At 51.9% G+C, this 254,597-nt stretch overlaps 6 protein-coding genes and 1 long non-coding RNA gene across 40 annotated transcripts; 1 reads left to right on the top strand and 6 right to left on the bottom strand.

Annotated features, from left to right (window-relative positions):
* Positions 1–30,262: 30,262 nt before the first annotated feature.
* On the bottom strand, positions 30,263–32,239 carry LOC134732278 (uncharacterized). Its single transcript, XR_010115270.1, has 3 exons — positions 31,899–32,239; positions 31,306–31,438; positions 30,263–30,826 (listed from the first exon to the last, which is right to left on the bottom strand). It is a non-coding gene; the product is annotated as an uncharacterized lncRNA (long non-coding RNA).
* Positions 32,240–32,559: 320 nt separating this feature from the next.
* On the bottom strand, positions 32,560–60,375 carry PNPLA6 (patatin like phospholipase domain containing 6). 17 transcript variants are annotated; one of them, XM_063615767.1, is made up of 36 exons: positions 60,285–60,332; positions 60,080–60,146; positions 59,622–59,796; positions 58,947–59,015; positions 58,504–58,591; positions 58,251–58,333; positions 57,978–58,075; positions 54,290–54,430; positions 54,040–54,199; positions 53,638–53,718; positions 53,296–53,424; positions 52,913–52,993; positions 52,657–52,819; positions 52,282–52,365; positions 51,677–51,786; positions 51,419–51,586; positions 51,263–51,340; positions 44,558–44,763; positions 44,242–44,373; positions 44,031–44,154; positions 43,565–43,678; positions 43,242–43,317; positions 40,324–40,464; positions 40,067–40,130; positions 39,616–39,784; positions 39,264–39,446; positions 38,972–39,090; positions 38,559–38,715; positions 37,748–37,864; positions 37,593–37,662; positions 37,033–37,149; positions 35,174–35,475; positions 33,564–33,680; positions 33,221–33,317; positions 33,015–33,124; positions 32,560–32,836 (listed from the first exon to the last, which is right to left on the bottom strand). In XM_063615767.1, the coding sequence occupies exons 4-36, from the start codon at positions 58,971–58,973 to the stop codon at positions 32,762–32,764; spliced, it is 3,981 nt and encodes a 1,326-aa protein (XP_063471837.1). In that variant the 5' UTR covers positions 58,974–59,015; positions 59,622–59,796; positions 60,080–60,146; positions 60,285–60,332; the 3' UTR covers positions 32,560–32,761. The 17 variants fall into 17 exon arrangements, with proteins under 17 accessions (XP_063471837.1, XP_063471836.1, XP_055096173.1 ...); XM_063615766.1 differs by lacking the exon at positions 60,080–60,146 and having other exon boundaries at positions 40,324–40,467; positions 60,285–60,375; XM_055240198.2 differs by lacking the exon at positions 60,080–60,146 and having other exon boundaries at positions 40,324–40,467; positions 59,622–59,774; positions 60,285–60,371.
* Positions 60,376–60,540: 165 nt separating this feature from the next.
* Positions 60,541–71,991, bottom strand: MCOLN1 (mucolipin TRP cation channel 1). The gene is made up of 14 exons (XM_055240239.2): positions 71,817–71,991; positions 69,444–69,649; positions 67,699–67,866; positions 67,415–67,580; positions 66,714–66,822; positions 66,382–66,478; positions 66,085–66,184; positions 65,639–65,745; positions 65,372–65,521; positions 65,140–65,241; positions 64,630–64,752; positions 64,002–64,217; positions 60,878–61,008; positions 60,541–60,772 (listed from the first exon to the last, which is right to left on the bottom strand). The coding sequence occupies exons 1-14, from the start codon at positions 71,845–71,847 to the stop codon at positions 60,736–60,738; spliced, it is 1,743 nt and encodes a 580-aa protein (XP_055096214.1). The 5' UTR covers positions 71,848–71,991; the 3' UTR covers positions 60,541–60,735.
* Positions 71,992–73,695: 1,704 nt separating this feature from the next.
* On the bottom strand, positions 73,696–78,597 carry ZNF358 (zinc finger protein 358). 3 transcript variants are annotated; one of them, XM_055240217.2, is made up of 2 exons: positions 78,439–78,597; positions 73,696–75,516 (listed from the first exon to the last, which is right to left on the bottom strand). In XM_055240217.2, the coding sequence occupies exon 2, from the start codon at positions 75,476–75,478 to the stop codon at positions 73,772–73,774; it is 1,707 nt and encodes a 568-aa protein (XP_055096192.1). In that variant the 5' UTR covers positions 75,479–75,516; positions 78,439–78,597; the 3' UTR covers positions 73,696–73,771. The 3 variants fall into 3 exon arrangements, with proteins under 3 accessions (XP_055096192.1, XP_055096191.1, XP_063471884.1); XM_055240216.2 differs by lacking the exon at positions 78,439–78,597 and adding an exon at positions 76,496–77,995; XM_063615814.1 differs by lacking the exon at positions 78,439–78,597 and adding an exon at positions 76,009–76,408.
* A 7,630-nt stretch (positions 78,598–86,227) lies between these two features.
* SAXO5 (stabilizer of axonemal microtubules 5) lies at positions 86,228–95,372 on the bottom strand. 7 transcript variants are annotated; one of them, XM_055240271.2, is made up of 4 exons: positions 95,257–95,372; positions 90,757–91,350; positions 87,577–87,680; positions 86,228–87,491 (listed from the first exon to the last, which is right to left on the bottom strand). In XM_055240271.2, exons 2-4 carry the CDS (start codon positions 91,331–91,333, stop codon positions 87,345–87,347), a joined length of 828 nt encoding a protein of 275 aa, XP_055096246.1. In that variant the 5' UTR covers positions 91,334–91,350; positions 95,257–95,372; the 3' UTR covers positions 86,228–87,344. The 7 variants fall into 7 exon arrangements, with proteins under 7 accessions (XP_055096246.1, XP_055096248.1, XP_055096247.1 ...); XM_055240273.2 differs by lacking the exon at positions 95,257–95,372 and adding an exon at positions 93,202–93,269; XM_055240272.1 differs by lacking the exon at positions 95,257–95,372 and adding an exon at positions 93,108–93,231.
* Positions 95,373–105,651: 10,279 nt separating this feature from the next.
* On the top strand, positions 105,652–118,346 carry PEX11G (peroxisomal biogenesis factor 11 gamma). Of its 5 annotated transcripts, none has more exons than XM_055240278.1 (5): positions 105,652–105,785; positions 109,192–109,380; positions 113,009–113,187; positions 116,849–116,911; positions 117,784–118,346. In XM_055240278.1, exons 2-5 carry the CDS (start codon positions 109,342–109,344, stop codon positions 118,016–118,018), a joined length of 516 nt encoding a protein of 171 aa, XP_055096253.1. In that variant the 5' UTR covers positions 105,652–105,785; positions 109,192–109,341; the 3' UTR covers positions 118,019–118,346. The 5 variants fall into 5 exon arrangements, with proteins under 5 accessions (XP_055096253.1, XP_055096251.1, XP_055096252.1 ...); XM_055240277.1 differs by lacking the exon at positions 105,652–105,785 and adding an exon at positions 106,098–106,181 and having other exon boundaries at positions 117,967–118,346; XM_055240275.1 differs by lacking the exon at positions 105,652–105,785 and adding an exon at positions 106,098–106,181.
* Positions 118,347–123,077: 4,731 nt separating this feature from the next.
* On the bottom strand, positions 123,078–252,257 carry ARHGEF18 (Rho/Rac guanine nucleotide exchange factor 18). Of its 6 annotated transcripts, none has more exons than XM_055240191.2 (30): positions 252,038–252,257; positions 233,203–233,327; positions 222,508–222,767; positions 219,822–219,972; positions 218,941–219,055; positions 217,219–217,276; positions 216,502–216,546; positions 215,591–215,668; positions 213,726–213,828; positions 213,417–213,558; positions 155,236–155,374; positions 153,954–154,066; positions 153,661–153,801; positions 151,293–151,543; positions 148,492–148,617; positions 145,052–145,169; positions 142,115–142,363; positions 139,434–139,510; positions 137,167–137,345; positions 135,833–135,924; positions 133,151–133,333; positions 131,544–131,681; positions 130,811–130,941; positions 128,569–128,625; positions 128,425–128,472; positions 127,859–128,329; positions 126,461–126,767; positions 125,536–125,661; positions 125,237–125,420; positions 123,078–123,511 (listed from the first exon to the last, which is right to left on the bottom strand). In XM_055240191.2, exons 1-29 carry the CDS (start codon positions 252,039–252,041, stop codon positions 125,254–125,256), a joined length of 4,194 nt encoding a protein of 1,397 aa, XP_055096166.1. In that variant the 5' UTR covers positions 252,042–252,257; the 3' UTR covers positions 123,078–123,511; positions 125,237–125,253. The 6 variants fall into 6 exon arrangements, with proteins under 6 accessions (XP_055096166.1, XP_055096165.1, XP_063471827.1 ...); XM_055240190.2 differs by having other exon boundaries at positions 123,078–125,017; positions 252,038–252,197; XM_063615757.1 differs by lacking the exons at positions 213,417–213,558; positions 213,726–213,828; positions 215,591–215,668; ... (5 more) ...; positions 233,203–233,327; positions 252,038–252,257 and adding an exon at positions 200,561–200,712.
* Between the last annotated feature and the right edge of the window lie 2,340 nt (positions 252,258–254,597).

Below are 254,597 nucleotides of genomic sequence, written 5' to 3'. Positions count from 1 at the left end.
ATATTTTGGTGCGTATATGTGTGTTTACATGTGAGTATCTTTGTGGATTTGAATATATGGTGGGTGCCTGTGACAGATTGTGTAAGCATGAAAGCAGGTATACCTGTGCAAGAATGCCTGTTTCTGCCGGGTGCAGTGGCTCACGCCTGTAATCCCAGTGCTTTCGGAGGCTGAGGTGGGTGGATCACCTGAGGTCAGGAGTTCAAGACCAGCCTGGCCAACATGGTGAAACCCCGTCTCTACTAAAAATACAAAAGTTAGCCGGGCGTGGTTGCCCACACCTATAATTGCAGCTACTTGGGAGGCTGAGGCAGGAAAATCGCTTGAACCCAGGAGGCAGAGGTTGCAGCGAGCTAGGATTGCACCACTGTACTCCAGCATGGGCAACAGAGTGAAACTCTGTCACATACAAAAAAAAAAAAAAAAGAATGCCTGTTTCTGAATGCTTTTGTGAGAGTTCAAATGTGCATATTTATCTAGGAATTTGTATCTGTATGAGCGAATGTATTTCTGTGTGTGAATCTGATTGTGTCTGTCAGTGTGGAGGTGTGTGTGAACGTGTTGCGTACAAATATTTGTGTACATGAGTGCAATTGTGTGTTTATTTGTAAAGTCTAAGTGCCGATTTGTGGATTTTTTTTTTCTGTTTGTTTTTTTTGAGACTGAGTCTCGCTCTGTCACCCAGGCTGGAGTGCAGTGGCACGATCTCAGCTCACTGCAAGCTCCGCCTCCCGGGTTCACACCATTCTCCTGCCTCAGCCTCCCCATTAGCTGGGACTATAGGCGCCGGCCACCACGCCCAGCTAATATTTTGTATTTTTAGTAGAGACGCGGTTTCATTGTGTTAGCCAGGATGGTCTCGATCTCCTGACCTCAGGTGATCCACCCGCCTCGGCCTCCCAAAGTGCTGGGATTACAGGCATGAGCCACCGCGCCCAGCCGGATGTTTTTAATATTTTAATATTTGCTTTCGTTCCATTGTTTGTTTTGTTGTTATTGTGTCTTTTTTTTTTTGGACAGGATCTCACTCTGTCACCCCAGGCTTGAGTGCAGTGGCACAATCATGGCTCACTGCAGCCACCATCCCTGGCTAATTTTTTGTTTTGTGTAGAGATGGGATCTCCTTATATTGCCCAGGCTGATCTCAAACTCCTACGCTCAAGGGATCCTCCCGCCTCGGCCTCCCAAAGTGCTGGGATTACAGGCATGAGCCACTGTGTTTGGCCCTCCATTGTATTTTTGTCAAAATATCCCCTGCATGCCTCTTAGATGTATATAATTGTGAATGCACAAGTGTTTGTGTGAGTTCGTTCTTTCCAGGCATAGAAAGAAAAGTGTGTTACTTTCGGCTGGGCACGGTGGCTCAAACCTGTAATCCCAGCACTTTGGGAGGCCGAGGCGGGTGGATCACTTGAGGTCAGGAGTTCAAGACCAGCCTGACCAACATGGTGAAACCCCGTCTCTACTAAAAATACAAAAATTAGCCGGACATGGTGGCACACGCTTGTAATCCCAGCTACTTCGGAGGCTAAGGCAGGAGAAGCGCTTGAACCAAGGAGGCAGAGGTTGAAGTGAGCTGAGATCGTGCCATTGCACTCCAGCCTGGGTGACAGAGACTCTGTCTCAAAAAAAAAAAGAAAGAAAAAAGTGTGTTACTTTCAGAAAACACACACACACACACACATATGCACCTTGTCACCTTGTGAACAGGAGTAAGTGCTCACAGACTCACACAAATATTCACAAATTCACACAAATGTAAATGTCAGCTTCATGCACACAAATGCACTCAGAAAGTGATACATAAAAAGATAACATACAGGCCAGGCGCAGTGGCTCACGCCTGTAATCCCAGCACTTTGGGAGGCCGAGGCAGGTGGATCACCTGAGGTCAGGAATTCGAGACCAGCCAACATTGTGAAACGCCATCTCTACTAAAAATACAAAAATTACCTGTGTTTGGTGGCGGGCGCCTGTGATCCCAGCTACTCAGGAGGCTGAGGCAGAAGAATTGCTTGAACCCAGGAGGCAGAGGTTGCAGTGAGCTGAGATCGTGCCACTGCACTTTAGCCTGGGTGAAAGAGCAGGACTCCATCTCAAAAAAAAAAAAAAAAAAAAAAAAAAAAAAGACCAGGCCCAGTGGCTCATGCCTGTAATCCCAGCATTTTGGGAGGCCAAGGTGGGCGGATCACCTGAGGTCCGGAGTTCAAGACCAGCCTGACCAACATGGAGAAACCCATCTCTACTAAAAATAGAAAAAAAATTAGCCAGAGGTGGTGGCGCATGCCTGTAATCCCAGGTACTTGGGGGGCTGAGGCAGGAGAATTGCTTGAAACCAGAAGGCAGAGATTGTGGTGAGCTAAGATTGCACCACTGCACTCCAGCCTGGGCAACAACAGCGAAACTCCGTCCCAAAAACATAAATAAATAAATTAAAAATCCCAGCACTTTGGGAGGCCAAGGCGGGCAGATCACCTGAGGTCTGGAGTTCAAGACCAACCTGACCAACATTGAGAAACCCCATCTCTACTAAAAACACAAAATTAGCCAGGCATGGTGGCGCATGCCTGTAATCCCAGCTATTCAGGAGTCTGAGGCAGGAGAATCGCTTGAACCTGGGAGATGGAGGTTGCGGTGAGCCAAGATCGCACCATTGCACTCTAGCCTGGGCAACAAGAGCAAAACTCCGTCTCAAAAAAAAAAAAAAAAAAAATGTTATGAAATAGAAAGACGCTGTGTCAAGCCGGTCTCCGAGACCCCTGACCCCAGATGGTGGCTCTTTGTTGAAATTGCACGTGTGTTTGGGGCATGGGTCTCATGGTCTGGAGCATGTGAGTAGGCATGGGGGTGGGTGTGCCGAGGGAGGGGAGCTGGGGCGTGGGCCCTCCTGTCTGGATGTGCCCGTGCAGGAGTGGGTGTGGGTGCGCAAAGGGGCCAGTGTCTATGTGTGTGAGCACAGGTGCTGATGTGGATGACGCATGCCCGGGCTCCTGTCCCAGTCCCCTCGAAGGACCTAAACAAGGTCTTTTTCCCACTGGACCTCAGTTTCCCCATCTGGAGACCTGGGGCTCCCAGCCCAGGGACGCATTTCCAGCAGGAAAGGGTGCTCCCGCCATAACCTGCCCCTCTCTGAGCTTGGCGTGTCCTGCCGGCTCACACGCGGGTTTGCTTTTCCTGGGATGGTTCCCGTGACCTCTGTGGACCCCAAGGACAAACCCAGCAAAGGCAGCAAATGCAACTTGCTCACACACAATCCAGGGAGATGTAGGGTGGGCGCACAGGTTCAGCTTCCCATCCCGGGAGGGGGCTGCAGTTTGGGAAGGATGGGTGGAGGGCCGTCCAGGTCCAGAGGTGTCAGTGCAGGTCGAGTGCTCCTGTCCCTGCCTCCAGGGGCCTCCACTGGCCCAACCCCCACACTGGGCAGACTGGAAAGCCTGGCTGGTCTAGACTGCCCCACCCACACACTGCCGGCTGGAATCAAGATCCCACCTGCCCCTGGGGGCCTGTTTCTACGGCCTAGGCAGCCTCAGACACACTGGCTGCCCTGTGCGCATGGGGCGGCCCCTCCTGGAACCCCACTCCAGCCTCCCGCCTCCTCCCACACCTGGAGCTCTTTGGGCTCTCACGCCTCCTAACTCATTAGACAGAGCCTGCTTATTAAGCTGGGGGTGGGGATGACTTAGAGGGTTTATAGGTCAGGAGTTCAGGATTTGGTTTGGGGGAGTATGTGAAACCCCATAAAATCATCTGCAAAATTCCACCTGTGTGTGCACTTCAGGGATCAGACTCATAGATGACAATTTCTGAGTGTGTTATATGCCCGACATTGTCTCATTAATCCTCATGCCGACACCAGCATAATGAGGATTGTACCCATTTTACAGATGGAAAAACTGAGTCATACACCAAGGAGAATAGAAGGAGGCTTTGAGCCCCAAGTCACCGGATCTAGGGTCCACCAGCTGAGCCCCTTTGCAGCCCTTCCACTGCGAGGCTGGTTCACCCTTCTCTCAACGTCTATGACCTTCAGGACGGGCACAGCGGCGCATGCCTGTAATCCCAGTACCTTGGGAGGCTGAGGCGGGCGGATCACTTGAGGTCAGGAGTTCAAGAACAGCCCGGGCAACATGGTGAAACCCCCTCTCTACTAAAAATACAAAAGTTAACTGGGTGTGGTGCTGGGCACCTGTAATCCCAGCTACTCGGGAGGCTAAGGCAGGAGGATCACTTGAGCCTGGTAGGTGGAGGTTGCAGTGAGCTGAGATCGTGCTACCTCCCGAGTAGCTGGGATTACAGGCACCTACCACCTCGCCCGGCTAATTTTTGCATTTTTAGTAGAGATAGGGTTTCACCATGTTGGCTAGGCTGGTCTCGAACTCCTGACCTAAAGTGATTCGCCCACCTCGGCCTCCCAAAGTGCTGGGATTACAGGTGTGAGCCACTGTGCCCAGCCAGTATGGAGTTTATTATCAGCACTCCCCAGGTACCTCAGGGAGACATGTCCAAAATATTTCAGAAGAATTATTTATATATATGTGTGTACATATATATGTAAATATTATGTTATATATATGTAAATATTATATGTTTTATATGTATATGTGTAGAAATAGGGTCTCGCTCTGATGCCCAGGCTGGAGTGCAGTGGCGCAATCATAGCTCACCGTAGGCTGGAACTCATGGGCTCAAGCGATCCTCCTGTCTCAGCCTCCTGAGTAGCTAGAACTACAGGTGTGCACCACCACACCCTCCTAATTTAAAAAATATTTTGTAGAGAGGGGTCTGGCTATCTTGCCCAGGCTGGTTTCAAACACCTGGCCTCAAGCGATCCTTCCACCTTGGCTTCCCAAAGTGCCTGGATTACAGGTGTGAGCCACTGTGCCCAGCCACCATGCCCAGCCTCAAAATAATTTTTACGAACAATATTGGCTGGGCATGGTGGCACACGCCTGTAATCTCGGCACTTTGGGAGGCTGAGGTGGGCAGATCACTTGAGCCCAGGAGTTTGACAACAATCTGGGCAACACAGTGAGATCCTGTCTCCACACACACACACAAAATACAAAAATTAGCCAGGCGGGGTGGTGCATGCTTGTAGTCCCAGCACTTTGGGAGGCCGAGGCGGTAGATCACTTGAGCCCAGGAGTTCGAGACCAACCTGGGCAACATGGAAAAACCCCATTTCTACAAAAAATACAAAAAATTAGTTGGGTATGGTGGCTCGAACCTGTAGTTCCAGCTACTTGGGAGGCTGAGGCAGGAGAATCCCTTGAGTCTGGGAGGTTGAGGTTGCAGTGAAGCGAGTTGTGATCATGCCGCTGAACTCCAGCCTGGGCAACAGAGCAAGATCCTATCTCAAAAACAAAAACAAAAACAAAACAAAAAACGAACATTCCGGGCACGGTGGCCCACACCTGTAATCCCAGCACTCTGGGAGGCTGAGGCAAGCAGATTACTTGAGGTCAGGAGTTCATGACCAGCCTGGCCATCATGGTGAAACCGTGTCTCTACTAAAACACAAAAATTAGGCCGGGCGTGGTAGCTCACGCCTGTAATCCTAGCCACTTTGGGAGATCGAGGTGGACAGATCACTTGAGATCAGGAGTTCGAGACCAGCCTGGCCAACTTGCTGAAACCTCATCTCTACTTAAAAGACAAAAATTAGCTGGAAATCGCTTGAACCTGGGAGGCAGAGGTTGCAGTGAGCCAAGATCGTGCCATTGCACTCTAGCCTGGGCAACAGAGCGAGACTCTGTCTCATAAAATTAAAATAAAATAAAATAAAATAAAAAATAAAAATACAATACAAAAATTAGCCAGGCGTGGTGGTGCACATCTGTAGTCCCAGCCACTCGGGAGGCTGAGGCAGGAGAATTGCTTCAACCCAGGAGGCAGAGGTTGCAGTTTGCTGAGATCGCGCACTGCGCTCCAGCCTGGGGGACAGAGAGAGACTCCGTCTCAAAAAACAAACAAAACAAAACAAAAGACAAATATTATGCATGCCAAAGGCCATCCCTGTCGTTGAGCCTCGTGACAGTTGCATTTAGATGCAATAAACTAATACGAGTGAAAGAGATCATTTCATGGCTGGGCGCGGTGGCTCATGCCTATAATCCCAGCACTTTGGGAGGCCGAGGCGGGTGGATCACAAGGTCAGGAGATGGAGACCATCCTGGCTAACATGGTGAAACCCCCTCTCTACTGAAAATACAAAAAATTAGCCAGGTGTGGTGGCACGCACCTGTAGTCCCAGCTACTAGGGAGGCTGAGGCAAGAGAATCACTTGAACCCGGGAGGCAGAGGTTGCAGTGAGCCAAGTTCGTGCCACTGCACTCCAGCCTGGGTGAAAGAGTGAGACTCCATCTTAAAAAAAAAAAAAAAGAAAAAGAAAAAGAAAAGAAAAAGATCATTTCACCTAGGGATAAAATACTGGGACAATCACACAGTCTAGCAAAGGGGCTAGTGACAGTCAGGGTGGGAGCTGCTTTTGCTAGGGCAGTTGTCCGGGCAAGCTTCTTCGAGGAGGAGGGAGAGGTAGGGCAGGGAATGGGGCGATGAGAAGAAGCAGATGGGGGAAGAGCATTCTGGGCAGAGCAACTGGCAAGGACAAAGGCCCTGGGGAAGGACCAAGCTGGTGCTCAAAGAAGGTCACTGTCCCTGGAGTGCAGCCAGGAGCAATGCGAGGAGACGCCGGAGGGTGTTTTGCGCCCAGACTCTCCCTGGTGAAGCACCACTTCTTCATTTTTTTTTTTTTTTTTGAGATGGAGTCTCACTCTGTCACCCAGGTTGGAGTGCAGTGGCACAATCTCAGCTGACTGCAACCTCTGCCTCCCACGTTCAAGCAATTCTTGTGCCTCAACCTCCCGAGTCGCTGGGAGTGCAGACGCACGCCACCATACCTGGCTAATTTTTGTATTTTTAGTAGAAACGGAGTTTCACCATTTTGGCCAGGCTGGTCTTGAACTCCTGACCTCAGGTGATCCGCCTGCGTCAGCCTCCCAAAGTGCTGGGATTACAAGCGTAAACCACCGCACATGGCCCCATTCATTTTGTTTGTTTGTTTGTTTTTGTTTGTTTGTTTTGAGATGGAGTCTCTTTCTGTTACCCAGGCTGAAGTGCGGTGGTGAGATCTCAACTCATCGTAACCTCCACCTCCCACCTCCCGTGTTCACATGATTCTCGTGCCTCAGCCTCCCGAGTAAGCTGGGAGTACAGGTGCATGCCACCACGCCCGGCTAAGTTTTTGTATTTTTAGTAGAGACGGGATTTCATGATGTCGCCCAGGATGAAAAATAAAACATTTAAAAATTAACCAGGTGTGGTGGTGCATGCCTGTGGTCCCAGCTGCTTGGGAGGCTGAGGCGGGAGCATCCTTTGAGACCAGGAGTTTGAGACTGCAGTGAGCTATGATCGCACCACCGTACTCCAGCCTGGGTGACAGAGAGACACCCTGTCAAAAAAAAAAAAAAAATGACATTGGATGATTATAATCCGAAGTATAAAATGAATATTTGAGAGTCCACACTGATGTCAAGAAACGAGCAGGCCAGGCTTGGTGGCTCACGTCTGTAATCCCAGCAGTTTGAGAGGCCAAGGCGGGAGGATCGCTTGAGGCCAGGAGTTCCAGACCAGCCTTTACAACATAGCAAAAACCCATCTCTACTAAAAATAAAACAAATTAAAGAAATTAGCTGGGTGTGGCAGTGCACACCTGTAATCCCAGCTATTTAGGAGGCTGAGGTGGGAGGATTGCTTGAGAGTGGGAGGTTGGGGCTGCAGTGAGCCGTGTTTGCATAAATGCACTGCAGCCTGGGCAACAGAGGAAGACCCTGTCTCAAAAAAAAAAAAAAAAAAAAAAAAGGAGCACATAATTTCATAATAGGGGATGAGGGACTTCTTCCCCTGCAGAAGAATTTCGAATAATTCATGTAGATGCTCTGCCCTCAAGGAGTGGAACGTAACTCTCCAATCCTTAGGTGTAAGCTACACGGGGTGCCTTCCTTCCAAAAAGCACAGTATGGAAGGAGGAAAGAGGGAAAAAAAAGAGTATCTTTACAGTGGAGAAACCTAACACACTACTCCAGCAGATGGTCAAAGACAACCTTGACGGTCAGAAATTATGTTGTTAGTATGTACTTTTATTTATTTATTTATTTATTTTGAGACACAGTCTTGCTGTGTTACCCAGACTGGAGTGCAGTGGTGTGGTCACAGCTCACTGCAGCCACCACCTCCTGGGCTCAGGCAATCCTCCCACCTCAGCCTCCTGAGTAGGTGGGACTACAGGTGGGTGCCACCACACCTGGCTATTTTTTTTTTTTTTTTTTTTGAGACAAAGTCTCATTCTGTCACCCAGGCTACAGTGCTGTGGCGAGATCTGGGCTCACTGCAACCTCTGCATCTTGGGTTCAAGTGATTCTCCTGCCTCAGCCTCCTGAGTAGCTGGGATTATAGGCACACACCATTATGCCTGGCTAATTTTTGTCTTTTTAGTAGAGACAGGGTTTCACCATGTTGGCCAGGCTGGTCTCGAACTCCTGACCTCAGGTGATCTGCCCATCTCCACCTACCAAAGTGCTGGGATTACAGGCGTGAGCCACCGCACCCGGCCTCACATGACATTTAATCATCACATCTTCCATTCAACTGGGACAGTTTCTCAGGAACTGAGAGGCTAAGGCTGGAGAATTGCTTGAACCTGGGAGGTGGCGGTTGCAGGGAGCCAAGATCACGCCATTGCACTCCAGCCTGGCTGACAGAGTGAGACTGTCTCAGATAAATACATGTGAAATCCTGCATGGGATCCTGGGACAGAAAAAGAGCATTAAGGGAAAGCTGAAGAAACTGAATGAAGAATGGACTTTAGTTACTAAAAATGTATCAATATTGGTTCATTCCTGGGAGGCAGAGGTTGCAGTGAGCTGAGATCGCACCCTTCCTCTCCAGTGTGGGCAGCAGAGCGAGACTCTGTCTAAAACAAAAAAAAAAATTGGCTTATTGATTGTATCAAATCTGCCATACCAGTGTAAGATGTTAATAAAAGGGGAAATTGTATTGTGTATGTGTTGGGGGAGAATGAGTGTACTCGAAATCTCTGTACCATCTACTTGATTTTTCTGAAAATTTAACACTGTTCTTTAAAAAGTCTATTAGCTGGGCATGGTGGCACAAGCCTGTAGTCCCAGCCACTCAGGAGACTGAGGCAAGAGGGTCACTTGAGCCCAGGAGCTGGAGGCTGCAGTGAGCTGTGATCGCACCACTGCACTCCAGCCTGGGCAACAGAGTGAGACCTGGTCTCCAAGAAAATGAAAATAAAAGGCCGGGCACGGTGGCTCACGCCTGTAATCCCAGCGCTTTTGGAGGCCAAGGCAGGCGGATCACCTGAGGTCGAGAGTTTGAGACCAGCCTGATCAACATGGAGAAACCCCCTTCTCTAATAAAAATACAAAGTTAGCCGGGCGTGGTGGCACATGCCTGTAATCCCAGCTACTCGGGAGGCTGAGGCAGGAGAACTGCTTGAACCTGGGAGGCAGAGGTTGTGGTGAGCCGAGATCGCGCCATTGCACTCCAGCCTGGGCAACAAGAGCGAAACTCCATCTCAAAAAAAAAAAAAAGTCTATTAATACAGGAAGGAATTTAAAAGGCATGCAGAACATGAGCCCAGCTGTCCTAAAATTACTATGTGAAATTACTATAATGATTCTATTTATTTATTTATTTATTTATTTATTTATTGAGATAGCATTTCACATTGTCACCCAGGCTGGAGTGCTTCACTCTGTCACCCAGGCTGGAGTGCAGTGGTGTGATCACGGTTCACTGCAGCCTGGGCCTTCCAGGCTCAAGCATTCATCCCACCTCAGCCTTCCAAGTAGCTGGGACCACAAGCATGTGCCACCACATCTGGCTAATTTATTTTTTGTTTTGCAGAGATGGGGTCTCGCTATGTTGCCCAGGCTGCACTAGAACTCCTGGGCACCAACGATCCTCCTGCCTTGGCCTCCCAAAGTCCTGGGATCACAGACATGAGCCACTGTATCCAGCCTTTAAAGATTCTAAAAGCTGGCCAGTGCATGGTGGCTCATGCCTGTAACCCCAGCACTTTGGGAGGCCGAGGCAGGCAGATCACTTGAGGTCAGCAGTTCGAAACCAGCCTGGGCAACATGGTGAAACCCTGTCTCTACTAAAAATACAAAACCTACCCAGGCATGTTGGCGCAAGCTATTCCAGAGATCGAGGCAGGAGAATCGCTTGAACCTGGGAGGCGGAGGTTGCAGTGAGCCAAGATTGTGCCTCAGCACTCCAGCCTGAGCGGCAGAGTGAGACTGTGTCTCAAAAAACATAAATAAAAATAAAGATTCTGAAAGCTTTTTTTTCTGAACTCTCTCATCTAAATGGGAAATCAACAGCTTGGGACCAGCTGCAGGCTGCGGCTCACACTTCGAGTAGTAGCAGTACAGGGTTTCTTGATCACTGCACTATTGAGATGTAGAATATTTGGATAACTCTTTGCTGTGGGGCCGTCCTGTGCATTGCATGACGTTTAGCAGCACCCTTGGTCTCTACCAGATGCCAGTAGCAGCCCCCTCCGGTTGTGACAACCCAAAATGTCTCCAGACATTGCCAAATGTCCCCCAGCAGGAGGAATCAATGTCCCCTTAAAAACCATGAACAGGCTGGGCGCAGTGGCTTACTCCTGTAATCCCAGCCCTTTGGGGGGCCGAGGCAGGCGGATCACTTGAGGTCAAGAGTTCGAGACCAGCCTGGCCAACATGGTGAAACCCCATCTCTACCAAGAATATAGAAAAAAGTAAGCTGGGCATGGCGGTGCACACCTGTAATCCCAGGTACTCGGGAGGCTGAGGCAGGAAAATCGCTTGAACCCGGGAGGCGGAGGTTGCAGTGAGCCATGATCCTGCCACTGCATTGCAGCCTGGGTGACAGAGCAAGACTCTATCTCAAAAAAAAAAGAAAAGAAAAGAAAAAAAGAAAACCGTGTACATACGGGTGACAAAATCAAACCTGAAAACTTGGTCCAGAAAAACTCATGCACATCTGTGAGCTTCAGGTCGCCCTTGGGGGACCCAGTGTTGCCAAGACAATTTCAGGTAGACCACAGAGGCTTCAGTAACGAGGTCAGCCCCAGGGTGTGGCTTTGGGGACCGGAGCATGCACGGGTGCAGAATGTGTTGGGAGATGGAATTGGCAGGGCTTGCTGGTGGATGGGAACAGGCGGCCAGGAGAGGGAGGGCGGAGCCTTGGAAGATGCCCAGATCTCTGCCTTTCGCAAGCAGGTAGATGGTGGTGCTGCATGCTGAGATGGGGACAGGAGATGAGGGGCCAGGCTGGGTGGGGAGGATGAGTTTCGTCTTGGACGGGTTGAGTTTCACATTCCGAAGGGCCATCAAGGAGGCCAGAAATTTTTCATCTTTACCACGTGATGATCAGAGCGGGCCCAGGCGCCTCCACCAATACACAGGATCCCCAAAGGAGTGAGAGGAGCGAGCTATGATCACACTACCACATTCCAGCCTGGGTGACACAGCAAGACCCTATCTCTCTTTGAAACAAAAAACAAAAAATCCTGGCGTGGTGGCTCACATGTGTAATCCCAGGACTTTGGGAGGACAAGGCGGGCGGATCACTTGAGGCCTGGAGTTCAAGACCACCCTGGCCAACATGGTAAAACCCCGTCTCTATTAAAAATACAAAAAAAAAAAAAAAAAAAAAATTAGCCGGGCGTGGTGGCGGGCACCTGTAGTCCCGGCTACTCGGGAGGCTGAGGCCGGAGAATGGCGTGAACCGGGGAGGTGGAGCTTGCAGTGAGTGGAGATCGCGCCACTGCACTCCAGCCTGGGTGACAGAGCAAGACTCCGCCTCAAAAAAAAAAAACAGACAAACAAAAATTAGCCAGGCGTGGTGGCGCTTGCTCTAATCCCAGCTACTCGGGAGGCTGAGGCACGAGAATCACTTGAACCTGGGAGGTGGAAGTTGCTGTGAGCCAAGATTATGTCACTGCACTCCAGCCTGGGTGACAGAGCAAGACTCCTTCTCAGGGAAAAAAAAAAGGCTCTGAAGCTGTGAAAAGACATCAAAGAAACTTAGGTGCATATGGCTAAGTGAAAACCACAATCTGAAAGGGCCACTTACTGTGTACTTCTCCAACTCTATGACATTCTGGAAAACGCAAAACTATGAAGATAGTAAAAGCTCAGTGGTTACTAAGGGTTAAGAGGGAGGACAGATGAGTAGGTGGAACACAGAAGAAGTGTAGGGCAATGAAACTACTATGTATGACACTATAATGGTGGGCCGGGCGCAGTGGCTCACGCGTATAATCCCAGCACTTTGGGAGACCAAGGTGGGCGGATCACTTGAGGTCAGGAGTTCGAGACCAGCCTGCCCAACATGGTGAAACCCTGTCTCTACTAAAAATACAAAAAATTAGCCCGGCATGGTGGCGCACGCCAGTAATCCCAGCTACTCGGAAGGCTGAGGCATGAGAATCACTTGAACCCGGGAGGCAGAGGTTGCAGTGAGCTGAGATTTTGTCATTGCACTCCAGCCTGGGTGACAGAGTGAGACTCTGTGTCAAAATAAATAAATAAAATAAAATAAAATATAGATAATCTCTACAAATACATACTCAGATATTCACAAAGGTACCCAGTAATACCCACAGAATTGCATGCATTAACACGAACATCTGCGCACATGCACACACGCATAAACACATTCATGCAGATGCTCAGTATTGATGTAGGTCAAGGGAGAGACATTATTTCAAGTGTGCTCTCTGTCATTTCTATGGCCTTGATAGGAAGAAACTTCCTTTCCCTCCCTCTGGTAGGAGGAGGCGTTTGGGCAGACAGAAGCGAGAAAGTGACTGTAGTAGATTTAAAAAAAAAAAAAAAAAGACCAAGGTGATTGAGAGTGGGGGAGACGTGCAGAGATAAGGCGGCTCCAGCTGCTCTTTTCTTTTGAGACAGGGTTTCTGTTTCCCAGGCTGGAGTGCAGTGGCACGATCACAGCTCACTGCAGCCTCGACCTTACAGGCTCAAGCGATCCTCCCACCTCAGCCTCCCAAGTTGCTGAGACCACAGGTGGGTGCCACCATGCCCGGCTAAGTTGTTTTTTAAAGATAGGATCTCGGCCGGGCGCAGTGGCTCAAGCCTGTAATCCCAGCACTTTGGGAGGCCGGGGCGGGCAGATCACGAGGTCAGGAGATCAAGACCATCCAGGCTAACATGGTGAAACCCCGTCTCTACTAAAAGTACAAAAAATTAGCCGGGCGTGGTGGCAGGCGCCTGTAGTCCCAGCTACTCAGGAGGCTGAGGCAGGAAAATCGCTTGAATCTGGGAGGCAGAGGTTACAGTGAGCTGAGATCGTACCACTGCACTCCAGCCTGGGTGACAGCGAGACACTGTCTCAAAACAAAACAAAACAAAAAGATGGGATCTCATTATGTTGTCCAGGCTGGTCTCAAACTCCTGGGCTCAAGCAAGCAGCCTGCCACGGCCTCCCAAAATGCTGGCATTACAGGCATGAGCCGCCACGCCCAGCTGGAAGCTCTTTTGATATTGGTGAAGCCAACAGGAGCCCAACACAAATGAATATCTGTATCATCCTCTGAAACTGTGGTATCTTCTTGTCCTTACCAACCACACAGATACACAGGAAAAAGCAAATCACATACAAACTTTGGGGTTTCATGATACCTCCGCGTACCAAGACCACACGGTGCAGCAGTTTCTGGGCTCTGCAGATCCAGACCCTCCAAGTCATGGTCAAAACTAGGAATACAAGGCCGGGTGCGGTGGCTCACACCTGTAATCCCAGCACTTCGGGAGGCCAAGGCAGGTGGATCACTTGAGGCCAGGAGTTAAGACTGTCCTGGCCAACATGGTGAGATCTTGTCTCTAGTAAAATACAAACATTAGCTGGGCATAGTGGTGCATGCCTGTAATCCCAGCTACTCAGGAGGCTGAGGCAGGGAAATCGCTTGAATCTGAGAGGCAGAGGTTGCAGTGAGCCGAGATCGTGCCACTGCACTCTAGCCTGGGGGACAGAGCAAGACTCTGACTCAAAACAAACAAACAAACATAGACTGGGAATACAGGTGTGCCAGTGGTAGAAATGGAAGCTCCATGGAATGTGAAACATGGGTCGAGGATGTGGCCCTGGGAGGGAACGGAGGAGAACGAGGAGGCTCTGAGCTTCCAGGGAGCGAGGAAATCAAACTAACAAGGGAACAAAGGCTTTGGGAAGGTGGGAGTAGTCTCCGGCGTCCTGGGCTGGCCTGGAGACTGTGTGAGATAAGAAGTGGGTGGTTGCATTGGATCTCGGGACATGGTGTCCTATAGTGACCTTGGGGGAAGATGGTCTTAGCGGTATGTGTGTGGGAAGGCAGGAAAGAGGGTGTCCGATGAAGAAGTCAGTGAGAGGAATCAGTGAGGGAGGTTTCACCTAAAACCTCCCCTCCTAAACCTCTCTGCATCATCACCCACCATCCACTCCGTTTTTTAAATTGTTTTATTTTTTGAGACAGAATCTTGCTCTGTCATCTAGGCTGGAGTGCAGTGGTGCGATCTTGGCTCACTACAACCTCTGCCTCCTGGATTCAAGTGATTCTCGTGCCTCAGACTCCAAAGTAGCTGCGATTACAGACACCCGCCAACACGCCCAGCTAATTTTTGTATTTTTAATAGCGATAGGGTTTCACTATGTTGGCCAGGCTGGTCTCAAACTCCTGACCTCTGGTGATCCACTTGCCTCAGCCTCCCAAAGTGCTGAGATTACAAGTGTGAGCCACTGCACCTGGTGGCCACATCCACTCCTTTTGAGGTAGGAGGCAGGACTGGATTCCCGAGATGGGGCTAAGAGCCTGGACCAGACTGAAGGCTAGCTGAAACAGCCCGGGCACAGTGGCTCATGCCCTCAAGCCTGTAATCTCCGCACTTTGGGAGGCCGAGGCTGGTGGATCGCCTGAGGCCAGGAGTTCAAAACCAACCTGGCCAAGATGAGGTAACCCCATCTCTACTGAAAATATGAAAATTAGCTGGGTGTAGTGGTGGGGGCCCGTAATCCCAGCTACTTGGGAGGCTGAGGCAGGAGAATATTGAACCTGGGAGGCAGAGGTTGCAGTGAGCTGAGATCACATCACTGCACTCCAGCCTGGGCAGCAGAGTGAGCCTCCGTCCCCCAAAAGCAAACAAACAAAAAACACTAGCTGAAACGGGGCACAGGTGAAAGCACCTCTCCCTAAGACACGCCCTCCAGTGTGCCGTGTCAGTTTACCATTGCCATAAATGGTAAACTGCAACATGCAGAATTTACCGCCCTTTTCCATGGCAGTCACCCAGAAGTTACTACCCTTTTCTAGAAATTTCTGCATAATCTGCCCCTTCATTTGCATGCAATTAAAAGTAGGTATAAGTCTCACTGCAGCACGGCCTCTCAGCTGCTATTCTGGGCTCCCTGCCTATGGGGCAGCCCTGCTCTGTCAGGAGCAGAACCTCTGCTGCTGCTGTCACTTCAGTAAAACTTCCTCACCACCAGCTCACCCTTGAATTCTTTCCTTGGTGAAGCCGAGAACCCTCCCAGGCTAAGCCCAAACTTTGGAGCCTGCCTATCCAGCATCCCTTTCCTCTCTCCTCTCCCAAGCTGTTCTCTCCTGCACTCCCATTCTTCCTCCTTCGGTGTCCTCTTTTTTTTGTTGTTGTTGTTTTTTTTTTTTTTTGTCTTGTTTTGTTGGGTCAGAGTCCTCCTCAGTCACCCAGGCTGGAGTACAGTGGCACGATCTTGGCTCACTGCAACCTCTGCCTCCCAGGTTCAAGCCATTCTCCTGCCTCTGCCTCCCGAGTAGCTGGGACTACAAGTGTCAGCCACCACCATGAGGTAACTTTATTTATTTTTTTTTAGTAAAACTAGGGTTTCACCATGTTGGCCAGGCTGGTCTGAAACTCCTGGCTTCAAGTGATCCACCCACCTTGGCTTCCCAAAGTGCTAGAGTGAGCCACCACACCTGGCCAGCCTGTCTGTCTTGTCTGTCTGTCTTTCTTTCCTTTCTTTCTTTCTTTCTTTCTTTCTTTCTTTCTTTCTTTCTTTCTTTCTTTCTTTCTTTCTTTCTCTTCCTTTCTTTATTCTTTCTCCTTCCTTCTTCCCTTCCCTTCCCTTCTTCCTTCCTTCCTTTCTTTCCTTCCTTCCTTTCTCTCTCTTTCTTTCTTTCCTTCCTTCTTCCTTCCTTCCTTCCTTCCTTGCTTCCTTCCTTCCTTCCTTCTTTCTCCTCTCTTTCTCTCTTTCTTTTTTTCCTTCTTTCCTTCTTTCTTTCTGACAGAATCTCACTCTGTCACCCAGGCTGGAGTGCAGTGGCATGATCTCAGCTCACTGAAACCTCCACCTCCCGGGTTTAAGCAATTCTCCTGCCTCAGCCTCCCATGTAGCTGGGATTATAGGCATCCACCACCACGCCCAGTTAATTCTTATATTTTTAGTAGAGATGGGGTTTCACCACATTGGCCACCATGTTGGCCAGGCTGGTCTTGAACTCCTGACCTCAGGTGATCCACCCACCTCGGCCACTCAAAGTGCTGGGATTACAGGCATGAGCCACCGCGCCCAGCCAGTGTCCTCATTTTCTATTTCTTGTCCACCTCCTATCTTTCCCCCAAACTCAATCCCCGTTGTGGAATTGTAGACTATTCCAGAAGAACAGAGTCTTAAACATCTCCTAGTCCAAACCTTTCCCCAGAGCTCACGCAATTCAGCCTATCCTTGATTCTTTCCGTGAACGGGGAGCTGATTATTGAGAAAAGCCATATTTTCTAGCTCTGTTGGCCACACAGTTATTCCTTTAGCAGAGTCATGCATACAGTAAGTACTCAACTGATGTTTGTGGAATCTGTTTCCTGGCCCTTCTGGTACTTTCTGAGCCCCCATCACCCTGACTTACCTTTCACTATGCTCTCCCCACTTCTCAACTTCTCTATTAAGTTATGTATCCTAAGGCTGGGTGCAGTGGCTTATGCCTGTAATCCCAGCACTTTGGGAGGCCAAAGCAGGAGGATCGCTTGAGCCCAGGAATTTGAGACCAACCTGGGCAACAAAGGGAGACCCACATCTCTACAAAAGATTTAAAAAATTAGCAGGGTGTGGTGGAGCACATCTGTAGCTGCTTAGGAGGCTGAGGCAGGAGGATGTTTTGAGCCCAAGAGTTTGGGGCTGCAGTGAGCCATGATCACTCCGCTGCACGCCAGCCTGGAAAGCAGAGTGAGATCTCGTCTATATACATATATCCTAGATGTAAACATAATTTTCAAGGTGTGAAGTGACTTGCAGTCATCATAGAGTTTATTATTTTATTTTATTACTTATTTTATTTTATTTCATTTTGAGACAGAGTCTCGCTCTGTCACCCAGGCTGGAGTGCAGTGGTGCAGTCTCGGCTCACCGCAACCTCTGCTTCCCAGATTCAAGCAATTCTCCTGTCTCAGCCTCCCAAGTAGCTGGGATTACAGGTGCCCATCGCCATGCCTGGCTAATTTTTCTTTTTTTTTTTTTGAGACGGAGTTTCGCTTTTGTTGCCCAGGCTGGAGTGCAATGGCGCAATCTTGGCTCACTGCAACCTCTGCCTCCCCGGTTCAGGCTATTCTCGTGCCTCAGCCTCCCCAGTACCTGAGATTACAGGCATGCGACACCACGCCTGACTACTTTTGTATTTTTAGTAGGGACGGGCTTTCTCCATGTTGGCCAGGCGGGTCTCGAACTCCTGACCTCAACTGATCTACCCACCTTGGCCTCCCAACGTGCTGGGATTACAAGTGTGAGTCACTGTGCCTGGCCTGGCCATATATATATATATTTATATATATATTTATATATATTTATTTATATATATTTATATATATTTATTTATATATATTTATATATATTTATATATATATATTCCTATAAACTTATTTATAATAAATATATTAACATATATTTATTAATGTATTTGTTAAATATATATTAATAAATATATAAATAAATATATATTAATAAATCACCAAGCAACTAATGTGAACAAATCTGTCCCTTAGGGGCAGAAACTTACCACAGGGAGGGACTTCGTGTGGTGGATTGTGGAAGTAATGATTCCTGGTTTGTTCACGTCTGCTCGTATCCACGCCCTTGGGAAGTCCTCTCCCACGCTGACTCAGAGTTTGGCCATGTGACTTATTTAGACCAATGGGACAATAGAAAATGTGACAGAAGCAGAGGCTTGAAAAGCACTTGCACACTGAGGTAAAAGAGGGGATATCACTACAGTCCCTATGGACGTTAAAAGGACAATGAGGAAATTTTATGAACAACTCTGTGGCAATAAATTTGACAATTTACCTGACACAGACAAGTTCCTCAAAATGCAAAACCACTAAGCCTTTATTTTATTTTGAGATGGAGTCTTGCTCTTGTCACTCAGGCTGGAGTGCAATGGCACAATCTTGGCTCACTGCAAACCTCCACCTCCCCGGTTCAAGCGATTCTCCTGCCTCAGCCTCCTGAGTAGCTGGGATTGCAGGTGCCTGCCACAATGCCCGGAAAGAAATGTACAGACCAATATTCTTCAGGAACATCGATACAAACAATCCATCACAAAATATTAGCAAATTGAGTCCAGGAGTATATAAAAAGGAAAACATGTCCCGATCAAGTGGAATTTATCCAAGGGATACAAGGTGGGTTCGGCATTTGAAAATCAATCAATGGGACCGAGTAAGGTGGCTCAGAGAGAGACTCCGTTTAAAAAAAAAAAAAAAATGGCCAGGCGTGGTGGCTCATGCCTGTAATCCCAGCACTTTAGGAGGCTGAGGCAGGTGGATCACCTGAGGTCAGGAGTTCGAGACCAGCGTGGCCAACATGGTGAAACCCCGTCTCAACCAAAAATAAAAAAATTAGCCGGGCGTGGTGGCAGGCGCCTGTAATCCCAGCTACTCGGAGGACCAAGGCAGGAGGATCGCTTGAACCCAGGAGGCAGAGGTGGCAGTGAGCTGAGATCGTGCCATTGCACTCCATCCTGGGGTACAAGAGGGAGACTTTGTCTCAAAAATAAAATAAAATACAATAAAATAAAATCAATCAATGGAATTGCCAAATTAAGAGATTAAACAAAGAAATACATGAAACATGGCTAATATCATACTTAATAGTAAGACTCAATGTTCTATCCTAAGATTGGAAACAAGGTAAGGATGTCCAGTTTTGTTTTTTTTTTTTTTTTTTTTTTTTTTGGAGATGGAGTCTCACTCTGTCACCACGCTGGAGTGCAGTGGCGCAATCTCAGCTCACTGCAATCTCCGCCTCCCAGGTTCAAGCAATTCCCCTGCCTCAGCCTCCTGAGTAGCTGGGATTACAGGCACGTGCCACCATGCCTGGCTTTTTTTTTTTTGTATTTTAGTAGAGACGAGGTTTCACCATGTTGGCCAGGATGGTCTCGATCTCCTGACCTCGTGATCTGCCCACCTCAGCCTCCCAAAGTGTTGGGATTACAGGCGAGAGCCACCGCGCCCAGCCTGGTTTTTGTTTTGTTTTGTTTTTTGAGACAGGGTGTTGTTGCCTTGTCCCTCAGGCTGGAGTGCAGTGGCACGATCTCGTCTCACTGCAACCTCTGCCTTCCAGGTTCAAGCAATTCTCCCAACTCAGCCTGCCAAGTAGCTGGGATTACAGGCACATGCCACCACACCCAGCTAATTTTTATGTTTTTAGTACAGACAGGGTTCCGCATTGTTGGCCAGGCTGGTCTCGAACTCCTGACCCCAGGTGATCCGCCCACCTTGGCCTCCCAAAGTGCTGAGATTACAGGCATGAGCCACCATGCCTGGCCAAGGATGCCTGTTCTTACTATCTCTATTCAGTATTGTACTGGAAGTCCCAGACAGTGCAATAAGGCAGGAAATGAAATAAAAAGCACAGACTTGGAAAGAAGATAAAGATGATAGCGAACACATATGAAAAGAAAGAAAAATAAAACATCATCTACACAAAAAATCAGAATGAATGTACAAAAAAACTACTAGATCCAGTAAGTGATTTAGCAAAGTTGTAGAATACAAGGTCAATATATAAAACTAAACTGTATTTCTACACGATAACAATAAATAATTGGAAATTGAAAAATTTAAAAATCAATACCTTTTTTTTTTTTTGATAGAGTTTCGCTCTTGTTGACCAGGCTGGAGTTCAATGGTGTGATCTCAGCTTATCACAACCTCCACCTCCTGGGTTCAAGCGATTCTCCTGCCTCAGCTTCCTGAATAAATGGGATTACAGGCATGCACCACCACGCCCGTCTAATTTTTGTATTTTTAGTAGAGACAGGGTTTCTCCATGTTGGCCAGGCTGGTCTTGAACTCCCAACCTCAGGTGATCCACCCACCTCGGCCTCCCAAAGGGCTAGGATTATAGGCGTGAGTCACCACACCTGGCCTTTTTTTTTTTTTTTTTTTTTAGGACTAAGTCTCACTCTGTTGCCCCAGGCTGGAGTGCAGTTGCATGATCTCAGCTCACTGCAACTGCTGCCTCCTGAGTTCAAGTGATTCTCCTGCCTCAGCGTTCCTGAGTAGCTGGAATTACAGGCACCTGCCACCACTCCTGGCTAATTTTTGAATTTTTAGTAGAGACGGGGGTTTCACTATGTTGGCCAGTCTGGTCTTGAACTCCTGACCTTGTGATCTGCTGGTTTCAGCCTCCCAAAGTGCTGGGATTACAGACATAAGCCGCTGTGCCCAGCCGTGACTCCGTCTTTATTAAAAAAATTAAAAATGAGCTAGGTATGGTGTCGCATGCCTCTAGTCCCACCTACTTGGGAGGCAGAGGTGGGAGGATCAATTGAGCCTAGGAGGTGGAGGCTGCACTGAGCTATCATCACGCCTCTGCACTCTCTCCCAGCTGCGCAACAGAGAGAGACCCCGTCTCTAAAAAAAACAAGAAACAAACAAAAGAATAGGGACCTGGACGTGCACAGAGTGGCAAGTTTTGCCGCTTGCCAGCTAGATGATCTCGGGTTTAAGCTCTCCCAGACTGTTTTACCATTTTCGTATTCTACCTAATTTTAGTCTCTGACAAAAAAGGGTTGCTTTGTAAAGTAAAGAAAACCAAACAGGACTGGGGCAGTGGCTTGTCAGTAATCCCAGCGCTTTGAGAGACTGAGGCCGGAGAATCGTCCAGTTTGAGACCAGCCTGGGCAACTCTGAAATAAACCAAACACACAAATTCGAGGTAACATAAAGAAATCCTCACAGATGCACCTGAAGATTTGTACATAAAGGTATTCATCCCCTGGCCGGGCGCAGTGGCTCATGCCTGTAATCCCAGCACTTTGGGAGGCCGAGGCGGTGGATCACCTGAGGTTGGGAGTTCGAGCCAGCCTGGCCAACATGGAGAAACCCCGTCTCTACTAAAAATACAAAATTAACCAGGCGTGGTGGCGCATGCCTGTAATCCCAGCTACTCAGGAGGCTGAGGCAGGAGAATTGCTTGAACCCGGGAGACGGAGGTTGCAGTGAGCTGAGATTGTGCCATTGCACTCCAGCAACAAGAGCAAAATTCCATCTCAAAAAAAAAAAAAAAAGATATTCATCCAGGTTTCATTCATAACAATGAAATGTCAGAAACAACCATGATCACAGGATTAAGTTACTTGATGAATAACCATAACCCCCCCACCTCAAAACAGTGGCTGGTATACAATAAGTGTTCAATAAACACGAACAGTGCTTGATATTCTGCCTAATTGATGTGACAAATATTTCCTCCCAGACTGTTGCTCTGCCTGTCTTCTGTTGTGTTTTATTTTCTGTTTTGTTTTTGTTATTGTTTTTTTTGAGACAGAGTCTTGCTCTGTCACCCAGGCTGGAGTGCAGTAGTGCGATCTCGACTCACTGCAACCTCCACCTCCCGGGTTCAAGCGATTCTCCTGCCTCAGCCTCCCAAGTAGCTGGGACTAATTTTTGTATTTTTAGTAGAGACGGGGTTTTGCCATGTTGACCAGGTTGGTCTCGAACTCCTGACCTCAGGTAATCCGCCTGCCTCGGCCTCCCAGAGTGCTGGGATTACAGGAGTGAGCCACCATGCCCAGCCTTGTGTCATTTTAAAGAAATATTTAGGCCAGGCGCAGTGGCTCAAGCCTGTGATCCCAACACTCTGGGAGGCGGAGGTGGGCCAGCCACTTGAGCCCGGGAGTTCAACACCAGCCTCGGCAGAATAATGAGACCCTGTCTCTATTTTTGTAAAATAAAAAATAATAATAAAATTTAAAAAGAGCCAGGCAAAGGTGGCTTATGCCCATAATCCTAGCACTTTGAAAGGCCAAGGCAGGCAGATTGCTGGGGCCTACGAGTTTGAGACCAGCCTAGGCAACATAGAGAGACCTCACCTCTACTAAAAATAAAAAAATTAGCGAGGCATGGTGCTACATGCCCTGTAGTCCCAGCTGCTTGGGAGGCTGAGGTGGGAGTATCACTTGAGCCCGGGAGGCAGAGGCTGCAGTGAGCTGAGATAGTGCCACTGCGCTGCAGCCTGGGTGACAGGATGAGACCCTGTCTCAAAAATAAATAAATAAATAAAACAAAAAGAAATATTTAACAATTTCAAAACAAGATCATTTCTGGGGGCTTTAAAAATTATCAAAATAAATTTAAAAATCATCACAATAATGCAATCTCATTTTTTTTTTGGAGACGGAGTCTCACTCTGTTGCCCAGGCTGGAGTGTAATGGCGCGATCTTGGCTCACTGCAAGCTCTGCCTCCCAGGTTCACGCCATTCTCTTGGCTCAGCTGGGACTACAGGCGCCCGCCACCACGCCCGGCTAATTTTTTGTATTTTTACTGGAGACGGGGTTTCACCGTGTTAGTCAGGATGGTCCGGATCACCCGACCTTGTGATCCGCCGGCCTTGGCCTCCCAAAGTGCTGGGATTACAGGTGTGAGCCACCGCGCCCGGCCGCAATCTCATTGTTAAAGTGTCAAACAGCAGAAAAGTAAAAATACTGAAATTCTCCCCTTTAAATTCCCACCCTGATATTTCTTCCCAAGGAACTATCCTCCCAGCGCATCCTATGCATGTACAAACCTGTGTGTCTTTGATGGTCTTGGACGTAAATGTGATCATACTGTACACAATCTTCTGTGACTCTTTTTTTCCACGGAGTAGAGTACCTAGGAATTTTTTTTATGTCAATAGCTATAAGTCTGTTTCATTCTCGTTAATGACTTAAGAGCATTCCCATAATGTACTGTGCCCTAATTTGTTAAACTATGCCTCTATTGTCAGTCACTGACACTGTTTTCCAATTTTCACTTTTACAAGCAACGGCATCATTGCAGAAAAATGCTGTGATGAACACACGTCTTTAGACACATACGTTTATAGAGGATCGATTGTTGGATGAAACCCGGCTAGGTAAAAAGTTATGCGCTTTAAATTTGTTGTTTGTTGGGAGGCCGAGGCGGGCGGATCACAAGGTCAGGAGATCGAGACCATCCTGGTTAACATGGTGAAACCCCGTCTCTACTCAAAATACAAAAAATTAGCCGGGCGTGGCGGCGGGCGCCTGTAGTCCCAGCTGGTTGGGAGGCTGAGGCAGGAGAATGGCGTGAACCCTGGAGGTGGAGCTTGCAGTGAGCCGAGGTTGCGCCACTGCACTCCAGCCTGGGCAACAGAGCAAGACTCTGTCTCAAAAAAAAAAAAAAAAAAAATTTGTTGTTTCATGACAGTCAAATTCCCTTCCCCCTAAAATCTCCATAATTGACAGTTTCCCAGCCCACACTGTGAAGATGTTTCTTATTCACCCAACTTTCAATGTGACTGGATTTGTTAATATTTTTAGCATTTGCCAAATTAAGAAGTGAAAACTGGCCGGGCGCAGTGGCTCACACCTGTAATCCCAGCGCTTTGGGAAGCCAAGGCAGGAGGATTGCTTGAGCCCAGGAGTTCGAGGCCAGCCTGGGCAACAAAGTGAGACCGCCCCCCCCGCGCCACTGCCATCTCACTTTGAAAAAATAAAACAAATTAGTCGGGTGTGGTGACAGGGGCCTGTAGTCTTACCTGCTGGGGAGGCTGAGGTGGGAAGATTGCTTGAGCCCAGGAGGTCGAGGCTGCTGTGAGATATGATTGCCCAATAGCACTCCAGCCTGGGTGACAGAGCGGTACCCATTCTCAAAAACAACAACAACAACAAAAACACCAAAAAGATAAAAAAGGAAATAATAATACTACCTATATAAAGGGCTAAAAATTAAGTTATTTGATAAATACAACCCCCCCCAAACAATGGCTGGTATATATAATAGTAACTGTTCAATAAACATGAACAAAGCTCGATCATCTGCCTAATTTATGTGACAAATATTTCCTTCCAGGCTGGTGGCTTTGTTTGTCTCCTGTCTTTGTTAAGCGTGTTTTCATGTCATCAAACACCCTCATCTTTTCTTTCAAAGCACTGACTTGCAATAAAAGCAAATCTACGACATTTAAATTGATTGCAGAATAAAAAACTGACTCTGGGCCGGGCACTGGCGCTCATGCCTGTAATCCCATTGCTTTAGGAGGCCGAGGTGGGCAGATCACCTGAGGTCAGGAGTTCAAGACCAGCCTGGCCAATATGGTGAAACCCCGTCTCTACTAAAAATACAAAAATTAGCCGGGCGTGGTGGCGGGCGCCTGTAATCCCAGCTACTCAGGAGACTGAGACAGGAGAATCGCTTGAACCCGGGAGGCAGAGGTTGCAGTGAGCCAAGATCAAACCACTGCACACCAGCCTGGGCGAAAGAGCAAGACTCCGTCTCAAAAAAAAAAAAAAAAAAAAAAAAAAAAAAAACAAAACAGAACAAAACAAAACAAAAAAGAAAGGAAATTGGGAAAAGAAAAGACAGTATTAGCAGTGTTCACGTCCAGGCGGTGGAATTCCTGTGACATTTTCTTTTTTTACACTCTGCTTTCCATGAACATATATTTCCAAATGAACACATATTACCTTTATGTTTATGTTGCGTTTGTTTTTTAAATTTGTTCTAAGCACACAAGTAATAATTTGTTTGTGGGTTTGTTTGAGATGGAGTCTCGCTCTGTTGTCCAGGCTGGAGTGCAATGGTGCGATCTCAGATCACTGCAACCTCCACCTCCTGGGTTCACGCGATTCTCCTGCCTCAGCCTCCCGAGTAGCCGGGATTACAGGCGTCCGCCACCACGCCCTGCTAAATTTTTTGTATTTTTAGTAGAGATGAGGTTTCGTCTTGTTGGCCAGGCTGGTCTCGAACCCCTGACCTCAAGTGATCCACCTGCCTCAGCCTCCCAAAGTGCTGGGATTACAGGCGTGAGCCACTGCAGCTGGCGGAAGCACACAAGTAATGATTTTATAATGAGAACAGTACTCCCTCCCCTCCCCTCCTTTCCAATAAATGTTAATTCTAAAGGACAAAAAAAAAAAAAAAAAAAAAAAAAAAAAAAAAAAAAAAAAGCAAGAACTCAGCCCACAGCTACTCGGTGCTTAATCTTCCCCTAGTCAGCAAAGCTCCACCCCGGAGCCAGACGCCTGAACGCCATAGCAGGATCGCCCCCTGGTGGCAGAAGCCGGTCCAGGTAGGTGTGTGCGTTGAGTTTCCTCCTGCAAGGAGCTCTGTTTTGTTTTATCTTATTTTTATTTTATTATTAATTTTTTTTGAGACAGTGTCTTGCTCTGTCACCCAGGCTGGAGTGCAGTGGCACGATCTTAGCTCACTGCAACCTCTGCCTCCTGGGTTCAAGCGATTCTCCCGCCTTAGCCTCCCGAGTAGCTGGGATTATAGGCGTGCACCACCACGCCCGGCTAATTTTTGTATTTTTAGTAGAGATGGGGTTTCACCATGTTGGCCAGGCTGGTCTCAAACTCCTGACCTCAGGTGATCCACCTGCCTTGGCCTCCCAAAGTGTGGGATTACAGGCGTGAGCCACAGCACTTGGCCTATTTTATTTTATTATTAATGTATTATTCTTTATTAGAGACTGGGGTCTCACTATGTTACCCAGGCTGGTTTCAAACTCCTGACATCAACCGAACTTCCCACTTTGGCCTCCCAAAGTGCTGGGATTATAGGTGTGAGCCACCGCACCCAGCCTGTTTCCTTTTATTTAAATCACAGGTCAGGTGTGGTGGCTCACACCTGTAATCCCAGCAGTTTGGGAGGCCAAAGTGGGAGGATCGTCTGAGGTCAGGAGTTCGAGAGCAGCCTCACCAACATGGAGAAACCCTGTCTCTACTAAAAATACAAAATTAGCCAAGTGTGGTGACGCATGCCTGTAATCCCTACTACTCGGGAGGCTGAGGCAGGAGAATCACTTGAACTCCAGAGGCGGAGGTTGCGGTGAGCCGAGACGGAGGTTGCGGTGAGCCGAGATCACGCCATCGCACTCAAGCCTGGGCAACAAGAGCAAAACTCCATCTCAAAAAAATAAAAATAAAAATAAATTACAAAGCAACCCATTGGGACTAAAATTAGGTAGAATACACAGGTGACAAATTTGAGAATGGGGGAAGGGAAGCCCAAGGTCTGCTGGCTAGCAATTGCCAATCTGTGCAAATCTAGGACCCTGAGTTTTTTTCTTTTCCGGCAATAAAGAAGGAAAGGAAAACTCCCTGTTTTTTACTTTTTTTGTTTTTATTTTTGTGTCAGAGATAGGGTCTTGTTCTGTCACCCAGGCTGGAGCATAGTGATGTGTTAATAGCTTACTGCAGCCTCAAACTCTTGGGCTCAAGCGATCCTCCTGCCTTAGCCTCCCAAAGTGCTGGGATTACAGGTGTGAGCCGCCATGCCCAGCCTCTTATTTTTTTTTTAATTTGTTTATTTATTTTTTGAGATAGAGGCTTACTCTGTTACCCAGGCTGGAGCACAGTGGCATGATCTCGGCTCATTGTAATCTCTGCCTCCCAGGTTCAAGCAATTCTCGTTCCTCAGCCTTGCAAGAAGCTGAGATTACAGGCGTGCACCACCACACCCAGCTAATTTTTGTATTTTTAGTACAGAAGGGGTTTCACCATGTTGGCCAGGCTGGTCTCCAACTCCTGGCCTCAAGTGACCTACCTGCCTTGGCCTCCCAAAGTACTGAGATTACAGGCATGAGCCACTGTGCCTGGCCTAAACTTATTATTAATATTATTATTTTTATAAAAGGTTTTATTCTGGCTGGGCGCGGTGGCTCACGCCTGTAATCTCAGCACTTTGGGAGGCCGAGGCAGACGGATCACCTGAGGTCAGGAGTTCGAGACCAGCCTCAACATGGAGAAACCCCGTCTCTACTAAAAATACAAAATTAGCCAGGCATGGTGGTGCATGCTCTTAATCCCGGCTACTCAGGAGGCTCAGGCAGCAGAATTGCTTGAACCCGGGAGGCGGAGGTTGCGGTGAGCCGAGATCACACCATTGCACTCCAGCCTGGGCAACAAGGGTGAAACTCCGTCTCAAAAAAAAAAAAAAAAAAAAAAAAAGGTTTTACTCCGTTGCCCAGGCTGGAGTGCAGTGGTGCAATTATAGCTCACTGCAGCCTCTAACTCCTGGGCTCAAGCGATCCTCTAACTTCAGCCTCCCAAGTAGCTGGGACTACAGAAGTGCACCATAACACTCAGCTACTTTTAATATTTTTCATAGAGTCAGAGTCTTGCTATGTCACCCAGGCTGGTCTTGAAGCCCTAGCCTCAAGCAGTCCTCCTGCCTTGGCCTCCCAAAGTGTTGGGATTACAGGTATGAGCCACTGCACTGGGCCTGGGAGGCCGAAAGATGTCCTACAGCCTGACCAGGTTGGTTCTTCCCTGTCCAACCTCTACACGGCCATTTCCAGAGACTGGGCAACAAACACACCAAGAGTCTGGGTGTGGTGGCTCATGCCTGTCATCCCAACATTTTGGGAGGCCAAGGCAGGCAGATTTCTTGAGGTCAGGAGTTCAAGATCAGCCTGGCCAACATGGCAAAACCACATCTCTACTAAGAATTAAAAAGAAAATTAGCTGGGCATGGTGGCATGCGCTGTAATCTCAGCTGTTCAGGAGGCTGAGGTGGGAGAATCACTTGAGCCCAGGAGGTAGAGGTTGCAGTAAGGCGAGATCACACCACTGCACTCCAGCCTGGGCGACAGAGAGAGACTCTGTCAAAGAAAGAAAGAAAAAGGGGCGTGGGGAGTGAGAGAGAGAGAGACCAAGAAAACACTCGTGAATTTGACTCTATCAGTCTCTTGGGTCCATACCTCGTGTCCAGCTCCTGTGGATTGCAGGACAGGGCCCCTGACCCTGAACCCAGGTCCTCACTGGAACCTCAAAATTTCTTGGCACTAGCTGAGTCTCAAGCTCTGGAACCAGAGAGGGGTAGCCTAGAGAGTCCAGGAAGGTCCAGTCGAGGCTCATTTCCAACTCTGTTAGTCAATAGTTTGTTTTTTGTTTGTTTTTATTTTAATTTTTTGAGACAGGGTCTCGCGCTATTGCCCAGGCTGGAGTGCAGTGGCATGATCATGGCTCACTGCAGCCTAGACCTCCCTTGGCTGAAGTGATCCTCCTACCTCAGCCTCCCTAGGATCTGGGATTTCAGGCTCACACCACCATGCCTGGCTAATTTTTTGTATTTCTGATAGAGATGGGGTTTTGCCATGTTGCCCAGGCTGATGTCGAACTACTGAGCTCAAGCAATCCGCCCGCCTCGGCCTCTCAAAGTGCTTGGATTACACGCGTGAGCTACTGCGGCCCAGCCTGTTGATCATTAGTGATGATCACCAAATATTTCCAATGCTCTCTCTTCTGGGCACATGGTGGGGCTATTTTTTCCTGGCCACTTACAGTTGGGTAGGACCATGTGACTTTTTCTGGCCAATGAGCAGTGAGATAAAAGTATTGCATCATTTCTGGACCAGAGTATTTAATGATGGGTATGAGGCTTTCCAGAGATGCCTTTCCTCAGTCACAGTGACCCAAAACATTCCAGATAGTGACTACTTTTGTTTTAGAGACAGTCTCACTCTGTCATCCAGGCTGGAGTGCAGTGGTGAAATCATAGCTCATTGCAGCCTCAAATTCTTGGGCTCAAGCGATTCTCCTGCTTCGACCTCGCAAATAGCTGAGACTACAGGTGCATGCCACTATGCTCAGCTGATTTTAAAAAGTTTTTTAGAGAGGAGGTCTTGCTCTGTTTCCCAGGCTGGTCTCAAACTCCTGGGCTCAAGCAATCCTCCTGCCTCAGCCTCCCAAGTAGCTGGGACTATAGGCATGAGCCACTGCACCCAGCTCAGAAATTACTTTTGTATCATTTTTGCCCCCCAAGACTTGGGTGTTATTTGTTACAGCGGCATAACCTGACTTGTCCTGACTGATCCATTACACCATCCACATCATGGCAGCTGAGTCTGGCCAAGGGCTTCTGTGTTAATTTGCTAGGATTTGCTGTCACAAAGTTACACAGATGGGGTGACTTCAGCAACAAAAACGTATTGTCGGCCAGGTGCGGTGGCTCACGCCTGTAATCCCAGCACTTTGGGAGGCTGAGGCAGTTGGATTGCTTGAGCCCAAGAGTTCAAGACCAGCCTGGGTAATATGGCAACACTTTTTCTCTATCAAAAATACAAAAATTAAGCCAGGTGTGGTGGCATGGGCCTGTGGTCCCAGCTACCGGGGAGGCTGAGGTGGGAGGATGTTTTAAGCCTGGGAGTGGTTGCAGTGAGCTGAGATGGCACCATTGCACTCAAGGGTGGGCAACAGAGACAGACCATACCTCAAAACAAAACAAAACGAGAGAGAGTGGGAGTTATCTCAGGGATCTTTGCTTCGTCTTTGGAGCTTGATGTCATTCAGCATTTACTGAGCACCTACCATGAGCCAGGTGCTGTTCCATGCAAGGTTCTTCCAGTGGTGGAACTTATATTTAAGTGCGTCTTGCAGAGACAGACGAGAAACAAGTAAGCAAGTGAGGCCTGATGTGGTGGCTCACGTCTGTAATCCCAGCACTTTGGGTGGCCAAGGCAGAAGGATCAGTTGAACCCTGGAATTTGAGAACAGCCTGGACAACCTAGTGAGACCCTTGTCTCTACCAAAAAAAGTTTTAAAAATTAGCCAGGTGTGGTGGTGCTTGCCTGTAGTCCCAGCTACTTGGCAGGCTGAGGTGGGAGCATCACTTGAGCCTGGGAGGTTGAGGCTGCAGTGAGCTATGACTGCACCACTGCACTCCAGCCTGGACAACAGAGCGAGATCCTGTCTCTAAAAAAAAAAAAAAAAAGTTAATTAAAAACTTTAGGCCGGCTGTGGTGGCTTGCACCTGTAATCCCAGCACTTTGGGAGGCTGAGGCAGGCAGATCACCTGAGGTCAACAGTTAGAGACCAGCCTGGCCAACATGGTGAAACCCCATCTCTATTAAAAATACAAAAATTAGCCAGGTGTGGTGACGGGTGTCTGTAACCCCAGCTACTTGGGAGGCTGAGGCAGGAGAATAGCTTGAACCTGGGAGGCAGAGGCACCACTGCACTCCAGCCTGGGCAACAGAGTGAAACTCTGTCTCAAAAAAAAAAAAAGAAAAACAAAAAACACTTTATACCTGTAATCCCATCACTTTGGGAGGCCAAGACAGGCAGATCGCTTGAGCCCAGAAGTTTGAGACCAGCCTGGACAACATGGTGAGACCCCCATCTCTACAAAAAATAAAACAAATCAAAACAAAACTACCTGGGTGTGGTGACTCACGCCTGTAGTCCCAGCTCTCAGGAGGTTGAGGTGGGAGGATCACTTGAGCTACAGAGGTCAAAGCTGCAGTAAGCCGTGATCGCACCACCGCACTCCAGCCTGGGTGACAGAGTGGGATCTTGTCTCAAAGTAGTAATAATAATAATGATAATAATAAACTAAAACAATAAAAACAAGTGAAGCAACTTGTGACTAATGAAGTGCTTTAAAGGCAAGGAGACAGGGGCCAACGGGAACAGGGAAGTTACTGTACACAGACTGAAGAGGTGACAATTGAGGACAGGCTTAATCAGCTACACAGGGAGTAAAAAGCCCAGTTCTGTGCATTGAGCCAGGAATTGATGGAGAACTTGAGGAATAGAATGAAGGTTGGTACAACTGGAGCCTCATGAGCCAGGATGGAAGGGGAGCCAGTTAAGATGCAGACACCAGTAAGTGCCAAACTATGGACTGAACTTTCCCCTAAATGTCCCCCTCCACCATCAAAACCCAGAGATCTGGAGGGCGCAGGGATATCGGGGGAGCTTGGAGGGAAAGACACAGAGGGGGCGTCAGTAGCACCTCGGACAGCACCATACCTGTCCATGGTGCTGACAGCTCGAGGCACTGACAGTGGGAATGTAAAATGGTGCAGCCGCTATGGAAAAGTTTGGCGTTTCCTCAATGCAACGCAGAATCTCCATATAACCCAACAATTCCACTCCCGGGCATCTAGCCAAGGAAATCAAAAGCAGGGATCCAGATAGTTGTACACCTGTGTTCACAGCAGCATGAGTCACCATAGCCAAAAAGTGGAAGCAACTCAAGTGTCCAACAGATGAACCCAAAAACACCACGTGGTCCATCCACACAATGGAATGTTATTGTCGTAAAAAAAAAAACTGTTCTGACCAGTCAAGGAGACTCACGCCTGTAATCCTAGCACTTTGGGAGGCCAAGGTGGGTAGATCACTTCAGCTCAGGAGTTCAAAACCAGCCTGGACATCCTGTCTCTACTAAAAATACAAAAATTAAGGCCAGATGTGGTGGCACATGCTTGTATTCCCAGCACTTTAGAAGGCTGAAACAAGTGGATGGCTTGAGGCCAGGAGTTTTAGACCAGCCTGGCCAACATGGTGAAACCCTGTCTCTACAAAAAATACAAAAATTAGCCGGGCATGGTGGTGCTCACCTGTGGCCCCAGCTACTTGGAAGGCTGAGGCATGAGAATCACTTGAATCTAGGAGCTGGAGGCTGCAATAAGCTGAGATCGCATCACTACACTCCAGCCTAGGTGGAGAGAGAGACACTGTCTCAAAAATTAAAACAAAAAACAAAACAAAACAAAAAAACCCCACAAAATCTAGCTGGGTGTGGTGGCCAGGGCCTGTAATCCCAGCTACTCAAGGAGGCTGAGGCAGGAGAATCGCTTGAACCTGGGAGGTGGAGGTTGCAGTGAGCAGAGATCATGCCACTGCACTCCAGCCTGGGTGACAGAGTGAGACTCTGTCTCAAAAAAAAAAGAAAAAGAAAAAGAAAGAGAGAAAAATAAATAAATAAATAAATAAATAAATAAATAAATAAATAAATAGAGGGGTGCCACATCGGGCCCCCAAGAGCACCTGTGAGCCCGGGAGGGTGGCACGGAATGTTTGGCCCTGTGGTCTGGAGTCAGCACTGGCTTCTGAGGAGCCAGAGAAGGGGCAGAGTGGGGACAAGCACCTAGTGGGGCTCCATGTGGATTCTAGAAAGGCATTCCCTGTGGGGGGCAAGCACCAGGTGGTGTCAGACCCCAGCCCCAGCCATCCTGGGCACAGAAGGTGGGTCCCCAGCCCGAAGACGACAGGAGGCCATTTCCAAGAGGTGAGTTTATTGGGGGAGGGGACTGGTCAAGTGATCAGTGCAACACTGCATCCCCGCTCAGGGCAGGTCAGTCCAGTGTGTGGGCCCCGGGGGTCACAGGCATAGCAGCAGGAGGGGGAGTGAGCTACCCCCACGGGGCCACCCCCAGCCCAGTCAGGGGTGGGGGGAAGGGGGTGACCCCTGTCGAGGTCCTCAGGCATCTGTGGCTGAGCCGGGTGGCTCCTGGGGCAGACAGTGTCGTTGCCGGAGAATCGACTTCTCCTCCTCCTGCAAGGAAAGGTCACACACACGTCACCCAGCATGGGACACTGATGCGTCACTGTGCGCATGTCAGCCAGCACCCAGCACACACAGGATCTCAAATATGCCCCCCTGCTCCCCCGCCTGACACTGTACTCATGACCCTCTGGGGGGTGTGAGGGGACCCTGGGCCACCCACTCTCACCATCTCGGAGGCAGTGCTGGGGCTTGCGCCCTCGGGGGACCCCCCTTCGTCCCTCGAGCAGTCGGGTCCGGCGTCCTCCTCATACTCTGTCAGACAATCTGACTCTTCTCCTGGAATCAGGAAGCAGGGCACGGGTGAGGGGATCGGGGCTGGCCTGCCATCTCCAGCCACTCCCCTCCCTCTTGGGGGTCTCCTGGGCCCCTCACCGTCAGCACAGCCATCAGAGACATAGCTCGTGGGGGGCTCAATCCGGGACACAATCTCTGCCAAGTCGGTGAAGCCAGAGCTTGGGAAGGCAAGCACCTGTGGGGTGACACTGGTGAGGCTCTTGGGGGGGCCCACAGTCTTGGGGCCCCTGGGGGGCCCAGTGGTGCCTTGGGGGCTCAGAGGAGATCCTAGGGTGAGAACTCTCTGAAGTCAGCAGAGGTCTGAGAGCTCAGCAAAACCCAGGGATATGTGGGGTGATCTGAGGTTTGGGGGAGACTTTAAGGGGGCTTGGGTTCTGGAATCAGTGGAGTCAGAGTGGCCCCAGGGGCATCACAGGCTTACGTCTGCACGGCGGCTCTCATTAAGGTCTGTAGACCGCCGGTCTGTGAGCATTTTCTCAATGACGTTGCCACGGCTCCAGCCTCCAAACACCGCCTTCCCGTACTGGTAGCCCACATCCTGTGGGAAGTGAGGGGCTGGGTCCGTGTCTGCAACCCTGCTTTGCTTGTCCCCGCTCTGTCTGCCCATTCTCTGGCCCCTCAAAAGCCTGATGCTCTGGGGGAGCTGCATTTGAGACTAAACCTATTTCAGAGTCAGCTGCACATAGCACACTCGCCTACACATCCCGTCCTGCCCTTGACAGACATTACCAATCAATCTCTCCATGTTCTTTCCCACACAGCCCCATGCAGGGTGCTGGGTAGCAAATAACATAAGGTGGTGATGTGTGAGCTTATTTTGAAGTCTGCAAACAGGCAGTACATCTGTGGATGTCGCCATCTCCCAAGCCCACAGCAAACATCTTGAATTTCTCATGGCATGCTATCCCAGTGAGCCCACAAGGGACATCACACATCTCTTCTCAGACTCAGGGCTTCTGGGCTGCAGCTACTGATCAATTTCTTTCTTTCTTTTTAAAAAAAAAATTATTATTTTTATCTTTTTTAAAATTAATATTATTTTTTGAGACAGAGTCTCACTCTGTCACCCGGGCTGGAGTGCAACGGCACAATCTTGGCTCACTGCAACCACTGCCTCCCAGGTTAAGCAATTTCTCCTGCTGCAGCCTCTCAAGTAGCTGGGACTATAGGCATGCACCACCACCCCTGGCTAATTTTTGTATATTTAGTAGAGATGAGGTTTCACCATGTTGACCAGGCTGGTCTTGAACTCCTGACTTCAAGTGATCTGCCCACCTTGGCCTCCCAAAATGCTGGGGTTAAATGCATGAGCCACCATGCCTGGCCCTTTCTTTTTCTTAGAGACAGAGTTCTGCTGTGTCACCCAGGCTGGAGTGAACTGACGCAATCATAGCTCACTGCAGCTTCAAAGTCCTGGGCTCAAGCAATCCTCCCACCTCAGCCCCCCCGAGTAGCTGGGGTGACAGGCATGCACAACCATATCCAGCTAATTTTAATTTTTAATCTTTGTAGAGATGGGGTTTTGCGATGTTGCCCAGGCTGGTCTTGAACTCCTGGTTTCAAGCAATCCTCTCACCTCTGCTTCCCAAGGTGCTGGGATTACAGGCATGAGCCACCATGCCTGGCCCCTGATCAATTTCAATTGGCTTGGGCTATGGCACATTTTTCAGGGTCAGTGGCACATAACACACACACTGCTACCTCCCTCTCCTGGAACTGTGGCAGACATTTCTACTTCATCACTATTCTCATTCCCACCAATGCAGAAATGGCACTAGAAATCACTATACGGTGCTTCCGGGGGTGCAGCTGGCCTATAAGGAGAAAGTTCTTACACAGCACATGCACAGCCTCACCCCTACTACATCCCCTGCAGACATCACCAATTGATCACTGATCTGTTTTCCAGAGATTCCAGATGGGATTCCTGGATTCCTCCTGGATTCCTCCCCCTCATATCACTCTGGGCTTTAAGTAGCAAAGCTTAGCTGGACCACCTATGCAGGCACCACGCCACTCCTGCCCACTCACATAGATCTGGTCGAACTTCCCGAAGTCCATGGTCTTGAAGCAGTCGATGGGCGGGCGCAGGTACTCGCAGTAGGAGCTGGACTTGACAACCTCTAGCTGCCGCACGCAGGACACGTAGGCCAGGCGGGACTGGATTTCGGCCATGTCTGGAACCTTTACCTTGTCCGCCCAGGGATTCAGCCGCTTCCACAGCAGCCACCAGCCGGACAGGCTGTCCCCGTAGGTGCTGAGGTCCGTCTCGTCCTGGCTCCCCACGTCGATGGCAATGACTGTTTTGGCACCCATGCTGCGGGCGATGTCCGCTGTGGGGCCCGGGGGGGGTCAGCGGGCTGCTCCCCTTGGGGGCCCGGGGCAGAGATGTTCAACCCAGTCCCACAGACGCCATCATGCAAATGATCATGCAAAAAAAAAAAAAAACCACCCACACATGCAAACATCATGCTGTCATGCACAGACGTGGAAATGATGCAACTGAAGTTAAGGAGGGGTGTCAGGTGTTGGGAGGTTTTGTTTTATTTTTTGAGACAGAGTCTCACTCTGTCACCCAGGCTGGAGTGCAATGGCGCGGTCTGGGCTCAGTGCAACCTCCACCTCCCAGGTTCAAGCAACTCTCTTGCCTCAGCCTCCCGAGTAGCTGGGATTAGAGGCATACACCACCATGCCCGGCTAATTTTTGTATTTTTAGTAGAAACCAGGTTTGACCATGTTGGCCAGGCTGGCCTCGAACTCCTGACCTCAAGTGATCCACCCACCTCAGCCTCCCAAAGTGCTGGGATTACAGGCGTGAGCCACTGTGCCTGGCTCAATAAAGCTTTATTTATACAATCAAACAGAGGGCAGGATTCAGCCTGTGGGCCATAGTTTGCCCACCCCTGGCCTACAAGATTGTGGGCATGTGTGCAGCTAGCGTACATGTCTATTCGTATATACACACTTCTGGGGTGTGAAATTTTAAGTTGTGTACCTGCCCGCCTCTCACCTGCACCCATAAGGGTGGTAGGCATGGCTTAACTCGGTCAGAGGTGCCACATCCTATCTACGTGTGTGCACATCCCTGCATGTTTGAGGGAACGTGCAGGACAAATGGGACAGACTGGCATGCGTTGGCAAATGCCCTATTTCATTGACACACGTGTTCATCTGTGCACGTGCCTGTGTGTACACGTGTGTGTGAGCCCTACCTGCTCCTGAGAGAAAACATGTGCGTATATAGCTGGTGTGCACATATATGAGTGTTGCATTCCACCTGCATGTCCCCTGATGTGCATGTGGACGTGTGCACCTGTCCCTCTTGTGTGTACATCCACTTGTGCTTAACACAGCACACCAGCACGTAGATGTAGATTTCTTTCTTTTTTTTGAGACTGAGTCTTGCTCTGTCACCCAGGCTGGAGTGCAGTAGCACGATCTCAGCTCACTGCAACCTCCACCTCCCAGGTTCAAGTGATTTATCCGCCTCAGCCTCCTGAGTAGCTGGGATTACAGGCACCCCCCACCAGCCTGGTTAATTTTTTGTATTTTTAGTAGAGACGGGGTTTCACCATGTTGGCCAGGCGGGTCTCAAACTCCTGACTTCAGGTGATCCGCCCACCTCAGGCCTCCCAAAGTGTTGGGATTCCAGGCTGAGCCACTGCGCCCGGCCAGAATGTAGATTTCAACTGCACATGTCGCTGTCCACAGGCACATTCATGTATCATCTTGTGCACGTGACCACATGTGTGCGCATGTGTGTCTGCACCCCTGCATGGGCAGCTTGGGCATGTGTTCCCTCATTGAGCCTGTCTGTGTGTGCCCATGCGTGTGCGTGCATGTGGTGCGGGAGGTGCTTCCGTGTGCGGGTGGTGCGGGCAGCCACTTGCCTGGCAGATTGTTGATGTAGCCGCCATCCATGAGTAGGTGCCCGTCCTTGGGGTCGCACAGCGGGGGCAGGTAGCCCGACAGCGTCATGCTGGCGCGCACATACCGCCACAGGGAGCCTGCGCGGTGGGACACACAGACACAAACACGCACAGACACGCTCAGACACGCCGGAGGCCCGGCCAGCCCGGCAGGCTCGCTGACCTGGGACGTTGTTAACGTAGCACCCATCCACCAGCAGGTGCCCATCCTTGGGGTCGCACAGTGGGGGCAGGTAGGGGCAGTAGGAGGCGCTGGCCCGGACGTAACGCCACACACAGCCTGTGGGGATGGCGTGAGGGGGGTAAGGCGTCCGACGAGTCTCCCTGCTCCCCTCCCCAGAGGACGGACGTACCTGGGGCCTCCAGGGCATTAGTGGGTGGCGGTTAGTGGTCGGCGATCGGGCCAGGGTGGACGGTCACTCGTGTTAACAACGTCCCAGACGCTCAGCGGCCCTCCCGGAAGCATCCCCCCAACCCCACGTGGCATCAGCGGTTGCTGCGGGCTGGGCGGGGACACCCACCATCTTTGTGGACTCGCATGGCTGAGGCGGTGATATCTGTGGTCACGTTGAAGTAAGGCAGCCACAGGTCCTGCAGGGACAGGGATTGAGGTGGGGGAGGAGCAGGGGGCTCCTCTGGGGAGGGGTAGGCAGGGCAGGGGATGAGGTGGGCCTACCTCAATCTGCTTATCTTGGAAGACCCGGTGGATGCTGCGGTTAAAGGCAGACCCAGTGAACATGGAGGTGACTGGGTACGTGAGGTCCAACACAGGTTCCAGCACCGAAGTCATGCTCTAGGGACAAGGGGGCCAGACAGGGTCAAATAGGAGTTACCTGGGGTCACAGATAAGATTCACCAATAGGAGGTGAGCAAGCAGCACTTAGGGGCCAGGTGCAGCGGCTCACGCTGGTAATCCCAGCACTTTGGAGGCTAAGGCGGGCAGATCACTTGAGGCCAGGAGTTCAAAAGCAGCCTAGCCAACATGGTGAAACCCCATCTCTACTAAAATACAAAACAATTTTCTGGGCTGGTGGGGCGTGCCTGTAATCCCAGCTACTCAGGAGGCTAAGGCGAATAAATCATTTGAACCTGGGAGGTGGAGGTTGCAGTGAGCCGAGATTGCACCACTGCACTCCAGCCTGGGCGACAGAGCAAGACTCAGTCTCAAAAAAAAAAAAAAAAAAAAAAAAAAAAAAGGAGCACTTAGGGATGATGTGGTCACCCAAGGCCATTCACAAGGTGGTCACCAAAGGCCCTGGGTGCTCTTGTTGGGGGTTATGGGTTAGGGTCAGTAGACAGGAGGTCCCAAAGTGGTTACCCAGAGTCCTAGAAGCATATCTATAAAAGTCCGGACAGCTGGGGTTCACAGATTCAATCAGGAAGGGTCACCCTGACCCTGGAGGTTCCCCCATGGGAATCAGGTTAGGGTGGAGCCACGGGTTTTATGGCACTCCTGGGGTGCTGCAACCCCTCCTCGCAACACACACCTTGGCCCACTCCCGGGCCCGCTGCTTCGTGCGGCTGGCGCTGCGCTCCTCCGCGTACAGCGCTCCGATGAAAGAGCCAATGGACGTGCCGCCCACCAGGTCCACGGGGACCCCCGCCTCCTCTAATGCCTTTAGTACTCCGATGTGCGAGCAGCCCCTGCGCGGAAAATGGGCCCCAGTGACCCGCTAGGCCCCACCTGCAGGAACTCCCCTGCACCTACCTCCTCCCACCTCCCGCACTGCTAAGGAACAAAGGACCCGCCCCTACCCACGGGGTCTCTCCCGGGGAGGAAGTCCACCTTCGGACACCCAGACCCCGCCCCCAGAAGCAAGCCCCGCCCCCACATGTCTCCCAGGAAGCTCCACCCTCGGACACCCAGGCCCCGCCCCCAGGGGCAAGCCCCGCCCCTCACCTGGCCCCGCCCCCGCCCAGCACAAGGGCAATGGTGTTCCCTGTGAGCACCCTCGCCAAGCGGGAGAAGTCGCTGTGCCGGTCCGCGCGCCTGGAGAAAACCTTCTCGTAGAGCTCATGCTGGGATGGGGGAGATAGCCGCGACCCAGGAGCATGAGGGCGGGGTCCGGCGGATCCCCCAGGGGCACCCTGACCTTCGGGCTTGTCCGCAGCTCTCCCAGGCCCCGCCCCAACCTCCCAAGCCACGCCCATTAGCCACGCCCCTGGAAGGTGGGGGCCCGCGCGCTCCTCACCAGCTTGGCAGGGCTGCGGCGCGAGAAGAGGCGGCGCGGACAGCGCAGGTGCAGGTGCCCCGAGCACCAGCTGCGCATGTTGAGCCACTCCACAGTGCGCGTGGGGCCCGCGCCCTCCTCTCGGTGGAGCAGGACGAGCTGCTTAAGGGCGCGCACAGCCGTGTTCTCCAACATCTGCTCCAGCTGCGGAAGACGGCCGGTGGAGGTCACCAGCCGCCCCACCACCACCTGGCCACACCTGGGTCCCTGATCGCCTACCCCCAAGGCGAGGCTGCACGTGGCCTGGTGCAGGCACGGGACAGCAAGGGACGGGGCCCGAGGTGGGTGAGATCAGGGAGCACGGCCTTCCAACCTGGCCGAGGGTGGGCTCCTGGTCCCCCAGGCCCACGATGAGGATGCAGTCGGCCTGTCGCAGGCAGCGCACGGTCCAGGGTGTCAGCGAGGTGTCCGTCTGGTAGAGTACGATACGGTGTGCATCCTCCTGCTGGGCCAGCCACCCTGACAGCCGGAACTCTTGGATGCTAGGGTGGGATGGGGGCAGCGTCATCCTGGGGTTGGCCTGGGGTCAGTGTGCTCCCCGAGACTACATAGCTCCGTTGCTGGGAGGAACTTAGACACCCAAACCCCCACCATGGAAGTCCGTGCCTCGATGGGCAGATTCACACCACTTCGAATCTCCCCATTGACCTATGGGTAGGACGCATGCTCCGTGGTTGGAAGCCGAGAACTTGAACGCAGGTCTGAAAGAATTTGAGGCTCCAAGCCCACCCACCACCCTCCCCACTCCCTTCTGCAACACACACCTGTCCAGTGCGGAGGCCCCCAGGCGTGCCCGGATGATGTCACTGTTAAGGAGTAGCGTCGGACCTAGGGGTAGGTAGGGAAGGGAGGCTGGGAACCATGGTCCACAGGGCTGGGGCCTAACTCAGAAAAGAATATCCATTACCCCGCCCCTGTGGCCCTGTTCCCCTCCACCCTCCAAATGACCTACCCGAACATCTCTCACTCACTAATGTCCCACCCACTGCCAGCCCCCACCCATGACCCTCACCCCACTGACCGATGGCCTGCAGGGCGTGCTGCAGCTCCAGCGTGAAGGCCACCATGGGGACCTCAGCACACACGGGCAAGACTGCCACAGTTGCCAGGTTGCTGGCTGGGTTGGTGAGTTCTGAGTGGGGGGGCACACCCAGCCCAGAGCCTGCTGAGAACCCAATAGATGAGATTTGTGGTTCGAACCTGTGTCTGGAGAGATGAACCCTCCTCCTCCTCTTCTTCCTCTTCCTCCTTATCTGAAATTTCTGCTCCTCTGCTCGCAGACTGCAGTCCCCAGCTGCCCAAAGTCTTGACTCTACCATACTGAAAGCCATGGCTCTGGTCCTGGACCCTCAGCCTCAACTACTATCCCCTCTTTTGTTAAAACCTGGCCATCCACCCTCCACTTTGGGCCCTGATCACCTCAGTGGGATCCAGTACACAACTCTACAACCATTCAGATTCACTGTGCTTGGGAGATCAATTGGCCAGTGCCCCTGCCCCATTCTGGCCTTGGTTCTTCTGTCTAATGGGGGACCTGAACATAAAACAAGGCAGAAATAAAGCTATTTTTAGCCTAGCCAACATGGAGAAACACCACTCTACTAAAAATACAAAACAATTAGCCAGGCGTGGTGGCATACACCTGTAATCCCAGCTACTTGGGAGGCTGAGGCAGGAGAATCACTTGAACCTGGGAGGCAGAGGTCGCAGTGAGCCGAGATCGTGCCACTGCACTCCAGCCTGGGCTACAGAGCGAGGCCCTGCTTAAAAAGAAAATAAAAGACAAAGACAAGAAAAGAAAAGAAAAGCTACTTTTGACCCATCTGTTGCTTCCCAGCTTCTCCACTACCAGCCTAGACCAGCTATCAACCCCCATATCTTGCCTAGACCTCTTGTTGCCTCCTTACTGGTGGAATCCTTCCTCCCCTATAACAATCTAAATGAGCTCAAATGCCTGTAGACAGCCCCTAGCCCCTATGTGACTTATCCCCCCACCCCCATCACCTCTTCCCTTGATCACTTTCCTCCTCAGTGCTTCAAAACCACCACCAGCCTCCTGTGCAGCATCCCTGGTTTCTCTTTCACGTCTGGCCCCATCTCATTTGTCAAGTCTCAGCTCACTGTCCTTAGAAAAGCCTCTTTCTCCCTCCCTTCCTCCCTCCATCAGCCACACGCCATCATGACCCTCTTTTGTCTTCTAGATATTGTATTCTCTATCTGTAACCTCTTTTGTCTTCTAGATATTGTATTCTCTATCTGTAATTTCTTTCCTTCTTTTTCTTTTTTTTTTTTTTTTTTGAGATGGAATTTCACTCTTGTTGCCCAGGCTGGAGTGCAATGGCGCAGGCTCGGCTCACTGCAACCTCTGCCTCCCAGGTTCAAGCGATTCTCCTGCCTCAGCCGTCCAAGTAGCTGGGATTACAGGCACCCACCACCACACCCGACTAATTTTTGTACTTTTAGTAGAGATGAGTTTCACCACGTTGGCCAGGCTGGTCTCGAACCCCTGACCTCAAGTGATTCACCTGCCTCGGCCTCACAAAGTGCTGAGATTACAGGCGTGAGCCACCGCCTCAGGCCTCTGTAATTTCTTTTATTTATTTTTTTTTTTTTTGAGACAGAGTCTTTCTCTGTCCCCCAGGCTGGAGTGCAGTGGCACGATCTCGGCTCACCGCAACCTCCACCTCCTGGGTTTACGCCATTCTCCTGCCTCAGCCTCCCGAGTAGCTGGGACTACAGGCGCCCGCCAACACGCCCGGCTAATTTTTTTTTTGTATTTTTAGTACAGACGGGGTTTCACCATGTTAGCCAGGATGGTCTCGATCTCCTGACCTCGTGATCCACCCGCCTCGGCCTCCCAAAGTGCTGGGATTACAGGCTTGAGACACCGCGCCCGGCCTCAGCCTCTGTAATTTCTTAATGATGTCTTTTCTGCCACTACTGCCCTGCCCCCGCTTCGGAGGATCTAGGGGTCAGGGCCAATTGGGTAGAGCCCTTGGAGGGAAAAGGGGTATCTAGGTTGCTGCGCTGGCCCAGAATTTGGCCGCCACAGTGTAGAAACTCAGGCCCGCATTTCAGCAGGCCTCCAACCCCACCGCATGCCCCATTCTGTTCTAGCTCATTGAAGCCACAGGCTGAGACAGGGGGCTACATCTCCCAGCATGCTGTAACTTCGGAAGGCAAGGTGCCCAGAGTTCTAAACAATCCACAGACTATTTTCCATCATGGTATGGGGAGTTTTGTTTGTTTGCTGTTTTATTTTTTCTGAAACAGGCTCTAGCTCTGTCGTCCCAGCTGGAGTACAGTGGCACGATCACGGCTCACTGTAGCCTTGACCTCCGGGCTCAAGCAATCAATCCTCCCGCCTCAGCCTCCCGAGTGGCTGAGACTACAGGCATGTGTCACCATGCCCAGCTAATGTTTGAAATTTTTGTAGAGACGGGGGTCCTACTATGTTGCCCAGGCTGGTTTCAAACTCAATCTCCTGGGCTCAAGCGATCCTACTGCCTCGGCCTCCCAAAGTGCTGAGATTACAGGCATAAGCCAGCATGCCCGGCCCTGCCATCATATTCTGATCTAGGACTCCCTTTCTCTCAACGTCCAGGCCGTGGACTTCCCCAGCAAGCCCTGACTCCCGGGCAGACTCCGCCGACTCCACCGCCTAAGACTCCCTCTCCGGCACCACTGATTTACTTTCGAGCCCATTAACTAGCACGCCCGGGGTCGAGGACTCCGTTTCCCGGCATGCTTAGGAACACGAACTCCATTCCCCAGAATGCTCTGCACCTCGGTCCTACTTAGGGTTTGAAACCCTCAGGGGCACCATCTCTTCGCGGAACTCCACTTCCCAGCATCCCTCAGGAAAGAAGGCTTCCCTCCCAGCATGCTCTGGACGCCGGACTACAACTTCCAGCACGCTCTGGGCCGGCCGGCTCTCACCTGGGAAGGGTCCTTGCAGCTGCTGCAAATTCCCTAGAATTTTCTGGCTCAGTAGATGGATAAGGCGGGTCACGACCTGGGGGCGTTGGAGGTCGGCATTTCAGTGAGACCTGGGAAGCGGCTGTCCAGGTCCCACCTCTCCCTCCTATGCCAAGGCTCCTGGGTCCCCGTTACCTGGGTCCCACCCCTAAGAGCCCCCGCCCTCACTCTCTCGCTTCGGCCCCGCCCTCGACCCGCCCACCTGGAAGCCCCGCCCACACACTAGGCCCGGGCCCCCCGGGGTCCCGCCTCCGCCTCTCTGCCCCGCCCACAACAGGCCGCACCTGCGGGTACCGGCGTTTGATGTGACCCAAGGTGCCCTCGGGAAGCTTGGCCAGCTCCGTGTCGCGCACCGCGTGCACCGTCGTGGCTCGCGGCTGCCGGGTCAGTGCCTCCACCTGGGGGGCCGCGTGCATGATTGGGGCTGCTTGGGTGGGGAATGGGGAGGCGGAAGATGGGTGGAAAGGGGGCTGTACTGCCCCATCTAGGGCTCCCCTGCAATGGGGGTGTAGGGAAGCAAGCCTCGCTCGCTACCCATTAGAGCTCTGGGCAGAGGGAGAGGACAGGGATCCACGACAGGCGGAATCCCCTTTTCCGACGAAATGAGGTCTGGGTGGGGAGTGGACTGGGTGACGTCAGAGGTCGGGAGCTGCATTCACCACTCTCTGGATTACCCGGGATGATGTGTGTGCGTTGTCGAGGGACTGGCCTGGAAAAGGCCAGAGGTCAGTGGGTGGGGGTCACGCTCACCACACCGATGAGGTCGCCACGGCCGTACTCGCCCACCAGCTCCTTCTTGCCACTGCCTCGCTGGATCACGCTACGCAGCCGCCCATTGAGCACGATGTAAGTGCAGTCGGAGCGGTCGCCCTGCCTGAGTGGGCGTGAGGGTCAGCAAGGTCTGACCACCCCCAGGTCCCAACCCCTAGGCGGGGCCTGAGCAGCGCGGTGGGAGCTGCACCTGTACAGCGCGCGTCCCGCCTCCACTGCCGTCCAGTCGATGGCGAAGTCCATTTGGCGCACGAAGGGCGACATCCTGGCTGCCACCGTGTGCGCTGCGCTCAGCACCACACTGGGCTGTGCGCGCATGATCCTGCAGGAACAGACTTGAGATGAAAGAGGAAGGCCTCAAAATTGTCCTACACCGGCGCTGGGAGGCCAGATCTGGGGGCTCCCTTCTGCTCTTCCAGGAGTGAAGGTTGAGGGATGGGGTTCTGGCCACTCCCACGGGTTGGGGTCCTCTGAGTGCCACCCACTCCAACCTCGGGCTGTCATACTCATAGAAGTCGGACTTGGAGATCCGCAGGAAGGTGCAATCGCGCTGGGCTCGCAGTGTGAAGATGAGAGGTTCGCCAGTGAGCACTGCCAGCTGCCCCACCAGCTCCCCGGGCTGCGCTACGAACAGGCACACGTCCTCCGCCTTGTCGATCATGCGCTGGTACACGTGCAGGCAGCCCCAGAGCACGAAGTGCAGGCTCACGTCCTGTGAGGGCAGGGGATGTGATGAACACAGAACCCGGACAGCGCGGACCCCAGCTCAGGTCAATGTGCCCCCACAGGAAAAAATTAAAGAAGAAAGGAAGGGTTAAGAAAAATATGAAGGCACAGGGCGCGGTGGCTCACGGCTGTAATCCCAGCCTTTGGGAGGCCAAGGCAGGGGGATCACTTGAGGCCAGGAGTTCAAGACCAGCCTGGCCAACGTGGCGAAACCCGTCTCTACTAAAATAAAAAAAATTAGCTGGGCGTCGTGGCACATGTCTGTAATTCCAGCTACTCAGGAAGCTGCCGCAAGAGAATTGCCTGAACCTGGAAGGCAGAGGTTGCAGTGAGCTGAGGTCGTGCCACTGCACTCCAGCCTGGACGACAGAGTGAGACACTGTCTTAAAAAAAAAAGAAAGAAAAAAAAAGAAAAACATGAAGGACAGAATACAGACTTTGGATATGAGCAGCATCTATATACAAATATAAATACATATAAAAATATTTTTACATATTTATATATAGATGAGCAGCCTGTCTCTCTCTCTCTCTATATATATATATATATGTATATGTGTATGTATATGTATGTTCCGTATACCCAGGATTCAACCAACCTTGGATCTAAAATATTCAGGAAAAAAAATTGCATCTGCACTGACCATCTACAGACTATTTTTCCTCATTATTTCCTAAATAATACAGTATAATGACTTTTTTTTTTTTGAGACGGAGTCTTGCTCTGTTGCCCAGGCTGGAGTGCAGTGGCACGATCTCGGCTCACTGCAAGCTCTGCCTCCCGGGTTCACGCCATTCTCCTGCCTCAGCGTCCCGCATAGCTGGGACTACAGGCACCCGCCATCACGCCCGGCTAATTTTTTTTTTTGTATTTTTTTAGTAGAGACGGGGTTTCACCATGTTAGCCAGGATGGTCTCGATCTCCTGACCTTGTGATCCGCCAGCCTCGGCCTCCCAAAGTGCTGGGATTACAGGCTTGAGCCACCGCGCCCGGCCAGTATAATGACTTTACATAGCATTTACATTGTATTAAGTATTATAAGTAATCTCCAGATGATTTAAAGCAAGCTTGCCCAACCTGCTGCCCATGGGCTGCATGTGGCCCAGGATGGCTTCAAATTCGGCCCAACACAAATTCATAAACTTTTTTAAAACATTATGAAATTTTTTTTGCGATTTTTTTCTTTTAGCTCATCAGCTATCTTTAGTGTTTTTTTGTTTTGTTTTGTTTTTGTTTTTGTTTTGTTTTGAGACGGTGTTTTGCTCTGTCACTCAGGCTGGAGTGCAGTGGTGCAAACTCGGCTCACTGTAACCTCTACCTCCAGAGTTCAAGTGATTCTCCTGCCTCAGCCTCCCGAGTAGCTGGGATTAAAGTTGCCTGCCACACGCCCGGCTAATTTGTGTATTTTTAGTAGAGACGGAGTTTCACCATGTTGGCCAGGCTGGTCTCAAACTCACTCGTGACCTCAGTGATCCACCCGCCTCGGCCTCTCAAAGAGCTGGGATTACAGGTCTGTGTCACTACGCCCAACTAGTGTTAGTGTATTTTATGTGTGGCCGAAGACAATTCTTTTTCCAATGTGGCCCAGGGAAGCCAAAAGATTGGACACCCCTGATTTAAAGTATACTGAAGGGGCTGGGTGTGGTGGCCCACAACTGTAACCCCAGCACTTTGAGAGGCCTAGGTGCGAAGATCGCTTGAGCCCAGGAGTTCGAGACCAGCCTGGGCAACATAGTGAGACCCTGTCTCTACAAAAAAAAAAAAAAAAAAAAATTTTGTTTAATTAGCCAGGCATGGTAGCATGTGTCTATAGTCCTGGCTACTCTGGAGGCTGAGGCAGGATTGCTTGAGCCTAGATGTTTGAGGTTGCGGTGAGCTATGATAGCGTCACTACACTCCAGCCTGGGTTACAGTGCAAGACCCCGTCACTAAAATAAATTAAAGGCCAGGTGCAGTGGCTCACGCCTGCGATCCCAGCATTTTGGCAGGCCAAGGCAGAAGGATCGCTTGATAGTTTGAGCCCAGGAGTTGGAGACCAGCCTGGGCAACATAGCGAGACCCCCATCTCTAAAAAAAAATAGAGTAAAATGGGCAAAAGATCTGAATAGAAACTTCTCCAAAGATATAGAAATGGCCAATAGGCACATAAAAAGCTGTTCGACGTCAAGTCATTAGAGAAATGCAAAGCAAAACCACAATGAGATACTACACTTCACACCCACAAAGATGGCTAGAATTGCAAAGTGTTAGAGAGAATGTGGAAAGACTGGAATTCACATACACTGCCAATGGAAATGTAAAATGGTGCCACTGCTTTGGCAAACAGTCTAGCAAACAAACAAACAAAAACACAGTGCTTAAAAAAATTAAAAATAGAGGCTGGCCGTGGTGGTTCACATCTGTGATCCCTTTGAGCTGTGGTGGCTCACATCTGTAAGCACTTTGGGAAACTGAGGTGGACGGATCACTTGAGGTCAGGAGTTCAAGACCAGCCTGACCAATATGGTGAAACCGTGTCTCTACTAAAAATACAAAAATTAGCCGGGAGTGGCAGTGTGTGCCTGTAATCCCAGCTACTCGGGAGACTGAGACAGGAGAATTGCTTGAACCTAGGAGGCAGAGGTTGCAGTGAGCCGAGATCACGCCACTGCACTCCAGCGTGGGCGACATAGCGAGACTCCCTCTTAAAAAAAAAAAAAAAAAATAGCGTTGTCTTATAACCCAGCAATTCAACTCCTAGGTATATACCCAAGAGAAATGAAAACATATGTCCAAGCACTTTTGGAGGCCAAGGTGGGAAGATCACTTGGGCCTAGAAGTTCGAGACCAGCCTGGGAAACATAATGAGACTCCACCTTTAAAAAAATAAATAAAACATATGTCTACACAGAAACCCTTACATAAGGCCGGGTGCAGTGGCTCATGCCTGTAATTCCAGCACTTTAGGAGGCTGAGGCAGGCGGATCACCTGAGGTCGGGAGTTCGAGACCATCCTGGCCAACATGGCGAAACCCTGTCTCTACTAAAAATACAAAAATTAGGTGGGCATGGCCGGGTGCGGTGGCTTATGCCTGCCTCAGCTTCCCGTGTAGCTGGGACCACAGGCATGTACCACCATGCCTGGCTAATTTTTTTTGTTTGTTTTTTGTAGAGACTGGGTTTTGCCATGTTGCCCAGGCTGGTCTCAAACTCCTGGACTCGAGATCCTCCCGCCGCGGCCTTCCAAAGCACTGGGATTACAGGCGTGAGCCACTGTGCCCAGCCTAAAGTATATACTTTAAATGGGTAAATCGTACAGTACATGAATTATAGCTCAATAAAACCATTACACCCCCCCAAAAAATATTGTTTCACTTGAGGCCCACTGACTTCCTTTTTTTTCTTAGAGATCAACCTATTTCTTACCACCACACAACATTTGCACAAGCTCTTCCTTCTGTCTAGAAAGACCTTTCCTCCCACCTGCACCCAGTTTGTTCCTCCCCCTCCTTCCTTCTTAGGTCATGCCCTTAGAGGTGCCACCCTAAGCCAGACTTCGTAGTCTCAAAGTCATCTCCTTTGTAGCACTAAGCACATATGATTTTACAAGAATTTGTGTAATCCTTTGAGTCATGTCTCTCAGAATACTGTGGGCTGCCCAAGGGCAGGGACCACTAAGGGCTTTCCCTGCCCACTTTTTTTTTTTTTTTTGAGACAGGGTCTCACTCTGTCGCCCAGGCTGGAGGGCAGGGGTGCGATCTCAGCTCACTGCAACCTGTCTCCTGAGTTCAAGCAATTCTCCTGCCTCAGGCTCCCGAGTAGCTGGGACTACAGGCACCCACCACCACGCCTGGCTAATTTTTGAATTTTTAGTAGAGATGGGGTTTCACCATGTTGGCCAGGATGGTCTCGAACTCCTGACCTCAAGTGATCTGCTCACCTTGGCCTCCCAAGGTGCTGGGATTACAGGCGTGAGCCACCATGCCCAGCCCTTTTCCTGCCTCTTGTCCAGCTGGCAGCACACGGTTTGAGATGGGGCAAATGCTGGATAAACACATGTTTCTTTTTTGGGTAGCCTGACCAGCTAGACACCTTCCTGTTCCACTCCTTTATAAATAAGGAACTGAAACCGCCCAGAAATGGAGAGATTCCTTCTTTATCCACCACACCAACCTGTCTGGCACCCAGTGAAGCTCCACCTGCCAAAACACTGCAGGGACCCCTGGGTGAGGCACGGTCCCAGGAGATATAAACACATGCTGGAACCTTCTAAGACAGAATTTCCAGACTGTGGCCAGGTGCAGTGGCTCATGCCTATAATCCCAGCACTTTGGGAGGCTGAGGTGAGTGGATCACTTGAGGCCAGGAGTTTGAGACAAGCCTGGCCAACATGGTGAAACCCTGTCTCTACTAAAACTACAAAAATTAGCCAGGCGTGGTGGCACGTGCCTGTAGTCCCAGCTTCTAGGGAGGCTGAGGTAGGAGAATCACTTGAATCCGGGAGGCAGAGGTTGCAGTGAGCCAAGATCGCACTGCTGCGCTCCAGCCTGGGCGACAGAGCGAGACTCCGTCTCAAAAAAAAAAAACAAAGTTTCAAGGAGAAGCACAGGAGAGCAAGGAGTACCTAACAAAAGTCCTGCCAACCCAGAGAAGCTCTGATGGGCTGCAGACCAGGTTGGTCCACTGACAGGCCAGGGCTGGGTTGTGGTCAATAGTCGCCCAGATAAGCAGGGCCCAGGGGCCCCCAAAGAAGCCACGAGGTAAACTTACTTCCTCAGCTATACTAAGAACAGCTGGCGAAAGCCTCGACTTCCTCTCCAGAAAAGAGCCCATCCCTGCCATGGGTGGTTCAAGGGGACAGCAGAGTCACTGGGTCAAGTGACACAGCAACACCCCAGCCGGCTAACAGTGGGGCCACAGCTCCCACCCCACCCCAACCTGCCCCAGGCTTCTCTCCCCCGAGCCTGGGGCAGTGCTGGGGTCCCAGTTCCTATGACAGCTCGCTGTCACCTCAGGCCCCTCCCTCACTGTAAGCTGCTGCTAAACTCCCTCCCTGGCCGCTTGCCACTCTTGCAAACCCCACACTGTGGATAATGGACTGGATGGTTCTGGCCTGCTGCTCTGTACATTTGAGCATCCCTGGTCTCTACCCACCAGGTGTCAGGAACAGCACCCTGTGAAATCCTAACAATCAAAAATGTCTCAGTAGGCTGGGTTCGGTGGTTCATGCCTGTAATCCCAGCTCTTTGGGAGGCCGAGGCAGGCAGATCACCTGAGGTCAGGAGTTTGAGACCAGCCTGGCCGACATAGCGAAACCCCATCTCTACTCAAAATATAAAAATTAGCCAGGTGTGGTGGCACAGCCCTGTAATCCCAGCTACTCGGGAGGCTGAGGCAGGAGAATTGCTTGAATCCAGGAGGCGGAGGTTGCAGTGAGCTGAGACTGTGCCACTGCACTCCAGCCTGGGCAACAAGAGTAAGACTCTGTCTCAAAAAAAAAAAAAGGCCTGGTGTAGTGGCTCACGCCTGTAATCCCAGCACTTTGGAAGGCCGAGGCGGGCAGATCATGAGGTCAGGAGATTGAGACCATCCTGGCTAACACGGTGAAACTCCCTCTCTAGTAAAAATACAAAAAATTAGCCGGGCGTGGTGGTGGGTGCCCGTAGTCCCAGCTACTTGGGAGGCTGAGACAGGAGAATGGCGTGAACCTGGGAGGTGGAGCTTGCAGTGAGCCGAGACCACGCCACTGCACTCCAGCCTGGGTGACAGAGGGAGGCTCTGTCTCAAAAAAAAAAAAAAAAAAAGTCTCACTGGGGTTTCTGCGAACTGGGCATCTCTTCTTTATTACCCCATTCCACTGATGAGGAAGCAGAGAACTTTCTAGATCATCTGCCACACTCTGGGGGCAGTATGTGGGTTTCAACTTTCCTCTTCTTCTTCCTCCTCCTCCTCCTCCTACCCTGGGGCTTCCTGACTTTCAGCTGGTAGTCGGGTCACTAACCCTTGATGGGCCTCAGTTTCCCCATATAGACAGTGGACAGAATGGTGGCATACATTTTCCTACACATCCTGGGTGCCACGACAAGGGCTGGTTCATGGCCTTCTGGGGTCAGATGGTGATTTGTAGCCATTTATTGAGCCCCTATCCTGGCAGCGGTCAGCGTAAGAAGCAGACACGTTAGTGAATACTGCAGGATCAGAAGTTCAGAAAACAGAATTACAGGAAGAGACAGGGCAGGCAGGAGAGATCTCAGAGTTGGGGTCCTAGGGCAAAAGGTTCAGGGGTCACAGGTGAAGGGTTGACAGGTCCAGAGGACATAGGGTGGGGTTAGGGGGTGGGGGTCACAGAACCCAAGGGTTAGAGGTTGGAAATGATAGGATGAGAGAGGTCTGCTTCTATGGGAGAAGGTGCTGGTCTTACAGTCAAAGGGCAGGGATCAGAGGTCACAGAAGCCATAGGGAATGATCTCAGGTGGCATGGTTACAGGTCAGGGGTCAGCCTCACCTGGTCTCCCTGGCGGGCAATGATGGTGCCGGCTTTGGCGTGGTGCAGCAAGACTCGGCTGTTCAGGAGGGAGGGGTCCTGGGGAGGGATGGGGGTTGAGATGGGCGCAGCCAGGCCTCCCTTGCACCCTGTGCCCAGCTCCCCTCGGCTGCCCACCTCAATCCGCATCAGCTTGGCCAGCTCCCGCTTTGCTGCCTCGAAGATGCTGCTGGTCTGGCGGCCCTGGTAGGGCCCAAAGGGGCAGCCATCGGTGGCCGACTCATCCTCACAGTAGCTGTATTCACAGGCACCTGCCGGCTGCTCACGAGGCTCCTGAGTGGGGGTCTGAGTGGGGCAGGCTTGTGACCTCCTGATGCTCCCTCCCAGCCACCTTCCCCTGCGGGCTCCACCACTGGCCAGGGTCCCAGGCCTTACCCGAGCGAGGGCTGCCTGGGACCCCCCGGAGGCCTCTTCCTGCAGGGACACGGAGATCCGGCCACGCTCATAGGCCATGTCGAAGTCGGAGCGGGGGCCACCCTGCAAACCTGCAGGTGGGCAGGGGGGCAACAAAAGCCATAAAGATGAGAGTAAGATTTTTTTTAAATGAGCCAGGTGTAGCAGTGCAGGCCTGTAGTTCCAGCTATTTGGGAGGCTGGGGCTGGAGGATCACTTGAGCACAGGAGTTCGAGGCTGCAGTGAGCTATGACAGCACCACTGCACTCTAGCCTGGGAGACAGGTCTCAAAAGAAAAGAAAAAGATGAGAGTAACCACAGTTGCAGTCTGAGACCAATGGATACCAATGTGCCATGGGCCACTGCTGTAGCAGACATGACTAATCAACGCCTGCACTCTCCCTCTGAATCCTTCTCAACACAGGTGGGAGAAGCACTATCTCGATGAATATCTACAAAAAAGTGCCCGGGGAAGTACTGGCAGTGTTCCCATTTCGCAGATTAAAAAAATCAAGATGGGCAGGCGGTGGACCTGGATTCAAACCTGGAAGCTCCATGGCCCTCCCCCCAGACCCAGTGCTCCAAACCTGAGATGTCCCCTGGCATGGAGACGCAGCGGCTCAGCAGAGGGGCCGAGGGGGTTTCCAGGGATGTGGGCTTCACGGGGTCCCCTGGGGGAGACACATGTTCAGGCTCCTGCCCCTCAGAGCCACTAGGAGGATTAGCAAGTTGGAAGATAAGGAGATGCTGGGGACTGATGAACTAGTTAAAGCAATTCCAGTGGGTCCTTGGGGATGAGGCCAGAGCTTCCTGGGTACCAGATAGGAGTCAGACCTGGGTGCCCAGCTATGGGGTCCCTGTGGGGCTAGACAGGGTCAGGTTGACTCTATGCAGAACTGAAAAAGAACTGAGATGGGGCTTCCTGGGAGATTGGGCTCGGCTGGCCTTGGGTCCCTGGGTACCTGTTGGTCCAGGCAGCGGCGCCCCGGTGGGATCAGGTGGCCGGCCTGGGGTCTCCCTGGGCTCGTCTGTAGCTGAGGTGCTGACCATCCTCTTGGAGCCCCGCACAGGGCTGGTGCGAGTTGGGAGGCCGGGGCTGGGGAACAGACGCAGGGGCTGGATCTCCTGGGGACAGAGAACAGCTTGTAGCCTGTCCTGGGAGTCCTATTCTGACCTCGCCCCCATCCCCCCTGTGCTCGCTCCCCGCCACCCACTCACGTGGCTGAAGAGCTCATTGGTCAGACCCAGGTAGTTGTGCAGTGCCAGGAAGGTGACTCGCTGCAGCCGCACCATGATGATCTGCAGGGCTCCAGGGGCGTGGCCATAAGATGGGGCGGGGTCAGGGACAGGACCAGATGGTGGGCTGGGCTAGTTTGCAGCATAAGGGGTGGGGTGGGAACCAGGGAGAGACCCACAGTCTGGGGAAATGGGGCGAGGCAGCTAAGGGAGGAGTCTGCGGCTGCGGATGTCTGGCTGCTCCAGGCCGATAACCACAGCTCCAGTGCCTGCTGGCTGCTGGGCCTCGGCCCCTTGGAGCCTGGAATGGGTGGGGGCCAGGGTGGGGTCCCTCGGGGGGTGACAGGAGGCGAAGGCCCACTGACCTGCACGACCCGCACCAAGCTCTCCGGGTACTTGGTGAAGACCGCGGAGAACGCCTCCACTGGCAGGCGCAGCACCGTGGAGTCCCGGGCCGCCCGGGCAGACACGGTCCGCTGGGGATGCTGGTGACCCTGGGGGAGGGGAGGGCGTGAAGAGAGACAAGGGCAGGGGCTGCGAGTCCCCCCTCGCTACTACCCCAATCCTTCCTGGCGCCAGTCCCGTGAGGGGCCATCGGCAGCATCAGGGATGAATCAGAGATTGGGGACCCAGTGATTTCCTTCAATCTAGTCCCTTGGGTGGGACCTCGCACCCCAGCCCCGCTGCCTCAGAAACTGGTCACTCACGGTGATGACATCCAGGATGCTGAGAAGGCTGTTGACGCTGTCCCCAGGAACCACTTCCTTCACCACACACTCCTTCCCGTCCTGAGACACAGGGGACCGTGGACCCTCGGTGGCCTTGCCCTGGTGACTGGCATGTCACCCCCTCAGCCATCCCAATGATCACTGACACTCCTCATCCCTTCTCAGGGGAACCCGCCAAGCCTTCCAACCAGCAGGCATCTCCCATCGTTCAATACTTGTAACTACTGAGCCACCATGCACACCAGCCCAAATGTCCTTGGTCACCCGTTCCCCTGACTCCCGATGACGCATGTCCAAAGACCACCAGCTCTACAGACCAATGCCTGCTGCCCATCCCCACCACCCATCCTCCTGCAGCAGCCCCTGGGGAGGCCCACTCACAGGCCCCGGCAGACAGAGCTCCAGCAGCCCGTCCTGCACCACATAGATGCTGGCATCTGGCTGGCCTGGTCGGAAGACATAGTCACCCTGGCCCAGCCGCTGGAAGACCATGTGTCGGCAGAGCTCCAGAAAGAGCGGCTTCTCAAAGTGGCCCAGCACCCTGTTGGACAGGCGGTGGGGGACAGAGGCTGGAGGTCAGGGCGGCCCCACGTCTGCAGCCCTCTACCCCCACCTGCACCCCAACACTGACCGGACGTTCTTGAGCATATAAAGCACTTCGGAGGGCAGATGGGAGTTAGCCAGGTCGCCCTCGGTCAGGTCAGCTTCCAGCACTGCGGGTGGGGGCTCCTTCCGCTGCAGCGTGGGCGCCTCTTTCTGGATGCGCAGAATCCTGGTGGGAGGGGAGGGGTGCCGGGGGTGAGGGGGACAGGGAGAAGGCTCAGCAAACCTAAGACCCCCACATACCCCTTTCCCAAGGGCTCACGTACAGCAAACTCTGGCCCGCTGGCCAAATCAGGCCGGCCGCCTTTTTTTTTTTTTTTTTTTTTTGAGATGGAGTTTCACTCGTTTCCCAGGCTGGAGTGCAATGGTGCGATCTCAGCTCACTGCAACCTCCACCTCCCGGGTTCAAGCGATTCTCCTGCCTCAGCCTCCCTAGTAGCTGGGATTACAGGCATGTGCCACCGTGCTTGGCTAATTTTGCCTTTTTTGTAGAGACGGGGTTTCTCCACGTTGGTCGGTCAGGCTGGTCTCGAACTACCGACCTCAGGTGATCCGCCCAACTTGGCCTCCCAGAGTGATGGGATTACAGGCATGAGCCACTGCGACCGGCCTCAGGAGTCTCGCTCTTTTACCCAGGCTGGAGTGCAGTGGTGAAATCTCGGCCCACTGCAACCTCCACCTCCCAGGCTGAAGTGATTCCCCTGCCTCAGCCTCCCAAGTAGCTGGGACTACAGGTGGGCGCCACCAAGCCTGGCTAATTTTTTGTATTTTTAGTAGAGATGGGGTTTCCCCCATGTTGGCCAGGCTGGTCTCAAACTCCTGAACTCAAGTGATCCTCCTGCTTCAGCCTCCCAAAGTGCTAGGATTACAGGCGTGAGCCACTGCACCCGGCTGGACACATTTATTTTTGTAAATAAAGTTTTATTGGTACAAAGCCACATTCATGTATTTGCATATCATTATGGCTGCTCCCATGCAGCAGAGTTGAAGAGTTGCAGTGGGGACCATATGTGGCCAGCAAAGCCTGAAACATTTACTATCTGGCCCTTTATGGAAAAACCCTATGACCCCAGACCTAAAGTTCTCTGAGATGGCCCCTCCACTAGGCATAGGCCCAAGCTGAACCCTTTAGGAAAGCAGACCCCTGACATAGCTTCCAAGATAAGGGTAGGCCCAGAAATGGTACCTGTGTTTATCATGGGGGTCCTGAAACGGTCCTTCCAGTAGTCACAGAGTAGATTCCTGAGATAGTCCCCTTAACGTGAGTATGACTTTGACATAGCTTCCAACATATGAGAAGACCGCAGATACAGCCTCTCTACTCTACGTAAACTTTCCTGAGATAGACCTTCCTCCCAGTCTCAGAGAACCTTCAGACAGCTCCTCTGACGGCCACAGAGGTCCCTGAAGTAGCCCCTATTATAAGTGGAGAATCCAGAGACAGCCCCTCTGCTAATCGTGGACCTGGGACAGCCCTTCCCCACAAGTCACAGTGATTGCTGAGAAAGACCCTCCGCTGGCAAAAGATCCCTAGATAGACCTTGGAGGATGGGCCCCTGGGTTAAACTCAGTGAAATCAAGAAATTCAGTTATAATTCCTTCTTTGGCTGGGTGTGGTGGCTCATGTCTGTAATACCAGCACTTTGGGAGGCCGAGGCAGGAAGATTGCTTGAGGCCAGGAGTTCAAGACTAGCCTAGGCAAAACAGTGAGACCCCCATCTCTACAAAAAATTTAAAAATTAGCCAGGCATGGTGGTGCATGCCCATGGTCTCAGCTACTTAAGAGGCTGAGGCAGGAGAGATCTCTTGAGCCCAGGAGGTCAAGGCTGCAGTGAGCTGTGATTGTGCCACTGCACTCTAGCCTCAACAACAGAGTGTGATCCTGTCTCCAAAATAATAATAATAGTTGTTATTATTATTTCTTTTTTGATCAGGGAGATCTTGAGCTAACTCTTCCCTAGGTCACAGAAAGTTGAGATAGCCCTCTGACAATCATGAAGATATCAGGGTAGTCCCTTAAGAGTGTGCAAACACTAGAGACAGCTCCTGTGATGTGGAGAAACCTGAGGTACAGACCCTCAACTGATCATGGGGAACTTTGAGATAGCCCTTCTACTCAACTCATAGAAAGCCCTGCCATTGCCGGGTTCAGTTGCTCATGCCTGTAATCCCAGCACTTTAGGAGGCTGAGGCGGACGGATCACAAGGTCAGGAGATCGAGACCATCCTGGCCAACATGGTGAAACTGCGTCTCTACTAAAAATGCAAAAATTAGCTGGGCATGGTGGCGGGCGCCTGTAGTCCCAGCTACTCTGGAGGCTGAGGCAGCAGAATCTTTTGAACCCGGGAGGCAGAGGTTGCAGTGAGCCGAGATCATGCCACTGCATTCTAGCCTGGCGACAGAGCGAGCCTCCGTCTCAAAAAAAAAAAAAAAGAAAGGCCTGCCATTGCAGGACTATTGATCATGGAGAGCCCTCCCTGGGATGAAGAAACCCTTGAGGCAGACCTCCAGGTAGACTCCATGACGCAAGGGGATCCCAGAGCCAGCACCCAGCTTGCAAAGAGGGTTGGAAAGCCTTTCTCACAGATCCTGAGATAGCTCCTTGCTGCCAACAGGGATCTCTGACGTGTCCTTCCTTTATTTCTAGTGCAAGAAAATTCTAAGATGGCCCCTAGGGAATAGAAACTCCTGAAACAGCCTCCTTAGTGTGGGAAGAACTCTAAGGTCCATAAAATAGGAAAGATGTCTTCTGATGTAAAGAGATGCCTGAGATAACCCCTGGAGAAGAGAGGCTGGAGGCTGGAGATAGCCCCTTTAGGAGGTCATAGAAACACAGTTACCTCAGTGAGGTACCCTGGAAGAAAACCACTCATGTGAGGAGACTCATGAAATAACCTATGTGGAGACCCCTGATGTAGACCCCCCACTAAATATATGGCAAGATCGCTGAGATACTGACTTGGGAACACATAGCTCAGATACCCCAGTGGAAGGAGAACGTCACTGAGGTAGCCCTCAGGGAAGAGAGACCCTAGAGACAGCGTGTCTGGTGTGGAAGAGCTCTGAGAGGAGAGTCCAGAGATGCCTCTCTGATACAGGAAGACTTTCTTTTTTTTTGTTGTTGGATAAAGCGATGAGTTCTTTTTTTTCTTTTTCTTTTTTTTTAAATTATTATTATCATACTTTAAGTTTTAGGGTACATGTGCACAATGTGCTGGTTTGTTACATATGTATCCATGTACCATGTTGGTGTGCTGCACCCATTAACTCATCATTTAGCATTAGGTATATCTCCTAATGCTGTCCCTCCCCCCTCCCCCCCCCTTTTTTTTTTGAGACAGAGTCTCACTCTATTGCCCAGGCTGGAGTACAGTGGCACCATCTCAGCTCACTGCAACCTCCACCTCCCAGATTCAAGTGATTCTCCTGTCTCACCCTTCTGAGTAGCTGGGATTACAGGCCCATGCCAGCACGCCCAACTAATTTTTGTATTTTTAGTAGAGATGAAGTTTTGCCATGCTGGCCAGGATGGTCTCAAACTCCTGACCTCAGGTGATCTGCCCGCCTCAGCCTCCCAAAGTGCTGGGAATTACAGGCATGAGCCACAGCGCCCAGCCAATATGGGAAGACTTCCACAACACTTTGGTGTGGGTTGATTACTCAAAAGTCCCCTGAGATAACCCCTAATACCAGGTCACATCCAGCACAGCCTTACTTCTTGGCAATGTTGAGCATCTTCAGTTTCTTCTTCATGCGTGGCCGGGAAGTGGCGGAGACAGAGGTATCCACGAGGGAGGAGGTGGATTGTGACACCTGGGAGAATGAAGGCGGAGATGGGTCAATTGCTAATTTAGACCTTGGAGAAGAGGCAGACGGATCCAGAGGGTCTCCATCAAGGAAGGAGCGGTGGCAGACACTAAGAAGTGTAAATAGGGAAGGGGCGCGGCCTCTGTGTGGTCAGGGCGGACCCCAGGGGTCCCGGACTCACCTTCCGCATAATCTTCCGGCCATAGAACAGCACTTTGTCCCTCTTCCGGAACCGATACCGGGGGCCATCCGGGGCTGGGGTTTCTGGGGATAGGTGGGGACACAGGCACTCCGAACTCTGTGCAGACTCCACCCTGCCAGAGCTGGGGTACCGCGAACAGACGCCAGCAAATCCCCATCTCTGCCGCCTCGGGACCCGGGCATTTGGGCCTCCCACCACACAGCCTCCCAAGAGGGGCCCCTCGGGTGCTCACTTGGCACTCGCAGCCTCCGCACCACCAGGAGGATGAGCACGGCCGTGACCACCACCGCCACTCCGGCCCCGATCATCACGCCCAGCACCTGAGGGACGAATGGCACTGGCTGCGCACCGCAAATCCGTCCCGCCGAGCCTTCCCCGGGCGCCGGGACGTCCTGGAACCCATCCCTCTCCGCCACCTTCGCCCCCGAGGAGTTCGTAGCCAGCCCGTGACTCGATGGCCCCATCTGCAGAATGGGCCAGCGCTGCTCCCTCCCCGGGGGCGCGACTCTTCCCTGAGGCCCGGCGGCCCGCAGTGCATGCCGGGAAACGTAGTTCCGCCCGGGCGGACGCAGCGCGTTAGCGCCAGGCCGCGTAATGCGCGCTAAGCACGCCGGGAGTTGTAGTCCCCGTGGCGCCCCACGCCCGCACCTACCCGGTCCCCGCCCCACCCCTTACCATTCCAGTTTGCAGTGGAGCCTCCATCGGTTGATTCCAGCTGGACGGCCGATCTGGTAGCCCGGAGGCCTGGGAAACCAAGGAGTCGAAGGAACCCGTGCAAGTCGTCAATCTGGGCCCGCCCGTCCCCTGCCTCAAGCCCTGCCCCCAGCTCAAGCCCCGCCCTCTGGGGTGGGGGGAAGCGTCTCCACCTGCCAGGGGCGCGGCTAGAGGGGCGCTGCGGACTAAGGGATGGAGCAAACCGACCTCCCGGCGCTGGCCAGGAGGTGAGGCGAGTGCCCGGCTTCCGGCTCTCTTCGCCTACGCGTAGGGCCTACCAGACGCCCCGCCCATCCAACCCCACTCCGGGGCCAAAGGCCGACCCGGCACCCACTGTCAGCAGCCTGCAGGCAGGTCCCCGCAGGGCACGGTCCCCTGCACCTGGTGACTTCCTCCCGGGTCACTGCCCTCTGCGGGGTTGATCAAGCCTGACCACCCGACCCCCCAGGCCGCACCCCCTACCCCGTGGAAGACTGAATGCCCCACCCCAGGAAAACTGGGGCCCGCAAACCGTGGGGTCCGGGAGTGGGCACCTAGATACTCGGCTCCCGACCCAAGCCTGCCCCGGGGAAGACCCAGGAGCTGGGAGGCACGGGAGTACTGACGGGGCATCCGCGGAAGGCGTCTGATACCCACGTTTCAGAAGAGTCCTGGGATGCTTGGGGTGGCCTGGGCTTGCAAGGCGCTGCTGGTTTTTGCCAGGGATCTACTATCACGTAGTAGTGAAGTTATGGGGGCTCTATGGCACGGAGCATCACTGGGACTCCGGGACCGATGGTGGCGCCATTGCTGGGAGGCGTAACCAGAGACGCTGGAATTAGTGGGTGGGGATGGGGGGTCACTGGAAAGTTACTGAGAGATTCTGAGGATTACAATACTACTGCTGGGAAAACTAGGAGGTGGGTGGGCACATTCCTGGGGTGCTTATGAGAGCGGGCCTGGGGAGGGCGTCCGGGCTCTTTGGAAGATACTGAGAGATGCTGGAATATTACTGGGATTTTTCTGGGAAGCTGAGGATGTTTCTGACACCGCTAGAGTATTAATGGAAATTCGGGGACCGGGAGATAGGAATCCCGGAGACTGCGAGTCGTTACTTGGAAAAGTCCTGGGTAGCCGGTCCTCTTCCACCCAGGGCACAGCTGGCTACCGGTGTGGAAACACCTGCCAAGACGTGGGGGTATGGGAACATCAGAAAGTCTAGAGTTAACAGGAATCGGAGGACAGATCGTGGGAAAGCGGAGGCTCGCTAATGACCCTTGAAGGGACACCCCTGCGAGGCCAACGGAAACCCAGACTCACCCAGGGGCCGCAGCCGGGGTCCCCTCCGCGCCAACACCGCTAGCATTCCGCCCGGCTCCGCAGGCGCGGCCCCTTTAAATTATTCCCTACTAGTCGCACCGCAGTCCCTCCCGCCCCTCCCACCCCCCCCCGCCCCGCACCGCGCCATGCTTGGAAGGCCGACTGAGGCCGCCATGCTGAGTGTGGCCATGCCTTAAAGGGCCTCACACCGCTTAAAGCAAGGACTGCTCCTCCCGCTAAAAATGAAAACGACACATTTATTTTCCCTTTTATTCAACACCCTCCCCACCCTGTCTCCCCGCCCCCAAGGGTCCGACACGAAAGGTCCAGGCCCTCCTCGGGCGCGACAGGGAGCCGATCCTTAAAAGCAAACCCTAAAAATAAATAAGCGGGGTAAGGGGCGGGGGTCTCCGCAGTCCAGGGCCTAAGGTCCAATGGCAGTCAGGTCGAATCAATTCACCAGCAGCGAATGCTCCTCCGAGGGGTCCCTGGAGGAAGGAAGCAGGGAAGAGGGGCGTCAGTTTTCTCTGGCTCGCTCCCCTTTTTCCAGTCCCTAACCCCCAATCTGAATGGGCCAGACCCGGGACTCGAACCTTCCGCAGCAGCAGAGAAGGCTGCAGGCCGAGCCGCTCCCGCGGCGGAACTTGCCGGAGGTGGGGCTGTCCTGGCACTGTGCGATATAGGCCTGCAGCTCGCTCTCCTCTCCGCCTGCGCCGCCGGGATGCTGGGGAGAGAAGCTGGGAGGCTCAGCCTGAAAGTGGCTCCCAACCTCCAAGGCCCTTGAAGTCCGCCCTCCCCTCCAGCCATATCTGCATCGCTTCCCACCACCAGGCCTTTGCACTTGCTGTGCCTGCTCCACCCATTGTTCCATAGCTTGCTTGCACAGAGAGACCTTCCCTGACCCCTGAACGTGGATACAAGCTGTGTCTTTGCCCTCTGCTGTGGGCCCAGCACCTAGAGACCTAGAGCCAGGGCTGACACGACCTCGGTGCTCAGAAACCATCTATTGAGTGAGCTGGATGCACACTGAGCACGGCCATGGGAGCAGGGCCTGAGTCTGCCCACCAGAGTGGATGCATGTGTGTGAGGTCTACGTGCTAAGGCAAGACAGGAAGTAGCTCCGAGGGCCTGAGTGAATGTGTCTGTGGGACAGCTGAATCCATGCATGGGGAAAAGGGGGTGTACCCATCTGCCGGTGACATTGGATGTGGCAGTGTCCCAGCCAAGGCTTCCTTCCTCTCAGCCTCATGGAGGGACCATCTTTTCTCCAAGTTTTTTCAGGCTACTAGACCTTTGCTTTAGCTATTCCTTCCCCTCAGTGCACTACCCTTGGGCTCCCATCTCTTCGGTCTAGAGACGATGGAAGTATTCAATATCTATGCTGTCCAATATGGCAGCCACCAGCCACACTGGCTTTTGAGCACTGGATACAGGATGGTGCAAGTCGGGGCTGAATTTGCAATTGTACTTCATTTGAATTAAAATTTTTAAAAAATTGTTTTGTTTTGTTTTTGAAGCAGAGTCTCGCTCTGTCGCCCAGGTTGGAGTACAGTGGCTTGATCTCGGCTCACTGCAACCTCTACGTCCCAGGTTCAAGCAATTCTACTGCCTCAGCCTCCGGAGTAGCTGGGATTACAGATGCGTGCCACCACGTCCGGCTAATTTTTTGTATTTTAGTAGAGATGGGGCTTTGCCATGTTGGCCAGGCTGGTCTCGAACTCCTAACCTCAGGTGATCCACCCCCCCTCGGCCTCCCAAAGGGCTGGGATTACAGGCGTGAGTCACCGTGCCCAGCCAGAATTAAAATCAAAATTTAAATAGCTGCATAAGGCTAGAGACTAATGATGGATAGAACATTCTAGAAGCTCTCCTGGATCTACTCTCAAACCAATCTAAAGCAGGGGTCCCTCTGTAACCTTCCACTCTTCCTTCATACCTGTTACAAGTAGGTCATTGGTCATGGGATGTCTGTTCCTGTGCCATCCTTGCCCACAGGCCTTGGACAGATCATGCACACCTGATTTTCCTCCATGCCCAGAACCCAGCGCAGATCTTGGCCCTTAGATATATCTGCTGAAAGAATCCTATCTACCTGCCACTTCCGCATCCTGCTGTGTCCCCTGACCCTTGCAGCTTGCAGGGAAACCACTGTTCCCAGCCACCCTACTAAACAGAGGACAGAGGGGTTAGGAGCATGGCTTCTGGAATCAGACTGCCCTGGGTTGAGCTCAGTTTTACTGCTCAGAAGCTAACCTGGGCCGGGCACAGTGGCTCACGCCCGTAATCCCAGCACTTTGAGAGGCCGAGGCGGGCGGATCACAAGGTCAGGAGTTTGAGACCAGCCTGGTCAACATGGTGAAACCCCATCTCTACTAAAAATACAAAAATTAGCCAGGCCTGGTGGCATGTGCCTATAATCCCAGCTACTCAGGAGGCTGAGGCAGGAGAATCGCTTGAACCCGGGAGGCAGAGGTTGCAGCGAGCCGAGATTGCACCACTGCACTCCAGCCTGGGTGACAGAGCGAGACTCCGTCTCAAAAAAAATAAATAAATAAAGAAGCTAACCTTGGGCAGGGTCAGAGGGAGTCGGAGGCATGGCTGGGGGCTGGGGTCAGGGTGGGGTTTTTAGGGGTCCGCCATAGGAATGGGGCCAGCTGAGGATCACCATGTTAATGGCAATGTCCCAGGGTCAATGACAAGGTCATTGAAACTGTATGACTTAGGTGGGTTCAGTGGCTCATGCCTGTAATCCCAGCACCTTGGGAGGCCAAGGTGGGTGGATCACCTGAGGTCAGGAGTTCGAGACCAGCCTGGCCAACGTGGTGAAACCCCATCTCTAGTAAAAATATAAAAATTAGCCAGGTGTGGTGGCACGTGCAAGTAATCCCAGCTACTCAGGAGGCTGATGCACAAGAATCGCTTGAACTCAGAAGGCAGAGGTTGCAGTGAGCCGAGATCATGCCATTGCACTCCAGCCTGGGCCACAGAGTAAGATTCCATTTAAAAAAAATAATAATAATAATAGGCTGAGTGTGGTGGCTTACGCCTGTAATCCCAGCACTTTGGGAGGCCAAAGTGGGAGGATCACTTGACCTCAGGAGTTTGAAACCAGCCTGGGTAACACAGTGAGACCCTTGTCTCTAATAAAATAAAGAATAATACATTAATAATAAAATAAAATAGGCCGGGCATAGTGACTCACGCCTGTAATCCCAGCACTTTGGGAGGCCAAGGCAGTAGATCACCTGAGGTCAGGAGTTTGAGACCAGCCCGACCAATAAGGTGAAATGCCATCTCTACTAAAAATACAAAAATTAGCTGGACGTGGTGGCGTGTGCCTGTAGTCACAGCTACTCAGGAGGCTGAGACAGAATTGCTTGAACCCGGGAGGTGGAGGTTGCAGTGAGTCAAGATCTCACCACTGCACTCCACCGGGTGACAGAGCGAGACTCCGTCTCAAATAAACAAATAAATAAATAAACTCTATGACTCGGTTGCCCTGTTGGTAAAGGCTGACTCAGGCCCCCTCCTGGCTCAAACCCACCTTGACATCCCCCTGCGCCCCCCAATTCCGAACCACCCTCTTTTTAGTTTCAGAGTCTCCCATATTCTCTCCTGGGGTCTTCTCTGTTCACCCTGCGGTGTCCCCAAGAATCCCTCATGGCAGACTCCAGGGCACCCAGAGCCCGAGCTCGGGGCTGGGAGCGTGCGGCTGACCTTGATGGTGTCGTAGGCGCCAGTGATGAGCGCGATGAAGAGGCTGAGCACCATGTAGATGAAGAGGCTGATGAAGGAGTACAGGTAGAGCTGGGAGAAGAGCCACACCAGACTGCTGCGGCCCTGCTGCGCCTGCATGGCGGCGAATGTCACGAACATGTCGTCCCCGTTGATGAGCGAGAACAGGCACTCGGACACCATGGAGAGCGAGCGGAACTGCCAGAGGGGCGGCGGGGTCAGAGGGAGCCAAGGCATGGCCAGGAACCGGGGGCTGGGGTCAGGCTGGGGTCCCACGTGAATGGCTGGGTCCCGGGCTGGGGTCACCATTGTGAATGGTCAGGACCCAGGCTGGGGTCACCACTGTGAATGGCCAGGTCCCAGGCTGGGGTCCCATGTGAATGGCCGGGACCGAGGGTCAATGATAGAGTAGGAGGGGAGTAATCCAGGTCGAAATACGGTCATCAGTAACTGTGACAACAATAACGGCACAGGGTCAGTGTCAGGGTCACCAGGGACCACAGGGGACAGTGGACAGACTCCCAGCAGTCACCAAGGGGTCATCTGGTGGTCACAGTGTCAATGACAAGGTCAAAGGGTCAATGTCAGGGACATCAGGGGTTAGATGTACCTTCACATGATAGGGCCCCAGCACGATCCAGCCACAGAAGCAGTAGCCCAGGTAGATGACGGCCACGCAGCAGCAGAAGCGCATGACGCTGGGCAGGGCCACCCGCAGTGTGGCGATGAGGATCTGGGTTGGGGCAGAGGGAGCCTCGTTGAGGGTGTGGCCACAACTCAGGTCAGCTGTGGGCACCCAGATTGGGGTGGGAGGGGCGGGGCCTTGCCGAGAGCACAGCCCGTGTGGCCATGGGAGCCAGTGGGTGCCTAGAGGGGGCGTGGCCGTGTCTGAGGGGGTCCGAGGGCAACGCATGGCTGGACTCAGCTGGGTGGGCACAAAGGAGCAGGCTCCTGGGGCCCCGCGCAGGTGCAGCGACAGATATATATGGTGTGGGCAGGTAGGAGGAGGAGGCTTGCAAGGGGCCATTGGTCGGGGCTGGTGAGTGCTGCATGTTTAGGGATTTATTTGGAGGGCGTGGGGTAACCATGCAGAAGGCCCAGCCGCATGTGCAAAACTCACATTGTAGTTGTGGAAGAAGGTAAGGTAGCGGATCACGCCCACCCACACCAGCAGCGTCGAGGTGCCCAGGAGGATGCTGCAGACGTCGTAGCTCGCCAAGTTCTGCGGGTGGGAGCTGCGTCAACCTATCTGGCCCAGCCCTTCCTTTGGGGGGCGTGGGGGAGGATATGGCCCCAGACAGGCACTGACAGCAGGGATGGGACCTGGGGCCCAGGGTGTGGGTAGGACGCACCTTGGCCTCAATGCCGATCTTCATGATGGTGCCCGAGATGGTGAGCACGTCGCTGGTGACAAGCAGGATGTACCAGCCATTGACAAATTCCAGCCGCTCCCACAGGCTGATGACCCGTCCCCGCTTCCGCCACATGAACCCCACAAACTCCTGCAGAAGGCAGGTGGGGTGAGGGCCTGACCAGGCACAGGACCCTCAAAGCCCTGGCTTTTATCACCCCAGGGCCAGGCGGGGAGGACACCGGCACACATGATGCAGGAGCCTCACGTTCTGCAGCAGGAAGCCTCGAAGGAGCGAGCGGGCGCAGAGGAGGAAGGACAGGGAGCAGGTGAGGATGACCACCACGTCAAACAGGAGCCGGAAGCTGTTGTCTCCTGCAGGGAGGGCAGAGCGGGTAGGGCCAAGGATGGCATGGAGCCTTGGGAGGCTAGCGTTGGTGCCAGGCCGGGCTGGAGACCTAGGGGGCTGCACGGCTGGTTTTGGTTGGTCAGTGGGCTCAGGGCTTGCTTGGGGTGAGTCAAGAACCCCGGTCAGTGCTGGTCTGGGGCTTGGGGGATCTCAGCACAGGACAGGGTCCCTGGTCTGTGCTGATGTCAGGCTCAGCAGATTCCTGGGGAGGTCACGGCCCCCAGGCAGCGCTGATCTGGGGCTTGGGGAATCCCAGGACAGGCCAGGGCCCCTGGTCAGTGCTGGTCTGGGGCTCAGGGGCTCACCGTGCCGGAAGACACTGGGGTGCTTACACTCCTGGATGTGGGCCTGGGTCTCCAGGCTGATGGGGATCCGCCCACTGTGTGCTTTGTTGTCAAACGTGATCTGTGGGGTCCAGTTGGGGGCAGAGTAAACCTTGGCAGCCCCAAGCCCCAAGGTCCACATGACAGGTGGCCTGACAGACCCCGGGCTCCCTCCCTCATCACCCACACGCTTGCCCTTGGCCAGTGTTCCCAAGACCCTCCCTGACCAGGTCCCTGCCCTGGAACTCAGGAGTCCTGTGGGTTCCCGGGGGGCCTCACCAGGACGCTGAAGGTATAGCAGTCCGGAATCTCATTATTGATGAGGCTCTGGAGGTTAATTGTCTTCAGCCGGAAGTGGATGGTGACATTGACCAGCCTAGGCAGGAGGCTCGGGTGAGGGTCAGGGGCGTCTTCAGGTCCCTTCCGGCCCCAAGTGCCAGCATCCCCTGCCACGTGCTGACTCTGCAGCTGGCAGGGGAAGTGCTCACCCAGCAGGCACCAGCGCGGGCGGGGGGACCCTGTCCCCACCTTAGGGAAGTAGTCGCTGGGGTGAGAGTGCCTAGTGTGCTGCCTCCCCCACCCTGGGCCCCCCTCGAGTGAGCAGGCAGTACTTGTGGAATTTGAGTGTGAGGTTCTTGTAACTGGAGCTGCTTTCCAAGAGGGTGAGATCGTCGCTGGGGGGCGGAGGGGGCCGCTCGGGGGGATCCACCTGGATGCAGTCTGAGGACAGGGAGTCAGGGAAGGGCCTCAGGGGGCGGGGGAGGCCAGGCTGGTCTCCCCAGAGTCCCCAGTGGCCTTCTTCCCTGTGCTTCCCCAGGGTTGGGTCATTCCTACAGGCCTGGCACTCTCTGGGCCTGCGGATGTTTTACTGAATGAGCCATATTAAAATATAACACCTGGTGCTTTCTATGTGGCAAGAGTCACACTCACACTAAGCATACTTGTTTTGTTTTGTTTTGTTTTTTCTGAGACAGGGTCTCACTCTGTCACCCAGGGTGGAGTGCAGTGGCATGATCATAGCTTACTGCAGCCTCAACCTCCTGGACTCAAGCGATCCTCCTGCCTCAGCCTCCTGAGTAGCTGGGACCACAGGGGCACGCCACCATGCCCAGTCAATTTTTTTGTGCGTAGAGACAAGGTCTTCCTACGTGGCCCAGGCTGGTCTCAAACTTCTGGCCTCAAGCAATCCTCCCTCCTCAGCCTCCCAAAATGCTGGTATTATAGGCGTGAGCCACCGCGCCCAGCCACAGCTGTTGATTTTAATCCCAGCAGCTCAGGCTCCAAACAGCGAAGCCTCGTCCTGCCCACTCACCAGTAACCACCATCGGATCAATGTCAAATGTGTCGTTGGCTGGGTCCACGTGGCCTCGGTGGTAGTACCGCTGGCAGAGAGCAAGCCCTGAGCCATTGGTCCAAGGGTCACCCCTGCCACGGACATACGCATACCGGCCCAGTGACACGTCAGGCAACGCCAGGTACTGTGGGCAGAGAAGGGGAGGGCCTGTGAGTCCGGCCCACTCTCTGCAGCCCACCCACCTGTACCTGCCCGCCCACCTGCACCTGCCCGCCCACCTGCACCTGCCCGCCCACCAGCACCTGGTCCACAGCATGGAAGATGGCCTGGTACAGCTGCTCCCGTGTGTAGGCTGCGAAGGTGTCATCCGCCCCATCCGAGTAGCCCAGCAGGAAGAGGTGTCGGAAGGCGATGGTGTTCTCTTCCCGGAATGTCACAGCCAGCTGATTACTGAGCCCAAACAGGATGAGCTGGGGAGAGGGTAGTGGAGGTTGGCGTGGCTAGGATGGGGGTTGGGGTGTATCTCCCTCAGGGCACAGGTCCTGGAGATGTCCACTGGGGTGGGGCAGGGCCCTGCTAACTTGGGCCACAAACAAGGATTTCACTTGCGCATTTCTTTTTTTTTTTTTTTTTTTTTTTTTTTTTGATACGGAGTCTCACTCTCTCACCCAGGCTGGAGTGCAGTGGCGCGATCTCGGCTCGCTGAAAACTCCGCCTCCTGGGTTCACGCCATTCTCCTGCCTCAGCCTCTCCAAGTAGCTGGGACTACAGGCGCCCGCCACCACGCCCGGCTAATTTTTTGTATTTTTAGTAGAGACGGGGTTTCACCGTGGTCTCGATCTCCTGACCTCGTGATCCGCCCGCCTCGGCCTCCCAAAGTGCTGGGATTACAAGCGTGAGCCACCGCGCCCAGCCACTTGTGCATTTCTTTGCTTTGATTAATTTCACCCCACCTCCTGGCATAGCTCCATGCCACGCCCACCACTGTGTCCTCCCCCGTACAACACAGGGTGGGCACTCATGTATCTCACTGCAGGGACTAATGTTCATTAAATGTTTACTGGATGTCGGATTCTGTGTTAAACCCAAACTTTCAGGGTAAGTACCATGACTGGGTCCCTTTTCTTTTCTTTTTTTTTTTTTTTTGAGACAGAGTCTCACTCTGTTGCCCAAGCTGGAGTGCCGTGGTATGATCTCAGCTCACTGCCACCTCCACCTCCCGGGTTCAAGCAATTCTCCTGTCTCAGCCTCCTGAGTAGCTGAGTTACAGGCACCTGCCACCACATCCAGCTAATTTTTGTATTTTTAGTAGAGACGGGGTTTTGCAATGTTGGCCAGGCTGGTCTCAAACTCCTGGCCTCAAATGATCCACCCACCTAGCCTCCCAAAGTGCTGGCATTACAGGCATAAGCCACCATGCCTGGCCAATTGGGCCCCTTTTCCGAGGGAAAATTAGAGGCATGGTGACATGCTAAAGTCAGCCCAAGACGTGAAGTAAGTACTTAGGGCAGTGGCTGGGTCTGATTCATCTTGGGGTTCCCAGAGCCCAGCACAGGGTCTGGCATGGGGGAGGGAGAACTATCTGTGCAGCCATTGGGTCAACATGGTGTCAGACTGCCTGGGTTCAAATCCCAGCTCCCAGTGTTCTATTGCTGTGTGACTTTGGGCAAGTCTCTTAACCTCTCTGAGCCTCAGAGTCGGCCTCCTTTTTTTTTTTTTTTGAGACAGAGTCTTGCTCTGTTGCCCAGGCTGGAGTGCAGTGGCATGATTTCAGCTCACGGCAACCTCCGCCTCCCAGTTCAAGCGATTCTCCTGCCTCGGCCTCCCAAGTAGCTGGGATTACAGGCACCCACCGCCACGCATGGCTAATTTTTTTGTATTTTTAGTAGAGATGGGGTTTCACCATGCTGGCCAGACTGGTCTTGAACTCCCAGCCTCAAGCGATCCACCGTCCTCGGCCTCCCAAAGTGCTGCTTTAAGACTCTCTTCAAGGAGCACAGCAGCCACAGGTGGCCTTCGGCTGGGGCCCCTGCTTGGCTGGCCTCACCTGCACCGTGACCACCAGGATCTTGACCACTTGCAGCATCAGCTTGCAGGGCTTGCGACCCTTGGCTCGAAACTTGTCGCAGGGACTCATGAAAAAGTATTTGAGACGACGGCGAAGGTCTTCCTCTTCTGGGGGTGTCGGAGGGGCTGGCGAAGGCCCCGCCTGGGTCCCATACCCGGGGTTGGGGGTCAGAAGCCGCTCGGTCTCTGTAGGAATAGGAGAGGGCACTGGGGTGAGGCCTGGGCAACTCCCCTTTTCCCCTTTCTCCAACCAGGAAGGCAGCCCTACCTTCATGTCCCCATGCTCCTGCAAAGGAAGAGCTCTGAGAGGTCTAAAGAAAACCAGAAAACCTGTGACATTGTAGGTATCTATGCACCCGTCCTGCTCAGAGGTTATGAGTTGGGGTTCAGGAGGTACAGGGCCTGGGCTGATTCCTGCCCCTCCTGCTCACCAGCTCTCTGAGCCTCAGTTTCCTCCTCTGCAAAATGGGGCAATAATATGTCTCATGGGAACGCTAAGGACTGGATGCTTATGAAGCATTGATCACAGGGGCTGGTCCATGGTGAATGTCAGAACATTTCATCAATATTCCCGTTATTGATCTGTGGGGAGAGAATGAACTGCTCCCACTGGCTTTTCACTGGGCATTCAAGGCTCCTGGGCTCATCCCAACTCCAGTTTCCGGACATGAGCATAAAACTCAGCCTGTATTCTAGGTTTGTCTGGACAAATACCCAAAAGATGACCTCTGGGTTCATTTTAACCTGGCCCATCAGCTGACACTCTCAGAAGCCAAGGACCTGGAGAAGAGGTAATTGACAATATAAGTAATAATAATGGAACACATTCGCTAAAGATTCATTTTGTCTCCCTGAAAAGCACCAGCTCCTGGAAATCATGCAGCCCTAGCATCAAATCCCAGACCTGCCACTTTACAGTAGGTTGACTCCAGGTACCTCCCTGAGCCTCCATCTCTTCATCTGAAGAGTGTAAATTTTAAAAAGGCTACCCCTTGGCTGGGCTCAGTGGCTCATGCCTGCTATCCCAACGGCTTTGGGAGACCAAGGTGGGAGAATCCAGCCTAGGTAATACAGCGAGACCTCCCTCTCTACAAAAAAAATATTTTTTTTAATAGTCAGATGTGACGGCTCATGCCCGTAGTTAGTAGCTGGGACCCCATTTACCCGGGAGGCTGAGTTGGGAGGATCACTTGAGCCCAGGAGTTCGATGTTACAATGAGCTAGGATTATGCCACTGCACTACAGCCTGGGCAACAAAAAAAAGTTTATTAAAAAAAAAAGTTCACCCTCTCCCTGAGCCTTTAGGTTGAGATCCTGAAGCTGCTCTGAGAATTCAGTGAGACACAGCAGATAAAGACCTCTTCAGCAAACACAAGCTGTCCTAATCACTGTTTATTTTTTTCCAGCCTAACGGTTAGATCTAAGCTTTCAGCAACTGCTGGAGTCAAAACCGGTCACAGTAGCCCAGAACTGTCCCTGTCACACCCCCATGGGGATGTGCTTTCTAGGGCCTGGCCCCGTGTTGCTTTCTAGGGCCTGGCCCCCTGCCTAGCAAAGCTGTCAGGATAAATGTGTGCACCGTCAGAACCTCCCCTGCAGAGAGGGACAAGTTCCGGGCCCCTCCCTTTGCAATGGGATGCTGCTGTGGCTGTTTACGACAAAGCCAGAGGGCAGGGCCCGCCTACAGAGCTGAGATTACAGCTAACCCACTCCAGACTCTACTAGCTGGGACACCGGGACACCTATCAGGTAGGGGTCACCAGCTAGCTCCAGAAGGGGAAGCTAACACAAGGGGTCTTCCTTCAGCCTCCCCGAGGAGGGGTGGCATCAGAATTGGCTGGAAGCCCGAATTTAAGAAGGCTGCGCTTCCACCGGTTTGGAAAGCTAAAACTGAGTTAATCGCCTGGGGGCAATCCCTCCAGCTCTCCGCGCTTGAGTTTAGGGAAGCTGAGCATTTGTCTCCTGGAATCAAGAGGGGAAACCTGGGAGTCTCGCGTGCGGGTTGGAGAAGCTGGTGCCCGCTGTCTGAGTTCCAGCCAAAGTTGAGCAATCGGAACCTAGGCTGCCAGTGGGAATCCCAGGAACCTCGCCGCCCCAAAGGGAGAAGCTGGCGGCCTGGCGCGATCCCTGCCTGAGTTTGGGAACCCGGCAGAGCCTGGGTTCAGGAGGGAGAATCGGAGAGGCTGGTGCCCACCCGCTGCCTAAGTTCTAGGAGCCGTCTGCCCATTTCTCCACCGTGAAAAGTCAGCGCTGGAGCTTAGAAAAAAAGAGACTGAGAGCTCCGCCGCCCCAGGTCGGAGAAACAGCCCGCCTGCCTGAGTTCGGGGCCCGACGGTGCCGCCCGCGCTCTCACCTGAGCCGCACGGACCCGCCGGGGCTGTCATGCTGGGGCGGGAGCGCGGGACGCAGGCGGGTACGGCGGGGCAGCCTGGGTCCGATCGCCCGCCGCTGTCACTGCGACCTCTCTCCCTCGCGGCGCGGCTTCAAACCCTCCGGCGTCAGCTGATCTGTGCCTCGGTCACGTGACCCGGTAGACCAGAGCCCCTCACGTGACCGCCTCTGGTCCCGCCCCCTGCGCCACGACAACCACTGCCCGAACAGCGCGCATGCGTGCCTCTGCCGGCGCCCTCTGGGTCGAAGGCAGTCGCGAGGTCCTAGCGCCGACGCGCTCTGGGTGGCCGGGGATGGGCTGACTCTGAGCTTGGCAACGATGAGCTCCGCCCTGGCTCCCGGCCATGCCCCGAATCCAGTGCCAGGCTCTTGACTTCCATGTCCAGAGCTTGACCCCTTATCCTCCTTGGTGCCTGGTGATGACCCTGCCTACTATCTCAACGCTGTCTTCCTTTTTCTCCCAGAAACTCCTTTTACCCTTCTCCCGCGCATCTTCAGCGAACACGATTGCCTAATTATGTATCAAATAGAACAACTTATCCCCACCCCTATGGCCCCCAGCCCAGTCTTCCAACATTCCTGGCCTGGATCTTTGCAGCAACCTCCTCCCCGATCTCAGCCTCCCTCCACTCCACTCTCTACCCAGCAGTCACAAGCATCTTCAAAGAATAATTCCTATCCGTCCTGCGAGAACCTGCCGTCGGCTTCCCATTGCTCTGGACTGACAGGCAGAGTCCCCACTCTCGTCTATCAGGGCCCTCTGATCTGACCCCTACCTCCATCCAAAGCTCATCTTTCTATAGCCCCAGAGCCTTTGCATACTTTTGACCTGGAACGTAATGGTTAAGAATTTGGACCCTGGAGGGCAATTGGGATTTAAATCTAGGCACTGAGAAATGCCACTTCTACATCTTCCGGAGTCCCTTCAACTCCAAGCTGAGTGCAGTGGGTGGGGGCATGCACCTGCAATCCCAGCTATTCGGGAGGCTAAGGTGGGAGGATCGCTTGAGCCCAGGAGGTCGAGGCTGCAGTGAGCTATGATCACACCACTGCACTCCAGCCTGGGCAACAGAGCAAGACTGTCTGAAAAAAAAAATGTGCCTCAATTTTCTCATTTGCAAATTGAGGATATTCAATCAAAGTCATCTACCTACTGGGACTGTTGAGAGGATTAAATGAGAGAATGCAAAAACTATCGCATAAGGCTGGGCAAACAGTACTGATTATTAAATTAGTGATTATTGGGATTACAAAATCCTTCATTGAGAAAGCTGCCTACCATTTATATCAGAAGTCTTGTTATGCTTCTCCTAGAATGTACTATACCCTATAATTATTTTTTAAGTATTCTGAATTTAATATATGTGAGCTCCGTGCAGGTCAAGGCCATATTTATCTTGTTCCCTGCTGAGACCCCAGCAACGCAGAGATGTTAGTTGATTGCATAAATGAGCAACATTTTTTGCTCTCTGCTGAGTCCCCAGCAATCCAGAGATGTTTGTTGATTGCATAAATGAGCAAATTTTTTGCTCCCTGCTGAGACCCCAGCAACCCAGAGATGTTTGTTTTTGCATAAATGAGCAACCTCTTTTTGTCCACTTGTGTACCTACTGCGTGGGCTTTGAAGAGCAAGGGGTGAGAGGAACAGAGAGTGGTGACTAGTGGGATGGACCAGGGTGAGACATTGTGGGTTAAGCTGGAAAGTCTAGCTGGTGGGCCCAAGAAGGAAGCCAGGACACTGGAGCTCCAGATTGTGGCTGGCCCTGGCTACACTGTCCCATCTCCGGAGCAAGGGGCTGTGCTCAGAAAGAAAGCACAAAAGGCAAGCCACGACACAGAGCCCAGAGGCAGTGGGAGGATTTTACTAACTGCACAACACACAACTTCCCCAGGCCCCCGAGGATGCCGGCGTCTCCTTCAGCCATCAGGCCCCAGCAGTGCCCCTTGCTCCTGTACCCACTCTGGACTCTCGCCGGTAAGGAGGGCTGGGCTGACAGTGCCATGAGTGGGAGAGCAGGGGTCAGGGCAGGACACAGGGTTGGGATCAGGGCTGGGCACAGGATCAGGGTCTGGACTGGGCACAAGATCAGGGTCTGGGCTGGGCACAAGGTCGGGACCAGCGTCGTGCCCAGCCTTCGGGTCAGAAGATTCCACAGGAGTAGGGCTGGGGGTGGATCTGGAGCCGGGGAGGGGTTTGGAGCTGGGATCCGGCAGAGTGCCCAGCCCAGAGCCAGGGTCAGGGTTGCGGCCAGAGCTGGTGCCAGGTCTGAGGCCCAAGCCAGAGCCGAGCACAGAAACAGCATCAGGACCCAGGAGAGAGACCTGCCCCGGCCTCATCATGGATGCAGGGCTTAGGCCAGGCCCGAGGCCCAGGCCGGCGGCCGCTGCTGCAGCTGCAGCAGCCGCGGCAGCTGCAGCAGCGGCTGCACCCTCATGCACCCGCTTGTGCTTGGTGAGGCTGGAGGCCTGGCCGAAGGCCTTCCCGCAGAGCTGACAGCGATAGGGACGCTCGCCCGAATGCACGTGCAGGTGCTGGAGCAGCGCTGAGCTCTGCCCGAAGGCCTTGGAGCAGTGCGGGCAGGCGTAGGGCCGCTCGCCCGTGTGGATGCGCAGGTGGTGTTGCAAGTTGGAGCTCTGCCCGAAGGCTTTGCCGCAGTGGGGGCAGCGGTAGGGGCGCTCGGCCGTGTGTGTGCGCTGGTGCTGCAGCAGAGCCGAGCTCTGCCCGAAGGCCTTGCCGCACTGCGGACACGGGTAGGGCCGCTCGCCCGTGTGCGTGCGCAGGTGTTTGAGCAGCGCAGAGCCCTGGCCGAAGCCCTTGGCGCACACCGGGCACTTGTGGGGCCGCGGGCCGCCGTGCGTGCGCAGGTGCTGTGCCAGGAGCGAGCCGTGCCCGAAGGCCTTGCCACACACCGGGCAGTGGTGCGGCTTCTCCCCGCTGTGGCTGCTGCGATGTTTCAGCAGCGTGGAGCGCCAGCCGAAGGCCTTGCCGCAGGCCGCGCACTGGTAGGGCCGCGCCCCGGTGTGGATGCCACGGTGCTGCGCCAGGGTGGCACCGTGGCTGAAGGACTTCCCGCAGTCGGGGCAGCGGTACGGCTTCTCGCCGCTGTGGGTACGGCGATGCTGGCTCAGCCCGGAGCTGCGGCGGAAGGCTCGCCCGCAATCCGGACAGGAGAAGGGCCGGGGCGGGCTGGCGGGGGCGGGGAGCACCGTGGGGCTGGTGGCCAAGACCTGGGGGGTGGCAGTGAGGCCAGAGGAGATGGGGTTCACGTTTGGATCGCCGGGGCTGAGGGTGTCGCTGTTAGGATCGAGAATCAGGGGTACGGGGCCAATCACATCTGGATCGAGGTCGAAACTCGAAGACATGGGGTCGGGATCTTGGGGTTCCGAGCCCGGAGCTTCGGCGTCGGGGTCCAGATCCTCCGAGACGGGCTCCAGATCTTCATAGCTGGGGTCCACGTCTTCCGCGACAGTGTTGAGGTCTTCAGGATCAGGCTCTGGGTCTTCAGAAACCGGGTCCAGATCTTCAGGATTGGGGTCTAGGTCCTCGGAGTCAGAGTCGAGCTCTTCATAAACGGGTCTCAGGCCTTTGTGGCCTGGGTTCCTGACCAGGACTGAGCGCCGCATTTCAGGCGTGGATGTGCCAGCAGTTTCTGGGGCAAGACCTGCAAGGGCAAGGGTAGAGGGTAGAGGGTAGGTGGGTTCTGTGGGAGCGGGGGTGTCTTTTGGAGTCTGGTTAGGGATGAGAGAGGGGACCCGGTTGTGCCCCCCATAGCCCACTTTTTTTTTTTTCGAGATGGGGTCTTGTTCTGTTGCCAAGGCTGGAGTGCAATGGCATGATCTCCACTCACTGCAACCTCTGCCTCCCAGGTTCAAACAACTCTCCTGCCTCAGCCTCCTGAGTAGCTGGGATTACAGGTGTCCACCACCACACCTGGCTAATTTTTGTATTTTTAGTAGAGACGGGATTTCAGCATGTTAGACAGGCTGGTCTCAAGCTCCTGACCTCAGGTAATCTGCACGCCTCAGCCTCCCAAAGTGCTGGAATTACAGGCATGAGCCACCGCGCCCAGCCCCACTTCTTTATTTTTATTTTTTTGAGACGGGGTCTCACTCTGTCACCCAGGCTAGAGTGCAGTGATGTGATCATAGCTCACCGCAGACTGAAACTCCCAGGCTCAAGCAATCCTCCCACCTCGGCCTCCCAAGTAGCTGGAATTACAGATGCACCACCACACTCAGCTAACTTCAATTCTTTCCTTCTTTCTTTCTTTCTCTTTCTTTCTTTCTTTTTCTTTCTTTCTTTCTTTCTCTTTTTTTTCTTTTCCTTCTTTCCTTCTCTCTCTCCTTCCTTTCTTCCTTTCTCTCTCCCTCTCTCTCTTTTTTGAGATGGGGTGTCGCTATGTTGCCCAGGCTGGTCTCGAACTCCTGGACTCAAGCAAACCTCTGGCCTCGGCCTCAGAAAGTGCTGGGATTACAGGCATGAGCCACTGTGCCTGGCCAAACCCCACTCACTTCTGAGCATACACGTGGATCTTTCCCTTGTCTCTGACTGCAGGGAGATTTCTGACTTACCCCAGCCAGGGCAGGGAGTTGAGGGACCCGGGTGGGACATGGTAGGACCCTCCCCTCTCAGCCCCGAACCTGGACAGAGGTCATGAGACCCGGCACTAGAGGTTTCTAGTCCCCAACTCCATGGCTCTGCCCCTCTCTCCATCCTGGGCTCCTCTTGTGGGAAGCTGGGGTCCTGTGGAGGAGACAGTCCTAGGTTCCTACCCCCTTGCTGGGCGTCCCCACATGGGAACAGTATGGGTGTCAGCGTTCCTGTGCTCCTGAGCACATGGCCTGAATTCTTGTCCCATACTTGGGGGCGGCAGATTAATTTAGGGGGCGAGTTCTGGTAGGGAGGCCCCCCTCCAGCAGCAGCATTCTGAGCTCTAGAACCCATGTCTGGGGGATAAGAATATGCAACAAATAACGTCAGGTATCCCTCCCAAGTCACTGGGGAAAGACAAGAAGACTGGCTTGCCCTCTGGGGAAAAGAAAACCTGAATTCCAGAGCTCACAGCTCCAGGTGAGAGTCAGTGTCAAATCCTCTCTCTTAGACAGATCGGAAATGCCCTTGCCTACAGCCAGATGGTGAGCACGGTGGAGTGATATTTGGGACCTCTCCTGGTGAGGAGGGGTGGGCAGGGAGACTCATGAACCCCATAGGCAGGAGGGTGGGGACACTTGTTAGTACACCTGTTTTGTTTATTTATTTATGTTTGAGATGGGGTCTTGGTATGTTGCCCAGGCTGGACTCAAACTCCTGGGATCAAGTGATCCTCCCACCTCAGCCTCCCAAAGTATGGTGATTACAGGCATGAGCCACCATGCCCAGCCAGTATACCTGTTCTCTCTATTGGCTAGAAGGTCCTGAATTTTAACTTCTAGCTGGAGGATAGGCAAAAATAATACCTGGGGACCCTCTGAAGTTAATGGGGGAATGCCTGAGCCATCTCCTCCCATGGCTGGGACATGGCGGGTAGTGTCAGCACACTTGTGGCCCTTCCTGAAGGAAGGATCCTGAACTGAATTGCCAGCTTGTGGCCAGGGGCAGACTGGGAGGTAGAGGGACAAAAGCTGGAACCACTTCTGGGGAGCAATGGGAGCCCAGGATGACCTGCCAGGGGGATGCCTTGAGCTCCCCACCCTGTGGCTGGGTGTTGAGGTGTCAACAATGAATGATCTGCTCCTGGGAGAAGGTGTGGGGGGACCTGTGGCTCTCCTTCTAGGGAAGGGAATACACTGAGCCACAACCCCATAGCTGGGAGTGTGCAGGCAAACAGAGCTGAGTTCCTGGATGGGGGTCCTCAACCCAGACCCCATAGTTGGAGAGTGGAGGAAACAGTACTGGGACCCCTCCTGCATGGGGGGCAGAGGAACCCTTAGATTGCCTCCAGGGGAAGGGGCCCCCTGAATTCCCATCTCTTAACTGGAAGGTGGGAGGAGAAATCACTGAAGTCTTTCCTGAGTTCCCAGGGGCGAGGGCAGGTGGACCCCTGGATCACCTCCAGGGGAAGGAGCTTCCAGAACTCCAGACCCCAAGACTGGAAGGGCAGAGGAACAATCGTTGGGACCCTTCCTAGGGTCCTGGGGGAAGAGGAATCCCCTATGTCCCCCTCTTGAGGACAGGGCCTCCTGAATTCCAGACCCCAGGCGGGAGGTGGGAACAATACCCGAGCCCCTCCTCGAATCAGGAGGTGAGGGGGTCCTGGATCCCCTCCTAGGGAGGGGGCGTCCTGAGCTCCAGACCCCAGAGCTGGCGGGCGTCCCCCCACCCCGCCCGATTGAAGGCTCCCAACCCCCTGGCCCTCTCCCCCGGGCCTCAGCGGCGGGATGGGCGCACTAGGCCGGGGCGGGCCGCGGGGTCCCCTCCCCATCGCGCCCGCGACCCCCGCTCGCCTGGGTCAGGGCCGGCGGCGCGCAGGGCGGGGGACGAATAGAGGTCGCCCCGGGCTGCGCCCCGCGCCTGGAGCCCTCCGCCCGCCCGCCCCCCATTCGGCCCCCCGCCCCGGCCCCAGCCCGCTCGCGGGGACACTCACCCGGCGCCCCTCGCCCCTGCCCGGCCCGCCGCGCCCGCGCCGGCCGCCGGCGCCCCCCGGGCCCGCAGGAAGCCCCCCACCCGCCAGCCCCGCCGGCGGCCCCCTCGGCCCAGCGGCCCCGCCAGGCGCTCCCGGGGAGCGAGAGGGGCCGGCCGAGGGCCGCAGCGGGAGCTGCTGGGACTTGTAGTTCGCCGGCGCCCGCCGCGGCCGTCGCCATCGCTGCCCCCGCCCCCCGGGCAGGCCTTTGTCCCCGGCCGGGCCACCCCGGCCGCGCGGCCGCGCCTTTGTCTGCACCGTGCCCCGCCCGCACGCAGCCCTGGCCCCATCCCTAGTCTCCTCCTGGGCCTGTCTCAGCCCCTCTGTGGCCCTGGCCCTATCTCTTTCTCTCCATCCTTGTCCCTTCTCTCTGTCTCTCTCCGTCCCTATCTCTCTATCTCTGTTCATTCTCTGTCTGTCTCTGTCCCTGTCTTCCCATCTCTTTTCCTTTCTCTGTGTCTCTGTCCCCATCTCTTTCTCTCTGTGTTCCAATTTCTTTGCCTCTGTTGCTTTCTCTGCCTCTATCTCTCTCTATGTCTGTCTCTCTCTCTCTCTGTCTCTGCCTCCTGCCCATGTCTCTGGCTCTATCTTTGTTGATAAAATTCTACACGTTGTTCTTGGAGACTTGCAGTGCACATAGGCACAGCCAAGCCTCTCAGCTCCGCAATCTAAAAACATGGCTATTTTTGCTTAACCTGGCCTTCCTCCAATTTTCCTTTTTGCATGGTGAAACCTGTCACCCTTTCTGGGTAACACCCGCCAAGGCACAGATTTGGGATATTCCTCCCCTAGTGTTTTCAGCCTCCTACCCAGATGGCGGGTCACCGCTGTCCCTGGAGGCCTCCAAGTGCTAGATGTGAGTGACGGTTTCCGGAGAACCTTACGCAGGGCTGGGAAGGACTGGGGGCAAACTTTCCTTGGAGACACAGATCCCTGCTGCCAGCCAGGAGAGAGAGTGGAAATCAGCTCCTGAAGGCTGGGCTGCGATGTTCTCCACCAAATATAAACAGTGGTCACAGAATATAAACAACGATGAGGCAAGGCCACTCTGTGACCATGTCTGAACGAAGATAGAGACATGGGACCTCTGCAACCACAAAAATGAGTTCTCATCCCCCTCTCCCAGTGAACATAAATGACTGCCACTTCTCACCGAGGACAATTCCAACCCAACTTCCATCCTCCCACCTCTGAGATAAAAATCACGGAAATACCTAGTCAGCAAAGCGCTCCCAGCTTCCCGACAATACCACCCTAGTAATTCTCTTTAAAACCACCTAGTATAGGCTGGGTGCGGTAGCTCACGCCTATAATTCCAGCACTTTGGGAGGCCAAGGCGGGTGGATCATGAGGTCAGGAGTTTGAGACCAGCCTGGCCAGCATGGTGAAATCCTGTCTCTGCTAAAAATGCAAAGATTAGGCGGGTGTGGTGGTGGGCACCTGTAATCCCAGCTACTCGGGATGCTGAGGCAGGAGAATTGCTTGAACCTAGGAGGTGGAGGTTGCAGTGAGCTGAGATTGCACCACTGCACTCCAGCCTGGGCAACAGAGCAAGACTCCATCTCAAAAACAAAAACAAAACAAAAAACCCAAACCACCAAGTACAAGCCCAAATTCTATAAGATGCTCCTCTGTCCCCATGTCCTCCTTATAGAGACACCCTATGGTTCCTTCTTCCTTCCTGAACCTTCTAGATGGGTGTTGGACTCAGCCTGAGACCTGCTTTCCATCTTTCCGCAGAGGCCACAGCAGATCTGAGAGATTGGAGGTAACTTCAATTGGATTATGCCCCTAGTTCATTATCCTGCCACTTCCTGGATGATCCCATTACAAATACATGTGATGACATCTGTTGTTTCTTTGGCTCAGAATCTAACAGTACTTTCTTTTCCTTTGTGGAGTCCCCTCCACTACTCCAGATGCACATGTGTCTAACACCCCTTCCCAGTCCCATGTGATCTGGACTCTAATCAAAGGGCCCCTATCCCCTGGCCACAATAATTAGGTATGGGATGAGAAGGTGACATTGGACGTTCTCATTCTACCTCTGGGGTTATGAGCCATAGGGGGCTCATTCTGCCTGCAGCCACTTTCCCCAGTTGTTCAAAAGAACAGTCTGCAGACTGAAGCCAATATGCACCAAGATGTACAAGTAAGAGTCAGAGAGATAGCTCTGGCTGTATTTGTTGAGCTCCTGGATATAGCTGTACCTGAAGCCACAGAACTCATTCTTTCCTGTACCACAAACCAACAAATGTTCTGGGTGTTTGAGCTAGTTTTAGTGGATGTCTGTTCGTTGCATCCATGACAGTCTTGACTAATTTAGGAATTATTACCTGGAAAGGAAAGAGTAATAAAAAAAAAATCTTAAAAAAAAAAAAAAACCTTAAAATGTGGAACCAACTAAAGAAAGATGGAGTAGAGAGCCAAGGTTGCCACATACATGGGCTATAAAGTGAATGTGAATAGGGCACCTTAGGTTATGCAATGCACAACCTGTCTAGATGTATACGGGGCTTTGTAAAAGAGCTTTCCCCCAGAAAACTAGAGTCATGTGGAAGAAAACCAGTGGATTAAACTGTTGCCTGGCCAGGCGCGGTGGCTGACACTTGTAATCCCAGCACTTTGGGAGGCTGAGATGGGCGGATCACTGAGGTCAGGAGTTTGAGACCATCCTGGCCAACATGGTGAAACCCCATCTCTACTAAAAATACAAAAATTAGCCGGGCATGGTGGCAGGCACCTGTAATCCTAGCCACTTGGGAGGCTGAGGCAGGAGAATCACTTGAACCCGGGAGGTGGAGATTGCAGTGAGCTGAGATCGTGCCACTACACTCCAGCCCGGGCGACAGAGCAAGATTCCATCTCAAAAATAAATAAATAATAAATAAATGAATAGTTACTGATTTTTCATGGAACTCTAACTATGTGTCTCCTAAGGACCAGAATATTGGAATATGGGGAAGCTTTCTTTCTTTTTTTAGAGACAGGGTCTCATTGTGTCACCCAGGCTGGAGCGCAGTGGCACAATCATAGCTCACTGCAGCCTTGAGCTCCTGGGTTCAGGCCAACCTCCCACCTCAGCCTCTTGAGTAGCTGGGACTACAGACAACTAGCTGGGGACTTAGCCTCCTGAGTAGGTGGGACTACAGCCACCATGCCTGGCTATTATTATTATTTTATTTGCAGAGATGGGACCTCAGTATGTTGCCCTGGCTGGTCTCGAACTCCTGGCTTCTGCGATCCTCCCAACTTACTGGGACTACAGGTGTGAGCTACCATGCCTGGCCTGGGGCAGCTTTCATGCAATCTTCAGCAAAGTCTTGCAAGAAAGACACAAGTTTCTGGAATGTGTTTCTTCTCAAAGCAGAGAATCATCTGCTTCATCGTGTGAGATTCTCAGCTGAATTTTCCACCCTAGGCTAAAAGACGAGGCAGATGATGAAGTAGAAGATAAGACTGGGATTATGGGAGAACATCTGACACCCTAAGCTACTCCCAAACGCTGAACATTCCTTGTCTACAAAGCTGACAATCACTCTCACTGGGAAGAGCCTATTAGCTGAGCTAATCCACCCTCCAGATTGCAACCTGGGGCGGGACACAGATCTGTCCTTAGCAGGCACAGTCAATTAAGGTTGGCTCCAGCGCCGCGATCCTGGCTGGGTTTGGGGAACTAAATAAACTAGGGATGGGTTCCTGAGCTGGGCAAACCAATCACCATATTGTCTTCCTCTGGGCACAGTGATTGGTCCACAACTGGGTCAGTGATTCAAATGGGCCAATCAGCCTGTTCCTTAAATCCCAATATGGGGCCCGGTGCGTTGGCTCATGCATATAATCCCAGCACTTTGGGAGGCTAAGGCAGGTGGATCACTTGAGGTCAGGAGTTCAAGACCAGCCTGGCCAACATGGTGAAATCCTGTCTGTAATAAAAAATACAAAAATTAGCCAGGTATGGTGGTGCACGCCTGTAGTCCCAGATACTTGGGAGGCCGATGCAGGAGAATTGCTTGAACCCAGGAGGCGGAGGTTGCAGTGAGCCGAGATTGCATCACTGCACTCCAGCTTGGGTGACAGATGTCTCAAAAAAAAAAAAAAAATTCAATAGAGGGAGCGTGGTGGAAAGACCCTGCCCTTCTCTGGGGGCTCTAATCATAAGGATTGGAAAACACTAACAGCATCTTCCTTTGCTGTTGCTTGGAGGGACACAGGACTGAGAGATGGCCAGAGGGACAGAGTCCTGAGGCAAAATGCCTGATATTAGACCCAATTCCAGACTCAGACCTTCTTGTTTCTGTGTGTGTGTGTGTGTGTGTGTGTGTGTGTGTTATTGTTGAGACAGGAACTTGCTCAGTTGCCAAGGCTGGAGTGGAGTGATAATAGCTCACTGCAGACTCAATCATCTCGGCTCAAACAATCCTCCCACCTCAGCCTCCCAAGTAGCTGAGACTACAGGTGCACACCACCATGCCCAGCTAATTTTCTAAATTATTTTTAGTGGAGATGAGATCTCGCTATGTTGCCCAGGCTGGTCTTGAACTTCTGAGTTCAAGTGATCTTCCCGCCCCAGCCTCCCAAAGTGTTGGGATTGTAGGCATGAGCCACCACGTCTGGCCTGTCTTTTTCTAAATCAATAAAATTCCTTTTATTCCTTGGGCCAGATGGAGCTTGGTTTCTGTCACTTGCAACAAAATGACATAAGACATTAACACATTTAGTCACCATTCATTGAGCTGCAGCCAAGTGCCAGGCCCTCTTCTGAGCATGGTACATGCACCTTTTATTTAATTCTGTAACCACTCTATGAAACGGGAACTACTGGCATTCCCATTTTACCGATAAGGAAAGTGAGGGTCAGGGTGTATTCTTGCCTAAGGACAGAAAGGCAGGTCTGAATTTTGCTGCTGGGTGATGCTTACAACTGAGAAAGTTGTTTTCCTTTAAAAATTAATCTTGGTGGCTGGGCACGGTGGCTCATGCCTGTAATCCCAGCACTTTGGGAGGCCGAGGTGGGCAGATCACGAGGTCAGGAGTTCAAGACCAGCCGAGCAACATGGTGAAACCCCGTCTCTACTAAAAATACAAAAATTAGCCAGGCGTGGTGGCGGGCACCTGTAATCCCAGCTATTTGGGAGGCTGAGGCAGGAAAATTGCTTGAACCCAGGAGGCGGAGGTTGCAGTGAGCTGAGATCGCACCATTGCTTTCCAGGCTGGATGACAGCAGCGAGACTCCATTTCAAAAAAAAAAAATCTTGGTTTCTCACATTCAGTTCTATATTTTTTGTCTTAATCCCTAGGCTTTTGGGGGAAGGAAGGGGGTGAGTGGAATATAGGAGGGTTAGTCATAAATCCATAAAATACATCCAGAATAATCCTGATGTAGTGTCTTTCCCCAAGGATTAAACATTTCCAGTACAGTTTCTGTTCTTCCCTGGCAAGCCATCCCAGGGCTGGTCATTTTCATTGTTAGAAAATGCTTCAAGTTGTGCTGAAATCCAGCTCTTTTTTAACTGCTATGGACTGTTTTCATCTAATGCCTAAGGCTGTTTTAAAGCATTCCTGGGATGAGGCAGGAAGATAATCCTGCAACTAGAGCTACATGGAACTTAAGACCAAATAAATATTCTGAGCTTCCCAGCAGGCAAGGCAAAAAGGGAAAGCCTTTCTGTTCTAGTAGTCTGGTCACTAGGCAGACCAGCTTCATCAGAAGGGGATGAGTTTATCGAAGTGGTTTCCAACCAGGATAATTCTCTCCCATCTGGAAGATATTTGGCAATATTTGGGACATTTTGTTACAAGTGGGAGGGAGAGGTTCTACTGGCATTTAGTGGGTAGAGGACAAGGATGGCACTAAATATCCTACAATGCACAGGAGAACCTCCAGTAAAGAATGATCTGATCTAAGACATCGATAAATGACAAGCCCTGGTTTATCCTGAAGTAACTCAGAAGAGCATGATGCCAAATATCTTTAGAGGACATATTCTACAGATGGCAGATTCTTGCATGCTCAAAGTGGATACCATGTGCGGCCAAAAGGGTCATCTTGTCCCTACAGGATGCAAAGCTGGATTCTCTCCTGCCTTTACTGCAGAAATGACAACCTGGCCTAGAAGAACTGATGCCAACCAGGAAAGGGCTCCTGGGCAGGGCTGAGACTGGCTCAACCTCATGATTCATTGGATTGAGGTCCTTGGTCTTTGGAGGTTTGATTCTTGGTTCAGGAAAGCCGTGTTCACTCCTTAAAACTGGACGTTCAACAGCTACAGAGGCAGGCCCCAGGCATGGTCACTAAAGCCCACCTTACCCAAGACAGACCTTACCCCAGACAGACCTTTCTCCTCACCACGCCCTAGACCTTAAAGGTCAGGTGCTGTCCAAGGTACTGGTCCTTGCTAAGCCCTGTTACTCACTTGCTGCAGAGCCCCATCACATCCTCCTCCTTTTGACGCTTTACATTTTGTCCCTGGCTGAACACTTACCCCCTTGGACCTCATAATATCTTGATGGCTTTTGTCAATTTGCCCCTGGACTCTGCTCTGACCTGGGGACCAGTTGCCCAGACAGCCAGTGCCCCATTCAGTCTCTAGTCTCTATCCATGATGGAAAAAACTGCTGGGTTATTCTCAGCTGTGTCCACTCCTCCATGTCCTCTATGGGCCACATCCAGTGTCCCCACCATTGAAAGCTTTTTCCCCACACCCTGGCTTTCCCCACTTTCATCCTCAGAAGGGAAGCTTCCCCTCCATGACCCCAGCCCCATGCACTGAAGAGTGTGAACGTTTCTCATGTATAACAGTCTCATGGGAGAAATGCTACTTATCCCCATTTCATAGATGAGCAAATTGAGGCTCACAGGGGTTAAGTGACTTGCCCAAACTACTATCCGGGACGTGGAGGAGTCCGGGATTGGACTATGCCCATCCGGCACCCCCGCCCTTCCCCGGCCTCAGGGATCTGTGTTCTTAAGTACACATGCCAGTATCTCTGTTCAGCACTATAACTTTATTCTTTTTTTGAGACAGAGTTTTTGCTCTGTTGCCCTGATTGGAATGCAGTGGTGCAATCATATAGCTCACTGCAGCATTAAATTTCTGGGCTTAAGTGATCCTCCCACCTCAGCCTCCTGAGTAACTTGGACTACAAGCATGTACCACCATGCCTGGCTTTCTAAAATTTTTATTTATTTATTTATTTATTTATTTTTTGAGACGTAGTCTCACTCTGACGCCCAGGCTGGAACTCAGTGGTGTGATCTCGGCTCACTGCAACCTCCACCTCCCAGGTTCAAGTGATTCCCATGCTTCAGCCTCCCGAGTAGCTAGGATTACAGACATGTGCCACCACGTCCGGCTAATTTTTGTATTTTAGTAGAGATAGGGTTTCACCATGTTGGCCAGGTTGGTCTCAAACTCCTGATCTCAGGTGATCTGCTCGCCTTGGCCTCCCAAAGTGCTGGGATTACAGGTGTGAGCCACTGCGCCTGGCCAATTATCTTATTTTTTTGTAGAAACAGGATCTCCCTGTGTTGCCCAGGCTGATCTCAAACTCCTGGGCTCAAGCAATCCTCCCATCTCAGCCTCCCAAAGTGCTGGGGTTACAGGTGTGAGCCACCGCACCCAGCCTTGACTCCACACTCTTCATGGCAACACAGCAACAATGGAGTCATCCTTTCCTGTGCAGTCCCTTCCTCCAGCCCCCACCCACCCAAGCATCCTCTGGACTGACTGACTGATGGGGAGGAGTGGAATGTTGCTAGGATGGTATTTATTGCTGGCTGGGGCACGGGTACATAGGGGGCTGGGGGAGCCGAGGGTCTATCTTCTCCCTGCAGCCATGCTGGTGAGGCGTACCCAGGGGCACGAAGCCCTCCTGAGGATTTTTCAGTCTCAGGGCTGCTGGGCCCTGGTACTTGAAAGGAAAATTGTCCTTGTATTGGGTTGAGAAGACGCGCAGTCCACCCAGAGGGGGCTCCATGTGGCTGTACTTGCACTGTGGAGACAGGGTGGACAGCCTGACAGGGCAGCCTGAGAGGTGGCCGATCCACCCTGTTCACCCCAGGATCTCCAGGCCTGATGAGTCAGGGGGTGGGGCCAAGCAGGGCAGGCTAGCTGGTCGGGGCGGAGCCAGTGTCTGACCAAGGAGGATGGTTAAGACTGGGTAAGAGAGGATAGGGAAAGGGACGAGGCTGTGGCCAGAAGGGTGGAGTTATGCAGGGGCGGGGCATGGCCACCAAGGGGCGGGATTGTCCAGGGGCGGAGTTGGGGTTCTGGTCAATTTGGGGTGGGATTTAGCCCTTCAGGAGGTGAAGCCTAGGGTAGGGTGGGGCCGGTTAGGGGCAGAGCCAGAGCATCAAAGGCTGGGGAGGTTGAACCCTGGGGAGAGGTGGGCAAAAAGGGCCCCAGGCTGGGCTGAATGAGGAGCTGGATAAGAAGATGGAGAGAAACCAAGGGTGTCCCTGGAAGGACTCCAGGGCTGGGGTGATCCTGGGTGGCTCTGAATTAACCCTCGTCTTGGGTATAACAGTGGTGGTGGTGCAAAGATGCCCCCGAGCTGATCTTGACACGACCCTGGGGGGTGAGCTAGAGATGATCTCTATTTTTTTTTTTCCTTTTTTTGAGGCAGAGTCTTGCTCTGTTGCCCAGCCCAGAGTGTAACGGTGCGATCTTGGCTCACCGCAACCTCTGCCTCCCCGGTTCAAGCAATTCTGTCTCAGCCTCCCGAGTAGCTGGGATTACAGGCGTGCGCCACCATGCCTGGCTAATTTTTGTATTTTTAGTAGAGATGGGGTTTCACCATATTGGCCAGGCTGGTCTCGAGCTCCTGACCTCATGATCTGCCTGCCTCAGCTTCCCAAAGTGCTGAGATTACAGGCATGAGCCACCGCGCCCGGCAGTGGCCGCCCCTTTATACCTATCTTCAGGCAGACCCTGGGGCCTGTAGGCCTGTTTCTGCTCCGAACAGGTTGATCCATAGCTGAACTTGCAGTCTCCCAGCTCCACTCTGGAGGAGGCCTGTGGGCAGACAGGGATAGGAAGGCCCAAACCACCCAGCGCCCAATTCTGCCCCACCTGCAGCCCCAACACAGCCTCAATTTACCCTCCTACACATCAAGGCGGGTGGGCCGGGCAGGGCCTGGAACTGTCTTTGGTAGGAAGTCCCATCTCGTCTCGTGTAGTCCCACTTGAGGGTGTTGGGGCCCCCTTAGGATAGGCAAGAGGGGAGAGAGAGAGAGAGAGAGATTGAGATTCCCTGCTATCTCAAGCCCTCTGGAAGGAATTCTGTTTCTAGCCTGGGAAGGGGAGCTGGGCCATGCTGAACAGTGTAGACTGGGAGCTGCCTGGCAAACACCAAAAAATAAAAATAAAAATAAAAATAAAATAAATTATACTAAAAGCCAGATGCAATGGCCCATGCCTGCAATCCCAGCTATTCAGGCAGCTGAAGTGCGAAGATGAGCTTGAGCCCAGGAACTGGAGACCAGCTTGGGCAACATAGTAAGACCCTCGTCTCTAAAAAATAATGATAAATTAAAAAATATAGCCAGGTGCGGTGGCTCACGCCTGTAATCCCAGCACTTTGAGAGGCCAAGGCAGGTGGATCACCTGAGGTCAGGAGTTCAAGACCAGTCTGATCAATATGGCAAAACCCCATCCCTACCAAAAATATAAAAATTAGGTGGGTGTGTTGGCATGTGCCTGTAGTCCCAGCTACTCAGGAGACTGAGACAGAAGAATAATTTGAACCTGGGAGGTGGAGGTTACAGTGAGCCAAGATCATGCCACTGCACTCTGGCGTGGGCCACAGAGTGGATTCTGTCTCAAAAAACACACACACAATAAAACAAAAAAAACCCAATAATATCTACCAAGGACTATATTGAGCCACGCACAGGTTAAGTGCACTGCATCTTCTTCCAGGACTGGGTAGCTCTCTCTCCCTCTCTCTTTTTTTTTTGGAGATGGAGTCTCGCTCTGTGGCCCATGCTGGAGTGCAGTGGCACAATCTCGACTCACTGCAACCTCCTCCTCCCAGGTTCAAGTGATTCTCCTGCTTCAGCCTCCCAAGTAGCTGGGATTACAGGAACGCACCACCAGGTCAGGCTAATTTTTGTATTTTTAGTAGAGATGGGGTTTCACCACATTGGCCAGGCTGGTCTCCAACTCCTAGCCTCAAGTGATCCACCTGCCTCAGCCTCCCAAAGTGCTGGGATCACAGGCATGAGTCTTCGCGCCTGGTCGCACTTTCTTCTTGGACCTGGTATCATTTGTCTTATGTTACAGCCTCCTTGAGGCTCAGAGAGGTTAAGCAACTTGCCAGAAATCACAGAAACTAGGAACCACAACTAAATGTCAAATCAGCGTTTGACAATCCCTGAGCCCATCTTAGGGGCCTCTGACCAGTAATGTTCACCCGAAGGGTCCCTGGAGTCACAGAATTGGAAAATCACACGAATGCTGGCTACTCTTTGTTAAGTGCTCTCTGCACCAGACACACCGTACACATTCAGGTTTACCAGCTCCTGTGAATTGGGCCTTGTGATTGCACCCATTTTGTAGATAGGGAAACTGAGGCTTGGAGAGGTTAACTCGCTCAGACTCACACAGCTACTAAGGTGGTAAGGCTGGGGGATGCGGGGAGGAGGGTGTACAGCTGGGGAACTTAGCTGATTTGTCTGACTCCAAACTGGCATTCAAGACTTCTGCCAACCACGCACCACTCTGGACAGATTCAGAGGATACGTCCGCCCTCCTGATGCTGAAACTGACGCTCAAGGTGGTTCCAGGGTTTCTGAGGCTTGGTGTAATCCACATTTGGGGCTGGCTAATTCTCTGCTATGGGGGCTACCCTGTCTGTGGGAGGATACTTGGCAGCATCTCTGGCCTCTACCTACTGTCTGCTGGTAGCACTTCTGCCCGTCTTTTTAAATTTTTATTTTGTAAGGGCTGGGCTCGATGGCTCATGCCTGTGATCTCAGCACTTTGGGAGGTCGAGGTGGGTGGATTGCTTGAGCCCAGGAGTTCAAGACCTGCCAGGGCAACATAGAAAGACTGCATCTCTACAAATAAGTACAAAAAATTAGCTGGGCCTGGTGACATGCATGTCTGCAGTCCCAGCTGCCTGGGAGGCTGAGGTGGGAGGATTGCTTGAGCTGGGCAGATCCAGCCTGTGTGAGCCGAGATTGTGCCACTGCACTCCAGCCTGGGTGACAGAGAGAGACACTTTCTCAAAATATATATATATATAAAATAAAAAATATATACATATATATAATAAACAATATATACAAATTTTTATTTTGTAGAGATGGGTCTTGCTATGTTGCCCCGGCTGGTCTCCAATTCTGGCCTCAAGAGATCCTCCTGCCTAGGCCTCCCAAAGCACTGGGATTACAGGCGTGAGCCACCATGAGTGGCCTCACCCCCTCCAGTCTTCCTCCCTCCCTCCCTCTCTCTGTCTTCTTTTCCTTCCTTCCTTTTCCTTCCTTCCTCTCTCTCTCTCTCTCTTTCTTTTTTTTTTTTTGAGACAGAGTCTGGCTCTGTCCCCCAGGCTGGAGTGCAGTGGCACCATCTCGGCTCACTGCAAGCTCCACCTCCCGGGTTCATGCCATTCTCCCACCTCAGCCTCCCGAGTAGCTGGGACTACAGGCGCCCGCCACCACGCCCTGCTAATTTTTTTTTGTATTTTTAGTAGAGACAGGGTTTCACTATGTTGGCCAGGATGGTCTCGAACTCCTGACCTCGTGATCCGCCCACCTCGGCCTCCCAAAGTGCTAGGATTACAGGCTTGAGCCACCACGCCCGGCCTCTCTCTCTCTTTCTTTCTTTCTTCTTTCTCTTCTTCCTTTCTTTCTTTCCTTTTTTTAAGACGGAGCCTCAGGTTCCGTTGGAGTGCAGTGGCACAATCTCAGCTCACCGCAACCTCTGCCCCCTGGGTTCAAGCGATTCTCCTGCCTCAGCCTCTCAAGTAGCTGGGATTACAGGCACCCTTCACTGCGCCCTACTAGTTTTTGTATTTTAGTAGAGACGGGGTTCCTCCATATTGGCCAGGCTGGTCTCGAACTCTTGACCTCAAGCGATCCACCTGCCTCCGCCTCCCAAAAGTGCTGAGGTTACAGGCTTGAGCCACCGCGCCCGGCCACCCCCCAAGTCCTGACCACCAAAAGCGTTTCCAGACATTGCCAAATGTTCCCTGGGGGAAGGGGAATGAAGAGTCCTTGCCCCTGTTTGAGAACCACAAGGTGAAGCAAATCGCCCACTCAGCCGGGCGCTCGCTCACCGAGGTGGTAACTGGGCGCGCGAGGCTGCGGGCGCGCGTCGTGGGGTGGAAAGAGCGCCTGGTGCGTGGTGGGCGGGATGCGCAACTTGTCGCGGTCGCCAGGAGGCAGGGAGTCGCGGTCGAAGATGAAGCGCGCGCCGCGGACCCGCTCTCGGGTGCGCGCCGGAAGCTCGGGCCAGCCGTAGGCGGTGCGAGCGTTGGAGAGGCCGATCCCGGCGTGCGCGTCCTCGTGCAGGTGCAGGTTGCTGGCCTGCATGGCGACCGTCCGTTCCCGCGCCTGCGCTTGCAGCAGCTCCCACGGCGGCGTGGACGGCGGCGGGAACGCGCGGCGCGCCTCCGACACGCGCTCTTCCCGGTCCCAGCGCGGGTCCATTGGGAAAAGCAGCGCGGGCGGCGGCTGCAGGCTCGGCGGCTCCCGGGTGGCAGCCGGGTAGGCAAAGTCCCGGTGCGACGTGGTGCGCATGGTACCCTCGTGCAGCCGCAGGTCTGGCCCCAGCGAGAAGTGCGAGGCCTTGAGGAAGTCCAGCCGGGACATCGGACACGGGCGCGGGCACGGCAGGAGGGCGCCTGCGGCCATCGCGGGACACCAGCCACCTGCGAGAGGGTGGAGATGAGGGACTGAGCAAGTGTCCATTGGGGCACTTGCCTTTGACTCCTGCCTTTGACTCCTTTCTCTTCGCCAAGCACTCAGCTGGAGGCTGGGGACATCACGGGAAACTGGTACAGCTTCTGTGCCTTCCCCCAGCGAAAGCAGAGATAGAAATAATCATTCATGGCCGGGCGCGGGGGCTCACGCCTGTAATCTCAGCACTTTGGGAGGCCAAGGCCAGTGGATCACCTGAGGTCAAGAGTTCGAGACCAGCCTGGCCAACCTGGTGAAACCCCGTCTGTACTAAAAATAATTAAAAAAAAAAATTAGCCTGGAGTGGTGGTGGGCGCCTGTAATCCCAGCTACTCGGGAGGCTGAGGCAGGAGAATCGCTTGAACCCGGGAGGCAGAGGTTGCAGTGAGCCAAGATTGTGCCATTGCACTCCAGCCTGGACGACAGAGCGAGACTCCATCTCAAAAAAAAAAAAAAAAATCTTTCATGTGGTGCCTACTGTAGGCCTGGCACAGAGTAGGCACCACATAAATTGATTATTTCTGTCCCTACTCTAGGCCTGGAGGCCAGCAAGGGTGGGGAACTAACATTAGTTCACAAAACAGACCTATATCCCTGCCTTTGTGGAATTGATAATGGGGCGGGAGATGACAGACAATAATAAAAAATATAACAACAAAAATTGAAGAGTAGGTTAGAAGGTAATAGCCGGGTACTGTGGCTCACGCCTGTAATCCAGGCACATTGAGAGGCCAGAGCGAGAGGATTGCTTGAGCCCAGGAGTTCAAGACCAGCCTGGGCAATATAGTGGGACCCCATCTACACACACACACACACACACACACACACAGAAATTAGACAAGTGTGGTGGTCTCAACCTCTTGGGCTCAAGTGGTCCTCTCACCTCAGTCTTCTGAGCATCTGGGACTATAGGTGTGCACCACCATGCATGGCTAATTCTACTTTTTTTTTTTTTTAGAGACAGGGGTCTGGCTATGTTGCTCAGGCTGGTCTCAAACTCCTGGGCTCAAGCAATCCTTCTGCCTCAGCCTCCCAAAGTGCTGGGATTACAGGTGTGAGCCACTGTGCCTGGCCAAGGGTAGGTTTTAACCACTGCTTCACAAAAGACATTGAGGCTCAGGGAGGTGGACATTTGCTTGAGATTTGAACCCAGGGCAACTCCGATTCTAGAACTTGGAGAATTAACCACTGCATTCTACTGTATGTCTGATGCGAGAACCCCGTCTTCTCACCCTCAGTCAGTTATCAAGGCCACGGTTTTCTCCTTCTTCCCCTCTGGGGAACCCATTTTTGTTCCTCTGCCTAACTCCAGCCCTGCACCCCAGCCACTGGCCGTTTCTGTTTCTGCCACACTCTTTCTCCCTCCCTTCCCCTCCCCTCCCCTTCCCTTCCTTTCCTTCTCTCTCTTTCTTTATTTCCTTTTCTTTTTGAGACAGAGTCTTACTCTGTCTCCCAGGCTGGAGTACAGTGGCACAATCTCAGCTCACTGCAACCTCCACCTCCTGGATTCAACTGACTCTCCTGCCTCAGACTCCCAAGTAGCTGGGATAACAAGTGCCTGCCACCACGCCTGGCTAAGTTTTCTATTTTTGGTAGAGATGGGGTTTCACCACATTGGTCAGGCTGGTCTCGAACTCCTGACCTCAAGCGATCTGTCTGCCTTGGCTTCCCAAAGTGCTGGGATTACAGGTGTGAGCCACCGTGCCCTGCCTGCCACGCACTTTCTTACTGGTTTTCCCCTGCTCTGCAGTTGTCCTAGGTCCTGCCTATTCTCGATCTCTTCCTGTCTTCACACTTTCTGAGAGTTAGCTCTCTCCTCTAACCTTCAGCTTCAGACTCCAAGCCTCCCCTGACCCTCTGCCTCTGCTCAGTCACCTGGGACTTTCTTGCCTTTGCTTAGATCACAAGTGTCTCCCCTGCTCTCCTCTCTGTCTCCCTTGGAGACCAGCATTCCAAGTTCTCAGGCTCACCTCTTGCAGGAAGACCTCCCAGATCACTTCAACCCACAAAACCTGCTTACCTCTATTTATTTAGAAAACATGGATCAGACGGGTGCATGGATCAGACGTGAGCCACCGCGCCTGGCGCCACTGCACCTCTTAATATTATTCTAGGGATCACAGATCTCCAAGGTGCCCTTTAAAGGGACCAGTCACCCCTCCTTCTCCAGCCAAAGACCACCAGGAATTTACCTGTGATTGAACACAGTCAAGCTTATTATTCATCAGAGAGAGAGAGGGAAAGAGAGAAAGAGAGAGGGAGAGAGAGCTCTCACAGAGTGAGACCCCATCACAAAAATAGAAAGAAAACATGGATGAAGGGGTGTGTGTGTGTATGTGTGTGTGTGTTTTAATGAAACCACAGTTTTTCAGTGTGTAAGTCCCAGGTGACCGAGCAGAGGCAGAGGGTCAGGGGAGGCTTGGAGTCTGAAGCTGAAGGTTAGAGGAGAGAGCTAACTCTCAGAAAGTGTGAAGACAGGAAGAGATCGAGAATAGGCAGGACCTAGGACAACTGCAGAGCAGGGGAAAACCAGTAAGAAAGTGCGTGGCAGGCAGGGCACGGTGGCTCACACCTGTAATCCCAGGCCTATAATCCCAGCACTTTGGGAGGCCGAGGTGGGCAGATCTCCTGAGGTCGGGAGTTCAAGACCAGACTGACCAACATGGAGAAACCTCATCTCTACTAAAAATACAAAATCAGTCAGGCGTGGTGGCACGCGCGTGTAATCCCGGCTACTCCAGAGGCTGAGGCAGGAGAATAGCTTGAACGCGGGAGGCGGAGGTTGTGGTGAGCCGAGATTGCGCCATTGCACTCCAGCCTGGGCAACAAGAGCGAAACTCCATCTCAAACAAAAAAAAAAAAAAAGAAAAAAATACAAAAATTAGCTGGGCATGGTGGCATGCACCTGTAATCCCAGCTACTCAGAAAGCTGAGGCGGGAGAACCGCTTGAACCTGGGTGGCAGAGGTTGCAGTGATCCAAGACCACGCCACTGCACTCCAGCCTGGGTGACAGAGTGAGACCCCATCACAAAAATAGAAAGAAAACATGGATGAAGGGGTGTGTGTGTGTATGTGTGTGTGTGTTTTAATGAAACCACAGTTTTTCAGTGTGTAAGTTTGTTGCTTTTTTTTTTTTTTTTTCTCAGCTCACTGCAACCTCTGCCTCCCGGATTCAAGCGATTCTCCCACCTCAGCCTCCAGAGTAGCTGGGACTATAGGTGTCCGCCACCACGCCTGGCCAATTTTTGTATTTTTAGTAGAGACGGGGTTTCACCATGTTGGTCAACCTGGTCTCGAACTCCTAGCCTCAGGTGATCCACCCGCCTCGGCCTCCCAGAATGCTGGGATTACAGGCATGAGCCACCGCGCCTGGCTGAGTTTGCTGCTTTTTGAATCATTTGCCACCTGCAATAGTTGAGAGTTGAATATGACCTCGAAAATGGGTCATCAGTCTGGCCGGGCTCAGTGGCTCACGCTTGTAATCCCAGCACTTTGGGAGGCTGAGGCAGGCGGATCACGAGGTCAGGAGATCGAGACCATGGTGAAATCCTGTCTCTACCAAAAATACAAAAAATTAGCCGGGCGTGGTGGCGGGCGCCTGTAGTCCCAGCTACTCGGAGAGGCTGAGGCAGGAGAATGGCGTGAACCTGGGAGGCGGAGCTTGCAGTGAACCGAGATCGCGCCACTGCACTCCAGCCTGGGTGACAGAGCAAGACTCCATCTCAAAAAAAAAAAAACAAAAAACAAAAAACAAAAAGGGTCATCAGAGAATCCAACAACTGAGACTACTAGCCAGGTAATCTTGGAATAAGTAATTAAGCTCCCATGAGCCTCAGGTTTCACCTCTGTACATCAGGGACAAGGACAGTGTACCTACCTCAAGGGATGGCGTATGAATCAATGAGTCTTAGAAAATGCACTTACAGACTAGACTAGATCTTTGGATCTCGCTCTGTCCCTGGTCTCTCAGAGGACCCTCATGTTCCTTCCCAGGCTGCATCCAAGGGTGGTCCAGCCCTGCCCATTGTGACCCCAAGAGCTTCCTTTGTGTAATGATACTGTCACAATGACCAGTCAGCACCTCTAGGGGCAGCTGGGAGGAAAATTACCAGGCAGGCTTGGTGCGAATCCTGCCTCCTTAGAGCTCCAGGAACCCAGGCAAGTAATTGACTTCTTTGAGCCTCTGGGGTTTTGTTCGGTTGGTTTTGTTTTTGAGGTAGGCTCTCGCTGTGTTGCCCAGGCTGGACTTGAACTCCTGGGCTCAAGTGATCCTCTCGCCTCAGCCTCCCAAGTAGGTGGGTCTACAGGTGTGTGCCACGATGCCCAGCTAGGACTTGGGTTTTGTCATCTGCAAAAGGGGACTAACGATGGTAGCCAGTTCAGAAAGCAGTGTCAGTGTTGAGGATTTGATGAAATAGGCTGCTGGTGTCTATTATTATTATCATCCTCTAAAGTTTTTCTGTCCCTCTACCTTCTACACACCCCACACAGAATGGACCCACTTCCCCGAGCCACTGCACCTCTTTTTTTTTTGTTTGAGACGGAGTCTTGCTCTGTCGCCCAGGCTGGAGTGCAGTGGCGCAATCTCAGCTCACTGCAAGCTCCGCCTCCCGGGTTCACGCCATTCTCCTGCCTCAGCCTCTCCGAGTACCTGGGACTACAGGCGCCCGCCACCACGCCCGGCTAATTTTTTGTATTTTTAGTAGAGATGGGGTTTCACCGTGGTCTCGATCTCCTGACCTCGTGATCCGCCCGCCTCGGCCTCCCAAAGTGCTGGGATTACAAGCGTGAGCCACCGCGCCTGGCGCCACTGCACCTCTTAATATTATTCTAGGGATCACAGATCTCCAAGGTGCCCTTTAAAGGGACCAGTCACCCCTCCTTCTCCAGCCAAAGACCACCAGGAATTTACCTGTGATTGAACACAGTCAAGCTTATTATTCATCAGAGAGAGAGAGGGAAAGAGAGAAAGAGAGAGGGAGAGAGAGCTCATACATGTCATAGGGCACTATGGGGGTCTCAGTAGGGAGGTGTTAGAAAGAACTTTTTTCATTTTTTATTTATTTTTTTGAGAGAGAGTTTCACTCTTGTTGCCCAGGCTGAAGTGCAATGGCGTGATCTCAGCTCACTGCAACCTCTGTCTCCCGGGTTCAAGTGATTCTCCTGCCTCAGGCTCCCGAGTAGCTGGGATTATAGGCATGTGCCACCACGCCCGGCTAATTTTGTATTTTTAGTAGAGATGGAGTTTCTCCACGTTGGTCAGGCTGGTCTCGAACTCCCGACCTCAGGTGATCTGCTCGCCTCGGCCTCCCAAAGTGCTGGGATTATAGGTGTGAGCCACCGCGCCCGGCCAGAAAGCACTTATTATGGGATTTGCAATTCTGCTCGGGGTTTTGGGGGCACAGCTTAAGGACGTGGGGGATTTGGGTGGGATGAATTTATTGGTTGGAAATTTTACTTTCTTTTTTGAGATGAGCAGATAAAAACAACTAAAAACAACACACAGGTGAGGCATGGTGGCTCACATTTGTAATCTCAGCCTCCCAAAGTACCGTCCAGAAAAGGGGTGTTGGGGCTAGGTGTGGTGGCTCACACCTGTAATCCTAGCACTTTGGGAGGCCAAGGTGGGTGGATTACTTGAGGTCAGGAGTTTGAGACTAGCCTGGCGAACATGGTGAAACCCTGTTTCTACTGAAAATACAAAAATTAGCCAGGCGTGGTGGCTCACGCCTGTAATCCCCGCTACTCAGGAGGCTGAGGCAGGCGGATCTCCTGTGGTCAGGAGTTCGAGGCCAGCCTGGCCAACATGGTGAAACCCTGTCTCTACTAAAAATACAAAAAATAGCCGAGTGTAGTGGTGGGCACCTGTATTCCCAGCTACTCAGGAGGCTGAGGCAGGAGAATCGCTTGAACCCAGGAGGTGGAGGTTGCAGTGAGCCGAGATTGCGCCATTGCATTCCAGCCTGGGCGACAAGAGCAAAACTCTGTCTCAAAGAAAAAAAAAACTAGCTGGGCATGGTGGCGGGCACCTGTAATCCCAGCTACTCAGGAGGTTGAGGCAGGAGAATCGCTTGAACCCAGGTAGTGGAGGTTGCCGTGAACCGAGATCATGCCACTGCACTCCAGCCTGGGCCACGGAGCAAAACTCTGTCTCAAAAAAAAAAAAAAAAAAAAAAAAAAAAAGAAGCAATTGAGGCTGAGTGCAGTGTCTCAGGCCTGTAATCCCAGCACTTTGAGAGGCTGAAGCGGGAGGATTGCTTGAGCCCAGGTGTTTGAGACCAGCCTGGGCAACACAGGGAGACCCTATCTCTACAAAAAATTAAAAAGCCAGGTGCAGTGGCGCGTGCCTATGGTCCCAGCTACTTGGGAGGCTAAGGGGGGAGGATTTCTTGAACCCAGGACATTGAGGTTGCAGTGAGGGTGCAGTGAGCTATGATTCCACCACTGAACTCCAGCCTGGGCGACAGAGTGAGAGTCTGTCACAGAAACAACACAAAACAAAAGAGCAGCCAGGGAGAGAAGTAACTATTATCCAGCATCTTAATCGTCTGTATGAAGAAGTCAGAAGGAAGGAAGGAAGGGAGGGAGGGAGGGAGGGAGGGAGGGAAGGAAGGAGGGAGGGAGGGAAGGAGGGAAGGAAGGAGTGAGTGAGAGAGGGAGGGAAAGGAAAGAAGAAGGAAGGAAGGAGGGAAGGAGGGAGGGAGAGAAGGAGGGAAGGAGGCAGGGAGGAAGGGAAAGGAAGGAAGGAAGGAAGGAAGGAAGGAAGGAAGGAAGGAAGGAAAGAAAGGAAAGAAAGAAAGAAAGAAAGAAAGAAAGAAAGAAAGAAAGAAAGAAAGAAAGAAAGAAAGAAAGAAAGAGAGAGAGAAAGAGAAAGAAGCCAGAAGACTAAAGCTGTGCTTGGTAAGGAACAGCCGTTGCTGGTATTAGCTAGCAGCAGAGGAGGTCCAGTTACTCTGATAGTGTGTTCAGTGTTTGTGTTTTGCCTGTGTTCAGACATGATTACGGAGCAGGCTTGTTTTGTCTTGCTCTGCCACGGTCACAGAGTGGCCTTGTCTGATGTCGGCATCATGTGAGATTGTTTATGTCCAGCAGGAGGACACCAGGGCCCTGCTTTGACTGCCAGGCCAGCTCCTAGCAACACCAAGGCCAGCTGTGAACCCCAGGCCAGCTCCTGTGTCTGTTTCAAAGGTCGAGCTCCGACCTAGCCAGATGGGGGACGCTGGGAGGGCTGGGCTGTGTCTGCAAAGCTCACTGCTGTATCTCTGTTGCCTAGAGCAGGACCCGGCACACAGGAAGCACTGGGGCAAATGCATTGCACTGTTCCAAGGCTGTTGGGCCCCAGAGGAGGGATCTGCTTATTCATGCAGCAGCAAGCTTTGCAGTCAGAGGCCCCTTTCCTCTGCATGTCTGGACCTTAGCTTTGGATTTTTTTTTTTTTTTTTTTTTTTTTGCTTTTTACTTTTTTAGAGATGGGTCTTGCTGATGCCCAGGCTGGAGTGCAGTGGTGTGATCTCGGTTCACTGCAACCTCTACCTCCTGGATTCAATCGATTCTCGTGCCTCAGCCTCCTGAGTAGCTGGGACCACAGGCACAGGCCACTGTAGCTGGCTTGGCTTGGGTTTTTCTGCTGTGAAAACAGTGACGCCGTGGCTGGGCGCAGTGGCTCATGCTAGTAATCCAGCACTTTGGGAGGCCGAGGTGGGTAGATTCCCCAAGGTCAGGAGTTCGAGACCAGCCTGGCCAACAGGGTGAAACCCCATCTCTACTAAAAATACAAAAATAAGCTGGGCATGGTGGTGCGTGCCTGTAATCCCAGCTACTTGGGAGGCTGAGGCAGGAGAATCGCTTGAACCCAGAGGCAGAGGTTGCAATAGCTAACATCATGCCACTGCACTCCAGCCTGGGTGACAGAGCAAGACTCCGACTCTAAAAAAAAAAAAAAAAAAAGAGTGACCCCAATTGGAGGAGAGGGGAGTGCACAAAGACCCATGGACCCAAGTCTTTTTTCTTTTTTTTTTTGAGATGGGGTTTCACCATATTGGCCAGGCTGGACTCCACCTCCTGACCTCAAGTGATCCGCCTGCCTTGGCCTCCCAAAGTGCTGGGATTACAGGCGTGAGTCACTGAGTTCAGCCAGTGGACCCAGGTCTTAACAGGAGCAGGTGTTGGCTGGATGTGGGAGTTAAAGGGTCTCTTGGGGCCAGGTGTGGTGGCACACACCTGTAATCCCAGTGCTATGGGAGGTTGAGGATTGAGGATCACTTGAGCCCAGAAGTTCAATGCAGCAGTGGTGCTATGATCACGCCACTGCACTCCAGCCTGGGCAACAGAGTGCGACCCTGTCTCAAAAACAAACAAGAAGAAAAAAATAAAGGCTGGGCATGGTGGCTCACGCCTGTAATCCCAACAGTTTGGGAGGCCAAAGCGGGTGGATCATTTGAGCCCAGGAGTTTGAGACCAGCCTGGCCAACATGGTGAGACCCTATTTCTATTAAAAACTCCAGGCCAGGCACGGTGGCTCACGCTTGTAATCCCAGCACTTTGGGAGGCTGAGGTGGGCGGATCACGAGATCAGGAGATCAAGACCACGGTGAAACCCCATCTCTACTAAAAATACAAAAAAAAAAATTAGGCGGGCGTGGTGGCGGGCGCCTGTAGTCCCAGCTACTCGGAGAGGCTGAGGCAGGAGAATGGCGTGAACCCGGGAGGCGGAGCTTGCAGTGAGCCGAGATCGCGCCAGTGCACTCCAGCCTGGGTGAGTGAGTGAGACTCCGCCTCAAAAAAAACAAAAAAACAAAAAACACTCCAAAAATTAGTGGGGGCGTGGTGGCAGATGCCTGCAATCCCAGCTGGTCGGGAGGCTGAGGCAGGAGAATTGCTTGAACCCAGGAAGTGGAGCTTGCAGTGAGCCGAAATCACGCCACTGCACTCCAGCCTGGGCAACAGAGTGAGACTCTGTTTCAAAAAAAAAAAAAAACAAAAAGAGAGAGAGAGAGAGACAAAGAGAAAGAAAATCGTAGGAGTGGACAAGGTCTTTCTTGTGCCCCTTTGTGTTCCATGCTCCCTTGGAGCACAAGAAGAGAACTTTGGACGGGGTGCTGAGCCCCACAGGCAGTGAAACTTACAAAACAGATTCTCTGTTTTCTGCCAGGCTGTGCGGATATAGCCGTGAACAAGACAGGTCACCAGCTGGTAACATGGGTAGGAAGTGTCCAGGAGGGCGTGATCGGGTGGGTCCTGTGAGAGGATGACATTCAAGTAGAGGAAGTTAGGAGGCCGGGCGCGGTGGCTCACGCTTGTAATCCCAGCACTTTGGGAGGCCGAGGCGGGCGGATCACGAGGTCAGGAGATCGAGACCACAGTGAAACCCCGTCTCTACTAAAAATACAAAAAATTAGCCGGGCGTGGTGGCGGGCGCCTGTAGTCCCAGCTACTCGGAGAGGCTGAGGCAGGAGAATGGCGTGAACCCGGGAGGCGGAGCTTGCAGTGAGCCGAGACTGCGCCACTGCGCTCCACCCTGGGCGACAGAGCGAGACTCCGACTCAAAAAAAAAAAAAAAAAAGTAGAGGAAGTTAGGGAAGGAGGGAGCCACGTTGGTATCTGGCTCAAAAACATTTCTGCAGAGGAAACAGAACGTGCAAAGGTCCTGAGGCAGGAATCTGCTGTAACTTTAAACAACAGGAGGAAAGCAATGCAGGAGAAGAGTAACAAGAGTTGAAATCAAGAGGAAATATTCTGTGAAAGAAAACTGGTTAATATCAAGGCCAGATGCAGTGACTCACGCCTATAATCCCAGCACTTTGGGAGGCCGAGGGGGGCAGGTCTCTTGAGATCAGGAGTTCGAGACCAGCCTGGCCAACATGGTGAAACCCCGTCTCTACTAAAAGTATAAAATTAGCTGGGCACAGTGGCGGATATGCCGTAATCCTAGCTATTTGGGAGGCTGAGGCATGAGAATCGCTTGAACCTGGGAGATGGAGGTTGCAGTGAGCTGAGATTGCCGCTGCACTCCAGCCTAGGCAATAGAGTGAGACTCTGTCACAAAAAAAAAAAAAAAAAAAAAAAAAAAAATTCAAACAAACAGACTGGTTAACATCATTAGTCATCAGGAAAAGGCAAAACAAAACCACAATGGGATATCACTTCACACCTCCTATGATGGCTATCGTAATCAAAAAAGGGTGTTGCAAGGCTGTGGCGAAATTGGAACCTTTGCGTAATGCTGGTGGGGATGGAAAATGGTACCGCTACTGTGGGAAACAGTTGGGCAATTACTCAAAAAGTTCAACATAGAGTTACAAAATGACCCAGCAACCCCATTTCTAGGTATAGACCCAAAGGAATTGAATCCAGGGACTCCAACTACATATTCACGAATGTTTATAGCTGTGCTTATTCACGATCACCAAAAGGCAGAAACAGCCCGAATGACCATCAGCTGGTACGTGGATAAACAAAATGTAGTCCATCCATATGGCGCAATGTTATTCAGCTGCAAGTGGAATGAAATTCTGATACATGCTGCGACTCAGATGAACCTCATCATCATTATGCTCAGCTGTGCACCGTGGCTCACACCTGTAATCCCAGCACTTTGGGAGGCCAAGGCAGGCGGATCCCTTGAGTCCAGGAGGTCGAAACCAGCCTGGTGAACATAGCGAGACCCCATCTCTACAAAAGAAAAATTTAAAAAATTGGCCAGATGTGGTGGAGTGCACCTGTAGTCCCAGGCGATGTGGAGGCTGAGGCAGGAGGATCTCTCAAGCCCAGGAGTTCAAGGCTGCAGTGAGCTATGATCGCACCACCGCACTCCAGCCTGATGACAGAGCAAGATCTTGTCTCAAAAACAAAAAGCAAAAACCAAAACAACCCATTATGCTTGGTGGAAGAGGCCAACACAAATGGTCACATATTGTATGATTCCATTTGTAAGAAATATTAAGGAGGTCAGGCACGGTGGCTCATGCCTGTAATCCCAGCACTTTGGGAGGCCGAGGCGGGCAGATCCCTTGAGGTCAAGAGTTCAAGACCAGCCTGGCCAATATGGTAAAATCCGTCTCTACTAAAAATACAAAAATTAGCCGGATGTGGTGGCGTGCACCTGTACTCTCAGCCACTTGGGAGGCCGAGGCAGGAGAATTGCTTGAACCCGGGAGGCAGAGGCTGCTGTGAGCTGAGATTGCGCCACTGCACTCCAGCCTGGGCGACAGAGTGAGACTCTGTCTCAAAAAAAAAAAAAAAAAAAAATCAAGAAGTGGTAAAAATATAGAGAGACAGCAGAGAATGCAGATTAGTGGTTGCCAGGGGCTGGGAGGAGGGAGGAATTGAGTGACTGCTTTATGGGAACAGGGTGTAGGGGAGGAAAAATACTTTTTCCTTTATTCTTAGTTCTTAGCTATGATGGATCCTTGCAATGAAAGAATTAACAAGGGCGGGCGCGGTGGTTCACGCCTGTAATTCCAGCACTTTGGAAGGTCGAGGTGGGAAGATTGCTGAAGCCCAGGACTCAAGGCCAGCCTGGGTAACATGGTGAGACTCCGTTTCTACAAAAAATAAAAAATAAAAAGAAATTAGCCAGTTGTGGTGGCAGGCACCTGTGGTCCCACCTACTCAGGATGCTGAGGTAGGAGGATCGCTTGATCCCAGGAGTTCAAGGCTGCAGTGAGTTAAGATCCTGCCGCTGCGCTCTACCCCTTTTTGTGGGTAGTTGGTCAAGCTACCATGGGGTAGAATGTAGCAAGCTCTGGCCATCATCCTGGGTCCTCAGGCCCAGAGAGCACACATGTGGCGGCCTCACATCTATAAATTTGGTTCCTCCCAGAGTGAGACCCTGTCTCAAAAAAAAAAAAAATAGAGGCCGGGCGCGGTGGCTCACGCCTGTAATCCCAGCACTTTGGGAGGCCGAGGCGGGCGGATCACGAGGTCAGGAGATCAAGACCATCCTGGCTAACACGGTGAAACCCCGTCTCTACTAAAAATACAAAAAATTAGGCAGGCATGTGGCGGGCACCTGTAGTCCCAGCTACTCGGGAGGCTGAGGCAGGAGAATGGCGTGAACCCGGGAGGCGGAGCTTGCAGTGAGCCGAGATTGCGCCACTGCACTCCAGCCTGGGAGACAGAGAAAGGCTCCGTCTCAAAAAAAAAAAAAAGAAGGAAAAAAAAAGAATTAACAAGGGAAAAACAAATTTATTAACATGTATTTTCATGCGCGTCCATGTGAAGAGACCACCAAACACACTTTGTGTGAGCAGCATGGCTGTTTATTTCACCTGGGTGCAGGTGGGCTGAGTCCGAAAAGAGAGTCAGCGAAGGGAGATAAGGGTGGGGCCGTTTTATAGGATTTGGGTAGGTAAAGGAAAATTACAGGCAAAGGGGGTTTGTTCGCTGGCAGGCAGGAGTGGGGGTCGCAAGGTGCTCAGTGGGGGTGCTTTTTGAGCCAGGATGAGCCAGGAAAAGGACTTTCCACAAGGTAATGTCATCACTTAAGCAAGGACCCGCCATTTACACTTCTTTTGTGGTGGAATGTCATCAGTTAGGGTGGGGCAGGGCATATTCACTTCTTTTGTGATTCTTCAGTTACTTCAGGCCATCTGGGCATATACGTGCAAGTCACAGGGGATGCGATGGCTTGGCTTGGGCTCAGAGGCCTGACATGTATACCTTATGTATACACGGGAGATGCCAATAGAAATGGGGTGGCTTATATAGCTTCTATAATTCCTGCTTATATAACACCTTCAACATACAGCAGCAAATTTTTGGAGAAGTGACAAGACAAAGGAAAAGGACATTGAGGCCGGGTGCGGTGGCTCACGCCTGTAATCCCAGCACTTTGGGAGGCTGAGGCGGGCGGATCACTTGAGGCCAGGAATTTGAGACCAGCCTGGCCAACGTGGTGAAACCTTGACTCTACCAAAAATACAAAAATTAGCCAGGTACTGTGGTGCACACTTGTGATCCCAGCTACTTGGGAAGCTGAGGCACGAGAATCGCTTGAACCAGGGAAGTGGAGGATGCAGTGAGCAGAGATGGCGCTACTGCACTCTAGCTCTGGGGACAGAGCAAGACTCTGTCTCAAAAAAAAGAAAAAAAAAAAGACTCTCCAGACAAGAGTCTAAAGGTGTCCCTGGCGATGAACCTTTGTCCTTCCTGGTAGAGGGGAGGAGAGCACCTTTGTACATTTAGGTCCTGCTTTGAGGCAAATCAGGGAAGAACAGAGAGCTTTCCGGTATCAGCTCCATTGATCTCAGCTCAAAATAATCCTACACCAAGGTCACATATTTCAGAGTGGCATGTGCTGGTCTCCTATGGGGGTCTCTTCGGGGTGATAAAAATACTCCAAAACTAGCAAGGGGTGATGGTTGTACAACATGCGCATGTACTAAATGTCACTGAGTTGTGCATTTTTATTTTTTATTTATGTTATTTTATTTTATTTCTTGAGACGGAGTCTCGCTCTCTCTCCCAGGCTGGAGTGCAATGGTATGATCTCGGCTCACTGCAGCCTCTGCCTCCCAGGTTCCAGCGATTCTCCTGCCTCAGCCCCCCGAGTAGGTGGGATTATAGGCGCCCGCCATCATGCCTGGCTATATTTTTTGTACATTTGTAGAGACGGGGTTTCACCATCTTGGCCAGGCTGGTCTCGAACTCCTGACCTCAGGTGATCCTTCCAAAGTGCTGGGATTACAGGAGTGAGCTACTGCGCTCGGCCAAGAATTGTGCATTTTTAAATGGTTAATTTCATCTTGTGTCAATTTTACCTCAATAACAAACAAAAACGGGTGAAAATGGTATTTGACTTTTTTTTTTTCACGAGATGATACAAGAATATTGCACAAAATTTAACAGCTACAAAATGGCATAAAGGTGAAAATGTAATATTTTCCTCAATCACCCGGGTTACCCTTTCTGGAGCAAGTCCAGTTACAATTCTTGTGTATTCTAGAACAATTCTTTTTTTTTTTTTTTTTTGAGACGGAGTCTTGCTCTGTCGCCCAGGCTGGAGTGCAGTGGCGCAGTCTCCGCTCACTGCAAGCTCCGCCTCCCGGGTTCACGCCATTCTCCTGCCTCAGCCTCTCCGAGTAGCTGGGACTACAGGCGCCCGTCACTACGCCTGGCTAATTTTTTTGTATTTTTAGTAGAGACGGGGTTTCACTGTGGTCTCGATCTCCTGACCTCGTGATCCGCCCGCCTCGGCCTCCCAAAGTGCTGGGATTACAAGCGTGAGCCACCGCACCCGGCTCTAGAACAATTCTTAACGTCCAAAGATAACGTCTTAACGTCGAAAGATGCCTTGTTGTGATATTACAGCAGTCATTCCTGCTCATTACAGGCAAGCAGACAGTGCAGAAAAGGTGAAGCACAAAAACTAAAAAGGAAAATCTCTCCTTGAACCACTGCGAACAGGTTGGTGGTTTTGCTTGGAATATTTTTGGAGCGTGTGGGTAGTTGGTTAAACTTAGAAATATATTTTTTTGTGCGTGGGTAGTTGGCCAAACCGCCGTGGGGCAGAATGCAGCAAACTCCGAGGATCATCCAGGGTCTGCAGGCCCGGAGAGCACACACGTGTCGGCCCCACCTCTGCAAACTCTGTCCCTCCCCTACAGCGGACAAAATGCCAGTCAGGGAACAAAGGCCTGCGGTCGCGCCTGCGCGCAAGCCTTTGGGGCGCTCCCGGGACCCCGGCCTGGCCCCGCCCCCTGGCGCGGCGCGCCGACTTCGCGGTGACGTCACGGAGTTGCCATGGCGTCGCTGAGCGGCCTGGCGTCGGCGCTGGAGTCTTACAGGGGCCGGGACCGCCTGGTGAGGCAGGGGCGGACCGGGGCCGCAGGTCGTAGAGTTTGGCCCAAGCTCAGAGACGGGGAAACAGGCCAGAGAGGGGACGGGGTCGCCCAGGAGACTCCGTTGCAGAGGCCCCGTCCGAGCTAGGCTCAAACGCGGTGCCCTAGCATTGGACATTTATGTATTTATTTATTTTGGCTGGAGTGCAGTGGTGTGATCTCTGCTCACTGCAGCCTCCGCTTCTCGGGTTCAAGCGGTTCTCCTGCCTCAGCCCCCCACCGAGTAGCTGGGACTGCAGGTGCCCACCACCACGCCCTGCTAATTTTTTGTATTTTTAGTAGAGACGGGGTTTCATCGTGTTAGCCAGGATGGTCTCGATCTCCTGGCCTCAAGCGATCCACCTGCCTCGGCCTCCCAAAGTGCTGGGATTACAGGCGTGAGCCACCGCGCCTGGCCAGCGTTGGACATTTAGATCGTTTCTGCCAACCCAACCTGTCTGGACATTGACACACTGGCCAGATTCCCGTGTTTGGACGTTCTGGATCCGACCAGGCCACTGAAGTCAGTCCCTGCGTTGTCCTGAACAATCTGGTGTTGGAATTTGGGATGTTGCAGGGCTCTCCTGTGGCTGGACATTCACTTCCAACCAGATTTCCTATAGTTGGGCATTTAGGTTGTTTCAGCAAACCTAGACCAAAGAACACACCGTGGCCTGGGCCCTGCCGTGCCTAAGCAGTGATGGGTTCCAACAAAACCCCAGTTGGTCATTTAGATCGTCTCTGCCAACCCAGCCTGGCTGGACGTTTACATACCAAACAGATTCCCATGTTTGGACATTTAGGATCTGACCAGGCCATTGTAGTTGGTCCCTGGGTTGTCCCAAACAATCTCATGTGGGGATTTAGGATATTGCAAGACTCTCCCTGTGGCTGGACAGTTTTTAGTTCCAATCAAGTCCCATATGGTTGAGCATTTAGGTTATGCCATCCATGCCCCTGAGTCTGGACTCTTAGCTTGTCCCCACCAGTCTCTTATAGGTAGACATTTAGGTTGTACCAGGGGGTGTACTGGTGGCTAGGCATTTAGATTCCATTCAAATATCTTATGATGGGGGGATGGGTTAACAAATCCCCGCCGAGTTGAACATTCAGATTGCAGTGTTTTGCCATTATAATGGGGCTAGAAAGGAATTACAAGTAAAAATAAATAAAGCAACAGGAACACGCAATTTCTGAAAAGCAGGTAAAATAAAGATATAAGGGAGGCTGGGCGTGGTGGCTCACGCCTGTAATCCTAGCACTTTGGGAGGCTGAGGTGGGTGGATTGTCTGAGCTTAGGAGTTTGAGACCAGCCTAGGCAACATGATGAAACCCCGTCCCTACTAAAATACAAAAATTAGCTGGGTGTGGTGGTGCGTGCCTGTAGTCCTAGCTACTTGGGAGGCTGAGGCGGGAGAATTGCTTGAACCTGGGAGGCTGAGGTTGCAGTGAGCTCACACCTTTGCACTCGAGCCTGGGGAACAGAGGAAGACTCTGTCTCCAAAAAAAAAAAAAAAAAAAAAGATAAAAGAGTAGTGAAGATGACCTATTTCACAAGGCTCCACGTCACCTACTGAGTAGGTTCTTTCTCTCTAAAGTAATTCAACCAAATTATCCTGTTGTTCACTGGGTTGAGGCCTGATCACTTGCGCCCACCATTCAGCACAGCCAAAGGCTTTGGTCCAGGCAGGTAGATGTAAATATACACTTTAGCTATGGCTTCTTGCCACCTGGGAAAAGAAGGACCTGGGAGGTAGGAAGTAAGGAACTTTCTTTTCTTTGTTCCTGTCACATCTGTCCCCAAAGGCTGTGCCCTTCAGTTACATCAATGATGTCATGTTTCTTCATTTGTTCCACCTCCAAGTATGTTTTTAAACTTTCAGCTTTTTTTTTTTTTAGACAGAGTCTCACCCTGTTGCCCAGGCTGGAGTGCAGTAGCACGATTATAGCTCACTACAGTCTGGAACTCCTGGGCTCAAGTGATCCTCCAGCATCAGCCTCCTAAGTAGTCACCATGCCCCATTAATTTAAAAAAATTTTTGGTAGCCGGGCGCGGTGGCTCACGCCTGTAATCCCAACACTTTGGGAGGCCGAGGCGGGCGGATCACGAGGTCAGGAGATCGAGATCATCCTGGCTAAAACGGTGAAACCCCGTCTCTACTAAAAATACAAAAAATTAGGTGGGCTTGGTGGCGGGCGCCTGTAATCCCAGCTACTCCGGAGGCTGAGGCAGGAGAATGGTGTGAACCCGGGAGGCGGAGCTTGCAGTGAGCCGAGATTGCGCCACTGCACTCCAGCCTGGGCGACAGAGCGAGACTCCGTCTCAAAAAAAAAAAAATTTTTTTTTTTTGGTAGAGACAGGGTCTCGCTATGTCGCCTGGGCTGGTCTCAAACTCTTGGTCTGAAGGCATCCTCTCACCTCGGTCTCTCAAAGTGCTGGGGTTAGAGGCGTGAGCCACTGTGCCCCACCTAAACTTAGAGGCGTGAGCCACTGTGCCCCACCTAAACTTAGAGGCGTGAGCCACTGTGCCCCACCTAAACTTTCAGCTTTTACTGTCACTTTGTCGATTTAGAATCTTCCAAACCCTTGGGTCAGGCACGGTGGCTCATGCCTGTAATCCCAGCACTTTGGGAGGCTAAGGCAGGTGGATCACGATCACTGAGGTTATGAATTCCAGACCAGCCTAGCCAACCTGGTGAAACCCTGTCTCTACAAAAAATATAAAAATTAGTGGGGTGTGGTGGTGGGCGTCTGTAATCCCAGCTGCTCGGGAGGCTGAGGCACAAGAATTGCTTGAACATGGGAGATGGAGGCTGCGGTGAGCCGAGATCATGCCACTGCACTCCAGTCTGGATGACAGAGTGAGACTCTTTCAAAAAAAAAAGACTCTTCCACACTCTCAATCCAGCGGGGCCCGGGGCCAGGTGTAGGGGGATGCAGCTCAGTTCTGCAGAACAGGAGGGCCATGCTGACTGCTTCTGGTTTCCCACAGATCCGAGTGCTGGGGTACTGCTGCCAGCTGGTTGGTGGGGTTCTGGTTGAACAGTGTCCCGCCAGGTCCGAAGTGGGGACACGTCTGTTGGTGGTGTCCACCCAACTCAGCCACTGCAGGACCATCTTGCGACTCTTTGATGACCTGCCCATGTTTGTCTACACTAAGCAATACGGCCTGGGGGCACAGGTAACAGGGTTTGTGGGGCTCTAGGGAGTAGGGCACGGACCTGAGTGGATACGTTTTAAAAAAGTTTTTGGCCCCTCATGGTGGCTCATACCTATAATCCCAGCACTTTGTGAGGCCAAGGCAGGCGGATCACGAGGTCAGGAGCTCGAGACCAGCCAGGCCAACATGGTAAAACCCTGTCTCGGCCGGGTGAGGTGGCTCACACCTGTAATCCCAGCACTTTGGGAGGCCGAGGCGGGCAGATCACGAGGTCAGGAGATCGAGACCGTCCTGGCTAACACAGTGAAACCCCATCTCTACTAAAAATGCAAAAAATTAGCCAGGTGTGGTTGCAGGCCCTGTAGTTCCAGCTACTTGGGAGGCTGAGGCAGGAGAATGGCCTGAACCCGCGAGGCAGAGCTTGCAGTGAGCTGAGATCACGCCACTGCACTCCAGCCTAGGCAACAGAGCAAGACTCCATCTCAAAAAAAAAAAAAAGAAAACCCTGTCTCTACTGATAATACAAAAATTAGCCGGGCATGGTGGCGTGCACCTGTAGTTCCAGCTACTTGGGAGGCTGAGGCAGGAGAATCGCTTGAACCTGGGAGGCGGAGGTTGCCATGAGCTGAGATTGTGCCACTGCACTCCAGCCTGGGCAATGGAGCAAGACTCCATCTCAAACAAAACAAAAAAAATTTTTTTTTAGAGATAGGGTCTTGCTCTGTCATCCAGGCTGGAGTGCAGTGGAGTGATCATAGTTCACTGCAGCCTTGAACTCTTAGGCTCAAGTGGTCCTCCTGCCTTAGCCTCCCTGAGTGCTGGGATGACAGGCGTGAGCCACCATGAGCGTTTTATAGTCTTGTCCCAAAGTGCTCCTTGCGTGGGTAGTTTATTACTTTTAAAATTTTCACTTTCTTCTTTGAGAGGATCAGATGTTCTCATTTTGATTTAAATTTTTAAAAATAGCAAATGTTCACACGTTCCAAAGGAGGATATAATTTTAAAAAACCTCCCTCCTTCCTCATCTTTCAGGCCTCCAATTTTTCCCCACAGATGCAGCCACTGTGGTCAGCTTCTTTTTTTTTTTTTTTGAGACAAGGTCTCACTCTGTCACCCAGGCTGGAGTGCAGTGGCGTGATCTCGGCTCACTGCAACCTCTACCTCCCAGATTCAAATGATTTTTCTGCCTCAGCCCCTCACTTAGCTAGGATTACAGGCACCCTTCACCACGCCTGCCTAATTTTTATATTTTTAGTAGAGATGTGGTTTTGCCATGTTGGCCAGGCTGGTCTCGAACTCCCGACCTCAAGTGATCCGCCCGCCTCAGCCTCCCAAACTGCTGGGATTACAGGTGTGCGCCACCGTGCCCGGCCCTGTGGTCAGCTTCTTGTGTCTCCTTTGTGAGATTTCCTGTACTTGCATAGGCAAATACACATGGTTTACATAAACAGTGCTTTTTTCACTTAACAGTACAGCTTAGGCATCATTTCTTTATCTTTCTTTTTTTTTTTGGAGACAGGGTCTCACTCTGTCACTCAGCCTGGAGTACAGTGGCATGATCATGGCTCACTGCAGCCTTGACTTCCTGGGCTCAGGTTATCCTCCTACCTCAGCCTCCCGAATAGCTGGGACTACAGGTGCGCCACCACACCTGGTTCATTTTTTGTATCTTTTGTAGACACAGGGTTTTGCCATGTTGCCCAGGCTGGCCTTGAACTCCTGGGCTCAAGTGATCCACCTGCCCCGCCTCCCAAAGTGCTAGGATGACAGGCGTGAGCCACCGCGCCCGGCCACAGATCATTTCTTATCAGTCTAGAAAGAGCTGCGTTCTCAGGACCACATAGTGCTCTGCTACGCAGCTTCGGATTTATTTAATCGGCCTCTGGTTGACGCACAGGGCACTGATTTCTAAGGTTTTGCTATTGCGACAGTGCTGCAGAGAGTAGCTTTGTCCCTGCGGCGTCCCACAGGCGTGCCAGCCTATCTAGAGGGCCATCTTGCCCCCCCACGGGATGATCTCAGAGGCTGCGTGGGCCAGCCTCTCAGCGTCATGCCCCTCCCTGGGCTGCCCTGTCTGTTCTCTCTGTCCTCCCAGGGATCACCTCTCTGAGCCACTTGCTACTCAGATGCTCCCCGCCCCAACCCCCAACCCCACGGTGTTCAGCACCACGTGTCCTTAGCCTGAGCATCCTACATCACGAGTGTTGCTGTTGTGGGCCGCCTTCCTGTTTTGACACCTATAGAATCCTCCTCCTCCGTGTCTGATTAGGACAACGCTCTGGTGCATCCCTGAGACCCCTCCTTCCTCTATCCCCTCTGTGGAAGAGCCCTCAGGCAAGGGGTGGAGGCCCTTGCACCTCGAGTGTCCCTTGGCCAGAACGAGAGCCCCTTTTGTTGGGTTCCTGGTTTATATGTCTGCGTTCCTCCCTGCCCTGGTGAGCCTCTGCCCCTCCCCAGAGTCTAGCCTGGACCCTGCCGCTTCTGAGGAAATCCGGGAGTAATGACCACATTGGGGCGGGGTCCGCCATCCTCAGGGAGGTGGGCAATGTGCCAGGACGCGCCAGGCAGATGAGGGAAGCTGGAGTGAGGTTCAGAGCCCGGAGGGAGGCAGGATCATGACTGGCCAGAAAGAAGGAGAGCAGCATCTGGAATCAGCCGGGGGGCGGGGAGGAGCTTCCTGGGAAGTCAGAGAGGAGGGGAAGGGTGTGACAGGTAACAAGGAAGATGAAGGGAGAGGGGGCGGGGCTCCGATGGGGCGGGGTCCCAATGGGCGGGGTCCCAAGGGGGTGGGGTCCCAAAGGGGCCGGGTCCCCAGTTGGCTGCGGGGCTCCGGTCCCAGAAACCAGGCTTAAGCGCTGGCTTTTACGGCCTCAACTGGTCCTGCCTCGCTGGCTGTAGGCGGTGTGATTAAGAACTTGGGGCAGAGGATATGCGCACCGTGCAGGACTGAGAGCCCGCGTGTGCACTGCAATTCGAGGGCCTGGAGGACCATCCCTGCCAGAACTGGGGCCAGCAGCTTTCCCTGAGAGTCTCAGCGTGGCCGTCTGTAACTTTCTTGGGGTTGAGGGAGGCCATGAGCCTTGCCGCACTGTGCCTGGTGCGTGGTCAGCAGTGGGCGTGCGGTGGCCCAAGGGTTGGCACACCATCTCAGCCTGGTCAAGGTTCCCTGTGGGCCACCTCTCATGCTCCCTGCATAGAGTCTGGCATCAGAGGTCCTCGCCTGTGCAGGAACTGGAAGCCTTTGGGAAGGAAGGCTCTGACACAGGGCTCCCAACTTGGCCGTACCTGGGAATCCCCTGGGAATGTGAAAATTCCTGGTACTGGGGCCTGCCCCAGGCTGAGTGAGGCAGAATCCTCAGGGCTGGCACTGGGCATGGGGTTTTTGAAGCTCCGCAGAGGATTGCACTGCACAGCTGCGTTGAGAGCCTCCCTCCAAGGGGCACTGAGCACCGTGCTACCGAGACACGGAAATCAGGCCCGTGTGGGGACCCCCAGCCCCAGAGCCTTTCTCCTGCAGGGCCTGCCGGGCCTGGACACGGCCCAGGGACTGGGGTCAGGAAATAGCTCTCTGCCACCTGGCATGGCTACGGTGCTAAAATGGGCAGTGGGTAAGTCTGACCCTAGGCCCCCTCTGCTCCTGGTCCCGCAGGAGGAGGACGCCTTTGTCCGCTGGGTCTCCGTCCTAGGGAACCTGGCCGACCAGCTCTACTATCCCTGTGAGCACGTCGCCTGGGCAGCTGATGCCCGGGTCCTCCACGTGGACTCTTCCCGGTGGTGGACGCTGAGTACAGCCTTGTGGGCCCTCTCTCTGCTCCTGGGGGTTGCCAGGTAAGTGGCATGGGCCAGAAGGGAGCACCCAAGGTCCCTGGGCGGGGCTTCCCTAGCAAAGTGGCAGTGGCCCCAGCAACAGCACAGGCTTCAGACTGAAGCATGTGGGTCTTTGCCTCTTAGAGTTTTCCTTGGAGGTTTTGTTGCTTCTTCCTTTTGTGGGTGTATTTGTTTAGAATAACTGTCGGAACAAATTACCACAACTCCGTAGTGCTGGGCAACAGAAACTTCTTATCTTAGGATTCTGAAGGCTGGAAGTGGGAACACTCCCTGGGCTAGTGTCAGCAGGTGCTGATGCCTTCTGGAGGCCCCAGGGGGAGGTCCGTTTCCTTGGATTTTCCAGCTTCTAGAGGCCACCCACACTCCTTGGCTCATGGTTCCTTCATCTTCCAAGCATGACCTCTGCTTTCAGGGCCACACCTCCTTCCCTGAGCCTCATCTTCCTTCCTCCCTCCTATAAGGACCCCTGTGATGACATGGAGACCACCTGGATGATCCAGGGTAATATCCCATCTCAAGATCCTTAGCTTAGGTTGGGCATGGTGGCTCATGCCTGTAATCCCAGCACTTTGGGAGGCCAAGGCGGGCGGATCACTTGAGCCCAGGAGTTCTAGACCAGCCTGGCCAACATGGTGAAACCCCGTCTCTACTAAAAACACAAAAATTAGCTGGGCTTGGTGGTACACACTTGTAATCCCAGCTACTTGGGAGGCTGAGGCAGGAGGATTGCTTGAATTTGGGGAGGTGGAGGTTGCAGTGAGCCGAGATCACACCCCAGCACTCCAGCCTGGCGACAGAGCAAGATTCCGTGTCAAAAAAAGAAAAAATCCTTAGCTTAATCCCGTCGGCAAAGCCTCCTTTGCCTTGGAGGTGAACATGTTCACAGGTTCAGGACATGGACATTTTAGGAGGGGCCATGACTCTGCTGACCACACTCAGAAAGAAGAAGTAACTCCAGGGCCTGTGAGAAGCAGCCAGCGGAGTGGCCTTTACCCGGGTTGCTGAATCATGCTGGCGTTGCTGCCAGCCGACACCCCGGAGAAAACAGTCAGCAGTTTCCTGACTAGCTCTGTGCCTCCAAAAAACCATACAGTTTCTAGAACTTTCCAGTAATGGTTTCCTCCCAAACATTTTCCTCTTTGCAAATGTGCTGAGTCAGAATCCCCTGCCCCTGGAAACACCAGGAGGAGCTGGGCGCCCTGGTCTCCATGCTTCAGTGGTCATGAAGGGCTCTTAGATCGCTGGGGTGAGGTGCGGCTGCCCCCAGCCTCGGGGCAGGCTGTGTCCTTTTTCTGGGTGAAGCGTTTGCTTGTCCCTAGTTGAGGCTCTGACTGTCAGTAGTTTTTGTTTTCCCCCCGACACGGATGTCCTAATTACATGCTTACCGTAGACAATCTGGAAAATAGATAAACCTCAGAGTAGAAGATTCGAATTACCCACAATCCAACCCAGAGACTCCCACTGTTCAAGCTTCGGTGGTTCTTTTCCAGCCTTTGACCTAATACCCTGCCTACGCATTTTGACTGTCTCAAAAGGGTCATGCTTCATGGCCATGCCCCTGGAGGCGGCAGTGTCTGTCTATGGTGCTGGCCTTCCCTGTGTGCTGGGAGACCCGCGGGAGGGTGCCTGGGCCCAGCCTGGATGTTCCTGGGGCTCCGGTCAGAGGGGGGCCTTGGCTCACAGCCTCTCTTCCTCCACCTTCCTCTGGGTGCCTCGTGACCTCTGGTTTGTATTTTAGGGGCAGCCTTGGTTCCTTTCTTTTTTGCTTAAATAAACTTTTTTTTTTTTTTTTTTTTTTTTTTTGAGACAGGCTGAAGAGCAGTGGCTCAATCTTGACCCACTGCCACCTCCACCCCTTGGGCTCAAACAATGCTCCCACCTCAGCCTTCTGAGTGGCTGGGACCACAGGCATGTGCCACTATACCTGGCTAATTTTTGTAATTTTTTTTTTGTAAAGATGTGGTTTTGCCATGTTGCCCAGCCTGGTCTCCAACTCCTAGGCTCAGGTGATCCACTTGCCTTGGCCTCCCAAAGTGCTGGGATTATAGGCGTGATCCACCACACCCGGCCCAGACTATTTTTTTAGAGCAGTTTTAGGCTTACAGTAAAATTGAGCATAACGTTCAGAGAGCTCCCATATGCCGCCACACACAGCCTCCCCGACTACTGGCACTATCCCCATGGTGCATGTTACAACTGATGCCCCTCCATGGATCCATCATCACCCCAAGTGCATAGCTCACGTTAGGGTTCACGCTAGGTTTTGGGCATCCTATGGGTTTGGACACTGACACACAGAATCAAATGGAATTGTTTCATGGCCATCAAAGTCCTCTGTGCCCCGCCTGCTGTGGCATTCTTGTTTCGGGCCTGTGGTTTTTCATCATTTCTCTGGGTTTGCGGTGAGCAGGGGGAGTGGGTGGAGAGCATTCCATGTGTGCTCATCACGACCAGACATCTGCCCTAAGGCCCAGGGCTGCCGGAGCATCAGCCAGGAGGTTGCTAAATGGAGATGCCTGGGTCTGGCGCCCAGGGCTTCTGATTCTTTTTCTTGAGATACAGTCTTCCTCTGTCGCCCAGGCTGGAGTGCAGTGGTGCGATCTTGGCTCACTGCAACCTCCGCCTGCCGGGGTCAAGTGATTCTCCTGCCTCAGCCTCCTGAATAGCTGGGATTACAGGCGCCCACCACCACCCCCAGCTAATTTTTGTATTTTTAGTAGAGACAGGGGTTCACCATGTTGGCCGGGCTAGTCTCGAACTCCTGACCTCAGGTGATCCACCTGCCTTGGCCTCCCAAAGTGCTGGGATTACATGTGTGAGCCACCGCGCCTGGCCTAGAGCTTCTGATTCTGTGGGTCTGGGGAGCCCAGGAATCACTGTTTTGCCCTAGCCCCCCCAGGAGGCTCCCACCTGCTGTGCCGCTGGTGCTATCCTGCATCCTGCACCCTGGGTACCCAGTGGCCAGAGGAGATGTGACCAGGCCCTGCCCATTATGTCACAGTCACAACCCGGCACACTCCATGGCCGAGGCTGGAGAGTGCAGGTGCCTGGTGGACTGGCCCAGGTGGGTGCCATGTGTGGCTGCAGAGTCCCCTGGGAGCACAGAGGCTGCCCACTGGGTAACCCCTTCCTCAGCCTGCAGATGCCAGCCCTGGGGGCTCAAGGGATCATCCAGACAGGTCCAGCCAATGTCCGGAGTGTGTGTGCAGGGGGTGCTGGCATGGCACTGATTTGGGCCTTTCCACACAGAGCAGGCAAGGCAGCCAAGGCCCAGAGGGGAAACAGCGTCCCCAGGCCTGTCCAACTGCGGGCCTCTTGGCATCCTCTTCTGTCTAGGACTCCTTGCCAGGCTGTGAACACCTCACGGGGCTTGATGTTCCTTTGAGCACTTGCCACTGGTTTGCAGAGGCTGGGCCAGGCCCTGGATGGCCATGTCAGAAGTGCAGGACGATGTCCCGGGTGGGACGGGGCCATGTTAGAGATGAGTCCCCGGGAGCTTGAGGCACAGCCAGGAGGGCGTGGGACTGTGGGGGCAGGGAGAGGGCAGGCCATTTATCCGAGATGCAGCACCTGTCCCAGACTGTATGTCCGGGGCCAGCATTGTGGAGCTAACCCTCCTGCTCCCCGCTGGGGCATCCTCCCTTGGGCTCTGGTGCCGCAGGTCCCTGTGGATGCTGCTGAAACTGAGACAGAGGCTGCGGAGCCCCACGGCGCCCTTCACCAGGTAGGAGCCCGTGATCACCCAGCAGGGAGGCCCACTCCCTCCAGCAGGCGTGGGATCCCAGCTCGCAGCCACCCCTGTGCAGGCCCATGCTGGGGTCTGTTGTGCTCAGGTCATGGGGGTCTCACCACAGCCTCTGGTGGGTGGCGGTACCTTTTACAGATGGAGAAACTGAGGCTTGCTTGAGCGAGGAGTCCAGGGCTGAGCCTTCATGCCTGCGCCCCCAGCAGGAGAGAATGATCAATTTCCCGAAGGCCGTGGCCATTGTTACTGTTGCTTTTTCTTTTTCTTTTCTGAGACAGGGTCTTGCTCTGTCGCCCAGGCTAGAGCACAGTGGTGCCAATTTGGCTCACTGCAACCTCCGCCTCCCAGGCTCAACTGATCCTCCTGCCTCAGCTTCCCGAGTAGCTGGGACTACAGGCACGTGCCACCACGCCTGGCTAATTTTGTTATTTTTTGGTGGAGATGGGGTCTTGCCACATTGGCCAGGCTTATCATCACTGTGTCATCCTGATAAAGAAAGGCCGGGCAGGCACAGGCCACGCTCCTGGGGTTCCCCCTTCCCTCCACACCTCCCAAAGTGCATGTGTGCTTTCTGTTTTTCACAAGGAATCCCCATCTCTGGGTGTTCAGGATGAGGAGTGAGGTGTGGATTTGAGGACTTGGATCCGGGTCCCTGCCCTGTTTGTGCTTGGTTCGGGGGGGTGATGGGGACGCAGTCTCTGTGGAGGGTCAGGGAGGCCACCTCGGTCCTGCCAGCTCCTCCCACTCACAGGCAGGGGCTCAGGGCTGCCAGGCCACACAGGGCATTCAGGGGCTTGGGAAGGGCAGGCAGGTGTGAGCGTGAGTGTGAGCGGCCCCTCTCTGCCCCACAGCCCGCTGCCCCGGGGCAAGCGGAGGGCCATGGAGGCGCAGATGCAGTCGGAGGCGCTGTCACTTCTCAGCAACCTGGCCGACCTGGCCAACGCCGTGCACTGGCTGCCCCGGGGCGTGCTGTGGGCCGGCCACTTCCCGCCGTGGCTGGTGGGCCTCATGGGCACCATCTCCTCGATCCTCAGCATGTATCAGGCGGCCCGGGCTGGCGGCCAGGCCGAGGCCACTACCCCCTGACACTGCCGGAAGAGCACAGGGACACAGCCAGAGCCCACGGAGGGCCCTTCCTGCAAAGCAGAAGCCGCCAGGGCAGGGGCCGTGGCTCTCACGGAGCTGCCTGTGGCGAAACCCATGGGCAGGGTGGGTGGAGGGACTGATGCGAGGTCCCCCAGGCCTCAGCCTGGAGCTCCTCAGCCGTGACAGTTTTCAGGGGCCGTGGAGGGCTTCAGCAGCACCTCCTGCCTGCCAGCTGGCGTCTTGTATCCAAATCAAGATGCGGAGAAGGGAGCCCATCGTGCCTTGAGAAAGCTGGAACGGGAATCAATTAAACATTGTGGTGCTGGCACCTGGCTCAGGGGTGAAGGTTATTACACTGGTGGCTCCTGGCCCCTTACCGTCCACAGGACGGAGCCAAAGTTGGAAACCACACTACCCCAGCCCACCTTCAGGAATGCCCTCAGCCCGGTAGGTCCTCTCCATCTTTGAGCAAGCATTGCCCACGGACCCCAAGTGGCCTTCAGCCATTGAGGGCTGTTCTCTACTCTCCCCAGAGTCCTGGCACACAGGCCAGAGGTGCCACCTCTCGTCAGGCCACCTGAGGGCATGGCCTCATGCCACTGTGCTGCAGATGCAGGGCCACTGTGAGCATTTTAAGGGCTCCAGGCTGAGACTGGGCAACACACACTGGCATCGCTGAAGACACTTGGGGCTCCCACCTCAGCCAATGTGTGGTGGGATGGGATGAGGGTACTTCTTAGTCTGCTGGCTGAGATGACCCTTCAGAGTCCGTGCACATGTGGCCTCTGGCAGACAGTGTTGCACAGCCTGGCCCAGGAACACACAACAGCCAGTGTGTGTGCTCTTGGGCCTCATGTGATATCAATTGCACTGCCTTGATTTTTATCTTTTTGACACAGGATCTCTGTTACCCAGGCTGGAGTGCAGTGGTGCGATCATAGCCTCACTGCAGCCTTGAACTCCTGGGCTCAAGGGATCCTCCTAACTCAGCCTCCCGAATAGCAGGAACTACAGGCGTTTATCACCAAATCCAGCTAATTTTTAAACTTTTTGTAGAGACAGGGTCTCTCGCCACATTGCCCAGGCTGGTCTTGAACTCCTGGCTTCAAGTGATCTGCCTGCCTCGGCCTCCCAGAGTACATTTGTGGTTTGTTTTGTTTTTACAAGGAAGATACCAAGTGGCTCTGAGCAGCTGGGAGGCCGGGGGCCGCTCAGGGTCACACGGGTGCGGGAGACCCCATCTGTGGGGGCTCCTTCTGCCCAGGACTCACGAGTGGGCCAGGCTTGGTGGGTTTCCCCCTTCGCTCCCTTGTCGGGGGTGCAGGCCTGTCCTGGCCCTCAGCAGAGGCCTCCTTCCCAGCCCCTAGCGGCACCTGCATGATTAGGGCATCTCATTATCTACCTGGAGACCCAGCTACTTACCAGCTCATACCTGTGGGGCCCTTGGAGCAGTGCCTCTGTGTGGGGAAGCCACATGACCACCTGGTCATAGGTGCCAGGAGGAAAAGCAAGCCACCTTCAGGGATACAGCCTGGGCTGGGAAGGCCTTGGACACTGACCATGTGGAGCCCAGGCACAGAGCAGACGGGTCGGACGCAGATGCTTCCAGAAAGGGAGGCCGCTCTCCCACTCTCTCAGCTGGTCCAGTGGTTTTGTGTGTGTGTGTGTGTGTGTGTGTGTGTGTGTGTGTGTGTGTGTGTATGTGTTTAAACAGTTTTATTGAAATATAATTCACATATAAAACTTATCCACAGAAGGGGTACAGTTCAGTGGCATTTAGTACATTCACAGTCGTGCAGAGCCACAATCAACCTTAGAACATTCCATCACCCCAGAGAAACCTCATACCCCTCAGCTGTTACGCACCCGCAACCCCCAGGCTTGGTGACCACTACTCTGTCCCTGAGTTGCCCATTCTGGTCCATGGTTCTCAACCTTTTAGGGGCTGGGAACGGACCCCTTTGTGAACCTTAAAGACTACGGGCCCTCTTTTTTGAGACAGAGTCACTCTGTTGCCCAGGCTGGAGTGCAGTGGCGTGATCTCGGCTCACTGCAACCTCTGCCTCCTGGGTTCAAGCAAGTCTCTGCCTTAGCCTCCGGAGTAGCTGGGACTACAGGCGCGCCCAACCATGCCTGGCTAATTTTGTATTTTTAGTAGAAACGGGGTTTCACCATGTTGCCCAGGCTGGTCTTGAACTCCTGTGCTCAAGTGATTCACCCGCTTCGGCCTCCCAAAGTGCTGGGATTACAGGCATGAGCCACCGTGCCCAGCCACTACAGGCCCTCTTTGCAGAACATCTCATTTTAGGGTGCCTCCAAGCCCCCCAGGGCTCGTAAGGTGTGCTGAGGAAGGCTGGGGGCATGGGCATCCCAGGGGAGGGGTCAGCTAGGCAGAGGTCAGAGGATGGCTGGGGTTGGGGTGGAGCAAATCAGAGGGTGGGGACACACACACACACACACACACACGCACGCACGCACACTCTCTCTCTCTCTCTCTCCAATGTCCACCATCAGGAGAATAGCTACTGGCCAGTTTTATGTTGTGTGCATTTGACCACAATGAGGAAAAAATAGACCAGGCGTGGTGGGTCACGCCTGTAATCCCAGCACTTTGAGAGGCTGAGACAGGCGGATCACCTGAGGTCAGGAGTTCAAGACCAGCCTGGTCAACATGGTGAAACCCCATCTCTACAAAAATGCAAAAATTAGCCGGGCATGATGGTGGGCACCTGTAATTCCAGCTACTCGGGAGGCTGAGGCAGGACAATCACTTGAACCCGGGAGGCGGAGGTTGCAGTGAGTCAAGATAGCGTACCATTGCACTCCAGCCTGGGTGACAGAGCAAGACTCCATGTCAAAAAAATAAATAAAAATGAAATAAATTAATTTCATCCTTTTTTTTTTTTTTTTTTTTTTTGAGACGGAGTCTCGCTCTGTCGCCCAGGCTGGAGTGCAGTGGCGCGCAATCTCGGCTCACTGCAAGCTCCGCCTCCCGGGTTCACGCCATTCTCCCGCCTCAGCCTCTCCAAGTAGCTGGGACTACAGGCGCCCGCCAGCACGCCCGGCTAATTTTTTGTATTTTTAGTAGAGACGGGGTTTCACCGTGGTCTCGATCTCCTGACCTCGTGATCCGCCCGCCTCGGCCTCCCAAAGTGCTGGGATTACAAGCGTGAGCCACCGCGCCCGGCCCATTTTTTTTTTTTTTTTTTTTTTTTGAGACGAAGTCTCACTCTTGTCCCCCAGGTTGGAGTGCAATGGTGCAATCTTGGCTCACTGCAACCTCTGCCTCCGGGTTCAACCGATTCTCTTGCCTCAGCCCCTGGAGTAGCTGGGATTACAGGCATTTGCCACCACGCCCGGCTGATTTTTGTGTTTTTAGTAGAGACGGGGTTTCAACACGTTGGCTAGGCTGGTCTCAAACTCCTGACCTCAGGTGATCTGCCCGCCTCGGCCTCCCAAAGTGCTGGGATTACAGGCGTGAGCCACCGTGCCCAGCCCTTTTTCTTTTTTTTTTTTTAATTTCATTTTTCAATCCCCCAGATTTCCTTTTTTTTTTTTTAAGCTCTTAGAGACAAGGTCTTACCATGTTGCCCAGGCTGGAGTGCAGTGGCACGGTCATAGCTCAGTGCAACTTTGAACCCCTAGGCTCAAGCAATCCTCCTGCCTCGGCCTCCTGTGTAGCTGGGACTATAGGTGCATGCCACCATACCTCGCTAATTTTTTTTTTTTTTTTTTGAGACGGAGTCTCGCTCTGTTGCCCAGGCTGGAGTGCAGTGGTGCAATCTCGGCTCACCGCGAGCTCCGCCTCCTGGGTTCACACCATTCTCCTGCTTCAGCCTCCAGAGTAGCTGGGACTACAGGTGCCTGCCACCACGCCCAACTAATTTTTGTATTTTTAGTTGAGACGGGGTTTCACCTTGTTAGCCAGGATGTCTCGATCTCCTGACCTCGTGATCTGCCCGCCTTGGCCTCCCAGAGTGCTGGGATTACAAGCATGGCCACTGCGCCCGGCCAACCTGGCTAGTTTTTTAATTTTTTTGTGAAGGGGTTTCACTGTGTTGCCCAGGCTGGTCTCGAACTCCTGGGCTCAAGCGATCCTCCTGCCTCAGCCCCCGCCTCCCGAAAATGCTGGGATTACAGGGATGAGCCACTGTGCCCTGCCCTCCTTTTACTTTTTTAATATGGCTACTAAAAATGAAAAATTCTACACGTGGCCTGCATCATCTGGTGGACAGTGCTGCCTGAGAGTTCCCTTTTTGCACTTCCTAGTGACCTAGTGATCGACTTTACACCTAGTCCCCTCGTGACGGGAAACCCTCTGTTGAAATAGCAGTGTCCTCGCCTCACTGGACTGGGACTAAGACCAGGTGGAAAGGATTTCACGCTCACAGCCAAGCTGCCTCTCACACCAGATGGAGGAACTGAAAGTTACACCCTTTGCAGTTATTTTGGATTAAAAGCAAAAAGATTTTTGTGGAGGTGCTACAAAAGCCTGAAGTGTACCCAGCGGGCAGGACCCTCCACAGGCACCTCCACGCCCCACTCCTGCCCTGTGCCCGTAATCCCAGCACTTTGGGAGGCTGAGGCGGGCAGATCACTTGAGGTCAGGAGTTCGAGACCAGCCTCGCCAACATGGTGAAACCCCATGTCTACTAATACAAAAATTAGCTGGGCGTGGTAGTGGGCACCTGTAATCCCAGCTACTCAGGAGGCTGAGGCAGGAGAAGTGCTTGAACCCGGGAGGCAGAGGTTGCAGTGAGCTGAGATCCTGCCACTGGTCTCTGGCCTGGGTGACAGAGCCAGACTCCGTCTCAAACAAACCAACCAACCAACCAACCAAAAAAACAAACAAAAACAAAAACAAAAAACCCCAACAACTCCTGGGGACTGGACCTGAAGGGGTCTTCGGAGTGTTAAGCTGGACACAGAGGGCAGGGGGGCGAGCTGAGGTGCAGGAGCCATGGGGAGCCCCCACCAGAACCTGCTACTCCTGCAGCGACGTTTGGGCAGAAGAAAATCCTCAAATAAAACCTCCAAGAACGTGCACGCCAGTCGCCGCTCATCTTGGACACGTTTATTGCTAGAATCGGGTCTTAAGTTCTAAAGCGGGTCAGAAATATCCCGCGGTGAGGAAACGTTGTAATCATTGTAAAAATAATTAGCAGGTGACTAAGATCATGGCCACGACTGACAAAGACGTGTGCAGATCCCACGAAAATACGAACGTTTGCTTGCCTGTCAACTTTACAAATAAAATCGGGCTCCAACCCAGGAGTGGCCGAGGGTCACTGGTGAAGGAAGGGCTGTCGGCGCCGCCGCCCGATGCCTAGCACGACGGAGACCCCTCAGCCACGTGGTGGGGACGCGGGCTTCCCACCGCGTGGCCGAGCAGAAATTCCTTGAACTTCTCCCCCATCCAAGGAACTGTGGCATCTGGGAGGGCTGGACTGGCGCACGCCGGCTCAGGAGGGTGCCAGGGTCTGGGAATGTTCTCTTCACAACAGAACAGGAACGCACAGTCAGCTTTTGTAAAGTGCTCGGATACTCAGTACAAAAATACAAAACACTGATGATAAACATGGCACACATGGGATCTGACGGGGGTGGAGGGTGTCACTGATGGCCAAGGACTGGGCTGGGTAGAGTTGAGGTCGTCGGAGGGGCCAGGAGCCTGGGGACACCCGGCCACTCACTGTGTTCTCAGGACCTTGTCACCGACGGGCTGTATGGCTGTGGGGCTCTGGTTCCCAGTTGGCACCAGCTCCTGCCCCGCCCCCTCCTAAGCCCACGGAACCCAGTGGGCGCCTCTGCCCAGGGGAGCACTTCCTGACGGAGTTTCCCCTCCCCTGTGCCCATCTGTCCCCAAGTGGCGGGAATGTCCCTATTCACTGTATTCAGCATCACAGGACTGCCTCTGCCAGCACAGTGGGAGAAGGGCTGAATCCCCCCAGGATCTGTGGTTCCCAGGACCCTGGGTTCGGGAGAAGGACTTGGCCCTGGCAGGGGCTCACGTGTACCCCACTGGGAACAAGGACGATCAGCCAGGACCCAGTCCTGCCACCAATGCTTGGGGTGCAGAACAAGGCTTGAAATGTGCCCTTTCTCCACCGGAGCCGGATCATGGATGGATCTCACCACCCTGGGATGTCCCAGCACCTTTGACACTACCCAACACCTCCTTCCTCCACTCCTCCCGGGGAGGGACCATGAACTGCAACAGCTCACTACAAGCGAGGAGCCCGCACAGCGGCCACTTGTCCACTTGCTGCAACGTCTCTAGGTGCTTCCTCTGCATGCCGTGGGACATGGCGCTCTTGACAGTCTGTGATGTGCCAGCCCCCGCCTGGAAGGTGGGACGCCAGCCCCGGGAGCTCATTTCCCAGGGGCTGAGGACCCTGTGCCCGGGGTGTGTACCCACCCTGGCTGAAGCTAGAGGCCCAGTCCCCCAGACAGGCTGAGCGTGTGAACAGCAATGGGTGCCCTCGGGAAGCAGTTTGGGAAATAGCTGGTTTCAAAACCAATGCCAAGTAAAAAGGGGCAAAGGTCAGCCCCTTTCACAATGGGCTTCCAAACCCACAGAACCTGACTGGAGGGTACTGATGTTCCCTCAGTGGGCCCTGCCCCGTGGCCCTCTCTGCCCATGCCCCCGTGCCTGGCTCATTCCCTGGCCCTGAGGTTCATGGTGAACCTGCGTGGGGCTGTTTGGGACATGGATTCTGCCTGACTCTGGGGACAGATGCTGCCGACGCCACCTGGCCCCTCCTGGTGCCCTAACCCTTGGCTCCACTGTCGTGCAGTGGCTGTGGAGCGTGGCCCCGGCCGGCAGCTCCTTCTCAAAGCAAGGTCTGTCCTGTCCTCAGCTCCGTGCACAGCCGGCACCGTTCCTCACTGCCTCGGAAAAACAGCTCGGAGTTGATCTCCCCGCCACCCGGATGGGGTGCTATGATTTCAGACAGCTCCCTGGTTTAGTTCTGGCTCAACTTTCCATTAAAAACTTTCCTTTTTGAAAAAAAAAAAGAGGTTCAGAAAGTGACCCAGGCACCACCGCTAATCTTACAGAAACAGCTGCGAGGCCCAGAGCACCGACAGGCCGGCCCCTGCCAGGCGGTCATTGGTGGTTTGCTAGGGAAGAGGAGGGGACAGCTGGGTGGGCATGGTGACCCCATGGGGGTCCCCAGAGGGCAGGAAGGGTGGGCAGGGCAGGGAGGGGCCTTGCACCTTGAGTCACGGCCCTTTTAGAAGAAGATGACGTCTTCTTTGCTGGCGTCCTCCTTGGCGCTGAGTGGTGTGGCCGGCAGTGGTGAGGGAGCTGGGGGCCCGGGCAGGAGGGCTGTGCCCCCAGCCTTGAGAGAGAAGCCCTCGGAGGGGGCTGGCGGTGGGCTCGGGGCGGGGAAGCCAGGGTCTGGAACAGAGAGAGGGTTCAGACTAAGCAGTTGCCAGGTGGTGCCGCAGCTGCCAAGTGGTGCCGCAGCCCCACTGCCCTGGGACTGGGCTCATTACAGGGGGTGGGGGCTCACCTGGTGGGGGTACAGGGCTGTGTCCGCCGGGCAGGATAGGGCTCAGCGAGCGGCGGTTCCGTGAGGTGCTCTCATCTTTCCCCATGAGCTTGTTGAGCAGCAGCTGCTGCTTCAGGTCGAAGGACGCTGGAAGAGGGAAGGTGCTTGGGCCAGCTCCAGGCTGACTAGCTGTCCCCACCCCCCAAGGGCAGCCTCCGAGAGCAGAGGGGCCTGGCCATCCCCACCTGACACTTCCCACGGGCAGCCTGGATCCCATGACCTGAGCTGCTCAGATGCTAAGCCCCAGATTCAGGGAGAATGGCCCCAACCTTGCTGTGGAAGGACCTGCAGAGTCACCCGGCATCTGGAGAGGAGGCTGAGCCTCCTGTGGAAATAGCACAGGCCCTAGTGACTATGGGACACACCCTTAATCTTCAGAGAATGTCCCAGAACATCCCTGGTTGTCCCCCAGGGAGGTGTCCCCCAGAGGAGCAGGGCTGGCTCTCGTGCCAGAGGAGCCCCTGGGCATCCTCCGTGGAAACACTGGGGCTGCTCTGGGCTCCGTGTCCCCCTCTGTGGAACGGCTCTGTGGAACGAGGATGATGCGCAGAGGCGCCTGCACCTGTCCCTGTCCTGGCTGTGCTCATCCTAGGTGGCCAGGGATCTCTGCCTTCTTGCTTGTGTCCCTTTCTAAGGCTCCTGGTCCCCATCCCACTGTTTTGAAGGTCAAGGTGGGGAAGACACAGGGTGGATCATCTCAGTTTTGGGCCTGGAGACCAAACACGGCCCTGTGTGGGGTGGCCTCAGCCACGAGGCCAACTGTGCCTTCTGGTTTTCCTCTCCAGAGGATGGCACAGGTGTCCCGAATTTCCTGGCTCCCAGGGAGCCCCTAGAGCCTGACCAGTTTCACCTTCCAGGCCCAGGCGAAGGGGCGGGGCCAGCTCACCTGAGCTCTCCCAGCGCTGAGAGCCCCTGCTCTTGCCACCCTTGTCCTTGCCACCCTTGGTGGAGGCCGCCAGCTTGGTGGGGATCTGCTGCTGCACGGCCGCCTGCCTCTGGAACTGGTTGGTGGCGCTGAGCAGCTGGATGGGCACATCGCTCTTGGCCAGCCGGCTCTCGGTGGGGGCGCTGTCCCGGCGAGCCACCTCGGGGCGCTCTGCGTACTCTGGCCCCACGCCAGACAGCAGCATGCTCACCCGAGGCCCCTCCAGCCCTTCCCCGTTGAAGCTGGGAGGGTGGCTTGGGGGCTGGGCCTGGGGGGACAACAGCAGATACATCCAATGCGAGGTTCCTGCTGTGCAGCCTCTGGAGAGCCCCCGAGGGTCGTGCACAGGAGACCCTCGACCTCTCCTGTTCTGGACAGAGCCAGGTGCAGCCTGAAGGAGCTGCCGGTCATTGCCTGTCCCTAACCTTTGCTAAATGTGCATACTTGTGGTGACATTCAGTGGCACCCATACTGTCACACACTCATATAAAAACATCTCACACATCCGTGTCCACATCTGTTCACAGAACCCATGGTTTATAGATTTGTTTTCAGAGACACGGTCTTGCTCTGTCACCCAGGCTAGAGTGCAGTGGCACAAATAGCTCTTGAGCCTCTTGGGCTCAAATGACCCCCCTGCCTCAGTCTCCCAAGTAGCTGGGATTACAGGTATGTGCCACCACGCCCTGCTAATTTTTGTATTTTTTTTTTTTTAGAGACGAGGTCTCACTACGTGGCCCAGGCTGGTCTCAAATACCTAGCCTCAAGCAATCCTCCGGCCTCAGCCTCCCGAGTAGCTAGGGTGCACACTATGGCCCCCAGCTTCATTTTTTTTTTTTTTTTTTTTTTTTTGAGACGGGGTCTCACTCTGTTGCCCAGGCTGGAGTGCAGTGGCGTGATCACGGCTCATGGCAGCCTCATTCTCCCGGCCTCAAGTGATCTACCTCAGCATTCCAAGTAGCGGGGACCACAGGTGCAAGCCACCATGCCATTTTTGTATTTTTTTGTAGAGATGGAGTTTCACCACGTTACCCAGGCTGGCCTGGAACTCCTGCGCTCAAGCAATCCGCCCACCTCCACCACCCAAAGTGCTGGGATTACAGGAGTGCATTTTCTTTTTAAGAAGTTTCTAACATTTATGGAATGTTTTGAGCAACAGCGTTCTGTTAAGCATTTAGCCAGCTCTGAGAAAGGTTCTGCATTGCGGCATGAGCTGTTAATGCAAGGGTATGTCGTGCCGTTTGCTCTTACACTCCTGCACGCATGCACCCGTGAACCCTGTCACCTGCATGCACTCGTGCAAATGCACGCGCAAACCAGTCACCCCCCACCTGCGCACACTGGCTGCTGCGCGCTCACCTCGGCCAGTGTGTCGGGCGGCAGCGCGCCTGGCGCGGTGTTCTGCTTCTTGAGGCGGCGCAGCAGCTCCAGGCGCTCCCGCTCGCGCTCCACGGCACGCTGGGCCTCGCGCAGCCGCTCCAGGTCGTGCTGGTAGGCCTGGCGCTGGCGCTCCAGCTCGGCCCGCTCCTGCTCCAGCCGCTCGCGTAGCTGCCGCGCCTCGCCCTCGCGCTCCTGCAGCCGCGCGCCCGCACGCTCCAGCTCCTGTTGCTGCCGCTGTCGCTCGCGCTCCCAGCGCTGCTGCTCCTGCCGCAGCTGGCTCTGCAGCTTCTCCACGGCCGCGCGCTCCTCCCGCTGCTTCTCGAAGTTGCGTTGCCGCTCCTGCTCCAGCAGCAGGTTCCCACGCGTCGACTGCAGCCGGAACTGCTTCTCGCGCTCCTGGATGGCAGCCCGCTGCGTCTCTACATAGCTGTCCTGGTGGGCGATTACCGCCTGCGGAGGGCCAGGGCCAGGCGAGTGAGAGCCGCACCTGCGCCCCAGCCAACCAGGAAAGGGCACGCGTGGCCGGCCCCAACCCGCCCCTATACCTGAAGGTTCAGGAGCAGCTGGGACAGTGTCTGGATCCGCTGGACAAGCTGCGGCGAGGAGAGGGAGATTGATGCTAGTTATCGGGCTGAGGCCACACGCGCGTGCACAAGGCCCTGGGGAGATGGAGACCCGCGGGCGCCTACCTCCGACTCCAGGACTGTGGGCAGACGGGGATCAGATTCCGTGCCTGGCGCCTCCACCTGGGAAGAGGACACCGTCAAACCAGAGAGAGCGGCTCAAGACCCATCCAACTAGACTCAAGCCTGCTTCTTCTTATCTCCTTTTTTTTTTTTTTTTTTTTTGAGACAGAATTCTGCTCTTGTTGCCCAAGCTGGAGTGCAGTGGCGCGATCTCGGCTCACTGCACCCTCCAGCTCCTGGGTTCAAGCAATTCTCCTGCCTCAGCCTCCCGAGTAATTGGGATTATAGGCTCCAGCCTCCATGCCTGGCTAATTTTGTGTATATTTAGTAGAAACGCAGTTTCACCATGTTAGCCAGGCTGGTCTCAAACTCCTGACCTCAGGTGATCCGCCCGCCTCGGCCTCCCAAAGTGCTGGGATTACAGGCATAAGCCACCATGCCTGGCTTCTTTTTTTTTTTTTTTTTTTGAGACAGGGCCTTGCTCTAGAGTGTAGTGGCCTGATCCTCTCACCTCGGCCTCCTGAGTAGCTGGGACTACAGGTGTGCACCACCAGGATCAGTTATTTTTTTTTTTTTTGAGATGGAGTTTTGCTCGTTGCCCAGGCTAGAGTGCAATGGCACGATGTCAGCTCACTGAAACCACCACCTCCCTGATTCAAGTGATTATCCTGCCTCAGCCTCCCAAATAGCTGGAATTACTCGAATGTGCCACCACGCCTGGCTAATTTTGTATTTTTAGTAGAGGCGGGGTTTCACCATGTTGGTCAGGCTGGTCTCGAATTCCTGACCTCAGGTGATCCACCTGCCTTGGCTTCCCACAGTGCTGGGATTACAGGCGTGAGCCACCACACTCAGCAGCTATTTTTAACTTTTTTGAAATAAAGTCTTGCTTGGTCGCCCAGGCTAGAGTGCAGTGGCGCAATCTCGGCTCACTGCAACCTCCACCTCCTGGGTTCAAGTGATTCTCCCACCTTAGCCTCCTGAGTAGCTGGAATTACAGGTATCCACCACCACGCCCAGCTAATTTTATATTTTTAGTAGAGACAGGGTTTCACCATGTTGGCCAGGCTGGTCTCAAACCCTGGACTCAGGTAATCCACCTGAGTCGGCCTCCTGAAGTGCTGGGATTATAGGCATAAGCCACCGCACCCAAAGGATCAGCTATTTTAAAAATATTTTGTCGACATGTGGTCTTGCTATGTTGCCCAGGCTGGTCTCAAACTCATGGCCTCAAGTAATCCTCCCAAGGCCAGGTATGGTGGCCTTGCCTGTAATCCCAACACTTTGGGAGGCCAAGGCAGGAGGACTGCTTGAGCCCAGGAGTTGGAAACCAGCCTGAGCAACCATAGTGAGACCCTGTACCTATAAAAATTTTAAAAATTAGTCAGGTGTGGGGGTGTGCACCTGTAGTCTCAGCTACTTGGGAGGCTGAGGTGTGAGGATTGCGTGAGCCTAGGAGTTAGAGGCTGCGTGAGCTGTGATCACGTCACTGCCCTTAAGCCTGGGTGACAGAGTGAGACCTTGTCTCCAAAAAAAAAAAAAAAGTGATCCTCCCACCTCGGTCTCCCAAAACACTGGGATTATGGGTGTGAGACACTGCACCCAGCCCCTGCTTATTATTGAAAATATATCCCTTAGCGTGGATAACAGGAAGGACCCAGCACCAGGTCATGACTGGGAACACAGTCCCTGCTAATCATCTGACTTGTGCAAATCTGGGTGTTCGGAAAACGAGGGGCTGGGGCCACCTGGGAGGTAGAGTGGGCTTGGCTATGAGGCCTGGGTGCCAGCTCCAGCCACAGGGGCAAGTCCAAGCCTCAGAGCTGGCCTGGGCCTCTGACCCCTAACCTGGGCAGGCTCGAGTAGGCACCTGGCCTTCTCATTCAAAAGCAAAGGAACAGCCGGGGAGATCTGGCATCTGGTGGGCGCCACCACACCTGCCCCGGCTGAAAGCTGGTGACCCCTGTAGGGGGTTCCTCGCCTGTTGATGAAGCCATGGTGAGTGCCCTGAGCCTGTCCCCTCCCCAGCCTTCCTCCTGGGGACCTCTTGCTTTTCCCGGGAGGCTGCAGGAAGAAATCACCTGCCAGCGCGTTAATCTGGGCTGAGATACTGTTATTCACCACAAAACGAACAACGCTTGTCCATGCTGATGAGACTAAAACTAGACAACCCCAGCAGAAGCTCTCACACGCATGAATCCTTACGACGACTCAGACTGTACCGGGCAAGTGGATATCCACGTACCACCTGCGGCGATTCCTCGGAGCCCCCAGGAATGTCACTGTCACTGAGCTTCGAGTCCGGGCTGTTTGGGGGGCCTCGCCAGTCTCGGGGCCTGGGGTCGGTGCTGCTGACTTTCTTCTTGAAACTGCCATCTGAGAACCCCAAGCCAGGGGCGTGAGGATGCTGCCATCCCATGGGGAGGGGGAAGCTTCCCAGTCCACCCCCAGCCCCTGCCCAGGTAGGAAACCCAGGCTGGGCCCGAATGGTGGCATCTACAGCACAGACGCCTGCTGGAGAGGGGTGGGCTGGTCTGGGTGCTGCTATCACAACACAACCAACAATGTCTGGAGGGTTTCAGAAGGTTCCAGAAAACCGGCTGGGCGTGGTGGCTCACGCCTGCAATCCCAGCACTTTGGGAGGCTGAGGCGGGCGGATCACCTGAAGTCAGGAGTTCGAGACCAGCCTGGCCAACATGGCGAAACCGCATCTGTACTAAAAATACAAAGTAGCTGGGCGTGGTGGCGTGTGCTTGTAGTCCCAGCTACTTGGGAGGCTGAGGCGGGAGAATCACTTGAACCCGAGAGGCAGAGGTTGCAGAGAGCCGAGATTGCGCCACTGCACTCCAGCCCAGGCGATAGAGTGAGACTCTGTCTCAACAACAACAAAAAACAAGGTTCCAGGAAACCCTACACAAGCTAATGTGCATCCTGAGGGGAGGCCCTGGGGGCGGGAGGGGAGACGGCCCCACTCTTACTCTTGGTGGGGCTGTTTGCGCAGTCGTAGCCCGCGAAGGTCTCAGCCCTCCTGGGCGGGCCTGTGGAGCTGCCTCCGTCTTCCGTCTGGCTATTGGCGCTGCCCAGCCGCCTGCAGATCAGGCTCTGGATGCCCTCGACTGTGGAAGGAAGGGGACAGGAAGCACGGGTCGCCCTGCGGAAGTGTGCTGGGGGAATACGGAGCGCTGGGGCAGCGAGACTGGGGTGGATGGAGGGACTCACTGGGGTGGTGATCACCCGCCCCCTACTGTCTGCCATGGGATTTCAGCCCCACTGTCCCTGTGCACACGCTTACTTCAGGTACGGCCACCAGTACAGGCCAATCCGCATCTAAGTGAGAGGACAGGGCTGTGGGGCAGCCATGGGGAGGGCGGGTACAGGCTCCTGCAGCCCCTTCCATCAGGCCGCCCTGGGCCAGGGGCTGGCGAATGCTGGATGTGGCCCTGCCCAGGGTCAGCAGGAAACACTTGGTGTGTTATATGACAATGACCATACACTGAGTGTGTGACAATGGCCATATGAGAGAGTGACTTTGTGGGGAAGGGCTGTCCACAGAAAGCCCTCTAGGACCAACAGGCTGTGGCCAGGCACAGAGGTGGTGAAAAGAACATTCCAGGCCAAGGTGCAGGATATGAGAGTGTCCCCAGGGAGCCAAGAACAACGGCCGTTGGAGCTGGGTGGAAGGATGTCAGTGGGCCTGGAGGAAGAAAGACTGACCCCCGTCTCTGCCTTCTTATTCTCTGGAAGGCAGGGGCTGCGTCGGCTTCCCTCACTGTTGAAAGAGCAGATTGAGGCAGGGTGTGGTGGCTTACGCCTATAATCCCAGCACCTTGGGGGGCAGAAGAGGGTGGATCATCTGAGGTCAGGAGTTCGAGACCAGCCTGGCCAACATGGTGAAACCCAATCTCTACTAAAAATACAAAAATTAGCCGGGCGTGGTGGCGGGTGCCTGTAATCCCAGCTACCCAGGAGGCTGAGGCAGGAGAATTACTTGAACTCAGGAGGTGGAGGTTGCAGTAAGCCGAGATCACGCCACTGCACTCCAGCCTGGGTGACAAAGCGAGACTACATCTCAAAAAAAAAAAAAGAAAAGAAAAAAAGAAAGAGCAGACTGGGCACTGACTGCCTGCCCAAGTGGCCAGCCCAGGGGCCTGGCAGCTGTGTTAGAGCTGTGCGTGGGGACCCCCTGAGGGAGTGTGCATGTGTTTTTCTGGGGATATCACCAGGGACCCACCTCTCAGGAAGAAGAGGAACCTCTGGTGCGTAGGGAACCAGTCTCAGTCAACTTCAGATCCTCCCCACGGCCCGGCTTAGAGCCTCCGCATGCAGGGAGCATCAGAGCGGTGTTGAATGAGGAGAAAGTGCTTTATGTCTGCAAGGAGGGGCTTGGCCCAGATTATGTCTAAGGCCCTTCTGGCTCTGGCAGGCACCAGTAGGGGATCAGTGCTGCTCCTGGGGCCCCCCAGATAGAAGCCTGTCCTGGACAGAGTGCCGTGTCGGCCATACTGAGCCGTGAGCCTGGCCTGGGGCCCCCTGAGGAGCCCACCCAGGCAAGACTGCACCCTTGAGGTGTGGGCAGCCAACTTACTCTCGCTCATGGCTGACTTGAGAATTAGCTCCCCCCGCAGGGTCTCGGATGGGTCTCCTCCACGGAATAGGCCTCGGGGCTGGGGCAGGTCTTCGAGGCCGCCCATCTCGGCCATCTCCAAGTAGATCTGCTGTTTCTCTAGGAGGCTCTGCGCGATCAGCTGGTCTTTCATGCTCAACCGCTCTGCAGAGTGATGGTGGAGGTGACAGTCAGCCCTGTCGGCCTTCCCTGGAATTGTCTGAGCCCCGGGGACTGGCCTAAGGATGAGGACCCCTGCTGGCCCTGCCCTGAGGTAGGCTGCCCCCTTGTGTCCTGCATTCCTGGGAGGTAGGGGAGGGCATGGCCTTGTCCTCTGATTATTTTCCCCCTTGTTATAAAAATCAGGTTAGCTGTGGTGGCGCAGGCCTACGATCCCAGTACTTAGGGAGGCCAAGGTAGGAGGACTCTTGCGGCCTAGAGTTCGAGACCAGCCTGGGCAACATAATGAGACTCTGTCTCTACAAAGAAATAAAAAATTAGCTAGTTGTGGTGGTGCATGCCTGAGAAATGAGGCAGGAGGATCGCTTGAGCCCAGGAGTTCAAGGCTGCAGTGAGCTATGACTGCACTACTGCACGCCAGTCTGGCCAACAAAGCAAGACCCTGTCTCTAAAATAAACAAAATAAAATCGAACACAGTAGGATGTGAGCGAGGATTGTATCAGGCCCATTTATTAGCCTGGGACCAACTTAGAGCCTTAGAAAACTGAATTTTCCATCCTCCCTTTCTTTCTTTCCTTCCTTCTTCTTTTGAGAAGGAGTCTCGCTCTGTCGCCCAGGCTGGAATGCAGTGGCACGATCTCGGCTCACTGCAACCTCCAACTCCCAGGTTCAAGCGATTCTTCTGCCTTAGCCTCCTGAGTAGCTGGGACTATAGGCACACAACACCATGCCTGGCTAATTTTTTGTATTTTTAGTAGAAACGGGGTTTTGCCATCTTGGCCAGGCTGGTCTCAAACTCCTGATCTCAAGTGATCCACCCGCTTCCGCCTCCCAAAGTGCTGGGATTACAGGAGTGAGCCACCGCACCCAGCCTAATTTTTAAATTTTTTGTAGAGACGGGGTTTCGCCATGTTGTCCAGGCTGGTCTCAAACTCCTGGCTTCTAGTGATCCATCTGCCTTAGCCTCCCAAAGTGCTGGGATTACAGGTATGAGCCACCATACCACACCACTTATTGTTTTAGTATTATCCAATTTAGAAATGAATAATACAAGGCCGGGAGCGGTGGCTCACTCCTGTAATCCCAGCACTCTGGGAGGCCGAGGCAGGCAGATTATCAGGTCAAGAGATCAAGACCATCCTGGCCAACATGGTGAAACCCCGTCTCTACTAAAAACACAAAAATTAGTGGGGCGTGGTGGCTCATGCCTATAGTCCCAGCTACTTGGGGGGCTGAGGGAGGAGAATCTCTTGATGCCGGGCGCAGTGGCTCATGCCCGTAATCCCAGCACTTTGGGAGGCCGAGGTGGGTGGATCATGAGGTCAGGAGATTGAGACCATCCTGGCTAACACGGTGAAACCCCATCTCTACTAAAAATACAAAAAATTAGCCGGGCGTGGTGGCGGGCGCCTGTAGTCCCAGCTACTCGGGAGACTGAGGCAGGAGAATGGCATGAACCCAGGAGGCGGAGCTTGCAGTGAGCTGAGATCGTGCCACTGCACTCCAGCCTGGGCAGTAGAGCCAGACTCTGTCTCAAAAAAAAAAGAAAAAGAAAAAGAAAAAGAAAAAGAAAAGAGAATCCCTTGGACCCGAGAGGCGGAGCTTGCAGTGAGCCGAGATCATGCCACTGCACTCCAGCCTGGCGACAGAGCGAGGCTCCGTTTAAAAACAAAAAAGATAAAATAAAAAAAAATACAGACATTGAAAGGGAAGAAGGGAGCTTGCTGCAGGCTACAGGGTACCAAGAACTGTTCTTGACAAAGCGCTCACTGAACGCGGATGAACCTTAACATCACACACAGCGAGAGAAGCCAGACCCAAAAGGCCGTGCGGTGTGTGACTCCATTTATGTGGAATGTCCAGACAGGCCAATCCACAGAGACAGGAAGTAGATTCCTGTTGCCAGGGTTGGGGCATGGGGTGGGGAGTGACTGTTAACAGGGACGGGGCTTCTTTCTGGGGTGGTGGAACGTTCTAGTTAACGTGATTCTGGCTGCATAATTGGAAATGCACTGAAATGCCACTGAACCCAACGCTTGGGAGGGTGAGTGGCGTGGTGTGTGAATTACATCTCAGTAGTGTAATTAAACAAACAGGGAGGAGGAAGCTCTGGAAGGAGGCTGTGGGGTCCCTGTGCTATTCCTTCGTATGGGGCTGGGATGCCCTGTCGAGCTCCTGGCTGCACGAGGATGGGGTGGTGGCAGTGTGCATGGCTGTGCGGTTGGCTCTGGAAGGGGCTCAGGGCCCCTGAGCTCTCCTCCCTCCCTCTCCCACATACCCCTGAAAGGGCTAAGTGACCTCTGGAGATCGCTGTGTCATGGCACAGCCCCGTTCTAATGCTTCACAGAGCTGCAGGACATGGCACAGCCCACGGGAAAACGCTGGGTCACTTGGGGGGCAGTTCGCCCTCTGTGGCCAGTCCTGATGGGGGGCCCAGGGCTCACCATGCAAGGGGTGTGCCCACAACGCCGTCTCCCCCTCACCTTGAAAGTCCCGGAGTCTCGTGGCGCGGGCCTCGACCACCTTCCTTTCCTCTTCGGGCAGGCTGAAGGGCCCCTCCTCCTCGTCAGGGCAGCTGCAGGGAGAGGAGTCGGGTGGGTAACTGCGCTTCCCAGGCAGGCCGGCCTCCGGCACAGATGCTGGTTCTGCAGAACCAGCTGCCACGACCGTCTCTGACTTTTGAAGTGATTTAGCTTGTTCGTGGTACAGGAGGACGAGGAGGGGAAGAGAGAGAGCCACTGACATTCATCCCACCCCAAAGCGCCAGGGCATAACCAGGAAGAGGCTTTACGTGCCTGCCTGTGACTTAGAGGAGGAGTCCAGCGGACAGCGGGCTTGTAGGGGACCTGCCAGGTGCAGGTGGTGGCTGCAAGCCCCACAGAGCTACAGCTACTGTGGATGGGGGAGTCTGAACTAGGCTAAGGCACCAGGAAGCCTCCAGGAATCAAGAGAGGGAGTGGACAGGCATGGTAGCTCACGCCTGTAATCCCAACACTTTGGGAGGCCAAGGCAGGAGGATGGCTTGAGGCCAGGAGTTCAAGACCAGCCTGGGCAACACAGTGAGGCCCCATTTCTACAAAAATTAAAAATCTAGCTGGGTGTGGTAGTGTGTGCCTGTAGTTCCAGCTACTTGGGAGGCCGAGGGGGTATGATGTCTTGAGCCCAGGAGTTTGGGTTGCAGTAAGCTATGATTGTGCCAGCGCACTCCAGCCTGGGTGACAGAGCAAGAGCCCGACTCTAAAAAACAAAACAAAACAAAACAAAACAAAATAGGCTGGGTGCAGTGGCTCACGCCTGTAATCTCAGCTACTCGGGAGGCTGAGGCAGGAGAATCGCTTGAACCTGGGAGGTGAAGGCTGCAGTGAGCCGAGATTGCATTACTGCACTCCAGCCTGGGCAACAGAGCAAGACTTTGTCTCAAAAAAAAAAAAAAAAAAAAAAAAAAAAGAAGGAGGGGAAGCCAGCTGGTTCCAGGCCCTGAGGGGTGCTTGGCCCAAGGAGGAAGGACAAGATGCCAGGACGGACAAGACGCCATGCCCTGCTCCAACAAATCTGGCCCTAGAATGCAGACAGCCCGCCATGGCAGGTGCAGTGGCCCATGCATGCAGAAAGGCCCAGGTTACAGCTGCCTTTCCAGGCCCGTTGGCCTCAACATCCAACAGGTTGAGTCATCAGAAGGAGCTGGAATGGTGTCATGGGTCCCAAGCTGGGATGAGGGAGTTCAAGGTCACAGCCGATGGCCAACCATCGAAGCCAAGGGTGGACCAGTCAGTGGAAGGAACACAGCGGGTGGGGAGACCCCCCAGGCCCTCCTCACCTCTCCACAGCCCTTCGGATATGGGCCATCCAGGCGTTCCTGTCCTCTTTGGAGCTCGTGTAGATTTCATACATCTCTGGCCCTTGCAAGGAGGCGCTGATCAGAAACATCGCTTTCTCCTCGTTGGCCACTTCCCTCACGATGAGCTTTTGTAATGAGATGACGGGTGGCTTTGAGTCCTGCATGGGTAGAGGGCATTGGGGAGGTCACCCTTTACCCCACCGCACCCAAACAGCAGCGAGGTCAAGGGCCTGGTGAGGGGAACTACGAGTGGGGGTCACGCTCCTCGTTTCTTTTCAAACAATTCAAAGCAGAAATATTTTGCCATCTGGGGGAAAAAGACACTATTGCAATGAAATCCTAGAATCCTTTTTTTTTTTTTACTATCTTGGAGGCCAGGTCTTGCTCTGTCACCCAGGCTGTAGTGCAGTGGTGCAATCATTGCTCCCTGCAGCCTTGACCTCCCAGGCTCAAGTGATCCTCCCACCTCAGCCTCCTGAGTAGCTGGGATTATAGGTGCATGCCGCCAGGCCCAGCTAAGTTTTGTATTTTTTATAGAGATGAGATCTCACTGTGTTGCCCAGGCTGGTCTTGAACTCCTAGGCTCAAGTGATCCTCCTATCTCGGCCTCCCAAAGTGCTGAGGTGACAGGAGTGAGCCATCTTGCCCCTTAGTATCCTGATAATGTGTAAATTTCGTCAGCTTAAAAATTTTTAAAAATAGTCAGCAATGCACATACACACGACAAAGCTCAAAAGATACAACAGTATGTAGTATATAACAACAAATAAACCCATCTCTGTCTTGTGCCTCAGGCCACCCAGAGCCACCGGTATTTCTAGTCTGTCACGCATCCTTCAAGAGACAATGCCTCCACAGACCAGCAAAACGTACATTTTAACTGGCTAGAGTGGGCTACACTGTGTTCCCCACAAATCATATGAGGTCCTGACCCCCAGTACCTCAGAATGTGGCTGTCTTTGGAGATGGGGCCTTTAAAGAGGTGATTAAGGTCTGGGTGTGGTGGCTCACTCCTGTAATCCCAGCACTTTGGGAGGCTGAGGCAGGCAGATCACTTAATCAAGGAGTTCAAGACCAGTGTGGCCAACGTGCCCCGTCTCTACCAAAAATACAAAAAGTAGCTGGGTGTGGCAGCGGGAACCTGTAATCCCAGCTACTCAGGAGGCTGAGGCAGGAGAATCACTTGAACTCGGGAGGTGGAGGTTGCAGTAAGTCGAGATTGTGCCACTGCACTCCAGGCTGGGTGACAGAGCGAGACTCTGTCTCAAAAAAAAAAAGAGAGAGAGAGAGAGAGAGAGATGATTATGGCAAAATGAGATCATATGGGTGGGCCCAAATCCAATCCAATCTGACTGGCATCCTTCTAACAAGAGGAGATTAGCAGAGACACACACAGAGGGATGGCCACGTGAGGACACAGAGTACAGACGAGCAGATGGCTGTCTACAAGCCAACGGGCCTCAGAAGAAACCAACCATGCCAACACTTTCATCTTGGACTTTCAGCCTGCAGAAACATGAGACGATAAATTTATGTGGTCTAAACCACCCAGTCCATGATACTTTGTTTACAGCAGCCTCAGCAAACAAATACACTGGTTAAGAACACACCAGCAGCTGGACGCGGTGGCGCAAGACTGTAATCCCATCACTTTGGGAGGCCAAGGCAGGAGGATCACTTGAGGTTAGGAGTTGGAGACCATCCTGGCCAACATGGTAAAACCCCGTCTCTACTAAAAATACAAAAAATTAGCCAGGCCTGGTGACGGGTGCCTGTAATCCCAGCTACATGGGCCTGGGAAACTCACAGGTGCCCCTTCCACGGGCAGTTTCAGCCAACCTCCCAACAAGGTCACAGCAAGCAGGGCCCTTCGTCTGTTTTTTGTTTGTTTGTTTTGTTTTTTTGTTTTGAGATAGAGTCTCGCTCTGTTGCCCTGGCTGGAGAGCAGTGGCGCAATCTTGCTGGAGAGCAGTGGCACAATCTCAGCTCACTGCAACCTTCGCCTCCTGGGTTCAGGTGATTATCCTGCCTCAGCCTCCTGAGTAGCTGGGACTACAGACATGGGCCACCATGCCCGGCTAATTTTTGTATTTTTAGTAGAGGTGAGGTTTCACCATGTTGGCCAGGCTGGACTTGAAATCCTGAGCTCAAGTGATCCACCCACCTTGGCCTCCCAAAGCGCTGGGATTATAGGCGTGAGCCACAGCACCCAGCTGACCCTTCGTCTGAATAGACAGGATACATACCACAGAAGCAAAGACGTATTTCTGATCTTTTTCTTGTAGCAGCAAAAGTACATCGGTCAGCAGGACGGCCAGGACATCTGGGAAAACAGCATGGAAGGAGGCATCTTAAAGGTCCCATGGCCAGGAGGTCTTGCTGGCAACCCCCACGGATGCCACTTCCCAGGAAGGTGTAAGCAGCGTGATGCTTCTGCCTGGGCCTAGAAGTTTCCTTTCTGCCTTGCCTGCACCCCCCATCACCTTTCCAGGTCTCAACCTTCAGCACCAACGAGCAGCCGGAGCCTCCTCTAAGTCCCTTCTGTGTCCAGAGCTCAAACCAGGGCTCCCGCCCGTGTTAGGCCACTGTGCCTGGCAGTTCTCTTTGCTGTAACAACACCTGCTGGGTCTGACCTTTGAGAGTCTGATGTGGTTTGGCTGCATCCCCACCTACATCTCATCTTGAATTCCCACGTGCTGTAAGAGGGACCCGGTGGGAGGTAATTGAATCATGGGGGCAGATCTTTTCCATGCCTTTCTCGTGATAGTGAATGAGTCTCACAAGAGCTGACAGTTTATAAGGGGGAATTGCCCTGCACAAGCTCCCTCTTGCTTTGCCTGCTGCCATCCATGTAAGACGTGACTTGCTCCTCCTGCCTTCTGCCATGATTGTGAGGTCTTCCCCCCTAGGTGGAACTATTTAAGTCCATTAAACCTCTTTCTTTGGTAAGTTGCCCAGTCTCAGGTATGTCTTTATCAGCAGCATGAACACGGACTAATACAGTATCTCTCCCTCTGATGTCTCAGATGTGAACGGAGCTCTCTGTTCTCTCTGCTCCTGGGTCACCAGGACCCAAGCCACTGCAGCGATGCAGGCCAGGGGTGGTCTCAGTCCCCTCGTGCCCCTCAGTCCTCCTCAGTGCCTTGTCCCTGTATGAATGTCTCGTGCTGTATGGCTTCCTGCACATAGATGCAAACCCTGAGCTGTGTTTCAAGGGCAACGCCACTTTTGGGGAGCTGCTTCCAACACCCCTAAGTCAGATACGCTTTTGCTAATTCTCTCACACTGCAGCCTGCTGGCTTCCTTAAAGCATCTGCTGGACTTCTAACTAGTTTTTCCGTTTGTTTGCTTGTTTCTCTCTTTCAGCCCCAGTGACTGATGCCCTAAAAGGCTAGGCGCCAGGTCTAGCCCGGTGGGGTGTATTCCTACCATCCAACTCTGTGCCTGGCGGGCAGTAGGCACTAAACCTGTCTGTGAAATACACGCCTACTCAAATGATGAGTGGGCAAATGCTGTCATTTGGCCACCTCAGTGACTCCCTCAAGATCCTTAAAGATGCTGATGTGAATGGATAGCTTGGGATGTTTCTAGAGGCTCCAAAAATGAACAGGAAACCCAGGGATGAATCCTGAGCGCTCTCTGGTCTGAACTGCAACATGGGTCTTGAAAGTAGGGCTCGGAGCACACCCTGGGCAGCGAGTGGGATGCTTGGGGACATTGATCAGCAGTCCTGGGAGTATTCTCTACCCACATGGGGGCCACTCAGTGGCTGGGCCCATGGCAGGCAGGCTGGCCCATGACTAACCAGATGGGCAGCTGAGCGTGTTCGGAATTCTGGGCCCAAACCTGGGGTGTCACGATGTGTCACCAATGCCCTGGGTATCCATTTGGAAGTCAACAACTCAGCATGCCCTCCTGGTTTGTACTGCACCCTTCCAAAGACCAGAGGAGGAGGATGGTGATACAACCACCTCTTTTATGCTACACCCCAGCTGCCTTCCTCATCCTGACTCAGCTCATAACCTCCCTTCAGCCATGAAGTAGCCAGACTTCAGTGGCTCTGTGTCAGTTGACACCCACCAAACCAAGATGGTGCCTACTGATCCGAGATGATGCCACCACTCCCAAGACCATGCCACCAGTCCAAGATGGCACCCACCAATCAAAATGGTGGCCACTGATCCAAGAGGGAGCCCACTGATCAAGATAATGCCACCATTCCAAGATGGTGCTCATTGATCCAAGATGGTACTCACTGATCCAGGATGATGTCACTACTTCCAAGACTATGCCACCAATCCAAGATGGCACCCACTGATCTAAGATGGTGCCATCATTCCCAAGAGTGTGCCACCAATCCAATATGGCACCCACCAACCCAAATGGTGCCCACTGATTCAAGAGGGCACCCACCAAGATGGTGCCACTGATCCAAGATGGTACTACCATTCCCAAGACCATGCCACCAATCCAAGATGGCACCCACCACTCCAAGCGGGTGCCCACAACTCCCAAGATGGTGCCACCAATACAATATGGTGCCACCACTCCAAGATGGTGCTGCTAATCCACTATGGCACCCACCAATCCAAGATGATGCCCACTGATCCAAGATGGCACCCATCACTCTAAGAGGGCACCCACAACTCCCAAGATGGTGCTACCAACCCAAGATAGCACCCACCAATCCAATATAGTGCCACCAATCCAACATGGCACCCACCAATAAAAAATGGCAACCAACACTCCAAAATGGTACCCACTGATACAGGATAGTGCCACCAATCAAGAGAGTACCCACCTCTCCAAGATGGTACCCACTGATACAAGATGGTGCCACTAACCTAAGACAGTGCCCACCACTCCAAGACGGTGCCCACTGATCCAAGATGGCACCTACTAGAGGTGGCCAGGGGCAGGCCTTTACCTTTCAAGCGCCCTGATGTGGTCTTCCAGCATAGCATGCCCTCCAGGTGAAGCTGCCGCTGAAGCATGTCTTCCTTGCGGAAGGTGAGCCCGTTCTTGAGTTTGCTGGAGGACTTCAGGTCCATCTTCCCTGCGATCTCCCTGAGGCGCTGGCCCTTCTCACACTCACTGACCTTGGCGTCCACTTGTGAGATGATATCTTTGATGAGGTTCAAGGCCTGGGTCAGGTCTTCATAGTCCTCAGTGCCAGCTGCCACACATAGCAGAGTTAACGTCTTTCTTTTCCACTTTAACACAACAGAAGTGGACACACTCACTATGTATGGGTGTGTGGGATCTATGAGGTGTGTGGACACACTCATGTATGGGCGTGTGGGATCTATGAGGTGTGTGGACACACTCATGTATGGGCGTGTGGGATCTATGAGGTGTGTGGACACACTCATGTATGGGCGTGTGGGATCTATGAGGTGTGTGGACACACTATGTATGGGCGTGTGAGATCTATGAGGTGTGTGGACACACTCATGTATGGGCGTGTGGGATCTATGAGGTGTGTGGACACACTATGTATGGGTGTATGGGATCTATGAGGTGTGTGGACACACTCATGTATGGGCATGTGGGATCTATGAGGTGTGTGGACACACTCATGTATGGGCGTGTGGGATCTATGAGGTGTGTGGACACACTATGTATGGGCGTGTGAGATCTATGAGGTGTGTGGACACACCCATGTATGGGCGTGTGGGATCTATGAGGTGTGTGGACACACTCATGTATGGGCGTGTGGGATCTATGAGGTGTGTGGACACACTCATGTATGGGCGTGTGGGATCTATGTGGTGTGTTCTCCAAGGCCACCACTCAGAAGACCCTCAAGATCACTTCCCAACTGTAATCTCCTGAGATGCAAATAGTTCTCCAAGATAAATGCAACACTTTAGAGTTTAGTTTTGCGGCGGGGGGCGGGGGGCGTTGTGGGGACAGAGTCTGGCTCTGTCGCCCAGGCTGGAGTACAATGGCGCAATCTCAGCTCACTGCAACTTGTCTCTCAGGTTCAAGTGATTCTCCTGCCTCAGTCTCTGGAGTAGCTGGGATTACAGGCACCCGCCACCATGCCCAGCTACTTTTTTTGGTATTTTTAGTATAGACGGGGTTTTGCTATGTTGGCCAGGCTGGTCTCAAACTCCTGATCTCAAGTGATCTGCCTGCCTCAGCCTCCTAAAGTGCTGGGATTACAGGCATGAGCCACCACGCCTGGCTCAGAGTTGAGTTTTTACCTAGGTAGAGCGTCCATCGAATGCAGAAGCTAAGGTGCAATTCAAGTGGCAAAACTGCCATGACTAGCTCTGCCGTCTACTGCTTGGTAAACAAACTCTCCTCTGTCCCAATCCCTTCATAAAAGACTCCCAGCTGGGCGCGGTGGCTCACGCCTGTAATCCCAGCACTCTGGGAGGCCGAGGCGGGCGGATCACCTGAGGTCGGGAGTTCAAGACAAGCCTGGCCAACATGGAGAAACCTCGTCTCTACTAAAAATATATATAAAAATTAGCCAGGAGTGGTGGACATGCCTGTCATCCCAGCTACTTGGGAGGTTGAGGCAGGAGAATCACTTGAACCCGGGAGGCAGAGGTTGCAGTGAGCCAAGATTATGCCACTGCACTCTAGCCTGGGCCATAAGAGTGTCTTATTGCTGTCTTAAAATAAATAAATAAATAAATTAATTAATTAATTAATTAAAAAAATAAAAAGACTTCTTCCACCTCCTGTTGTGACTGGGATCTGGCTCCTCCCATTCCAAGGATGTGGCTTTTATAGCGGGGAAACTTGTTCATCCTCTCATAGCCTGAATTCACTGGTGAAGCAAGAGTTGTGGTCAGCATGGCCCTGGCTCCCAGAACTGCCGGCTGGACTGCCCGCCCTTCTCTGCCTCCCTGGCTCCAGACACATCCCTTGCTCAGCCCTGGTCATACGACACAGAGGCCATCTCTGGGTCTGTTTGAACCACCAGGGCACCATCTCCATCCATTCATTCATCCTTTCCACAGACACTGACACTGAGGGCCTGCAGTGGTCCAGCCTGTGCTAGGGGCTGGGGGAAACAGTTGGCAAATAAGACCTGGCTCCTGCTTTCATGGTGCTGACCACCCCATCTTTCTTGTATCAAAAATCCTAGGCCAGGCTCGGTGCGGCACAGTGGCTCACGCCTGTAATCCCAGCACTTTGGGAGGCCAAAGTGGGCGGATCATTTGAGGCCAGGAGTTTAAGACCAGCCTGATCAACATGGTGAATCCCCATCTCTACTACAAATATCAAAATTAGCTAGGCGTGGTGGTGCACGCCTGTAGTCCCAGCTACTCGGGAGGCTGAGGCAGGAGAATCGCTTGAACTTGGGAAGAGGAGGTTGCAGTGAGCTGAGGTCGCGCCACTGCACTCCAGCCTGAGGGACAGAGCAAGACTGTCTCAAAACAAAACAAAACAAACAAAAAAACCCAGGCCAGATGTGATGGCTCATGCCTGTGATCCCAGCACTTTGGAGAGACCGAGGTGGGAAGATCACTTGAACCCAGGAGTTCCAGACCAGCCTGGGCAACACAGCGAGACCCCATCTCTACCAAAAAAAAAAAATTAAAAAAAAAATTAACTGGGTGTAGTGGCGTATGCCTGTAGTCCCAGGTGCCTGGGAGGCTGAGGTAGGAGGATCACTTGAGCCCCAGAGTTGGAGGCTGCAATGAGCTATGATTTCACCACTACACTCCAGCCTGGGCAACAGAGTGAGATTCTGTCTCTTAAAAAAAAAAGGAACCCCAGCCCCCAGCAAAGTGGATTTCAAAGGGAATTTATCCAGTTTGCTGCTCAAATAGGGAGTGGGTACAGGGAGAGAGCCCCGTGCTGCAGCAGCACGGGCGGGCGGGGCAGTGGGGAGAAGGCCTACCTTCCGTGTTCTGGATGATGCGCTCCACCAGCACTGGGTATTTGGTTATGCGTTGTGTAACCAGGAGAATGCACTCCTGCACACCAAGCCGCCGCACGATGGAGAAGTTGCCAATTTTCTAGGAAACAGAAAGCAAGGTCCCGTATTAACATCTCGGAAACGGACAGCAAGATCCCACATTAACATCTCGGAAACGGAAACAGAAAGCAAGATCCCGTATTAACATCTCGGAAATGGACAGCAAGATCCCGCATTAACATCTCGGAAACAGAAAGAAAATCCCGTATTAATATCTCGGAAACGGAAACAGAAAGCAAGATCCCGTATTAACATCTCGGAAATGGACAGCAAGAGCCTGTATTAACATCTCAGAAACAGAAAGCAAGATCCCGCATTAACAGCTTGGAAACGGACAGCAAGATCCCGTATTAACATCTCGGAAACGGACAGCAAGATCCTGCATTAATATGTCAGAAACGGACAGCAAGATCCTGCATTAACATCTCAGCTCTTGCCCAATTCGTCAACAATCGGCTGCCAAGGCTGGGGCTCCTTCCTTTCTCAGCTCACCAGGACCTTTCCTTTGTCACTTTGGAGGAGACAGACACCAGATACCTGAAAGCAGGGATGACCTGCTGTATACACAAAGGCCACCAAAGGCCAGATGTGGTTGTTCATGCCTGTAATCTCAGCACTTTGGGAGGCCAAGGTGGGAGGAACGCTTGAGACCAGGAGTTTGAGACCAGCCTGGGCAACACAGCAAGACCCCATCTCTACAAAAAATTAAAATATTAGCTGGGCATGGTGGCACACTCCTGTAGTCCCAGCTACTCAGGAAGCAGAGACAGGAGGTTTTGCTTGAGCCCAGGAGTTTGAGGCTGCAGTGAGCCATGATTCTTCCATTGCACTCCAGCCTGGGCGACAGAGCAAGACCCTGACTCTAAAAAAATAAAAGAAATGAGAACCAGCCAGGGGGTTGTTATGGAAATCATCTGTCAAGCTGTCCACACACACGATGTCAACATGAACACACACCCCCTAACCCATGAGTGCTGGAACCCTCCAGAACTAGAGTGGGCATGTGCCTTCTGAATGGGTCCCTGGGTGTGATCTCAGCTCACTGCAACCTCCGCCTCCCGAGTTTAAGCGATTCTCCTGTCTCAGCCTCCGAGTAGCTGGGATTACAGGTGTGCACCACCACACCTGGCTAATTTTTGTAGTTTTAGTAGAGATGAGATTTCGCCATATTCCCCAGGCTGGTCTCAAATGATCTGCCCGCCTTGGCCTCCCCAAAAGTGCTGGGATTCCAAGCGTGAGCCACCATGCCCAGCCTGGGCGCTTTCTGATGCTCACCTCCGGCTGAGAACCAAAAGGGGTCACCTGACACTCTCTCAGGAGCATAGCACATTTTCTGCTTGTTTGCTCCCGCTGCTCTTGTATGCATTTTAGGGATGCCAGCACTTGCAAAGAGCCACTGAAGAGGCCCAGAGCCGCTGTGGGATTTGCAAGTCTGTGGACAGAGGTTTCATTGGAATCCCCCTCCTGGCTTTGAGGAACTGCAGCTTCAAAATGATCCTCTCCCTTTCCCACCTACCTATAATGCAATGAAGTTTAAACGCATGTCACTCCTAACTTTGGACCACTGGGTGTAGAATGCCACTGCAGAACCAAGTCCTGGCCAGGCCACAGGTGATGCAGCTCTTGTGGAATCAGCGGTGTTAGGGCCTCTAAAGAGGTGAATGTTGATAGAACCAACTAGCCATCATCCAAGTGTGGTTTCTAGGACGCGGGAGGTGGGGTCTCCCTTGACTTGGCTGTCTCCGGCTGGGCTTCGAGCACCTACCCACGCTCACACAAAGGAGGCAGGAAGATCATTCTACATGCTCCAGGGGTGAACACGGACCAGCAAGGGGACAAACGTTTGGAGTAACCCTCCTTTTTTTATTTTGTATTTTTTTGAGACGGAGTTTCGCTCTTGTTGCCCAGGCTGGAGTGCAGTCGTGCGATCTCGGCTCACTGCACACTCCGCCTCCCGGGTTCACACCATTCTTCTGCCTCAGCCTCCCGAGTAGCTGGGACTACAGGCGCCTGCCACCAAGCCCGGCTAATTTTTTGTACTTTTAGTAGAGACCGGGTTTCACCATGTTAGCCAGGATGGTCTTGATCTCCTGACCTTGGGATCCGCCCAACTTGGCCTCCCAAAACGCTGGCATTACAGGCGTGAGCCACCGCGCCCAGCCCACGCCTGGCTATTTTTTTGTATTTTTAGTAAAGACAGGGTTTCGTCATGTTGGGCAGGCTGGTATTGAACTCCTGACCTCAGGTGATCTGCCCGCCTTGGCCTCCCAAAGTTACAGGGATTACAGGTATGAGCCACCGTGCCCATCTGGAGTAACCCTCCTTATGACAGACGGCATCCCCAAGGCAAAACAGGGTGGCTCTGGAGGACCAGTTCCTGGGGCAGGGAAGCCCCTTCAAATGATCCTTTGTGTCATCCAAACAGTGATGACACAAAGTGATGGTCAGCAGGTCCCATGCTGAGGGCTGCAGGGGTCTCTCAGGGGCCACTGTGGCCTGGCAAGGAACAAAGTCTAGATATGCTTTCTTTGATTGATTTTGTTAATATGTGTGTGTGTATATATATGTATTTTATATAGTAGAGGTGGGATCTTGCTATGTTGCCCAGGCTGGTCTTAAACTCCTGAGCTCAACTGATTTTCCCTCCTTAGCTGCTGGAGTAGCTGGGGTTACAGGTGTGCACCACCATGCCTGGCTAATTTTTAAATTTTTCGTAGAGACAGGATCTTGCTATGTTGCCCAGGCTGGTCTCGAACTCCTGGCCTCAAGCGACCCTCCTGCCTTGGCCTCCCAAAGTGCTGGATTTACAGCGTGAGGCATTGCATCTGGCCTGCTTTATTTTACATCTCAGGATTCTATGTAAGATTTCACTGGTGTGTTCTGAATGGGGTTGTAGTTAAAAGCCAAACCAAACCTTGAAAATCACTGCTACATAACACATGCCTTATAATTCCCAAGTCCCAAGACTCTACGATTCTGTGGAAAAACCCCACAGTGAAGAATATAAGTTTTTTTTTGTTTTGTTTTGTTTTTTTTGAGACAGATTCTTGCTCTGTTGCCAGGCTGGAGTGCAGTGGCAGTGGCGTGATCTCGGCTCACTGTAACCTTCGCTTCCTGGGTTCAAGCAATTCCTCTGCCTCAGCCTCCCAAGTAGCTGGGATTACAGGTGCGTGCCACCATGCCCGGCTAATTTTTTGTATTTTAATAGAGACGGGGTTTCACCATGTTGGCCAAGACGGTCTCGATCTCCTGACCTCGTGATCCGCCCGCCTCAGTCTCCCAAAGTGCTGGGATTACAGGCGTGAGCCACTGCGCCCGGCCAGAATATAAGTTTTTGATTAAAAAAAAAAACTTGTTTTTACCTTGATCAAGTTTTGAAATTTCTTGTTTTGCTGAAGCAGCAACTTATAATGACTAACAGCTTCATTGTGGCCACTACAAAACACACCGTACTTTTCTTTCATTCTCTCCCCATTTTCACCTGAAAACTGATAAACAAAAGAATGGAAATGTTAATTAAACATGAAAACTGCCAAAGTATATTTTCATCTAATTCGTCTGAGTGTGCTAAAATAAATATTAGATTTATTTGCAATTCCATTTTATTTCTTTTTTTTTTTTTTGAGACAGCATCTTGCTCTGTGGCTCAGGCTGAAGTGCAATGGCACGATCTTGGCTCACTGCAACCTCCGCCTCCCGGGTTCACGCAATGCCCCTGCTGTAGCCTCCCGAGTAGCTGGGATTACAGGTGCTGCCACCACGCCCGGCTAATTTTTTTTAGACAGAGTCTCACTCTGTTGCCCAGGCTGGAGTACAGTGGCGTGATCTTGGCTCACTGTGGCATCTTGCTCTGTGGCCCAGGCTGAAGTGCAATGGCGCGATCTTGGTTCACTGCAACCTCCACCTCCTGGGGTCAAGCGATCCTCCTGCCTCAGCCTCCTGAGTAGCTGAGATTATAGGTGCACGCCACCATGCCCGGCTAATTTTTGTATTTTTAGTAGAGACCAGGTTTCACCATGTCGGTCAGGCTGGTCTCGAACTCTTGACCTCTTGATCTACCCACCTCAGCTTCCCAAAGTGCTGGGATTATAGGCGTGAGCTACCATGCCTGGCCAGCCAAAGTATATTTTCATCTAATTTGTCTGACTCTGCTAAAATAAATATTAGATTTATTTGCAATTCCATTTTCTTTCTTTTTTTTTTTTTTAGAGACAGCATCTTGCTCTGTGGCTCAGGCTGGAGTGCAGTGGTGCGATCTTGGCTTACTGCAACCTCTGCCTTCCGGGTTTGAGCGATTCTCCTGCTGCAGCCTCCTGAGTAGCTGGGATTACAGGTGCCGCCACCACACCTGGCTAACCTGACCATGTTGGTCAGGCTGGCCTTGAACTCATAACCTCAAGTGATCTACCCCCCTCAGCCTCCCAAAGTGTTGGGGTTACAGGTGTGAACCACAGCACCCAGCTGCAGTTCCACTTTCTAATATGTCCTCAAACAGAGAAATGCTTCAGTTTGGGGTGTCTACTCGCAAGCAGTCATAAAGGTAAAATAAAAAAACCTTCTGCTTTGGGGCTTTGCTACATCACAGATGCCGTAAAACTTCCTAAGAGCTGAGAAAAAAAGTAAATTTCAGCCAACGGACATTAGAAACATAAAAAGCAGGCCAGATGCAGTGGCTCACACACGTAATCCCAGCAGTTTGGAAGACTGAGGCAGGAGGATCACCTGAGGTCAAGAGTTGGAGACCAGCCTGGCCAACATGGTGAAACCCTGTCTCTACCGAAAATACAAAAAAATTAGCTGGGTGTGGTGGCAGGCGCCTGTAATCCCAGCTACTCGGGAGGCTGAGGCATGAGAATTGCTTGAATTTGGGAGGTGCAGGTTGCAGTGAGCCGACATTGCGCCACTGCACTCCAGCTTGGGCGACAGAGCGAGACTTCGTCTCAAAAAAAAAAAAAGAAACATAAAAAGCAAAAGGATTGTTCTTCTAAGTAGCTGGCCCAGGATGCTTTGAGCAAATAGTTTGAGGTCACACGAGGGGCATAGCTCCCCTGGGTAAATCTTGGCCTAGGGTGATCATTTGGGGTTAATACCACTACCATGGATGGTGCTGGTTCACAGGTATGCTTTCCCCTGCCCCCGAGATGGGGTCTTGCTCTGCTGCCCAGGCTGGAGAGCAGTGGCATGATCATAGCTCATTGCAATCTCCGCCTCCCAAGCTCAAGTGATCCTCCTACCTCAGCCTCCTGAGTAGCTGGGACTACAGCTATACACCACCACAGCTGGCTAATTTATTTTTATGTTTTGTAGATACGGGGTCTTGCTATGTTGCCCAGGCTGGTCTGGAACTCCTGGGCTCAAGCAATTCACCTGCTTGGCCTCCCAAAGTGCTGGGATTGCAGGTGTGGGCCACTGCACTCAGTCAATAGGTATGCTTTGAACAGTTGAAAGCATAAGTGATTTGAACCAAAACACAAAAACCAACCAACCAAACAAGAGCACAGAAGAATGTAACATTGAATAGTGTTCAGCCAGGGACACTGGCTAATTTAGGTCTCTGTGTTTCTAGAATATGAACTGCAGGCATCGCTGTAAGGGGCCCAGAACTGTGTGTCCTCAGGGGAGCAGGCACTCGACAAACAGGAGCCACTTGAGCCACTCTCGTTTTATTATTGAAAGGAACAGGCTGGCACAATGGCTCATGCCTGTGATCCCTGCACTTTGGGAGGCCGAGGCAGGGGGACTGCTTAAGCCAGGAATTTGAGACTAGCCTGGGCAACAAGGCAAGACCCAATCTCTTCAAAAAATAAAAAATTAGCCAGACATGGTGTTCCTTGGAGTCCCAGCTACGTGGAAGGCTGAGGCAGGAGGATCACTTGAGCTCAGGAGTTCAAGACCAGCCTGGGCCATAGAGTGAGACCTCATCTCTACAAAAAATAAAATTTAGCCGGGTATAGTGGCGCATAGCTGTAGTCCCAGCTACTTGGGAGGCTGAGGTGGGAGGATCACCTGAGCCTGAGAGGTTGAGGCTGCACTGAGCTGTGACTGCACCACTGCCCTCCAGCCTGGGCAACACAGCAAGACCCTATCTCAGAAAAAAAGAAGAAAGGAACAGAGACAAAGCAGAGGCTTTGAAGACTGTTGAGATGAACACGGCTGCACCCACCTGCTGAACCAGGAGGTCGCCGATTTTCTGGATGACATAATTCCGGTCACTGCCCTCCTCCAGGGACTCTTGGCGGCGCTCCTTGAGCCGAGCGAGGAAGTGGCTGTGCGTCTCCAGCAGGTCATCAGCGCATGGGAAGAGGCGGCCAATGGCCTTGCTGCTGAACTGCAGCTCCTCCTGCAGGGCCCTGGAGTACACCTTCAGCATGATCTTGAGTGTCCGCACATGGTGCACCTCTGTCTGCATCAGCTCTGCAGGGACACGGACGGCAGGACTCAGCCACGCTGGCTCCACGGCCCCGCTGGGCAGTCATGGGTGCTGCCAGCCCTTCACGTGCTGAACTGGCTCCTGAGAGTTCTCTGCCTAAGACCTTGCGCCTTTGGGATCTTTGTTACTTCCAAGGTGTCCAGGGTTTAGAGTGCTGCGGGGGGGTCCCAGCCTGAAGGAGCAGGGGAAGGAGACAGCCCTCGGCCTCCCCATCACAGGAGGGTTTTGTGCCCAGTGTCAACCCAGCGGACAACATTTTAAGTCCGTGTTTTTTTGTTTGTTTTTTTTGAGATGGAGTCTTGCTCTGTTGCCCAGGCTGGAGAGCAGTGGCGCAATCTCAGCTCACTGCAATCTCTGCCTCCCACATTCAAGTGATTCTCCTGCCTCGGCCTCCTAAGTAGCTGGGATTACAGGCGTGCACCACCACGCCCGGTATCAGGTCTTTTTAGGAAGAAGAGTGTTCTGAGGAACACTCCTGTAGCTGTTAAAACTCATACATCACATCTGTGTGTGTCCCTCACCAGACCTAGACTGCAATGAACAAGACGTTTGCGTCCCCCAAAATTTGTATGTCGAAATTCGAACCCCCAAGGTGACAGTATCAGGAGGTGCGGCCCTTGGAAGGTGATGAGGTCCTAAGGGGAGAGAACCTCATGGTGGGACTAGCGCCCTTAGGAAAAGGACCTGAGGGCCAAGGGTGGTGGCTCATGCCTGTAATCCCAGCACTCTGGGAGGCCGAGGTGAGCAGATCACTTGAGGTCAGGAGTTCGAGACTAGCCTGGCCAACACAGCGGAACCCTGTCTCTGCCAAAAAATAATTAGCCGGGCACGGCCGGGCATGGTGGCTGACGCCTGTAATCCTAGCATTGTGGGAGGCCAAGGTGGGCAGATCATGAGGTCAGGAGTCCGAGACTAGCCTGACTAACATGGTGAAACACCGCCTCTACTAAAAATACAAAAATTAGCTGGGCGTCGCAGCAGGCACCTGTAATCCCAGCTATTCGGGAGGCTGAGGCAGGAGAATTGCTTGAATTCGGGAGATGAAGGTGAGCCGAGATGGAACCACTGCACTTCAGCCTGGGCGACAGAGTGAGACTCTGTCTCAAAAAAAAAAAAAAAAAAAAAAAAATTAGCTGGGCATGGTGGCAGGCACCATCATCTCAGCTACTCGGGAGGCTGAGGCAGGATAATTGCTTGAACCTGGGAGGCGGAGGTTGCAGTGAGCTGAGACCGCATCACTGCATCCAGCCCGGGTGACAGAGTGAGACTCTGTCTCAAAAAAAGAAAAAAAAGGACCTGAGAAAGACCATGAAGACTTTGTGAGAACACAGCCAGATGCCACCATCAGGAAGCCAGGAAATGGGGCCTCCATGGACACTAAGTCTGCCGCCGCCTTGATCTTAGATGTCCCAGCCTCTAGAACTGTGAGCCATAAACTTCTGTGGCTTTTCAGCCACCCTGTGTATGGTGTTCTATGAGCGCTGCCTATACAGGCTAAGACAGCCACCAACAAGGGAAGAACCAGCCAGACCTGGGCATTCAGCCAGACGTGTCCACAGGGACACATTCTAACAAAATCCTCTCCGACCGTCTCTTCCCTGGCATGGGAAGCAGGGCTGCACCAAGGGAGGAGAGAGAAAGAGAGAGAAACACAGAGAGAGGCCAGGCACCGTGGCTCACGCCTATAATCCCAATATTTTGGGAGGCCCAGGTGGGCGGGTCACGTGAGCTCAGGAGATTGAGACCAGCCTGGGCAACATGGTGAGACCCCCGTCTCTACAGAAAATAAAAAAATTCGCCAGGTGTAGTGGCCCATGCTTGTGGTCCCAGCTACTAGGGAGGCTGAGGTGAGGGACTGCTTGAGCCCAGGTCGAGGCTGCAGTGAGCTCTGATTATCCCGCTGTACTCCAGCCTGGGCAATAGAGAGAGACTCTGTCTCAAAAAAGAAAAAAAAGAAAGAGAGAAAGAGAACAAAAGAGAGAGGGAAAGAGAGAAAGAGAGAAAGACAAAGATAAGGAAGGAAGGAAGGGAGGGAGGGAGGGAGGGAGCAGAGAAGAGAGTGGAGGGCTGGTGTGGTGGCACAGGGCTGTGGACTCCTCACCATAAAGGACATCTTGTCTTTTCACCACCTCCCTCTTTTGCTTCTTGGCGTAGGCTGGGTCCACGGCGAGGCTCCAGGACTCAGCTTCAAACTCGTGGCCGTCTGACTCAATCTCACTCCTCAGTGAGGCGGCGTAGGGATCTGAGGGAAGAGCGAGGTGCGGCTGCTGGGGGCCCAGAGCCACGTCACCCCGATTCCCTCCCGTAGACATGCTGACACGAGCCTCAGCTCTTCCCAGGAGGGACAGGGACTGTGTGGCTGTGGCAGCCGCGAGAGAGCGGAGATGACCATACCTTCTACAAAAATGGACTCGGTGTTCGGAGATGTAAGGGACAGAGAGTCATCAGCTATCTGCTTAAATTTAAAAAACCCAGAATCGGCTTCATCCATCTCTCCTGTGATTGGTCTGAGTGCAAACAATAAAAACAATTGTTTTAGAAAAGTGAATTAAACACACACGACCTCATGCAACAAAGGCACATCGGTGACTCCATCCGATTCGATACTCTCTGAGAACTCTCCAGATTTTCACAGAAGCCTCAACTTTGTCTACAGATCATTTTTAAAAACTGGGAGATTTGCCAGGTGCGGTGTCTCATGCCTGTAATCCCAGACTTTGGGAGGCCGAAGCCAGGCAGATCACCTGAGGTCAGGAGTTTGAGACCAGCTCACCCAACATGGCAAAATCCCGTCTCTGCTAAAAATACAAAAATTAGCCGGGCGTGGTGGCAGGTGCCTGTAATCCTAGCTACTTGGGAGGCTGAGGCAGGGGAATCACTTGCGCCCGGGAGGTGGAGGTTGCAGTGAGCCAAGATTGTGCCACTGAACTCCAGCCTGGGCGACAGGGTGAGATTCTATCTAAAGAAAAAAAAAAATAGTGGTGGGGGGGATGGGGGAGATTATCTGTCAATGTCACATCAGGATTTCTTCCATAGTAACTTCCTTTCATGTTTAGTTACGTTCTAATGGGGTGTGGATTGCAGCTTCCTTGACGGGCCACTGGAGCCCGCTTGGGGCCCCTGGGATCCTGCCTACCAGGAGTTAAGTGGAAATGGTTTCATGGTCAAGGTGGGAAGGCAGTCCTTACTCAGAGGAAAATGATAATCTACTCCCTTTCCCACGAACTCATGGAATAGTCACCACAAACATATCAGCTTCTAGCATCACTTTCTACCCCGACACCGATGCAGGCATTATCAAGGGAACCACTTTGAAGTCCTATAAAATGAGGTAAGGCACAGATAATGGGACGCCGCCTCCACACACACCCAGCAGGACTTTGAGCATCGCCTTGAGTAAGTAAGGAGCCCGGCCTAAGGAGCGAGTCCAAGGATCCCTCGAGGGCGCTAAGCAAACTGGCTCCACCAGGGGCCGAATACACCCCGGGATGCATCGTTTTTGCAAAAAAGCGTGGATCCTGGAAGCAAGCGTTAATGGGAATTTCTCTGCTTAGCACGGGGGCTGCCGTGTGGATTCACACAGATCTAAGTCGGGGTCTCCCTCCGGAGAGGCTGTCGACAGCTCTCCAGGGAATGCCACCACCCACCTGAGGGCACAGAGGGGACCCTGGCTTACCCGAGTTGCGTCCCAGGGCCAGCCGGGCTCGGTGTTGGCTGGGGACCCCCTTTCTGAGAGACCGTCATACCGACATTCCTGGACAGGGCCGGGCTGCCATCGGACAGGAGGGTGCCCCGGGGGTGCTCCTTGAGCGAGGCTGTGACAGAGGCAAGGACAGAGTTGGTGCTGAGAAAGTGGGTCGGGTAGCGGAGGTCGCCAGCACGGAAGCCCCGCTCCGACTGCGGCCGCAGCACGGACAAGATCTTGGAGGTCAGCAGCTCGTTATCCAAGAAGACGTTCTCGCTCCATTTCCTGGGGAAAGAGCCGTAAAAAGACAGCTCGGGGCGGCCGGGGAGCGCGCCGTGCCTGTCCCCGCTTTTGGAGTGCGCATTCCCCATGTTGGCGCCCGGGGCTCCGGTACCCGGCGCGGCGCCAGCCTGGGTTGCGCCGTTTTTATGCCTCGGTGGGATCCTTCTAGAAAACAGAGCTGCGTCTTCCCTTGCTGTATTGGCTGAAGCAGCGGGTCTGGAGGGCAGGATATTGGTCCCCACTGTGACCATTTACTGTGGAAATTGCAGTATTTGCTGCTTTGATAGAATAAAACAGAAAAAAAAAAAAAAAAAAACCTCTAGGCTCTCCCTTGGTCTTTGCAGGGTATAAAAAGCAAGTGAGCTGTTTGAGTTTGCTGTAAATAGTCTAAGATCATGAAACTGTGAGCCTGGCATGCTTCATGCCAAAACCTTGCACATGGTGATAATTAATCTGAGATCAGATGTGAGGGTGACTCTAAGACCCAGAGATGGCAGGGCATGGTGTTTAGCCGCCCCTGGTCATCAGCACTCAAATAGAATTCTACCATCGAAGTGGACGCGAGGCTCCGATTCTGTTCCATACGGTGATTATAAACCAACCCAACATCAACAGGGGCTGCAAACGGCTGTCTACACCCATCTGTTCATTAATTTAAGGGTTCAGATCATAGGATACATGTGCCTGCTGATAAGCTCACCTACTCATGGAAAGATGCAACTTTTTAAATTAATTATTATTATTTTTAGAGATAGTTTCACTCTAGCTCGGGCTGGAGTGCAGTGGCCGACCATAGCTCACTGCAGCCTTAAACCCCTAGGTTCAAGCAATCCTTCTGCCTCAGTCTCCTGAGTAGCTGGGACTACAGGTGTGCTGTATAATTTAAAAATATTTTCTTGTAGAGAGACGGAGGTCTCACTATGTTGCTCAGGCTGGTCTTGAACTCCTGGCTTCAAGCGGTCCTCCTGCTTTGGGCCTCCCAAGATGCAACTCTTAATAAAGCTCAACTATGGCCGAGTGCAGTGGCTCATGCCTGTAATCCAGCACTTTGGGAGGCCGAGGTGGGTGGATCACAAGGTCAGGAGTTCAAGACCAGCCTGGCCAGGAAAACCCTGTCTCTACTAAAAAAAAAAAAAAAAAAAAAATTAGAAGGGTGTGGTGGTGGATGCCTGTAATCCCAGCTACTCAGGAGGCTGAGGCACAGAATCGCTTGAACCCGGGAGTCGGAGGTCGCAGTGAGCGGAGATCACACCACTGCGCTCCAGCCTGGGCGACGGAGTGAGACTCTGCCTCAAAAATAAATAAATAATAAATAAAGCTCAACTATCATTCATTAGGTTCAGTTTTCCCCTCCTATTTGACAGGCATAGTTGAGATGGGCTACTTGGCTAGTTTACTCTTATATTTTATAAAATTGTATCTTGAAGTTCTGCCTAGGTAAGGACAAAGACCAGCATTAAAAAGAAATCTGGCGGCCGGGCATGGTGGCTCACGCCTGTAATCCCAGCACTTTGGGAGGCCAAGGCTGGCGGATCACCTGAGGTTGGGAGTTTGAGACCAGCCTGACCAACATGGAGAAACCCCATCTCTACTAAAAACACAAAATTAGCCGAACGTGGTGGCACATGCCTGTAAAACCAGCTACTAGGGAGGCTAAGGCAGGAGAATCGCTTGAACCCGGGAGGCGGAGGTTTCAGTGAGCCGAGACCGCGCCATTGCACTCCAGCCTGGGCAACAAGAGGGAAACTCTGTCTTAAAAAAAAAAAGAAAGAAATCTGGGCCAGACATGGTGGCTCACGCCTGTAATCCTAGCACTTTGGGAGGTAGAGGTGGAAGGATCGCTTGAGGCCAGGAGTTCAAAACCAGCCTGGGAAACATAGCAAGGCCCCGTCTCTACACAAAATAAAAAATTAGCTGAGCACAGTGGCGCACGCCTGTAGTCTCAGCTACTTGGGAGGCTGAGGCAGTAGGATTGCTTGAGCCCAGGAGTTCAAGGCTGCAGTGAGCTATGATTGCGCCACTGCACTCCAGCCTGGGTGACAGAGCGGGATCTTCTAGAAAAGGAGAGGGGAGAGGAGGAGAGGGGAAGGGAGGGGAGGAGAGAAGAGAGGAGAGAAGAGGAGAGGGGAGGGGAGGGGAGGGGAGGGGAGGGGAGGGGAGGAGAGGAGAGGGGCGGGGAGGGGAGAAGAGAAGAGAGGAGAGGAGAGAAGGGGGAGGGGAGAGGAGAGGAGAGGAGAGAAATAGAAATCTGATCTGTCAGGTCAGGTGCAGTGGCTAAGGCCTGTAATCCCAGCATTTTGGAAGGCCGACACGGTGGATCTCCTGAGGTCAGGAGTTCGAGACCAGCCTGACCAAAGGCCAACATGATGAAACCCCATGTCTACTAAAAATACAAAATTAGCTGGGCATGGTGGCGGGCACCTGTAATCCCAGCTACTCGGGAGGCTGAGGCAGGAGAATTGCCTGAACCCGGGAGGCAGAGGTTGCCGTGAGCTGACATCATGCCACCGCACTCCAGCCTAGACAACAAAGTGAGACTCCATCTGACAAAAAAAAAAAAAAGAAAAAAAAAATCTGATCTGTCCCAAGGCCTCCTGGCTCCTAGGTCCTGACACACCATTGGTTTGTCTATGTTACAGGAAGAGAGCAGCTAGAAGTCTCTTTCTTGGGAACACGGAGTTATAAACCATGGGGTGGGCAGAGCTTGCCCTAGGGAAAACATACTCGCAGCAGCTCTCCTGGGAGAGGATTCAGCATTCTGTGAGCAACTTTTTTTTTTTTTTTTCTTTTTTTTTTGAGACGGATTAACGCTTTTGTTGCCCAGGCTGGAGTGCAATGGCGCGATCTCGGCTCACCGCAACCTCTGCCTCCCGGGTTCAAGCGATTCTCCTGCCTCAGCCTCCCGAGTAGCTGGGATTATAGGCATGTGCCACCACGCCCGGCTAATTTTGTATTTTTAGTAGAGACGGAGTTTCTCCATGTTGGTCAGGCTGGTCTCAAACTCCCGACTTCAGGTGATCCACCCGCCTCGGCCTCCCAAAGTCCTGGGATTACAGGCTTGAGCCACCGTAGCCGGCCTCTGAGCAACTTTTAATTTAGCTGTAAATTGTAGGTGATTGTTAATGTGCAGGTGGGTGTGTGTTAGAGATTTTCTGGCAGAGGAGTCAAGAATTCTTGCCAATTAAGACATCAGCCACTAAGCTGTGTAACAGCACATTGCACATATACTCAGTAGCTGTTCATTCTTTCCACAGCCCAGGACAGCAAGGATGACATTTGTTCAGTGGCCAGAAACATTCTGACGTCATAATACATGACTAACAATTACTATTGTTATAGGAGACAAAGCAGTTGAAGATGTCACTCACAAAGCAACACCTATGTAAAAAAACAGGAATCCTAAACCAAAGGCGACACGGTCCGGGACAGGCATTTCCTGCCATTTCTGTACAACACTCAACTCCACCCAGGCGATTATGACCTAAACGTACAAATATGGCACAAATCCCGAGATGTATCCTTTGCCCAGCAGCATCCTGGCATGGCTGACAGATGGTTGCTTGTGGACTGAGGTCTTGACTGAAATCAGATTAATTCTGCTCTAATACAATAGTCCATAGAAGAAAAAGTCACAAAAATAGCATCTGGCCGGGTGTTGTGGCTCACACCTGTGATCCCAGCACTTTGGGAGGCCGAGGCGGGTGCATCATTTGAGGTCAGGAGTTCAAGACCAGCCTGGCCAACACGGTGAAAACCTGTCTCTACTAAAAATACAAAAATTAGCTTGGCAGTGGTGGTGCACACCTGTAATCTCAGCTACTCAGAAGGCTGAGGCAGGAGAATTGCTTGATCCTGGGAGGCAGAGGTTGTGGTAAGCCGAGATCATGCCACTGCACTCCAGCCTGGGCAGCAGAGTGAGATCCTGTCTCAAAAAAAACCAAAACCAAAACCAAACAAAAAAACAGCATGTAAGCAATGCCAATTCCCAAAATCAAGTTGATGGCAAAAAAAAAAAAGAAAGAAGAAATGCTGATTCCAAAGAATTTTAATAAACTATTGGTAATGCTAAATCTATGGGAATAGATGTAAATCTTCCTTTGATGATTTAGAAGACACTGAAGTTTTCACATGTTGGGGTCATGACCAGGGACAGCAGGTTAGAGACCATCCTGGGCAACATAGTGAGATCTCATCTCTTAAAAAACAACAACAGGCCGGGCGCGGTGGCTCACGCTTGTAATCCCAGCACTTTGGGAGGCTGAGGCGGGCGGATCATGAGGTCAGGAGATCGAGACCACGGTGAAACCCCGTCTCTACTAAAAATACAAAAAAATTAGCCGGGCGTGGTGGCGGGCGCCTGTAGTCCCAGCTACTCGGAGAGGCTGAGGCAGGAGAATGGCGTGAACCCGGGAGGCAGAGCTTGCAGTGAGCCGAGATTGCGCCACTGCACTCCAGCCTGGGCGACAGGGTGAGACTCCGTCTCAAAAAAAAAAAAAAAAACAACAACAACAAAAATTAGGCAGACATGTTGGTGTGTGCCAGTAGTCCCAGTTACCTGGGAGGCTGAGGTAGGAAAATTGCTTGAGCCCTGGGATTCAGGGCTGTGGTGAGCTATGACTGTCCCACTGCACTCCAGCCTGGGTGACAGAGCAAGACTCTGAAAAAGAATGAAATAAAATGAAATAGAATAAGAGGTGGACAGTCATAAATTGAGTCTTCCTGGAACACATGCGGCCACTGAAATAGCTGATGGGTCAAGACATGAGTCAGTGGCCCTGCCACAGAGCCGCTGTATTGATTATGTCCTTTTATTCCGTATTTGTGATGCTCTGACATCTTGGGGCTTTGCTAACCATGGACGCACAGCCCCTCCCAGGGCTGGCCAGTTTCTAGAGACAGTAAAGGGTCTGCACCCAGTGCAGAGCTCGGACCCCCGGTTGCCTCCTTTATGGGGCTCTCACACTCCTGGCCACGATCCCGCTGCCCTCATCACCTCGGGGCCCCGTCCTGAGCCTGCTCACCCTACCAGGCCCATTTGTTCCCCAGGAAACCACAATGAAGACTCCTGTCCATATTTTCCCCTCAGTCCCTCAACTGACCCTGGTGCTTCCCCGTGTGGCCCCTGTGTGGTGTGCCCTGCCTCCTGCTTCCAGAGGACTGTGAATATAAACTTCTTCCTTCCTGACAGTCATTTCTGGGTCTGTGAGTCTCACCATACCGGGTTAAGACAAACCCTGGGTACCCTAAAACACCAGCTGCCCAGGGGCCAGAAGTCTGCTTGCCAGGGATGGGAGAGCCTCAGATCTTCTGACATCTTTTTTTTTTTTTTTTTTTTTGAGATGGAGTCTCACTCTGTCACTCAGGTTGGAAAACAGTGAGGGTGATCTCGGCTCACTGCAACCTCCACCTCCCGCGTTCAAGTGATTCTCCTGCCTCAGCCTCCCGAGTAGCTGGGATTACAGGCGCCTGCTACCACGCCCAGCTAATTTTTGTATTTTTAGTAAAGACAGGGTTTCGCCACGTTGGCTAGGCTGGTATCGAACTCTTGACCTCAGGTGATCTGCCCGCCTTGGCCTCCCAAAGTGCTGGGATTACAGGCATGAGCCACTGCGCCTGGCCTATAGTGTTTCTTTTTGGGGTTCTAAGATCCATTTCGATGACTCTGTGAATATACTAAAAGCCCCTGGGTTGTACTCTTAAATGGGTACATTGTATGGTCTGTGAATTACGTCTCAATAAACCTGCTCAACCAACAAACTCACACCTGTGATGGACAGGCTTCTTTCCGTGGGAGGAGAGCAAGACATTTGATTTGCAGTTCAACATACGGTGGGAATTAGTTGCTCTGCTCTTGGCTCCGAGAGAGACAGGGATACATATTTATCTCCTGCTACGGTTTTTCCTACAGCAGACGGCCATGGCGCTTGGGGTTCAGCTTGTGCTGTCCAGCACTTTCTGTGCAGCTGCAAAAGCTACTCAGAGTCTAATTAGCGCCTCCTGCCCACTGCTGAGAGGTGCGATCGATTAGCGAGCACCTGGCCCGCTGTGGCCACTGTATGCCGCAGAGCTCTTTCTGCAAGGGGACCTGGAGGATGGATGGAAAGGAGTGAATGGTGAAAATCAAAACAGTTCTGACCTGAGGGGGGAAAAATATATCCTATTCTCAGCAACAAACACAGACAGTGGCCTATCCTCAGGGTGATTTTTAAAAGTTGGTTTTGTCTTGGTTTCGTGAATTCAAGAGTAGTCTCTGGCCAGGCATGGTGGCTCACGCCTGTAGTAATCCCAGCACTTTGGGAGGCTGAGGTGGGAGGATCACTTGAGGCTAGGTGTTCGAGACTAGCCTGGGCAACATAGACCTGTCTCTATAAATTTGTTTGTTTGTTTTTAAAAAAAACACTAAAACAAGAGCAACCTCTGAGCAAGTTAGATGACAAAGCTTTCGTAACAGGTGTCAGGATCCCACCTGCATTACTTTACTGGGACAAAAGACTCCATACTTTTTTTTCTTCTTTCTTGTTTTTTTATGAGACAGATCTCACTCTGTCGCCCAGGTTGGAGTGCAGTGGTGCGATGTCAGCTCACTGAAACCTCTGCCTCCCAGGTTCAAGTGATCTCCTGCCTCAGCTACCCAAGTAGCTGGAATTACAGGTGCCCGCCACCATGCCAGGCTGTTTTTGTATTTTTAGTAGAGATAGGGTTTCTCCATGTTGGCCAAGCTGGTCTCAAACTCCTAGCTTCAAGTGATGGGCCTGCCTCGGCCTTCCAAAGTGTTGGGATTACAGGCCTGAGCCACCGCACCCAGCCTAAGACCCCAGACTTTTTCTAGTGCCGCTGTGCTTCCTTTGTGACTCAGTCTGTCATAAATCCTGTTAAGCCACAGGCTTTGTCCTCTGATATCCAAGCACACTCCTTATTAGGTCTTACAGGAATAGGACTCACCAAAAATTACATGAAAATGGCTGAGTAGTTACTAGCCTGTTCAAAGTAATGTTCAAGAAAACCTGATACACTTTTTTTTTTTTTTTTTTTTTTTTGGAGACAGAGTCTTGCACTGTCACCCAGGCTGGAATGCAGTGGCACGATCTTGGCTCACTGCAACCTCCACCTCCCTGTAGTGGTGCAATCTTGGTTCACTGCAACCCCGCCTCCCGGGTTCAAGCAATTCTCCTGCCTCAGTCTCCCGAGTAGCTGGGACTACAGGTGTGTCCAACCACGCCCAGCTAATTTTTGTATTTTTAGTAGAGATGGGGTTTTGCCGTGTTGGCCAGGCTGGTCTCAAACTCCTGACCTCAGGTGATCCACCTGCCTTGGCCTCCCAAAGTGCTGGGATTACAGGTGTGAGCCACCGCACCTGGCCTGCCTTCTTTTTTTTTAAAGAGAGACACAGTCTCGCTCCATCACCTAGGCTAGAGTGCAGTGGCATGATCATAGCTCACTGAAGCCTCCAATTCCTGGGCTCAAGGGATCCTCCAGCTTCAGCCTCCTGAGTAGCTGTGATTACAGGTGTGTGATACCATGCCCAGCTAATTTAAAATTTTTCTGTAGCAACGGGGGTCTCATTATGTTGCCCAGGCTGGTCTTGAATACCTGGCCTCAAGTGATCCTCCCACTTCGGCTTCCCAAAGTGCTGAGATTATAGGCATGAGCCACTGTACCCGCCCCTGATGTGACATATTAAGTGATGGTCTTAATTGGTTTCAAACTCTCTTTTATATGTAATCTAGAGGCACACTGACTTCCAGAAATGCCAATTTGTAAGCAAGAATTGCCTATCCTAAATTGCAGATTCCTATATAGCCTCACACTTGTAAAGGGACCCCAGACATTTTTTGAAGGCAGCTGGGCCCTGGTCCATAAGTCTCCACAGTTTTCTGCAAAGGACTATTCAAGAAACAAATGGGGCTGGGAGTGGTGGCTCAAGTCTGTAATCTGAGTACTTTGGGAGGCTGAGGCAGGAGGATCCCTTGAGCCCAGGAGGTCGAGATTGCAGTGAGCTATCATGGCACCACCGTATTCCAGCCTGGGCGACGTAGTGAGACCCTGTCTCTGAAAAAAACAAAAACAAAAAGAAAGAAACAAGTGAACCAGACAAGCACCTCGGTTTCAAGGCCTCGTCTCAGAAATAATGGCTCCTTTTCTCACATTTAGGGAGGTTTTCTGTCCCCACCCATCCTTCTGCTCTTTGTTTCAGCCAAGACTTTTCTTTTAGGCTGAGAGTGCAACCCGGCTCTAGAGAGTTCTAGCAAGCACTGGCTTACCGGTGAGTGTTCGAGAGACAATTAAAGAAAATCTGATGCCAGATGAAGTTTTCAGTTCACAGTTCCTGCCTTTTCAGCCACCTGGGAATAGACTAAATCGATGAGAAGACGACTTCATTGATTTCTTTCTTGCCTCATTTTGATGTTACACAAGCAAGATAGTATTAAAAAGAATAAAAAGGTAGGAGGAAGAAAAAAACCCCTTCATCCCACACCTCAGCGGACAAAGAAAAATTAAAAAAGACACCTTGCAGCTTAGAAGGTAAGTATGACTCAGAATATTCTTCCCAAACCTGGTACTATCCAAAAACAAAAAAACAAAATGAAAAGCCCCCTACCCCAAACTACATGTCAAACCCCCAAAATACCATTTAAAAAAAATGTGGTAATTCCTAGCACAGGTACTATTTATTGAGTGCTTCTTGCATTCCAGGCTGTGTCCTGAGGACTTAATCTTTCTTCCTTCCTTCCTTCCTTCCTTCCTTCCTTCCTTCCTTCCTTCCTTCCCTCCCTCCCTCCTTCTTTTCTTTCCTTTCTTTCTTTCTTTCTTTCTTTCTTTCTTTCTTTCTTTCTTTCTTTCTTTCTTTTTCTTTCTTTCTTTCTTTTCTTTCTTTCTTTCTTCCTTCCTTCCTTCCTTCCTTCCTTCCTTCCTTCTTTCTTTCTTTCTTTCTTTCTTTTCTGTCCTGTCCTGTCCTGTCCTGTCCTGTCCTGTCCTGTCCTTTCTTTCTTCTTTCAGATGAAGTCTCGCTCTGTCGTCCAGGCGACGACGTGCAGTGGCATGATCTTGACTCACTGCAACCTCCACCTCCCGGGTTCAAGTGATTCTCCTGCCTTAGCCTCCTGAGTAGCTGGGATTACAGCCGCCCGCATCCATGCCAGCTAATTTTTATATTTTTAGTAGAGTCGGGGTTTCACCATGTTGGCCAGGCTGGTTTCGAATGCCTGACGTCAAGTGATCCGCCCACCTTGGCCTCTCAAAGTGCTGGGATTACAGGGGTGAGCCACCGCGCCCGGCCTCACTTAATATTTCTTAAGTCCTGCAGTCCTCACAATGACTCAACAGTAGCTACTACTGTTATTTTATCTTTTTATGTTTTGAAACGGTCTCACTCTGTCACCCTGGCTATAGTGCACAGGCACAATCACAGCTCACTGCAGCCTCAACCTCCTTGTCTCGAGTGATCCTCCCACCTCAGCCTCCCGAGTAGCTGGGACCATAGGTGTGTGCTATCACACCTGGCTAATTTAGAGATGGGATCTGGCTATGTTGCAAAGGCTGGTCTCGAACTCTTGGACTCAAGTGATGCTCTTGCTTGGCCTCCCAAAGTGCTTGAGTTCATTTTTGTTAGGAAGTATAACATTTAGGTTGAGGATGGTTGGTATATTTATTTATTGTCTATGGATGTGGGCATTATTGCTCTATTTTATTTATTTATTTATTTGAAGATAGGGTCTCGCTCTGTCACCCAGGCTGGAGTATAGTGGCACACACATAGCTTACTGCAGTTATGAATTCCTGGGCTCAGCTTCCCAAGTGGCTGGGACTGTAGACGCATACCACCATGCCCAGCTAATTTTTTAGATATTTTTGTAGAGATAGGGTCTCCCTATGTTACCAAGGCTGATCTCGAACTCCAGACTTTAGCTGTCCTCCCACCTCAGCCTCCCAAAGTGCTGGGATTACAGGCAACACCATGCCTGGCCTGTGTTAATTTTGGGAGCTGTATATTTGGGTACAGTGGCTCACGCCTGTAATTCCAACACTTTGGGGGGCTGAGGCGGGAGGATCACTTGAAGTCAAGAGTTTGAAACCAGCCTGGCCAACATGGTGAGACTTCATCTCTCCAAAAAAAAAAAAAATTAGCCAGGCATGGTAGCATATGCCTGCAGGCCTGAGTACTCGGGAGGCTGAGGCAGAAGGATCGCTTGAGCCTGGGACCTCGAGGCTGCGTTGAGCCATGATCATGCCACTGCACTCCAGCCTGGGTGACAGAGCCGACCTTCATTTCCTTTAAAGAAAAATAAAAAATGACAGGGAAGTATCTCAAAAGTTAAATTCACCAAATGCAAGTTGAGCCTGAGCTGGATTCTGGAGCAGAAAAATAGGTGAAATTTGGATAAAGCCTGGGAGTTTAGTCAACAGTTATTAATGTGCGGGGAAACTGGGTGTGGGGTACCATGAATATTCTCTTTCCTATCTATGCAACTTTTCTGTAAATTGAAAATTATTCCCAAGCAATAGGTTCCTTAAAAAAAAAAAAGTATATTGAGGCACAAGTCAATTAAAAAAAAAAAAAGTACTTCCAGGATGCACTGAGGCTTGTTAAACACAGCAGAGGTTTTGGTAAGGCATATGCACGGGGGCGCTCTGATTTAAGAAAGAACTAGAACTCACTGGCCAGGAGACAGTACCCTCTCTGTGGCATGCATGCCACTGCCCTCTGGGATCCTCCTGTGGGATCTTCAAGAGCCTCCTCTTATGGGTGTGGGCCCTCCCTCTGTGCCAGGGACATGAGCCCCAGCTTGGGGCACCTGTGGGACGATGACTTCTCTTGCACCCTGAAATCCAATCGGCCACAGTCCTGCCTTCTGCCTGTTTATTTTTATTTATTTATTTTTGAGACAGAGTCTCACTCTGTTGCCCAGGCTGGAGCGCAGTGGTGTGATCTCAGCTCACTGCAACCTCTGCCTCCCGGGTTCAAGCAATTCTCCCGCCTCAGCCTCCCGAGTAGCTGGGATTACAGGAGTCTGCCACCACGCCCAGGTAATTTTTGTATTTTTAGTAGAGATGAGGTTTCACCACGTTGGCCAAGCTGGTCTCAAACGCCTGACCTCAAGTGATCCGCCCACCTTGGCCTCCCAAAGTGCTGGGATTACAGGCATGAGCCACCACACCTGGTCTTCTGTTTAACGGGCGTTGGGGCTGCCCACTGATCACTTAGCCCAGGCTGAGATCGCCGTGGGTTGCTGCCCGCCCATCCAGACTCATTCATTCTCATCCCACCCCATCTACAGGGTCCAGACCCTCCCTGGCCTCACCTCTTGCCACGTTTTGTACCCTGTACCCCAACTATGCTGACATGCCATACCAGGGAGCCTCAGAGCCCCCGGCCCCTCAGCTCAAGGTGTCTCCCTTATCTGGCCAGCTGTGGGGCCAGGTCAGAGTCCTTCTGCATGGCGCGCCCCTGCCCTCGGGTCCTGTGGCGTAGGCCTGCAGGCTTCCTTTACAGCTCACCACACTCCTGACTTTATTGCACAGCCTCCCTGCACCTTGACCTCCCTGGGAGCAAGGGTCAGGTGCTGTTCATCTCCAGGCACTGGCGTCACATCAGATCTATGCGCTCAGCCCATTGCGGCACGAGCACACAGCCATGCAGGCTACCATGGCCCTGTGGTGAAGGGTGCAGTCGGGGAGGGCGGGGGGCACAGTGAGGAGAGAGATCAGGGAGGGCACCCAAAAGTGCGACCTGCAGGGGCCCAGGGTAATCTCCTTCTCGGCCATTTCACTTCTGTTTTTTCGACACAGTTTCACTCTGTTGCCCAGGCTGGAGTGCAGTGGCATGGTCACAGCTCGCTGCAGCCTCCAACTCCTGGGCTGAAGTGATCCTCCCGCCTCAGCCTCCTGAACCATTAAAGGCAACAGCCACCTTCAGGGCCATTATCTTTGTTGGGATTTTAAGTTCCACTTAAAAAAAAAAAAAATCTCTTTGGAAGGCCAAGGTGGGAAGATCATTTGAGGCCAGGAGTTCGAGGCTACAGTGAGCTATGATCACACCACTGCACTCCAGCCTGAGAGAGAAGTGAGAGTCCATTTCTGAAGAAAGAAAATCTCCATGCAACAGGCTGTGGGCTCACCAGGCTCTGCTGGAAGGTGAAGGAAGGCCACAGCCAGGAAGCAAGTGGGCGCCTGGCCCGACAGATGGGAACACAAACCACCTCGCAAAGCCAAGGGTTACTCACCCAAGAAAACTGAGTTAAAAACTGCCTGAAAAAATGCATTTTAAGCACTGCTATTTCTTAAGTGGAATTGTATGACTCTTCGACTTAGCTACCACCCACCCCCATTCAGTTTCACATAAACATGAAAATCCTTACACATTCTCAACATGACCGCAGGAATTAACTGTTGAGCTACTTTCTGGTTTTATCATCTTATTCTTCTTACTGTTTATTTAAGTTCTGAACATGTTTGCCCAGAGGTTTGACCTGTTACACACTCTTATTCTATTCCTTTAAAAGAGAGGTGATTTTCATTTTTTTCTCTCTCTCTTTTTCTTTTTTCCTTTTTGAGACAGAGTCTCACTCTGTCATCCAGGCTGGAGTGCAGTGGCGTGATCTCAGCTCACTGCAGATTCCGCCTCCCAGATTCAAGCAATTCTTGTGCTTCAGCCTCCCAAGTAGCTGGGATTACAGGCGTGTGCCAAAACACCTGGCTAATTTTTGTATTTTTAGTAGAGACAGGGTTTCACCATGTTTCTCAGGCTGGTCTTGAACTCCTGAGCTCAAGCAATCTGCCTGCCTCAGCCTCCCAAAGTGCTGGGATTACAGGCATGAGCCACCGTGCCCAGCCTCCTTTTTTTTTTAGAGACGGGGTCTCACTCTGTCATCCAGGTTGCAGTGCAGTGGCGTGATCATAGCTCACTGCAGCCTTGACCTCTGGGGCTCCAGTGATCCTCCCACCTCAACCTCCCAAGTAGCTGGAACTAAAGGCAGGCACTCCCACACTCAGCTGGTTTTTGTATTTTCTGTAAAGACAGGGTCTCGCTATGTTGCCCAGGCAGATCTTGAACTCTTTCCCGCACTCAGGCAATCCTCCCACCTCGGCCTCCCTAAGTGCTGGGATTACAGACGAGAGCCACTGTGCCTGGCCAAGACAGCCCTTTTTTTTCTGGACGATGCCTGGATACATGAAGCCCACAGACATCCCTCCTCCAGGGTACTGGGTAGACACACCTGCCGTTGGGCTCAACTTGCAAAAGTGAGGCAGCTGGGGCAACATTTGACCTCAGTGAGACGCATTTCTTCACCGGGGGCTCTCCAGGAGCCTGTAGTGAATTGGGCCCTAAAACATCCTGTGTGCGGCTTTCCTGGCAGGTTCTGCGACAGCAAAAAGGCCAGATGGAACCACATTCTTGCCTGCAGTGGGGGTTCTGGGTTTTCTCCACCTCGAGCTTACGAGAGGGAAAAAGGAGGCCGGGGTCATCTCTAACCCCAAAGTGCCTGACCTGGGCTCCTCCACCCCAAGAATTCAAACTTAACTTTCTCTGAGATTCAGAAGGCTCTGTAGAACCTTTCAACAGAGTGAGGTGACCTATGATTTTAGAATATTTGACAGCATAACTAAGAATTCAAGAGTCCACAGTGAGAAACCTCATTCTCCATGGAAACCAATCAAAGCCGCTTTTCCTCCTGGGACAAGTCTCATCCTAAGAGTAAGGGATGCTTCACAGTACAAAACACACTTGCTGCTAGCTGGAAATACCCACGTCCTAAGGCCTTTATCCTGGTGGGAGCGTTCCATTCTAAGCAAACGTTCTCTCAGCCAGGGCAGCGGCATTTCTGTGATATAGGAAAATACTACATGATTTTGCATAAGGGGAAAACTGAGGTGGAGGTGGGAAAGGCAGGCAGAGAGCTAGATTTTGGTGCCCAAATCACTAGATGTTGATTAGGTGTCTGGTATACTACCTAAGAGTAAATTCTCATCATTCTTTGGTGCTTTTTTCTTTCTTTTTTTTTTTTTTTTTGAGACAGCGTCTCACTCTGTCGCCCAGGCTGGAGTGTAGTGGTGCAATCTCAGCTCACTGCAACCTCTGCCTCCCAGGTTCAAGCAATTATCCTGCCTCAGCCTCCCGAGTAGCCGGGACGACAGGCACGTTCCACCACGCCTGGCTCATTTTGGTATTTTTGGTAGAGACAGGTTTCATCATGTTGGCCAGGCTGGTCTCAAACTCCTGACCTCAGGTGATCCACCCCCCTCAGCCTCCCAAAGTGTTGGGATTACAGGCATGAGCCACCTCGCCCAGCTTATTCTTTGGTGCTTTTTTTCTTTTTTGAGACAGGGTCTTGCTCTGTTGACCAGGCTGGAGTGCAGTGGTGCAGTCATGGCTCACCGCAGTCTCCAACTGCTAGGCTCTAGCAATCCTCCTGCCTCAGCCTCCCAAGTAGCTGGGACTATAGGCATGTGCCACCAAGCCCGGCTAATTTCCTATTTTCTTATTTTATTTTATTTTTTTTTGAGACAGGGTCTCGCTCAGTTGCCCAGGCTGGAGTGCAGTGGTGCATTCATAGGTCACTGTAGCCTCGAACTCCTGAGTTCAAGCACTCTTCCTGCCTCAGCCTCCTGAGTAGCTGGGACTACGGGCACACACCACCATGCCTGGCTAATTTTTATGTTTTTTGTAGAGACAGAGTGTTGCTATGTTGCCCAGGGTGGTCTTGAACTCCTAACCTCAAGCGATTCTCCTGCTTTGGTCTCCCAAAGTATGGAGACTACAGGCATGAGCCACTGCGCCCGGCCTCTCATCATTCTTAATACACTTTTTTTCTGAGATGGAGTCTCCCTCTGTCACCCAGGCTGGAGTGCAGTGGCACTATCTCGGCTCACTGCAATCTCTGCCTCCCAGGTTCAAGCGATTCTCCTGCCTCAGCCTCCTGAGTAGCTGGGATTACAGGTGCCCACCACCACGCCCGGCTAATTTTTGTATTTTTAGTAGAGACGGGGGTTTCACCATGTTGGCCAGGCTGGTCTCGAACTCCTGACCTCGTGATCTGCCCACTTCACCCTCTCGAATTGCTGGTATTACAGGCGTGAAGCACCGTGCCCGGCCCATTCTTAATAAGCTTTAACTGCAAAAGTTTGTTTTTTTTTGTGGGGGAGTAGGGGGAGATCCCCACCTTTTTTCCATTGATATAGAAGGCATTTCTCTAAATGTGTAAGACCAAGCCAGAGCCCTACTCTTGTTTAATGAAGAACTAAGGTAAACTGCTATAGGTGAGTCACCTTAGGGGCATTAGAAAAAAAAAAAGGGAACAAAGTGGAACATTCTTGGGCATAAAACCAGTTGGCTGCATGTTATGGTCTTAAAAAAGTACAAATGTGGTACAAACTCTTCATCTGCAAAGATTCCTGGCTGATAAGAACTGGCTCTCAGGAAATACTGATAAGGGCTCATGAAGAAATATCACCTATAGCACTGTTACCTGAATTTGAGCCTCTTTTTTTTTTGAGACGGAGTCTCGCTCTGTCACCAGGCTGGAGTGCAGTGGTGCGATCTCGGCTCACTGCAACCTCCGCCTCCTGGGTTCCAGCAATTCTCCTGCCTCAGCCTCCCGAGTAGCTGGGATTACAGGCACCCGCCACCATGCCTGGCAAATTTTTGTATTTTTAGTTGAGATGAGGTTTCACCATGTTGGCCAGGATGGTCCCAATCTCCCGACCTCGTGATCCGCCCGCCTCGGCCTCCCAAAGTGCTGGGATTACAGGCGTGTACCACCGCGCCCAGTCTAAATTTGAGCCTTCTTAATGAATAGTACAAGAGTGAACTAAAATTTAAAATTAAATTAAAATCGACCAGCACTCTTACCATCACTTACAAATGTCTCTATGCCCCAGTCTTTATCGACATGGGTGTACATGTTCAGTTATAGTTGCAGGGAACACATGAATATTTCACGTTGCTATGGACTTTGTAAGTACTGCTTTAATCGTTTCCCTGCTGTTAGACATTCGAGGCATTCCAATTTCATATATGAGTCTCCGTGAGACGAGATTTTGGACACAAAGGTTACAAATCTTTTCTGATTTTTAGACTTGCATTACCAAATTGCTTTTCCCAAGGACTTTGCTAATAAGTGTAACCTTGCAGGAAAATCTGGCTCAAGAAAGAAACTCCGGCCTGGCGTGGTGGCTTATGCTTGTAATCCCAGCACTTTGGGAGGCTGAGGCAGGCGGATCACCTGAGGTCAGGAGTTCGAGACAAGCCTGACCAACATGGAGAAACCCTGTCTCTACTAAATATACAAAATTAGCCAGGCGTGGTGGCACATGCCTGTAATCCCAGCTACTTAGGAGGCTGAGGCAGGAGAATCACTTGAACCCGGGAGGTGGAGGTTACGGTGAGCCGAGATCACGCCATTGCACTCCAGCCTGGGCAAAAAGAGCAAAACTCCATCTCAAAAATAAATAAATAAGTAAATAACATAAAAACCTCAAAGTGGATGGCCACCATTTTTGATGCCACCGCAAATCAATAGTGTGTCAGTTTTCACATGGCTTGCTTCTATGAGATCCACTTCTGGATTCACTTCTACTAGATCCACTAGAACACATAGCTCGCTTCTATTAATACCAGATCCACTTCCTGTTTCCTTGCCCAAGTGTGGAGGTGGGGGCTGTAGAATTAGGGGTATCTTGATACATGACATTTGTCTTCCAAAACACAGGCTTTGGCATCAGGTAGAACACGGGTTTGAATCTTATTCTGCCACATGCTTTTTTTTGAGATAGAGTCTCTCGCTCTGTCACCCAGGCTAGAGTGCAGTGGCATGATCTCGGCTCATTGCAAACTCTGCCTCCCGGGTTGCTTCAAGTGATTCTCGTGCCTCAGCCTCCCGAGTAGCTGGGATTATGGCCATGCATCACCACGCCCGGCTAATTTTTTCTATTTGTAGTAGAGAAGGGGTTTCACTATGTTGGCCAGGCTGGTCTCAAACTCCTGGCCTCAAGCGATCCGCTCGCCTCGGCCTCCCAAAGTGCTGCCACGTGCTTTTACTACCTTTTTGATCATGGCCAGTTAATGACCTGGTTCCCCTGAGATTGTTTAGTCATCTGTGCAGAAGCAATAAATGACATCCACCTCACAGGACTGTTGGGACAATTCAAGGGGGAAATAAACTTCAAGAATCTGAGAACAGAGCAAGGGGCCAACTGTTAGCTCCCTCACGCCCAACCCGAATACTCAAACAGCTAACTGAAGATAGACTGGACAACATTTTCCTGAACGCAGACTGGACCGTGCAAATGGGCTCAGTAATAATCCATGAAACCCCAGCACACTGGAACGAGGAGGAACGGGGGTTTAGCTCCCCGCGGCTGTTAATCCCTGTGCTGTCCAGACAGTCACTGATGACCCATGAGCCATGTTTCCAAAGAAAAATTATTTACACATCTGTTTAGAAAAGTTAAAACAGCCTGGTGGGGTGGCTTATGACTGTAATCCCAGCACTTTGGGAGGCCAAGATGGGCGGATCACTTGAGATCAAGAGTTTGAGACCAGCCTGGCCAACATGGTGAAACCCCATCTCTGCTAAAAATACAAAAATTAGCTGGGCGTGGTGGTGTGCGCCTGTAATCTCAGCTACTTAGGGGGCTGAGGCAGGAGAATTGCTTGAACCCAGGAAGCGGAGACTGCAGTGAGCCGAGATTGTGCCACTGCACTCCAGCCTGGGTGACAGACTGAGACTCCATCTCAAAAAAAAAAAAAAGAAAAGAAAAGTTAGAACACATTTTGTTGTGGGACTGATGATGCGGTGTTTGAGAGGAGATCTCCAGTCCAGAGGAACCCAGGTGATCCAGGAGGTGGTGTGTTAGCAAAGGATGATGGGATTGCCAATAGTGGGAGCTGGGGTGGCCTGAGGAGGAAGGTGAGTCGTTTTGCCTGGAGGCAGATCATGGGATCCTTTGCACTGGGTTTCGAGGGATGAATAGGAGGTCGTTAGAAGAAAGAAGCATGAGGGAAGGTCATTCCAGGAGAGGACAGTGGACAAGGGCAGAGGCATTAACAGGGAGAATGATGGCATATTGTGGGGAAGGTGGTTTACAGGACAGGAGGCTGGAGCGGGGCATGGGCAGGAGCTGGGCAGGCAGGGAGTGCTAGAAGAGTGTGGCCAGAGATGAAGATTAAAAGGCAGGCTGGGCGGGGCATGTGTGTGTGGCGTTTTACATGCTGCCCTACAGCACTCTTCCAGAATAGGAGCCAGGAGAAGGTTTTAGGCAGGGAGAGGCATGATTAGACCTGCATTACAGAGGTAACCAGTGATAGGAGAGGCAAATGATTAGACGGAGACAGAGAGATGACAGAGGCAGGCAACCAGTTTGGCAGCCTGAGTGCGAGGTGACAAAGCCCTTAAGGAAGGCAGAGGGTGAAAAGTTGGGACAGGAGGTCAGAGGCAGAACCAGCGGGGCTTGGTGCCTGGGTAAACACAGGCGCGGATGGAGGAGGCCAGGATGACGAAGATGTCTGGTTTGGGCCACTGAGGTGGGACCTGGAAGAAGGAAGGGAGAAGGGGACAGAGGTGGGAAAAAGAACAACAGCTCCCCTAGCAGACACGGTCAGTCTGAAATGCAACCCAGGACCCTCTGCTCAGAAGTCCTGAAGGCTGTTGAGACATGCGTGGAGTCAGGGTCATCATCAAGGCTGGGGATATCTATTTATTTATTTTTCAGGCAGAGTGTCACTCTGTTGCCCTGTCTGGAGTGCAATGGCACCATCTCAGCTCACTGCAGCTTCTGCCTCCTGGGTTCAAGTGATCCTCCTGTCTCAACCTCCCAAGTAGCTCGGATTACAGGCGTGCACCAGCATGCCTGGCTAATGTTTGTATTTTTAGTAGAGACGGGTTTTCACCATGTTTGGCCAGCCTGGTCTTGAACTCCTGACCTCAGGTAATCTGCCTGCCTGGGCCTCCCAAAGTGCTGGGATTACAGGTGTGAGCCACTGCAACCGGCCAAAGCTGGGGATATCTATTTGGGAGCAGTCTATGTGCAGAAACAGAAAAGAAGAGGAGGGTACAGTTGTCCGACATATGGGAAAAGTCGGCCCTCTGAACCTGTGGGTTTTCATCCTGAGAACACTGTATTTTTGATCTGCTTTGGTTGCAGAAGCAGAACCTGTGGCTGCAGAGGGCCGACTGTATTGACTGAGAAAAGTCTGTGTGTAACTGGACTCACGCAGCTGAAACCCGTGCTGTTCAAGGGTCAACTGTAGTCAAAGACATAATCCTGAGGAACGGCATTTGGAGGCTGAAGTGGGCAGATCGCTTGAGCCCAGGAGTTTGAGACCAGCCTGGACAACACAGTGGGACTACATCCCTACAAAAAATACAGAAATTAGCTGAGTGTGGTGTCACACGCCTGCAGACCCAGCTCCTCAGGAGGCTGAGGTGGAAGAACCACTTGAGCCCGGAAGGTGGAGGCTGCAGTGAGCCATCACTGTACCACTGCCCTCCAGCCTGGGCGACAGAGCAAGACTTTTTCAAAACAAAAGCAAAAAAACAAAAAACAGTTTTGAACAGAGCTGTCCGCCATCCATCCCAGGTGAACCAGCACAGCAGATAGACCCTTTTAAGACTCTTAGGTTTGACAGGCTCACCCCATAGCGTCTCCTCTCCATGACAGGTGTGACTCAGGGCAGGGACACTTGCCCTCTGCAGCTGTCTGCCTGCAAACCGTGCTTACCCAGAGCCATTACTGTTTGTTCCCAGGGCTGTGTGTGCCATCGCTACCTGCCATCAAAGTTATGCACTTGAGCGACAGTGCTACCTAAACTCATGAACCCATGGGTGCAAAAGAGTTGAGTGTTTCTACGAAACAGAGTCAAATGCTTTGGAAAAACTGAAAAACAAGTCACTTAAAAACAAGCAAAACAGGCTGGGTGCGGGGGCTCACGCCTGGAATCCCAGCACTTTGGGAGGCCGAGGTGGGCAGATCACCTGAGGCTGGGAGTTCGAGACCAGCCTGGGCAACGTGGTGAAACCCCGTCTCTATTAGAAATATAAAAATTAGCTGAATATGATGGCACATGCCTGTAGTCCCAGCTACTCAGGAGGCTGAGGCATGGGAATTGCTTGAACTGGTAGGTGGAGGTTGCAGATTGTGCCACTGCACTCCAGCCGGGGCAACAGAGCAAGATCCTGTCTCAAAATAATAATAATTGCTCAGCTGCCTGTGGTGGCATACACTTGCAGCCCCAGTCCCACCTGTACTTAGGAGGCTGCAGCAGGAGGATCACTTGAGCCCAGGAGTTCAAGACCAGCAAGACCCAATCTCTAAAATATATACAGAGAGCTGGACTTTTTTGATTAGTTGCCAATCTCTGAGAGCTCAGCTGGCCTGAGGCTGTCATCAGGGCTTAGTGTGAGTGTGGGGGCTGAGTGTGGGTGCACCCGGGGTGCGGGGGCCGGGTGTGGGTACAGAGGCCGTGTGTGGGTGTATCTGGGGTACAAAGCCTGAGTGTGGATACACCTGGGGTGCACCCTCCAGGCAGCTTCCTATGGTGGAGTGTGTGTATTCAAAACACAGATGCAGAAGAGGTAAGGGCCACCTGCATGGGCTCAGGGTTCAGAAGTCTGTCCTGGGGAAAAGTGCCCTGCCCGACACCTTCCCGAGTGACTGCGACACGCCCTATGCAACTCAGTGCTCGAGACAGCAGGTCTGGTGTGTGTGGGAGAATCCTCCGTGAGGTTCAGGCTAGGGTGGCCCGATGGAGAAAAGGAAACTCTTCAAGAGAAAAGGGTTTTGAAGGAGGGTGGGTTTGAGGGCAAGACTAGGGTGGTGCCTGTCCTGCGGCAGGCAAGGGTAGGGAGAGAGGGGTCCTTCTGAGACAGGCTGGAGGCCGGGAGTTCCCTTCACGGTGGGATGGGTTGCCCAGGCTATGGTGAAGGAGCTGCAGGTGCACCTGGGGTGTGGGGACTGAGTGTGGGTACATCTGGGTTGTAGGGGCTGAGTGTGGGTGCACCTGGGGTGCAGGGGGCAACTGTGGATCCATCTGGGGTGCGGGGGCCAAGTATGGGCACACCCAGGGTGCAGGGACCGAGTGTGGGCACACCCGGGGTGTGGGGGCTGAGTGTGGGCGCACCTGGGGTACAGGGGCCAAGTGTGGGTACATCGGGGTACAGAGGCCGAGTGTGGGCACATCGGGGTACAGAGGCCAAGTGTGGGTACACTGGGGTAAAGAGGCCGAGTGTGGGTACATCTGGGGTATGGGGTCGAGTGTGGGTGCACCTGGGGTGAGGGGCCTGCTGGGGGCTGGAGAGCAGACACACCTGCAATGCAGAAATGAAGGGAGAGGCCCTTCCATTCCCTGGTGCTTACTGAACAGGTGCCAGGTGGACTAGCACATGTCTGAAAGGAAAGACTCTCCAGGAAACAAGTATTTGTGGAAACTCAAAAGAGCCATCAATCAGTGCCAGCTTCACCTCCTCTCCTCCCTCTCTCCCCCTTGAATCCACACCGACGACTCCATCAGCCACGTGCCGGGGCAGAGAGGGCAGGTGTGCTAGGAACAGACATCGCAGCCACGCTGCCCGGACTCAAACCCCCACCTCCGAGATCCAGAGCCAGGGACCTAACTGCACCTTGCCTCCGTTTCCCCCATCTGTAGGGTGGGGACAATAGTAGTGCCCACTGGCTGGGCACAGTGGCTCACACCTGTAATCCCAGCACTTTGGGAGGCTGAGGTGGCAAGAAGGTGACAGAGTGACCACCTGTCACCGACAGAGTGGGAGAACTACTTGAGCCCAGGAGTTTTGAGACCAGTCTGGGCAACATAGCAAAACCCCATTTCTACAAAAAACAAAAAATTAGTCAAGCATGGTGCACGCCTGTGCTCCCAGCTACTCGAGGGGCTGAGGCAGGAGGATCGCTTGCGCCCAGGAGTTCTAGGCTGCAGTGAGCTGTGATTGTGCCACTGCACTCCAGCTGGGGTGACAGTGAGATCTTGCCTTAAAACAAAACAAAAAACCCCCACAAACACAAAAAACCAGTAATGCCCTATCCGGGGGTTGGCTGTGATAGAGAACATTCTGGAATGCTGTCTGACACAAAGCAAATACTTTCCTTTACTATTTGTACTACGGTTCACTTCCTCCGTAGCTGCTGGAATGATTCTACTAACCAAGTCAGGCATGTCCCTCCTCTGCTCAAAGCCCTGCCATGGCTCCCACCTTCCCCAGGAACCCGTCTTTACCGTGACCTGCAAGAGCGGTCGGCAAACTGTGGCCCCAGGGCCAAATCCAGCACCTCCTTTGGTAGAGCAAAAATATGCACCAGAGACCTTATGCTGCCCACAAAGCCCAAGGTATGTACCATCTGGTCTCCTACAGAGAGTCCAGGACCTCCGGCCCCACCCAGGCCATCTCCTCATCAGCTACCACCCGCCTTCACTCTCCCACTCTCCTGGGCCACCTGGCTCCACCCACCCTAGCCTCCTCCAAACATGTCACCACCCCACTGGGCCCCCGTGGCTGCTGCTCCTTCTGCCTGTCCTCATCTTCTTTTTCATTTTATTTTTATCGAGACTGAGTCTCGCTCTGTCACCCAGGCTGAAGTACAATGGTGCAACCTCGGCTCACTATAACTTCTGCCTCCTGGGTTCAGGTGATTCTCATGCCTCAGTCTCCCGAATAGCTGGGATTACAGGTGTGTGCCACTCGTCTGGCTGATTTTTGTATTTTCAGTAGAGATGGGGTTTTGCCATGTTGGCCAGGCTGCTCTCCAACTCCTCACTTCAAGCGATCTGCCCGCCTCAGTCTCCCAAAGTGCTAGGTTACAGGTGTGGGCCACTGTGCCGGGCCAACTTTTATTTTTAAATATATAATTTTGAAATAAGACAGGGTCTTGCTATGCTGCCCAGGCTGGTCTCGAACTCCTGGCCTTAAGCAATCCTCCTCCCTCTGCCTCCCAAAGTGCTAGAATCACAGGTGGTAGGCCATCTTGTTTAAAATATCATCCAGGCCAGGTGCAGTGGTTCACACCTGTAATCCCAGCACTTTGGGTGGCTGAGGCGGGTGGATCACTTGAGGTCAGGAGTTCGAGACCAGCCTGACCAACATAGTGAAACCCCGTCTCTACCAAAAAATACAAAAATTACGCAGGTGTGGTGGTGCGTGTCTGTAATCCCCAGCTACTTGGGAGGCTAAGGCAGGAGAATCGCTTGAACCTGGGAGGCAGAGGCTGCAGTGAGCTGAGATGGTGCCACTGCACTCCAGCCTGGGCAACAGCATGAGACTCTATCTCAAACAACAACAACAACAACAACAAAAAACAGCCAGGCACAGTGGCTCACACCTGTAATCCCAGCACTTTGGGAGGCTGAGGCGAGCGGATCATGAGGTCAGGAGATCGAGATCATCCTGGCTAACACAGTGAAACCCCGTCTCTACTAAAAAATACAAAAAATTAGCTGGGTATGGTGGCGGGCACCTGTAGTCCCAGCTACTGAGGAGGCTGAGGCAGGAGAATGGCATGAACCCAGGAGGCAGAGTTTGCAGTAAGCTGAGATCACGCCACTGCACTCCAGCCAGGGCAGCAGAGCAAGACTCTGTCTCAAAACAAACAAACAAACCAAAAAAAAGAAAACAACAAACAAACAAAAACACCCAAATAAAATATCATCCACCCCAAAACACACACACACACACACACACACACACACACACACACACACATGAATTTTCTCTGCGAGGCACATCACAGCCTCCTTGCACTCAGGGGCACTTGCTGGCATGTCAGCACTACATTTGAAGGTCATTTTATTTTCTAAAAATCTTATTATTATATTATTATTTTAGAGATGAGGTCTCTGTTGCCCAGGCTGGAGTGCAGTGGCACAATCATAGCTCACTGCAGCCTCGAACTCCTGGGCTCAAGGAATCAAGGGACCCTCCTGCCTCAGCCTCCCAAACAGCTGAGACCACAGGTGTGTGACACCATGCCTGGTTAATTAAAAAAAATTTTTTTTAGAGATAGGGTCTTGCTATGTTGCCCAGGCTGGCTGGTCTCAAACTCCTGGGCTCAACTAATCCTCCTGCCTAGGCCTCCCAGTGTGCTGGGATTATAGGCACAAGCCTCCTTGCCCAGCTAGGGGTCATTTTCAATATTCACATCACCAACAAGAAGCACACAAATGCGAAAACTGTGGCACTCCATAGACCTTAAACAGGGCGTGTGTTTACAGCGTGAAAGGCCGAATGAGAAGGTGGAGTGTCACCTCGCTCAGCCTCAGCTGGGAACGTGCGTGGGAACTCCAAGTTTTCTCCACTCTGCACCAATATGAATGGATTCATGTTGCGGTTACAGAGAAATTTTAGCAAGCGGGTGAAAATTAAACAACCAATTACCATCCGATCCAGCAATTCTACTCCTGGGTATATCTTCAAAAGAGTAAACACTGACTCCGCAAATCCCGAGGCTCAACTGTAGTTTTGTTTATTTAGAAGGGAAACTCCGGGAGCCGCGGGTCTCTGTGGTCATAGCTGGCACGAGGCCTGTCACGTGGTGGGTGGGTGCTTAACAAATATGTGCTTCAGGGAAGGAGGGAGAGGACATCTGGGAGGGACCTGGTCTGGACCTGTCAGAGGAGAAAGGAAAGGGCAGGGTGGAGGGAATGTCTTATTCCAGGAGGTTCTGCCGTGAGCCTTGGGGGTCCCTGGAGAGTCACTTTGTCATTGAACCTGAAGCCACGGAAAGGTTTCTGTGGAGGAGTGGATGAGCTCTGCTTCTAGAAACGATGGCTGCAGCGTGGGGAGCAGGGCACACTGGAAGGGGTTGCTGGTGGACGCAGGGGGACCTGGACCTTGAGGGCAGGGTGGAGAGTGGCAGAGAGGGGCGGTGCAGGGGCCATGAAGTGGGGGGCAGAGTGGTGAGCTCGGCAGCAGGCAGCCGCTGGCACGGGGGTGTGGCGCTCAGGAGGGCTAAGAAAGGGATGGAAATTTGGGCCTAAGGTGCTACCTGGAGCCTAGGAGAACCCAGTAGCGCCCAGGAGCAGGGCTACGGAGGTGGTTTAATGGAGCTGCCTGGAGAGTCAATGGGATAAGGGTTGGAACTAAGGTCCTTGGGTCCAGCTTTGTTGAAAGTGGTCTTGGGACTGGAATAGATGAATGGCATGAGTGGTTTTTATTTTGGGGGAGGGGAGAACACAGTTGTATCATAACCACTGGCTCAAACTAGTATTATTTTATTTATTTGCTTATTTACTTATTTATTCTGAGATGGAATTTCACTCTGTGGCCCAGGCTGGAGGGCAGTGGCACGATCTCGGCTCACTGCAACCTCTGCTTCCCGGGTTCAAACGATCCTTCTGCCTCAGCCACCCAAGTAGCTGAGATTACAGGTGCACGCCACCACGCCTGGTGAATTTTTGTATTTTTATTGTTTGTTTTTTTTTTTTTTTTTTTTTTTTTGAGACACAGTCTCGCAGTCGCCAGGCTGAAGTGCAATGGTGCGATCTCGGCTCACTGCAACCTCCACTTCCCGGGTTCAAGTGATTCTCCTGCCTCAGCCTCCAGAGTAGCTGGGATCACAGGCACGTGCCACTATGCCCAGCTAATTTTTGTATTTTTAGTAGAGACGGGGTTTCACCGTGTTAGCCAGCATGGTCTCGATCTCTTGACCTTGTGATCCACCTGCCTTGGCTTCACAAAGTGCTGGGATTATAGGCGTGAACCACCATGCCCAGCCTAATTTTTGTATTTTTAGTAGAGATGGGGTTCACCATGTTGGCTAGGCTGGTCTCGAATTCCTGACCCAGGTGATCCACCCGCCTTGGTCTCACAAAGTGCTGGGATTACAGGCGTCAACCACCGTGCCCGGCCCTCAAACTAGTATTATTATGACTTTTAAAAAAAAGATCGACTGAAACCCCAAAGTTGTCTCCTCACAAGCTGTCACTAGGTTTTATTTCCCCATCCTGTATCTACATGGTTGCTTATTTAGACCGGTGATTCTCTACCAGGGGCGATTCTTGCTCCCAGGGTCATTTGGCAGAGTCTGGAGACATTTTTGGTTGTTATGGGAGTGAGGGGGGAAGAGGGGTGCTCCTGGCATCTGGTGGGTGGAGGCCAGGGATGCTGTTTAGCACCCTGCAGTGCCCAGGTCGGTCCCATCTCAAAGAACGATCTGGCCCCAAATGCCTATAGTGTCTAGGCTGGGAAACCCTGATTTAGACCCACACGCAGGAATCTAAGCATCCCAGTACTCACTCTGTCACCCGGTGATTAAAGCCACCCCTCTAGCTGTCTGTCATCTCCATCTTTGATAAGTAAGCTTTCTACATCTTTATCTTCCCAAATTACAAGTTAAATGACTGACCGAGACACAGCAGAGGACAGAACCGTGGGTGCCTTCCTACTAAGTTAACATCAGCCCATTAATTAACAGCTTTGTGAACTTCCATCCACCGATGAGCACGGCTAAAAGATGATTACCTCACAACCATCTTGTTTGTTTGTTTATTTATTTTTTGGAGACAGAGTCTCAGCTGGAGTGTAGTGGTGTAATCATAGCTCACTGCAGCCCCAAACTCCTGGGGCTTAAGTGATCCTTCTCCCTCTCTCCCGAGTAGCTGGGACTACAAGTGCACACCACCATGGCTAATTAAAAAAGCTTTTTTTGCCGGGCGCGGTGGCTCACGCCTGTAATCCCAGGACTTTGGGAGGCCGAGGCGGGCAGATCACGAGGTCAGGAGATCGAGACCATCCTGGTTAACTCGGTGAAACCCTGTGTCTACTAAAAATGCAAAAAATTAGCCGGGTGTGGTGGTGGGTGCCTGTAGTCCCAGCTACTTGGGAGGCTGAGGCAGGAGAATGGCGTGAACCCAGGAGGTGGAGCTTGCAGCGAGCCAAGATCGTGCCACTGCACTCCAGCCTGGGCAACAGAGCAAGACTCTGTCTCAAAAAAACAAAAAAAAAATAAAAAGCTTTTTGTTTTTTGTTTTTGGTAGAGACAGGGTCTCGCCATGTTGCCCAGGCTGGTTTTGAACTCCTGGGCTCAATCGATCCTCCTGCCTTGGCCTCCCACAGTGTTGGGATTGCAGGCATGAGCCACCATACCCAGCCCATAACTATCTTAATATCTCTGCGTGCTTCTGATCCTGCCCCCCAAAAATATGGTGTGGGACGTGGTTAGATGCTTTCTATTTCCATGTGTTTGATCCTGTTTCGCCGGCTGAAATGCCAAAGGTCACGGGAACCTGTGACTTGCTTTCCAGTTCTTGCAAGATCCTATAGTGTCAGATGCAACTAGTAAGGGGACTCCTCCAACTCAACAATAAAAAACAAATACTCCCATTCACAAATGGGCACCAGACGTGAACAGACATGTCTCCAAAGAAGAGATACAAATGAGCAGTAAGCACATGAAAAGACGCTCAACATCAGTAGTCACTAGGGAAATGCAAAGCAAAACCGCCCACTTCACACCCACTAAGATGGTATAATTTATTTTATTTACTTTTTTTTTTTCGAGACAGAGTCTTGCTCTGTCACCCAGGCTCCAGTACAGTGGCTTGATCTCAGTTCACTGCAACCTCCGCCTCCCGGGTTCAAGTGATCCTCCTGCCTCAGCCTCCTGAGTAGCTGGGATTACAGGCGCCCGCCACCACGCCCGGCTAATTTATGTATTTTTAGTAGAGACAGAGTTTCGCCATGTTGGCCAGGCTGGTCTGGAACTCCTGACCTCAGGTGATCCGCCCACCTTGAGCTCCCAAAGTGCTGGGATTACAGGCTGAGCCACCGTTCTCGGCCTAAAATGGTATAATTTTAAAAACGGAAAATTACGTGTCTTGGTGAGAAGGCAGAAAAACCAGGACCCTCATACACTGCTGGTAGGAAGGTGAAATGGGGCAGCTGCTATGGAAGACAGCTTGGTGGTTCCTAAAAAAGTCTAGCATAGGCCGGGTGCGGTGGCTCACGCCTGTAATCCCAGCACTTTGGGAGGCCAAAGAGGCCAGAATACGAAGTCAGGAGTCCGAGACCAGCCTGACCAACACTAAAAATACAAAAATTAGCCAGGTGTGGTGGCACGCCCCTGTAATCCCAGCTACTTGGGAGGCTGAGGCAGGAGGATGGTGTGAACCCGGGAGGCGGAGGTTGCAGTGAGCTGAGATCACGCCATTGCACTGCAGCCTGGGCGACAGAGCGAGACTCCGTCTCAAAACAAAACAAAACAAAACAAAACAAAACAAAAACTAAAAACTCAGAAACAAACAAGAAAACACAAAACATGGAAATAAACTAAGTGTGCATGTATAGATGAACGGATAAACAAAATGTGACACACACACACACTGTAATATTATTCGACCTTAAGAAGGAAGTTCTGACACACAGATGGACCTTGAGGTCACTATGCTCAGTGAAATAAGCTAGTCACAAAAGAAAACATCATATGTGACTCCACTTCTAGCAGCTCCCTAGAGTTGTCAGATTCATAGAGACAGGAAGTAGAATGGTGGGTGCCAAGGGCTGGGGAGGGGGATGGAGAGTGAGTGTTTTATGAGGACAGAGTTGCAGCTTGGGAAGCGGAGAAAGTTCTAGAGATGGATGGTGGTGATGGTGGCATCAGCAATGTGAATGTGCTTAATGCCACCAACCTGTGCACTTAAAAATGATTTTTTTTTTAAAAAAGATGCCACTTGGCTGGGTGCGGTGCCTGACACTTGGAATCCCAGCACTTTGGGAGGCCGAGGCAGGCAGATCACTTGAGGTCAGGAGTTCAAGATCAGCCTGGCCAACATGGTGAAAGCCTGTGTCTACTAAAAATACAAAACTTAGCCAGACATGGTGGTGTGCACCTGTAATCCCATCTACTCGGGAGGCTGAGGCAGGAGAACTGCTTGAACCCGGGAGGTGGAGGTTGCAGTGAGCCAAGATCACACCACTGCACTCCAGCCTGGGTGACAGGGCAAGACTCTGTCAAGAAAAGAAATAGAAAAGAAAAGGGAAAGGGAGGGGAAAGGAGGGGAGGGGAGGGGAGGGGAGGGGAAGGGGAAGGGGAAGAGGTAGGGGAAGGGAACGGGAAGAAAAGAAGGAAGGAAAGAGAGAAGCTTGGCATGCAACTTCATTTTTAACATATCTGACAAAAGAAAGTGCCTAAGGCCAGGTCTCAGGCGGAGAGGCCCTGCGCTGCCCAGGCTTGTTCTGAGATCCTCTGCTTCCTTTTGTGCAAATTTCACACTGTTTTCTGGTATCAGGATGGAGGGAGCTTCCATATCACCCATAGATATTGCAGACGCTGAAAAAGCATCTCCCTTGTGAGTATTTCTCTTGACACTGGGTACAGGCCAGATGCTGAAGTATAAGAGGTCCCAGCAAAACAATTCCACCCCCTGAGGCCTTCTCAGGAAGGGCAGTGTGTGGCATCTTTTAAACAATTATGTTAATTCTATTGACTGGGCAGAAATCAAAATGACAAGGGTGAAAAACTTTTTTTTTTTTGAGATGGAGTCTCACGCTGCTGCCCAGGCTGGAGTACAATAGCACAATCTCAGATCACTGCAACCTCTGCTTCTCAGGTTCAAGCGATTCTTGTGCCTCAGCCTCCCAAGTAACTGGGATTATAGGTGCACGCCACCACAGCCAGCTAATTTTTGTATTTTTAGTAGAGATGGGGTTTCACCATGTTGGCCAGGCTGGTCTTGAACTCCTGACCACAGGTGATCTGCCCGCCTCAGCCTCCCAAAGTGCTGGGATTACAGGCGTGAACCACCACGCCCAGCCCCTGAAAAACATTTTGATGAAAAGAAAACTGATTCGAAAAGATTAATTCAGGTCTAGTTACATAGCTGAAATCTTCCAGAAAGCTGGAAGATTTATATACATATATATGTATACATATATATATATATTTCAAGCCAACAATTTTAATGTGGGAAATAAACAGCAAATAAATGTCAGCAGAGGTGGCTCTAAGAAGGGCAGAGGAAACCAAACACCTGAGAGGGGCCGGGGGTTTCTCTTTCAGCAGATCAAAAGCACTCAGTCACAGGCGGAAGGCAGGGCAGAAAAACAGGTGTGCAGAATGCCAGGAAAAAACCTGTTTGCCTTCAATGGGTGGGGAAATTATTCAAGGGCACTGCATTTCTGGAAAAAGGGAACTGAAATGATGTCAAGGCAGGTGAACCTTAGAAAAACCCTTCACAGGCCGGGCATGATGGCTCACGCCTGTAATGATGGCTCACGCCTGTAATCCCAGCACTTTGGGAGGCCGAGGCGGGTGGATCATTAGGTCAGGAGTTCAAGACCAGCCTGGCCAACATGGTAAAACCCCATCTCTACTAAAAAAAAAAAAAAAAAAAAAAAATTAGCCGGGTGCGGTGGCAGGCACCTGTAATCCCAGCTACTTGGGAGGCTGAGACAGGAGAATCACTTGAACTTGGAGGGCGGAGGTTGCAATAAGTAAGCTGAGATCGCACCACTGCACTCCGGCCTAGGCGACAGAGTGAGACTCCATCTCAAAAAAAAAAAAAAAAAAAAGAAAAGAAAAAGAAAAACCCTTCACAGGCCAGGCGCGATGGCTCACGCCTGTAATCCCAACACTCTGGCAGGCCGAGGTGGGCCTCGGCTCAAGTGTGACGTCAAGTGTTTGAGACCAGCCTGGCCAACATGGTGAAACCCCGTGTTTACTAAAAAATACAAAAATTAGCTGGAGGTGGTGGCAGGCGCCTGTAATCCCAGCTACTCGGGAGGCTGAGGCAGGAGAATAGCTTGAACTCAGGAGGTGGAAGTTACAGTGAGCCAAGATTGTACCACTGCACTCCAGCTTAGGTGATAGAGTGGCCTCATCTCAAAAAAGAAAAAAGGCCCTTCACAGGGAGTTTCCAATCTAATCCAAACTCTCGCAGAGGCCAATCTTTCCATAGCATGGACTGGGACTGCCATAGGTCTTTTTTTGTTTTTTAAGAAACAGGGTCTCGCTCTTGCCCAGGCTGGAGTGCAGTGGTACAATCACAGCTCACTGCAGTCTCGAACTCCTGGACTCAAGCGATCTTCCTGCCTCAGCCTCCCAAGTAGCTGGGACTACATGTGCACACTACCTACCTGCAGTCACCACGCATGGCTAAGTTTATCTATTTCTTTTTGTAGAGATGGGGTCTCACTACGTTGCCCAGGCTGGTCTTGAACTCCTGGGTTCAAGTGATCCTCCCGCCTTAGCCTCCCAAAGTGTGAGATTACAGGCGTGAGCCACTGCACTCAGCCAGTCTTGTTGTTTTAATCTGGGGGGACTCAAACTCTATGTTGAATACCCCTAGGCTTGCAAATACCACAACAGATCATTATTCCCTTAGGAAACACACTGCAGGATAAAGAGGGGCCCCTTGGGGAGCTGCTGCTCATGGATGGGCCCAGATTGTGAAGAGGCCAACCTGGGACACAGCTGCTGAGCTCATGAGACAGCTGAGGGCCTCCTGTTCCCTAAGCCACATCCCTCGCCAAATTTACAGTCAGATCATCGGGGCCCTAGAAACAGAACTGTAAAAATGATGAGTCTACTGTAAGGGCTGGTGAACCCCTACTGTCTGTGGGCTGGCCACCTGTTTTTGTAAATAAAGTTTTATCAGAACACGGCCACGCCCACTTGTTTCTCTGTTGTCTGTGGCTTCTTTTGAGTTGAGTGGCCGTGACAGAGGCTATGTGGCCTGCAGAGCCTGAAATATTTACTATCTGGCCCTTTCTTTTTTTCTTTTTTTTTTTTTTGAAACAGGGTCTCACTTTGTCATCCAGCCTGGAGGCAGTGGTGCGATTTTGGCTCACTGCAACTTCCACCTCCCGAGTTCATGCAATTCTCCTGTCTCACCCCCCAAGTAGCTGGGATTATAGGCATAAGCCATCATGCCTGGAGAATTTTTGTATTTTTAGTAGAGATGGGGTTTCACCATGTTACCCAGGCTGGTCTCCAACTCCTGGGATCAAGTGATCTGCCCACCTCAGCCTCCTGAAGTGCTGAGATTACAGGCATGAGCCACCACACCCAGCCTACTACGCCTTCTTTTTTTTTTGGGAGACGGAGTCTGGCTCTGTCACCCAGGCTGGAGTGTAGTGGTGCAATCTCAGCTCACTGCAAGCTCCGCCTCCCGGGTTCACACCATTCTCCTGCCTCAGCCTCCCGAGTAGCTGGGACTACAGGCGCCGCCACCACGCCTGGCTAATTTTTTTGTATTTTTAGTAGAGACAGGGTTTCACCATGTTAGCCAAGATGGTCTCCATCTCCTGACCTCATGATCTGCCCATCTCCGCCTCTACCTAGCTCTTAACAGAAAAAGTTTGCTGGTCCCTGGCCTACTATATCTAATTGGTTTGTTCTGTAAGGGAGGGCCTATTTCCAAGAATTCAAATGCAACCAGCTGGGCTCATGCAGTCTGGGAACTCCCAATGCGCTATCCCTGATGTGCAGAAGGAACCGGAATAAAAGGAGTGGCAAAGTGGATTCGCTGTGCAAAGTCATTACTGAATTCCGGAGCCCTGAAATTGCCCATGCTGGGAGCAAACAGGCCACAAACAAGTAGCAAAGAGGTTGGTTTCTTTCTTTTTTTTTTTTGAGACGCAGTCTCACTCTGTCGCCCAGGCTGGGGTAAAGTGGCTCAATCTCAGCTCGCTTCAACCCCCGCCTCTCGGGTTCCAGCAATTCTCCTGCCTTAGCCTCCTGAGTAGCTGGGATTACAGGCGCCCACCACCACACTCGGCTAATTTTTGTATTTTTAGTAGAGACGGGGTTTTCACCATGTTTGGCCAGGCTGGTCTTGAACTCCTGACCTCAGGTGATCTGCCCACCTTGGCCTCCCAAAGTGTTGAGATTACCAGCGTGAGCCACCATGCCTGGCCAGTGGTTGGCTTCTGAGCATCTCAAGTTCCCTACCATCCTGAGTATGATGGCTATAACTTTTTTTTTTTTTGAGACGGAGTCTTGCCTTGTCGCCCAGGCTAGAGTGCAGTGGCACGAACTCCGCTCACTGCAAGCTCTGCCTCCCGGGTTCGTGCCATTCTCCTGCCTCAGCCTCCCAAGTAGCTGGGACTACAGGCACCCACCACCACGCCTGGCTAATTTTTGTATTTTTTTTTTAGTAGAGACGGGGTTTTACTGTGTTAGCCAGGATGGTCTCGATCTCCTGACCTCATGATCCGCCTGTCTCGGCCTCCCAAAGTGCTGGGATTACAGGTGTGAGCCACTGTGCCAGGCGGCTGTAACTATTAATATAAGTCAGCAACCAGCTCCTATGCTAGGAAAATTCCAGAACCTTGCAAAGACCTTCATTAGCATTCCTTTTAGAACTGCAGCAGTGTGAGCTTGAATATATTTTAACATGTCCTGTGTCTCAAGGTCAGCTTGTAAGCTAGGTGCAGGGGTAGGCAGCTGGTACAGCTTTGTTTTTTGCCCTCTCTGAATCTATAAAACTTTTGTGTTTGATGAAGGTGGTATTTGAATGCAGGGGAAGGAACAGATTATATGGAGTATAGGCACACGGCCAGACATTTAACAGACTGTAATATCAGATTTCTACTCATACTTTTTGGCAAATTATATTCACAGAGAATTCAGATTTAGAAGCTTTTCAAAAAGAATCTGGAGGCCAGGTGTGGTGGCTCACGCTTGTAATCCCAGCACTTTGGGAGGCTGAGGTGGGTGGATCACCTGAGGTCAGGGGTTCGAGACCAGCCTGGCCAACATGGTGAAACCTCGTCTCTACTAAAAATACAAAAATTAGCCAAGCGTGGTGGCACGCGCCTATAATCCCAGCTACCTTGGAGGGTGAGGCATGAGAATGGCTTGAACCCAAGTGGATGGTGGAGGTTGCAGTGAGCCGAGATCGCACCATTGCATTCCAGCCTGGGTGACGAGCGAGACTCCGTCTCAATAACAACAACAAAAAGAATCTGGCATTCTCCCGAAGACCTCCTCTTTCCTCTCTGCAATTAACTGGTTCTAAAGAGTGAGACCTTCTACATTTACTTCAACTTCAAAATATTGGAAAATCACTGTGTTGTAAAGAGCCTAAGAAATGAGTGCCAATAGCTTGTAAACTTGTTCTAGGCTGGGAATGGTGGCTCACACCTGGAATCCCAGTGTTTTGGGAGGCTGAGGCAGGAGGATCCCTTGAGCCCAAGAGTTTAAGACCAGCCTGGGCAATATGGCGAAACCCCATCTCTACAAAATAGCATTAAAAAAACCAACAATTAGCCAGGCATGGTGGTGCATGCCTGTGGTCCCCGCTACTCAGGAGGCTGAGGTGGGAGGATTGCTTGAACCTGGCAGATAGAGGTTGCAGTGAGCTATGATCGCACCACTGTACTCCAGCCTGGGCAACAGAGCAAGACCCTGTTTCAAAAACAAAAACTAAAACAAAACAAATATGTTGTTTACAAATCACTAGAAATAGGAGGTTCCTGAAGTGGGCTGAATTCATGTCCACTGAGAACCCTGGAATGTGGACTTCTTTGGAAAGACAGCCTGGGGCAGAGGTCATTAGTTAAGGATCTCGGGATGAAATTTCGATTTAGGGTGGGCCCTAGAGCCTATGACTGGTGTGTAGAGAAAGGAGAGGGAGATTTAGAGACACAGATACAGAGTGGAAACACACACACAGGTGAAGGCCACGTGACCACGGAGGGTGTGGAATGACATGGCTACAAGCCGAGGAATCCCTGGGGCCACCTTTTAGAAGTTGAAAGAGTTCGCCGGCGCGGTGGCTCACACCTGTAATCCCAGCACTTTGGGAGGCAGAGGCGGGCAGATTGCCTGAGGTCAGGAGTTTGAGACCGGCCTGACCGACATGGTGAAATCTCGTCTCTACTAAAAGTACAAAAAATAAGCTGGACATAGCAGCCGGCACCTATAATCCCAGTTACTGGGGAGGCTGAGGCAGGAGAATCGCTTGAACTCCATAGACAGAGGTTGCAGTGAGCCAAGATCATGCCATTACACTCCAGCCTGGGTGAAAGAGTGAGACTCCATCTCTCAAAAAAATAAAAATAAAGCACCCGAGTCTGTCGCACACAATAAAGATGAGTACAGTTTGGTAACACTTTGTATCCTATTATTTTATGTGTGCCCATTGGGCCATGGTATAGAATGTTCTGTTTTTGGTCAAAACAAAATGCATCCATCTGAAGGAGCCACAAGAGAGTCCCAGAGGCCCCTGTCTTCAGGCCCAACCATCGGGCGAATCTTTCAGACCAACAGAGAGCTACCCTCATGCTAAAATACTCCAGGACTGGGATGTTCAGGTGGGATTAGCTCCACAATCTATCTAAAAGGCCTTTTAGTTGAGACATGGCAAAACCCCGTCTCTACTAAAAATACAAAAATTAGCCGGGTGTGGTGGGGGGTGCCTGTGATCCCAGTTACTGGAGAGGCTGAGGCAGAAGAATCGCTTGAACCTGGGAGACAGAGGTTGCAGTGAGCCGAGATTGAGCCACTGCACTCCAGCCTGGGTGACAGAGCGAGACTCCATCTCAAAAAAAAAAAAAAAAAAAGACAGAGATCCTCCTGCCTCAGCCTCGCAGAGCGGGTTTGCTTTGGGTTTCTACCTAACTGTGTTTCTGCTTTTTTGACTTGACAACAGTTGTCCAGATCAGTCGGTATTTACAGGACAACAGAGAACGCAGCCCAAGAAGCCCCTCGAGCATCTAACTGGCTCCCTGGAGCCAGGACAGGAAAGGGATCAACAATGAACACACAAGGTCAGGTCAACTCAGTGAAAAGGCCCCAGGGCAGCCCGTACCTGCCTCTGGCAAGGTGCTCCTTACTATTCCTTCACATTTCTTCTTACAGATTACAAATAACTAGGCTAGGTGCAGTGGCTCATACCTGTAATCCCAGCACTCTGTGAGGCTGAGGCAGGAGGATCTCTTTTTTTTTTTTTTTTTGAGATGGAGTCTCACTCTATTGCCCAAGCTGAAGTGCACTGGCTCAATCTCGGCTGACTGCAACCTCCGCCGCCTCCCGGGTTCAAGTGATTCTCCTGCCTCAGCCTCGTCAGTAGCTGGGATTACAGGCACCAGACACCATGCCTGGCTAATTTTTGTATTTTCAGTAGAGATGAGGTTTTGCCATGTTGGCCAGGCAGGTCTTGAACTCCCGACCTCAGGTGATCCGCCTGCCTTGGCCTCTCAAAGTGCTGGGATTACAGGCGTGAGTCACGAGCCCAGCAGGAGGATCTCTTGAGCCCAGGAGTTCAAGACCAGCCCAGGCAACACAGCGAGGCTTCATCTCTACAAAAAATAAAAATTTAGCCGGGCACGGTGGCGCACACCTGTAGTGCCAGCTACTTAGGAGGACAAAGCGGGAGGATCGCTTGTGCCCAGGAGGTCAAGGCTTCAGTGAGCTATGATTCCTCTATCCTGGGCAATAGAGCAAGACTGTCTCAAAAAAAAAAAAAAAAAGAAAGAAAGAAAGAAAGAAAAAGCTAAGTTTAGGCAACAACGTAAATGAACCTTGCAATCGTTATGCTAAGTAAAAGAAGCCACATTAATACATCAAGTATACTGTAAGATTCCACTGACATGAAAAGTCTAGAATAGACAGATCTAGAGACAGAAAGTAGGGTCATGGCTGCTGGGGGCTGGGAGGATGGGGGAATGAGCAGTGAAAGCTACGGGTGTGAGCTTCTCTTGTGGGTGATGACAATGTTCTGAAATTATAGTAGTGACAGCTGCACCACTCTGTGCACATAGTAAAAATCACTGATTTGGCCGGGCGTGGTGGCTCACGCCTGAAATCTCACCACTTTGGGAGGCCAAGGCGGGCGGATCGCTTGAGGTCAGGAGTTCGAGACCAGCCTGGCCAACATAGTGAAACCCTATCTCTACTAAAAATACAAAAACTAGCCGGGCGTGTTGGCCTGCACCTGTAGTCCCAGCTACTTGGGAGGCTGAGGCAGGAGAATCGCTTGAACCCGGGAGGTGGAGGTTGCAGTGAGCCGAGATTGCGCCACTGCGCTCCAGCCTGGGTGACAGAGTGAGACTCTGTCTTGGAAAAAACAAAACAAACACATTGAATTGTACACTGTAAAGGGGTGAATTTTATGGTATGTGAATTACATTATCCCAATTTTAAATTTGCAATAATATAATATAAATTGTGATAATATAATTATCCTGACCAGCAGCAGCTGGTCAAGAGGGCTTTCTGGGTCATACCTGGGCTACACCTGCTGCGAGGCTCTCACCTCGTCACATTGGATGGCACAGACACACTTTGTAACCTTCTCCTACATGGTCCTACGTGGCAGGGCCCAGCACGTGGGCACACTGACATTCTCCTGGGCATTAGGCAATCTGTTAACCTAGCCCCACACCACTTACAGGGCAAGCTGGTCCCCTTTCCTTTAGGGTTCTCTTAGCTTTACCCGCCAGTCTTCCTGCTACTCAGTCTCAAACCGTTCCTTAAAATTCTGTCCCATTGCCACTGTGCTTCCAGTTCTTATCTCATCTCTTCCTCTCTTTGTAACTGCTTTACTGAGATAGAGTTCTCATATCATACAATTCACCCTTTGAAAGCGTCTAGTTCAATGGTTCTTAGTATATTCACAGAGTTGTGCATCCATCATCACAATCTATTTTATTTATTTATTTATTTTATTTTTTGAGACAGAGTCTCGCTCTGTTGCCCAGGCTGAAGTGCAGTGGCAGGATCTCAGCTCACTGCAACCTCCGTCTCTGGGGTTCAGGCAATTCTCATGCCTCAGCCTCCCGAGTAGCTGGGTCTACAGGCACACGCCATCATGCCTGGCTAATTTTTGTATTTTTAGTAGAGATCAGGCTTCACCATGTTGGCCAGGCTGGTCTCGAACTCCTGACCTTGTGATCTGCCCATCTTGGCCTCCCAAAGTGCTGGGATTACAGGCACGAGCCACTGCGCCCAGCCTACAATCAATTTTAGAATGCCTCCATCACCTCAAAAAGAAACCCCATTACCTTGACCATCACTCCCCACTCCACTACACCCAGCCCGTGGCAACCACTAATCCACTTTCTGTCCTTGTGGATTCATCTGTGGTGTACATTTCATATAAATGGAATCATACAGCAGGTGGCCTTTAGGGACTGGCTTCTTTCACTGAGCAAGTTTTTTCTTTTTCATGGCTAAGTAATATTCCACAGTATGGTAGGACCACATTTTATGTATCCATTCCTCAGGTGATGGACATTTAGGCTGTCTCTACTTTCTGGCTATTTGGAATAATGCTACTATGAACATCCCTCTGCAAGTTTTTGTGTAGGACCTATGTTTTCATTTGTCTTAGGAATCTACAGAGGAACAGAATTGCTGGGTCCTATGTTAATTCAAGGTTTAAGCTTTTGAGGAACTGCCTGTTTCCCAAGGCAGCTACACCAACCTATATTCCCACCAGCAGTGTACGAGGGTCCCAATTTTTCCATTTTCCCATCTCTCTTAGGGACGGCACAATGGTTCATGCCTATAATCCCAGCACTTTGGGAAGCCAAGGCAGGCAGATTGCTTGAGTGCAGGAGTTCAAGACCAGCCTGGGCAACATGGTAAGACCCCTGTCTCTCCAAAAAATAAAAAAAATTAGCCAGGTGTGATCGCGTGTGCCTGTGGTTCCAGCTATTTGGGAGGCTAAGGTAGGAGGATCACTTGAGCCCAGGAGGTTGAGGCTGCAGTGGGCTATGATCGTGACACTGCACTCCAGCCTGGGCGACAGGGCAAGACCCTGACTCAAAACCAAAACAAACAAAACCTCATTGGTTAGGAGCCCCCAAGTGGACATCACAAAGGGTCACAGGGACCCACCATGGCCACCACACCCTGGCATTGTCAGCGCTACAGAGCTGACCCCTTGCTGCCTCCAGCACCCAAGGATGCTGAAATCCTTTGCTCTACATTCTATCTGGTCCGTCACTATCCATTTCACCCCTGTAAGGGAACTACTGAGTCCGGTAATCCCTATTGTGGATAACTTCCCAACTTACTAATGTTTTTAAATTCAATTTCGCTCTTCAAATGAAGCCTCAGCAAATTAGAGGTATCCGTACACAGAGCGTAACTGGGATGTCCCTGTATGCAAGATGATGCTAGATTCCTGCCAAGTAATTTGATGTCGTCCTCCCCTCCTTCCATCCCACACTGCAATGAGAGAGCACCTGCTCAGGACTCCCTCTTTTCATTTATAAATATTTATTTATTTATTTAGAGATAGGGTCTTGCTCTGTTGCCAAGGCTGGAGTGCAGTGGTGTGATCACAGCTCTCTGCAGCCTTGACCTCCCAGGCTCAAGCAATCCTTCCATCTCAGCCTCCCAAGTAGCTGGGGCCGCAGGTGTGAGCCATCACACCTGGCCAATTTTTCAATTTTTTGTAGAGATAGGATTCTTGCTATGCTATCCAGGCTGGTCTTGAACTCCTGGCCTCAGTAGTCCTCCTGCCTCAGCCTTCCAAAGTATTGGGATTACAGGTGTGAGCTGCTGTGCCCGGCCAATTTTTGTTTTCATTTTTGAGCTGAGACTTTCTCCAGACCAACTCCCTCTTTTCACTTTTTCTCCTCCTGAAACCCACACATAAGAATGATGAACTGAGCCAGGTATGGTGGCCGATGCTTGTAGTCCCAGCTACTCAGGAGGCTAAGGCAGGAGGAACACTTTATTTTTTATTTTTATTTATTTATTTTCTTTGAGACGGAGTCTCGCTCTGTCGCCCAGGCTGGAGTGCAGTGGCGCAATCTCGGCTCACTGCAAGCTCCACCTCCCGGGTTCACGCCATTCTCCTGCCTCAGCCTCTCCGAGTAGCTGGGACTACAGGCGCCCGCCACCACGCCCGCCTAATTTTTTGTATTTTTAGTAGAGACAGGGTTTCACCGTGGTCTTGATCTCCTGACCTCGTGATCCGCCCACGTTGGCCTCCCAAAGTGCTGGGATTACAAGCGTGAGCCACTGCACCCAGCCAGGCAGGAGGAATACTTTAACCCAGGAGTTTGAATTTAGCCTGGACAACACAGCAAGACCCTGTTTTTTTTTTTAAAAAATAATAAGATGCCCTGGAATTAAATACTGATGACTGTTGCTTAACTCTGTGAATATACTAAAACACACCAAATGGTACACTTTTAAAAGGTGAATTTTATGCTGTGCTAATTATATTTCAATAAAGCTGCTGTATTAAAAAAGTGACGTGAATTAAAAATGTAACCATCCACAGTGTGTTAAATGTGTACTTAGTGAAACCTTTAGAATATATATTTTTTCAATATATGACCATAAATCAGTGTATGAAGCCGTGCATGCTGACTCACATCTATAATACCAACACTTTGGGAGATGAAGGTAGGAGGATCACTTGAGTCCATGAGTTTGAGACCAGCCTGGGCAACCCTATCTCTAACACACACAGAAAAATACAAAAATTAATTGGGCGCAGTGGTACGCACCTATAGTCCTAGCTCCTTGGGAGGCTGAAGTGGGAGGATTGCTTGAGCCTAGGAGGTCGAGGCTGTAGTGAGCTGTGATCACACCACTGCTCTCTAGCCCAGGTGATAAGAGCGAAACTCTGTCTCAAAAAAAAAAAAAAAGGCCAGGCACAGTGGCTCACGCCTGTAATCCCAGCACTTTGGGAGGGCGAAGCGGGTGGATCATGAGGTCAGGAGATCGAGACCATCCTGGCTACCACGGTGAAACCCCGTCTCTACTAAAAATACAAAAAATTAGCCAGGCGTGGTGGCGGGCACCTGTAGTCCCAGCTACTCAGGAGGCTGAGGCAGGAGAATGGCATGAACCCGGAGGTGGAGCTTGCAGTGAGCCAAGATCGCACCACTGCACTCCAGCACTCCAGCCTGGGGGACAGAGCAAAACTGTGTCTCAAAAAAAAAAAAAAGGAAAAAAGTTAGTGTATCTACTGCTTTGAACATATCCAACATAACCAGACTAGAACTCTATACTCAGTTGAAACTATGAATCTATCTCCGACAAAAGCAGAGAAGCAAGCAAACTTAATTTAGTTCACATACAACTTAATTTGCATCATAAAAATGAGAACAACTGTTGTCACTGAACACTCTCGGAGGACATTATTTTACCCAGTTTCCCTCCCTCACCCGGTCAGCCACAATCCTCCTCCAAAAAAATTCCTCCAGGCAGCTGTGGGGCTTCCACTGGTGCTGTTCTGCACCTAGAGAGAGGGTTTTCAAAACACAGTAGTTCTTGACCATCTCAGGGGGAAAGTAAAGTTTACCTAACAAATAACAAAGAAACAGCTATTGGCTGGACTTCATATAAGGTCTCTGGGCTTTTAAATGATTTTCAGAGAGGTGGCAGCAAAAATGTTTTGTAAGTCATAGAGTTTGAAGAGATGGAAACATTGAGTGAGAATGAGGGAGATCTTGACACACGATCTGAACTATGTTAAACACGTGCTAGGTAAACACCCAGGGAGGCGCAGCTAGTCACCACGGCCCTGGCCCACAAAGGGCAATGGCCTTGAAGCCGTAATTGCTACTGTGTGACAAGAATGAAAATTATACCACAGCTAGGCCAGAAACAATGCATGTGCCACTTCCACTTTCAAATTGGGGACATTCTCAAGTCGATTTAAGAAAGAAAGACAGAAAGAACCAAAGAATCTCTTTTCTTTCTTTTTTCTTCTTCTGAGACAGTCTAGCTCTGTTGCCCAGGCTGGAGCGCAATGGCGCGATCTCGGCTCACTGCAACCTCTGCCTTCCAGGTTTAAGCGATTCTCCTGCCTCAGCCTTCCAAGTAGCTAGGATTACAGGTGCACACCACCACACCCAGCTAATTTTTGTATTTCTTAGTAGAGATGGGGTTTCACCCTTTTGGCCAGGCTGGTCTCGAACTCCTGGCCTCTCTGCCTGCCTCGACCTCCCAAGGTGTTGGGATTACAGGTGTGAGCCATGGTGCCTGGTCTCTTTTCTGCTTCTCTAAGGTATGCCATTTAAAAATGAAATATGACCGGGCGTGGTGGCTCATGCCTGTAATCCCAGCTCTCTTAGAGGCCAAGGAGGGGCGATTACCTGAGACGTCAGCCTGGCCAACATGACAAAACCCCACCTCTACTAAAAGTACAAAAAATTAGCTGGGCATGGTGGTACATGCCTGTAATCCCAGCTACTTGGGAGGCTGAGGCAGAATTGCTCGAACTTGGGAGGCGGAGGTTGTAGTGAGCCAAGATCACACTACTGTACTCCAGCCTGGGCGCCAGAGCGAGACCGTCTCAAAAAGAAAAAGGAAACACACTTTGAAGTATAGATACACGATGGCATGGGTAAATCTAGCTTAGTAACAAATGCAGCACTTTGCATAGCTCTCATTTTTGTGGTGAGAGTACTTAACGTCCGCTCTTCTTGCATTTTTCAAGAATACGTCATATTGTACATGATAAACATATACACTATTATCTGTCAGTTAAAAAAACAAAAACAAAAACCACAGGCTGTGGCAGCTCACACCTGTCATCCCAGCACTTCGGGAGGCTGAGGTGGGAGGATCACCTGAGTCCAGGACTTCAAGACCAGCCTGGGCAACATAGCGAGGCCCCACAAAATTCTTTTTTTTTTTTTTGAGAAAGAGTCTTGTTCTGTTGCCCAGGCTGGAGTGCAGTGGCACAATCTCGGCTCACTGCAGCCTCCACCACCTGAGTTCATGCCATTCTCCTGCCTCAGCCTCCTGACTACCTGGGACTACAGGTGCACGCCACTATGCCCAGCTAATTTTTTGTATTTTTAGTAGAGACGGGGTTTCACCGTGTTAGCCAGGATGGTCTCCATCTCCTGACCTCGTGATCTGCCCGCCTCGGCCTCCCAAAGTGCTGGGATTACAGGTGTGAGCCACCGCGCCTGGCCCAAAAAATTTTTAAAAACTAGCCAGACATGGAGGCACATGCCTGTAGTCCCAGCTACTTGGGAGTTTGTGGCAGGAGGATTATTTGAGCCCAGGAGTTCCAGGCTGTAGTGAGCTATGATTGTGCTATTGCACTCCAGTCTGGGCAACAGAGTGAGACCCTGTCTCTAAAAAGAAACAAAATTTTTTTAAGTAAAATCATATACTCATTTCAGAAGAAAACAAAAACGAAATAAGCTATACAAAACCAAAACAAAGTAACATTTACAAAAATGAAATGTATTATGCCTGCCAGCTGTCTGCTCTTTTTTGCTCCAGAACAAACACATCTTTTTTTTTTTTTTTTTTTTTTTTTCTCAGAATGGCTTGTTGACCTACAGAAATAGCAAACTACTGATAAAGTGTAAACGCTGACCCGGTCCAAACAACATCCGAGATGCTCAAATTTTCCAAACTCTTTATAATTTGGAATGTTAACCCAAACATCCAAGCCTGGGAGCATTCGCATACGCAAAGGGTGTATAACACTGATGGAAAGTTTGCCGTATGCCAGATACTTCTGTGATGCACCTTACACAGATTACCTCATAGAAACCCTAACCAACCCTTATTCCCATTTTAAAGATGGGAAGACGGAAACTTAGTGAAGTTACACGGCTAACAGGTGGTGGAACTGGGACCAGAACCCAGCTCGGATCTGACCTCAAGCCTGCGCTCCTAACACTTCTTGTTTTTATTTTTTTATTTTTGTAGACAGAGTCTTGCTCTGTTGCCAGGCTGGAGTGCAGTGGCCCCATCGTAGCTCACTGCAACTTCCGCCTCCCAAGTTCAAGTGATTCCCCTGCCTCAGCCTCCAGAGTAGCTGGGACTACAGGCGCCCACCACCATGCCCGGCTAATTTAGTGTTTTAGTAGAGATGCGGTTTCACCATGTTGGCCAGGATGGTCTCGATCTCCTGACTCGTGATCCACCCGCCTTGGCCTCCCAAAGTGCTGGGATTACAGGCTTGAGCCACCGCGCCCGGCCGCTCCTGACACTTCTTACAGCTGGAGGATTAATCATTCACTCAGACACCTGCAAAACTCATCCCTTGGCCACTGGGCTGTCTATACTGTCCTGAACTCTCTCTCTGGTCAATGGGAGGAGAATGCGCCCCTTCAAAGCTACTGGCTGGAGCTTCATCTCCGAGAAAACAAGGCAAAGGGGAAAAAGTTGTGTTGGCCGCTTCGCTTCCGTGGTAAAACTTTAAGAACGTTTTTTAACCCTGTGGTCCAGGCTTTAATCTCAACAGAGCAAGACATAAGAGGCAGATAGCTACAGCAAAACACACAAGTGCTGGTCGAATTAACGCAGGAACAGAAAACCAAATACCGCACTTTCCCACTTGTAAGTGGAGCTAAACCTTGGGTACTCATGGACACAAAGAAGGCAACAGAAACTGGGCTCTACTAGAGCGGGGAGGGAAGGAGGAGGTCAAGGGTTGAAACACTAACTATTGGGTACTATGCTCAGTACCTGGGTGACGAGATCAGTCACACCCCAAACCTCAGCATCACGCAATATATCCAGGTAACAAACCTGTACATGTACCCCCTCAATCTAAAATAAAAGTTGAAATTCAAAAACGTAAAACAAAACGAAACATACAAGGATCAGGGGAAAGCTTCTGGTTCCCGTCCGCAATGAAAGCACCAACTGAGTTCTTATACAAGAAACTAAAACCCATGGCACAGATAGTTCTCATGGTTTTGCACCCAAACGCTCCCTGCCAGGGAGGGCTGTCTGCTCCGGGATGTGAGGGTTCTCCCGAGAGGCCTGAAATACGACGGTGCTGGGTATTGTGGTGGGTTCCATTCCATTCCTGGTCCCGCCCCGGGCACTCCTGAACGAGGAGCAGAGGCTGGGGCTCGAGTGACCCCCTCCTCTCCTCTCCTGGAGGAGAGTAAGCTGCAGCATCCCAGGACTGGCTGGGGCTCGGATGGAGCCGGCGGGCATCGTCTGCACCTCTGCACCCTGCAATCGCCGCCTAGAGCCTCCATGCATTGAAGGAGCAACCTGCACCCCCGCACCGGTTCTCCAGGAGCCGGCGGGAGGCCCGAGGCAGCCCCGGGGGTCCTGCGCCCCAGGCCACCCCCTGAAGAGACCGAGGGCCCCCTCCTGAGCCCCGTTTTCCTCGGGACCGCCCCGCCGCCGCCCTCACCTCGGCCCGATAGCCCGCAGGCCGCTCTCCGCCAGCTCCTCTGCCACTCTCGCAGCCGCCTCCGATGCCTCCGCCCGGCCTCCCCAGATCCACAGTAGCTAGCAGCTGGGAGCCGGAAGCGGGAAGCCGCGCGATGAGAGCGGCGCATGCGCGATTCCGCCTCGGAGGCGGGGCAGAGGGCGTGACCCGGAAGGAGGCGTGCCCTCGACGGCGGGGCGCTCCCGGGGACCTGGGGCTGCTGCTCCCCGAGCCGCGAGGAGGGGGCGTCGGCTCGGCCTTGAGAGGGGCGCGGGCACCGAAGTGGGAGGGTGCTCGCGGCGAGGATGTGGGCGACTTTTGAGGGGCGGGTCAGCGGGGTTGGGGGGTTTTTTGAAGGAGATCAATGCAAGCCTGGCTGTCAGTAGGGCCGGGGCCTCTGAGGGGACAGCCGGGTTGCGGGGATCCAGAGGGAGAGCAGCAGGGTTAGGTGGGCGTTTTGTGGGGTTAACGGAAGCCTGGGTGATTAGCGGGGCTGGGGAGGGAGTCCTGAGGAGGACAGCGGGTTGGGGAATCTCAAGGGGGGTACAGCACAGTTAGGGGGACCCTGAGGGAGGACAGCGGGGTTGGGGGGACCCCGAGGGAGGACAGTGGAGCTGGGGGTGTTTTGGAAGAATCAACGGATGCCTGGAGGGGATGTCAGTGGGCTCCTACGGGCTCGTTAGGATTGGAGGTACCTAAGGGGGGCACCCCCAGTGGTGGGGAGTCTTAGCGGGGAGAGTCCAAGAAATGGAGAGGGCAGGGTCTGTCACCTGAGAAAAAATAAGCAGCATCAGGGAGTGGTGGAGGGATCACTTCAGCCCAGGAGTTCAGGACCACCAGTCTGGGCAACATAGCAAGACCCCATCTCTACAAAACATTTTTTAAAATGAGCAGGGCATGGAGGCGCCTGCCTGTGGTCCCAACTCCTCCAGAGGCTGAGGTGGGAGGATGACTTGAGCCTGGGAGGTCCAGGCTGCAGTGAGCTATGATCATGCCACTGCACTCCAGCCTGGGCAACAGAGCAAGACTGTCTCAAAACAACAACAACAAAAAAGAGGCAGCATAGACTTCAGAAAGGCGGGTCTGGGAAAAATGAATCATATACCTCTCCAGTGGTCTCAGACATCCCAACATACATACCATCAGATCCCCTAAACACAGGCATCCAGGCAGGTGCCATCAGATACCCAAAACAGGCTTCCAAGTAACCCCCAAATATGTCAGACACTCCACATAGGTCCAGCAGATACCCCCAAACACATATTAGATAACCCTAGTACAGATGCTGTCAGATACCCTCAAACAGGTGCTGAGAGTCTGAAACACATACCATACCCTCCCCCATCCACTTCCACACAGGTGCTATTTGGCAGATGTGGATAGGCCAGATGCTTCCCCCAGCACCAGCAACCTCTCAATTGCCATCAGACACCCCAGTCTTGAGGTTGCCTGTCTAATCCAAGTCCCCCCACAGGGGAAGCAGTTGAACAGTAACCAGGAGTCGAGCAGAGCAGCTCTCACCAAGGTTGGCTGGTTAGCCAGTCCCAGAAGATCTCCCCATGGCCAGGCAAGACGGCTCATGCCTGTAATCCTAACACTTTGGGAGTCCGAGGCGGGAGGATCACTTGAGTCCACGAGCTTTGAGATCAGCCTGGGAAACCTTGCATGACCCAGTCTCTGTTTTAGAAAAAAAGATTTCCCAAACCCAATCACTTCAAAACATGCACAATATGTTGTTGAGAGTCCCCAGTTCAGAAGCTGGAGGGTCACGTCCCCAAATGGACTAGCCTTCAGTTCAAGTCCAACCTTCATGGTCCAGAGGAAGGGAGCATGTTCAGGGAATTGGATGTCCCAGAAATGCAAGACGTAATTCACCAGGCACCCTACTGCAGCTGAGGTCAGAAACCCTAACACGGGTGTTTATGAGGGCTCAATGGATGGGCAGCTGTTCCTTCTCTGAGTAGCTGTGGCTTTTGGACTTAGGGGCATGAACCTTATTTTTTCTTTCTCCTTTTTTTTGTTTTTGAGATAGGATCTCACTCTGTCACTCAGGCTGGAAGTGCAGTGGCACAATCATAGCTCATTGCAGCTTCCATCTCCTGGGCTCAAGTCATCCTCCCACCTCAGCCTCCCGAGTAGCTGGGACCACAGGCACGCACCACGTCTGGCTAATGTTTTTGTAGAGACAGCGTTTCACCGTGTTGCCTAGGTTGATCTCGAACTCCTGAGCTCAAGTGATCTGCCCGCCTGGGCCTCCTATGATGCTGGGACTATAGGTGTGAGCCATCATACCTGGTCTTTGAACCTTATTTCTTTCTTTCTGTTTTTCTTTTTCTTTCTTTTTTTAAATTTATTTCTTGAGACGGAGTCTCACTCTGTCACCCAGGCTGCAGTGCAGTGGCACCATCTCGGCTCACTGCAGCCTCCACCTCCTGGGTTCAAGTGATCCTCCTGCCTCAGCCTCCCGAATGCTGGAATTACAGGTATGCACCACTAAGCTAATTTTTGTGTGTGTGTTTTTTTTTTTAGTAGAGTCAGGGTTTCATCATGTTGGCCAGACTGGTCTTGAACTCCTGACCTCAAGTGATCCTCCCATCCCGGCCTCCCAAAGTGCTGGGATTACAGGTGTGAGCCACTGGGTCTGGCCATGAGCCTTATTTCTATAGCTATCTTGGTTATAGGAAACTTCAGGTGGACACAGCCCTCCCCTAAACATAGAAACCAACTTTCTCAGAGACAATTAGGAAGGAGAAACATCTCCCATCTTTCTTTTATTCATCCAACCATTCTGCATTTATGAGTCTTTTTTTTTTTGAGATGGAGTCTCACTCTGTTGCCCAGGCTGGAGTGCAGTGGTGCGATCTTGGCTCACTGCAAACTCTGCCTCCCAGGTTGAAGCAATTCTCCTGCCTCTGCCTCCCGAGTAGCTGGGATTACAGGCACCTGCCACCACACCTGGCTAATTTTTGTATTTTTTGTAGAGATGGGGTTTTACCATGTTGGCCAGGCTGGTCTTGAACTCCTGACCTTAGGTGATCTGCCTGCCTCAGCCTCCCAAAGTGCTTGGATTACAGGCGTGAGCCACCATACCCGGCCTCATTTATGAGGCTTTAGCATGGGCCAGGGGCTCTAAGAGCTAAGGAGATGCAAGGAGCTTAGACCCAAAGCAGGGTTTTCTCAGTCTTGGCACTTTTGACAATTAGGGCTGGATAATTCTCGGTGATGGTGGCAGGGGTGGTCTCCTATGCATTGGAGGGTGTTGAACAGCATCCCTGGTCTCTACCTCCTAGATGCCAGTGGCTCCCCTGGTCCTGAAAAAAATACCTCCAGATGTTTCCTTGGCTGAGAGCAACTGACCTAAGAGACATTCAGACACTTATCCAGCCTAATTCCGACTTCCTGGAGGAAGTGGGCCTGGGCTTTGTCTTAAAAGCATGAGTAAGAGTTAGGTGGGAGAGGGAGTTCCAGGAACAGCGCTGGATGAGCAAGGCACAGCGTATGTGTATGATGTGTATGAACAGCCATGAGACTTCAGGGTGGCTGGGCCGTGGAGTCCAGAGAACCTGAGTAGTGGGAGAGAAGCGTGGAGGGACAGGTGGGGTCGAATCATAAATAGCCTCAAAGGTCAAGGCCAGGAACAGGACTGTCTGGCGTGGTGTCTGTTCTCTGAAAAGCATCCCGACTTTATCATGGAGACCCACCTTCTCTAATTACCTGGAGTGTGACTCATTCTCTGTTCTGTTTGTTTAACTTACTGTGAGGCTGTTTCCTCCATAGGACAGACTGTCACGCCTGGCTTTGAATATCTTTAAAAGCAGGTAGGCCTGTGGGGAGTTATACCTTGGGAGGACCTTTCTCAGCCTACTAGGAATGAGACATGGGTGTTCTGGCCCCTGCATGCCTCCTGACACAGGTGGGGAGGGGTTTGTGGTCAGAGAACGGGGTTAGGGTCTGTGATTTATTATTTTATTTTTATTTTATTTATTTTTTTGAGACAGAGTCTCACTCTGTCAGTAGGCTGGAGTGCAGTGGTGTGATCTCAGCTGACTGCAACCTCTGCTTCCCGGGTTCAAGTGATTCTTCTGCCTCAGTCTCCCGAGTAGCTGGGACTACAGGCAGGCGCCACCATGCCCAGCTAATTTTTGTATTTTTAGTAGAGATGGGGTTTCACCATGTTGGCCAGGATGGTCTCGATCTCTTGACCTCGTGATCTTCCCTCCTCGGCCTCCCGAAGTGCTAGGATTACAGGCGTGAGCCACCACACCTGGCTGGGTCTGTGATTTATTATTATTTTTATTTGTTTCTGCAGCTTTGCAGAGGCAAGGGTCTAGGATTTAAATGCTAGCTTTGCCTCTTACTGGCTGAAAGACTTAGATGACAATAACAAAAAATGAAGAGGATGATGATACAAGATACCATTGCCCGTACGTACCAGACATCATGCTAAGTGAGTGCTACCCACATCACATTTTTCTTTTTCTTTTTTTTTTTTTTTGATACAGAGTCCTCGCTCTGTCGCCCAGGCTGGAGTGCAGTGGCGCAATCTTGGCTCACTGCAACCTCCACCTCTTAGGTTCAAGGGATCCTCCTACCTCAGCTTCCTGAGTAGCTGCGATTACAGGCATATGCCACCATGCCCCGCTAATTGTTTTGTGTTTTTAATGGAGATGGGGTCTTACCATGTTGGCCAGGCTGGTCTCAAACTCCTGACCTCAAGTGATCCTCCCACCTTGGTCTCCTAAAGTTCTGGGATTACAGGCGTGAGCCACCACGCCTAGCCTTTACCCACATTATTTCTTTTTTCTTTGTAGGGACAGGGTCTTGCTCTGTGGCCCAGGCTAAAAGGCAGTGGCAGATCATGGCTCACTGTGGCTTTGAACACCTGGGCTCAAGCAATGCTCCCACCTCAGCCTCCCGAGTAGCTAGGATTATAGGCGAGTGCCACCACACCTGGATAACTTTTAAACATCTTTTTTGTAGAGACGAGGGTCTCACTATATTGCCCAGACTCCTGAACTCAAGGGATCCTCCTGCCTCAGCCTCCCAAAGCGATGAGATTATAGGCATGAGCTTCCGCGCCTGGCCCCATATCATTTCTTTCACACAAACTCAAATCTTTCTTGACCTCAAAGGGTTGTCCTGCAAATCAAAATCAAATGATGTCTCCAGGAGAAACAGCTTAATTCCCACCACCCTGAGAGTGGGCTGGATGTCATGACTTGTGGGTGGATCGCTTGAGGTCAGGAGTTCAAGACCAGCCTTGCCAACATGGTGAAACCCAGTCTCTACTAAAAATATAAAAAATTAGCCAGGCATGGTGGCATGTGCCTGTAATCCCAGCTACTCGGGAGGCTGAGACAGGAGAATAGCTTGGACCCAGGAGGCGGAGGTTGCAGTGAGCCGAGATTGTGCCACTGCACTCCAGCCTGGGCGACAGAGCAAGGCTCTGTCTCAAAAAATAAATAAGTAAAAATAAATAAATAAATAAATAAATAAAGATAGATAATGTAGGGTGGATGCAATGGCTCACACCTGTAATCCCAGCACTTTGGGAGGCTGAGGTGGGTGGATTGCTTGAGCCCAGAAGTTCAAGACCAGCTTGGGCAACATGACGAAACTGTTTCTACAAAAAAAAAATAAAAATTATCCTGGTATGATGGCATGCGCCTCTAGTCCCAGCTACTTGGGAGGCTGGGGTGGGAGGATTGCTTGAGCCCGGGAGGCGGAGGTTGCAGTGAACCAAGATCACACCACTGCACTCCAGCCTGGGCAACAGAGTGAGACTCTGTCTCAAAAAAAAAAAAATTAGCCAGGTGTGGTGGTACGAGACTGTAGTCCCTGCTACTCGGGAGGCTGAAGTGGGAGGATCTCTTGAGCCCAAGAAGTCGAGGCTGCAGTAAGCTGTGATCGTGCCACTGCACTCCAGCCTGGGCAACAGAGTGAGACTCTGTCTCAAAAAAATAAAAAATAACATGAGGAGAAGCTGGGGAGGAGGGCTTAAAGGGACTCTCTCTGCTTTCTTTGTACTTTCCTGTAAATATAAAATTAAAAGTATATTTTTTAAAAATCAAAGGGCAGGCCGGGCGCAGTGGCTCACGCCTATAATCCTAGCATTTTGGAAGGCTGAGGGGGGTGGATCACCTGAGGTCAGGAGTTTGAGACCAGCCTGGTCAACATGGTGAAACCCCATCTCTACTAAAAATACAAAAATTAGCCAGGGGTGGTGGCACATGCCTGTAATCCCAGCTACTCAGGAGGCTGAGGCAGGTGAATGGCTTGAACCTGGGAGGCGGAGGTTGCAGTGAGCTGGGATGGTGCCAACTGCTCTCCAGCCTGGGTGACAGAGCAAAACTCCATCTGAAAATAAATAAATAAAAATAAAAATAAAAGGGCATCATATGCCAATGGATTGGTGATCGGGGGCTCAGGCTGTGAGTTCAAACCCTGACTTGAGCAAAAACTTAACATCTTTGGGCCTCAGTTTCCTCATCTGTGAAAGAGAGAAAGTGCTAGTGTCTATAGAGTTACAAAGCTGAATGAGGAAATCCGTTTAGAGCACTTACAGACCGGGCTCGGTAGTTCATACTAGTAATCTCAGCACTTTGGGAGGCATAGGTGGGAGGATCACCTGAGGGCAGGAGTTTGAGACCAGCCTGGACAACATAGCAAGACCCTGTCTCTATTTTAAAAAAATCTAAATAAAAACAAAATAAAGCACTTACAGTGTTTGGGATAGTGTAAGCACTCCGTACAGTAATGCTAACCATTGTTATTATCTGTGCAGTCTTCTGTGATTCTAAAGTGACATTCAGGAAATTAGATGCTGTTGGAACTCTCATTGCTCAAGGTCATTTTTGTAAGGGCTTTATTGATTTGCAGGACATGATAAGCCACTCGCCTTGCTTGCTACCAGATAACCTCATTCAGGGGTTGGCAAACTTGCTTTGTAATGCTGTAAACTCAACTCTGCCAACCAAAAATGTAGCTTGAGCCAGACACAGTGGCTCATGCCTATAATCTCAGCACTTTGGGAGGCTGAGGTGGGTGTATCACTTGAGGTCAGGAGTTTGAGACCAGCCTGGACAACATGGTGAAACCTCGTCTCTACTAAAAAAAATTAGCGCAGGCGCCTGTAGTCCTAGCTACTCGGGAGGCTGAGGCAGGAGAATGGCGTGAACCCCGGCGGGGGCGGAGCCTGCAGTGAGCTGAGATCGTGCCACTGCACTCCAGCTTGGGAGACAGCGAGACTCTGTCTCAACAACAACAAAAAAAAATTAGCCAGCATGGTGGCAGGTACCTGTAATCCCAGCCACTCGGGAGGCTGAGGCATGAGAATCGCTTGAACCTGGGAGGCGGAGGCTCCAGTGAGCCGACATCACGTCACTGCACTCCAGCCTGGGCGACAGAGCGAGATTCTGTCTCAGAACAAAACAAAACAAAAAACAAAGATGTAGCTTGGGAACGACCGAAGGTGATAAATGAACAGGTGAGCTGTCCTGCCACAAAACCTTATTTGCAGACCGTAAAATGCAAATTTCATAGAATGGTTGTGTGTCACCAAATATTTGTTTTCAACCATTTACAAATGTAAAAAACCCACCCATTTTTAGTTTTCAGCGTATACAAACAAACAAAAAACTCAAAAAACAAAAAGCAGCGCTGGGCGTGGTGGCTCACGCCTGTAATCCCAGCACTTTGGGAGGCCGAGGCGGGCGGATCACGAGGTTAGGAGATCGAGACTATCCTGGTTAACAGGTGAAACCCTGTCTCTACTAAAAATACAAAATATTAGCCAGGCGTGGTGGCAGGTGCCTGTAGTCCCAGCTACTCGGAAGGCTGAGGCAGGAGAATGGCGTGAACCAGGAAGGCAGAGCTTGCAGTGAGCCGAGATCGCACCGAGCCGAGATCGCACCACTGCACTCCAGCCTGGGCAACAGAGTGAGACTCCATCTCAAAAAAAACAAACAACAACAACAACAACAAAAAAAAACAGGTGTTGGACTGCAGCTTGCCAGTCCCTGACTTAGAAAATTGTTGCCAAACTTTTCCAAGGTCGCATGTTCTGTTTGGAGATCTGATGAAAACCCTAGCTGCTCTACTCCTCCAGAAAAATGCAGGGACACAGCAGATGTGGCATACAACTTCAGGTGGACTGAAAGCTCATAAGGAGGTGCTGGATGCTGTCCCGCCCAAATCCCCAGCTGGAAGGCAGGAATTGTCTTTGCAGTGCCCCGAATGGAGAAGAGATCCGAAGCAGCAATGGGAACTTCTGGGCTCACACAGGGGCCACTGAAGCCTGTCTGCCCTGAGAAGAGTCTAGGTGGGGGCGGGATTTGCAGACAGCAAGCTCAGCTATCGGGTGACAAGTGACAGCGTCCTCTGAGCAATGGCTCAGATGGGGGCAGGCATGCACATTTGTGTGACCTGCAGCAGGTTCCGACAGACCTCTTCTACCTCCACTTCAAGCACACTGGCCTTTCTGCTGCCCGGGGCACATTCCTGCCCTGGGACCTTTCCACCTACGACCTGGAATACTCTTCCCTACATATCCACAGGGCCCTTTTCCCACCTCCTCTACATCTGGATTCCAACGTCACCAATTCGGAGAGGCTATGCCTGGACACTTCAGGGAGACCCGTGGTCCTCAGCTGGGGGTGACTGCATTCCTACCCTGCCACTAGAGGACACGCGGCAACTTGGTCATCATAGCTAGAGGTGCTCCTGCCACCAAGTGGGTGAAGGCGATGGATGCTTTTCAACCTCCTCCCAGGCACAGGGCGGCCCCACATGACAGCCCTAAATGTCAGTAGTGCTGAGGTTGACAAACTCTGTAATCACTCTGTCTCCTTTTCTAACTTCATGTTTTTCCTTTGTCTTTTTTTTTTTTTTGAGACAGAGTCTCACTCTGTCGCCCAGGCTGGAGTGCAGTGGTGCAATCTCAGCTCATTGCAATCTCCGCCTCCCAGGCTCAAGCAATCCTCCCACTTCAGCCGCCAGAGTAGCTAGGACTACAGGTATGCACCACCATGCCCAGCTATTTTTTTTTTTTTTTTTTTTTGAGACGGAGTTTTGCTGTTGTTGCCCAGGCTGGAGTGCAGTGGCGTGATCTTGGCTCACTGCAACCTCTGCCTCCTGGGTTCAAGCGATTCTCCTGCCTCAGCCTCCTGAGTAGCTCGGATTACAGGCATGTGTCACCACGCCTGGCAAATTTTTGTATTTTTAGTAGATATGGGGTTTCACCGTGTTGGCCAGGCTGGTCTTGAACTCCTGACCTCAAAGATCCACCTGCCTCGGCCTCCCAAAGTGCTGGGATTATAGACGTGAGCCACTGCACCCGGCCGGAAAACACTTTTGATTGTTCCAACTGGAGGGAGAGTGGGTTGCTATTGGCACTGAGTGGGTCTAAAGGTCAAAGATGCCAGTCAGCATCCTACAATGCATAGGAGGGGCCCCCATGATAGAAAATGATTGGGTCCCAAATAGGTCAATAGCGTTGAGTCTGTGAAACCTGCTTGCCAGCAGCAATGAGCAAACTAACGGCATACAAATCACTCCGGGTTCTTGTTAAAATCAGATTCTGTTTCAGTCCATCTGGGGTGGGACCTCGGATTTGGCATTAAAAGTTCCCAGTTGGGTCAGGTGCAGTGATTCATACCTGTAATCCCAGCATTTTGGGAGGCTGAGGTGGGAGGATCACTTGAGCTGGGGATTTCAAGACCAGCCTGGGCAACACAGAGAAACCCCGTCTCTACAAAAAATTAGCCAGGTATTTGTGGCATGTGTCTGTAGTCCCAGCTACTTGGGAGGCTGAGGTGGGAGGATCACTTAAGCCTGGGAGGCAGATGTTACAGGAAGCTGAGATTGCACCACTGCACTCCAGCCTGGTGACAGAGCCAGACACTATCTTAAAAAAAAAAAAAAAGGTCCCAGGTGGGCCAGCCATGGTGGCTCATGCCGATAATCCCAGCACTTTGGGAGGCTGAGGCGGGAGGATCCATTGAGCTCAGGAGTTTGAGACCAGCGTGGGCAACATAGCAAGAAGCCGTCTCTCCAAAGAAACAAAAACGTTAAAAATTAGCAGGGGGTGGTTATAGATGCCTGTGGTCCCGGGTATTTGGGAGGCTGAGGTGGGAAGATTGCTTAAGGCAAGGATTTCAAGGCTGCAGTGAGCTATGATCACACCACTGCACTCCAGCCTCGAGCAGAGAGACAGAGAGAGAGAAGAGGAGGGGAGGGGAGGGGAGGGGAAGGGAGAGGAGAGAGATCCTGTCTCTAAAATGAAAATTTTTAAAAAGTTCTCAGGCACGCAGTGGTTCACGCCTATAATCCCAGCACTTTGGGAGGCCAAGGCGGCCAAATCACTTGAGGTCAGGAGTTTCAGCCTGGCCAACATGGTGATACCCTGTTTCTACTAAAAATACAAAAATTAGCTGGGCGTGGTGGTGGGGCACCTGTAATCCCCGCTACTCAGGAGGCTGGGGCAGGAGAAGCGCTTGAACCTGGGAGGTGAAAGTTGCAGTGAGCTATGATTGTGCCACTGCACTCCAGCCTGGGTGACAGAGTGGAACTCATCTCATAATAATAATAATAATAATAATAATAATAATAATGATGATGATGAAGTTCCCAGATGACAGTGATGCTCTAAGTCAGTGGGCCACATGGACATACAAGACCTTGGATGACCCCAAATCAGAGTTTAAAGAACTCAGGATTTTTCTGAGAAGCAAAGCAGAAGCAGGAACAGAAACAAATGGAGAATGATAAGAAACCAGCAAACACAGAAGGAAGTGCATGGTTCAGCTCAGCCTGGAGCTGTTGAAACAAGGGCATCCAAGAGCAGGCTCCCGGCACCTGCTCTGTGCAGTCTTGGTTCTAGATCTCTGGCCTTACTCTTCCAACTTCCAACCTCCTACCTGCCCCTTGCATCTGATGCCTAAGATAGACTGAGCACAGCTCATCCCCTGCAGAAGAGAACAAGGTGCCAGGGAAAAGAGGGAGTCACCTACTGTCCCAAATTAAGGACTTCAACATGCTGACTTTGTTAGTGCACTGAAGATTTGGCAAAGGCTGGGTGAGGTGGCTCACACCTGTAATTCCAGCACTTTGGGAGGCTGAGGTGGGAGGATCGCTTGAGTCCAGGAGTTTGAAAGCAGCCTGGGCAATATAGTGAGACCTTGTCTCTACAAAAATAAGTTAAAAAATTAGCCAAGCATGGTGGTGCACACCTGTAGACCCAGCTACTCGGGAGGAGGTGGGAGGATTGCTTGAGCCCAGGAGGCAAAGGCTATAGTGTGCTGAGATCACACCATTGCACACCAGCCTGGGCAACAGAGTGAGATCCTGTTGCAAAAAAAAAAAAAAAAAAAAGATTTTGCAAAAAGCTCATGCCAGCCTCTGCTGAGGACAGCTCATGGGTCACAGAGCTGGGTGGGGATTGCCTAACAGAGGAAGAGCTCAAAGAGGAACATCCTTGACACCAACAGCCACCAACAGCCACCCCCAGCCCCATGGCCAGCAATGGCACTGCAGAAAGAGAGGGAAACGAGAAAGAAGGAAAATTCCCACGCCTGAAGCAGGTAAAGCCAACAAATGCAAAACCTGCAAGGCAGGTTGCTCAGAGGCACTTGCCCTGGGGGTGGAGATATTCTCTCACTGCATGGTCTAAGCCCATCCAGGATCTGTTTGCCCATCTCATTCACCCATTGATTCCTGTCTGGAGGCAATTCTGCCCCCTAGGAGACTTTTGGCCATTGCAACTGGAGGCAGGAGGTGGTTACTACCAGCATTTAGAGGGTGGAGGCCAGGGATGCTACTAAATATCCTATGATGCACAGGATAGCCCCTTAGAACAAAGAATTACCTGGCCCCAAATGTTGACAGTGCTAAGGTCCAGAAACTGTGAACTAGCCTGAGTTCTGCCAGCCACAGACTGCAGTTTGGATTCTTGGCTACAAATTGCACACGCATCTTTTCTAACACGCAGTTGCCACCACCTCCTCCTCTTCGTTCCCTTCAACGTGGAGCTTATTTGCAAAAAGACAAAGTTCTAAATCCCAGCATTGACCAGAGCCATCTCTTCCTGGGAGTCTCTTAAATCCAGTACTTTTTCTCAAGTAGAGACTCTTTCCCTCACAACCCCACAACCACCAAGAACCCCAGGAAGCAGAAAATGACCTGTTATGGATAAAATTGTATGCCCCTCCCCCCCATCAAATTCATATGTTGCAATCCGACTCCCCCACTTCTGTCCTTTAGGATGTGACCTTATTTGAAAATAGTCTTTGCAGATGTAAATAAGCTAAGATGAGGCCACACTGGAGTCTGGTGGGCCCCTAATCCAATATGGCTGGTATCCTTATAGAAAGGGGAAACTGGGACACAGACAGGGCCGTGTGAGGCTAAGGGATGAAGCCAGGAGAGGTGCCTGGAATGGATCATTTCCTGGCACCTTCATATGAAGCTTAGTCCTTGATCTCAGACTTTAAGCCTCCAGAACTGCAAGGGAATACATCTCTGATGGTTAAGCCACCTGGTGTGTGGTGCTTTGTCATGACAGCCCTAGCAAACTCATAGACGGCTCAAATCCAGATGCTGCAGGAGGATTCCCACAATCGCAAAAGCTGAGACTTAAAGGGACTGTTGCCAGTCCCGAGTTAGCCCAAGGGTCCCTGTGCCCAGGGACCGATCCCTAGTTCTCTCCAGGGAGCTGCTGAGGAGAGGGCAAAACAGAACGAGGATGCACACATCAAAAGAGACCCCAGGAGTATGATTGAAAGGATGCGAAGAAGGGAAATTGGCTGCCCTCCAGGAGGATGGATTGGGCCACTAGACTTACCTGAGCTCAAGAAGGGTTTGCCACACAGGGGGCAGCTGGAGGGGCCGGAGAAGGTCCCTTGCACCAGCTGGTGCCCATTGACACACTCCCGCTTCTCTCGTGCATCCTGGCCCTTGTCCTTTAGATGTGCTGGGGTCTTACCCTGGATGGGACAGAGGTGGGTCTCAGGATGCCCTCTGCAGGTGCTGGCCCTCTTATATACTGCGTACCCAGCCCACCACCAGCCCCAGTCACAGGGCTCCCGGACTAAGGGCAGCATGCCAAGCTGGGGAAGGCGGAGGAGAGCCCCAGTGGCTCAGCTCCCCTTACCTTCTCCTTCTGTCTGGTCACTCGACTGCGGAGGCAGCTCAGCCTGCGCTTCACACTGGTACTCTTGTCACTCTTCTCGTTCCTGCCAGCACCATCCTCGCTCCTGGGGGACGAGAGGGAAGGTCCACTAGAGGGGGCCAGGGGTCATTCTGAGGCAGCCCTGTGGGTTGCTCCAGGAATCCACCTGGAACCTGTCTCCCTGTGGCCTCCTGGTCCTGTCTTACCCCTTCCCTGGCCCTTGACTTCCTCCTTCCCTCCCTCTTTCCCTCTCTTACTTATTCACTCAGCAAACATGAATGAATGTTTGCAAAGTTCTGGGAGCTTTGGGGACCGGGTTTGCAGAGGGAAATGCAATATGATCTCAGGTTTGAGGTCCCTCAATGCCTGGGCTGGGAATTTCAGCTCTGTTCACTTGTGATTTCTCCCTCTAATTCACGCCCCCCACCCCCACCCGGTATCTAATTGGCCTTTATTTATTTATTTATTTATTTATTTATTGAGACAGAGTCTCACTCTGTCACCCAGGCTGGAGTGCAGTGGTTCAATCTCCGCTCACTGCAGCCTCTGCCTCCAGGTTCAAGCGATTCTCATGCTTCAGCCTCCCGAGTAGCTGGGACCACAGGTGTGTGCCACTGTGCCCAGCTAATTGTTTTGTATTTTAGTAGAGGTGGGATTTCACCGTGTTGGCCAGGGTCAGGTGATCCGTCCACCTCAGCCTCCCAAAATGCTGGTATTACAGGCATGAGCCACCGCGCCCGGCCCTAATTGGTCTTTAAATCCTGCTCATTCTTCTATCTCCTCCCCCACCCCAAACTCCATCCCCAGGTCACTGGTGTGGTTTCCTGGATTTCAGGCACACCCTCATTTTATAAATATTAGGTCAGTGACGTATAAGGCAGACATGATTCCTGCTCTGGTGGGATCTATTTCCTGGGCAGAGATGCCACTTCTCCAGTCTGTGCCCCTGATCCCAGTCTGAGTGGCTTCTGGAACTTTGTAAATAACCGTAAATGTTTGTTGAATGAATGAGTGAGTGAGAGAGGGAGGGAGGAAAGGAGGGAGAGAAAGGGATTCAGGGACCTCCAGCCCTGTCTGTGGTCCTCATCCTGTCCTCATCCTATCACCAGAACTGATGATGCTCAAAGGCCCCACTGCTCTTTTTATTTTTATTTATTTATTTTTGAGACGGAGTTTCACTCTGTCGCCCAGGCTAGAGTGCAAGGGCGTGATCTTGGCTCACTGCAACCTCTGCCTCCTGAGTTCAAGTGATTCTCCTGCCTCAGCCTTCTGAGTAGCTGGGATTACAGGCGCCCGCCACCACGTCTGGCTAATTTTTTTATTTTTGCTAGAGATTGGGTTTCACCATGTTGGCCAGGCTGGCCTTGAACTCCTGACCTCAGACGATCCACCCTCCTCGGCCTCCCAAAGTGCTGGGATTATAGGCATGAGCCACCACGCCCAAGTCCCACTGATCTTTAGGATAAAGTCTGAGCTTCTTCGTGTTGCTGAGGTGGTCTGGTCTCTGCTGATTTCTCCCACCTTCCCTCCTCCCAGCCCCACTCCGATGTCATTCCCTAAGCCTTCTAGTTTCTTTTTCTTTCCTTCATCCTCATCTGCACATATTGGCAAACTCCTACTCTTCCGTTAGAACCCTGCTTACATCGTCACCTCCTCCAGGAAGTCTTTCTCTGTCCTCCCAGGGTATACGGGAGCCTCACCCCTCCCTTTCCTGCCAGCTCCCACCATTGCCCTGATGGGGGCTCCAGCTCCTGCCCCCAGCCTGGGGGGCCTGGCCCAAAGGATCATCTGTAAACACTTGTTCGAATCCAAGGCCGCCCTCCCCGGAAGCAGATCTGTGTACTTACTCCGACAGGAATTCAAACCAGGTCAGGTTTGAGTGGGCTCCTCCGGGGCTGGCTGACGTGCAAGCCCTCTGCCGGGCCCTGCAGGATCAGAGGTGACAGATACCTGGGTCGGCAGCCTCCTCTCCCACTCACCTACCCCAGTGCTACCGAGTACAGGCATGCACCAGGTACCCCGTCTAAGAGCCCACCCGTCCTTGACACACTGGGCTTGTATATGAGACATTATGACACGTTTTCCAGCAGAGGGCAGTAATGTGTCTTGGCTGAACAAAATCAGTGTAGCAGGAAGATTTTTTTTTTTCTTTTTTAATAGAGAAAAATTAAGTCTCGCTCTGTTGCCCAGGCTGGAGTGCAGTGGTACAATCAGCTCACTGCAGCCTCGACCTCCGGGGCTTGAGCAATCCTCCTGCCTCAATCTCCTGAGTAGCTGGGACTATAGGCATGTGCCACCATGCCTGGCTAATTTTTAATTTTTTTTTTTAACCAAGTACTTAAATCTTACATAATTTTTTTTTTTTTTGAGACGGAGTCTCGCTCTGTCGCCCAGTCTGGAGTGCAGTGGCGTGATCTCGGCTCACTGCAAGCTCCACCTCCCTGGTTCACGCCATTCTCCTGCCTCAGCCTCCTGAGTAGCTGGGACTACAGGCGCCCGCCACCACGCCCGGCTAATTTTTTGTATTTTTCAGTAGAGACGGGGTTTCACCATGTTAGTCAGGATGGTCTCGATCTCCTGACCTCATGATCCACCCGCCTCGGCCTCCCAAAGTGCTGGGATTACAGGCATGAGCCACCACACCCGGCCCTCACCCAGTCTTCTCTACCCCGTCTCCCACACCTGTGCACACCCCTGCATGCTTCCTGCTTTTGTCTCCAACTTTGTTCCCCTCAAGCCTGTCCCGATTCCCACTTACCCATGGTACTGTCGAAGTTCTTGAAGCACCTGCTGGACAATCAGCCTGTTGGGGTGGAGGTGAGATTAGAACAGCCTATGGTAGCTCCAGGTTACAGACACCCTCCCCGAGACAAGCTGGGGTTTCCCAGCCAGGCCTCAGGTCCTGATGCAGACCCTGCTCAAAGTCAGCTGGGCACGGTGGCTCACGCCTGTAATCCCAGTACTTTGGGAGGCCGAGGCAGGCGGATCACCTGAGGTCAGGGGTTCGAGACCAGCCTGGCCAACATGGTGAAACTCTGTCTCTACTAGAAATACAAAAATTAGCTGGGCGTGGTGGTGGGCACCTGTAGTCCCAGCTACTTTGGAGGCTGAGGCAGGAGAATCACTTGAACCCAGGAGGCAGAGGTGAGCTGAGATCGCGCCACTGCACTCCAGCCTGGGCTACAGAGTGAGACCCTATCTCACACACACACACACACACACAAGCCACAATTGTCTCCCAAGGCTACATTGAGAACCTTTCTGAGGGGCCTGGGTCCCTCCCGCCGGGAGAAGGATGGTGTCAGAAAGAAGATGAGGTTATGGGGGGACTAGTGGGATGGTGTCTGGCCCTGGTCACTTATGGCCAGCAACACTGCACCCCGGCAGCCCTCCTCCCCGGCAGCCCTCCTCCCGCAGCCCTGACTTTGTGGCCTGTTCCCTGGGGGTCCCTCCCTGCCACGAGGCAGAAACTCACACGTGATCTGGTTCCACGTGGTCTTTTTCCATGCACTCCAGCACTGGAGGTTCCAGGCCTGGAAGAAGCCCCGCATCCCAGGAAGCACAGTTGTGAGGAGCTCTGGGACAGGACCAGCCCAGCAGAGCCCTCCCGGATGCCACCCTGGGCCCCTGCAGAACTGGAGCCATGTAGACAGGGCCTGTACTCTCAGGCAACAGAGACGAGAAGAGGACAGAGAGCCAGGGACAAACGCAGGTGTCCCCAGTGTCTCGTGAGTGCTTACAACCTAGTAAGTGCTTTACGTGTATGAGATCAGCAGACTCTCCAAGTGGCCTTAAGGAGATACGCTTATTGTCCCCCCTCCCCTTTTTTTTCCTTAGACACAGTCTCGCTCTGTCACCCAGGCTGGAGTGCAATGGCTCAATCTCAGCTCACTGCAACCTCCGCCTCCTGGGTTCAAGCAATTCTCCTGTCTCAGCCTCCTGAGTAGCTGGGATTGCAGGCACGCACCACCATGCCCGACTAATTCTTGTATTTTTATATTTTTAGTAGAGATGGGGTTTCACCATGTTGGCTAGGGTGGTCTCGAACTCTGGACCTCAGGTAATCCACCCGCCTCGGCCTCCCAAAGTGCTAGGATTACAGGCGTGAGCCACTGCACCAGGCCTTTTTCTTTTTCTTTTTCCTTTTTTTTTTTTTTTTTTGAGACGGTTTCACTCTGTCACCCAGAGTGGAGTGCAGTCCTGCCATCAGAACTCACTGCAGCCTTGACTTCCTGGGTTTAAGCGATCCTCCCATCTCAGCCTCCAAAGTAGCTGGGACTACAGGTGCACACTGTCATGCCTGGCTAATTGTTTTTTGTATTTTTAGTAGAGACAAGATTTCACCATGTTGCCCAGGCTGGCCTCGAACTCCTGGGCTCAAGCTATTCACCTGCCTCGGCCTCTCAAAGTGCTGGGATTCCAGTTGTGAGCTGCTGCGCCTCTTCTAATAGAAGAAGCCACAGAGGCTCAGAGACTTGTTATGCGTTTAGACTCCAGGTTTGTCTGATGCCAGAGAGGTGCAAGATCTCAGGATAAAAATTCAGAGATAAAGAGATAAAGAAATAGTCAGAATGCCAGGCATGGTGGTTCATGCCTGTAATCTCAGAACTTTGGGAAGTTGAGGCAGGCTGATCACTCGAGGCCAGGACTTTGAGACCAGCCTGGCCAACATGACGAAACCCTGTGTCTACTAAAAATATAAAAATTAGCCAGGCATGGTAGCGGGTGCTTGTAGTCCTAGCTACTTGGGAGGCTGAGGCAGGAGAATCATTTGAACCCGGGAGACGGAAGTTGCAGTGAGCTGAGATTGCACCACTGCACTGCAGCCTGGGCGACAGAGCAAGACTCTGTCTCAAAAAAAAAAAAAAAAAAAAAAAAGAGCCAGAGAGAGAACAGAGAGTCTTGGGGACAAGGTCATTGCAATGGGGCAATCTCACACTGGCTCAAGAGCTGCAGGGAGAGGAGGAGGGACAGATGCTGGAGGTCCCTTCCCCTCTCTGGCTTCCCCCAGCGTTCTGCTCAGTCCCTGCCCAGGGGACCCTAAGCCAGCTCCCTTCCCTTCCCTGGGGCCCATCTAGAGCCCCATCAAGGGGACCCTCCAGGATGAAGGATGAAACCCCAACAGCGTTTCACCGTGTTGGCCAGGCTCCTCTTTCCCTGACTTGGTTTGAATGAAGGCAACTCCCAGGCAGGCTACCTTGAACAGGCGGAGTGGGCACTTCCAGACCCGGAGAGATTTCTGGAGAGTGGATCTCATAGAAGGACACAGGAACAGACCTTGACCTCACTCTTTTCTTGGGGCTGTCACATTCCTGCAGGGAATTAAACACCTCACTAAGCTGGGAAGGCAGCCTGGACTGCAGGCAGGTTCCCTAGATTGAGGGGCCCAACCCACAGCCAGGGCCACCTCCACAGAAATGGGGTGACACACTCATCCAAGCCTCAGCCTCCAGCCACTCCGCCCAGCCATCGGACATGGGTTCAGCCACCCGCTTCCCAGCCACAGGGCTGTAGTCCTGGCTGAGGAGCCTCCAGCTCTGAGCTGGAGCCCCAGGTATCAGAACCATAGGTTCTAACAATGGCCAGGAATTTCCCCCAGGGTCTATTGTGATCACAGCCAGAAGATGTCTCAGCCACCAGCCACAGCTCCAAGCATGCATTCCTCAGGTGTCAGCTGGGATCTCAGATCAGAGACAAATTCTCCTTAGCTGCATACCCCAACCACAGACACCGCTGCCTTCCGGCTACAGGCTACACTCCAGGCAAAGATCCTCCAAGCCTGGCTGAAACTGCAAGATAAGACATCCCCCATCCCCTTGTCTCCAGCCCTTGGGTTGGAGTCATGGCCATGCATAGCCTGCCCTAGATGCTTACCCAGGGAAATCCCTTCAGGCCTGGGCTGGAATCTTAGGACCCAGAGACGACCAAGGCATGGCCCACACCACAGATAAGCAGCCTCCACCCCGCCATGGTGGGTAAGCGCCACCAGCCCTGGCAAGTCTCTCCTTCCTACCCATAGCACTGGCTTCTGGACCCAAAAGTGTGCTATTGTCAGGGGTGGCTGCAGGTTATACCCACCTTGCCTGGGGTCTCTGCGGGGGTCCCGCCCCCAGACAGACACCCTTGAGTCCAGGTCTTCAGCCCTCCTCCTGGCAGGTTCAAAGCAAGGCTGGCCAGTGTTCGAGGGAGACAGGGTTCCTCCTCCACAGTTGAGGCATCGAGGCTGAGCCTAGTGGAGAAGACAGGGTACTGGGGCTTCAGCAGGTCTTGCCCACCTGGCTGCTGCCCCAGGCATCCAGGGGAGCTTGAAAGAACATGCAAGGGGGCCCTTCCAGGACAGGGAAGGGTGCGCTGGCCACAGAAAGGGGTCCAGACCTCCCAATATGAGAGGAGTGGGTGACAAGGGGGAGAGGACAAAGAAAGCCAGCCTGGTTAGATTTGTTGGAGCTACATTTGCATCTTAGATAGTTTTTGCAGAGACTGGTTTTCTTTTTCTTTTCTTTTTTCTTTCTTTTCTTTTCTTTTCTTTTTTCTTTCTTTCTTTCGCTTTCTTTCTTTTTTTTTTTTTTTTTTGAGACAGAGTCTCACTCTGTCACCCAGGCTGGAGTGCAGTGGCACAATCTCGGCTCACTGCAACCTCCGCCTCCCGGGTTCAAGCAATTCTCCTCCTTCAGCCTCCCAAGCAGCTGGGATTACAGGCATGTGCCACTACGCCCAGCTAATTTTTGTATTTTTAGTAGAGACAGGGCTTCACCACATTGGCCAGGCTGGTCTCGAACTCCTGACCTCAAATGATCTGCCCCCCAAAAGTGCTGGGATTACAGGCGTGAGACACTGGACCCTGCCTGAATTTCTATGTGGGATGACTTGGAAGGGGTTGAGAGACACGGGTTAGGTGTGGCTAGAGCACCCCCTGCCTCTACTATTTGGTGCTGCCACTGCGGGGTGCATGGCGTCTCACACATTTCCGTTTTGATCATAACTGCATGGGTGGCTTCATGTGTATGCGTGCAAGCAGTGTGCAGATCACGTTTAGGCTTATATGCGTGGGTCTAATGGGGGCTGAGCATGGCCATACTCTCAGCAGGTGTGTGCATTTAGGTTTTTGTGTGCTTGCAGTGTGTGCATACAGTCGATTGTTTTTTCTTCCTTTTCTTTTTTCTTTTTTTTTTGAGACAGAGTCTCTCTCTGTCGCCCAGGCTGGAGTGCAGTGGCATAATCTTAGCTCACTGCAACCTCCGTCTCCCGGGTTCAAGCGATTCTCGGGCCTCAGCCTACCGAGTAGCTGGGACTACAGTTGTGCACTACCACACCCGGCTAATTTTTGTACTTTTAGTAGACAGGGGGTTTAGCCATGTTGACCATGGCTGGTCTTGAACTCCCGACCTCAGGTGATCCACCTGCCTTGGCCTCCCAAAGTGCTGGGATTACAGGCCTGAGCCACCGCGCCCGGCCTCACGTGCAGTTTTCAGTTTGGGCTTGTGCATGCATGCTCAGTCACTCGCATAGGCTCTATGTTCATGCATGTGCAAGTTAGAAGAGGGTTTTTTGGGCTGCCTCTGATGGTGCAGACACCCCTCATGGCCCTAGAGCAGGGATCTCCAACTCCTGGGCCACAGACTGGTACTGGTCGGTGACCTTTTAGAATCTGGGCTGCAAAGCAGGTGAGTGCAGGCGTGTGCGCCACTCCCCATCGCTCACATGGCTGCCTGAGCTCCGCCTCCTGTCATATGAGTGGCAGCATTAGATTATCAAAGGAGCAGGGGCCCGGCATGGTGACTCATGCCTGTCATGTCAGCACTTGGGAGGCCAAGGTGGGAGGATCCCCTGAGGTCAGGAGTTTGAGATTAGTCTGGCCAACATGGTAAAACTCTGTCTCTACTAAAAATACAAAAAATTAGCCGGGTGTGGTGGTGTGAGCCTGTAGCCTGGGCAACAGAGTGAGATTCTGTCTCAAAAAAAAAAAAAAAAAAAAAAAAATTCTCATAGGATCATAGGAGTGGGAACTGTGTTGTGAACTGCACATGTGAGGGATCCAGGTTGCACACTCCTTATGAGAATCTAGGCTGGGTGCGGTGGCTCGCACCTGTAATCCCAGCACTTTGGGAGGCTGAGGCAGGTGGATCATGAAGTCAGGAGTTCGAGACCAGCCTGACCAACATGGTGAAACCCCGTCTCTACTAAAAATACAAAAATTAGCTGGGTGTGGTGGTGCGTGCCTGTAATCCCAGCTACTCGGGAGGCTGAGGCAGGAGAATTGCTTGAACCCAGGAGGCAGAGATTGCAGTGAGCCGAGATCACGCCACTGCACTCCAGCCTGGGCAATGGAATGAGACTCCATCTCAAAAAAACAAAAAACAAACAAACAAACAAAAAAACAAGAGAATGTAGTGCCTGATGATCTGTCACTGTCTCCCATCACCCCCAGAATGGACTGTCTAGTGCAGGAAAACAAGCTTGGGGCTCCCACTGATTCTACATCATGATGAATTGTATAATTATTTCATTATGTATTACAATGTAATAATAATATAAATAAAGTGCAAGATAAATGGAATGTGCTTGAATTGTCCAGAAAGTATCCCCTGTCCCCCTGGGTCTATGGAAAAATTGTCTTCCATGAAACCGGTCCCTGGTACCGAAAACGTTGGGGACCACGGCAGGTGCAAGGGGCGGCTTGTCTTAGGACCTGGCTCTGGCCTTCTGGACCTCTGCCCTGTCCCAGGGGTGCGTTGTGGGAAGCAGGCAGCAGTGGGGAACTGACCTCCGCCAGCTCTCTGAGCAGCTCCGCGACCTTTCCCAGCTGCGCCGCCTTGACAGGTCTTGGGACCCCACCAAGCTGGAGAAAAGAGAATCCCTTCCCGGTTCTTCACCTGGGGGGCGACTGTCTGGGGTCTCCCCAGGCTGGCTGTGGGAAGGGGCCCCAAGGCTCAGGTCCTGCAGATACTCGCTGCCCTGAAGGGCCCCCAAATCCAGGCTGAGGTCCTCCATACTCTCGCTGAGCTGCCTGGGAAAATCATCCTCCTGTAGGTTGGGAGGGTGAGGAGGAGGAAGAAGACATTGACCAAGGGGCAGCAGAGCCTGGGGTCTCTTGACCACAAGGTCCCTGCTCCCAACATCCAGACCCTGCCTGTCCCCCACCTGTCCATCCTGGGCTCAGTGCCCTTCTCACAGCGGGTGGGATGAAATGGGAGGGAGTAGTCCCCCAGTCCCCTGTCTAACCTGGACCTTCAAGACCTCACCCCCACAAAAGGGCCAGAAGTCTGGTCTTCCATGACAGATTCCCCTACTTGTAGCCTTGGCAAAGCACTTCACGTCACTGAGTTTCCATCTGATTATCTTTTTTTTTTTTTTTGGTACAGTTCCTGCTCCTGTTCCTACTTCTTTTTCCTTCCCTTCTTTTGTCCTTCACTTCTCTCTTCTCCTCCCAGTCATTCTATTTGTCATTCTGTCCAGCCAGGGCACCTGCCTTTTCTTCTTGCAAAACCTCCTCTCCCACCCGGCCCATCCTGAGTCTGTCTGGTGAACTCCTATGCATCCGTCAAAACCCAGCTTGGGCATGCCCTCCAGGTTGCCTTCCTGACTCCTCAAGGTTGGTAAGGTGCCCTTCCTCTGGGCTGTCAGGATCTGCAGGACAGGAATTGTCCTTTTCCAGGCATTTGTTAGGACTGTCTGCACACAGGGTTTGGTGAGTAGGTGGGTAGGTGGACGAGTGGGCTTCCCCCATGGCTCCATGAGAGGCCAGTGCTGAGATGTGGCTCCAGGCATCCATGTGATCTCAGGCAGCACTTGGTGGATGCTCTCAATTTGTCAGCTGCAGATCTTTGCAGGCAGGAGGCAAGGGGCCAGTGTCCACACCTGTCTTGGGATGAGGAAGGAGGAGCTACGCAGGGTTTGCCCTTTTCCCTAAACTCACCCATGTTGATGTCTTTATAGATTTGGCCCCTCCCTTCTTTTTACTGCAGTGAGATACACATCACATAATATTTATCATCTTAACCTTTTTTTTTTTCTTTTTTGAGATGGAGTCTTGCTCTGCTGCCCAGGCTGGTGTGCAGTGGCACGATCTCAGCTCACTGCAACCTCCACCTCTCAGGTTCAAGTGATTCTTCTGCCTCAGCCTCCTGAGTAGCTGGGATTACAGGCACCCGCCATTATGCCCGGCTAATTTTTGTATTTTTAGTGGAGATGGCGTTTCACCATGTTGGCCGGGCTGGTCTCAAACTCCTGACCGCAGGCAATTCGACTGCTTTGGCCTCCCAAAGTGCTGGGACTACAGACATGTGCCACTGCTCCTGGCGAATTTTTATATATTTTTTATTAGAGACGGGGTTTCACGATGTTGGCCAGGATGGTCTTGAACTCCTAGCTTCAAGTGATCCGCCTGCCTCAGCCTTTCAAAGTGTTGGGATTACAGACGTGAGCCGCTATACCCGGGCCCACATCTTAACCATTTTTAAGTGTCCAGTTCAGTATCATTAAGCACATTCCCATTGCTGTGCAACCATCACCTCCATCTACCTCTAGAACTTTCTCATCTTCCCAAACTAAAATTCTGTTCCCATGAAACACTCCCCCCTCATTCCCCTCCCCAGCCCCTGGCACCCACCTTTCTGCTTTCTGTCTCCATGAATCTGACCAGGCCTGGCGTGGTGGCTCATGCCTCGGAATCCCAGCAATCTGGGAGGATCGCTTGAGCCCAGGAGTTTGAGACCAGCCTGGACAGCATAACAAGACCCTATCTCTACAAAAAAATTTAAAAGTGAGCTGGGCATGGTGGGAGGCTCCTGTAGTCCCAGCTACTTGGGAGGCTGAGGTGGGAGGATCACTTGAACCCGGGAGGTCAAAGCTGAAGTGAGCTGTGATCGTGCTACCGCGCTCCAGCCTGGGTGACAAAGCAAGACCCTGTCTCCAAAGAAAGAAAAAAAATAAAAGCGGGGGGTGGTAAATCTATGAACCTGACGAGTCCAGAGACCTCCTACGAGTGGAATCAGACAGTATTTATCCTTTTGTGTCTGGTTTATTTCACCGAGCATAACGTCCTCATGGTTCCTCCACGTTGCAGCATGTGTCAGAATTTCCTTCCTTTTTAAGGTTGAATTGTATTCCACTGTGTGGCTGGATCACATCGCATTTATTCATCCATCCATCAACGGACACTTGGGCTCTTTCCATCTGTTGGCTCTTGTGAATAACGCTGCTATCAACATCAGTGTGCAAATATCTGTGAGTCCTTGCTCTCAGTTCTTCTGGAAAGATACCCAGAAGTGGAATTGCTGGATCATATGGTAATTTTATTTTTATATTTATTTTATTTATTTTTTTTTTTTGCGACGGAGTTTCGTTCTTGTTGCCCAGGCTGGAGTGCAATGGCGCGATCTCGGCTCACTGCAACCTCCGCCTCCCAGGTTCAAGCAATTCTTCTGTCTTAGCCTACCGAGTAGCTGGGATTACAGGCATGTGTCACCATGCCCTGCTAATTTTGTAATTTTAATAGAGACAGGGTTTCTCCAGGTTGGTCAGGCCAGTCTCGAACTCCTGACCTCAGGTGATCCGCCTGCCTCGGCCTCCCAAAGTGCTGGGATTACAGGCGTGAACCACTGCGCCCGGCCTATTTTATTTATTTATTTATTTATTTATTTATTTATTTATTATTTTTTGAGACGGAGTCTCGCTCTGTCGCCCAGGCTGGAGTGCGGTGGTGCAATCTTGGCTCACTGCAAGCTCCACCTCCTGGGTTCACACCATTCTCCTGCCTCAGCCTCCCGAGTAGCTGGGACTACAGTCGCCCACCACCATGCCCGGCTAATTTTTTTGTATTTTTAGTAGAGAGGGGGTTTCCCTGTGTTAGCCAGGTTGGTCTTGATCTCCTGACCTCGTGATCCGCCCACCTCGGCCTCCCAAAGTGCTGGGATTACAGGCGTGAGCCACTGCGCCCGGCCCCTATTTTTTATTTTTTGAGACAGAGTCTTGCTCTGTCGCCCAGGCTGGAGTGCAGTGGCACCATCTCGGCTCACTGCAACCTCCGCCTCCTGGGTTCAAGCGATTCTCGTGCCTCACCCTCCCGAGTAGTTGGAATTACAGGTGTGTGCCACCATGCCCAGCTGATTTTTCTATTTTCAGTAGAGACACGGTTTCATCACGTTGCCCAGGCTGGTCTCAAATTCCTGATTTCAGATGCTCCTGCCCCGCTCAGCCTCCCAAAGTGCTGGGGTTACAAGCATGAGCCACTGTGCCCAAACTAATTTATTTTATTTTTTGAGACAGCATCTCGCTCTGTCTCCTAGGCTGGAGTGCAGTGGCACAACTGCATGGCAATTTTAGGTTTAACTTTCTTTCTTTCTTTTTTATTAATGTTTTTGAGATGGAGTCTCACTCTGTTGCCCAGGCTGGAGTGCAATGGCATGATCTCAGCTCACTGCAACCTCTGCCTCCCAGGTTCAAACAATTCTCCTGCCTCAGCCTCCTGAGTAGCTGGAATTACAGGTGCCTGCCACCAGGCGCCTTTTCTTTTCTTTTTTTTCCTGAGACGGAGTTTCACACTTGTTGCCCAGGCTGGAGCGCAATGGTGTGATCTCAGCTCACTGCAACCTCCTCCTCCCGGGTTCAAGCGATTCTCCTGCCTCAGCCTCCCAAGTAGCTGGGATTACAGGCATGTGCCACCACGCCTGGCTTATTTCGTACTTTTAGTAGAGACATGGGGTTTCTCCATGTTGCCCAGGCTGGTCTTGAACTCCCGACCTCAGATGATCCACCCGCCTCGGCCTCCCAAAGTGCTGGGATTACAGGCGTGAGCCGCTGTGCCTGGCCAATTTTAGGTTTAACTTCCTTTTTTTTTTTTTTTTTTTTTGAGACGGAGTCTTGCTCTGTCCCCCAGGCTGGAGTGCAGTGGCGCAAGCTCGGCTCACTGCAAGCTCCGCCTCCCGGGTTCACGCCATTCTCCTGCCTCAGCCTCCCGAGTAGCTGGGACTACAGGCGCCCGCCACCACGCCCGGCTAATTTTTTTTTTTTGTATTTTTAGTAGAGACGGGGTTTCACCGTGTTAGCCAGGATGGTCTCGATCTTCTGACCTTGTGATCCGCCCGCCTCGGCCTCCCAAAGTGCTGGGATTACAAGCTTGAGCCACCGCGCCCGGCCAGGTTTAACTTCCTAAGGACTCACTCTACTGTTTCCACAGCCTGCCTTCTTCTTGAATCTCCTCTCCTTTGTGGCCAACGTCCTCGTTTCCCTCCCTCCTCCCTGCTGACTCCTCCTCTGCCTCTTCTTCCTCCCTCTGCCTTTTGATCACCAGCGTCCCTCTTTTTCAGTCTCTTTCTAAAGAGCCACAGCTCTAGCTCTGGCTGGCCCTCATGTGACTTGGGCAGCAGCGTCCTTTCAAATTCCCACTTACCCCCCAAATGGCTCCATTCCTACACCCAGTGCCTGGACAACCTCCTACTGTCTTTTCTGTCGCCGCCCCTGAAGGTTTTTTGTGTCTCTGGTTTTCATCCTCCTGTAAATATAAACATGTCAGGACGGCCTCTCGGCCTGGCTGAGCCTCCCTCTTTCTCCTGCATCTGGCCTCCCTCAGAGGAGGCAGAGGTGGGAGCCAGGCCAGAGATGGGGGTGGAGCTGGGGAGTGGGGAGCCAGGCAGTACAGGCTGTTCCAGCTCCCACTGGTAGGTACATTGAGGGAGGGAGAGAGGGGGTGTCTCATCTTTTATTTTGGAGCTTGCACCTTTGTTCTGACATATCTTGGGCAAGAAAAGATGAGAGCCAGCCCAGTGGGGGTCTTTCCAGGTATCTGAGTAAGCATCGTATGCTGCCCCGCTGGCCCTGACACCCCAGACAGGATGCTATAAATCCAGGCTCCTGTTCCCTAGAGCTGGGGGAGCCTTGGGGGATGGGATCCCCCATCAAACCCAGAGGCGAAACAGCCCAGGGTTCCCCACTCTTCAGAAAGGCTCACCACGCAGTTTTTCATAGTACATGGATAAATGCCTATTTTAAAAATGTAAATAGTTATTGATCTTGTTGTCTATTGGAAAAAGATAACACACCAAAGCAACTTCAAGCATAATGTGTCCCTGGCCCCATTTTGTCATGCAAAAAAGTGGCTTGATTTCAAATAAAATGGCAAGTAAATCATAGAGCAGATAGTCTTTCTCCTTCCTTCCTTTTCTTTTTTCTTTTTCTTTTCTTTCTTTTTCTTTCTCTTTCTTTCTTTTTCTTTCTCTCTTTTTCTTTCTTTCTCTCTCTTCTTTCTTTCTTTCCCTTTCTTTCTTCTTTCTTTCTTTCTTTCTTTCTTTCTTTCTTTCTTTCTTTCTTTCTTTCTTTCTTCTTTCCTTTCTTTTCTTTCTTTCTTTCTTCTTTCCTTTCTTTTCTTTCTTTCTTTCTTTTTTTTTAGACGAGTCTCGCTCTGTCACCCAGGCTGGAGTGCAGTGGTGCAATCTCGGCTCACTGTAAGCTCCACCTCCCGGGTTCACGCCATTCTCCTGCCTCAGCCTCTCTGAGTAGCTGGGACTACAGGCGCCCGCCACTACGCCTGGCTAATTTTTTTGTATTTTTAGTAGAGACGGGGTTTCACCGTGGTCTCGATCTCCTGACCTCGTGATCCGCCCCCCTCAGCCTCCCAAAGTGCTAGGATTACAAGCGTGAGCCACCGCGCCTGGCCTCTTTCTTTTTTTTCTTTCCTTCCTTCCTTCTTTCCAGGTGTGCACTACCATGCCCAGCTTATATATATATATTTCTTTTTTTGAGATGGAGTTTCGCTCTTGTTACCTAGGCTGGAGTGCAATGGTGCGATCTTGGCTCACTGCAACCTCCGCCTCCTGGGTTCAAGTGATTCTCCTGCCTCAGTCTCCCGAGTAGCTGGGATTACAGGTGTCCACCACCATGCCCGGCTAATTTTTGTATTTTTAGTAGAGATGGGTTTCACCATGTTGGCCAGGCTGGTCTTGAACTCCTGACCTTAGGTGATCTGCCTGCCTCAGCCTCCCAAAGTGCTGGGATTACAGGCGTGTCACCACGCCTGGCCCCAGCTAGTATTTTTTTATTTTTTGTAGAGACAGAGTCTTGTTATGTTGCCCAGGCTGGTCTTGAAATCTTGGGCTAAAGTGACCCTCCCCCCTCGGCCTCCCAAAGTGCTGGAATTACAGACATGAGCCACTGTGCCTTGCAGGGCAGATGGTTTTCAAATGGTCATTGGGTAGAAAGACCTCAATCAAGGTTTGCATCCTGCTGTGGTAGCTGTTGTTAGTTTAGCATGACCTCGATCAAGTACCTAAAGCTCTCTGAGCCTCAGTTTTTCCCATCTCTAAGGTGGGCATACTGCCACCTACTTGTAGGATTGTGTTGTGCAGGTGAAATGAGATGCTTGGGCAATGCAAGCCCTCGGCCGGTGGAATAATATATTGCTGTTTTTAAATTTCAGGAGTCAGGGGGCCAGGGCCGTGGCTCACACCTGTAATCCCAGTGCTTTGGGAGGTTAAAGTAGGAGGATCAGTTGAGACTAGGGGTTTGAGACCAGCCCGGGCAACATAGCGAGATCCCATCTTTAAAAAAATAAAAACAAAAACAAAACAAAACAAAACAAAACAAAAAAAACTAGCCAGATGTGGTGGCGTGCACCTGTAGTCTCAGTTACTTTGGAAACTGAGGTGGGAGGGTTGCTTGAGTTCAGGAGGCAGAGGTTGCAGTGAGCTATGATCACACCACTGCACTCCAACCTGGGTGACAGAGAAGACCCCGTCTCTACAAATAAATAATTAAATTACATAAAATAAATAAATTTCAGGAGTCAGGACCCTTCCTCTGAGCAAGCCTCTGATAGTCACAAATGGAATCACATGGTCTCTCCTGTCCTCATGGAGCTAATTGGAGAAGATAGATGATTAAGCCAAACCGTTATAATCAAGAATGTTAGAAGGTTCCAGCCAGCAGGCTGGGGAAGATCTGAGGGGGAACGGATTACACTGTCCAAAGAGTATCAGGGAGGGCTTCCTGGAGGAAATGGCAGCAAGTGAAGGCCTGAGGACTGAGTAGGAGCTGGCTAGGCAGATACTGCAGGTAAGCACATCCCAGGCAGTGAAAGAACAGGACATCCAGAAGTCTGCAGGCTGGAGAGCTCATGGTGCCTTTAAGCAACTGGCAAATGTTCCTGTGGCTAGAGGTGTGGACAGTTGGGGAACACGAGCCTGCTTGGCCAAAGCATGGATTTAATCTGGAAGTTTCCAATAGTGGTGGTAGGGAGGGCAGTGATTGGCCTTCAGAAAGATTATTCAGCCTGCTGGCCGGGCGCGGTGGCTCATGCCTATAATCCCAGCACTTTGGGAGGCCTGAGGTAGGTGGATCACATGAGTCCAGGAGTTTGAGAACAGCCTGGCCAACATGGCAAAACCCCATCTCTTCTAAAAATACAAAACTTAGCTGGATGTGGTGGTAGGTGCCTGTAATCTCAGCTACTCAGGAGGCTGAGGCACAAGAATCTCTTGAATGCGGGAGGCGGAGTTGCAGTGAGCTGAGATTGTGCCACTGTACTCCAGCCTGGGTGATGGAGTGAGACCCTGCCTCAAAAAAAAAAAAAAAAAAAATGTATTCAGCTTGCAGAGCAGAGATGGGCTTGGATGGGGCCAAGATGCAGGCAGGTGGCCCAGCCAGGACACTCATGCAGATTACCTGGGGGAGCCATGACAGGGACCACCACCAGGGAAAGGGAAGGAGGGTGCAATGCACAGAAATGGAGGGTCCTTGGGATTCAACATTCACAGGACTTGGTGCCTGATGGGAGAAGGAGGGGCAAGGAAAATGCCCTGGTCTCCAGCTCTGATGACCAAGTGGATGATGAGAATACAGACTCAGGAAGAGGGGGTAGATTTGCTAGGGGGTGGGGACACAGCCTTGCTGCCCGCTCACAGACCTGCCTGCTTCCCCTGAGCCCACCGTTCCCCCACTGCCGTGTTACCCACCCAACTGCCTGCATCCCATGGTTCTCTTTCAAAGAGGTCCTGATCTCAGGGAAGGCGCAGGGCTAAACTCCAGTCTTGGTTCTGTGATCCTTTACCTGGGACCTTCCATGACATCTGGACTAATTCCTTCACTGCTTGCATCTCAGTGTCTTTTTTTTTTTTTTTCCTCATTCCATCACCCAGGGTGGACTGCAATGGTGTGATCTTGGCTCACTGCAATCCCCACCTCCCGATTTCAAGCGATTCTCTTGCCTCAGTCACCTGAGTAGCTGGGACTACAGGTGCACACCTCCATGCCGGGCTAATTTTTGTATTTTTAGTAGAGACAGGGTTTCACTCCGTTGCTCAGGCTGGCCCAGGCTGGGCATGTTGCTCAGGCTGGTCTCAAACTCCTGTCCTCAAGTGATCTGCCCGCCTCGGCCTCCAAAGTGCTGTGATTACAGGCATGAGCCAACGTGCCCAGCCCCTCAGTGTCCTCTTCCATAAAATGACAAGCATGGGTACATGGAATGCCTTTTATGGCTTAACCATAACAGACCCTCCTTCCTTATTGTAGCAGATGTTGTGGAAAGCCACTGAGATCCCCAGAGGCCATGGGAGAAGGAACTGTCAGCTCTCAGCCCCCTTCCTGGGCAGCCCATTGGCAATGGTTGATTGACAAGGGGGTATAAAAGCTTGACCATTTCAGCCCAACTCCATCTGAGTCTGCTTCCTGGAGACCCAACACACACCACCTGACTGTCTTGGTCCCTGGTGAAGCAGGAGCTGAACTGTGTTCACAAGGCCTCTCCCCGGCCCCTGCCCTCTCAAGGATGCACCTCTTAGATGCCACATCTTCCACACCAGGAGACCTTCCCTGAAGCAGCCTGGAAGCTGTCACCAGGACCTTTGCCACGACCTCAGTCCCAGCCATACACCATTAGGGCTTGATGTTAACCGTGCCCCAACTCCACCCAGGGACCTCAAGCTTTCAGGGTCTTTCTTTTGAGACTGGAGCCTGGGGGCTGGCCTCCCCCACAGGCCCCTGACATAAGTGCCTAGAGAAAGTGTGATGAGAGCAGAGGGTACGGACGCAGGCCGCAGAGTCAGAATGGGCTTGAATCCCAACTCTACCATGACAGGAACTTAGGCAAGTCAGTCTACCTTTCTAGGCTGTATTTGGTTTTAGTCAGCGTTCCTGCCTGCCTTCCTCCCTTCCTTCCTTCCTTCCTTCCTTCCTTCCTTCCTTCCTTCCTTCCTTCCTTCCTTCCTTCCTTCCACTCACCCTTCTTCTCATCCATCCACTCACCCATCCATTATCCATCCATCCTTCCTTCATTCTTTCATTTATCCATCCTCCTTCCTTCCATCAACCCATCCATCCATCTTCCTTACTTCCTTCCTTCTTTCCTTCCTTCCTCTCACCCTTTTACTCATCCATCCATTCACCCACCCATTATTTATCCATCCTTCCTTCATTCTTTTATTTATCCATCCTCCTTCCTTCCATCAACCCATCCATCCATCTTCCTTCCTTCCTTTCTTCCTTTCTTTCTTCCTTCCTTCCTTTCACTCTTCTTCTCATCCATCCATTCACCCACCCATTATCCATCCATCCTTCCTTCATTCTTTCATTTATCCATCCTCCTTCCTTTCATCAATCCAGCCATCTTCCTTTCACCCGTCTTCCTTCCTTCCTTCCTTCCACTCATCCTTATTCTCATCCATCCACTCGCCCATCCATTATCCATCCATCCTTCCTTCATTCTTTCATTTATCCATTCTCTTTCCTTTCATCCATCCATTTTCCTTCCTTCCTTCTTTAGTTTTATTCATCAATCATTCATGTATCCATCCACCCACACTTCTCATCTATCTTCCTTCTTTCCATTCACCCACCTTTCTACTCTTTCATTCATCAACCATCTCTCCTTCCTTCCTTTAATCCACCCATCCTTCTACCCACCCATCCATACTTCCTTCTTTCCTTCCTTCATCCATCCTCCTTCCTCCCATCGGTCCATCCTTCTATCCATCCAGCTTTCTTCTTTTTATTCACCCATCATCCATTTATCCATTCACCCACACTTCTACCCATCTTTCCTCCCTTCCTTCTATTCATCCATCATCCATTCATCCACCCAACCACCCTTCTATTCATCCATGTATCCGTCCATCCATCCATCCATCCATCCATCCATCCATCCATCCATCCACCCATCCATCCTTCTACTCATCTTTCCTTGATTTCCTCTTTTCTTCCATCTATCCATCCATCTATCCAGACATCCACCCATTCATTTATCCATCCATCCATTCATCCCTCCATTGCTCCTTTCCTCCCTCTTCTTATTTCAGAACAGATTCCGGTTTTCTCATAGGTAAAACAGGATAATAACGACTTTGCAAGTTTCGATGAGGATTCCCTGAGATAATGTACACAAAGTGCCTGGTAAAATGCAGGTGCTAAACAAAGTGTACTTGCTGCCACTGTTGTCATCAGCTCTTGCCCATTTCAGCAGTCAGACACTTGCCTGATCATCCCCCATGGCAGAGAAGAAGTCTGGGTTCTCAGGTTTCCAGGATCTACTGCTGCTCTTGGTGGCCGAAGCCACAGCTCCAGAGTCAAAAGGTTGGACACATGACTTGGGCTCAGAGCCTGTGGAAAAAAGAGGGACAAGGTGTCACGGATAAGCTGGGAGTGCTGAGGAAGCCAGGACCTGGATTCTGCATCTGTTGCTGGTCACCCTGGACCTCAGTTTTCTCATTTATAAAATGAGTTGGTGAGGGGCTGGGGAGGATGGCCTCAATGATCTTGAAGCCAACATACGTGTCACCTCTTCCCTATCCCAAGCCTATGGCAGACATTGCTAGTCAATCACGAGGCAATTTCCTGCTTAGCCATTTGCCCCCTCAGGATTCTTCCCAACACACCAGTTCCAGCAGCCATCACCAGGTGATCCAAGTTGGCTTATGTATGAAACCAATTTGTTGTGCCTGCTCTAGGAAAAAGCCCTCAGTTGATCAATGATGCTAATGGTCCCATAGACCAAATGCAAGTACCCAATGCCCACATTGTTTTTCCCTCTCCTCCTCCTCCTCCTCCTTCCTTCTTTTTGTTCCCCCTCCTCCTCCTCCTTCTTCTTCTTCCTCTTCTTCTTCGACAGAGTCTTGCTCTGTTGCCCCCAAGCTGGAGTGCAGGTGGCACGATCTTGGCTCACCACAACCTCTGCCTCCTGAGTTCAAGCCATTCTCCTGCCTCAGTCTCCCGAGTAGCTGGGATTACAGGTGCACACCACTGCACCTGGCTAATGTATTATTAGTAGAGTCGGGGTTTCACCATGTTGGCCAGGCTGATCTTGAACTCCTGACCTCAGGTGATCTGCCTGCCTCAGCCTCCCAAAGTGTTGGGATTATAGGTGTGAGCCAAGGCACCTAGCTTTCTTCTTTTTTTAAAAAATTAAAAACGACTTTTAAAAATAAGCTTATTTTTTCCTCTTTTTTCCGTTATAGGTGAGGTCTCACTATGTTGCCCAGGTTGGTCTCAAACTCAGCTCAAGAGATCCTCCCGGCCGGGTGCGGTGGCTCACGCTTGTAATCCCAGCACTTTGGGAGGCCGAGGCTGGCGGATCATGAGGTCAGGAGATCGAGACCACGGTGAAACCCCGTCTCTACTAAAAATACAAAAAAATTAGCCGGGCGTGGTGGCGGGCGCCTGTAGTCCCAGCTACTCGGAAAGGCTGAGGCAGGAGAATGGCGTGAACCTGGGAGGCGGAGCTTGCAGTGAGCCGAGATTGCGCCACTGCACTCCAGCCTGGGTGACAGAGCCAGACTCTGTCTCAAAAAAAAAAAAAAAAAAGAGATCCTCCCAACTCAGCCTCTTAAAGTGCTAGGATTACAGGTGTGAGCCACTGCGCCCAGCCCTAATGCCCACAATGCCCACATTTGTAGGAGAGTCTGTAATGGTGGAATTGAGGCTGCCTCTTCTTTTGGTGGGGAGTGAGAAGCAGAGAGCAGGGAGTTGGGCCCCTGAGGAGCCACATGTCCCAGGACCCACATGCAGATGGAAATGGATAAGCCAGCCCCAAGATGCTCAGCCCCAAAGCAATGACAAATTCTAATCCATATCCCTTGCCCCCTGAACATTTCATGTAAACGGAATGATAGACTATGTGTTCTCTTGTGACTTGTTGCTTTGACTTTACATATTTTTGAGGTTTGTCTATAATGTGCCACAGGACAGTGCTTCATTTCTTTCTCTTTTTTTTTTTTTTTTTGAGATGGAGTGTTGCTCTGTCACACAGGCTGGAGTGCAATGGTGTGATCTTGGCTCACTGCAACCTCTGCCTCCCAGGCTCAAGCAATTCTCCTGCCGCAGCCTCCCAAGTAGCTGAGATTACAGGTGCCCACCACCACACCCCACTAATTATTGTATTTTTGTTAGTAGAGATGGGGTTTCACCATGTTGGCCAGGCTGAACTCCTGACCTCAGGTGATCTGCCCGCGTTGGCCTCCCAAAGTGTAGGGATTACAGGTGTGAGCCACAGCACCCGGCCAGTGCTTTATTTGTTTTAGGGCTGAATAATATTCAATTGTATGGAGATACCACATTTCGTGTATCCATTGATCTGTTGATGGATGTTTGGGTCATTTTCACCATTTGGCTATTTCGAATCATGCTGCATGAACAATTGTGTACAAGTTTTTGCACGGATGTGTGTTTTCTATTGTCTTGGGTCGTTACCTAGGAAGCGAATTGCTGGAGTACACGCTAATCTATGCTTAACTTTTTGAGGAACCGCTGTTATGCAATCTCTTTTTTGAGACAGAGCCTCGCTCTGTCGCCCAGGCTGGACTGCAGTGGTGCCATCTTGGCTCACTGCAACCTCCGCCTCCCGGATTCGAGCGATTTTCCTGCCTCAGCCTGTCGAGTAGCTGGGATTACACGTGTGCACCACCACACCTGGCTAATTTTTGTATTTTTAGTAGACATGGGGGTCTTGCTATGTTGGCCATGGTCCGGAACTGCTGAGCTCAGGCAATTCCCCCGCCTTGGCCTCCCAAAGTGCTGGGGTTACAGGCATGAGCCATTGCACCTGGCCTAAAACCATTGAATTGTATGCTTTAAATGGGTGAAGTATATGGTAGCTCAATAAAGCTGTTCCTAAAAATTTTTTTGTTGGAGCCTCTTGCAGAGCTTTGGATGGGGCAGGTGCACATGGGGCCTGAAGCTTCAGTTCCATTGCTTCAAGGTAAATTTACCCTCTGATGCCACCTGTATTCACAGATGAATGGCTGGACAGTAACGGGCGATGCCAGGGTTTCCACCATCACTGCTTTCCAGGTTGCCCTCCCAGGCTGGTTGGAGGGACTCTGTTCAGTTGCTGTTGTTAAGCTTTGCATCTGTCCTCTTCCCCACCCAGAAGCCGAAGCAGCATCTATGACTCACAGAAATGAAACAAGCAGGCTGTGAAGGAGGAGGAAATCCAGATGTAGGGGAGGGTCCTGGAGGTTGGTGGGAGCTTGGGAAGGGAAAGGCAAGCCCATTCCTCAGCCAAGTCCCCTCGGGGCTGGAGGAGAGGCTGCAGGGTTGGCTTGCTTCACTGGACAGGGTCCTTGTGGAGGCCTGAGGCCTCCTGTAGTCGACAGGACCTCATGCCCTGTATCTGTGAACCCTGAAAGTCTGGGATCCAAAGATCAAAGGTGGAAGGCCAGGGTTGGCCCGGCCCAGTGGCTCACACCTGTAATCCCAGCACTTTGGGAGGCTGAGGCAGGTGGATCACTTGAGGTGAGGAGTTCGAGACCAGCCTGACCAACATGGTGAAACCCAGTCTCTACTGAAAATACAAATATTAGCTGGGCATGGTGGTGTGTGCTTATAATTCTAGCTACCAGAGAGGCTAACACATGAGAATCTCTTGAGCCAGGGAAGGGGAGGATGCAGTGAACTGAGATTGTGCCACCGCACTCCAGCCTGGACGACAGAGTGGGACTCTGTCTCAAAAAAAAAAAAAAGGAAAAGAGTAAAAAAAGAAAAGAAATTCCAGGGTTGTGTGTTTGTGCATGTTTTTGTTGTTGTTGTTGTTGTTTTATTTTAAGAGAGTCTCACTCTGTCACCCAGGCTGGAGTGGTTCAATCTTGGCTTACTGCAATCTCCACCTCCTGGGTTCAAGCGATTCTCCTGCCTCAGACTTCTGAGTAGCTGGGACCACTGATGTGTACCACCACGTCCAGCTAATTTTTGCATTTTTAGTTGAGATGGGGTTCCACCATGTTGGCTAGGCTAGTCTCGAACTCCTGGTCTCATACGATCCTCCCACCTTGGCCTCCCAAAGTGCTGGGATTTCAGGCATGAGCCACTGTGCCTGGCTGAGTTTTGTTTTTATAGGGAAGCTTCTGACCTAGGAACAGGTTGAGCTTGACCTGATGATGAACTCAACTCTGATCCTAGTTCCCAATGACTGACTCAACTCTGATCCTAGTTTTACAGATTGAACTTCAAATCTTTGTGCCACAGACTGAGCCATGATCCTGGTGTCATATACCGAGACTTAATCCTGATATCACAGACTGAACCTCATCTGGCTGTCATTGGTTGAGCATTCATTCTTGTATCATAGACTGAACCCCCATCCTAGTGTCATAGACTAAGCCTTTATCCTGATGTCATATATTGACCCCTGATCCTAGGGTCATAGGCTAAGCCCTAATCTTGGTGTCATAGTCTTAGCTCTTATCCTGGTATCATAGACTAAGCCCCAATCCTGGTGTCATAGACTGTATCTTGATCTGGCATCATAGACTGAGCCCCAATCCTAGTGTCATAGGCTGTGTCCTAATTCCAATATTTATTATGAACTAAGCCCTAATCCCAGTGTTACAGACTGAGTTCTGCCAATTACCAATCACAATTGCCCCAAACGATTGCCAATCACATTTGTCACTGACCCTCAGCTACCAGTCTCTCCCCTGTAGCCCATCTTCTATCCTGGAGTTGGTGTGTCCTTTTGATATGACCCTCTGATGGTCACTCACCTTCTACTGATCCCCACCCCCATAGACTCCAGTCCCCTTAGAATGACATTCAGAGCCCTCCTCAGCCTGTCCTCTTACCTCCCAGTCACACACATGCACCCCTAACTCACCATTCTCCTGGTATCTCTGTGCTGTTCCTACCACTCTTCCTGCCTGGCAACTGAGGGCTCTGTCTCAGATCCTCTGCAGACAATTTTAGCCACAGGACTTTGGATTGCTCTGCCTAGCTCTTTATAGAAAAGGTTTGCTGATCCATGCTCTAGAGCATGAGGTCTGTGAAGGCAGGGACTATATCTGATCCACTTTTACATCCCCAAGCTCCAAGGGGTAAAATCTTGTATCAATCAATTTCTATATGTCTGGCTTAGTGCTAAGCCCATCATGTACTTTTCATTCTTCTATACTCACAACAACTCTCTGAGTCCTCATTTTATAGAAAGGGAAACTGAGGCTTAGAGAGTTGCACTGACTTTACCAAGGCCGTACCAATCTGGTATGAGGTAGAGCTGGGAGTCAAATTCAGGTATTTCTGAATTCAAAAAAAGAGCTCACAGTCACCAGGCTCTCCTGTGCTGTGTTGGATTGGGCACAGAGTCAGTGCCCATCCATTTGCTGGTGAACGGATAAATGGGTAGATAAATGGATAGATGGTTGGATGGATGGATGGGTGAGTGGATGTTTGAATGGATGGGTGGATGTGCGGAAGGATGGATGGATGGATGAATGAGTGGATAGACGGATGAGTGAATGGTTGGATAGGTAGATGGATGGATAGGTGGATGGATGAATGAGTAGATAATTGGATGTATGAGTGGGTGGGTGGATGGATAGGTAGATGGATGAATGGATGTTTGAATGGATGGATGGTTGGATGGATGGATGAATGGATGGATGGATGAATGGATGTTTGAATGGATGGATGGTTGGATGGATGGAAGAATGGATGGATGAATGGATGAATGGATGGATGAATGGATGAATGGATGAATGGATGGATGAATGGATGGATGGACGGATGGATGGATGGATGGATGGAAGAGTGGATGAATGGGTGGATGGGTGGATGGATGGATGGATGGATGGATGGATGGATGGATGGATGGTTGAAGAGTTGGCTGATTGGCTGGTTGGCTGGATAGATAGTTGGATGGCTGCATGGTTGCAGGGATGAATGGGTAGATAGTTGGATGGATAGGTTATATGGCAGTGTCCAGAGACAATGATGCATTACACTCAGGAGATGGCATTCTGAGGGGGTGAGGAAGGAGATGTAGAAGGAAGAGGGACAGAATTGTGCCAGAAAAGCCACACAGGAAGGAAACCAAGATAAGCAAGGTACAGACTGCACTCACCAGACATGCACCAATAGATTGAGGAATGAATGAAAAAACATGAGCAGAATGGGTAATGGGGGCAGTTGATGGGGAAGGGGCACTGGGACCCTTCGCTGAAAGTCTCAGCTCTCCTCTCCCAAGCCTTACTTGCCTCCCCAAGTCCAATCCCACCTTTTCCCAGGAAATTCCTATTAGGTGTCCAGATAGCCAATTACAGAGTTTAAGAGTGTGACAAAAAGGCCATTCTTCCCCGCTTTCCAAGGCTAGTGACAGGAGACACGCTGTTAGGAAGTCACTCTCCCAGGGGAGCTAAGCCAGAGGAGACATGAGGCCTCAGGGAAAGGGGCTCTGCTGGGGATGCACCCTGCTCCCCACCCCCATGCTCCTCTCCAGGGAGCTGTCCATCAGCCTGGATTCAGTCCCAAGCAGCCTCCTCCACTATCAGCCCCCGCATCATCAGCCATAAAAGGGTTTAAGAGTCACTGTCACTTCCCACAGCTCACTCCCCCACCTGCTAACATATAAATCCCAGCCTCAACTGCCTGGGCAGGGAGACAGGATGAGCAGAGCAGCCACAAGAGGGGCAGAACTTCTTAGGGACCTGAGTCACAGGCGGACACTTTGGTGATCCATGGCAGATACACTGATTCTTCAGGATCGCCATCCACCGTTGGATCTAAAAACCCTCCCCAGGCACTCCAGCTGCCCACATTGGCAGCTTTGTTCATCAGTCAGAACACATCAAAGTGGCCTCAGACAGAATCAGCTTCAAATCCCGGTTCCTCCAGCATATATTGCTGTGTGACCTTGAGCAAGTCACTCAACCTCTCTGAGCTCAACTTCATGAGAGCTTAACAGCCACCAACAACTTCTATCCTGATGATTTTTTTTTTTTTTTTTTTTTTTTTTGAGACGGAGTCTCGCCCTGTCACCCAGGCTGGAGTGCAGTGGCGCAATCTCGGCTCACTGCAAGCTCCGCCTCCCGGGTTCACGCCATTCTCCTGCCTCAGCCTCTCCGAGTAGCTGGGACTACAGGCGCCCGCCACCACGCCCGGCTAATTTTTTGTATTTTTAGTAGAGACGGGGTTTCACCGTGGTCTCGATCTCCTGACCTCGTGATCCGCCCGCCTCGGCCTCCCAAAGTGCTGGGATTACAAGCGTGAGCCACCGCGCCCGGCTCCTGATGATTACTCTTCTATTGCATCTCAGTTCCCAGGCCATCCTCTCTCCCTCTAACCCCAGCCCCTGGGTCCCCTGACACTCCCACCTGCTCCCTGACCCCGGCGCAGTGCCTGGTATGCAATGAGCCTTCAAGGAGGGTCAGTGGAATGAATGAGCTAATGAATCTTCACATTGGCCCCCTTTTTCATGAAAACTCACTGTTACCTTGAACAAGTACGTGGCTCATGCAGATAATGGTGGCCGTGACTAACAAGTCATGCAGGCTGAGCCATGTGGCTGGCCTGACCAAGAGGGGCTCATATGGGCAGTGGGGAACAGGGGACAAGAAAACCCATGAGGCAATGAGTGCATGACCAGCTCTTATTATATTGTCTGGCAGTGTCCTCTCATGCCCTGCGTACCGGGACATCACCTGGTTATCTTCAAGGGCTACACTCTTGAGCATTAAGAAGTGTCTCTTTGATGGCTGGGTGCGCTGGCTCACGCCTATAATCCTAGCACTTTGGGAGGCCGAGGCAGGTGGATCACCTGCGGTCAGGAGTTCGAGACCAGCTTGCTCAATATGGTGAAACCCCGTCTCTACTAAAAATACAAAAATTAGCTGGGTGTGGTGGCGGGCACCTGTAATTCCAGCTACCTGAAAGGCTGAGGCAGGAGAATCAACTGAACCCGGGAGGCAGAGTTTGCAGTAGTGAGCCGAGATCGTGCCACTGCACTCTAGCCTCGGCGACCGAGTGAGACTCGGTCTCAAAAAAAAAAAAAAAAGAAGTGTCTCTCTTTGCAACAACAATTCACTCAGGCCTTTGATGATATAATAAAGGCTGTTATCAGTCCCCAAAGAGGTCACCTGAGGCCTGGGGACCCTGGGGGTTGAGAGAGAGGGCATCAGCCAATGTGTGTGTGTATGTGTGTTGGAAGGAGGTGTGTACCCCAGAGCCTCTAATCCCCCCGTTTTTGTTTCTGCCCTGAGCCTCCTGTCCTGTGGCTGGGCCAGAAACCAGCAGCATCTGGGACCCTGAGGAAATCGCTGGGCTGCCCCTAAGGAGTTCAGCGGCTGAGTTAAGAAGGCGGACTTTCTTTCTGCAAATTTCCCGCCTGAGACAAATTCCTGGCCAAGTCTTGGGAGACACTTCTTCTGAAACAAGAGGGACCCCACAAGTCTGTGATAATTCCAGGGGGCCCTGGAGAATCAGGGGTCATGGAATCCAGGGCCGATGCCAGCACAGTCTGTACCGCAGCCAAGAAAAAGCTCGAAGGGGGATGGCGGGCAGGCTGTCCTGGGATCCCCGCCTGGGTGGATGGCTCCGGCTGGTCACTGCCAGCTGCTTACCTCTCTTGAAGGCCCACCGCTTCAGCCACAGCTTGGAGAAGGCCGGCCAGGAGTGGTTGAGCACCGAGTCAGCCATGGGGGCCATGCGTGCGTGTGAGAGCTCGAGTGTGAGCTGGGCTGGGGATCCCTGCCAGGATGGGGCTGCCAGTAAGAGGGGTGGAGACTGCCTCCAAGGTCTGCCAGATGCATCAGCTGATAGAAGCCTGGGGCTTCAGCAGGGGGGCTGGGGTTTCCAGCTCAGGGGCCCAGGGACCCCTGGTTTGAGGGGAAGCCAAGCCCTTTAGCACCCTCTGTCCCTTAAACCCAGTCTTACAGGCCTCTTACCCTGGCTGAACAAGACAATCTTAGGGAAACACAAGTACAAACTGGGTCCCACGGGGAGCCTGGGTGTGCATGGATGTCTGAGTGTTTGTGTGTGTGTGCATGCCATCGTCTTGGTGGGTTTGATGATGCATTTACATGTCGTGTAGAGAGCACGTGTTTTTGGGTTTGTGATTCTGTGTTTCAGGGTTAGTTCTGAATATTAACTTGTCAATGTGGGGGTGTATTTGGTTATCTAGATAGTTTAAAAAGTGTCTCTGTGATTCTCTCTATGTGTATGTGCGTGTGTGAGAATTGCCCATTGGTATCTGTGTCTTGGGGAGATCTGTTTCTAGTATCTGTGAGGTGGTTTGGTGTCTGCCTGGGTTTCTGTGTTTCTACATATTTGTGTCTTCATCTGTTTCTGTTTTTTGTTTGTTTATTTGTCTTGAGATGGGGTCTTGTTCTGTCACCCAGGCTGGAGTGCAATGGCGTGGTCACAGCTCACTGCAGCCTCCAACTCCTAGTCTCAAGGGATCCTCCGGCCTCAGCCTCCTGAGTAGCTAGGACTACAGGTGTGTGCCACCACACTGGCTAAGTTTTGTATTTTTTGTAGAGCTGGGGTCTCACTATGTTGCCCAGGCTGGTCTCAAAACTCCCGGGCACAAGCGATCCTCCTGCCGTGGGCTCCCAAAGTGCTGGGATTGCAGGCATTGAGTCACATCACCTTTCTCTCTGTACCCAAGTGTGGGGTATGGTGTGTGTGTGTCAAGGAGTGCTCATCCGTGCAGGTGCTGCCCCCTCGTGGTGGAAGCTCCTTTATCAGCATCTTCACTCCTTGTGTCTGAAAAATCCCTGCATCAAATCCCAGCTCCTCCAGCACGTACTTGCTGTGTGACTCCCTCCTTCAGTCCCCGAATTCTTTACATTACTTCCCAGTCCCAAATCACCCCGAGCCCCAAATCAGCCTCCCAAAGTGCTGGGATAACAGGCATGAGCCACCACGCCCGGCTTGTTATTTTTTAACTTCTATTTTTGAGACAGGATCTCACTCTGTTACCCAGGCTGGAGTAGTGTGATCTATAGCTCACCGCAGCCTTGAACCCTTTGGCTCAAGCAATCCTCTTGCCTCAGACTCCTGAGTAGCTGGGAATATACGTGCATGCTATCACACTTGGCTATTTTTTTACTTTTTTCTTTTTTGTAGGGATGGGGTCTTCTACGTTGCCTAGGCTGGTCTCAAACTCTGAGCTTCAAGTGACCCTCCTGACTCAGCCTTCCAAAGTTTTGGGATACAGGCGTGAGCCACGGCACCCAGCCAAATCTCACTTTAAAAATACAACAGGGATATCTATTTCTTTCTTTTTTTTTTTTTTATTTTTTTTTAGACAGAGTCTTGCTCTGTCACCCAGACTGGGGTGCAGTGGCTGAACTCAGCTCACTGCAACCTCCAACCTCCACCTGCTAGATTCAAGCGATTCTCCTGCCTTAGCATCCTGAGTAGCTGGGATCACAGGCATGCACCACCACGCCTGGCTAATTTTTGTGTTTTTCGTAGAGGCAGGCTTTCACCATGTTGGCCAGACTGGTCTTGAACTCCTAACCTCAGGTGATCCTCCTGCCTTGGCCTCCCAAAGTGCTGGGATTACAGGTGTGAGCCACCACACCTGGCTAAGTCTCACTTTAAAAAATACAACAGGGATATCTTTTTTTCTTTTTCTTTTCTTTTTTTTTTTTTTTCTGTCACCCAGGCTGAAGTGCGGTGGCACGATCTCGGCTCACTGCAACCTCTGCCTCCTGGGTTCAAGTGATTTTCCTGCCTCAGCCTCTCGAGTACCTGGGATTACAGGCGCCTGCCACCACACCTGGCTAATTGTTTATATTCTTAGTAGAGATGGGGCTTCACCATATTGGCCAGGCTGGTCTCGAACTCCTGACCTCACGTGATCCAACCGCCTCGGCCTCCCAAAGTGCTGAGATTACAGGCGTGAGCCACTGCACCCAGCTGGAGTATCTATTTCTAATGATGGCAGCCTAGCTTATTGCAGATTTATCCTCCCACCAAGAACAAATAGAAAAGCTGGACAAAATTGGAAGAGTAAAAAACCACCCTTGCTTGGAAGGCATTGGCAGTCAGAGTTGGAAGAATCACGGCCCTGGAAAGAAAGGAAACCTAGGGGCTGGGTGCAGTGGCTTACACCTGTAATCCCAGCACTTTGGGAGGCCAAGGCGGGTGGATCATGAGGTCAGGAGTTCAAGACCAGCCTGGCCAAGATGGTGAAACCCCGTGTCTATTAAAACTACAAAAGTTAGCCAGGCGCGGCTGGGCGCGGTGGCTCACACCTGTAATCCCAGCACTTTGGGAGGCCGAGGCGGACAAATCACCGGAGGTCAGGAATTCAAGACCAGCATGGCCAACGTGGTGAAACCTCATCTCTACTAAAAATACAAAATTAGCCAGGCATGGTGGTGGGTGCCTGTAATCCCAGCTATTCAGGAGGCTGAGGCAGGAGAATCGCTTGAACCCAGGAGGCAAGGAGTTGTGATGAGCCAAGATCATGCCACTGCACTCCAGCTTGGATGACAGAGCGAGACTCCGTCTCAAAAAAAAAGAAAAAAAAAAAAAAAGGCCATGCGCGGTGCCTGACGCCTGTAATCCCAGCACTTTGGGAGGCCGAGGCAGGCGGATCACGAGATCAGGAGATCAAGACCATCTTGGCTAACACTGTGAAACCCCGTTTCTACTAAAAATACAAAAAATTAGCCAGACATGGTGGCGGGCACCTGTAGTCCCAGCTACTCAGGAGGCTGAGGCAGGAGAATGGTGTGAACCTGGGAGGCAGAGCTTGCAGTGAGCCAAGATTGCACCACTGCACTCCAGCCTGGGTGACAGAGTGAGACTCCGTCACAAAAAAAAAAAAAAAAAAGGAAACCTAGGAAAGTGAGGATACAATGCAATGCTTTTCTCTCACAAACAAGTTGTTGATTTGAACACAGTTCTTGAGTGAATGGGAGGCAGACCAGAAAAAGCCTGAGAAGCTGAATGTAGCTCTTAGCAATCTTATGTTGGGGAAATAAACATTCGAATTCAGGGCCCACAAAGAGGAGGTGATTGAGACCCCTAAAAGAATACACCCTAGGAGCAAGGAGGGACCAGACATAGACTAGCCCTCACCAAGAGCAAAATCCATCTTCAAGTCAGCGTAGGTCATAATTAGATTAAAGTGATCTTTCCTTTCTCTAACTGCCTGCCCAAAGCAAAAGTAAACCCTCTATGGAGGAGAATGACACCATAAAGAGACACAAATGATCCCTATAGTTTTTCACAAACAAGGCCTGGCGTTTAATCAAAGACTACCAGGCACACTAGAAGACAGAACCTCATGACCAAAAAACAAGAAGAAAAACAGACAATAGCAACGGCCCTAAAGGAGACAAAGATGCTAGAATTAAAAATACAACAGGCCAGGTGCAGTGGCTTACACCTGTAATCCCAGCACTTTGGGAGACCAAGGCAGGTGGATCACCTGAGGTCAGGAATTCAAGACCAGCCTAGGTAACATGGTGAAACCCTGTCTCTACTAAAACTACTAAAATTAGCCACGTGTGGTGGTATGCACTTATAATCCCAGCTACTCAGGAGGCTGAGGCAGGAGAACTGCTTGAACCCAGGAGATGGAGGTTACAGTGAGCTGAGACTGTGCCACTGCACTCCAGCCTGGGCAACTGTCTCAAAAAAAAGAGAGAGAGAGACAGAAAGAAAATACAGTAGCACATGACACAGGGATGGGTGGATGGGATCCTTAAGAATTCCACTCTAGCTGGGCACAGTGGCTCATGCCTGTAATCCCAGCACTTTGGGAGGCTGAGGTGGGCGGATCATGAGGTCAGGAGATCAAGACCATCCTGGCTAACATGGTGAAACCCTGTCACTATTAAAAATACAAAAAATTAGCTGGTCATGGTGGCGGGCGCCTGTAGTCCCAGCTACTCGGGAGGCTGAGGCAGGAGAATGGCATGAACCCGGGAGGTGGAGCTTGCAGTGAGCCGAGATTGTGCCACTGCACTCCAGCCTGGGTGACAGAATGAGACTCTGTCTCAAAACAAACAAAACAAAACAAAACAAAACAAAAAAAAAAGAAGTCCACTCTAGCAGACTTGCTTACAAATTGAGATCCACCATGGGTATGGCCCAGAGCATTTCAGAAGATGGTGGGACTGCTCAGGAAGGAAGGCTTGGGGACCAGGTCAGAGTATGAAGGCATAGGTGAGGCTGACAATGTTTTCTGATCTATTACATGCCAGACACTGCACTAAGATCTCACAGACCAAATTTCATAACAGGCTGAGTGAGGTGGCTCATGCCTGTAATCCCAGCACTTTGGGAGGCCAAGACAGGCAGATCACCTGAGGTCAGGAGTTCAAGACCAGCCTAACCAATACGGTGAAACCCTGTCTCTACTAAAAATACAAAAATTGGCCGGGCGCGGTGGCTCACGCTTGTAATCCCAGCACTTTGGGAGGCCGAGGCGGGCGGATCACAAGGTCAGGAGATCGAGACCACGGTGAAACCCCGTATCTACTAAAAAAAAAAATACAAAAAATTAGCCGGGCGCGGTGGCGGGCGCCTGTAGTCCCAGCTACTCGGAGAGGCTGAGGCAGGAGAATGGCGTGAACCCGGGACGCGGAGCTTGCAGTGAGCCGAGATTGCGCCACTGCACTCCAGCCTGGGCGAAAGAGCAAGACTCCGTCTCAAAAAAAAAAATAAAAAAAATAAAAATACAAAAATTAGCTGGGCATGGAGGCGTGTGCCTGTAATCCCAGCTACTTGGGAGGCTGAGGCAGGAGAATTGCTTAAACCCGAGACACGGAGGTTGCAGTGAGCCGAGATTGCACCAATGCACTCCAGCCTGGGTGATAGAGCAAGATTCTGTCTCCAACACACAAATGTACACACACACACACATACACACACACACACCCTAAAAACTCATAACAGCCTTTTAACAGATGAGCAAACAAAAGCTCAGAGCAGTTAAGTCATTTTCCCAAGGCCACATAGAGGCCAGGGAACTGGGATTTGAACACCCAGCTGTCCAACACAGTCACCATGTCATCTACAACAGTATTGAGCATCAGCATATGCCCATCCCTTTGTCATGGGCTAGGGGATGGCCAGGGAAGCATGGGAGACAGCCCAGACCAGAAGCACTGACGTGTTTGCAGTTGGCATCTACTGGTTCTTCCAGGCATTGTGAAAAGGCTGCCTCTACCAGGAAGCCCTCCCAGAGTGACTCCCAGTCACAGCAAGGGAGTTGAAATGTGGCTGATTATGAGGGCAACCCTTTCCTGACCTCCTTTGGTTGTCAGGTTTTTTTCTCAGAGCTGCAGGTGACCTGGCCTTGGAGCATCAGCCCCCAGTGTCACTTACCAGCTCCATCCTCTCTGGCCCCAGCCATCCACTCTAGCTAGATTCACTCCCTCCTGGTTCTGGGGCCACCTTCCTAGACCTCAGGGTGCCTGAAGCCCGCGCTGCAGCACTGGGGGCTGGCAGGAAACAACAGGCTGGGTGTGCCCAGCAGAAACCACAGCCTTCCTCCCCCACCCCTCTCGGTCCCAGGCAGGCGGTGGTGCAGGAGGCTCCCTAAGAAGGGGCCATGAGAGGAGACAGGGGATGTCTCCCAAGGGGGAGAACCCCCACCTGGAGGAAGGCTGCCTGGGTGGAGGGATGTGCTCTCTGGATGATTTCAGATCAGGACAAGACCCTTCTCAGGGCTGGTTCTCAGCCATCAGCCTTAAGTGTGAGTTTGTTTTGACAGTGGATTCAGAACCTGCATCAGGGAGGTTCTTGGGGGGCCCGGAATCTGCAGTTTAAGATGTAAAGGGCACCTGAGCCTTTGCTACAGCTCCCCCATTCATTCTCTGTCTCCTGTCTCCTCGCAGGAGGGCCTTGGCTGCAAGGAACTCTATCCTCCTTTCTTTGCTTTTCTTTTCTTTTGTTTGAGACCTAGAGGCTCACTTCAACCTCCACCTCCCGGGTTCAAGCCATTCTCCTGCCTCAGCCTCCCGAGTAGCTGAGATTACAGCCACCTGCCACCACGCCTGGCTAATTTTTGTATTTTTAGTAGAGTCAGGTTTCACCATGTTGGCCGGGCTGGTCTCCAACTCTTGACCTCAAGTGATCCGCCCTCCTCAGCCTCCCAAAGTGCTAGGATTACAGGTATGAGCCACCGCGCCCGGCCTCCACCCTCCTTTCTTACCTAGCAGCCCCTCACGGACCCCCATCCCCTGGGGTGTGACCTCTTATGACCACAGATCTCTGCACAATGAACGCAAGGGTCAAACAGCTTCTCCCACCCACTCAGGCAGCAAGTTGACTGCAAGGGGGAGAGGGACAGTGATGTCTGTCTGCTCGCTGTCCCCCTAGACTTCCCAGACCCCACTGCCACTCTGTCCCGATGGCTCCATCTCTCTCCACTTCCCAGGATAAGTACTTACTAGATGGAGCTCAGTTCTTCGACCTGCAGGCACCTAGCCTGGCTAACAGCTCCTGCAGCCCCCATGATCTACGGCGAGGGTTTCGAGCTGGCCCAAGGGAGCCGCTGGCTGGGTACAGCCTGGAATAACCACAGAATGACCCAACAGCACCTCGACTTCCTCTTTCTCAACTGCTTGCCTGCATGCTTGCCACTCTGCTCCCAGCTGCAGGCCAATCTGGGGCCTAGGAAGAGCACAGAGGATGGGGGTTCTAGAGGCAGAGAGCCCTGATCCCACCCCTCAGCCCTGTGCATGCAGGTGTCTTGAGGAGGAGGGGTGGGAAGCTGAGGGGAGGCCCAGCATCCTCAACCCCCACCCCAGCAGCTTCCTGTGGAACCAACTGCTGAAGAGGAACAGGGTGTAGGGGCCTCACCCAGGCACATGCGTGTATAGACAGCAACATATAGGGACATGCAAGTCATGTGTATCTGTAGAGACTCAGGCACCCAGACAAACACCAGCATGGTGGGTACACACAGAGAGACAGAAACACACACGGTTACATTGTTACATGGGTACCTGGAAGCTGGCAGAACAACATGGTGTACTGGTAACGTTTAACAACCGCCTCTCTGATTTGTAGCCATTGCCAATTCTCCTGGTGTAAATACCCCCAGCATGGCCGATTTCACCTACCAATGTGATGTCACCGAGTGTGGAGTTGATAGGAAATGCTCAGATTTGGCTTTTTTTTTTTTTTTTTAAAACAACAACAACAAAAACCTCTTTATTTTATTTTTGGAGATAGGGTCTCATTCTGTCATCCAGTCTGGAGTGCAGTGGAAAAATCATAGCTCACTGCAGCCTCAATCTCTTGGGCTCAAGTGATCCTTCTGCTTCAGCCTCCTGAGTAGTTGGGATTACAGGCACATGCCGCCATGCCTGGCTAAGTTTTTTGTTTATAGATAATTTATGTATAATTTATATATACTTTATATATAATTATATACGGATTATATATAGACATATATAATTTATACGTAATTTTTTGTATATAATTTTTCTTTTGAGACAGGCTCGCACTCTGTCATCCAGGCTGGAGTGCAGTGGGGGTGATTTTGGTTCATTGCAACCCCCATCCCCTGGGCTCAAGTCATCCTCTCACCTCCACCTCCTGAGTAGCTGGGACCACAGGCACACATCACCACGCCTGGCTATTTTTCTTTTTTTTTTTTTTTGGTTTGTATTTTTAGTAGAGACGGGGTCTCACCATATTGCCCAGGCTGGTCTCGAACTCCTGGGCTCAAGCAGTCCACCCGCCTTGGCCTCCCAAACTGCTGGGATTAGAGGCATGAGCCACTGCGCCCAGCCTAAGTTAATTTTTTTTTTTTTTTGTAGAGACAGGGATTTTACTGTGTTTCCCAGGCTGGTCTTGAACTCGTGGGCTCAAGCAATCCTCCCACCTTGGCCTCCCAAAGTGCTGGGATTACAGGCATGAGCCATGGTGCCCCACAAAACTTGGCTCTTGAGTTGGCTTCATCCTGTCACCGGAGTGGGTACTCTACAAAAAATTTAAAAATTAGCCAGATTTGGTGGTGCCTGCCTGCAGTCCCAGCTGCTCCGGAGGCTGAGGCGGGGAGGATCACTTGAGCCCAGGTGTTCGAAGCTGCAGTGAGCTATAATTGTGCCACCGTACTCCAGCCTGGGTGACAGAATGAAATCCCATTTTTTTTTAAAGAAGGTCAGAATGGCAAATTTTATGTTATGCCTATTTTACCACATTTAAAGTAATCACTTCAACATTATTTTTGTTGCATTTTCCATAATCTGTGCTTTTTTTCCTTTTCCTTTTTTTCTTTTTTTTGAGATGGAGTCTCGCTCTGTTGCCCAGGGTGGAGTGCAGTGGTGCAACCTCAGCTCACTGCAACCTCTGCCTCCTGGGTTCAAGTGATTCTCCTGCCTCAGCCTCCCAGGTAGCTGGGATTACAGGTCACCACCACCACACCAGGCTAATTTTTGTATTTTTAGTAGAGACAGGGTTTCACTATGTTGGCCAGGCTGGTCTCGAACTCCTGACCTCAGAGGATTCACCAACCTTGGCCTCCGGAAGTGCTGGGGTTACAGGTGTGAGCCACCACACCTGGCCTCATAATCTATGCTTTTGATGTTGCTTTTGTCTACGGAACCTGTTTGGTAGAAATATTATATAATGGTTTGCTGCCGCCCATCTCTTTCTGACTCACTGTTCAGTGGCATCACTTGAAATTGGCTGTGGTGAGAGTATTTACACCATGAGAACTGGCAATGCTATAATCGGTGCTCTCCACTGGAGAGGTTCAACATTTACCAGCATACTACTGTACAGTGGTGCACACAGATGGTCTTGGGATACTGCACAATCACACCTCACACATGGTCACACATAGGTACAGGGACTCACAGAGGCAGGTACAAGTGTGCACAACTACATGTAGGAGCCACCCCACACACAGAGGACACGAGCCACATACACGTGCACAACAGAGCACAACAGCCCTGCACGACAGGGCTGCAGGCTCCTGGAAACACGAAGCTCAAGGACACACCCAGAGGACACACAAGGAGATGCAAACACAGACACGTGTGCTCACGGGCACAACTTCACACAGGGACATGCAGTGTCATGTGGACATGCAGAACGGGCATGCAAACACACACACAACAAACACCCCTGACATGCATGTGGGCTCACAATCACAGTCACACAGAACACACACACACACACACACACACACGAGCAGATGCTGCTGGCCAGGCACAGTGGCTCACACCTGTAATCCCAGCACTCTGGGAGGCCAAGGTGGGTGGATCACTTGAGGTCACACAGATCAAACACACACACACACACACACACACACACGAGCAGATGCTGCTGGCCAGGCACGGTGGCTCACACCTGTAATCCCAGCACTCTGGGAGGCCGAGGCGGGTGGATCACTTGAGGTCACACAGATCAAACACACACACACACACACACACACACGAGCAGATGCTGCTGGCCAGGCACGGTGGCTCACACCTGTAATCCCAGCACTCTGGGAGGCCGAGGCGGGTGGATCACTTGAGGTCACACAGATCAAACACACACACACACACACACACACACACACGAGCAGATGCTGCTGGCCAGGCACGGTGGCTCACACCTGTAATCCCAGCACTCTGGGAGGCCAAGGCGGGTGGATCACCTGAGGTCGGGAGTTCGAGTCCAGCCTAGCCAACATGGTGAAAACCCATTTCTACTAAAAATATAAAAATTACTAAAAATATAAAAATTATGTCTGTAATCCCAGCTACTTGGGAGGCTGAGGCAGGAGAATGGCTTGAACCCGGGAGGCGGAGGTTGCGGTGAGCCAAGATCATGCCACTGCACTCCAGCCTGGGCGACAGAGTGAGATTCCATCTTAAACAACAAACAAAAAGAAAACAGCAACCACAACAAAAAGCGGCAGATGCTGGCCACCTCCGAGAACACCTCTGGAGACACTGACTTGCACACTGGTTGCCACGGGACCCCTCAAAATCACAAACGCACAGACCCGGAAAGCCCTCACCACAAACACTCACTGACCCATAGCTTCATGCTTGTCCCCGGGGACCATCCACAGAATCACACCAACAAGACACACACAGGACACAAGGAGACACAGATATACACAGATCTGCACATACCCATTCTGCAACCAGTTGATTATTTCTTTCAGGCAACACGCATTTATCAAGCACCTACTGTATGCCAGGCACTGTGGCAGGTGTGGGATCACGGTGAACAAGACAGACACAAATCCCCACCCTGTAGGAGCTCCAGCTGGCGGAGGCAAACCGTGAATCAGGAAACACACCTAGGAGATAAATTCAGGTGCTGTGAATTGCCGCAACAGGAAGTAAACAGAGAGATGCGATAGAGTGGGTGGGGGAGGTTGATGCTTTAGCTGGGAAGGCCATTTGAGCTGAGATCTGTAAGCTCAGAAGAAGTCAGGCATATAAATCAATGTCTAGCTGGGCGCGGTGGCTCACGCCTGTAATCCCAGCACTTTGGGAGGCCGAGGCGGGCGGATCACGTGAGGTCAGGAGTTTGAGACCAGCCTGGCCAACATGGGGAAACCCCATCTCTTCTAAAAATACAAAAATTAGCCAGGTGTGGTGGCATCTGTCTGTAATCCCAGCTACTAGGGAGGCTGAGGCAGAAGAATCACTTGAACCCGGGAGGCGGAGGCTGCAGTGAGCCGAGATCACACCACTCTACTCCAACCTGGGTGATAGAGTGAGACCTGGTCTCAAGAAAAAAAAAAAAAAAAAAAAATCTAGGGGAAAGTTATTCTGGGTGGTAGAAACTGCCCGGGTAAAGGCTTGGAGGCAAGACTGAGCTTGGGGTGTTTGAGGAACAGGAGGAAGCAGGCGTGGCTGGAGCCAGGCAGAGGAGGACTGTCATAGGACCCAAAGTGCTGGGATTACAAATGTGAGCCACCGCACCTGCCCTTTTCTCCCACTTTTGATAGAGACATAGCAAAGCGAAATATTTCTGTGCTGTAGAAATATTCTGTGCTGTTTGGAAGTGCCGTCCGCACTTCCTGTCCATGCTTCCCCACTCTCTGAACCCTGGCCTCTGTCCCCACTGTCCCCTGGACACCTAATATTGGCCTTAAGGCCGAATGCAGAGGCCACCCCTCGGCTGTGCACACTTGGCTCCCTTCCTTCCCCTCCACCACCCCGTCCAGCCCGTGGGGAGGGCCGCCACCTGCTCTACCCTTTACTGCTTGCGTTGGTGGGAAAAGACACATAACATTTACCCTTTTACTTTTTTTTTTTTTTTTGAGACGGAGTCTTGCTCTGCTGCCCAGGCTGGAGTGCAGTGGCACGATCTCGGCTCACTGCAACCCCCGCCTCCCAGGTTCAAGCAATTCTCCTGCCTCAGCCTCCTGAGTAGCTGGGATTACAGGCACCTGCCACGACACCTGGCTAATGTTTTGTATTTTTAGTAGAGACGGGGTTTCATCCTATTGGCCAGGCTGGTCTCGAACTCCTGACCTCAAGAGATCTGTCCACTTCAGCCTCTCAAAGTGCTGGGATTACAGGCGTGAGCCACCGTGCCTGGCCTTAATCATTTTTTTAATTTAAAAAAATGATTTAAAAAATGTGTATACACTTAAGGAGCATAAAGGCAACTTTGTTACATGGACAGATTGGGCAGCAGGAAGCCTGGGCTTTAGTGTAACCATCACCCAAGTAATGTACATTGTAACCATTAAGTCATTTCTCATCCCTTACCCCCTCCCGCCCTTCCTCCTTTACCCGTTCTGAGTCTCCACTGTCCAAAATTCCACACTATGACCCCGCATACACATTATTTAATTCCCACTTATAAGTGAGAACATGTGGTATTTGGCTTTCTATTTCTGAACTGTTTCACTTAAGATGATAACAGCCTACAGTTCCATTCCTATTGCTGCAAAAGACATGATTTAATTCTATATTTTAACCCTTTGTGTTTTTTTTGTTTGTTTTTGAGACAGGGTCTTTGTCACCCGGACTGGAGTGCAGTGGTGCTATCACAACTCACTGCAGCCTCAATGTCCCAGGCTCAAACAATCCTCCTGCCTCAGCCTCCCGAGTAGCTGGGACTACAGCTGTGCGCCACCATGCCTGGGTAATTTTTAATTTTTTTTGTACAAAAGGGGTCTCATTATGTTGCCCAGGCTGGTCTTAAACTTCCAGACTCAAGCAATCCTCCCACCTCAGCCTCCCAAAGTGTTGGGATTACAGGCATTAGCCACTGCCCCCAGCCCATTTTAACCTTTTTTTTTTTTCTTTTTGAGACAGAGCTCTTGTTGCTCAGGCTGGGGTGCAATGGCGCGATCTCTGCTCACTGCAACCTCCACCTCCTGGGTTCAAGCGATTCTCCTGCCTCAGCCTCTCAAGTGGCTGGAATTACAGGCACCTGCCACCATGCCCAGCTAATTTTGTATTTTTAGTAGAGATGGGGTTTCACCATGTTGGCCAGGCTGGTCTCAAACTTCTGACATCAGGTGATCCACCCACCTCGGCCTCCCAAAGTGCTGGGATTACAGGCGTGAGCCACTGCCCCTGGCCCATTTTAACCATTTTCAAGTGCACAGTTCAGTGGCATTAAATGCATTCACATTGTTGTGCAATCATCTCCAGCACTTTCTCATCTCCCCAAACTGAAACTCTGTCCCCATGAAACCCTCGCTCCCCATCTCCCTCCCCAGCC

The sequence above is a fragment of the Symphalangus syndactylus genome, chromosome 13, assembly GCF_028878055.3.
Source record: "Symphalangus syndactylus isolate Jambi chromosome 13, NHGRI_mSymSyn1-v2.1_pri, whole genome shotgun sequence".
NCBI lineage: Eukaryota > Metazoa > Chordata > Mammalia > Primates > Hylobatidae > Symphalangus > Symphalangus syndactylus.
Note: the sequence above shows the minus strand (reverse complement) of the source record. Positions and strands in the feature narration are given on the sequence as shown.

Bases quoted from the DNA above. Each gene is read 5' to 3' on its own strand.
- MCOLN1 (XM_055240239.2), bottom strand. From the start codon at position 71,847: ATGACAGCCCCGGCGGGTCCGTGCGGCTCAG. The intron at 66,823-67,414 runs GTGAGTGGGCAG...CCCTGTCCTCAG, and splicing joins TGATCCGATGGTGGTTACTG to ACTGCATCCAGGTGGATCCC. The intron at 66,479-66,713 runs GTACTGCCTGCT...CCTCCTGCCTAG, and splicing joins CTCACACTCAAATTCCACAA to GCTGGTCAATGTCACCATCC.
- PNPLA6 (XM_063615760.1), bottom strand. From the start codon at position 58,735: ATGGGGCCATCGAGTCACGGGCTGGCTACGAACTCCTCGGGGGCGAAG. The intron at 54,200-54,289 runs GTCAGTGTTGGG...CCTGTCCAACAG, and splicing joins TATATGCTCAAGAACGTCCG to GGTGCTGGGCCACTTTGAGA. The intron at 32,837-33,014 runs GTGAGAGTGGGT...CTTTCCTTGCAG, and splicing joins CCAGCACTGCCTCCGAGATG to GAGGAGGAGAAGTCGATTCT.
- ZNF358 (XM_055240216.2), bottom strand. From the start codon at position 76,799: ATGGGTTCTAGAGCTCAGAATGCTGCTGCTGGAGGGGGGCCTCCCTAC. The intron at 75,517-76,495 runs GTTCGGGGCTGA...TTGCCCTTGCAG, and splicing joins GTCTCATGACCTCTGTCCAG to GTCTTGCCCCAGAAACTGCT.
- ARHGEF18 (XM_055240191.2), bottom strand. The intron at 213,559-213,725 runs GTAAGGGGAGCT...TGTCCCATCCAG, and splicing joins TGACCAGACAGAAGGAGAAG to GGTAAGACCCCAGCACATCT. The intron at 133,334-135,832 runs GTGAGGGGGAGA...ATCACTCTGCAG, and splicing joins GAGACTCCGGGACTTTCAAG to AGCGGTTGAGCATGAAAGAC.
- SAXO5 (XM_063615941.1), bottom strand. From the start codon at position 91,390: ATGGACACTTGCTCAGTCCCTCATCTCCACCCTCTCGCAGGTGGCTGG. The intron at 87,681-90,756 runs GTGAGCGAGCGC...GCCTATCCTAAG, and splicing joins CGCGCCCAGTTACCACCTCG to GGGGCCCCAACACCCTCAAG. The intron at 87,492-87,576 runs GTAAATTGAGGC...GTCTGCCCACAG, and splicing joins CCGCCTTGATGTGTAGGAGG to GCCTCCTCCAGAGTGGAGCT.
- PEX11G (XM_055240275.1), top strand. From the start codon at position 106,122: ATGGCGTCGCTGAGCGGCCTGGCGTCGGCGCTGGAGTCTTACAGGGGC. The intron at 113,188-116,848 runs GTAAGTGGCATG...CTGGTGCCGCAG, and splicing joins CTGCTCCTGGGGGTTGCCAG to GTCCCTGTGGATGCTGCTGA. The intron at 116,912-117,783 runs GTAGGAGCCCGT...TCTGCCCCACAG, and splicing joins CCCACGGCGCCCTTCACCAG to CCCGCTGCCCCGGGGCAAGC.